The 284,225-nt window shown below is 40.2% G+C and overlaps 3 protein-coding genes and 1 long non-coding RNA gene across 8 annotated transcripts in view; 2 read left to right on the top strand and 2 right to left on the bottom strand.

The window, feature by feature from the left end:
* The first annotated feature begins 41,704 nt into the window (after window positions 1-41,704).
* hdac11 (histone deacetylase 11) lies at window positions 41,705-100,806 on the top strand. 2 transcript variants are annotated; one of them, XM_003446517.5, is made up of 11 exons: window positions 41,721-42,229; window positions 42,708-42,767; window positions 42,875-43,023; window positions 54,200-54,300; window positions 57,097-57,213; window positions 60,143-60,185; window positions 65,664-65,740; window positions 66,079-66,141; window positions 80,604-80,700; window positions 89,600-89,778; window positions 97,478-100,806. In XM_003446517.5, the coding sequence occupies exons 2-11, from the start codon at window positions 42,733-42,735 to the stop codon at window positions 97,718-97,720; spliced, it is 1,104 nt and encodes a 367-aa protein (XP_003446565.1). In that variant the 5' UTR covers window positions 41,721-42,229; window positions 42,708-42,732; the 3' UTR covers window positions 97,721-100,806. The 2 variants fall into 2 exon arrangements, with proteins under 2 accessions (XP_025763340.1, XP_003446565.1); XM_025907555.1 differs by lacking the exons at window positions 80,604-80,700; window positions 89,600-89,778; window positions 97,478-100,806 and adding an exon at window positions 68,042-68,728 and having other exon boundaries at window positions 41,705-42,229.
* Window positions 100,807-121,900: 21,094 nt separating this feature from the next.
* On the bottom strand, window positions 121,901-135,243 carry LOC112846993 (uncharacterized). Its single transcript, XR_003220254.1, has 3 exons — window positions 135,116-135,243; window positions 134,663-134,802; window positions 121,901-121,933 (listed from the first exon to the last, which is right to left on the bottom strand). It is a non-coding gene; the product is annotated as an uncharacterized LOC112846993 (long non-coding RNA).
* fbln2 (fibulin 2) lies at window positions 135,184-208,754 on the top strand. Of its 4 annotated transcripts, none has more exons than XM_005452233.3 (17): window positions 135,184-135,304; window positions 137,839-139,761; window positions 171,095-171,218; window positions 172,115-172,244; window positions 173,214-173,394; window positions 177,352-177,561; window positions 179,174-179,296; window positions 181,991-182,092; window positions 189,739-189,873; window positions 193,057-193,194; window positions 195,878-196,021; window positions 197,976-198,104; window positions 199,172-199,297; window positions 200,012-200,128; window positions 200,886-201,014; window positions 205,043-205,166; window positions 207,050-208,754. In XM_005452233.3, exons 2-17 carry the CDS (start codon window positions 137,928-137,930, stop codon window positions 207,408-207,410), a joined length of 4,107 nt encoding a protein of 1,368 aa, XP_005452290.1. In that variant the 5' UTR covers window positions 135,184-135,304; window positions 137,839-137,927; the 3' UTR covers window positions 207,411-208,754. The 4 variants fall into 4 exon arrangements, 3 of the variants coding, with proteins under 3 accessions (XP_005452290.1, XP_005452289.1, XP_019214108.1); XR_266203.4 differs by lacking the exon at window positions 207,050-208,754 and adding an exon at window positions 201,424-201,494 and having other exon boundaries at window positions 135,221-135,304; window positions 137,834-139,761; XM_005452232.4 differs by having other exon boundaries at window positions 135,221-135,304; window positions 137,834-139,761.
* A 72,027-nt stretch (window positions 208,755-280,781) lies between these two features.
* Window positions 280,782-284,225, bottom strand: part of wnt7aa (wingless-type MMTV integration site family, member 7Aa) — a 16,558-nt gene continuing 13,114 nt past the window's right edge. Inside the window, exon 4 of the mRNA XM_019358564.2 lies at window positions 280,782-284,225. This exon is cut by the window's right edge and continues 942 nt beyond it. The gene's annotated coding sequence lies outside the window, so the exon portion shown is untranslated.

Raw genomic sequence — 284,225 nt, 5'->3', positions numbered from 1 at the left:
TCAGTGGACACTTTGTAGTTTATGTTGTTGCTAAAACAATAATGTAGACAATAATGAAATATGATATTTAGGTCTCATTGGTGGTGGTGTAATAGATTGAAATGTGTTTTAAAATTCTGTTTCATTTTTGTAAGTAAAATAACAATAAAAAGACAAAAATGAAGAAAAAAAAAGCAAAACATACGAAACGAAAAATAATTGGACTAGATCAGTGAAGTCACCAATGAGCTTGACAGCGTGGGAAAGTGGAAGTGATGTAAAGCATAGTTAGAGACCAAACTCCTGGGAAGCAGGCAGGTGTGTGACTAATTCAGTTCAATTCAATTCAATTTTATTTATATAGCGCCAAATCACAACAACAGTCGCCTCAAGGCGCTTTATATTGTAAGGTAGACCCTACAATAATACATACAGAGAAAAACCCAACAATCATATGACCCCCTATGAGCAAGCACTTTGGCGACAGTGGGAAGGAAAAACTCCCTTTTAACAGGAAGAAACCTCCAGCAGAACCAGGCTTACGGAGGGGCGGCCATCTGCTGCGACCGGTTGTGGAAGAGAGCCAGAGATTAATCACAAGTATGATTCAATGCAGAGAGGTTTATTAACACATAGTGTGTGAGAAAGGTGACTGAAAAAGAAATACTCAATGCATCATGGGAATCCCCCAGCACCTACACCTACTGAATACAGATCTTCCTTATTGAACTTATGCATAACCTTTGAAATGAAATAAAAATAAAAACTAATGAGAAACTATAAGAACTCTAGAATGATTCAACATATTAGAAGAGAGGAAAGAAACAGAATGAAGCCAATGTTTGCATAAGTGTTGAAAAAAATGTCCCCAATGGGGGAAAAGATCAATCTTTCTTATGGGTAGTTCAATCAGACACTGCAGCTACATTTGATTTGCTATTAATTAAGGTGATGTGAAAAACAACAATGGTAATGTGCTCAAATGACACGTCACGTCAATCATTATGTAGCAATAAATTAAGTCCAATAGCAAATCAGTTATTTAACATCCATGTGACACATATTTACCACACACACAGAGCTTATTGGTATACAGCTTGATCCAAAGTGCTCTGTAAATACGGACTATAATACCCACTAGGATAAAGCACAGGCAGATTAGTCGCACACTATGCCTCTGGCAGTTAATGACATTAAGAAGGGTCATTCAGTTGTCATTAAACTGGGACAAGAGGCTTTTCACTGCCACTAAATGCAACAAATATAGTGGGCTTTTCTTTAAAATAAATAAATTAGACAAAAGACAATAAAAAAAACCCATGCAAATGTACGTGTGAAAGGTCATTATTTTAGCCTAACACGTTAGAAGGAGCCTGTAGCAGCAACTGAAATGACATTATTAATGTTTCATTTATCAACACTAGGCCAATAAATCAAGTCAGTTTGAGTTATTGGAGAGCAAAGTTTACATGCACACATTTGGATGATAGAAGCAAATGCTAAAAAGCCATCAGGTTTGGTTTATGTGAAAAGGAAAAAGATGAGCTCTTCTCATCCTTCTCAACCTTTAAAAAAAAGAATGAAATTTAAATATGTTATTAAAACTAATTCCCAACTCTTACCCCAAATCTTGAAACAAAACAAACAAAAACAGAACAAAAAAATTAATTACTAAAACCATTCATGGAAATGGTTCTATTATTGAGCTCTGTAATATGATTTTTGACACTGACTTTCTAATTATAACATTCAGAGCCAGAACCACAACCCCAAGCAACATTTACTGACAAAGAAGACATGAATAATAATGGTTAGATGGAATTGGTAGCCTGATGGTTCTTTGGTATTCCCAGTTGTGTTTGGTAGCATCACAAGGCCAACCTGGACATAGTTTTAAATGAATGTTTGTTGGCTTTCCTGAAGATGATCTACTAAAGTCCAGCTGAAAAGTTCCTCAGTGAATCTCCAACTCACCCAGAGCCTTCGAGTACCAGTCATCTCCATCCATGCTAATGTACCTGAAACTGGATATGCCATGATCAAATACAGCCCTGTGACTGACTGGTGACCTGTCCAGTGTATGAAACTGTATTGAAAGCCAAAATTGACAGAAAAGCCTTGCTCACCCAGACATATCTGTGATCTGACATGTGTGACGTGTCAGTTATACATGGGTGTGGAACATGACGCTATGGCTTTTCAGATGTAATACATTATGAATCTTAGCACATCAATGACATTAATGCCATACATCAATGAGGAGTCTAAGGAGCTTGGAAAGAAAAGTGTCTGGACTTCTTTAAGTTTCCTTGAAGACGTTTCACCTCTCATACGAGAAGCTTTCTTGTTGTTAATAGCGCACTTTAATTATGTTACAGTTACATCCACTTGGTTTTACAACCCATCGTAATCTGTCAAATCCCTTGTGTGCATTCTGAGGCATATTACCTGAGTTCCTGACTTAATGATAGTGAGGTCTTATCCGAGGAGACTGCACACACAAACGCTGTCATAAATGTACACCGGAGTCTTTAGTGAGTTTCGCTGTGCAGCAATTAAACGGGGAGAGAAGGAGGGGAAACAGTCAATATTCTTGCTGAGAAGAGTGCACAGTGAATTAAGCTCCAGCTTCTGGCTTCTCATTAGCATTTTATTATACTGCTCCATCACCATGCATGTAGCAACAAGGCCAAAAACCTCACCAAGACCTTGAGCTGCACTATTCTTCATGGTGGCTTATGTAACACTCATGACACCGTGTGTTCTGCTCTTGGTGAGAGACAGAGTAAGCACAGAGGACAATCCATCAAAAATCCTTTTCTTAAAGCCCCTGCAAGTAGAATTTAAACCCTTAAATGGACCTGCCTCTAAAGCTTGTGCATACTAAAATGTTAATGTTAGAAACCTGTCTCCAAATGTTGTGTGCTGGTCAGACATGCTTTGGGTATCTAGGTCTCAGATTAGACAGCTTTACTGCTTTTAAAGTAGTCAGCAGGACAAAGTCACCTTCCATTACCAAGCTCAAGAAAAGACTCTGGAGAAAATAACACCTCATTTCCCACTGATATCTGTTTCTCCACTTATAACTAACTTTGCCTTGCTCTGCTAAAAAGACATGCAATCTAAGTAAGTAAACTATAAATACATCTCAGAGTATTGCCCAAATATTCTTGACTTTAGTTGTAGGGCTAAACTGTAATCTCAAAATCAATACAGCTTTTAAAGCCATGAAATCTAGCTGAGGAAATAATGGTATTGGAAAACAAGCATCAAGAGCACAAAGCATTCTTGGAAGCTCCTTGTGTGAATGTTTGACTTTGATGCTGAAGAAATCTTAAAACCACTTCAAGGTCATCTCCTCCTCCACTTCAGGGCTGTTTCTACTACTTCTACTTTATTTAGATTAACCCTAAAAGTCAATTACATCTGGTGAACAGGTTGGATGGTGAGCAAATGATGAATGTTGATGATTAAATTCCAGTAGGTCACACTGCACCATGGAGGAAATATTCATCGTGTGAATGTCAACAAAGTCTTGCATCTGACATCATGTGCAGTTTGTTTGGATAAAAGAGTGATGCCCGTCCACTTCACATATTTTTAGACCTGCAGTCATAACAGCATTTCAAATTGCAGAATGTTATATAGACAATTTGCAGCACGCTGTGTAACTCTGTTGCTTCCAGGCTGGACTACTGTAATTCATTATTATCAGGATGTCCTAAAAACTCGCTGAAAAGCCTTCAGTTAATCCAAAATGCTGCAGCAAGAGTCCTGACAGGGACTAGAAAGAGAGAGCAGATTTCTCCTGTATTGGCTTCCCTTCATTGGCTTCCTGTTAAATCCAGAATTGAATTCAAAATCCTGCTCCTCACATACAAGGTCTTAAATAATCAGGCCCCATCTTATCTTAATGAGCTTGTAGTACCATATCACCCTATTAGAGCACTTCGCTCTCACACTGCAGGCTTACTTGCTGTTCCTAGAGTATTTAAAAGTAGAATGGGAGGGAGAGCCTTCAGTTTTCAGGCCCCTCTTCTGTGGAACCAGCTTCCAGTTTGGATTCAGGAGACAGACACTATCTCTACTTTCAAGATTAGGCTTCAAACTTTCCTTTTTGGTAAAGCATATAGTTAGGGCTGGACCAGGTGACCTTGAATCCTCCCTTACACTGTTAAAAAAAAATCCTAAAAAAACAGTAATATTCCGGCAGCTGGGGCGCCAAAATAATACCAGAAAATAACAGAAAATAACTTTCTCATAAAAATACGGTTATTTTCAGTAATAACAATACAGTTTGTTGCCCTAATTTTACATGGGATTTTGCCTTTCTCAAGTGCTTTTAAACATTAAATTAGTAACATTTTAATGTGATTAAACAATGAAATTACCTATAAACAAGGTCAATGAATGCGGCAATATGAATAATAATACTTAAATGTACAGAAATATACAGTTAACAGTTGGTTTAAATAACAATAATGGATTGCATTTATATAGTGCTTTTCGAGACACCCAAAGCGCTTTACAATTCCACTATTCATTCACTCTCACATTCACACACTGGTGGAGGCAAACCACAGTTGTAGCCACAGCTGCCCTGGGGCAGACTGACAGAAGCAAGGCTGCCATAGAGTGCTATCGGCCCCTCTGGCCATCACCAGTAGGTGGTAGGTGAAGTGTCTTGCCCAAGGAACCAACGACCGAGACTGTCCGAGCCGGGGCTCGAACCGGCAACCTGCTGATTACAAGACGAACTGCCAACTCTTGAGTTGGCAGTAAATAAATATTTGATGTAAAAAAAAGTTTATAAGAATCATTTTATATATTTTTCCATAGCATTACATTTGAATTTAACAGTTCAATCTTTCAAATAACAGACAAATATTTATGAAATTATGATACATTTGTTAATGTATTTTAACAATCTAAATATGCATATGTACAGACAGATACATTTTAAAAACAACAAAATTATGTTTTATTACATTTACAGTGATTTTATGTTATTTTACATTTGAAATGTGAAATCACAGTCTGTTTATGTAAATTTAATGATATTATAGAAAAACAGTACAAAACTGTAAAATACACAGTACAAAACTTTTATATTACTTTTTTTTTTTACAGTGTAGTTATGCTGCAAGTTTTTCCTTTTCAGGCACCTTGCTCCCTCACTATGTGTTAATAGACCTCTCTGCATTGAATCATATCTGTTATTAATCTCTGTCTCTCTTCCACAGCATGTCTTTTATCCTGTCCTCCAACTCTCACCCCAACCGGTCGCAGCAGATGGCCCCGCCCCTCCCTGAGCCTGGTTATGTCGGAGGTTTCTTCCTGTTAAAAGGGAGTTTTTCCTTCCCACTGTCGCCAAAGTGCTTGCTCATAGGGAGTCATATGATTGTTGGGTTTTTCTCTGTATCTACTGTACAATATAAAGCGCCTTGAGGCGACTGCTGTTGTGATTTGGTGCTATATAAATAAAATTGAACTGAATTGAATTGAACTCTGCATGAATTGGAACAAAGTGTGACTACTTCAGAAATTACCCAAAAATCCCAATTTTTAGATTTCTTCACCATCACTGGCGCATGAGTAAAAAGTACTGACAATGAATATATTGTCAAGCTTTATTGTAAATAATTAGTTTATAAAACAGCACTTTTGTTGCTGCCAGTCACAAATGATTGCACTGCAAGTGAAATCGATGGTGGCAATGGCTTCCACACTTGGCTGCTTAGTTTTAGATTTATGGAATTCATGAGCAAGGATTTATGATGTGCAAGTGGAAATGAATTTGTTACATAAAAGATAAGATGTTTGTGCAACTGTTTTATGGCACAGAATTCAAATACTAAATGTTTCTCCCTCTGAAAACCAGAATCAACTTTCTTGGGTTTGTAATATGCTCTGTGTCATGAGCTGTTCGTTTCTTCTCCATACTTTTCTCTTCCTGCCACACTGGTGCAAGTTAATCTTGGTTTCACTTGTATATATATATACATATATATATATATATATGTATAATTAAAATCTAATCTGGCCTTCTTATTCTTCAGTGTAACTTTGTTTGTACCTAACCCTTTGTATCTATAGCCGTGGAGGCATCTCTGGTGGATCACACTTCACTTGGACATGAAAGTGCCTCTCAGTCAATTGTGCAATTCCTTGTAAATAATTAATGAACTATTTATAAAAATGGTAATTCCTAAACAGTTAATATAATACTATTTATAAACTGCTTTAATTAAAGCTGAACATGTGTACTTCGGTCACATTTTCATTGTTTGATCTAAAATCTACTCTGGTAGTGTCATGAAGGAAAGTCACACAAAATGTGCCACATCCTTCAAATGCTTATAGACCTAACTGTGAAAAGGGCAGTGAAGATTAAGCTATGGAGGGGGAGGAGAGAGGAGGGCAGACCAGAAAGACAGAGATAGCAATTGAAAGGCACCCTTGGGCAGGAAGTAACAGTCTGTGCTAGAACTTGGACAGATGCTGTTCAGGGGGAAAAAACAAACATAATAATCAAGTAACATTTTAATTAAACACACAAAAAGAAGGCACACGTACTTGAACAAAGACTTGAGTCCTCTCAGCATAGCACATTTCCTCACACGCAACATGCAAATGTTCTTTTTTCTTCTGGATCATTTAAAAAGGAAGCACAGTGTTTGTTGTTGTTTGTTTGGGTATTTTTAAAAAATATATTTGCCATGTGATTTATGTGGTCCAGTCACATACTGTAGGTATAGAAAGCACACAAAGAAGATCATAGCTATCAGGCATCATACAATAAATCATAAGCAGAGTCTGAGATCTTTAAAAAAAAAATGTTTAACAAAACTTAAAACAGTCTGTGCTCTATCTACACTCAAAAAAGTAGTGCACAGACTTGGTAGGGGGATTATGTTTTTTCTTTGATATGTACAGTTCAGTGACAGCTATTAGCTACAGGTGCTTGCATCGGCACATTCGTCAAAGCAGTCACACCCCTGACTCTAATCCTTAATAGTTGAGCTACAGAGCAAAGCTGTTTCTGTTCCAGGTTGAATATATTCTTATTTTTTTCAGAAAAGTTGAACACTTTAGTATGAAACTCTGCAGGCTGTATTACTTTCAGATACAACCTCCAGTGGCCTCCTAAGGAAAACTTTTGACACATGCACATTGGCTTCATTTTTCAGCCCCAGAGGCTATGTTAGCTGTTAAACAAGCCCACACTTGCTACACTTGTATTATAGCAAAATAATAAAAGGCCACACTGAGAAATATAAATAAAAAAACCACACATTTTTGATATTTATATACATGCATACATCATTTTCAAACTGCAATGTGATTCAGATATATATCTTCATTTCCTCATCCTCATCGCTGTGGTCATTCTGAGTCCCCGTTATGTCTTTATTTGCGATTTCATTCTGTGTCTATGATCCTTCTGCATCTCTCTACGGCCTTGTTGCATCCACTTGTAGTAATTTTAAATTACATAACTGTCATTTTGTATTTACTTTATAGTCAGGATTTCTCTTTTAAATCACTATCTTTGTACTTGTGCTGCATTTGTGTGTGGTCATCGTGCGTCTCTAAGGAATGGAAGAAGAGCACAAAGAGACAAAGAATGACCACTCAGGTAGTCGATTTTCATTTCTTTGTGGTAATTCTGTATCTGTGTTGTCTTGGCCATTCTGTCTGTAAATGTATTCCTCTTTTGTGGTCATGTCGCTTTGCTTTGTGGTAATTGTATATCGCATTCTGGTCATTTTTATATTTTAATGTTCTTTTTGATGTCATTCTGTAACGCAAAAGGACCATTAAAGAATGCAAGATGACTGCAAAGCGTTTACATTTTTTTTTCTTCAGTTAAGTACATTTCATAATTGGTGTTGCCAAGACATGTTGGAACTCGGTAAGGCCCTGTCTGACACAGTTAATGTGTCGAATGTAACAACATGCACAACATTGCAGGCAGAATTTGAAACAAAAGGCAAGCCTTTAATGAACTGATCAAATCTCCAAATTAGATACAAAAACTCAAACAAAACCAAATTCCAAAGAGTTAGGAGACACCAGGAAATATGCGGGAGAACTGGACTACGGAGCAATGGAAGAAGGGGGCCGGGATCATGTGGATTGCCGTTGTGTCACCCTTACTTGTAAATGGTATTCCCTGATGGTTGTGGCCACTTTTAGCATGATAATGTGTACTGCCACAAAGCAATAATGGTTCAGGAATAGTTTAAGGAGCACAACAACAAGTTTGAGGTTGACTTGACCTCCAAATTTCCCAGATCTCAATCAGAATCAGCATCTGTGTTGGACAATCAAGTCTGATTCATGGAGGGCCCGCCTCACATCTTACAGGATTTAAAGGACCAGTTGCTAACATCTTGGTGCCAGATACCACAGCACACCTTCAGAGGTGTATTGGAATCTATGACGGGTCAAGGCACCGACACAATAATAGGCAGATGGTCATACTGTAATGCTATGCATACATTTGATGTGTCACTGACTCTTTTTCCACACAAAAGGGATCAATTGAGCGCTGCCTCCAATCAGAGACATCCTCAGAAAGACAGGTGATAAAGATATTGAATGATTGTAAAAAAAAAAAAAAAAGATAATAATTTGGTAGTAAAGTGCAAAACGGGTGTCTGCTGGTGCTGCATTAAAAAAATCAGGCATCATTCTGTCATCATGCTCTCAATTTCAAAGTGCCCAATAGATTTAGCTGACAATGTTTTTAATTTTTTTAAGAGGAATATCTCAAGAAAAAAGCGACAACTCATACTCTGGCACTGGGGCCCAATCTCCGGCCAAATGCTTCATTTGAAATTTTGGGCAGTGCTCTTTTAGTGGCCCTCCAACTTTTATAGCAGCATCATACACGGTGAAAGTCTTCTTCAAGGGGTTCCTGGTAAATTTTGTTGTGTGAGCTCTTGTGATATCCTTTGAATGGGCTGATATAAGAACGAATAATTGAATACTTGGCTAGTTAATCTCCTGGTTCAGGCTCATCTATCTGGGCATAACAGACTGCTAACTTCGTAAGTAAGGGCACCCATAATAAATGAGGGAGGGTGATGGGCTCAGGTTCAATGACTGTTTTCTACAGTCATTGCTCAGGTTGTTCAGGAGAGTCTGTTAGAGACAACCAGGCCTTGTGATCCTGCTGATTGAGTGTAGCTATGCTAGATTGTTATGATCTGTCCATATAATGATGTCTATATAATATATGAATATATATATATATGGACATCATTATATGGTCCATATATATATGGACTATTTATATACGTATAAATAGATAACCTGGTCCCTCCAGCCAATGCCTCTACTTCTCTAAGGCTAACACTAGAAAGTGCATTTTCTGAAGAAACTGCAGTGTGAATGCTTGAATCTGAATGTATGCACTGAAATGAATTAATTGCTGAATTTAAGTTAAAAATTCTGAATGAAATGAAAAATACAGAAGTTTTCGCCTGAAAAAAAAAGTGCTGAACTGCTAAAAGCTGACATCCACACAGAAGAAGTTGGAAAATAGCTGAAAAAGTTTTAAATGTAAATTAGAAAAACCTAAGAAATGAGAAAAGAAAATTTAGAGTCAGAAAACATCTGAATGAATATTAAAAGTTCATATTCTTTAAATCACTGAATGACTAAAATGTGATCCCTCCACTTGGATCCACACAGTTTAAAAAGTTTAAATGTCTGAGCTTTGAAAGACACGGTGTTGGAAAGAGAAGAACAATGGCTACGTTTTGAGGGTAAAATGATGGCTGTAGAGCAAACACTGTGGACACAGCAGCAGTTGAAAGAGAAGTGTTTAAGATGAATCTTGGCAGAGTGAGAGACAGAGCTCATTAAGCAGGCAGGTGTAAGCCTGGTTGCTATAGTGACTGCACCCAATGGCTCCATACACACGCACACAGACATGCACCTCACTTTTGCTGCTTAAAATGAACAGAAAAGTCAGCCTGAAACAAATCGCTCCCAAATGAAAAGTACAAGTCGTATTGACAAAATTCTTTCACAGTGAGCGGCAGCAATGTCTAGTCTACTGAATTCTCAATTTTCATGCCTGTGGAGTTTATTATATGGATGTGGTGACAGTGTAAAGACAGCCTGTACTTCTGATTTTCAGACAAACCTTCTGAGCCATTTTAACATTGGAGTCTATGGAAGAGTTGGAGGGAGGAGGCTGTGCATTGGTGACATTTATGAAAGAACCATAACACCTATTACAATAATAAACACATTGGATGAAAGAGGACAGCGATGGCTACGTTTTGAGGGTAAAATGATGGCTGTAGAGCGAACATTGTGAACACAGCAGCAGTTTTAAGAAAAGATTTTAAGATTAATTCCCCCCCTCCTCTCACTCTAGCAGTTGAGCTGTCTCACTCTAGCCCCAACATTCCGTCCCATACACACCCATTATAAACTCTGAAACGGATGAAAAACATCATGAAACTTAAACTGGAACTGAAGAAAAAGTATAATAGATATTGAAAAGATAAATACAAGTTGAATAGTTGAACGTCTTGGCTTCGTTTTAAAGTTTGAATGGTGGCTCTATGTCAACGTATGTGGAAGTAGATACAGTTGAAAGAGGAGTAAGTTGAAGGAGAATTTGAAGGATCTCCCCATTGAAATACATGGGAAATTTTTGTTGAAAAAAGTTGAATAAATTTAAAAATATAAATGTTAAAAATGAGAAAAATACAAGCACACATGTCCAAAAGAAGAGGAATCTAATGGTGTTTGAATGGTTTTTCTAAGTTGAACGGTTTTGAAGGAGATAGAGTCCAAAAAACGTACGGAAAAATAATAATAAAGATTCGAAGAACAATACTGTGAATGCTTTTCAAGCATTCACACTAATTAGTCTTCGAGAGGCAACAAACTTGTTTACAGAGAACTGGTAACCAACTAAAAGTGATTACAACTGAAATTGAAAGAGCAGGAATATTTTGGTTTTTAGGCTGAAAAGTTTCAATTTCTTTAAACTTCTGTCTCAGAGAAACTCCAACTGTACCACTGATTCTGTGTGCAGCATGCATAGAGTACACATGACATTCGTCCACTGAACGGTGCACACACATTTCACTTCATCAGTCACACAGCGGGCACAAAGTATAAACACAATCAATCACAACACAGGCCCAGCCCAAAATGGTTAGTGACTGATGAATGAAAGAGAAGGCTGTTAGCTGGAAGCTATGCCACATTATGGATTAGTTTGAATGAACACGAACAGCTCGCACCCATCGGAAGGTTCCTCCACGTTGATTATCGTTAGTGTGATTGATTTTTTTTGTGAAACACGAATCAGGTTTATGATACACTGAAGCCCCATGGCTTCGTAAATTCTCAAAACATAGGATTGCAACACAAATTCTCACTGATCCCGTTCAGCTCCCACAGTGAGAAAAATCACACACACGCACGCACACACATAAACACACTCAATGTATATTTCCATTAGCACTTCCCACTGTGCTAACATGAGGCCCGACTACATGACTCACAGATCACAAAATGACCATTTGGCACATTTTTCATATAATCATTATTCTATTTAGCTTCATGTTCAACCCTTTCACACCAAATTTAAAAAGTAATTAAATGCCAAGAACTGAAGCACTTCAGTGTAAGTGTGTAATGAGAAATCATTTACATTTACATTAAGAGAGAACAATTTTTTTTTATTGTTTTATTATTGAATTGCTTGTGTAGTCACTCAATAATTGAATCACCCAGCACTGTTATCTATTTTGAATAAAGTAAAATATCTTTATTGTTTTGCAGGAGAGAAAACTAAATTCAGTTTCCAGCAGAGTCCATTAACCACTTTTGGCTGGAGTACTGTACTGTCTTTATTAGGCTACATTAAATTTAGGGGCATCTCTTCCTTTTTATGAGTCAGTGGAACAAGTCATTTGTCACACTTTCCTGTTTCAGATTTAAAAAATAAACTGTAATATTAGTCAAAGGTAACTCAACTAAACACAAAATACAGTTTTCAAATGATGATATTTTTTATTTAAGGAAAAAGACCTATTCAAACCTAGCTGACCCTATGTGAAAAACCAATTGCCCATTAAACGTAATAAGTGGCTGTGCCACCTTTGGCAACAACAACTGCAAACAAGTGTTTGTGATAGCTGGCTATGAGTGTTTCACATCACTGTAGTGGAATCTTGTTCTGCTCTTCTTTGCACAACTGCAAGCAGGATAAAGTAACAAAATAAAGAATAAAGCTAGTGTAGGCTACATTGTTAAAACCACAGGCCCACGATGAAAGCCTTATAATGTAAGGTATTCCAACAGATTTTTTATATAAACTAAGTTAAAGTAAAATAGAAAATAAAACTTACTGTCCATAATGCAGAGCAGTTTATTCAGTGACCTTCTACCCCTTGTTCACTCAAATGCCTCCAAATTCTGGCCAATGAAGATCCTGGACTCTTCGATGGGCAATTTTTTGGCAAACAGGATTTGCAAAGAGTAAAACCTCCAGATAAGGGCAAGATTTGGGGCAGTTTTTATGGTATTCTGTTGCAGTCATTAAAAACCATCATATCAAAATCACAGGCTTCTTACTGACAGGCTGGCCTGACCTGCCATATAAAACCAAATGCTTTTCTTTAATCAGTGACATTTCTTTCCAATGACAATAGACTGATTGGATGTACAAAGTAAACATATTGAGGAGCTGTGTTTTTCTCATCTCATCTCAGTCTGTTATGCTGTATTGGTATATCTTTATACTAAATAAAAAGAAAAATTTTTTAAGTCGTTTTGTGTAATTCTTACTATACAATGGTTTGACTGGTCAGGTGTGATTGGGCTGAGCTAACTTAAATGAAGTAAAATCAGTCTGACACCCCTACACTGGAAAAAAATACAAACAGGTCACCAACATTTAGTTTAATTCTCTTTTTTCAGTCTTTTTACACGTCATTACTGTGCCCTCACTGCTCACCATTCATCAAAATTTCAGTTTTAACTAAAGAAAAACCCTAAAGCTTAATGCTGCCGCCACCATGCTTCACCATTGGAAGGTTGCTCTTTTGGTTAGGTGTAGAAATGTTTTTGGTCCTTTGCCTCTAGTATACCATTTGGAATTATAGCCCCCCAAAATTAACCTGAACATATTTGCTGACATGCTTTTAAAAGACTTGATGTGTAGCTTTGTGTGGTTTAGTTGGGCATGGATGTTTTGCTTCCATCTTGAAACCCTAAAATGCTGAGACTGCTGTCACATGTAGGCCTTTGGGTACCTTCCCTGAACAGGTTTAGTCTTTTCTTCTCATCAGTTTTGAAGGGATGTCTAGTTCTTCACTTGTGGTTGACTGTCAAAGCATGTTCCATGGTATATCTAATGCCTTGAAAAATCTTGATTACCCTTCTCCTCACCTCCTTGAGTGGACTTTTTTATATCCAGTGTATGTATATCTGCCTTATTATGCTTCGCCCCCTTTCAGCATCAAATTTATTTTGCCACCTTTTGTGAGAATAGTTTTTCTTGCTATTTCAGTACCTGTCAACATCCCTTGTCCTTTGGCATCCTGTTTTTGTCTGCATTTGGTTCTTCCCATTGAACATGAACTCCAGCGTGAAAATAAAAAATAGTTCTAAACAGCTGAATGCCCAGTAGTGTCATTAATAATTGGTAATCCATCTCTCCAATTTAATGGCCATCACAGATAATTGGCTACACTAGCTGGTTCCTATGTTTGATTACAACTCAAGGCTCAACATCACGGCTCAACATCATGCATCACTGTGTAACTGTGCAAAAGAAAACATCCTTAAAACAACAGTTACACATGCACAGTCAACGTGAAAAGCAAACTGTTATGTCTCAAGACCTAGTTTAATCAAAACTGAGTGCTCTCTGAAATATCTGGAACTACTGGAAACAACAGAAATGAAGTTAACCATGAAGTAAGACTGCAAGTTTGTATGTTTTATTTGGTTTTTCAGTTCCCGCAAGGCATCAAGACCTGTTATAAGCAACCAGGAGCTTTTCCCTCCCTCTGCATCAGTTCACTATTAAAAAGCAGTTTATACCATGTACACCTTCCTTGCCAAATACTTGCGTTACAGTAATGTCAAAGCTGTAGAGGTTTTTTTCTTCCCCCATACCAGAAGGAATGTTTTAAATGTTACAGTGCAAATGTCACAATTACATCAAAATAATATAATGATTAATGGCTGAAATCCACACAGCTATTTTAGTTTCAGGGGCTATAGCTCATGTCTTGCTGTCATGCTGTAATGGATTACAGGGACATTTGAACAGAACAGAGCCATTGTTAATGTTATTAGTAACAGCTGTGCTTTTCATAATGACAAGTTCTGCTTTTGGAATGGAGTATTTCATCTAAATTCAACTCCAAGAACAAGAAGAATAGCATCTATTCCAGTATATATTATGTGACACAACAAAATGTCTCTTCCATTTTTACAAAGCCCAATTTAAATTATAAATGAACATTTTTAGGTCAGCCATCCAAAGGGCTAATGAGCTCATCCCATGGTGAAGTGTCCACTGTCCACCAGATCATTTGTCGACAGTTCACAAGAATCACTACTTCTTCTGCATCATTGGTCAGAATTTAATCAAACGTATTATCACTAATGGGTCTTCACCCCATTTGTAATCAAGGTCATGATCATATTTGTTGTTTTACAGGTGCTTTTCCCTTTTACAAGAATCTGTATTCCTGAGAGTATTGATATGAATTGTACATCTACATGAAATGACTACGTGTGCCCACCTGCCACCTATTCATTAATACCGTCAGGTTTATTTATGGTATAGCTGCTAAAGTTATTGGTGTGATAGCTTCAAACATTATGAACTTATTTGAGACCATGGAGGGAATAGTCTATTAAATAATAATTGTTTGACTCCTACAATAGGAAGGTATGGTTGGGGTTTTCATATGAACCTCATGCTAAAATCACTAATATGGTCATTGCAGTGACATGCTGATGCTTTCACATATGCTCATGTTTGCATATTTGTGCATTTAGAACCATCATGTTCTAAATTTGTTCATTTATTGAAATTATAAACTGCATGTTATATATTTGTACAGTGATTCAGTGAAGTTTGCATCCTGTTACAGTCTTTGAATACTTCTTGGTTTATGTTTCCAGTTCCATCTTTCCCCCCCTGACTTGTACTCGCTTGTCTGTTCGTCAGTGTTACTTTTCCTTTTAGTTATACAGAGTTGAAAAGGTTCTCCTCTGTTTGATTGCAGTTTATACTTGCTTGCCTTTGTTCTGCTTCCACATTTCCTGATTGTTTGCATCACTTTAATTGTTCACACCATATGTCTGTTTTCCCAGTAAGCCCATTGTGTATATCCAGCCATGTTCTCATCAGACTGCTAGACTGTCCGCTCACTCATTAACTGCCTGTGTTTATAACTTGAGTTACATTTAGTCTACATTAAGTCTTCAGCCTTTGTGTGCAGCACAGGTTTTTTATTTATCTCGTAGCTTGATTTCTGTTCATGTTTAGTTTTTTAGATGGTGGTGTAATTTACAAGGTTTCAGGATCTCATTTGTCATCACCCCTGAGCAGGGGACATGGACAGTCCTCGGATTGTATTTGGCTCCCACTCTTGTAAACCTCCGTGAAAGTACTCACTTGAGTACTTTCTCTGTGTCCTTCTTTTTTCTTTCCTATATTAATTTCAATTTTCTAATAAATTTCTAGATAAATCCTCATTGTCAGCTTTCTGTTTGTTTAGCAACCATCGATCCATGTTACTTATGTTTCCTCCACTAATCACACTTCTCTGTGATTCACCCTCACTGAGCTATAAAACATATCAGTCAAATGCAGTGTTAACCGCCTAGGACCTGGCGTCCACATATGTGGACATCACATTTGACCAAAATACTAAATATTGCTCTACAATGGCCTTATATCCACTTACGAGGACATTATACTGCCACTATTCTATCGAAATTTAAATCGAATGTCCTCATATGTGGATCTCATTTTTCTCAGAAACAAAAATCAGGTAAAAAAAAAAAAAAAATCTTTTAATTCTTTGTTTTTACATTCATCAGGTCCCAATCAGCCCAAATAGCAAAGAGAAATTAAAAATGCATGCCATGAAAGAGTTTGGGTCTTAGGAGGTTAAATTAAATGTGTCACTCACCTGGGACTCAAACCTCAATACATAAGCAGTAAATTAGCTGTAACGTAAATTCAATGTAAAGTGCCCTGACCAGAGTACTCAAGTTATGATTTGACGCTTTATAAATAAAATATAATTAAAAAACAGTATAATATAACCTGGTAGATAAGGTTAGGGTTAGGGTAGGCTGGTGATTCTCTGCTTGTCTGGGTGGAGTCTTTCTTTCCTGGGTTTTGTTTCTCTGTAACCTGTTCTACATTGTTTATTGACACATGGTGTTTAGGAACAAGGCTCACTCTGACACATATGGTACTGTGCTAAAGTCTCTTTTTTTTAGAAAAAAGTATTTAACTAGTTAAATGAGAAATACATGTAGCAATTTATTCAAACATCTGCAGATATACACAGAATATAGTATATAAGGTAAAAATAGACAAAACGAGCTTGAAAGTCGATATTTGGCATAACTACCTTCAACACCCAGAACCATGTTTTAGCAATGTACTGCTACCAGGGGTCAGCATCAAATATTTGGAAGAACATGTAAAGTGGCTCCTCTTGTTTGACCTCTGTGACCACTTTCCTGATGACTCACTGGACATTACAGGCGTAGTTGTCCATTTTGTGAATGTTGGTTATTCTAAATGTCCTCTAAGGAAAACAATCCAGAGTATGCTCTTGCCAATCAGTGTGCAGTTTGTGGTCACCCTTTTTTCATCTAGGACTACATACAAGCATTTGTGTGGAGGCAATAATGCACAACCATTACCGTCTGCCTACTCAGAGACACAAAGGCAGTACTATAAGTTCTGCTAAGAAAAGCATGTCCCAGAAACATCCATTATTGTAATTCTGTCTATTCATATTGGCATTTTTTTGTACATGGCAACTATTTACTACTCTAGGTAGTAAATAGTTTAATACACAACCTTCAGCTGTTTATTATATTTAGCAACAAAAAAAAAACACCCAAAGAAAACTTCCTTTAAGCTTCTTTACTTTTTTATTGCACACTTTTATTAAATCACAATTCATATTTGTTTGTTTGTTTGTTGTTGTTGTTGTTTTGTTTTGGGCTAGAGGATCACTGCCTTACACATCATCAATTCTGTTTGATGCAGAAAGATAATTTTGCCGTGGGTCAAAATATGATCCATGCTACAGCTATGAAACACACTGCCTGAACTCTGGTCTGAAAAAAACCCTACAGAGTGGCGTCTCTTTGTATTGCGCTCCTCTCCTGTCAGGAATGAGAGTGTTGTGGTGACGTGGGAGCAGCTGTCAGATGTGTGGCTGGATAAGAGGAAATTGGGTGCACGCTGTGACAGCTCATTGATGTCCGTGCTGTGGGGGCCTACCACTCCCTCCCGTGGCTCCACAGCATATTCTCTGTCAGGACCATTGTGCTGTGAGTGGCAGTGGTCAAGGCTCCTGCGGGAGGCATGGGTACATGCTAGGGCACACAATTTAAATCCTAGGATTCTGACAGAGCGCCACCATGAACAGAATGCTGTGAGCTGGTTTAAAACTAAATGATATTCAAAGTCTGTTGTTTCTCACAGCTGCTCAAGAACAACCAACTGTTACAGATCATTGCCAAAAAACATCTCAAGAAGCTTCGTGGTGACTTAATCTAATTCAAGTTAGGTTGATTAAAATATAGACTAATTAATTTAATGCTAAAATAATTTGACCTGAGTTAGCCAAGTAATATGGTATCTAAGACTGATTTTACCATAGTAATCATCATTAAAATTGTCTTTAACAAGTATAAATGAACAACAACAACAAAAAAACAAAAAAAGGGAAACATTGTTCATAATTTGTGGCTTTTGCTAACACCATCATGTTTACTATAATGAGAAGGGAAACAGCCACAGTTATTCACTAGGAAATATACAGTGAGTGAGGACAGTGAGGACATCAGCCACTGATGTTAACTCAAGAAAACTTCCACAGTCTGACTGAAGAATTCATCTCTTAACATCAACCACATTCTTATAGCAAAACCACACTGAGTTACAGTTAGGCTCCATTTTATTCACACACTAAACAAGCATAGTTTAATCATTAATGACTTCATCATCTGGAGTGAACTCAACTACCTCCACATCAGCACCAGTAAGAAGAACAATGAGAAGGAGATGGTGATTGACTTCTGGAGGAAACCACCACCCAGGAACTTCATATCATCAGTAGTCAGACTGGACAACATCCACACATAATAAATACTGTTTAAAAATACTTGCATGTTAGTATCACACTACTGTACTTTATGTACATATAAAAAAGAAAAATCTTGGTCCATTTTGTGCTGCTGTAACACGTGTTCTCTATCATATTGAGACTACCTCTCCACTCCATTACATATTCCATATGTACGGGGTATGACCCCCCTTGGTCGTGGCATCATACCCCGTACATATGGAATGTGTAACGGAGTGGAGAGATAGTCTCTCACTCAGAGAACCAAGGTTACAATGTAACTGTACAATTTTTCCCAGTGTGGGATTAAATCAAGTCTGTGTCTATGTCTAGCTGACTATTTGATATGCAGAAACAGTCTTTCACAGGAAACAGGGTGCTAGCCTTTGGTTGTCCTTACTGTGCTCAGATTTATTACTTATTGTGCAAAATATCTCAAAACTGTCCGTGGTATTAGTGTGGTCTTTAGAAAATCAATATACCAAACAGTATACCAGTATCTTGAGCCAGAGACGTGTGTTGGAGCAATTCCTTACACAGGGCCTCTTGCTCCAAGAAAGACTTTTGTAAATAGCCCCTATCTTTTTAGATTTGAGTAAGTTCATCTCTCTTTAGCCCAGTGAAATGTCATTAGTCCACTGTATTTGCATATATTATATTCTGATGTGCAGCAGCAACACTAATGGGAACAAGAAGTGCTCCGAGAGCACAAACTGAAGTGGCTCAGGCTCTGGGCAGTACTTACTTCAAAGGGAATTTTTAAGGGTATTGTATTTTATATCTTTTAATTTAGTTTTTTTTGTTCTTCTGAAATGCACTTTAGGGAAGTTTGTAGTGCAGTAAAAATAAGCAAAGTGTAGCATGACAGATGTTTGCTTTGATTGAACAAATATTATGTAGATGTAGTTAATGGATGAGATGTACTGATTTGTAAATAACTGGGAATGAATAACTTGAGCTTAATATATAATATTACACCACAGAATATTTATAACTCTTTCTTTCTTTTGACAATAGTTTTTGTTAGAGATATAAAACATTTTGAAGGCAACTTGACTGAAAAACAGATGAGGTCAAATGTCAATGACATTATTGGTGCAAACAATAATATGATATTTAGGATCAGTATCATTTCCTAAATGTTGGCAACACAAACAAAGGCAGTAGAGTTTTAAGCATAGTGTTAAAGATGAAAGACATTTTATGAAAGCTTGACTTTATTTGACCTTGAAGAAGTGGAATATTTGGATGTTACACTTCGATATTACACTCCTACAAAGTTTGATCAGAATTCATTAAAAACTTTTTGAGCCATCATGCTTACAAACAGAAAGAATGACATGCATGCACACAAACACTGCCAAAAACATAACCTCTTTGGCAGAGGTAATAACATCTGCTCTATGAGGCACACAAACAAATCAAGTCAAGCTGCCAAACATACAGCTGGGTGAAAACTCTGAGACCACTTCAAAAATGTGTTATATTTTCAAGCAAATCTAGAAATAACTTACAAATCTGAAGAGTTAGAAACATTCCAGAGAAAGCTGTGAGATGTTAAGAGGAAAATAAATATTTTGCATTTCTCATTGTGTAGATCTAACGATGCTCGCGCAGATTAGTGGCACTGATTGTGTAAACACGTGTAGCAAAGGTCAGATTTCAATGAATTGCTTCCTCCCATTGAAGCGATGTTTGCTCAGCAAAATAAACCGGAGGCGTAAATTATAAAGTAAGTTCGACATAGCAAGGCTTTCTTTGCATGAGCTGGCTTAACAAAACCTAAAGCCGCAATCAGATAATGGCTGTCATTGCAGGGCTTATCAGGTTTCTTTGTTAACAATCCCTCTGTGCATGCTGATATAAAGGGTGTATTTGACATGTCATTTGAGCCTTCGTGGAGCATTTCGCCTACTTCAATAAAGTGGTTTAAATGAACAGCTATAAACAATATTTTAAAACAAAATGGCAAATGCAACAATGTTGGTGTAAATAGTACAGAACAGGGATGTTGGGAAATGAATGGAAACTGTGTAAATGTATAAGGACATCTGTGTCTGTAGCTGCAGTGACAGCAGTGTAAAACACACCTGGCAGCAAAGGCCAGACAAATTGGGAAAAATAATAAGAAACAATTCAAAATAGTTTGTAGTTCCTGTGCTTTTATTGTGGTTTTTATTAGACACTGTGTCAAAGGAGCTGGTCTTTTCAAATAACAGAGGGAACCTTATAGAGTGTCCAGTGAGATCCAAGTGCTAGTGGCTCCCTTGGCATTTGTTTGTCCAAGGTATGTGTAAGTGGTGAAAAGTCTTCATTTTGCAGCTGAAGTAGATACTATAGTTTTACCTGAGTTTGTCCCCAAATAGACATAAGAGTCCTGTGCACTTATCAGTGTTTGCTCATGTGCTTAACCCACCAATGCATATCTCCAATCATTCTTTAGACAGAGAAGAGTGCAGAGAAGTCATTCTCTGTCATGACTTAATTGTGTTCATGGTGGCCAAAAATGGTAAAGAATTAGATGGTTCATTTGAAAATGTGCAGCTTTCTACTGAGCATTTTAGGGTGATTATCACTGATTCAGACCAGACCAGATGGTGTAAGCATCTTCTGCAAAAAGGTCATAGAGCTGGAAAATATAAAGCGAGATCTAAAGAGTAAAAGAGTGAAATCAGAACCAGAGCATGAAAATATGGCATTACTATGTCACTATATGCACTATTAATGACAGGGCATCCTTGTCCCCCAGCAGGCAGAGGGATTTGTGTTAGAATTTAATCAAATAAAATTCCTTCTGTTTTTCACACCTCATTGAAACCACTGACCCAGGCACGACCCAAGACAGGCCATCTGACATAGCTCCTTGTAACTATTAATTGGTGATCGCAGGTTAATTTCATAAGTAAAACATTGATGCAAAAATATGAGTGAGGGAAAGGTAACTCCCTGAGCTTATTACCAGTGTCAAAGTACTGTAACAAAGATGGTGAGGAATTTCAGTATATCTGAGAAATGTGTGATTTGGCAAAGTCTATGCAGCAGTTTGTGTGCATGCAGGTAATGTGCAACTGATCACCTGACCAAAACTACTAGAAATCATTTTACCTGAATCACAGAATTATATCCTAACACTATGTATATGATTTGTGTATTTATTATCTTTAAACTTCCAATAAAAATCATTAAAAAGGAACCCTTCATGCGTTCTATCAATGACTCTTTAAAGCCTCCTTTTACAGATATCATGGGGAAATGGCCAAGAAACAGTCTTTTTTTTTTCAGTTCAATAAGTTCAGTCTATATTACAGCCATAGTTGTGTTTATCTGCATTACAAAAATATGGCTCAATGAGTATTATACTAAAATGTATGGAGAACACTGTCAATACCTGCTGATAGATTACTTCTATGTCTGAGCATTCTTTCCTTCTGAAGATATACTCTCACAAGTCTGGCACCTAAATCCACTGGATTTTCCAAGAATGGTGATGCCAATTCCAAAGGAGCTGGCAAAGGGTGGTGCTTATTTTATGAAGTGCTGGTGTTCCAGCCTTAGTTCCACCTGGAACCAGTGAGTAACCACACCTCTAACTTCTCAGCCACAGAAGCCCTAGCGCATACACATATTCCCACTCAGAGAGACAGAAAGAGAGAATGATGGAGAGTGAAGAAAGTAGCAAGCAAGCACATAATGGATGTTGTATTTGGTCTGTATACAAATACTCCTTGCTGCAGATGTATCCATCAACCAAACTAATGGGAATAGATATGCCAATATTATTGTAGGGTCTACTTTACAGTATAAAGCACCTTGAGGCGACTGTTGTTGTGATTTGGCGCTTTATAAATAAAATTGAATTGAATTGAATTATTAGCCATAACTTAGCACATGATTGACTGTTGACATCCAGACTAAATATATCAGCTCTGGTATCCACAGAGCCATGCTCGTGCTAACCAGAATAATGTGAATCAAGTATTGACGCTCTTTAGCTAAGTTTTGGTTCTGTGCTGACTCCTAAGAATAAAATCTGACATCTTAAAGTTGAAACACTACAAGTAAGACTAATTTACACCACGGTGCCCCACTCTAAAACTGTCATAGATTTAACAGTCTCTGAAACTGGATTCAGGAAAGAAATGTTTAAACTGAATGATTTTAGACCATGTTTAACGCCACCTTGTGCCAGTACAGAACGTGACCTCACTGGATTGACTGGTTGCTGCTAACAGATTTACATTCATTTAGATTATGTAGCTAGTAACTTAGGCAATAACGCAGTGGAAAACTAAAACTAAAAGATGAGATAAGAGAAGATAAACCTTTATTAGCCCCACAGGTGGGAAATCGCTTGGTTGCGGTTAGAAAAATTAAGAAAAACAATGGAATAGAATAAGATAAAATAGGATAACATACTATATATGTATATATATAAAAAACAAACACCCATCTCGCCCCTGCGGCCGGTCTATCCTTCAAGCTCGGGTCCTCTACCAGAGGCCTGGGAGCTTGACGGTCCTGCGCAGTATCTTAGCTGTTCCCAGGACTGCGCTCTTCTGGACAGAGATCTCCGATGTTGTTCCCGGGATCTGCTGGAGCCACTCGCCTAGCTTGGGAGTCACCGCACCTAGTGCTCCGATTACCACGGGGACCACCGTTACCTTCACCCTCCACATCCTCTCGAGCTCTTCTCTGAGCCCTTGGTATTTCTCCAGCTTCTCGTGTTCCTTCTTCCTGATGTTGCTGTCATTCGGAACCGCTACATCGATCACTACGGCCGTCTTCTCCTGTTTGTCTACCACCACTATGTCCGGTTGGTTAGCCACCACCATTTTGTCCATCTGTATCTGGAAGTCCCACAGGGTCTTAGCTCGGTCATTCTCCATCACCCTCGGGGGCATCTCCCATTTTGACCTCGGGACTTCCAGGTTATACTCGGCACAGATGTTCCTGTACACTATGCCGGCCACTTGGTTATGGCGTTCCATGTATGCCTTGCCTGTTAGCATCTTGCACCCTGCTGTTATGTGCTGGATTGTCTCAGGGGCATCTTTACACAGCCTGCACCTGGGGTCTTGCCTGGTGTGATAGACCCCAGCCTCTATGGATCTTGTACTCAGAGCTTGTTCTTGTGCTGCCATGATTAGTGCCTCTGTGCTGTCTTTCAGTCCAGCTTTGTCCAGCCACTGGTAGGATTTCTGGATATCAGCCACCTCCTCTTTCTGCCGGTGGTACATACCGTGCAGGGGCCTGCCCTTCCATGATGGTTCCTCGTCTCCCTCCTCTTTCTTGGGTTTCTGCTGCCTGAGGTATTCACTGAGCACGCTGTCAGTTGGGGCCATCTTCGTGATGTATTTGTGGATGTTTCTTGTCTCATCCTGGACTGTGGTGGTGACACTCACCAGTCCCCGGCCCCCTTCCTTACGCTTAGCGTACAGCCTCAGGGTGCTGGACTTGGGGTGAAACCCTCCATGCATGGTAAGGAGCTTTCTTGTCTTGATGTCAGTGGCTTCTATCTCCTCCTTTGGCCAGCCTATTACCCCAGCAGGGTACCTGATCATGGGCAGGGCGTAGGTGTTGATAGCCCGGATCTTGTTCTTACCGTTCAGCTTACTCCTCAGGACTTGCCTGACCCTCTGCAGGTACTTGGTGGTTGCAGCTTTCCTAGCGGCCTCTTCATGGTTCCCATTCGCCTGCGGGATCCCCAGGTACTTGTAACTGTCCTCTATGTCTGCAATGTTGCCTTCTGGTAGTTCAATCCCCTCAGTTCTGACTACCTTCCCTCTCTTTGTTACCATCCGACTACACTTCTCCAGTCCGAACGACATTCCAATGTCATTGCTGTATAGCCTGGTAGTGTGGATCAGTGAATCGATGTCTCGTTCACTCTTGGCATACAGCTTGATGTCATCCATGTACAGGAGGTGGCTGACAACTGCTCCGTTCCGTAGTCGGTATCCGTAGCCAGTCTTGTTAATGATCTCACTGAGGGGGTTCAGGCCTATGCAGAACAGCAGTGGGGACAGAGCATCTCCTTGGTAGATCCCGCACTTGATGGTGACTTGTGCTATGGGCTTGGAGTTGGCCTTTAGTGTTGTCTGCCACATCCCCATTGAGTTCCTGATGAAGGCCCTTAGTTGATCTTGTACAATTCTAGGCATTCCAGTATCCAGCTGTGGGGCACTGAGTCATAGGCCTCTAGTGTTGTCTGCCACATCCCCATTGAGTTCCTGATGAAGGCCCTTGGTTGATCTTGTACAATTCTAGGCATTCCAGTATCCAGCTGTGGGGCACTGAGTCATAGGCCTTCTTGTAATCAATCCAGGCAGTGCACAGGTTGGTCAGTCTGGTCTTGCAGTCTCGGCTGACTGTTCTGTCTACCAGTAGCTGGTGTTTTGCGCCTCTGGTATTCTTGCCAATCCCTTTCTGTGCCCCACTCATGTATTGACCCATGTGCCTGTTCATCTTAGCCGATATGATGCCTGACAGGAGCTTCCATGTAGTACTGAGGCAGGTTATTGGTCGGTAGTTGGATGGGACCAGTCCTTGGGGATCAGGACCGTCCGACCTTCGGTTAGCCATTCCGGGTGTCTCTCGTTAACTAGCAGCTGGTTCATTTGTGCTGCCAGACACTCGTGGAGTGCAGTCAGCTTCTTCAGCCAGTAGGCGTGAACCATGTCGGGCCCTGGTGCTGTCCAACTCTTCATACTGGAGACCCTTTCTTGGATATCTGCCACTGTGATGGACCCTGTTCAGGGAGGTCGCTATGGTCTGCCCTCAGATCCACTAGCCACTGAGCATTGCCGTTATGGGTTGCGTCCTTCTCCCATATCTTCCAGTATTGCTCCGTCTCCAGCCTTGGTGGTGCTGTTCTCTTATTGTTCCCTTGCCACTGAGAGTACACATTTGCTGGTTCTGTGGAGAACAGCTGGTTTATCCTCCTTCTATCTCTCCGGTGTACCTCCTCAAGACTGCTCAAGTCTTTGCTTGGCAGTTTCCAAGGCCTCAGGTATGGACTGCTGTTCAACTTGTAGCCAAGCATCTCACTGATCACTGCTGCCGTATTGTAGATGAGCTTGTTAGTGTCGGTAATCGTGGTTGTAGGCGTGTAGTTTAACCACTACGCTATCCAGCTGCTATACGCAGGCAAGTCCTGAGGAGTCAGCTGAACGGTAAGAACAAGATCCGGGCCATCAACACCTACGCCCTGCCCGTGATCCGGTACACTGCTGGGGTAATAGGCTGGCCAAAGGAGGAGCTAGAAGCCACTGACATAAAGACAAGAAAGCTCCTTACCATGCATGGAGGGTTTCGTAAGGAAGCGGGCCGGGGACTGGTGAGTGTCACCACCACAGTCCAGGATGAGACAAGAAACATCCAAGAATACATTGGGAAGATGGCCCCAACTGACCGAGTGCTCAGTGAATACCTCAGGCAGCAGAAACCCAAGAAAGAGGAGGGAGACGAGGAACCATAATGGAAGGACAGGCCCCTGCACGGTATGTACCACCGGCAGAAAGAGGAGGTGGCTGATATCCAGAAATCCTACCAGTGGCTGGACAAAGCTGGACTGAAAGACAGCACAGAGGCACTAATCATGGCAGCACAAGAACAAGCTCTGAGTACAAGATCCATAGAGGCTGGGGTCTATCACACCAGGCAAGACCCCAGGTGCAGGCTGTGTAAAGATGCCCCAGAGACAATCCAGCACATAACAGCAGGGTACAAGATGCTAGCAGGCAAGGCATACATGGAACGCCATAACCAAGTGGCCGGCATAGTGTACAGGAACATCTGTGCCGAGTATAACCTGGAAGTCCCGAGGTCAAAATGGGAGATGCCCCCAAGGGTGGTGGAGAATGACCGAGCTAAGATCCTGTGGGACTTCCACATACAGACGGACAAAATGGTGGTGGCTAACCAACCGGACATAGTGGTGGTAGACAAACAGGAGAAGACGGCCGTAGTGATCGATGTAGCGGTTCCGAATGACAGCAACATCAGGAAGAAGGAACACGAGAAGCTGGAGAAATACCAAGGGCTCAGAGAAGAGCTCGAGAGGATGTGGAGGGTGAAGGTAACGGTGGTCCCCGTGGTAATCGGAGCACTAGGTGCGGTGACTCCCAAGCTAGGCGAGTGGCTCCAGCAGATCCCAGGAACAACATCGGAGATCTCTGTCCAGAAGAGCGCAGTCCTGGGAACAGCTAAGATACTGCGCAGGACCGTCAAGCTCCCAGGCCTCTGGTAGAGGACCCGAGCTTGAAGGATAAACCGCCCGCAGGGGCGAGATGGTTTTTTTTGTTTGTTTTTTTATATACGTATATATATATATATATATATATATATATATATATATATATATATACATATATATGGGAGATGCCCCCAAGGGTGGTGGAGAATGACCGAGCTAAGATCCTGTGGGACTTCCACATACAGACGGACAAAATGGTGGTGGCTAACCAACCGGACATAGTGGTGGTAGACAAACAGAAGAAGACGGCCGTAGTGATCGATGTAGCGGTTCCGAATGACAGCAACATCAGAAAGAAGGAACACGAGAAGCTGGAGAAATACCAAGGGCTCAAAGAAGAGCTCGAGAAGATGTGGAGGGTGAAGGTAACGGTGGTCCCCGTGGTAATCGGAGCACTAGGTGCAGTGACTCCCAAGCTAGGCGAATGGCTCCAGCAGATCCCGGGAACAACATCGGAGATCTCTGTCCAGAAGAGCGCAGTCCTGGGAACAGCTAAGATACTGTGCAGGACCCTCAAGCTCCCAGGCCTCTGGTAGAGGACCCGAGCTTGAAGGATAAAACCGCCCGCAGGGGCGAGATGGGTGGTTTTTTTTGTTTTTTTTATACATATATATAAACCAGTATAGTCACTTTTGTGCTGCCTCTGGCTGCAGCACTAAATATTAAGTTAGAAACCGACGACATGCTGTTCACTTTCACTCTGTCTCTTTAGCAGTAGGTGGTTCTTCGTAGTTGGCTAGCTGAACTGAAAAGGGAAGATTCACCTATTAGCTATAATGTTCAGGTTTTTAGAGCACTTTATGAATGAGGAGCATGAAGCTGCAAACTGACACTGATGATTTTTCCTTGCTGGTTGGGTGTACTGAGTGGCACAATCAGCTACTCTCCACAAGATGCAATCAGCAGTATTTTATGCAATAAATGATCTTGTTTCCCAATTACATCCAAACAATTTGCTACATAACAACTTACTACATGTGTGTCACACCTCAAACATAAATACGTTTCTTACCAAAGCAACATCCACATTACAGTCTCCTTCACTTACACTTGGGCTTCACTTTTCTTCACTCAGTGAGTCAGTGTGAGATCAGAATTTCTAAACCAAAATAAGGAAAGCAGGTTTCCAAAAGTAAAGCATCTCTTCCTCAGAGGCTCCTGTGTTTATTTTGTTTTGTTTGTCAGCATATGATAATACATTTTCCCTGCAGAGATGCAGATAGATGTTAGGATGCTAGCTGGATTTATGTTTTCTGTTAAAAGTTTTGCTTTATGTCCTGTTTTATAGCCAGACTCCATTTGTGATCTACAATTTATCCACTGATGATTTGCATATTGCATGAGGTTTGGTTTGGCGATTGAAAGAACCACAACAGAGGGCTGGCAGGATAGCAAGGCAAACACCCATAAAGGCAGTGTTTCATGATTCATCACTGCCTGGCTTTGAGAATCAGACGATGTTTACAGCAGCCTGGATGGACAGAAAGGCATTGTTTGACTGAATATAAATTGTGCTCTGTCTCTCTGCTCTCTCAACTAAAAGTCCAAGAAAAAAAATCTGAAGTTGCATTATAGCACAGTACTGTCCCACTGTCAGTTAAAATAGTTTGAGATATAAAACATTACATCTCCTTTACAATATGAGCAAAGTTATATGGTGTACTTTTATCAGAACAACAGAAGTGATCTGAATTTCACTATCCTTTTCCCTGCAGTCAAATTATTGTTTAAGTGAAGGCAGTAAGCAAAACGAATGATGTGTGATGCTTCTCAAAACCAAATTATAAAGTATTCCTTGTGGAGAAACTGACTCACAAAACAAGAGATTTTCCTAATGAAATTCAAGACCAGTAATAATGTTCACTCATATATTCAGAGAAGACAGAAAGCATCGGTCTACAAAGTGTGCTAGTGTCATCATGTTTTCCCATGATGTCACCCACTGGTTTGAGGACTTTAGTTAGTATGAATGGCAGCTTTCATGGCTTGCATATTACCAGTAACAATGAGCAAAACATGTGCAGGCAAAACAACAAAATTAAAATATTAAGGCTACAACGTTTCTCCTGAGATTAGTTTCAAGCCTTCACTCTGATCCAAACCATTTCCTGCATGTCATTCCCCTTTCTCTGTAGAAATGGGGAGACCTCTTCACACACTGAGGTTAATTTTAGAGTTGCATAAAGCAGTGTTTCCGAACCTTTTGGAGCACATATTTCACACTAGAAAAATCACACGGCAAACCACCAAACAAAAATGTCACACAAAGCATACGGATAATTTGTCCCCGCGCACCAGGCATAGTGGAATAGGCTCAGTTTGTCCCCTGTATAACTTTTTTTGCTTTCTTCTGACTACCACTCATGCTAGGGCCTTCATGTGGGTCAGAGTTGTCTCCAGGACCCAGGTCAGACTGACGACTTTTTCTTTTCAAATATTTATCTATTGCTGCGTCGTTTCACAGCATGACTATTACAGGGGTGCACATAAGTGGTCCGCAGGTGCGCATTCGCTGTCAAAATAAAAGACGCGCACCAGATAAGAAGTTGCAAAGCGCGTTTCCGTACATAAGATTTTCTGGAGGAGGACAGACATTTGTTTAGAACTCTTAAAGATGTCGAAGAAGCAAGCTCCTTTAAGCAATTACTTTGGTGTTCCTCCACCTCCAAAGAAATGTCAGAAGGAGTCCGAACCGCAAAAGAAGCGCGTATTCTCGGAAAAGTGGTTGCAGGAGGTGAGCTGGCTTCAAACAAATGATGAACGCACAGATATGTGGTGCAGAATATGCCGAGAAAATCCCACTCTAGCGAACAAAAACAGTGCCTTTTATATGTACGCAGACGCGCGTTGAAACTTCTTATCTGGTGCGAGTCTTTTATTTTGACAGCGAATGCGCACCTGTGGACCACTTATGTGTACCCTAGTGATGCGCGAATCATGAACGAATCGTTCAATACTCGAGAATCACTTTACTGACTCGTGAATCATGATTCACAAGCGCAACTGACTCACTGACTCATCCCTGTTGCTGTTAGCAAACTAATTTCACTAGTAGAAATATATCTAGCTTATAATTCAAATTGTGAAGAAAAACACAACATCCAGTATCTTAACAAAAACATTTCTGCTCTGAACTGGAAGAAAAAACCCTGAGTAGAAGCTCACATCAAGACAATAGCTCCTCGGTTTACAGTAGCAACGCTCTGCTAACATGCTAACAGCACATTTGAGCTACTCACCCCCTCCATTCCTGCGCTGAATCGTAGGGGAAGCAAATCACTCAGGACTCACTAACCCCCTCCCTCCTGTGCTGAATCGTAGTGTAAGCAAATCACTCAGGACTCACTAACCCCCTCCCTCCTGTGCTGAATCATAGAGCGCGCGAATCACTCATGACTCGCTCACCCCCTCCCTCCTGTGCTGAATCATAGAGCGAGCGAATCACTCATGACTCGCTAACCCCCTCCCTCCTGTGCTGAATCATAGAGCGAACGAATCACTCACTCACTCACTCACCCCCTCCCTCCTGGCTCGCAGCTACTTCTTCTTCTTCTTCGTTGGCAACCAATGTTAAGGCGCACTACTGCCCCCTGGCTCACAGCTCAGTGGACATTTAGATGAGAAAATATATATTTGACACATGTAAGGAAAATACTAATAAAATAAAAATAAACAAAAGAAATGTTCCCTTTAGAAATTCTTTTGCTCTTTTTTGCTATATAAAATAGTTGTTTTCTTTAAGAATCACTCATCTTAGCAGTAGGATTTACATTAAAAGAGAAACAAATTAAGTTTGAGTGAAAATGTACATTTTTTGCACTCTCTGGTCAACTGACTCAGTGACTCAAATGACTCAAAAAACCCGATTCACTTTGGTGAGTGACTCATTAAAACTCGATTCAGTAAAAAGAATCAAATTTACCATCACTAGTGTACCCCATTATGTAATTTCTTCTTCGTCTTCTGTTTTACTGGCAGTTGGCAACCTATTTAATTAGAGCAGGTAGTTGTACTGCCCTCTAGTGGAAGAGAATGTAATTGTTCTGCCCGTTACTCAGGCCAATCGCTTAGAGCAAGGGTGTCCAAACTTTTTACACTGAGGGCCACATACATAAAAATATAGGAGGGGCTGGGCCACTTACTAGAAATTAGGTATATAACCTTAACTGTACTGTATTAAAGTTAGAAAAATCATTTAAAAGTTGTCAAATGTGTTATATTGTTGAATATAATTAAAGACAAAACTGCCTTCATCACAGCTTTCCATAAATGGATCTTTATTGATTTATTCAGAAAAAGCTTTGGTAGCTCATTCTCAGAACAGCAGCCTCAGATTTCTTCTTGGACAGAAGATTTACAGCACAGAGAAAAAAACAAAGGGGAAAATAGGACGGGTACATTTCAAGTTTGTTATTTAAGTTATTAGGCTTAGCAACACACCTATTAACGTTCGTTTGAAACCATTATCAACATTAACAGACTGAACTGGACTTAATAACAGGAGTGCATATAATTTTAGTAAATTATTCTGGTGAGTATCAGCTGTGCTGGGTATGTAAATCGGGCCATCCAGCTGCGGTGCAGATCGCCACTCGTGCCAAAAATCCGGACAAATGTCACTTGATCAAGGAGCAAATCTGCATCAGATGAGATCAGCTGACTTTGCGTGTGCGTGCGCTGTGCACAGCGGCGTGTACTCTGTGCGTTAACAAGAAAAACGCATATAAGAAAGTGGTGCGCAAAAGCAGGGTAGTGACAGAATTGATGCGCATTATTGATATTTGAAGCATGTGTACCTGCACATTAACACACCGGTACTGTGGAATATATTTTTTACTCACCTAAAGTGCTCGTGCTCTCGTCCACTCCCCGCAAAAAAAAATTAGCAGCTGTGCGGTGTCTGTGGCATCGGTGCTCGGATCGCATGCGATGGAGTAAAAATCAAAAGCACAGCTTTATCAGACAGTTGCAGTTTAATGTTGGCTGACAGTCTTCAGTGCGTGGCACAACTGGATTTCTGGACATGCTGACGTTGTTGAAGTCCTGCACTTTTTTCGGGCACATTATTTCGGTGACTTTAACGAGGCCGCGTTTTATGAGGTCTCCATCTGAAAAAGGCTTGCCATGTCTTGCGATGAGTTGGGCGACCTTATAGCTGCTATTGGAGCCTTTTCCTGGACAATTTGAGCACGAAAAAAATACTGTTGCTGACCCCGCAGGAGAGCTACCCTTTGCTTTAATTTCTGCTCTTGCTCAGCACCGGTGTAGGATGCATAGGCCTGATGTTTGGTTTCATAATGACGTCGTACATTATACTCTTTCATAACTGCCACAGTTTCAGTGCAGATCAAACAGACACACGTCCCCTTGAATTCTTTGAAGAAATATTCACTCTCCCACCGTGTCTGAAATTTTCTGCACTCACTTTCTACCTTTCGCTTCTTTGGTTCTGCCATGTTTGGTAACTTGGGGGTAAATTTCTTCTGTGATTGTCCTTTTTGGTGGAGCAACTGCCTTGATCAACAGCAGCTCCCCCTGGTGTTAAAACTAAGAAGTGCAATACACTCAAAGTTGAAGCGTGGGCCATATTCTATTCTATTTATAAAATTCCTCGCGGGCCAATTAAAAATGGACCGCGGGCCGGAGTTTGGACACCCCTGGCTTAGAGTACTAATCAGGTGGAACCAGATAATCTTCCACGGCACATCTGATCATTTCTCACGGCACACCTATGTGCTGCAGCACAGTGGTTGGGAAACACTAGCATAGGTTTCCAAGCTTGGACCATCTGATTGTTGGGGTTTTCTCTGTTTTCTTTGTATTATTGTTGGGTCTTTACCTTACAATATGAAGCACCTTGAGGCAACTGCCGTTGTGATTATATAAATAAAACTGAATTGAATTGAAAGCATGTAGAGTCCAAAATTAAGAAGTTAACTATGTCATTAGTAGCATGTGAAACGTTGCTGTATAAGTAACACGAGAACTAAAACAAATATCAAACAACCCGGAGAAGAACCCAGCATGATTGCTGGGGTTCATATATACCTTCAGATGACCAAAAAACCCCGGTGACACACATTTCTCTGAATAAGCCACTTCCCTAATCAAAGCAGCCACAAAAGCGTGGAAGTTGAATTAAAGGCCAAGAAACTACTGGAATAGTATTTCATTTTGTCTCAAGTGAACAAACAATGGATCAAATTGGAAGGATGAAAGCAATGTTAATTTTGACAGCAAATTTTAATCTAGTTTTATTTCTAGTCTTTTCTTAGTCTTTTGACTGAAACTTTTTAGTTTAGTTTTTGTTAAAATGCTAAATTAGTCATAATCTAGACATTTACATTCTTTTTAGTAGAGTATAAAGTATAAAAAGTATAAAAGTTAGTCATGTTTTTATAGGTGATAGTTGCTTCAAATGATTTAAAAGGCATCTTATTTTTCATGACATCAAATGCAAAATGTGTCCATATGTGTAGTCTTCTCTGTCTCCCAAGCTTTGACATTTAGTCAGATTTTCATGCAAAACATGGAGCATCAGAGTCAGTTGTATCTCTCCAGAATATCTTCATCTCTTTTCTCGTTTAATTCAATTTCAATTTTATTTACACAGCGCCAAATTACAACAACAGTCGCCTCAAGGCGCTTTATATTGTAAAGTAGACCCTACAATAATACATACAGAGAAAAACCCAACAATCATATGACCCCTTATGAGCAAGCACTTTGGCGACAGTGGGAAGGAAAAACTCCCTTTTAACAGGAAGAAACCTCCGGCAGAACCAGGCTCAGGGAGGGGTGATCATCTACCGCCACCCATTGGGGTGAGAGAAGGAAGACAGGATAGAAGACATGCTGTTGAAGAGAGCCAGAGATTAATAACAAGTATGATTCAGTGCAGAGAGGTCTATTAATACACAGTGAATGAGAAAGGTGACTGAAGAAGAAATACTCAATGCACCATGGGAATGCCCAGCAGCCTACACCTATTGCAGCATAACTAACGGAGGCCTCAGTGTCACCTGATCCAGCCCTAACTATATGCTGAAGAAAGTGTCAGTACATTTCATTACAGAGTTTGTCCTTGTGCACTAGTTTTTATTTAGTTATCATCTTGTTTTTGTCAGAAGAAAAAGTCCTTGATGAAAAGTATGATGAAAATTATTGGTTATGGAAATTGACACTTGACAAACGGTACAAATTTTATAGAGTTCACATTTAGAAGATATAGATGAATGGATCAACAAAACATCTCCCTTTAACACAAGAATCCACTGTTTGTTTTTTGAAGAATGACCAGTCTCAACCTTTACTGTACTGCTGTGTTTCCCAATGTTTTGGCCACAAAGGTACTGCAGGTGGATGGCAGTGTTCAGCTTGAAATTACTCAAAAATATGTACAATTACATATTTTGTGAATTAAAATGAATTACAATGGTAATAGGAAGGGGTTTGTTAGTGATGTTATTCATTTCTCTGACCTTTACTGCTCTGTATTGAAGTTTAAGTCCCAGTGGAAGGTGGATCCAGCATTGGTCTTAAAACTTTGCATATGACTGGGTAGCAGCATTAGCAATATATAGTCAAGAGACTATGTGTATGTTTGTTTGTTTTTTATTGTTGTTTTCTTTTCTTTTCCTTTTTTTAAAATAAAGTTTTCTCTTATATTTTGATTAGAGTGAAGATTTAAGATTGGGTGGGCCCTGTGGGAGCTTCTGGTTTTTAAGCCGGCTGCTGCAGTCATGACTTTGGGAATGACTGCTTTACTATATGTATTCTCTAAATAACTTTAAACCTTAATAACGTTTTTCTTTCTAATCAGACAATAAGATTAACAAGTTCAGGAGGGAAGTTCCCATGCCGAAAACTTGTTAATGGACTAAAAGTGTTGTCCCTTGAAACACTGGCTGAACATTACACAAATTTGCTCTGACTTGATTATTTATTATGGATATAAATGAGACCAAAGATTCATTTATCACTGCTATTTGTTAACTGCCTTCCTGCCTGCATTTTTTAAAACCAAAAACTAGTCTAATAAGCAAAACAGATGATGTGTGATTCCTCTCAAAGAATAGGATTTATTGAGTACGCACTATAAAGAAATTCACCAAGCCAGGAATACTGAGGGTGTGACTTTCTCATATCATGTGAAAGGAAGCTACTTATCCATTTTTCTTCTCTAAAAATAGAATAATGATCATAATAACAAATGTGAGGAATGTCTAAAGTGACATTTTTTTACTCTTTAAATTTTTACTCTTTAAATGAATAAATAAAGGATGAGTGACCAATCTCTGATGAATGCAAAACCTTAGATGGTTTGATGATCTTGACCATCAAAACTGATAACTGAATCGAGTCCCAACCTTCTTCGAATTATAATATGCTTCCTGCTTCCACTTCTGGTCCTCCTTGCCTTCCTCTTTCAATTCCGGCATTCCAGTTTCCTCAGTAGGTTCCTTGGAGGAGCCAATGCAGGATAACCAACCAAAACCGATCACAGGTAGAGGGAGAGGATCAAACAAGGCTTTTCATTTGTCTTAGCAACCCTAGACGTTTTGTCTCAACTTGTTCAGTCCAGCCAAAAACCAGAGCCTACCAGTAAAAATGGCACTGCCATCTAGTAGTAAATAGGTAGATAACTATAGTAGTAATAAAATTTTAAAATTCTACAGCCAGAAGGTAGCGAAGAGAAGTAAAGGTATCCAGGAAAAGTGCAGCAAGACGCTGTCAGAATGGTATGTTTTAAACTGGTCTAAAGACTTAAGGAAGCTTTATTTTTATATTATTTAATTATTGAAGGGGGCAGGAGGGGTATACTGTGCACTACTGCTTTTCACAGTTACATTGCGGAATCCCTCCTTACTTTAGGGAATGTCTGAATATTGTAGTAATGTATCCATATATTTTACCATATAACAAGGTTAGAATGAAGTCAGGGTAAAAGATGGCATATTTCTATCATCGCTAACACTGATCACATTTTGACAAACTAGTGTGCACAGATGTACTGTATAAGGAAGTCAGATGGCTGGTGACTCAATGCTGAAAATGCAGGTCTGAAAACCTGCAGAGTGATTGTAGATTGTGAACTGGCTGTTCACTCATTGTCTGTAACTTCTGAATTTACTACATTTCTATGGGGGAAGTTAGCTTGACCTATGGAGCAACAACAGCCATACTGAGTGGAAATATACCGTGGTAGGGATTTAGTGCCTCTAAACTGATGGAAGCATATTCCCAAAAGGTTAAGAACAACAACTATTTGCAAAATCTCTGCCTCTACACTGTTTAGCTTTGGGTAACCTTTGATCAAAATGTAACATTTCTCCCAATAGTGGGCACTTTTGCCATTAAGGTAAGGCTAATCTGAACAATCCAAAAAAGAATAGTTTATTTTGGATGATTGTTGTTGATTGTTCTGCATTTAACTGAATGGGTAGATGTGTTAAACTTTTAACCAGGTGCATGTATAATAACCTTTTGAAGAAAGCCTACTTGGTATAGTAACTTATAAAGAGATATATTAAAATTAATGTAATGACAAACTATTGCAAGGTTGTAAAACTCTAGCCCTGTATCTCTGTGTGTGTGTGTGTATTTTTTAAGACGTGTGCAAATTAATGACCGTCTCATCTGAAATAGGACACACTTTAATGTACATACAAATTTGAATGAACAGATTCCTGTTTTCAGCGGCATTAATGTTCTTCTGAGTCTGTCACTTTGTAAGTTTGTTTTTGCTGCCTCGGTAGAAGTGATTGACATTCTGAATCCCAGATCTGACATGAATTAGACAGCCTGTTTTGGGCAATAAACACCTCGCCAACAATACTGAGCACTATGGGTTACCATGGCAACTGTCAAAGCTGATATTACAGCCACCCCTTCTAGTCAAAATGAAAAAATAAATGTGACGCAGAGATGCTGATGGTATATACAAAGCAATAATGTAACAGTAGCATGTATACGATGACGTCATAGATCTTCCTGTATGTGTTTATAGTGAGCTTGCAGTCACTCCATATGGTTGCACTTGTCACTCAGGGCTGTTTTGTAGATGAATGAGAAAGGAGCTTCTCAAAGTCTGCAGGGAGGTATTCTTGGATCAAAACACACCGTTACCATCTGCACAACCAAAGCCAGAAGGAGCAATTATCTCACACATGGACAGGATATTTTCATAACACCAATTCTTAGATAATTTTTTACCAAGCCCATAATGATTGTGCAAAGCAGTCAAGTGTGCTGGAAATGCCTTTAGACATTCTACTTCATTAGAGGAGACAGGTAGGTAAGATTATAGCAAGATGTTGTTAGGATGCCTGGGTCGTTGACCCAGGGCTTTTGAGTTTATTATATTATTTATCATTTCTAGTCTTTGGTTTCTTTGTTAGAGTTATGTCTTATGGTTTATGTCTCTGTGTTCTCTAGTTGCTGTCTCCCTGTGTCCAGTCAGTCTGTGTCTGTAGTTCAGTCTGTGTTATGATTCCTGTTTTATTTTGAAGGTCCATGTCTGATGTTAATGTGTCTGGTTTTGCTTCCCCTGTTTCGTTAGGCCTGATTTGCCCCAGCTGTGTTTCCCTCCTGTTGCCCATTTCCTGATTGCTCCCTCTATGTATTTAAGCCCTGTGTTTCAGTTTTGTCATTGTCGTGATCTACTGTTCATTTTGCTGTGTGTTCCGTCTGCCTGGTTCATGTAAGTTTATTTTGTATTTTCGGGGTTTTTGTTACTTTTTGCCATCCAGCATTAAAGCTGAGTTTTTGAAATACACTTTTGCCTCCGAGCGTCTGCACTTTGGGTCCTCCCTACCACCACTCCTGCCTGCACACAGCCTTAACCTAACAGAAGATCGCGACCAGAACATGGACCCCGCAGACGTTTTCACTTCGGAGTCAGACGCTGAGATGGAAAGGCTGGTTAAATTGCTGGACCGCATATCCCAGTCCGACAGCCTACGGGCTATGTCTGTGGGACTGAGCACAGTGGAAGCAATGGTGAAAACCAGCCCCCGGCTTCAGCAGTTTGCTTCGGATGCCAATCTGGGCAGCACGATCGCTGCATGGAGGGAGCAGGTCAGGGCAAGTGAGCTCGCCCTCTCTTTCACCACGCCAATGCAGCAGCAGCGGTCTGAGCTCGGCGTAATGCAGCTTCCGCAGCGGTCACCACAGCGGGGCCGAGTTTCCGCACCGCTGCCACGGACTTCCTCTCCCTCCCCACGCCAGCGGGGATCTCGTTCACCTGTCCGTTCGCCTGCCTTTTTCCTGGCGGCTATGTGGTCGGAGGATGAGGAGGAGGTCTCCATTTCTCCACCGGTTCCCTCTTCCAGAAGGAAACGGCGCCCTCGCCACCGCCACTCCTCTCCTCCGTTGCCTGTTCTGCAACCTGGTCCTGCTGGAGGATCCAAGGGGCCCGTCCGACCTTCATCTGTTGTTCCCGCTGGGGGTTCTGGAGAACCGCACCAGCCTTTGTTTGCCTCCGCTGGAGGGTCCGAGGGGCCCGTCCAGCCTTCTGTTCCTGCTGGAGGTTCTGGAGAACCGCGCCAGCCCTTGTTCGTCTCCGCTGGAGGGTCCGAGGGGCCCGTCCAGCCACAGCCACCTGCCTCCGCTGGAGGGTCCGAGGGGCCCGTCCAGCCACAGCCTCCTGCCTCGTCAGCTGGGGGTCTTAGAGGACCCAGCCCACACATCCTCATCTCTACTGACGGTTCCGGGGAGACCGTTCAGCCACCACCTACGTTGCCGCCTGCAGCGCCCACATCGTCGCTTGCAGCATCCCCGCCTGCGGCAGCTTCATCCACGCCAGCAGCAGCAGCTTCAGCTCCGCCGTCGCCTGGTCCAGCTTCAGCGTCGCCTGCAGCAGCCTCCTCATCAGCTTCAGCGTCGCCTGCAGCGCCACCATCTCCGGCTCCCACGCCGTCGCCTGCAGCGCCACCTTCGCCCGGTCTGGCCTCGGCTACAGCTTCGCTTGGTCCTGCCTCGGCCACGCCGACGTCCGGACCGCATCCTGCACCTCTACAGCGCCGGCCTCCTTCCAGGCCTCTGCACGTCCTCGCCCTTTCCGGCCTGTCCGGCCTGCTCATCCTGCGCGGCCCGCTCGTCCTTTCTGGCCACTTTCCAGCCCGATGACTGGACGTCATTGCCGTCGTGGACGGTCCCCTTCCAGGCCGATGATTGGGCGTCCTCGCCGCCGGTGCCTCCCGCCCGGCCGGCCTCCTGAACTTTTTTCTGGACTCTTGGGCCGTCGTCCTGAACCGCCCGGGTTTGGACTATTGTGCCGTCGGCCTCCGGGCCAGCCCCCTGAACTTTGTGTGAACTGTTTTTCCTGGCCGCCTGCGCCTGTCGTGAGCCTGTGTTTTGTTGTGTTGCTTTCCGGGCTCCGGTGTTTGCACTCTTTTTTTTTTTTTTTTTTGTTTCTGGCTCCTTGTTTGGTTTGTTTCGAAAAAGTTACGTTGAAACCAAGCACACCATTGTTTTTCTTGTGACATTACCAATAAGTTTGATGTGTCACATGGCCCTCTTCTTATTGAAAAAACAAAAGTTGTATCCAAGATGGCCGACTTTTAAATGGCCACCATGGTCACCACCCATCTTGAGGAGTTTGCCCCCTCACATATACTAATGTGCCACAAACAGGACTTTAATATCACCAACCATTCCCATTTTATTACGGTGTGGCCATATAAATGGCCCACCCTGTACATTCAGACCTGATTACTGGCAGAGCTGCTGAATCAAGAAATCACTAAAATAAAAGCTGTCTGACAAACTGAAGTAGGCTGAAAGATCTCATAAAGCAACACATTGTGTCTCAATCTAATGAAGCTAAAGAACAGAACAGAAACAAAGCCACTGACATTCATCAAACTGGAAAGGGTTACAAAGCTATTTCTAAGGCTTTGACACTGCAGTGAACCACAGTGAGAGTTAGCATTGACAACTCATCCAGGTGTTAACAAAACAACCCTGAACAACATCTGAAGAACTGCAGGCTCAGTGTTCATGATTCAACAACAAGAAAGAGAGTTTGCAAAACCTGTATTCATGAAAGAGTTCCCACTAGAAAACCACCACTGACCAAAACATCCTGTGAGCTAGCAGACAAAAGCTGAACTTTCTTAAAGGTTTGAGTCCATCAAACTACTCATGTGGCATCAAACTAAAACATCATTTCATAAAAAGAACATCATACCAGCAATCAGTCATGGTAGTGTTAGTGTGATGGTCTGGGTCTGCTTTGCTGCTTCAGGACCTGAACGACTTGCTGTAAATGATGGAACCATGAACTCTGCTCAATACTTCTCCAAAATCCTGAAGGAGCATGTTCATCAGTTCATCAATTCATGCCCTGAAGCACAAACTCACTTGAGTTATGCAGCAGGACAAAGATATGAAACACAGCAGCAAGTTCAGCTATGGATGGCTCACAAACAAAACACATGAAGGTTTTGGAGTGACCTAGTCAAAGTGGAAAATGTGAAAGACTCATTACCAGTTAGTGCAACAGCTTGACTGCAGTTCTTGTGCCAAGGGTGGCACAACCAGTGATTAAGTTTAAGAGCAATTACTTTTTCACAAAGGCCAGGTGGGCTTGGATTACTTTGTAAATGATCATTGGACTTGCATTATGAAATGCAAGCGTGACAAATATGCAACAAACAACACATCAGGAAGAGGCCAAATACTTTTTGATCGCACTGCCTCTTCAGCTGCCAAATGGCAGAATCACAGTTCACTGCACCTGCAGGTAACACTGCCAGCCACCGCCTTCATTGCAGTGGTGAAAACTGTGAGTATGTGAACTCATGATTGCTCTGTGGCAACACAGACATACCAGTGGCATTTCAGGGGATTTATTATGAGGAACTGCACATTATGACACACACTGAGATCAGATAAAAATGTCATTGATCCCTATGGTCGCAATGCACACCCCGTGGTGCGTTTGTGAAATGAAAAGATTTGTTTTTTCTTGTTCCGTTGTTGCACAGTTTGACACGAGGTAAAACTTTGTAAATGCAGCTGGGAAAGATACTCATTAGAGTGGCCTGTGAAAGTACAATAATTGTGGATAGCAAAAGAAAAGAGTATAAAGGTTAGTTAATTAGGGAGCTGGCTGTTACAGTGTATGCTCTATGACTTAATACATATTAGTCACATATATGCAAATATGTCCTGCACTGTTCATAGCAGGAAGGCATGTGTGAAAAGGGCTCTGTGTATACATCATTCAACACAAAAAGAAAATTAACTGGATCAAATGAGCTTGATACAGCCAAGACCTGAACTGAATTCTGTGCTGCTTCTCTTCTATTAAATGTGTACTTTTCATCCTAGCAAAACTTAAAATAGCTCCAGTTCACTGAAGATTCAAATTCATTGTGTGGCACACAACTTAAAAAATACAAATAAAAAAAAATCAATAGCCCTGTTGTGTAGAATCAAAGTCTCTCTTTTCTTCTAGTCATAAAGCCACTGTGCCTGGCATTCACTACAAGATATTCTGCATCATCATTCTGTCTCATCAATGCTCCAGTGGTTAAACCCTTTATATAATGATGCAGTATTGTCTCGAAAGGTTGGATGGACTTGTATTATACAGTGATGATGAAATAGGAACCACCTGATTTATTTCTAAAGCTTTCCTGCCAAGGCTTTAAGAGTACTTCACATCTCATCTCCATTTATATTATCAACAGGAACGTACAAGTCTTGGGAAAAAACACCAAGTGCACTATTCACTGCAGTTAGGACCAAACTGCTGTTAGAGGCCTACAGTTAGTATTTAGATTTTTTCTGCCTCAGTATGCTATTTGAAGAGTTTTCACATTAATTCGGGAATTTAACAAAAATATATAAAAAAAACACTCATTCCAAAACAGACTACACAATAGTGTAATAAAGTGTCCCTGCTCACTGATCTCAGTGGACCTGCTAAAGGTTTCACTTCTTTCTTTCATACTTTTTAAAATTTTTAACACATTATCTATGTTTATGTGATATTGTTGAGACATTACAAAATATATCAAAATGACACGTTTTACAATTAAAACACATTAAATGAAACAAATAACATAATTACAAAAATAAGCGCATTAGGGACACAGTTAGTTATTTAGCTTTTAATCTGAAAGGGAAACAAAGTGATACATTGAGTTCAAAAACGGGCCTTTAAAGACGGACCTCAACCAAAACATACGGTTAACTTTCAAAATAAAAGCAAAACAAAATCATCCGCACTAGAAATGCACAATAAAGTTGACGGTGCCTCTTTGTGAAAACGTGAAGTTGAGCTGACAATTAGGCAGATAATACTCCGAGAAGCTCCCGCATTCTACGAACACGTTTCTTCTTTAAATCTCCGCTAACAGCGTAACTGTACGTCAGTTACGCGGGTTTGGAGCTCGCGCATAGTTGACGCACGTACGTAGAGCTGGAACAGAAATTAAGCGAACTGTCCAAGAAACACTGAAGAAAAACGTTTTCTTTTGTTTCGTTCACTCAATTCTGACAACAGCCCCGCTTAAACACCGTCAGGAGGGACAGAGAGTCTCCGTCTCTTTACATCCAGCTGCTGTTTGGTGGCCTGCGTTATTCCACAGAACAGCAGCAGGTGAGTCACATCGGGTTGTTGCTAGTTTCTGTTCTCTGAAATGGCTCCAGGCTGTTGTGCCATATACAGCGTCTCTGGTGCTGTTTTTTGTTCTCCACGATGAAAACAAACAAACATAAAAATAAGTCGGGTCTATCGTTGAAAACGGCCAGCACACAAACAGGTTTGGCGGCTGTGTGTACGGCTGGAACATTTCCTTGTCCCGTTGCGTCTTTGTAATATGTATACAAATCACTGCGCATGCGCGAGACACGAGCCCCTTTTTTGACAAGCTAAAGCTTAGGTCCTCGTGTACCGCTTGTGTGTTAATGACGACAGTTTGTTACAGTGTGACACAAAGACATTTTGAGCCCATACATTTCAAGCTCTTATCCATCTTTTAAAACAGATAAATTGTGTCCTGAGACTTCCTGTGCATATTTACGGCAGTCACAAGTTTATGAAATTTTTATCTCATTCCTTTTTTTTTTCCGATTAGATGAAAGAAGCAATGCCTGAAAAACATGTCTCACAAAGAAGATAACGAGGAGAAGAGTCGGTAAGGAGTACAAACAAAGAACATGACACTTCCAATAGCGCTTATTAACACACTGGGGAAATCACTGCATGTAAATGAAATACACACTTTTGACTTTCCTCTTTCAGCTGCCACCGCACTGATTTGTATGCCAGCATCCCTCGAACATGTCTGCCTATTGTGTACCACCCAGACTACAACATCACTTTTATGGGCCTTGAAAAGCTTCATCCGTTTGATGCGGGGAAGTGGGGGAAAGTCATCCGCTTCTTGAAAGGTAAGCGAGTGAAGAACAGAGTGGCAGATGGGGAGGATATCTCCCTGAGCCGATGAACACTGAATCACTCAGACTGAGGTCGTAAAGGCGAAAAGAGCCAAAGAACAAAGCAGAAACAGTGGAAGAGGTAGTTGTAGTTGAAGAAGAGGGAGTAGGGGAGGCAGAGCAATAGAGCACAGATAATTAGAGAAAAGTCCCTGTGGGAGTTTGTGCAGGTATAGTAGATGAAGGCCAGTGTGGGCTTGGAGGCTGAGGGAAAACAGTTGCTGGCTAACTGGCATGACTTCACACCGAGCTGTTGTCAGGCTGCACGGTGGATCATCTGTGCTGTTAAACGCGTCGCACGCAGCTTAATGAATTCACAAAACTTTCAGAAGTTAGGAGTGCAAATAAAGAGCTGAGCTTGTGCTGACAGAGGAAAACCTTGGTTTTTCTAAATTTAGCCATGCAGTAATTGGAAGAAAACTGGATGATATTGCAGAATTACTCAGCATATTTAGAGAGTGATACAAAGGAACTGGTTGTGCACTGGGTTTTTAATGAGCCCTCTGTGTTACGTCCAGAGTCGGAAGCCGATTTTGGACCACTGTGTTTCAGCGGTCTAAGGGAATAACATGTAAAATGGCCCATAATTGACCGGCTGGTGCTCATCAAAAATAACCTACGCTTCTTGATATAGTGACATTAATTTATCATGAAACTAAAAATTTAAACTCCACGCTTTTAAGCAGCTACTTTGGGACTGTTTCTGCCTGATTTTACAAACCTCTCTTTAATGCTTTATAACTTCTTATGCAAACACTACAGCTCCATGGTTAGCGGTTTACATTTTAGCATTAAATAAAAAGCACAGGTTGCCTAAATTATTTATCTCTAAGAATTAAATGAATCCCCCCCCCAAAAAAACATTTTTGTGGCGCACTTTCTTTGAAGCCACAGTACTTGATAAGTATTGTACTTATCAGTTCAAAAATTGATTCAGACAGGTTAGCTGGCTAGCTGGCCTGTCTGTTCAGATCTGTGATTGTTTTTTCACCAATCACAACTATGAGTGTTCAACAGTTCTTTTTTTAAAAATTGCAGTTATTGAAATAAAAATCCAGTATTAGTGGCAAACAAAACATAGACCATGTGCTTCCTCATGTAGTCTCTTAAAAGAATATACATGCATTTGTATGTATAAACAATGTATATAGTGCAACACTGAGGTTCTGGATGCAAAAGTCACATTCATATTCTCCATAGGAATTTTGATTATGAGCCATAATGTAACCATATAATGTAAACTTAACATGAAACATTGTGAAATGATGGTATGTGCTCCTGTAGAAAACACACATCTGTTTCATTTCAACCTCGCTTTACCAAAAAAGCATTTTACTTGCAATGCCAAGGAAAAAAAACTACTCTGCCCATAATCCTGTATTGAAACAGCAATGCCTCTGCTTTGTGGAGGTTACTGTTACCATGGAGATGTTTAAACCCATGAAGATCAGGTCAGTTAGTGAGAGCAAAATTTCAGAAATGGTGAGACTGGTGACTCCACTCAGGAATGAAGGACTGTACCATACCGATAATACGACTATACTTTACTACATACAGCACACAAACTGCAAAATCTATTCAAAATTGTTATTATATAACACTATGACAATTAAAGGATTAATTTTGAGAATGTTGGAAGTTGTTCGATGTGGACCTTTTATAAGGCATTATGGGATAAGTAGTTCCTTCACCTTTAAAGATAATTATGTACACACTTTAATTGTTTACACATTTGCCTAACAAGCAAACAATGGGTCAATGAGCCCTTCTGAATAAAAGAGCAACCAGCAACAGCTTCTATGTACCCAGTCTTGTACCTTCAACTTTTTCTTTTTTCTTTTTTCAGTTTTTATTTTATTTTTTTGATCCACATCAAATCTTTTTCTGCTCATGATTCACCCTGTAGCTTGTAGGTTTGGTTCAAGGCTTAAAATTCTTTATGTAACGATATTCTGAAATGTCATATGAATGGGAAATTCACTTCTGAAATCAGAGCCCTTAAAGTGGGTGGTCACCGTTGCAGTCTACAATTCAGCCCAAGCAGCCTGTGTTTATCTCAGTAATGAACTGATAACCCAACAGCAGTTAAGATGATGCTGTTGAGTTGTAATTGACGAGTCAGTAGTCAGTGAGAGGGCACCCTATCATGGTACCGTACTGGAATTCACTGAGATACTGAGAGCAACCTATTGTTTCACAAATGTTTGTAGAAGAAATCCACATGCCTAGGTGCTTGATTTTATACAGATGTAGCTCAGGTGGTAGAGCAGGTCACCTACTAACTGGAAGGTTGGAGGTTCGATCCCAGTCTGCATTCCAACCCCATGTTGCCCCATTGCATTGGTGAATGCATCCATCTCCAATGGATTGTATGAATACTAATAGTAAGCACTTAGAAAGAGCATAGATTTAAAAAAAAAAAAAGTGCTTGTTAAGCTCTTTGAGTGCTCAGAGTAGAAAAGCGCTATATAAGAACCAGTCCATTTGCCATAGCCTCTGGCTATGAAAGTCATTGGATGAATACCTGATTGAGTGTATACCTTGGGCAATATAGTGTACATAAACATAGACTTACATTCGTTTATGTAACAGAACTGATAACTCACTGGAGAACAAGGGGATTAAACCTAAGAAAGCTGTCTAAGGTGCTTCTAAGGCCACTTTTGTACTGCCCTGGCTGCAGCAATGATGTTAAGAAACCAAGGATCTACTATCCACTTTCACACTGTCTGTCTTTAAGCAATCATTGGTTCCGGGAAAATCCACCTGTTAGCTATACTGTTTGGGTTTGTAAAGCACCTTATAAATGAGGACTGTCAGGGGTGGCCCATAGGGTCTGGGGGCCACAATCTGCCCCCCAAAGACTCCAGTCCAGCCTGCTGGACAGCTCTGGAAAATATGAAGGAAGATGCATATTTTTGAACTTTTAACTATATTTTTATAAGTTTTAGAGCTTTTCCTGCTGATAAAGACCTCCCCACTGCCATTCAAGCCACACAAAAGTAGTTAAAAAAATAAACAATTAAATTATAGAAAAGTTCCTGTTTTTCATTGTCTGCTATAGAAATTTCAGTTTAAAAAAAAAAAGAGAGAATTTTTTTTAACTGAAACTTGTTTTTATAAATATGGGGCAGTCTGAGGATTGAGCTGCCAGAACTTTTTCTGTAATTTTACACATCTGTCATGTAGAAAAACTGAGGTGGACTGTTGAAATTATGCTTTTCTTTTAAAAAATGTTATATTAATATATCTCTGGGATTAAATGTGTAGTTAAACGTCTTTGTACTGACAGAAAGGGGAGTTTCACTTGTCCAGCTCACTTTGATGTAAAGTGGGCTGAACAAGTGAAACTCCCCTTTCTATATGTGGCCCTCATTGTAAAATGATATTCTGAACTCTGAACTATACCAAGTGTCTTAAAATTGTGGTCCTCATTATGGTCCTCTCATACTGCATTGTATTATCAAGAGAACTGTTTCTGTTATATAGTCCACTCTCTTTAGAATAGAAACTCCTGTTGCTAATGCAATAAGCACCACATAGCCTCCATAATTCCTGTGCAGTTTAATGACAATCAGCTTTGAAAAACTAAATATTACAGCTTTCATAAATGTAGGATTTATTACATTCTCCTGTTTCTGCATGCAAATTAGTCTGGTTACTGATAAGAGTTTCAATGATTGCTGACATCTTGGTTCAGATATTGTATTACAGTAAAACATACTAAATACCAAACTAATTCCTACAAATTGTGGAGCACAAAGGTTGTAGAAGCTCCCCCTCTACACTGTAAAATATAACTTGTTGTTTCAACTTAAAAATATCAGGTACAGGGCTGCCTTAAAATTTTAAGTTAAGTCAAGAAATAGAGTTTGTTCTTATAACACAACCAATTGTTATCTTAATGAAAAATCACATGTTGTCTAAACTTTCGTCTTAGTTTAGTTGACTGAGATTTGTTAGTCAGTTCAACTCCTTTAATTGTCATTTTTACTTGGGAAAACTCTTTCAGCTAAATTAAAATAATCTATTGTTTAAACTCTTGTCCTAGTTCAGTTGACTTGGGTTTTTTAGTTAATTTAAATACTTTAGTAGTTCTTTTAACTTAGGAATCTATTTTAGCTTAACTAACATAACCTGTTAGCTAAGTTGATTTAAGTTTATTAATTAACTGAACTTGTAAATCAGTTTCATTTTAATTGTCAGAGTTGATTGACTGGATGTAAAGAAAAATGTGTATTAAACATCTTAAGTTTTGTTTTGTTTTTTTAGCTTTCTAACATCCATTTCAGCAAAACTACCTGTTAGGTTTATCTTAGATCTCAGGTTTAAATATCTACATTCCTTAAATTAATTTTCTGTTGTTTACAGAAAAAAAAATAAAAACCCACAGATTCCATTAAAGTCTATCTGATCATTTCATACAGAAAGTTTGTTTTAAGAGCATGACAAGACAATTACTAATGAGCACCCAACATTCACCATTTATTGTGCCATCTTAGTCATCTGAGAAACAGAAAAATCAGTGATGTAGCTCATCAGGCTCACAATCCATCAAAACTCAAAGGCTGCTCCCTGTGAAACAATAAATTTGAACTTGGTCTTGAGCCCAGTTTGGGTGAAGATTAAATTCTGACCAATACTCTAGGAGCAGTAGTGATTCTTGTGAAGTAACAACATAAAGTCTGCATTAATGTAATGTATCAACGGAACACTTGCTATTTTAGAAAAGTTATTCTTTACATTTGCAAAATTTTTAAACTTCATTGTGCTCAGTCACACCTGTTAGCATAAAACTTGAAATATTAAAATAGTACAAAACCTTTGATAAGTGACAGTAAAGATCAGTTTATAACAACTAAGATATCAAACTCTTGTATTTGTCTTCGTTTACAATTGCAACAAATTCCACAGAACCAATATCTCTGAAAATGAGTGCATGCTTCTGAAACATTTGATAATATGGATATTTCAGAAACATCAGTTTGAGTCTGCTCAATTGCAAAACAAAGGAAAAACTACTGACTTGCATGAGATAAGCATCTGCAAAGTCCACCATTATATTGTTGTTCACATAAGTTTCTTAAACCATGAACAAATGAGTAATTGTCTAATCTGGAATGTAAAGTGTAGTCATTTAGTGACATACAAAAGTGAGAATGAGAACTTGGAAGAATAAAAAAACAAACAGTAAAATAAAAACTGTCCTTAACACTAAGGCAATTGTATGCTGTGAGCATACAAATACAGTTCTGCATGGCTTTCTGCAAGAGTCTGTTTCTTAGACCACGCACTAGTGAGATGCACTGCCTTCCACCAATGTTCATTAGGATGTTCTGAATGACTTCAAAGATGTCCTTAAGTTCCTTTGGATAGTCTACGTTGAGGGCAAAAAGAAGGCCCATCAGCATGGAAATGGCACTTGAGACATCCCTCAGATTAGACAGGATTACTGCCGCCTCAAGGACAACCAACACATCGATGATGTCTTCTTCTTTCACCATCGCAATGCCAACTTTCATCCTCTTAGAAAACGTGTCTTCAATACCTGTCGGCTATAAAAGGGTTCAAAGACAAAAAAAAAATTACACAATTACAATTACACAATATCCCTTGTGCTTAACAATTCATGTCTTTCCAAAGAAGAGCCATACTGATGCTTTGGATGATGGTGATTGGCTTTGGGTAACACTTATTAGTTGTTAAAGTTTTTTCAGAATGAGATATGCACCCCCATGTTACAAATCCATTTCTTGCTTTAAACAAAGACCATGTTCATAAATAACTGAGCATGTCTTCAATTGCAGAATTCAAACAAAATTTTCAATTTAAATGGTAAATGGCCTGTATTTGTATAGCGCTTTACTAGTCCCCTAAGGACTCCAAAGTGCTTTACACATTCAGTCATTCACACACATGGGTGGATGACTGAATCGTGACTCAAGAGTTGACAGTTCGTCTTATAATCGGAAGGTTGCCGGTTCGAGCCCTGGCTCTGACAGTTTCAGTCGTTGTGTCCTTGGGCAAGACACTTCACCTGTTGCCTACTGGTGGTGGTCAGAGGGCCCGGTGGTGCCAGTGTCCGGCAGCCTCGCCTCTGTCAGTGCGCCCCAGGGCGGCTGTGGCTACAATGTAGCTTGCCATCACCAGTGTGTGAATTTAAATCTACTTATGCTAAATATTGGCTGTGCTCTAAACCAAATCTGGCTGAGAATACATGAAATGTGCAAACTGCAGCTACACTACAGGATCAGATTATGGCTCCATAGACAATGCTTCTTTAATCAGTTTATTGATTAAAGTTTATTTTTCCCCCTATATTAACAGCATGAAAAAAGAGCATATAGACATGGCTGAACAGGTTGCATAATTGGCACTGAATATCAACATCCACCTTTACCCAGCTGCCCAATGACTCTCGGCCAGTAACCTTTAATTGCTTACCCAGTCTACACAGTCTCTTTTCCAGGGTCCAGGACATTTCACCAAAGTATTGCCCCCCACAGCTGTAGCAGCCACTGCAGCCCCTTAAATATCCTAATATCTCCGCCATTACAATATACAATGTGAGAAATCAAACGTAAAGCTGAAGTGAACAGTACACCAGCGAAATGTCAAAGACCCTGGTGAAGACATGAATAAACACAAGATACTAATAATATCAATGCTAGCTTGCCAGTTAGTTTCTCTGAAACCCAGACCAACTCCAGTGTCAAAGATCTTGTAATAATACATTTGGTGAGGAAAAAGTACACATGTTATCATGTGGCATTTATTGTTTCATAGATGCCACATGTTTCATTTAAAATCCACTGTGGTGCTGTCATTATTAAATTTACTAAAAGAAACAATGCTAACCTTCACAGTCTTGAAAGTGTGTGAGGGATCTTCCTTTAGAAAATGAGGTCCTCTGTCCTCTTCCTTTGTGTAGGGCTCTGGTCAAAGAAGTCAAAAAGAAAACAAAAACACTTTTTAAACAGTGTTTATAAAGCATGTAGACAGCTCCAAATTCACAGCTTTTTGATACATAATTCCATCAATATATGATTATCATTGGAGATTTTGAATCAGGCTTATCAGGACATTCAAGTAGAATATGATATCCAACCTACCACCAATATACACAGATTCTGTAAAAGTTACCACACTAAATGTCCAGTTGTGAAATATGATGACAGACTTTACTTATCAGCTTTCTTTCAATGAGTTCATCAGTTGAACTGGATAACCTAAAACTTAAACAAAGGAGAACATTTCGCAGTTGAACACTTACATCATCACCGAAGCATTTTATGAGCCTAGTTAGCCCTCCTATGCCGCTCTTGATTTTGTACAGCTCCACAAACCTCTCCATAATGGTCAAGCACAGCAAAAAGGAACCCTTTCAGGTCAACAGATGTAAGACGGGCAAATTCTGCTTCAACCTGAGCAATAGAAGAAGAGGGGTGGAGAGTACAGGCAGAATAAAAAAAAAGATTCTTTGAGACCCAAATTTAAGCAAACAGTCATCTGAGGCCATTAGAGAAAACACAAACACACAAAAGCAAACAAACAAAAGATGCACTTTACCTGCCGTTCAGCGAACAAGGAAGTTCAGAGAACAATAAGCTCTGTCTTGAAATCTTTTAAAGTAGAATGATTGTGAAAATGACTTATGTGATGTAAACTTTAGTAAACGTGCGATTAAAAGAACACTGAGTAAAAGGACAAGTAACAGTTTCCTTATTCCTCAGATGTTTACCTTGATGAGCAATACTGTTTTAGTCCAACTGCCTCATTAAAGTTACACAACAGGCTTTTTACATTAAAGCCAGCAAGTCCATTACATACTCCCTTTTTAGATCTGAAATACTGTGCACATTCTGTGTATATGTAGTGGACAGCAATTTACCCAAAAGAGTGCAAAGTTTGCAAGTCCACCTCATTTAAATGACAAAGACAGATGTGATCATCTAGACCTGTGAAAATAAATTAATGACAAACTTGCAGTTATGGATGTTATTACAACCACAAGAACCTAAACAGTCTGCTCCATTGCTTTTGTTAATGAATCATTTGTTGGTAACACATCTGAATATTTAGTTTATGCCACCTGCATGTGATCATCAATAGTGCCATATTACTTCTTAAGAAGTACCCTGACACTACAATCTTTATATCATTTGTTCTACAGAGCTATTAAGTTACAATATAATCTGTGGTGTTTCCAGTATGACAAAATGCACAAATTGTAACTTACCATTTGACTCCACTGACAAAAATAAATCCCCAGCATCAAATTTGGCTTCACAGACCTAAAATAAGTAAAATAAAAATATATGTTATAATTATATTGTTTTCGCCATTTATTCATGTTTGCTAATTTTCTGACATATAAACAATGTTAGTTTTGTTACAATACAGAGAATGCAGTTTAATTAAAAGGCAAATTATGCAAAAAAAACAAAAAACCAAAAAAAACTTCTGCAGTATACCATGCCAAAAATCAGTGTCTCTGATGCCAATTATTTTATCACTACAGCTCTTTTAGTATGGAAACTCACACAATCTAGTCATACTGATCACAAGAGTTCAAAAATAAGTCAAAATAGTGAGCTGTTGTTAAGCATAAAGCATTTCAGGGTAACAAATAACTGCACAATAGAATTAAAGCAAAAAATAAACACACTGGAGGACTATCTGATAAAAACTAATATAATGCTGGTTTGTGTCTGTGAAGGTTCTCAGTCATCCAGGTCATCGTAGTCAAAGGAGTTTGCAAAGAAAAGCGTCTGGACTTCTTTGAGTTGCTTGAAGACGTTTCACCTCTCATCCGAGAAGCTTCTTCAGTTCTAAGGTCAAATGGCCGAGAGTCCCAGATTTAAACCCAGTGGGAGTATCCCCCCAAGGAGGGACAAAGGACCCCCTGGTGATCCTCTAATCACATGCGCCAAGGTGTGAAAGTGGGTGTGGGACCTAATCAGCCAGGGTTTCGGGTGAGCCCATTGTGAAACCTGGCCCCACCCTATCATGTGATTTCCTGAGGTCAGATGGCCCAGGATGTGAGTGGGCGTTAAGGCGTCTGGGGAGGGAACTCAAAACTGGATTATAGATGGCAGACAGTTGGTGTCGTAAACCACCGCCTCTGTTCAAAGATGGTCGCTCACAGTGGACATAGATGGCCTCTTTCACTCCTCTTTCAAACCATCTGTCCTCTCTGTCCAATATGTGAACATTGGCATCCTCGAAAGAGTGACCTTTGTCCTTAAGATGCAGATGGACTGCTGAGTCTTGTCCCGTGGAGGTGGCTCTTCTATGTTGTGCCATACGCTTGTGAAGTGGCTGTTTGGTCTCTCCAATGTAGAGGTCCGGGCATTCCTCACTGCACTGTACAGCATACACCACGTTGTTCAGTCTGTGTTTTGGAGTTTTGTCTTTCGGGTGAACCAGTTTGTGTCTGAGTGTGTTGCTGGGTCTGAAGTACACTGGGATGTCATGCTTGGAGAAAACTCTCCTGAGTTTCTCTGATACACCGGCTACATAGGGGATGACAATGTTATTGCGTCTGTCTTTCTTATCCTCCCTCGCTGGTGTCTGATCTTCTTTTCTGTGCCTCTTTGCTGACTTTATGAACGCCCAGTTAGGATAACCGCATGTTTTCAGTGCTTCCTTTACATGTGTGTGTTCCTTCTTTTTCCCTTCAGGCTTAGAGGGAACAAGTTCTGCCCGGTGGTGTAGGGTCCTAATTACTCCAAGTTTGTGTTCCAGAGGGTGATGGGAGTCAAAGAGGAGGTACTGGTCCGTGTGTGTGGGCTTCCGGTAAACTTCAATGTTGAGGTTGCCATTCTCTTCAATGTGCACAGCGCAGTCCAGGAAAGGCAAACAGTTGTCCTTAGTGTCTTCCCTGGTGAACTTGATGTTTTTATCCACGGCGTTAATGTGCGCAGAGAAGGATTCCACTTCTTGTGTCTTGATTTTGACCCAGGTGTCGTCCACATATCTGTATCAGTGGCTGGGTACTCTCCCTTTAAAAGAGCCAAGAGCCTTTCTTTCCACTTCCTCCATGTAAAGGTTGGCTACAATAGGTGACACAGGGGAGCCCATGGCACAGCCATGTTTTTGTCTGTAGAAGCCTTCATTGTATTTGAAGTATGTTGTGGTAAGGCAGAGGTCTAACAGTGTGCAAATCTGATCGGGTGTGAAGTTGGTCCTGTCTTCCAAGGAGCTGTCTTCTTGTAGTCGTTTTCTGACAGTCTCCACTGCTTCCGTGGTGGGTATGCAAGTGAAGAGAGAGACTACATCAAAGGACACCATGGTTTCATCTGGATCCAGGGTAAGTTTCTGGACCTTGTCGGTGAAGTCGGTGGAGTTCTTGATGTGGTGTGGGGTGTTCCCCACGAGAGGTGCCAGGATGGTAGCAAGTTGTTTCGCAATGTTATAAGTGGCTGAGTTTATGCTACTGACTATGGGTCTGAGTGGGACCCCTTCCTTGTGGATTTTAGGAAGTCCATAAATGCAGGGTATGGCATCCCCTGGATAAAGGCGGTGATATTTGAGGCGGTCAATGATTTTGTCCTTTTCAAGGTCTTGAAGGCAAGCTATAACTTTCTTTTTGTAGCTGCTTGTGGGGTCTCGTTTTAAAGCTTCGTAGGTGTTGTTGTCACTGAGGAGAGTAGTGATCTTTGTGTGGTAATCTGTTGTGTTTAGGACCACGGTGCACCTTCCCTTATCCGCTGGTAATATAGTGATGTTGTGGTCTTTGCTCAGGGAAGCGACGGCCTTCTTTTCTTGTAGTGTGAGGTTAGACGGAGGGACTTTGGCACTGGAGAGGGTGGCTGAGACTTTCATCCTGATTTGCTCTGCTTCTGTCTGTGATAATTTATTAATCCGTATGGCGGTTTCTGTGGCTGTGATGAGGTCCACTATGGGCAACTGTTGCTGATTTAGCTGGACATGAGTTTTCAAGTTAGCTTTTTTTGGTGTAATTGGGACGTTTTTAACTTGTAATTCTATGTTATAACAACAACTTCAGTCATCTATCGTCAAACTGATATAGAATAATATGTTGAAATAACAAACATCTAGAATTACATTTTACAGTGTAGCATCCAGTGTTTTGTAACTGTACTCCCTCCCTCTGTATGTGTTGCAGAGGAGCAGTTTATCAATGATGGGAACCTTGTGGAGGCCCGTGAAGCTGCTGAGGAGGATCTGCTGGTCGTTCACACCAAACGCTACCTCAACAGATTAAAGGTAGCCTATCTCACCCATAGTACAGCATCTATCACTTTGACTGGCATCATTTTTCTTCCATCTTTCCTGCCGTAACACATGAATTTAATCAAATTTATTTGACATGGAGTGTCACCTCACTGGAGAGGATGAAGTCTGAACCTGTATGTGAGGTCAAGACATAGTGACTATGATGTAATCGGGCTCACCTCAAGCTTGGATTCTGAGATGAATCTCCTGAACATGTTTTAAACTTTATATAAAACTGGAATTACTTGCAGTGAGAGGTGGCAGACAGGGCAGGGTACACTTGCGTTCCCACGACTCGGTGCGAGTATGTTGGGTTGTTTTTCCTTGTTGTATGAGAGTGCTGCTCCCCTACAATCAGCGCCTGCTCCCCTACCCGTACTGTGCTCCGTGCTGAATGTCATCTGTGGCGGATGGCAGTTCAGACTATCTAGTCTTCCTCGAGTCTCTGGGTGGGATGCTGGAAGGTACCCCAGCTGTGTACTCCATTTTCTTACTGGGAGAGTTAATGCCCACATAGAATAGGATAGAAATTGAAATATCCTTTATTGTCCCTCATTGGGAAAAATCTGGTTCCAGCAGCAAAGTGACAGGCAGATTAATGACTGTAGAGTATGAAAAAAAACACTCTACAGTCATTAAGATAATAAAATTTTTTTAAGTGATTAAAAACAAAAGATGGAAAAACTGTGCAAATAACAGCAGGGATATGGGCAATGACATTGCAACCTAGAGGGAGTGACTGGGGGAGTAACCTGCACAATTTGAACCTGAGCCATGTTCTGTCAGTGGATCTCTGTGCTAATTATGGGTAATGAACAACATGCTCAAAGATAAGGGTATTCTCAAGTGCACATGCCACCAGGATGCTCTAGGTTGTAAGTTGATGGATTTTGTAATCAAATTGTCAGATTTGCAGGTGAAGATGGGAGTAGAGCTGTCAGCTGATCACCACCTGGTGATGAGTTGGATCAAGTGGATACCTGACAGGTATGGCGCACCCAAATGTGTAGCAAAGGCGTTGGGAACATTGTGATGTTCCTGGGGTTTATGGGATTTGCCCAGAGTTCCTTAAGGCTCTGGATGCTGTAGCTCTGTCTTGGATGATGTACGGGGGTGGCTATAGCTCAGGTGGCAGAGCAGGTCAGCCACTAACCAGAAGGTCGATGGTTCAATCCCAGGCTGCTCCAGGCTGCATGCCAAATATCCTTGGGCAAGATACTAACCCCATGTTTGCCTACTGGCGCCAGTGTCCGGCAGCTTCTGTCAGTGCGCCCCAGGGCAGCTGTGGCTGCAATGTAGCTTGTCATCACCAGTGTGTGAATGTCTGTGTGAATGGGTGGATGACTGAATGTAGTGTAAAGCGCTTTGGGGTCCTTAGTGACTAAGTAAAAGCGCTATACAAATACAGGCCATTTACTATTTACCGCTCAAAGCTGGGGACAGTGCCTCTGAATTGGCAGACTTGGGTGACGATTCCCCTCTTCAAGACAGGGAGTCAGAGGGTGTGCACAAACTTTAAGGGGGATCAGTCTCCCCTTTGAGATGGTTCAGGGATCTTACTAGGATGTCTCCTGGAGGTCTGGGTATAGTGTTTCAGGTGTGTCCTACTGGGAAGAGGGCCTGCTTGGATAAACTGTAGAGATTACGTCTTTCAGCTGGCTTGGATATGTCTAGCTTTCCACTGCATGAGAACTAGAGGAGGTTGCCCAGGAGATGGAGGTCTAGCCTCTACTTAGACTGCTGCCCCTATAATCTTTTCACTCTAACCTGCTGCACATCTTTTCCAGCTCTGTCTCTCTGCCTAACTAATCAATGCAAGCCCTTTTCCCCTTCTTTGACAACTCTTCTGTAACACCTATTGCCTGTCTTAACTCTTTCCTGAACTCTATGCAACATTCTTTCTTCAACTTCCACCATTTAATCCTTGGCTTCACTTGCCTCTCCCCTGCCAATACCTTGCAGTCTGCTCTCTCTTTCACCTTCTGCATAAGATGTAGTCTCCTCCACTCTTATACATCACTCCCGTTTTATCCTTTTCACAAAATCCATCACTATTTTTCTATTATACTTTTTTTTGTCTCTTTAACACCATACATTCCCAGCACTTCCTCATTACTTCTGTTCATGTCCACTGAAGTCTGCTCAATTCTCTATCACTTCATCCATCTTACTTCAGAATTCTTCTTTCTCTTTTAACTGACATCCAGTCAGTTATCAGTCACCAATCAGTCCTCATCTGATTAATCCTTAGTCCTCAGGGAATATCATGTCACGGATATTCACAACATGGCAAATCTCCTTTGAGCTTTTGTGCTTTTAATTTATCATCTAGAGGGACTGATTAGCGCCTACATTTATTTACCTTTCCCTGAGTGGATTTGGGAATTTTGAGTTGTCTGTGGATGTCAGGAATACTGACGTTTCATTGTAAAGCTCTTCTAGTAGAGTGCCTGCTACAGAGGAAGCAAAGCTGATAACAGTATTTCTGTCACATTCACAGGCTTTGTATTTATTCTGTTTTCCCTCAGCTGCCCAAGTGAGGTACAATAGCTTTATTCTTTACTGTCATTTTTTTCATGAGAATTCAAGCTTCAGCCTGAACCCCCTGGCAACATTATTCAGTTTTTCTCCACCTTTATATCCACATCCTTTTTTACCTTTCTTTTTTTGCTTTGCTTTCTGTGCTGTTCATTCAGTTGACGGCAACTTGGTTTTGTTTGTCTTGTGACAGATGGCAAAGAAAAAAACATCTCTATACCGCTCTAATTATGTTTTGCTTCCATTTAGTGGTCTCTGGTGGTGGCAACCATCACAGAAATTCCACCTCTCCTGTTTCTGCCTAATTTCCTGGTGCAGCGGAAGGTGCTAAGGCCTTTGCGGACCCAGACAGGGGGAACAATAATGGTAGGTATCTGACACCCTCATTTCCTCTTCATGCTTGTGGCTGATAATGGCATGTTATCTAGCCTCATTTGTCAGAAGTAGAAATAGAGATGATGTCCTGTAGTGTACCACCATCAGATAATGATGAGATCCACTCTTGGCTCCGTTTACTTTTATCAACTAATACGAGTGCAGCAGAAACGTTACAGTTCACACCCACTGCACTCAGCATCCAGCCAGCACAATGAGGTTCTTCCACAAAAAGCCTTGAATTTTCAGTGACCTGAAGTTGAACTCAAGTTCCGCATCTTAGTAGATATTCCACATATGGTTTTAGTTTGTGTTTTACAAAAAAAAAAAATAACTACATGCATGAAATAACAGTACAGTACTCAGCAGAAAATTCCAGGAGGAGGACAACACTGCAACATTCCAGCGCACGGATCACTATTCTGCAGTAAAGTGCAGCGCTCTTTAATTTTTTAGTTGTTTTTTTTTGTAAGGTTCTGGCCTGTTGCCGACCATATACTGCTTTATCTCGCATGGAAGACTGTGCTTACACAGGGCTATTTTTTAATGTAGCTGCAGAAATGACATTTAGTAATAACTACAGAACCCGAGATGTTCACATTGTTTTATTACCTTTAGAAACTTTACATTACCTTTATGTTCAAGCTCTGTGACCATGTTGTATTAACAAAAGACTTTGCTTTAAATTGATGCTTTCTGTAAAAGAATTCTAAGGAAATAAAGGTTCTTGTTTTGTTTAGTCTTGTGAGGGTGAGTACTTCCAAGGGAAGGCAGCCTAATAGAAAACCTGTGTTAAATATATATATTTCATATATAAAAAAACAATCTCTGTGGTGGAGTTTTAGGGGGAAGATGGGGTTTTCTCTGTTGAACATATCGTGTGTTTGCGCTTTTAAATGGAAATACTCTTTCATGTGTTTTGGGGAATGGTTACTTAAGTTGTTTTAAGTAGGATGAACAATCTATGTGACTTTGTTTGAAACATTTTTTGTGATTTACTACTTTAAATCTGTAATGGTTATGTAGAAGGTTTCATCTTTAAAATCCTGTTAGTTGTCTGTGTGAGGCAAATTGGTTTGAAACATTAATATTTTGTATCCAAGTTTATCTGGAATGCATTCTTTCTGTCTGACAGGCACATAAAAGCTAAAACTCATATTGACACATTATTTCTCTTGGATTTATATCTTAATATTTTTGGCTGATCTGATTGTGAAGGAAATATTAAATTAAAAGGTGGGAATCCAGTGGAAATCCTAAATCCTATAAATTGATTGATTTTTCTCATGTAGATTTTAGTGGAGCATAGGGAGAAACTGGAACCTGGGATCTGCCTTTTTGAGCCTTCTTATGGAAAATGGAGAAATAGAGAGTAAGAAATAAATGGAGTACAAGAAGAAGACCTAAAGAACCTGAACTATATGCCCACTATAATGCAAACAACGAATATCATATGGTTTTCAATGCATACGCTTGATATAATTACAAATAAAATCATGCCAAATGCATTTTCTCTAAAAGAGATGCATTCTGGGCCTGGTGGTCGATGGAACTGATGAGTGGTGCACATGAGATTTGAGGGCTGTTGTAAAATATGCCTGCTACGCTCTGTTAAAGAGTGTTCTTGTTTTCCCCAGACAGAGTGGAGTGTTACGCACACACTCTGTCCATGGCCAGACTGTGTGCATACATGCAAATTTGTGTTATTACTCATCCATCAGAGAACCATACTGGCATTTACACACAATCTCCCCAGGTCACATCTCCTCTCATCAGCTCTTATACATGCTGGTCTCTAGAAGAACATGGCAGAGCAACCACTCTTGTCTTTTCCAAGCGAGAAATCGTGACCTACCACGGCCTTATCGTTGTTTAAAAAAAAGAAAAGAAAAGAAAAAAAAAAGGTCTAACTGATGACATTTTAACCGCCAGTACTTGAGAATATTTTGAGTTTGAAGGTTGAAACTACTTTCCTAAGAATGCCCTTTATTTGCGAAGTGGCTTAGATAAATAAGCCTTTAGTATGTTTTTTACTAAAGGCTAAGCCAGGAGTGCAACCAGGCCTTAATAATGTCTTCCTGAGGTGTAAGCAGGGCACATCAGAAAAGAAACTAATGAACCTGAAACACTGCCCGTCTCACGTTTCTTAAGAAAGCTGCTCTCAGGAGTAGATTTGGATCAGTGAGGCTCTGCAATGAAATCTCCAAAAGGAATTGTAAATATTCCTTTTACATTGGTATTCTGCTGAATAATTCTTGGCTTCAGATATGTTAACTTTTAAAGATTTTAGGATTTTGGAGGGTAGTACTCTTTAGTCCCACTTTCTTTATTTCTTTTGTTTGACTTCTATAATATCCCGCTCTACACCACAAGCTGGTATGTGTGGCTTCAGGTTTTTGTTCCATGACACAGTGACAGGGCTCCCATGGACAAGTTGTTTGAAAACCTGTCACCTTTTAATTACACGTCACTGCTGAAGTCTCAGCAGAGCAGAGAGCTTCACATGGGACAAAGTTGGAGCACCAAAGGAAAGGAAAGAGCACGAGTCCATTTTATTTTTCCGGTTAACCCAGTAACTGTTGCAGTAATTAAATCTGTTGTTGTCCATATGCATATTTAGAAATAGTACATGTTTGACATAGTTAGAAGTCAGATATACTAGTGGTACTTACTCATTTTTAAAACCAGCATTTGAATACATCATTTTGCACCTTTTATTTGTTGTCGTTTTTCACTCAACATGAATCAGTTCATGGTGACTGCAGGAGTCACTTGAAGATTCCTGTTGCATTCTGTAGTTTATTTTTTAAAAGGTCATTTTCCTTTCAGAGGATTTTCTGTCTCTGTCAACCAGAAAGGATCATTTATAAATTTTTATGGTCACATAAAGTTCTGAACTGAAATATTGTCTCTTTCACAGGCAGGAAAACTTGCTGTTGAGCGCGGATGGGCCATAAACGTAGGTGAGTTTGCAATATATGCACTCTTCCATGTGTCAGTAATACATCTATCTGCAATCAGCTGATATATGTTTAGCTTTGATATGGGAAAGCAGTTTACCCCACACTCTTCACCTCCCTATAGAGCCTAGCTATGGAGGTTTCCATGAGATAGTGGTGTCACATGCCAGGTTTCCAGTGTCTTCAGCATGTAACAAAAGCCTTCATTTCCCACAGTGTTATATGTATGCAGTCTTTGCATATAGCTTAAATTAGGTGGTGAATTATTCTTTTTTTTTATTACTTAATTAATTAATTAAATTTTTTAGTAAAAAAAGAATACTAACAGAAAAACAAAACAAAAACAAAAAAACACTCAATTATTTTTATTGTTTTGGTTGCAAAAAGTTCAGTTTTCTATTTGGAATTTATATTGGACTCGATGTTTGGTTTCCACCCTATTTTTTGTTTGGTTTTTCTTTCCCCACTTAGCAGAAATGCATTTTGAATCATTTGCAAAGGGAATGCTCTGTGTTAACGAGATGCTATAAACTTTTCAACATGAGCGTCTGTTTCTGGTAGCTGTGAGTGAAACAGTGTTCAACATAAAGTAGAACATGCTGATCAGTTTACTTAGCCGCTTATCACCTAGAGGAGGAGTGGCGCAAACACAATACTCGCCAGACATGTATCGTATTTTTCGGACCATAAGGTGCACCGGATTATACGGCGCGTTAAGCGAAACAAAACAGTCAGATAAGTCAAATTTTACTAATCTCATTCTTCTTGCTTCCTCCACTTCCGTACCATTGATTCATTAATGTTGAAGTCTCTCGCAGTTCGTCTATTCACGTGTTGTTGCAGTATATTAATGACTAACCTCGTATTGTGGATGGATTATCTCAGTTGTTCTCCTGACTGAAGTTTGGTCTGTTTACAGCATCCTGCCATGCGATTGCATTTGTCCCTAACCATCGGGAACCCTCACGTTAACTTTTATCGAGTGGAAAAAAAGTTAGGATTCATGCTCCAGCTTCGCTGTGTTTATGTTATGCTAACATAGCTGTGTTGCTAGCGATCACGTAGCACATCATTATATACCAGCTAGCCCAACTTCAGTAACCTTACAAACGTCACTGCTGTTTAGTTTTCTGTCTTCATTTATGTTGGAAGTGATAGCAGAGCTGTACGTTTTATTTTTTTCAGAAATCTCTCAGTCAGAACATGGTGTATCATGTTTAGGTGGAAACTAGCAAGTTCACTTCCTGCTAACTTCTAACTCCATTAAATTTAATCAATTCTGTTTTCATGCATGCCTGGATGCTAAACTCAGTTGTTACACCTGGTAAAGCAGCAACACTGATAATTTTATTAAAGATGAAAGGATTTAGACAGTTGTAAACTCTCAGTGATGCCGCAGTGTTCATTTGACTTTGGGACCTGAAGCAGACGGAGTTTAAGACCCAGATTACTCCGCGAGGCTCCTGACTACAGTAGCCCTAATGCTCCGACAATCCATCAAGTGGTGCGGCTTCGTAGCTTACCAAAGTCGTACTAAAACATTTTTTGACAGATTTTTGAGCGCCATGTACCACATAAAATCGGTTCGAGGTCAGTAAGCACAATCAGAATTCATACATAAGGCGCACTGTTGATTTTTGAGAAAATTAAAGGATTTTAAGTGCGCCTTATAGTGCGGAAAATACGGTAGCATTTTTACAAGTGCTAGCGGTCTGCCATTTAAACAGCAGCAAACTAGAGTCAGGTATATGTACACATTGCTTTCCTGGTGTCCTCTCTATCACAGCAGCTAGTGTCTTAGCTCAAATAAATGCATTTGTTTGCGCTTTGATGAAGCTGCAGAAACTCCACATAAACTGCTCAGTTAAGCGGCCACAATGTTTTCATTTGGGATTTTTTGTTGTAAACTTTGCTGCAGGCTCACAGCAGAAACATATGTGCCTGTTGCAACATGCAGGGTGTATCTATATAAAAGTCATTCATAAAGACAATGACATTAAAGTGGACATGAAATACTACATGGAGCCTTGGTTTAAAAAAAAAACAAACACTGACATAGATTTAACATTCTCAGTGAAGCTGGATTTAAGAAATAAGTTCTTAATATTTTTGGCTTTCCTCCTTTTGAGTCAGGTGACAGGTGGTTCACCGAAACAATAAACTCGAGTCAGAAACACTGGGATTTATTTTTCCCTCTTCTGGCCGTGTGTACCGAGCAGCACTATTTTATGCAATAAAACAGCATTTCTTTTCCCAAGCACGTCTGAACAGTTCACAACATAATAGGTCACCACATGTGCATCACACCACAACTATAACTAATACATAGAAGACATGACTAAACTAGAAGTGATCATTTGAAAATCTATTTAAAATGTGTCTAATCAGAACTGATTGTTAATTAAACCTACAAATCCATAATATAAGCCTAGAAAATACATGTATGCAATTCTTAAATGAAATCAACTGCTCTGATTTAAGCAGAAATCGTGGGACTCATCTGTATGAAGGAGCAATTTGAAAAGATAGGTTTGAAAGCATTTAGTATTGACTGTAGGACCTCTTAATAAATTTGAAAAGAAATAAAACTCTCATAGTAGCACTCTATATTAGCATTTTATTCAAGATCTTATCTCATTTTTCGGCAGACTCTGGGGCCTTCTTTTTCTGTTTTAGGCCCACAGCCATGAAGAATCTTTTCCACGATGTATTCTTCTTTGTTTTTCCTGGGAGATTTTCTAATGGATCAGCAGCTTCTCCCAGGAGCTGGAGGGCCTGTGATTCGGGGACAAGGTGTTCCTCCTGCTCCGAAACCTTCATGCTCATCTCAGCGGTGTTAACTGTGAGGCTAGATGCAATCAGCTCTTTGATTTGTGATCTTAGTCCCTCCACCTCTCTGATAAGTGACTGCTCCTTCTCCGAGATGTCATTTTGCTGGGCTAGGAGCTCACATACCTGCTGTTCTAGGTGTTCCCTCGTGGCCCTCAGCTCTCTGATGAGGAACACATCTGTTAATGCCCTTTCTACATGCAGTCTGTTCTCCTGCATTAGATGATGTTGAATTTGCCCGAGTTCTTGTTGAAGCGCTGCACTAGGTAGTAGCTCCCTGTTGTTATTCTTTTGCTGCTTCAAGGTGTCACAGATCTTTTGCAACCTTCGTACCTCTTTCTTTGCTTTCTTCTCTGCATTCATGAACTTGTTCTTCAGACTTCTCTCCTGTTTTAGTTTATTTGTCACCCTGTCCAGCTGTTGATGTAGCCGATCCATCTTTTCAGTTGACTGTTTCATTGATGTATTCTGTGCCATCATGACGTTGATCTGACTGAGAAGTCTGTTACCGTGTCTCATAGCACTCTGCAAAGTCTTCTCCTTTTCCTTCATCTGCCTTTGGAGGTGCTCTATTTGAGTTTTCTGTTCTTCCAGCTTGGTGGCCCGTTGAGCAGCCTTTTTTTCTAGGCAAGCACACAGAGTCTCAGCACTTTGGAGTCGATTCTTCAGCTCTTCCACTTGTGAAGCGAGCTTCCTCTCCTGATTATCAGAGTCCTGTAGCAGCTTGGCTAATTTATGGCCTGACAAAGAACTCCAGTCAGGATTTAGTGACTTGTTTATTTTTGTTGTTGGATTAAATGTTGTCCTCTCTGATGAGCTGTGCTGTTTCAGACAGGGCTGCAACTGACGATAGTTTATTTATAAGTTGGCATCAGAGAAACTGTAAAGAATGGAACCGCGTCAGTTTGAAGACATAAACTAGCTCCACATTGCTGTATACACTTTTGAACACTGCATTGCAACAACAGTTTTACAAAGCATGTTATGGAAAATGTGCACTGTATTTACTTCTAAGATTAGAAAAGACTGCCTTATTCACCCAACCATATTGTTATATTACAATGACAACACTGAGAATATAGCATAAAACACACTTTTCTGTTCGACACAACGACCGAGACTGTCCAAGCCAGGGCTTGAACCGGCAACCTTCCGATTACAAGGCGAACTCCATGATAGCATCCACGATCCACGATCCATGATAGCATCCGACCACATCCCAATGCTTTTCAGCATACACTTTTATTTCTGGTTATCGTCTTAACAAACACACACGGACGCTGCGTTTCAGCGGCATCCTGCACGACGACGGCGACAAGTCGGCGAGGCGTGATTGCGGATGCCGCTCAGCTGTGTCCGCCTCCCCAGCAGCCGCGCTGCAGACCATGCCCTGCCACAGTACTTTTCTCTGGTCCCCTTAGCTCCTAGCCTACTCGCTAGCAGCAATCAGACCAGGAGTGACATGTTTAGCTGCATGTTCTCCTTAAATTGCTCTGTCTGATTGGTATCCAAAAAAACAATGGGCAGGTTTACCGACTGAGAAGATAAAGAGCCTCATCTAGCTGTTACTGATGTTAAAGGGGGCAATACACTGTATTAGGAACTGGGGTATGTAAACCTCAGATCAGGGTCATTGGGGTAGTTTGTGTTGAGATTATGATTTAAAAAGAGTAAACACAGTTGTCTGACAATAAATATGTTCAGCCTACCAGAAACCATGAGTGAAAGTAAAGTTTTTGTGCTATCATTCATATTCTCTGAAAAATGGTTAAGAAATCATAAATTCTGCCAGGGTATATCAACTTATGAGCGCAACTGTATGTTAATATAGCACAACGTTCAGTTAGCTTTACACAAATATAGAAACATCCTCCAAAGAACAACTTTTTACTTTGGGTACATTTCAGAGCTGGTACTTTTTTACTTCTACTTGAGTAAAGAAGTTGAATCAGTACTTCAACTTTTACTGCAATATTTTGTTTTTTAACACTAGTATTTGTACTTCTACTTAAGTACAGAATGTCTGTACTTTTGCTGATTCCCCCAAGAGGACCCAAGGAACACGGTTGAATGCCTTCTCTAAATCCACAAAACACATGTAGACTGGTCAAGCAAACTCCAAATCAGCTCTGGACGTTTTTAAAAATGTCCTAAATTGCAGGTTTAGAGAATCAGCATGTTACATTTCTCAACACCATGAGGATGAAGAAGGCTTATAAAGGACTGTTTTTGAAAGCTAGGCAATAATGATCATCATATTTCACCAGCCACTTTTCCAGCCTTAATTAATATTTTGCTCAAAACTGTATTTTAATGAACGTGACCAAAGCATGTCAGAGGAGACTTTATTTCTTAACCTGAACGAAGGCTTCTCATCCCAGTTGTTAAAAAAGGTCTCTTCACACAGTGCTTTTTCCTGTAGACTGCTGCTGTCCTAGCATTATAGCAGCATTAGAACAGTCCCATTTGGTGTCAGTAGTCCCACTGTTATACCACATGGGAAAAGCAGTCTTTTTTATAAGGTGCAATAAACTCAATAACAGCCCATTTTAAATCGGCAGTTATAGCCATTTTGAATAATGGACTTCTAAGAAACCTGCTCGGCTAGTCTAATGGCCCTGAGACAGAGCCTGTGAATTTTCTGTTTCCCAGGAGGAGGCTTCCACCACTGCTCCAGCGACAGAGGAGGTGGATTTTGTGCCTATGCTGACATCACTTTGGCCATCAAGGTAAAACTGAATCAGACACTTTATTTTTTGGGTATTCCCCATTATTTAACACATTGACTTGACACTCATTGTTAAAACTGCCATTATTAAAAATCAAGGCATGAACCCAAACGCACAGTTGGAAAAAGGAATGTTTTCACTAGAATAGCCATAAAGTACAAACAGCAATCGCATGAAGCTCATTGTTCTTTATGGATGAGTTAAAAGATTAATTTGGGCATTGTGAACATTGTTCTGCTTGAGTTTTTAATGCAATTCCACGTGAGATGTAAAAGTTTTTCTCATGCTGGGAATGTGCGTTCAGAAGGACAGTAAATATTTTCCGATTTATCTCTCAGTTTCTGTTTGAGAGAGTCGAAGGAATCTCCAGGGTGACCATCATCGATCTGGATGCTCATCAGGTGAGCCAATACATCACATCTCTCCATGTCAATTCACAACACTGCTTAGCAGCCAACATTGATGACAAAATAGCCCCACTTTTACCGCCAGAGGCTCCCTGCAGGCAAATTTGGCCCTTACATTCTGCTGAATCTGATGGTATCTTAAAACGTCTCCACTGACAAACAGCCGAATGCATACAGACCTATGCAAACAGTAGGATATTTTCAGCAATGTTAGGTACCTTGTTTGTTTGGGCTTCTTTCATATTGTGAAAAATGTGTCCTAACCTGATGAAGAACCACTTTTGATATTTTTTTAATTAAAACAATGGCTATTTTTACAACTACAGCTTAAAAATGTTTAAGGCCAATATTGATTAATTTCATTCTGATGCTTTTCCAATAATGTTGGAAAACAACAGAATGAATGCTGTTCTTGAAGGTCATTTCACATTTGTTGTGGAGATTTGAGGAAAACGAGTGAAAAAACAGCATCCAGACATCATATTTCTGTATTCCTGCATCTTTCCAAAAAACGTTTTATATACATTGTGAGAATTTTGCTAAATGCAGGGATCTCCATCCACCATGGGATACTTCCCCACTGACCTAATCCCCCTCTCACTCATTTGTTTGTTCGTGTGTCCCTCTGGGGACGGTCCTTCTGGTGCGTGGTGGGTGCCTCTTGCTATGTTAAGAGGTGGAGGGGTTTATTTGTTTATGAATGCAAGTAACTGTAATTTGGCATCTTAATCAAAAATAATAATGATGTTCTTTATTATTTTTCTTTGTTTTCGTAAAGCAGTAAATTTGTAAAAAAAAAAAAAATAGCACACACAAAAAAATAATTTTATTTTAGAATTTAAAAATATAATTTTGATTAAAGAGGTTGTACATACTAGTGGATTAACAATTAAATTTTGGTAATTACCAGTACTGTTAGTTTAAGGCAGCTTTGACATAAAACTTGCATTAGGTGGTGGTGTAATATATGGAGTGCCAGGACTGACATAATGGATTAATTTAATACACCATTAAATAATTAATTAACGTTAACCGGTTTGTTTACATATTCCACTTTCCGTGTTCCACATGTTGCATTCGCAGATTCTCATTTTCACCGAACGATCGTCTCTTTCCGCCTGGTCTCTGTGCTTCTGTAACATAAAGAACGAGCTGACATTTTTCTCACGACACCAGCGATCAGCTCAACAGGCTCTCAGTTTACCTGCATGCATCCTCCTCCTCACCTGTCAGCTGTGTACAGTTTTTTTTAATAGGTCTGGTACTATTTCCATAACCAAAGTGTGCATTTTCAAATCTCTCAGTACAAAACTCACATTTGATCACATTTGTAACACCACTAGTCATTCTTCCAAATCTGATGTCATGATTTCATTGTATTTGCACATATTTTCATTCCACTTAATCATTGTTTCAGAACACATGATCATTGTGATATATTTTGAGAACATTTGCTTTAATCACCCAAACAAAACAGTAAGATCTTTTCTCAACGTAGTACTTTTACCAATCATTTCATTCAGGAGCAAATAATACAAGGTAAGCGTTTCAAATTGTCCTTGGTGATGAATGAGTGTAACTGAACTGTAAAACTTTACACAGCAAATATTACACCTATGTTCAGACATTAAAAAAAATTATATATATATATATATATGTACATACATACATACATACATACACACATACACACACACACACACACACACACACACACACACACACACACACACACACACACGAAAAAGGGAGAAAAAAAACAAGTCATTTACATAGGCAAAATATATTTTTATTTTATTTTATTCTTATCACTTTTACACAATTAATCAAGCCGGTCATTAACATTGGGCCATAAATTTTCATCAACATCACAGTGGATGTCTTCGTTGTTCAGGCACCGTGGGAAAAATCTCCTGGCATGACGAATCCAGGCTTGACATTGCTCAGCAGTTATATCACCACAAGCTTCACACGTGGCTTGAAGAAGGGAGACATGCTCATGGGGATGGCGATCATACACCTTCCACCTCCATGTAGAGAAGAATTCCTCAATTGGGTTGAGGAAAGGGGAATATGGTGGAAGATAGAGGGTCATGAAGCGAGGATGTGTTTGAAACCATTCCTGAACCAGCTGTGTATGGTGGAAGCTGACATTGCCCCACACAACAACATAGACGATGTCTTCTCCCTGACAGGCCTGCTCCAGTTCATTTTAAAAAAAAAAACTATCAGGTGTTCAGTGTTGTATGACCCTAGAACTGGTCTACAGCCTACCACACCATCTTCAGATATAGCTGCACACATTGAGATGTTTCCCCCACGTTGTCCAGGGACTTGGATGGTAGCCCTTTGTCCAATAAGGTTACGTCCTCTGCGTCTACTTTTTGCCAGATTGAAACCGGCCTCATCAACAAAAATATACTTGTGATGATTCATAGCAGCGTCCAGCTCCATCACCCTCTAAAATGATAATTTAGTTAGTTTTTTTTTTTACAACTAATAGTTGTCAGTACTGTTACAGTAATTGCATGCCAGTTTAGTGATGTACCTGAATATATTCTGAACGCAGTTGTTTCACCCGGACATTGTTCCTCTCAAAAGGAACCAAGTAAATTTGTTTCCTGGAAACCTGGTGCTTCTTCAAAAGCCAGGCAATCATTGGAAGGCTAATTGATGGTACATTGGCAAAGGTGTCATTGCTGTTCTCAATAGCCTGTTTGATTTCAGACAGCCGTATGTCATTCCTTGCCCTGACCATTTCCACCACAGCCAACTCCTGCTGGTCAGTCAAAACACGTGGGCGACCACCACCAGGTTGTCTCCTGTTAATTCTGAGGACAATCATATACTGTCAATATTGAAGTATTTACAAATTACATTACTGTAAACTGACAATTACATGTTGTTCATCTATACAATAGAGTACTATATTTTAGAAGTGAAGTTGCTATAGCAGACATACCAGTTTTCTTGGCGAAAAGTTCTGATGATAGAGCTGACAGTTGACCTTTGTAAATTAGGCTGTACCAACCTGGCAGCCTCAGCCATGGTAAAGCCTCTGTTAACCACATGGTCAACAATGATGGCCCGGACTTCATTAGAGATGATGGTGCGTTGTCTTCTGCCTACATTTCTCTGAAGACCACCTCTCTGTCGAGGAGCACCACCACCTCTTTCTCTTTGTCTGTGCCCACCTCTCTGTCGAGGAGCACCACCACCTCTCCGATGAAGGTTTCCTCTCCCTACGAGTCTATCCTGCTCCATATTTGAACAGTGCAAAGTCCCAAACACAGTTCTACTTACAGGGAGTGCAGAATTATTAGGCAAGTTGTATTTTTGAGGAATAATTTTATTATTGAACAACAACCATGTTCTCAGTGAACCCAAAAAACTCATTAATATCAAAGCTGAATGTTTTTGGAAGTAGTTTTTAGTTTGTTTTTAGTTTGAGCTATTTTAGGGGGATATCTGTGTGTGCAGGTGACTATTACTGTGCATAATTATTAGGCAACTTAAAAAACAAATATATACCCATTTCAATTATTTATTTTTACCAGTGAAACCAATATAACATCTCCACATTCACAAATATACATTTCTGACATTCAAAAACAAAACAAAAACAAATCAGCGACCAATATAGCCACCTTTCTTTGCAAGGACACTCAAAAGCCTGCCATCCATGGATTCTGTCAGTGTTTTGATCTGTTCACCATCAACATTGCGTGCAGCAGCAACCACAGCCTCCCAGACACTGTTCAGAGAGGTGTACTGTTTTCCCTCCTTGTAAATCTCACATTTGATGATGGACCACAGGTTCTCAATGGGGTTCAGATCAGGTGAACAAGGAGGCCATGTCATTAGTTTTTCTTCTTTTATCCCCTTTCTTGCCAGCCACGCTGTGGAGTACTTGGACGCGTGTGATGGAGCATTGTCCTGCATGAAAATCATGTTTTTCTTGAAGGATGCAGACTTCTTCCTGTACCACTGCTTGAAGAAGGTGTCTTCCAGAAACTGGCAGTAGGACTGGGAGTTGAGCTTGACTCCATCCTCAACCCGAAAAGGCCCCACAAGCTCATCTTTGATGATACCAGCCCAAACCAGTACTCCACCTCCACCTTGCTGGCGTCTGAGTCGGACTGGAGCTCTCTGCCCTTTACCAATCCAGCCACGGGCCCATCCATCTGGCCCATCAAGACTCACTCTCATTTCATCAGTCCATAAAACCTTAGAAAAATCAGTCTTGAGATATTTCTTGGTCCAGTCTTGACGTTTCAGCTTGTGTGTCTTGTTCAGTGGTGGTCGTCTTTCAGCCTTTCTTACCTTGGCCATGTCTCTGAGTATTGCACACCTTGTGCTTTTGGGCACTCCAGTGATGTTGCAGCTCTGAAATATGGCCAAACTGGTGGCAAGTGGCATCTTGGCAGCTGCACGCTTGACTTTTCTCAGTTCATGGGCAGTTATTTTGTGCCTTGGTTTTTCCACACGCTTCTTGCGACCCTGTTGACTATTTTGAATGAAACGCTTGATTGTTCGATGATCACGCTTCAGAAGCTTTGCAATTTTAAGACTGCTGCATCCCTCTGCAAGATATCTCACTATTTTTGACTTTTCTGAGCCTGTCAAGTCCTTCTTTTGACCCATTTTGCCAAAGGAAAGGAAGTTGCCTAATAATTATGCACACCTGATATAGGGTGTTGATGTCATTAGACCACACCCCTTCTCATTACAGAGATGCACATCACCTAATATGCTTAATTGGTAGTAGGCTTTCGAGCCTATACAGCTTGGAGTAAGACAACATGCATGAAGAGGATGATGTGGACAAAATACTCATTTGCCTAATAATTCTGCACTCCCTGTATATGGTAACTAATTGTGATCATCAGGGGGAAACAATTAGCAATTAGTATTTCTAGATTGAAAGCTCTTGCAGCAATGTGTAACTTACAAATGACCAGACAACAATCAGTCAAGTTGGAAATCCGTGGACATAATGAATGATTCATTGATTAAACATTAAGATCAGTTGAATGAAGTGACAGACAAATGTATTAAACTGACTGATAAGAGATGCAAATCCAAAATTTTATAGTGATAACATTATGAAAGGCAGTAACTGTGAACGAAACATTTATTTAGATGAAACACTTATTTTGTGTAGTGTCAAGGATATTTTGTCATTATGTGTATTGTACTAACACAATTGAAAATATGCTGAAATGTTTGAAAAAGGTGCACTTTTGATGATCTGTTGTGATATAAGTACTAAGAGTTTTGGAAATGTACCAATTGCTTGTGAAAACTGCGCCAAACCAATAGAAAAAAACTGTAACACCTGCTGCTAATTCAAGAAACACGCCCACGTTACCTGGTGTTAAAAGATTATTGAACATATATGTGATCAGCTCCATGAAATGTATTCCTTAATTCATCATTAAGCACATGTCTACGTGACTTTTCACCTAGTAACTTGTGTGCAGCTACTAACCGCTTCCTGCCTTCAGAGAACATTTAGAAGTGAAACCTCAGCTCTTTTACGAGTAGAGAAGGGAAAAACCCGCTGCTCTGAGTGACGTTGTTACCTTGAGAGACACACACACACACACACACACACACACACACACACACACACACACAGAAACATCTTGTATAAATAAAGAAACGCAGACGGTGACAAAGTGCGAGTCCATGAGTGTCTCCTGTGCGAGTGCTCTGTGACCGTCCTCGCGAGTGAAAGAACTGCAGTGTTTGTGTTTTCTAACTCAGGAGTCTTAGCTGAAGAGAGAACGGCAGGGTGATTTAAAGAAATCCCCTGTCACCTGGTGATAGTCACAGTTTAACTGGGCAGCCGGTGCTCGATATAACACGTCGGCGAATTTTTCTGCACAAGTTAAGTAAATATGTTTTTTTTTTTCCCGAGCGCAGAGCTGCTGGAGCTTGTTTCCCTACGGAGCACTTTATAGGCGAACCCACTTTATCAGCGGCTGATGTCCAATCACCGGCACACATTGAAACCTCACCTGAGTTTTAGCTCTCAGTGGTTAAACACTGTACTTAATTCACTCTGGTTTTGTCTGTCGGGTCACGTTTACTTCGCTGTTTTATTTATAACTAAGCAAATCTGTTTGGCTGAGGTAGAAGTTACGCTTCATAACCGCATAGTTTTACTGAGGTTTAATGGTTCACTGGCACATGTGTTAGACTGAACCATTCGCTTTTCTTTGTCTGGTGTGTTTTGGATTTTTTAACAGTGAATTTTGAGATTAAACTGACTTTTAAAATGTTTTTATACAAAGAGGAAAGAGAAGGCGCATTTCCACCGAGAGGAGCAGAGTTTGCAACAGCGTGTTCATCATGAAGACTGCAACCTGCACAGAAATATTATATCATCTGTTTTTTAATAGTTATTTAACTGTATTCTAAGCACCAGGTATCTGTTGGAATTTTTAGAGTTTACTTAACTAAAATTAAATGGGGTTAACATATAGTTTGTGTGATATTGTTTTGTTTTTTTTGTCTTTTTGCTGTTTCGGTGTGTGAAAATGTGAAATAAATAATTAATTTAATGTGTCAATAATTAATTAATTAAAAATATTTATTTAATTAATTATATATTATTTCATTATAGCAGTCCTGCTGTTCCATAGTAATACATTTAACACTGTATAATGTAATGTATAATGACAGAGAAATTAGGATCTATTCTCTCATTTTCCAACCTGCTGTGCATCATTTCTGGGCTGAACTCACTTAAGCTGTAGAAAACAATGACTCAACCTTTTTAAGACCCTGATTAACATATATTTGCCTTAAGATGTATTTTCAGCATAATGACCACCACCAATTAGGCTTAAGAATTATGCAAACACTGATGATGTCTTAACAACCCTGGTTCGAGGCTGTATTGTATTAATAGACTTGCATTCATTTTTGAGACCAGTTTGCACGTAATAACCTTCATCTATTGACAAATGGTAGGGATCAATATAGATGCTGAGTGAATTATTCATTAAGAACGAAGAATAAATCTGCGCTGCCCTCTTAGCAGATAATTGGGCTGAGAGAAAAGCAGTAAAATCCTAATTATAAGCTGGAAACATCAGGCACCTGTGGCTCAGGTGGTAGAGCAGGTCGGTGGATTGATCCCTGGTTTCTCTTGTCCATGTGTCGGAGTTGCCCCCAGTGCAACCATCCAGAGTGTTAGCATGTGTGTGAATATTGGATAGAAGTGCTGAGGTACAGAGAAAAAGCATTGTACAAATGTGTGTGTGACTGTGTGAATGTGACTTGTAGTTGAAAGCACTCTGCGTGCTCAAATTGAGTAGAAAGGCACTATATAAGTATCGGTCCATTTACTATGACATATAACGTTTTCTTGTGAGCAGTGTAATAGATTCTACAATGCTGTGATGCTTTTTCACCCAGACAGCAAAGCAGTAATGATTTTTAGGTTGAGTTTATAAGACGCTTGCTTGGAGTCCAGCTCTGAGAGCATATCCTTATCTGTCTATTACGTTTATAAAGCATCACCTGATACGGAACCCAAAATATGGATTTTATGATCTCAGATACATATATCCGTTGATCATTATATAGTTCATAATACTTAATGCTTAATAAAGGCGAGCAGTTCATTATTTTCTGCAATATAGAGCAATATTATGTCTGGAAGGAGAGAATCTGTTCAAAAAATGTTCACCTGACTTACCTGTACCAGGACAATCACTGATGTTTTCTAAAAGCGTTTGCTATGATGACATCTCTGCAGTGTGTTTTTTCATAGCTCAGTATTGCATCACAGGTTTTGTCACTTTGAATAAATATTTGGTTAGGCCAGCTATATTAATGAAATATTTATATTTTTTACCCAACCATGCATTTGGCCTAGCCCAGCTATAAAGGGCAAAAAGTGAGGTACACCCTGGAAAGGTGGCACAGGGCTAACACAGAGAGACAGACAATTACTCTTGCTCCCATTCACAGTTAGTCCAAAGACATGTATGTTAGATTGTGAGAAGTAGCTGAGGTAACCAGAGAAAGTCCACGCAGGAAGGCCCAACCAGCTATCACAAGGTCACAGCCGCAGCATTTTACTGCATTGTACTTTGTACCAAATGATCATCGGTGGCTGACAAGTGGTGCTCGTTTTCAGACATGTCTGGGTTTGTGTTTTTGTTGTGTACACTAGTTCACAGCCCTCGTATTTAAGTAAGCATGGATGCGCCTTCTTTTTTCATGTACACATCTTTGCCTGCTGGCGATGTACCACTACAATACTTCAAACTGTTGAAATAAGTTGAAACTTTTTCACAAAGACCCTTGGGACTGTCAACCAGCTTTTAAGTTATCACCTTCATTCTTCAAGGAGAATGAAACAACGACGACACTGGCTTATAATCTATGAAACAAACATACACTATAAGCCAGTGTCCAGATTTCACTGGCATAAAGTCCATTGCTTACATTTCTTCCCTAAGCAGTTATCCAATTTTTATTGGCCTCCCTCAGTACTGGTTTCTTTGCAGCAGTTTAGTCATGAAGTCTTTATCCACACAATCTTCTTGTAACAGTTTCTCAGATGTTGAGAAAGGTCTACTACTTAAACTCTTAAGGATTGATGCAGGCTCTAATGTGAGGTGAAGTTAGCTGGTAATTTAGGTGGCTAACACTAATGGGCTCTCTCTGCAGCAAAGGGAACTCTTGGTCTTCTGTTTTTTCAGGCAGTCCTCATTCTAGCATTTGAAGGTTTTGGAGATTGCATTTGAAACTTTTAATGTTTTAACTATACATTGGTAAAACACCACTCATGCTGTCAAATACAGTAGTACAGTTAGAAATTCCAGGGACCGTTCACCATCACTGACATTCAACAATTTTATGATGATGGTGGGTAAAATAATCCCATTCTAGGAGATTAGGGTGTGAAGATGTTGCTCGTCAACATCTTAATAGTTTTTGTTTGCTCACTAATTTGTGTTTTTCTGTTTTTTTCCTGTGTTCTTTTTATATAAGTTTCTTTGATTTCAGAGGGGGTTTTTTTCTGGAACGTAGATAATAGTTAGAATATTTTAATATAGAATACAAAGAAAGGGACAAATACTCATTTAATGCTTAATGAGTAGGGATGGGAAACAAGAACCAGTACTTCCATTACTTGGAATTTTTAGTTTGCTCATCGATTCAGCTTATTGGTTCCACTTGCACCAGGACAGAAACGGCTTCATTATGTTGCTAACACAACTTTGGCTCTTTGCAAGCACCTGTACGGACAGCATGCTAATGCTAAACTAGCCAAGAACCCAGAGTGATGGTAAAGCTGAGTAAACTTTGAACCCAGGCCAGGAGCCAGACTCTGAACAGGTAACAAACTGATGAACAGTCAGTCTGCATCCTCTGTTTCTACCTGTTCATGTTTCTACAGTTGATTCATCGCAGCGATCTCTTTAAAGTCTCTCTGTGCCGGTTTTTATCTTTGCTTTGTGCTGTCGCTTTGTGTTCACACCTTTTGTAAGAATACCTTTTCGAGAAAAATCGTATGTGTGTCCTCATTAGATCAGAAATTTGTCTTTGTGTCTGCAGCCGGGGGTTATATAGTTAACTTTTATAAATCTCTATTTGTGAGTGTGAAATGAAATAATGGGATATGCTATCACTACGTGGGTGAGCATGTATGGCAAGTGGTTTTCTAAACAGCTTCTCATTTTGAAATCAATTTTTATTTTCCGTACTGAAACCTTGTTATTCTGTGTTCCAATTTTGACTTTAACTCTGTTTTATTGGCATTGAATTAAAACAGACATTATTATATTAATTATAAATCACCAAAACTACAGTGTATGTGTATAAACAGTCAGCAGCCTAAAAAAATATTCTCTGCATCTCTGAGATGGAAAAAAGGGATTTTTCTTTAATACTCTTTGATTATGATTTGTTAAGCATTAATGGATGGTTCTTATATTTAATTCAGATGTTCAAGCTTAGTTAGGGAGGATAAATGTTCCAAAGAACTGAGGGAAAATTCCTGTTTGAAGGCTTTCAGCTGACACTAACAAATGACAGTGAAACAGCAGTCTTTTATTGTACAGTACAGGATGTGAGGTAGAAGATAAGATGAATAAGACTGGAGGCAGCAGGAGCTCAGGCAGCATATGAGATGATTCATAGTCTCCGCATATCTTTTAGATTTAGAAGACAGGGCATTCACTTATGTAGTCATTTTCTAAAAGAAGTCTGTGTGACCCCTCCGTTCAGTATGTTGGTTTATTCATGCAGTATAAAATACAACTACATGCAAAAGTTACAGTTGTCTATACCCTTCAGATGCATCCATGTCTTGATTGTTATTATATGATGTCTACAATGCATCTCTAAAATAATCTAAGGGCAAATAAATATGTCTTGGCTGTTCTGGAGAAGCTTAAGGTGGGTCTTTCAAACTCTTTAACCTATGTGCTACATGCAGTCCCATTTCATCTCAAGTTCTCCAAACTATTAAAAAAGAGAGGAGACAGAAAACAATCTATGTGTATATCATTACATGCCCATCAAAAGTTACCAATTAAAATAGGATGTATTCTGCTTTTCTGTATTTCCTGTCACATATATACTATTATACAGAGTTTATTTAGTGAAACTTCTGGAATGTTGATGTGGTCAGTTAGGTAGCAGAGGGTGTTGTTAATCAGTTTCGGCTGCTTTGGTGTTACTGAAATTAACAACAGATGCACTAAAGGGGCAACAATGACACAATCCCTAAACTGGAATGAGTTTACAGTTGGACATTTTTTTTCCCTCATCATCGTTTCTGACTGGATGTGCAAAGAGGAACAGGATGGGCATTGTCAGTGCCCTACAAAATGCCCTCCAACAGACCACTGGTGTGAATGTCTCTAACCAAACAATCAAAAATTGACTTCATTAGGGTGGGCTGTGAGGACCCAGTCTCCTCTAGTATATGCACCCTGTGATTTTCAGGGTCTGGAAAAGCTGTAACATTGGCCACCATGAGCAGTTTGGTGGCAAGTCTTTGATGGCCTTATCCATGGATGGACACAGAGACCTCCACAGACTAGGCAATGGCACCCTGGCTGCCATTAGGTATCAGTATGAAATCCTTGGACTCATTGGCTACGTTCACACTGCAGGTCTTAATGCTCAATTCCAATTTTTTGATCAAATCCGATTTTTTTTGTCTGCTTGTTCACACTACAAATAAAATGCGACAACAAACGCTCTCTAGTGTGAACGCTCAAAGCGGCCCGCATGCGCAAAAGAAGACGTCACACACAACGCGCTCTGTTTAGACCCAGACCAAACAGTATTGTTTGACTGATGGCCCTTAATATAAAGACTTCGGACTTCACGTTTCCCAATTTTTGCTTTAAATTATTTTGTTATTTACATAATAATGTAAATAACCTAATAATTATCCTTGTTGCTGTTTTAGAGGAGCGGTGCTTCAAAGGATAATCTGCAGATTTCTGTCAGAATCTGCAGATTATACAGTATAAATAAAATGTTCACGTTTCTCCAACGTTGACTTCCCAAAAGTCTCACTAACATCTACACTGGATGGCCAGGAAGCGTTCGCGATGTCTTCTCGCTCACTTCTCCGGCGCTGATAATTGGCGTCTGTCTTGTGGCAGTGACGTAAAAGACGGATTTAATGCGACATGACCGTTCACACAGCAGTCGCTTTCTAAAACATCGGATATGTATCGGATTCAGTACCACATACGAAAGTGACCCAGATCGGATTTGAAAATATCGGATTTGCGCCGTTCACACTGTCATACCATGATGGGATACGGGTCGCATAGGGTCAAAAAAATTGGATTTGATGCGCTTTCGCCTGCAGTGTGAATGTAGCCATTGTTGGACCCCGCAGTGGTACAATTGGTCAATTTAACTGACATCCCGTGATATCTGCTTGCCACGTCACTACTACTGTATTCCTGTTTTGATCCCTCTTTAATATGGTTATGTAAGGGGCAGAGCTCGGTGGCTGTTAGGGGACAATGTGACTTACCTTTCTCCAAACTGCATGTCGAAGTGTCCTTGGTGAATATGGCTTTTAGTATAGAAGCACTTCAAGTGCTCAGTAAGAGCAGAAAATTGCTGCATAAATACCTGTGATTTGCTATTTGCCACACCACTCTGGTTGAGCACTGTAGCCCCACCCACATGCTCTTCAAAACCTTTTGTCTTAGAGGGACAAGCATGCATGATATTTTTGATTTCACTGTAAGAATAAAAAAAAAACAAAATTTGTGATTACGAATATATAGATTACTGGAGTCAACCATTTTTATTAGGTTTGATTAATCAATTCCAGTAATAGACTGAAGTTTTTTCTAACTGTATACTAATCTGTTGATTATTATGATACTCTTGTGTCCTCTGCTATCTCTGACCAGAGTAATAGGATCATGAAAAATGTCCCAGCACATCTCTAATATAGACTTTTTTTCCCCCTTATTCAGAAGTTGTTTTGATTCACACACCTAAAGTTATCTGGGTTATATGTCCATATGGGCTGCTGATGGATGATGGGATACCTGATTACAAATGGTTTTAAAGAATAAATGTAAAGTTTTTCTTTTCTTTCTTTTTTTTTTTTGTTGTTGTTGTTTTTTGTTGTTGTTGTTGTTTTTTGGGGGGGGGATTACCTGACACCAAACCGGCTGTAATACATCTGCACGGCCTTGATAAAGTTGTTCATCAAAATTGACTTGGCTCCTTGGCTTGGTTTCCTCGATGAGAGGAAATTTATTATAAATCAAATTGTAATGTTCATTGAAATACATTTTTTGCAAATTGAGACGAGATCAAATCTAAAGGCTTAGTCCAAATTGACATTCAATGCTACAGGGGGCAATCAAGTAAAAGAAAATGCGCCCTCTTTTAATTGGAGTTTTTATGCATCATCATATAATAAAAAGATCATCTGGTCCTTTGCAGGTCTTAGGATTTGGTAAATACAACCTCAACAACATGTAACATGTTAAACTGTCCCATTATTTATTCATTAAAAAAACTAAGCCTAAACATATTCTCACACCCTCTTGCTGAATAATAATTACTGTAATATTAAGTTTCACTCTCACTAAATAACTAGTACACCTAGTTTCTTCAGGATTTATAAGATTGTTTGTCAATATCTTTCATCTAAAAAAGTCATGTTTTCTACTAAGTTTAGCCTTCACATAAAGTGAAGTCAGAGTTTGGTACCAGGGAGTTTCATAATATAATAATAAAAACAAATTTCCCATGTGTGGGACTAATAAAGGTTATCTTATCTTAAATTAAAAGTAATTAATCATAAACAATCCAGCGGGAATACAGTTTGGGTTACAGACTCACAGTGTAGTTTATTGCTGCTCTTTTAGAAATTGCATTTTTGCCACTGCATGTCTGTCATTCATGTCATGGAGTGGCATGACATGCATGACGGACATCATGGCATCAACCACTGAAAGCATTCCTTTTTGGACTGCAGCTGGGAGAGATTTACTTCTCACAAGCAAACCCACAGCGTCAGACTGAGCTGTTCACACAGTGAAGCTGTTGTTACATCGTGGAGTCAGCGTTCTGGAGACTGGTGATTCTTTATTTAATTGTCTGCTCTTGATGCAGCATCTGCCTTCTCTGCTTTCACAGCATTTGAGCTAATGTTGGCTCCTCAGTGACACTTTGGTTCATTTGTCATTGTTTTAGATCCATGCTATTTTTTTATATAAACATTATTGTATTTAGTTCTGCATTTGTCTGTGACATTTGTCATGAACGCAATATTTAAGTTTAATGATGAATTTCTATAGATATTGCAGTCCTTGTGCTCTTTCATGTGCAGCCCTGCTTTGCTCCACTCACTCACTTGATCTTTACTTTGGATTTGTCGTTGAACCAGACATGAGAGCCTATCAAGCAGCCATCTTTACCATTCATCATACAAAAATGCATTACACAGTCATTGAGCATGATGCTCAGCTGGTACAAAACTGTCCTTCACGTCCCATACATCCGCTATTCCATCCAGTACTACTAGACTTGGCACAAAGCCTAATCTCCTGACAGCAGCCAGACACTTTGAGTGACAAATGGAGGGGAGGGAATGAAAAGTGAAAAAACAGCCATGAGTTTTTTGAAAGCATTTTTAACATTTAATGCCTTCAGATGACAAGACTATTTATTCCTCATCTGCTGCTGTCAGTCAGCGCAGCATGTCTCGGGTAAACAAATGGGTCTGAGGGACACCTGTGTGGACCTCGGCACTTTCAAATGATGTACTGTAGCTGACTGTCAAAGACATCTTCAAGGGTGAAAAAGGCTTACTTGATTCAGTTTGTCGGTGCTTAATGATGTTTGGAGAAAAGTGACAGCATCAAAATGTTTTCATGTTTTTTTTCTTTTGTTTTGTTTTTTTAATGGCACGTGGTCCTGCTGTTTTACAGGGAAATGGACACGAGCGTGACTTTTTGGACGACAGGCGAGTGTTCATCATGGATATGTATAATCGCTACATTTATCCTGGAGACGAATATGCCAAAAGTGAGTGAAAAGCACCGTTGATTTTCCTCTCAAACTGCCTCTTTTGACCTTTCAATTCATAACAATTTTGAAATAATTCGTACCTTCAAACAGGTTTGTCGTTCACATGTTCTATGGGACTTAAATGCATGACAAAAACAAACCCAACACTTCTCCAAATACCCCATCAAGGTTGAGATAGTAGTAGTGGTTAGTTGCCTTCCCCCACTCCCATCCCTTAGATGTCACTGTGTACCATTTTAATTATGCTGTGATTTCCCCAAGCACTACAACTCACTCTGTTAGCACTCAGCGGGAAATCTAGCACGCAGCAGCCCCTGCGACACCATAATCATGGCTTCTGCACAAATTAATCTGTCAATACATTAAAGCTACTCTGACAGGGGCCGCATTCCACTGTGTAGCCTCGATTCTAACAATACTCTGCAGAGCAAATGTCGCAGTGTGCCTTAAAAAAATTCTCTCCGTCCTCCATCCAGTTATCTTGCTCGGCACAATTAATTGAATTTAAGACATTTTATAATTGTCTCTCCCCTTAAGAGAGTAAAATAAATGTATATTCTGGCTTGTTTAAGATTAAAAAAAAAAAAAAAAAACTGCAGTCGTATTCTTTTTCACATTTTTTCTCTGAGACACATTTATTTCTCTGTACCTTTAAAGCCCAAGCTTAAATGTTTTTTTTTTCTTGAAAGTCTTGTAAAACCTACCAAGAACTTTTTGTTTTACTTTAATGTGCCGTTGCACTGGCTTGTCCTGTTTTTACAGCCTTATTCTGTTTAAAAACATTAAGGTTTTCTAATTAACCTTTTTCATAATGTTCAAGTTTAATTAGTATAAATGGAATTAAAGCACTTCTGCAGAATTGTAAAATTTTAGAATGAAGAAATCCAGTTACCTACATTGATGTTCTATTAAAAAAAAATCAGATGTTGTTTTAGTTTGATTTGTTAATCAAACAGAGTATTACTAAAGAAAGTCAATAAAATGTACTGTAAAATATAGATGAAAAGGTCTTGTGAAAGTCGGAAGAGCTAAATCACATATTGGTCCAGCATCCTTACTTGATACTTGTTATAAATAATTAGCCATTTTCTCTAGTGTCCGTCATACACAAATACAAGTAAAGGGAACAATATTGACCATATTGTTACCGTTTAATGTATTACTGGTTAAACATGTAATTGATCTGGGTGCTGCTTTTACATGTAACATCCACTGTGTTGAAGATCAAACAAGTAACATCCAGCATCCTTGTTATAGAAGTTTGGTTAGTTTATATTTTTTAAACTAGGGATGCTGAGGATGTATTTCAAGTTGTTTTTACACCCAAAGCCACTTTCACCTACTGAATTAGCGCTTTATTCAATCAGTGGTAATTTTGTCAACTTATAATTTTCATTAGTTTTCGTTGGCGACAAGAACGAATGCTTAAGGAAAAACACTATGATAAAATGTATCCGGTCTTTAAGGTGACGAACCCTGCTTCCGGGCCCAAACTACTCTGCGTTTAATAAGCCTTTTGTGTTTTTAACATATTTTAATGCTTTGTATCTTGTTCTGTTTAATCTCAAAAAGCTGCTAAAAACAGTCAGTGATCACTGTCGGCCTCTCTTGGTTTTTATTACCGCTATTCATTTTAAAGCTCAGTTTTTAAAACCTTACGATGTAACTACAGCCCAGCCCATGCAGCAGTATATTAATGACTAACCTCGTATTGTGGATGGATTGTTCTCCTGACTGAAGTTTGGTCCGTTTACAGCATCCTGCCATGCGATTGCATTTGTCCCTGTTGTGAAATCGGTTTATGTTGTCCTAGTAAGGCTACCATGGGGGCAGCCACTAGGGGTCGCTATAATACTGGTGTACATGCTTCTTCAGAAATGGATGTAGCCTCATACACTGCTGCTACAATTCAATAAAAGTGGTTCGTGCTTGAGAACCCTGCGTCTTATTGCCTCCGATCATGACATGGTGTCAGAATTGAGGACTTCACTCCAAGTTACACGGAGAAATGGCTAAATTTGGACCTCCGGAGCCGTTCGACTTTACACAGCCGGCAGAGTGGCCGATATGGCGGCAGAGATTCTTCCGTTTTCGAGTGGCGTCCAAGCTAGGGATGGAGAGCGGCGAAGTGCAGGTGAACTCGCTTCTTTACTCCATGGGGAGAGATGCTGAACCAATATATGGCTCATTTGTGTTTCCTGCTGCTACAGAGGCCAGGCCAAGTCCGCAGTTTGAGTATGATCTGGTTATACAAAAGTTCGATGAGCACTTCGTCCCAAAGAGAAACGTTATCCACGACCGTGCCTGTTTTCACAAACGGAGCCAGAGGGTCGGGGAGACGGTCGAGGCTTTCGTGCGGAGCTTGTACGAGCTCGCGCAGCACTGCGAGTTCGGCGGCAGTAAAGACGAGCAGATCCGGGACCATATCGTCATTGGATTAATTGACAAAGATGTTTCACAAAAACTCCAGCTCGAGGCGGACTTAACTCTGGATAGAGCCATTCAACTAGCACGCCAGAGTGAACAAGTCAAACAGCAAAGTGCGGAGCGAGTGGAAAGCACTGTGAATGAGGTGAAACAGAGGCATTATAACAGCATGAGAAGGAGTTACTACCAACCTCGTCAGGTACGTGAGCAACAACATGGTGAGAGTAACCCAAAATGCCAAAGATGCAACAGGGTGCATGACAAAAGAGAAAACTGCCCAGCCCGCAATAAAAGATGCAGAAAGTGCAATAAATTGGGACACTTTGAAGTTGTATGCAAAACCAAAATGCTAAAAGAGGTCAGGGCTGAGGCTGTAGAGGATTCAGATGAGGATTCATTCTTCATAGGGGAGCTTTTCCTGGGAGCAGTAACTGAGCCAAAAACAACAGTCATTGAGGAGTCAGGCTCAGATGCCGACTGGGACATTGAGCTACTGGTAAATGGCAGTCCAGTTGATTTCAAAATTGATACAGGCGCAGACACCACTGTTATGACAGAAACAACCTTTAATAAGCTACAGCAGAGACCCAAACTTATCCAGTGTAAGCCAACTGTGTACAGCCCTGGTGGAAAAGTCAAGTGCATGGGTAAATTCCTTGCTACTATAGTGTACAAAGGCCAAAAGTACCAGTACTGGATTACAGTTATAAAAGGGCAATATGCAAGTAACCTACTGGGAAAGACAGTGGTGAAGCGCATGGGACTAGTCGCTAGAGTTAACAAAATCAATAGTGACTTAACAGAGGATGTGTTCGGAGAAATTGGCCTGCTGAACTGTGAACCTGTAAAAATCGAGCTGACCGAAGATGCAGTGCCGTACAGTGTAACCACCCCACGCCGGGTGCCTTTTCATTGCACATGTCAATAAAGTTGACACAATGACAATAAAGTTGAATTCTATTCTATTCTATTCTATTCTATTCTATTCTATTTTCCTCTCCTCCCAAAGGTGGAAAATGAAATAAAGCGCATGCTCAAACTTGGCATCATTGAGGAAGTCACCGAGCCAACAGACTGGTGTGCACCAATGGTGCCTGCTCCAAAGTGCAACAAGGATGAGGTCAGAGTGTGTGTGGACTTAAAATGTCTGAATAAGGGTGTAAAGTGCGAACGGTACATCTTGCTCACATTGGATGACATAACTCCCAAGTTAGCAGGGGCTAAAGTTTTCTCCACTTTGGATGCCTCCAGCGGGTTCTGGCAGATACCACTGGACCCCAGCTGCCAAAAACTAACCACGTTCATAACTCCCATGGGCAGGTTTTGCTTCAGACGCCTGCCATTTGGCATAACTTCAGCACCCGAGATCTTCCAGCGGCTCATGAGCACCTTGCTCAAGGGCCTAGAGGGGACTGTCGTCGTGATGGACGACATACTGGTTTTCGGGGCTAACAAAGAGGAGCATGACCAACGCTTGGATGCAGTATTACAGACAATCAAAGCATCAGGCCTTAAGCTCAACAGGTCCAAGTGCCACTTCGGAAAGAATGAACTACAGTTCTTCGGTCACATCATCAGTGCGGATGGTGTGAAACCTGATGATGGCAAGGTGGAGGCTATTGCAAGGATGCCCAGCCCCCCCAATGTAGAACAACTCGGGCAGGTACTCGGATTAATAAACTATGTTGGAAAATTCCTGCCGGGCCTGTCCACGGTGCTGCACCCCCTGTCCAACCTACTCAAGAGACTGTATGGGCGTGGGGCGAGCCTCAGGAGCAAGCATTCAACAAAGCAAAAGCAATGCTCGTGGCTGCACCAGCACTTTGTTATTATGATGCAGGCCGACCAACAGTTGTCAGTGCGGACGCCAGCAGCTATGGCCTGGGTGCTGCACTGTTACAGGACCATGAGGGGGAGTTACGGCCCGTTGCTTTTTGTTCTCGCACACACACAGACGCAGAGAAAAGATATTTGCAGATCAAAAAAGAGTGTTTAGCATCTGTCTGGGCCTGCGAACGTTTTGCCCACTACATCCAAGGCATGGATCATGTACGTCTACAAACTGACCATAAGCCCTTGGTGCCTTTGATCAACTCGTACGACCTTGATAAAACGCCACTGAGATGTCAGAGACTGCTGATGCGGCTGATGCGATTCAATGTCACTGCTGAGCACGTTCCCGGCAAACAGTTAGTGGTGGCGGACGCACTCTCCAGACATCCACTGCACGGATGCTACCCGTCCGAGACAGACAGCCAGGTCAAGGCATATGTGAGCAACGTAGTGACAAGCAAATCTATCAAGTCACATAAGTTGGAGGAAATTCGTAGAGCTACACAGAGGGACCCAGAGCTTCAAAAAGCAATCATCTTCATCAGACAAGGGTGGCCTCGGAGAATGGCAAAGAGCTCACCACTGCAAGGCTTTTATGGAGCCAGAAGCCACCTTTCAGAATCAGATGGTCTAGTGCTCTACCACGATCGCATCGTAATTCCCACAGCACTCAGACCCAGTGTCCTTGACCAATTACATGAAGGCCACCAAGGACTAACTAAATGTAGAGAGCACGCAAGATCAACAGTGTGGTGGCCCAACATTGGACTTCAAATAACACACAAGGTGAGGTCATGCATCTTTTGCAGAGAGCACAAGCCTACACAGCGACGGGAACCCCTCGTGACTACTCCTCTGCTCAATGGCCCCTGGCAAAAGATTGTGGCTGATCTGTGCGAGCTCGAGGGTAAGAACTTTCTTGTCGTTGTTGACTATTTTTCAAGAGACATTGAGATTGCTTCCCTCACTACAACAACCAGCAGACAGGTCAGTAACAAGCTGAAACACATGTTCGTTAGATGGGGCATCCCGTTAGAACTGGTCAGTGATAATGGGACGCAGTTCACATCAACAGAGTTCCAAGACTTCAAACTGAGTTATGGCTTCACCCACACTGCGTCGAGCCCTCATTACCCCCAGTCAAATGGAGCTGCTGAAAGAGCCGTCCAAACGGCCAAGTACATTCTCAAACAGCCTGACCCCTGCTTAGCCTTAATGAGTTACCGCTCTACACCAATTGCAGCAACCGGTGCAAGCCCAGCTCAACTTATGACAGGACGTCAAATCCGCACCACCGTCCCAGTACTCGAAAAGACATTGCTGCCCAGTCCAGTCAATAGGGACACGGTGTGCCAAAGGGATGCTGCAGCTAAGGACTCTTACAGATTCTTCTACAACCGCAGACATTCAGCTCGTCCACTTCCTGAGCTTCTCCCAGGCCAGGATGTTGTAGTGAAGCTTGACGGGGAAAAGGGGTGGACGACTCCAGCCAAGGTCATCAGTAAGTCTAAAGAGCCGAGATCCTACTTGGTGGAGATGGCGAATGGGAACGTGACTCGCCGCAACAGACGACACCTTCAGCCTGTCCCAGGCACCGCTGATCCTGAGGAGCAGCAGCAGAGCACTATTCAAGCTACACCGACTACTCCAACTAAAGGAGCGGCTGCTTCCCAAGAACCACCAGTAAGGCAGGCATTGCCAGTTCCTGTCCCGGGATCTCCTCTCCGCCCTACCACACCTGTGAGAGTGACTTCCAGGGGGCGGGAGATTAAAGTACCTCTCAGATTCAGAGACTGAGGGCTATCTCCTTTCTATGTTCTAAGGGCAGAATAATCCCTTATCAGGACTGAGGGTAGTCTACCCCTGTGATGTCCTGCGTTCTGTCAACACTGTTTTATGTTTAAAGTACTTTTGTTAAAGGGGGAGATGTTGTGAAATCAGTTTATGTTGTCCTAGTAAGGCTACCATGAGGGCAGCCACTAGGGGTCGCTATAATACTGGTGTGTACATGCTTCTTCAGAAATGGATGTAGCCTCGTACACTGCTGCTACAATTCAATAAAAGCGGTTCGTGCTTGAGAACCCTGTGTCTTATTGCCTCCGATCATGACAGTCCCTAACCATCGGGAACCCTCATGTTAACTTTTATCAAGTTAGGGTTCGCCCTCCAGCTTCACTGTTTATATTATGCTAACATAGCTGTGTCACTAGCAATCATGTAGCACATCGTTATATACCAGCTAGCCCAACTTCAGTAACCCTACAAACATCACTGCTGTTTAGTTTTTTGTCTTCATTTATGTCGGAAGTGATAGCAGAGCTGTACGTTTTAATTTGTTTCCGAAATCCCTCCATCAGGACATGCTATATTGTATTTAGATGAAAGCTAGCGAGCTAACTTCCTGCTAACTTCTAACTCCGTTAAATGTCATAAATTCCATTTTCATGGATGTCTGGATGTTAAACTTAATTGTTACACCTGGTAGAGCAGCCACACTGATCATTTTATTACAGATGAAAGAATTTAGACATTTTTTCAACTCTCAGTGATGCCACAGTGATTGTTTGACTTTGGGACCTGCAGTAGTTTAGGCCCTAGACAAGGCTAATGACGTCAGACTTAAAGACTGGATTTACACTTTCGTCGATGAATTAAATGCTCCCATGAAAACACGACAAAATGTGAATTCTTGGGAGGAAGAGAAGAGGAGACACATTTCGTGTATGATGTTAAGGAAAATAATATATTTGCAAACGGTGTGGAGAAACTCTCACCGGTAAAACATTTTAGTCAAAGGAATCTACTTCAGATTTTTTCTATGATAATCTTATATTTTATCAACTGAAACTAAACTAAAATAAATCTGATGCCTAAATTATGACTAAAACTAAATCAACATTTGCTGTCAAAATTAACACTGTATTCAGTACACTTTAAAGGTGCAATATGTAATATTAATGTTCACAAGTGTAACTCTAGGTGTCTAACTCTGAAATAAGAAACAAAGAATTACATGGAATTAAAAGCTTTTCCCATTAATAAAACGTGGTCATATGCAGTGGTACAGACCAGGGATGCAACATGAAAACACAGATGTCTAAACTGACAGGTGTTGTTTTAGATTCTGCTAATAGTCTTAGCTAGCTCATAGTTTTCCAATGAACAGCAGCTCTCTGACTGAAAATGCCTCATTGTTGCCAGAGGGGAATGGCCAGACTGCTTCAAGCTGACAGGAAGGCAACAGTAACTCAAATAAACACATTATAACCATGGGAACAACGAGGGCATCCCTATTGAACTTTAAAGCACCAAGAACAGGAAACTCAGGTTACACAGACTCACTAAAATAGGACGATATTGTCTTGGCACATATTGGATCACTTAGCACCCAGTGAGCATGATTTAAACACAACAGTCTACCTAAGTATTGTATGACCAGAGTGTAGCCATCCTTTTATGCATGTTTCCACAGGAAGCAGCATGATTTCACACAGCTGACATGGCCTCCATAGTACCAGATCTCAATCCAACAGAGCACTCTTGGGATTTGGTGAAATTCAAAGCTGAAAAATCTCTATGTGATGCTATGGAACAAAATCTATAAGGATTGTTTCCAGCGCTGTGTTGAGTCTGTTTTATGTAGAATTAAGGGAGTTCTGAAAGCAGAAGGGGCTCCAACCTGGGACCAGTAAGGTATCTATAAAGTATCCATATACAAACACAAAGACTTCAAAGTAGATATTCATTGTTATTGAATATCTTTTTTTAATATCTTATTCATTGTCTTTTTACGCCACCATTTTAAATTATTCCCCTCTGATGTTGTGATCTCAGGTGCAAGTGCTCTTTAGAATGAAAACTACGATTAGCATCCATGAGTAAATCGAATTAAAGTATCATTAATGCTTTATTTGCAGAATAAACAATTTCTGTCTGTAGCCCCGCTCCTGTGTGACTTCAAAAATGGTATTAGTAAATATTTTATATTTACTTTCTGATGAAATGTTGTCTGTTAACCAAAAATATGGCATGGGCCGTGTTGAAGCTTTACCCCTCCCATTTCACTGATTTATACTTGATGGTTAATGGTCTCACTCAGTGCCATACAGTGTCATACTATGTCAAACTGCTTGTACTTTTCAATAAAACTGTCTAACCTATTAATAAAAAGTTTTTCTAATATGTTTTAAAACAGGGGAAGTATAGACACTAATCTGAGGTTGGAAAGATGATGGTTACTTCCTGCTTTATCTAACAGTAGAAAGATTTTCAATTTACTTGGAAAAGTACTCATTTGGAAGCACATATTACAGATACGAGTCAAAAGTTTTACAATACCATCAATGGCTTCCTTCACTATTCCCATACCAGCTTCATTACAGTCAGTCGACAATTTATTCTTACACTTTCTCATAATATTCATTTCTTTTATTGCTCTCAGAACTCTGCCAGTTCTAAAAGAAATCCTGTTAAAATACTACAGCAATTCCTAGACCATGTATAAGTGATGTCTTTGGAATCAACTCCCCATAAATGCTTCTACTTTGTATCAGTTGGGTTATTGAGTTGCTATGTTCGGTATCTTCACTGTGTCTTATATGCACCAGTCTTGTATTAATTTTTTGTTCAACACCAGGAGCAATAAAAAGGAAGGTGGAGCTGGACTGGGGCACTGAAGACTCAGAGTACCTTCAGAAGGTTGAGCTCCACATGGAGGGAACACTGAATGAGGTCTTGCCTGATATCATCGTTTATAATGCAGGGACAGACATCTTGGATGGGGACCCACTTGGAGGACTCTCAATATCACCACAGGTACTGTCACTACAGATTATTTTATACAAGGGTTTCAGAGTAGCAGCAGTGAACTGGGATGACATTGGCCATTTTTGAGTTGGCAAATGACCTCTGCTAATCATCATCATTAGTGGGGTTTCCACTCATGCAATAAAAGTTTAGCAACCCAGCAAACCTATAGTCAGGTAAAAAGAAAGTGCTTCTTATCTTGCTTTATGGGTCGCCATGGGAGATAATCTTTCTCCATCTCACCCTATCCATAGCAACGTGTTCCGTCACATCCATCCTATGCATGTCCTCCTGCACTACATCCATGAATTTTCTTTCTTTATTTCTAATCTTGTCCATGCTGGTCACTCTCACTACATCTGTCATCTGTCCAACACACTCTCTTCAGTCTTTAGTACATTTCCATCTCTGTCCTTAATCACCCTAACCTGCTGCGCATCCTTTCCAGTTGGATCTCCCTGCCTCACGCTGATATAATTCCTTTTCTCCTTCCTTAGTGTCCAGCATCACATACAACTCACTATAACTAATACGACTCATACAACATCATTTCTCTGCTTAATACCTTACCTACCCAACTCCTCCTCATCACCTCTGTTCCCTTCACCTACATGTCCTGTAGGACATATGCACTGACAGTGTTTAATATCAGCCTTTGACTTGTAGCCACAAACTCCTGTCTGACACTCTCTTCACCTCCACAACACTGTTCACATTCTCTTCCTTCAAGCTTACTCCTATTTTGTTTTGCCTCTTATCTATAACATAAGCATTGTACAGTCTGATCTTGGGATGAATTTGCTAGGACAACCACTCCTGGGAAAAGTGGCAGCTGGACTTACTTATACAACCCTAAGTCCATTTCCATGTTAATCGACAGCAACTGGATAGTTCTCCATGTCTTTCTTCTTGGAAATGGTGTTAACATACAATTTGATTATCCATACCCGGATGCTACTTAACCCTATTAATTCCTATGGAAGCCACAACAATGTACCTTGTTTTTCACACACTGCTTTTGTATTTTGGCTTTATTTTTGTGGTAGTATTTACCTCTTTTTAAAACCTGTTATATACTGGATATGGATATGTATATACACACACACACACACACTGCTAAAAGCAACGATGGAGGAAATTTAAAAACCAGAGAAATCCTATAACATATTACTGTTTTATCTGTTCTGACAATATCCATCCGTTTCTGTCAGCTAATCAAAATAAACCATTTATTGTTGTATCTGACCGAGGATAAATATCATACGGCACACTTCCTTTGGTTATATACACGTTACTTTTTCTGTGGTGTCTCATTTTGTCCTCTCCCTCCAGAGCTGCTCCTATGCAGTCTGTCTGAGCGACCACACAGTTAACAATTACCAATATTTAACCACAAATTGGGCTGCATGTGTTCAGAGAACTAATGTTAGTCTGATACCTTTGATATGTTCTGGGGTTTTTTGTTTGTTTTTTGTGACTTTCCCTACAGTGTCACAGAGGTGTTAATTCAGCTCCGATTTTAGCACTGAGGTCATAACATTGAGTTTTACCAAACTATATGTTATTATATTTATCCCTGCTTGTAATACTTACCTCACATCCAGGTTTATTACTTTAGAGGTGTGGTCAATGTCCTGTACCCAATACTTATTGTAGTATGTAGTTTATAAACAGGAAGTATAAATACAGTGCAGTCTTGTAAGAACTTCACCACCTATGACTAGGCAGTCAGAGGATGATCAAACATTTGTCAGTGCTGGAAAAATGTATAAAGGTAAAGTTGATATGAAAGTTGTAGTGTGTTACAGGTATACATGATGAATCGAGCACTGAGTAGGGATAGCTGATTCTGGAAGTGTTTTTAACTATTGTAAAAAGCTTAAATGTATGGAAGTTTGTTTATTGAAATCCCCAAAAGAGAAAACAGTGTCTGGTCCTAAATAATATGACATATAAGCTCTGCTCCTGTTGCCATGGAGAAGAGCCTAGGCAGAGAAAAATCTCTGTAGCTGTAGCAAATCTAGACCACATCATTGTTTCAGCTGGGGCCAAAACACTTCACCACAGCTGCTGAATTCATTCCTCACCTTAATCCTATAATAACTTGTCTACAAAACATAATCTCTGGGCCTGCCCCAAAACTCATGTTTGTGACATTTGGAAGTTTTCAAATGTTTGCTTCGGTGACAGAGTGGTTCTCTGGAGGTTTATCAGAGCTCAGTGGGAGACATTTCTTTTAATGAGGACATCCTGCAGCTCTCACTTACACTAATATACATCTTTACAATTACACTGCTAAAAGTCAATACAAAACAGAGAATGAATGAAGCAGTTAAAAGATGTGAGGGTTAAAGCTAATGATCATAGTCATCTGGGCGCAGCATTTCTGTGTATCCCACAGTTTCTTAGAACCAGTTTATTAGAGCATCCAGCTGCCAGTTGCATGCCTATCAGATGATTTTGGGACATTACAGGACACACATTGTTAAAAGTCTTTAGGCTCATAATCCTACATTGTATTATTGTGTGTTATTCAGACATTGCGTCTGCTTATCAGACGAACTGTGTAGGTTGCTTTTTTAAATAAATAATAATAGCTCAAAACAGCTTTCCTATTCACCATAACTAAGCAAAAGCACGGTTGGGTTTGACACAATTAGGACAACATTCATTGGATACACTACGCAACTTGGAGGTGCACATTTTTATACAGATTTTCAGCCTCAAATATTTAAGTGTTACTTGCTCTCCCACCATCAGTCCTGTACACTGCCAGCCATAGCAGGGATTATTAGCTGAGACAACCATGACTTGGAGGGAAAACATCAGGATGTGATTAATTTGGGAACAAAAAACAATGAAGATTCAAGTTACTAAGATTTATTAAGGTCACTGAAACAGTATATAAATTACAAGATGCACAAACAAAAGGAAAGAAAGAAATTAAATATCTGATGTCATAGAAATTCAACAGCTTTCGTTTGTTTGTTAGGCTGATTTTGGTTTAAAGTGGGAAACATACAAACTGTCTTATATGTGAAAAATATGCCCCACTCAGTTCCTTCTCTCAAACAGGGTTTTCATTGAGCCTGGATAGTCAGAAGTGACTCTGAGTATGCACTACATTTCACTGAATCGAGTCTCTACTAAATATGCTTGACTATGCTGGCAGTTTAAGTGGATGGGGTGAAGACAAGACAAGACAAGACTGGACCTAGTCTGCTTTATTTGAGCAAAAATGACAACTATGTTTTGGTAAATAATTGTCATGTTAATTTTTCAACATGATTACTCATCAAGTAAATAAAAATGCAACGTAAAAGAACATTTACAGATGACTTCCTTAAAACCTAAAGAGCCAAATTCAAAAGAAAGTTGAATGGATGAAGAAAAAAGATGGAGGTGGAGGCATTGTGTTGTATTCCAGGTATTGCTAGTGATGCCTGAATGGCTCTACCTTGCTAGAGAGTAAAACGTTACCTGTTTTTCTGACTACTTCCACTGGAACATAGTCAATTCAAATGTGCCATTAATCTCAGCTCTGACATTAATAAACTGACTGGGTTACAGCTTTGAGGGAAGGTTGAAAAAATGCCCTGCTGAGAGAAAGAATGTGTACTTAAATTCTAAGACAAAAAACAAAAGTTTGGTAGTGAAATGATTGCAAACTAATAATCACATTATTCTGATTTCTACTGGCACTGGTCTCTAAACGGCTTATGTAGGCGTGATAGAAACATCAGGCAGGCACTATGACCAGTTGCTGACTGAAGATATGAAAATATCCATCCATCCATCTTCTTCCACTTATCTGGCACCGAGCCGCGGGGGCAGCAGCCTAAGCAGAGAAACCCAGACCTCCCTCTCCCCAGCCACCTCCTCCAGCTTGAACAGGGGAACAACAAGGCGTTCCCAGGCCAGCCGAGAGATATAATCTCTCCAGCGTGTCCTGGGTCTGCCCCGGGGCCTCCTCCTGGTGGGACATGCCTGGAACACCTCACTCAGGAGCCAGCCTTGTCAGATGCCCAAACAACCTCAACTGGCTCCTTTCGATGTGGAGAAGCAGCGGCTCTACTCTGAGTCCCTCCCAGATGGCTGAACTTCTCGCCCTATTTCCAAGGAAGAGGCCAGCCACCGTTCAGAGCAAGCCCATTTCTGCCGCTTGTATCCGCAATCTCATTCTTTCGGTCACTGCCCACAGCTCGTGACCATAGGTGAGGGTAGGGATGTAGATCGACCTGTAAATTGAGAGCTTCACTTTTACACTCAGCCCCTCCGCGAATCGCTACCTTATTGTGGTGGAGGGGTTTGTGTGTTCCATGGATCCCAGGGGCTATGTTGCCCGGGGGCTTCTGCCCCCTGGTAGGGTCTCCCATGGTAAATTGGTCCTGGGTGAGGGACCAGACAAAGAGCGATTCAGAAGACCCCTATGAGAAGAACATAAAGGGAACACTTCACCGGGGCCCCGTCCTGGAGCCAGGTCCGGGAAGGGTGCCCAAGGGCGAATGTCTGGTTGCCAGTCATTAGTCCATGGGGCCCGGCTGGGCACAGCCCAAAAAAGGGACGTGGGCCCACCTTGCTGCAGGCCCACCACCCACAAGAGGCACCGTAGGGGTCGGGTGCATTGTGAGCCGGGCGGCAGCCAGGAGCGGAGGCCCTGGCAGACCGATCCCCAGCTGCCATGACTGGATATGAAAATATGTCCTACAAAATCCATTTGAAAGGCAACTTTAGCTGGACAATCTCTGACTGCATTAATGCGTCATTAAGATATGAAGAAAGCATGTACACAGCCAAACATACTGTATGCATCCTGTAAATACCTTATTTTGTTTCTGTTGGAACAGATCCAACATAGACTGAAGCACACATCAAAGAATGAGAGCACGCTGTAGCTGCAGCTCATCACTCAGTATTGTACTTCATTTTGGCAATCAACAATTTGAATTCATGTGCTTGATATTCGTTACATAGTGTATTTACTTTCCTAGAACCATTTCATTAGTGTATATCATTAAATGTGTGTACAGAGGCTTGTATAACTGTAAATCATTTGTTTTCACCAAGATCAATTTTATATGCAGATGGAGGCTTTTACTAATTTCCTCTAATTACTGAAATAAAAAACACGGTGTCAAGCATGTTTATTCAGCGCTAACTGATTTATTATTTCTCCTGTCAGACCAGTATCAAGTGGTGTTTGTTAAGGATGTGCGTGGGTGTAGATAGTAAGTAATTAATCAATTAATTAAAAACACGTTTTGGATAGACTGCATGTATTTGCATTTGTTTGAGAGCTTGCATTAAGTCATATTAGAGTAAATGGGGGCCGAGATACAACACCAGCTGTTAACTGCTGTGCAGCTGTGTGAAGTTGAGCCGTGTAGCCTGAATCTAAGGTTTCACTGAAATGTATTTTGAAGCAAAGTAGTATTAACATGGTTTCTATCTGGGGCTACACACAACATTAAAGTCATTTTATACGTATTGAGTATGTTTGTCACTTGCACATCATGATGTCAACAGATGGTTTTGAGCCCCACAATTTGAAATTTCAGCGTTGGTGTTTTGCCTGCTGACATGTTGATTTTTTTTAATCCATACGATTCAAAAAATCGTGGAGTGCTAATTTATGCTAACATTAGCTAGTTAGCAGATGCATTCATAAATCATGTGGGTGGCACCAATTAGTATCTATATAAAGAAGAATTGAATTGTCCAGGTGGGAGGCCAAAACAGGGTTTTACTTTTGTTGTAACATAACACATTGTTACAGAATTTATTGTTTTGGCCTTGGAGACCCCAGCATCTGCTCGCTTCCTTGTGTTCATTTTGCCTTTATGAATTTGCTACCTAACTATCAGAAAAAAAACTATGTGAGGTAAATCTGTTTGGTGCAATGCAGATATTCTTTGTGTTGAACTATAATATGCCCGGGCCTATGAATCCAGCCCATTTGTGTCTAATATTGAATGAATCTGCACTGCTTTAGTAGCAGGAAAGAAAAATGTGTAACTGTGGCAGGCTCAGCTAAGTCAGGCCACGTGGGCTCTTCATGTAACTAATTTATCAGGAAATTTCAAATTGTACTGAGAACTGGTCCAAATGAGCCAAATTGGAATTTATTACCTACTGTGCAGAGATTTCCAGCCAGTGATCCTGTGAATCCCAGAAAGTAATTGGCGCAAATAAGGTAAATGTGCAGGATGTGTTAGTTGTGGTGGCATGCTATTGTATGTTGCAGACCTAATTTGTTAATTTAAGCTGGTAAATGTTCTTAAAAAAAAAACCAAAAAAAACACAGTGCAGCTTAAATAATTACTATTTGAAGTTCTGGCTGAACATGTGTTTCTGCCATGCTTAATAATGTTCCAAATCACTCAGTGTTTTAACAGGTGTTCCACAATAAATGACAGTGTTGACACAAACTAATGACCATTTAAATCCCTCCACAGACATGCATGTGTGCTTCTTCCTCTAGCTGTTCCAGAGCTCAGTAACTCAGTGTAGCGGGTTTCTTAGCCATAACTTTGTCCTTGGGTTCAGATCAGGACTCTGGACAAGACATGTCGACGTTATCAGCATGTTTTATCAAATCTTTTATCAATGAGATGCACTGTCTTGCATAAAAAGTGGTAGCTGTTTGTTCCTATTCTAATATCAGCTTCCAGTGTGTCACTGAAGGAAGTTCTAATAAACATTAGTTTTCTCTGTTGGGTAGCTAAACTTATAATCACAGTTATCCTGGTTAGCAGTTGTAATGTTGAACATTTAGCACAACTATTTGTTAACTTGAAAACCACCAAAGCAAGAGGACCTGGTTAAAATAATTGTACAAAAGTGCATTTTGTTTCACATTTATTCTGTTTTCATAATTGCTGGAGGCCAAAATTGTCACTCAAGTTTGCCTTTGAAATGTAATTGCAAAGTCCTAGTTCACCCTGCCATGGAGGTTTGTCAGAGGCCAGGCCTTGCACTCTTTGCACAGTTTGCCTGTGAACATCATGCCTCAGCTAAATTAAATTTGCTGTCATCACTTAAGGGAACTTTGGCCTGGGTCTTTTTGGTCCACACGCCATGCTCCCAGCAAATTTTATTCTAGTCTTCTGTCTGTTTACGCTTTGAGGCTTGATCACTGCAGGTCATGCTTTTAGTCATTTGCTTAAACAGAACCTTTTACCATTCAGCACAGAATTGGCAGGCAGTTTTAGCTACAGTGTTGAGTAGATTACCCCCTCATTATCTCCATAGCATCCTGTTCATTGCACATTCATCTTGCATGGGCATGTTTATGAGTATTAACGTCGAACAAATCACATTTGCCACATTAATTTATTACAGTCATATACTAGAGTTCAAGTTGCATGTCTGCTCCATTAGTGTGAGTGTAATGCTTCAATATTCTACAAATGAGGCATCCTTTTGACCTTAACCTTAACGTGTTGGTAGTTAAATAGCCTTTGTAAGATTCTTCCTGAAAGTGGCAACAGATGGGAGATTATCACCAATAACAAAAAAATCGACAAGTGTAGTTTTGTTTGCAGCTCTTTGTCTGTTTATGTTAGTATGTGTGTTTGGGTTTGGGTCAGATCTTCCTGTTCTCTCAGGAGAAAAGAAGTCCAGAGAATCCAGAGAAGGTAGTGCTTGAAAGCATGGAGAGGCTGCCTCTTCTTCTACCTCTAACTTTCTTCTCCTTCTTCTCTGCCAGGGCATTATAAAGAGAGATGAGCTCGTGTTCAGGGCTGCGAAGCGTCGGGGGATCCCTGTACTCATGGTGACATCTGGAGGATATCAGAAGAAAACAGCCCGCATAATCGCCGACTCCATCCTCAACCTGCACCGGCAAGGTCTGATAGAAGGTGACGCCGCGGAAGGAGAGGGATCGTCACCGCTGACGACCCACATGACGTCCACCTCTGGATCAGCGGGGTCAACATCCACAGCTGTCTGAGGAGCCTTAATCCTGGAGCTAACACTAACATACCTGACTTTAAAGCACTAAGTAACTTTATATTGTGCTGTGATCGTGTGACAGCTGTTGTAACATTCAACACTTGTCTAAACTCAGATTATGTAACAAGAAATTTGCACATGTACAACTTTAATATTCATAAGCTTTGGTAACATTTTCACATTTGTTATGCGCAGGTTGACACATACTCAAAGGGAATAATCATTCAGAGGGAAAAAGCTGTCTTTAAACAACCGTGTTTTCACAGCTACGACTTTCATATGGAACAAAAGAGCTTTTTAAATGTTTAATCAGTAGGAGAGTTATGGGTTTTATGTGTAATGTGTGATCAGGTCAGCGTTTTGGCTAGAGGTAATCTTTAATCTCAGGAAATGCAAAACTAATAATAACGTATGAAGCATATGCTATATTAAGGCTTGATGTACTTAAATAATATACTTCCAATGTATGTGTAAATAATGTCTCAAGTTATAATATAAATATAAAACGTATATAATATAAAAACAAACATAACCGCACATGAAAGTGTAATTATCTTAATCAGAAGTAATCTTTGGGTGAATCTTAACATTGAAAGAAGATCAAATCTATATATATAAGTGACTAGTGTCTTAATCGAGATAAGATATTTGTGCTTTGAATCCAATCTAATATGTACAGTTAATGTTTAAAGTTATTACAGGTACTAATTGTTCCTGTAATTGAAAAGATTTGAGACACTAAAACCTTTGACTGAGCACTTTAACTGCTCAAGAAACTCAAGTCCGCCAACATTTTAGACTCCTGAAATTCAGTCTGCTCGTTCCAGCGTTTTTTCCGCCATGTCTAGATTTAAGTCTAAAACCCAGAGTGTTCAGTGATTAATGAGAAAGCCTGTACAGTAGAGTTTCCAGTGGCTTTCACTTTTGATTGGTTGTTTATAGTTAGACACACAGCTTCCCTAATGATGTTTACACATGCAGAAACTTTGTAAAAGGAGCCACAAAAACACTGAGATCAATATGATTAATGCAGCAGCTGAACCAATATCACCGCTTCCAAAAGATACTAAAGGCATCGTCCGACACAGACTGAATACAAGCTGTGTGCTGAGGTGTAATGATCACTACGACATTTTATTATAAATCTCTGCCTAAAACATGCACTAACTGAAGTCACAGTGCATCACAAGCCTTTCTGTGAAATACTGGCATTGTCCTTCTTTGCTAATATAAGCTGATATCAAATGCCAGGGCATAGTGGTGGTCCCAGGTGAACCTACATCAGTGTTGGCTGTGGAATCATTTAACATTCATTATATTTTGGGTGTGTCATGTTTTTGGCATTGCAATGATGTATTTGTTCATGTACATATAGGAGAATTTAAAGTTGCTATTTTTTTTCTATTTTTTATATGTACAGTTTTGTGTGTGCGTGTGTGTGTGTGTGTGCGTGTGTGTGTCCATCTACCCCAAATCAAAAAACAAACATCAATGGAAAACATTTTGTGAGCACTTTATAATTGGCCTTGCAGCTATGATGGCCACATTGCAAATACTGGTTATCGCTGGTGCTGGCATAGCCATAAACACTGTGTGAACGTGAAATCCACCCAAGCATCCCTCTATGGTAAACAACTTTTTTCACTTAGCATTACAAAAATGGCTTTTAACTTTTTACTTCTGCCAGGTCACTGGCAACCCATCTGAGGCTGGTTTGGAATTTGGGAAATGTCCACCAAGCAGGCAGAAAAGTGAAAATGTGGTGCTCTGCCCGAAACATATAGGATTACAGGACGGAGCCAAAGCTTGGGCACTGCAGCGACAGCTTTGACTCATCCACCCACACCAATTATGAACTCATTCTGATAACCTCCCTCCTCTCTCATTCATACTAAATGAACACTCCTGGTTGCAACTGTCACAACCACATTAGGTACAATGCATGCTTTAAGTGTTAAATTCAGAGTAATTTGCAATAACACTGCCTGCGTAACCTATTAGTAAGTCATCCTTGATTGATTGAACAAGTACAAAAACCAAGTAGGTATTCGCACTTGCACTTTGCACAGTAAATTTTGCCCTATATGTTGGGATGCCTTTTTCTGGAAAGGCATCCCAACAGACATGCCAAAGACATGCGTGTTCAGTTGAATGGTAACTGAACTGGCCGTAGGGTAGATATGCGGTTGTCCCTCAGTGTTAACCATGTGGTGGATTTGGGACCAATCACCTTTCACCCTATAGTGGACAGGCATTGGCTACACAACCCTGTTTTGAATATGGATTTAAAAATGGATGGAAATAATTATCAAAAAAAGAAACCCTTAAACTCCTTGTACTAATTCATTTCTGCTGTTGAGGGTACAGTTTGGATTTGGCTTTAGACTATTAACTGAAAATACTTTCCCCATTTCGCCCAGTAACATACAATGTTTAAGTAGTGTTTAATAACAGCAGACAAGGGTTCTGCAATATCACCATGAAGGTGGTACGAGGGTTTTAATCCTAGTGTTTGTCATTACATTCAGTTGTTCTTTGCTATTTTGTGGCTAACTAGACCTAAAGTGGCAGCTGGAAGGTGCTGCTGTAATCTTCATGTTTGTTGTGTGCTATTGCTACAGCTGTACTGTGAAAGTTTATGGCTGTAATGCAGACTTGCAGTTATTTGAAAGATTCAAAGGTCCATCTTTGAACAGCGTGAAAGCCGTATTGGGGTACTTATCCTGGAAGCTGTTTGGAAACACTCAAAACCAAACTGTGAAAGGCGGGCCATAGTGGTGTCTGTGCTAATTAGTTAAAGCCTTTGATCTTGCATGCTGCTTTTGAATGCAGCTAAAAGGTTTAGTGCAGTCTACCTTTAATTAGGACTATGAAAGTGTTGCTTACTGTATGGAGGTTTGTTCTTAAATACACAATGCCATCACAGCTCATCAGATCCTTTTTGTGTCAGCCAGTTTTTATTACTGAATCTTATGTGCCAAAAATAGAAGTTAAAAGCTGTACTATATGTTTTTGCTGTGTGTAAACACTGAAAATTCCTTCTATGCATTTATCATGACATTGAATAATTCCTATAACAACCAATGAGGTTCTTTTCCATGTTTTAAACATTAAGTCTTCATCTATTAAAATGATCATATTCCACATGACCGTTTTAACAGCCCTGCTTCATTTAGTGCAAAGGAGGTCATACAATTTTACATTACTAAATGTCCTGGTACAGGTTTGTAAAAGTAGCTGTTCAGTTTCATGTACAGAAATCTGTTTGAGAGTAAATCAAATGACTCTCAAACTTGGTCACCTGGGGGTAATTAAGTTTTGGCGTTCTGTCCTCAGTGAGAAGCCCATATATACATAGACAAGCAGACAATATAATAGCAATGATGACTCATTAGCATAGCTTAGGTTCTCCCAGCCATAGGCAGCATAACAGTGGATGTAGCTACTCACCTACACCTCACCTAAGACTTTGTGAAGTCTTATTCTGAAGCCTTGAGATGAGTGTTTTTGCCACATCCTTGATGATTGCTGAGTTATCAGTCAGAAGTTCGTAATCAATGAGCATATCCTGGATAATCTTCCTTTCTGAAACATGCGCCAAAAAAATTACAAAATGGCTCAATTTAGTGTTGGGGGGTAACGGAATACATGTACCAGCGTTATGTATTTAAAATACAAAATATGAGTAAATGTATTCCGTTAAAGTTACTGCTTAAATCTTCATGGGATGGGTGAAATCTGACCATGCGACCAAGCTGCTCTCAGTGTCAAAAGACTCCAACCCCAACCTAAAGAAACATCTGGAAGTAAGTTCTTGTTTAAAAACTAACATTAGCCTACCGCAATTACCTTGTTTTAGTTATGGTAGCTACCTGGATTACGTGCCACTTCAGCATCTTTGATGTAATTTTGCTGTGTGACTTATTGCTATTACTGAAGGCTGCATTACAAACTGCTAGCTGCAAATAATCATGTGCAGTTCTGAAAGCAGACAGAAAGAAAACAAATTACTGATACAGAAACAGTTTTCTATATGAGATCACTGCAAAAAGTGCAGCCTTACCTAACATCCACCCTACTGTTACTCATTTTCTATAAAGATTTAAAAATCTAGTTGGTATTGCTTCCAGAACTGCACATGATTATTTGCAGCTAGAAGGTTGTTAATGCTGTCCATCAAGTCTAACACTCTGCAGTCTATGAACTAGCCTCAGCTAACGCCAGCTAACAATGTTAGCTCGGTGGCAAGTAGCCTTCATTAATAGTAATAAATCACACAGCAATAGTACATTCATGTAGTTGTAAAAAGCATGACAATATATTAAGTAATCCAAAGTATTCAGAATATGTTACTCTCACGGAGTAACTTAATGGAATACGTTACAAACTACATTTTGGGGCATGTATTGTGTAATCTGTAGTGGAATACATTTTAAAAGTAACCTTCCCAACACTGGCTAAATACTGTAGACCTTTATAGGACATGAAGCCCTTTTTCAAACCACAGATTTCACCCACTAGTGGCTATATATGAACCTGGCCAAATTCTTTATAGTTTAATGTTTTATATGTGTTTTGTATAAGACTGTGAGCTCTCTTCTTTTGAGTTCTTCTTCTGATTGAATTGAATTGAATTGAATTGAATTGAATTTCTGCTCTGCCGATTGGTCCAGTCCATGAGCTGGCTTGTCAACATGTCTGCTGCTTAAGCTACATCTATCTAAAACACCACAAAGATACTGTTCACATTTCTGTATAACTGTATATCTCATATTTCTGTATAGTTTTTTTTATTTCATATTTATATCCTGTACATAGCTTGTACTCACTACAGCCTGTACATACTTATAGTTATAGAATATTCATAACATACTTCATACCGTGTACATTATAACGTACCATAATAGACCCATTTCTGTAATATACTTACACATCTATATTATTGCTAATATATATTGTAATATATCTACATCACGGCTAAAGCACTTCTGGATGGATGCAAACTGCATTTCGTTGCCCTGTACCTGTGACATGTGCAATGACAATAAAGTTGAATTCTATTCTATTCTATTCTATTCTATAATTTTAAACAGGAGGGGAAGAGATTTTTTTTATCCTATGAAAATAATTTGTTTATTACTAGTATCAATGTAACATTTGTAGTATAATTAGTATAACAGAACATTTTTATCTATAATTAAATTGAGATGAATATTAGTTTTGTAGCTGGATGTCACAGAAAGCTGTCCAGGTGATAAATGCAGTTCGTAAAGTTGTAATAAGGAGCTGCAGAGCTGACTTTTGTAGGAAATTCTGATGATTATCATGTATTTGATAGCAGGAATATTTGTGGGATTAGTTAGCAAGACTCCTGTAAAATAGGACAATCAGCTGCTTTGAATTCTTTTTATGTTTTTTTTTGTTTGTTTGTTTACAGCTAGCAGTGCGTTTCACAAAACAGTGGTGACTGGTGGTTATATAATCAAAAATTAATGATTCCCACCATCCAACAAGCTGTTAAATTAGCTCTTAATTCTCTGCAAGTTCAGAAAATAAGCAGCCCATTTATTTAAAAACACAAACACAATCACAGTGTCAGCTGATTTAATTATTGCAGCTGATTATTAAAGAGGCTAAAATGACAATGGACTTTAAAAGTAGTGGTGACCGCACAAAGCAAAATCCAAAAGACAGTCGTCCTTAAGAAATAAATGGGGCAACAAGATTTTTGACATAATTCAAATTAATTGCCGGTGAAGAAGAAGAAGGTAGCATACTGTTCCAGATCATTTTCCATTAACTTCATTTGATTGTCTCAGCCACAGATGATAACTGGAGACACATACAAAAGTGTAAATAAAGCTGCAGAAAAACTAACCAATAGAAAACATGCCCTCCTCCCTCTGAAAACTTGGGCCTACAGAGCCTATAGAAGCAGTATAAAAACCACGTCTGCAATGAGTCTAAGTTTGACATTAAAAACACACAGTGACCACATTTGGACTATAAATAGCCTGTACACGGAGGTCCTATGGATGGCACAGTAAATATAATACTTCAAGTGCACCCATTAATACAACAGCAACTTGCATTAGTATGAGCTCAGTTGTTGAAATAGGTCTGTCATACCTTATAGTAAATATCCTAAAGTAGGTGGGTGATGTTGTTTTAAGCAGGTAGCACACCTCGAAATCCATAGTGTGATAAACACCTGTGTGCTTAGTCATTTAAAGGTATTTTCATTTTATTTATTTTGTTAAAGGCTAAAACACATTCAAAAAACTGAATAGTTGTAGTTGATATCCTAAATGCTGTGCTCTTAAAGAATGCCTTTTAACCTAGTTATACACTACAAAGTGCTCTAAAATGTTTTCATTTACTCATATGCAGTCAATCATACAATGTATATTCAAGATGAATTTAGCCACTGGAATAAAATGAGCTGATTTTGGAATCTGCATTTTGAGGCTTTGCTGTGTTTTGGCTCCTGAGAACCGGCCTTTTCATTTATTTCGTCTTGAATGGACATTTGTTTTTGGGCTATATATCGTTTGACTTATTTGATTTATTCATTTATTTGCTACCCTAGTAAGAGGACATTCTGGCCTTTCCAATGATCTCTTATGGGGGGGCTCCTTTAGCTCCAAATAATCACAAACAAGTTAAACTGAAAGATACTTGTTTCCTCAGCTCTCAGGAGGATATTGTTGTTTCTTTTAAAGAGCCCTAAAAGGTTCACAAAGTCCTTAAAGATTTAAGATTTAAACTTTTCTCTATTTTAGATTCCAAAATGACCATCATGATGACTAAAATAGCTTATGCTGTTACTTATTACTCATCATTTCTGCCCCAATCCGTCTAACGGTTGTGATGAAACAACTGACAGCCCAACTTTTCCATTCCCACAGTCATGCTGCTCAAAAGGCTCAGAGAAAAAAAAAGGAAAAAAAGAAAGTGTTCAAAATGTAAGCACATGTGGCAAAATTCATGTTTAAAATGTTCCTTTTCAAGCTGAGATAGTCCGATCAGGACAGCATCTGTCCGATATTGCTTCAGACTGAACTATACAGATTTCTCTCCAGTCATAAAAGTTAACTGTTTCACTGGCTTCCTTGTGACAAGTAAAATGAACTTCATGTGTAATATCAGTTTGTGCGCTCCTTTAATCTCGTCAAAGACCATAAAATTGTCATTACTGCAGCCTCATGTGAGAGTGGAACACACTGAGCAGAGTGTTCTTGTTGTAATGTTGTTTTTAGTCTAACCTAATTTGGGGCAGCTGATTGGGCGCTGTTCATGCCTCACTTGGGTTGGGAGGTGAAAGCAGCACACACGAGGACTGCTCGGCTGTCTCGGCCCATGTCCAGATGAACTCCTGAAGCAGTTCATCTGAGGTAAGACGCAGTCCAGGGGCCAGGCACACAGCCAGGGAATCAGGTTTAATGATGTTTCCTGCAAGGTTTCTTTGTCCTAGCACACCGGTACATGGTCTACAGGAAATGATGTCTATCTGCCTGTGAGCAGACATATGTTACCATAACAATCCCAGATAGCCACATCACACCACAGACTCTGTATGACTGTATTTCAGAGTTTCCTTCAGTAAGTATAATAACACTTAATGGTGCACCCATTACTGCAATAGCTTTCCTACTTTGCATCACTAATGAGCTCATTTGTTGAAATAGGTCTGTCATACATCACAGAGATTATTCTAAAGTAAAGGTGGGTGATGTTATTTTAAGCTGGTAACACGCTGTGTAATGCATAGTGTGGTAAACACGTGTGTGTTTAGTCATTTAAACATGTTTTCATTTTATTTTATTATTTTATTTGTTTCGTTTAAGGCTGAAGACTGAGTAGTTGGAGTTGACATCCAGATCACAACCTGACTGAAATGCTGTGGTGGGACCTTAAGAGAGCTGTGCATAAACGAAGTTAAAAGTGCTAAAATTGGTCCTACAAACTACTGAATCATGGAGTGCACTTGGTTTTTGTAACGACACTGTGACACGCATTGTTCATCTGTATCAAAATCTGCTGGAGGACAGCTGATCCACAACGATGCTAAGCTAATGAATATTAGTGTAGGAGTGTTATTTGATTGATTTTAACCTTTTAGTCCATAATTTTGGAAGCTGAACATTAAATTGAATATAGTAATGTTTTGTGTATTACATTTGACATTCTTGCTGTTTTCAGATACCCATGCAGCGCTGTCTGGAGATCCATCCCTCAGCCTCAGACTGTTTTTTTCATTCTTTGAGCAAATAACTGTATTCAATCATCCAGTACCTGCTTCGCACATTTTAAATGGTTTTATTTGTCCCGAAATAAAAGCTCACCTCCCCTCCGGTTATGATTTATAGAGGTAAATATGACATCTCCCTACACGCCCATCAAAGCAAAATTATTAAAAAAGACCACGATTAAGAAACATCATGGTTCACTGGCTGTGCTGTCAGAATAAATGGGCCAAGCCAGCAGAACGGGAAGGAGATCTTACAGGAATGGAAATTTGATCATGCAGTTGTATTGGGGTTTGCTCAGGTGTTTACACTAAGTCATCAATTACTGGCATGTTTTGCATAATGTCAGGTCTGCCGTTGCGTCCGATCAAAGTCTACTGAAAATGCATTCGCTGGCAAACAGGTTCAAAGCTGTATTTCTTATGCCTATCTGTCATTGAGGATTTTGCAAAACCATTGTCAGGCCTTACTGTTTTCTAAGCCACATGTGCTGACCTTTCCAGTCACAGAGAAACGTGATCTTTTAAAGAACACAGACTTGGTGCCTCGGCCATCTTACAACAAAGCCTTCTGCAAAGATAGTTTCACTAAGTACTCCTAATGACTGTTTATAACTGCAGATCAAAGGGAGTTTCTGGCATGGCCATAAAATAGCTGAGAGCAAATTTTGCATGAAAGTGTCTCATTTTCTGGGTTATTGGCCAAACATTGAGTAAATGTTGGTAGACCTTTGGGCCATTGGTCTCTGGTCAAGCTGAACGTATCAGAGGGACGTTGGAGAAGATTCAAACCGACTCTGGCTTCATCAGTCATTTAAAGTATGCATTAAACTAACCACTTGCTACATGGCGGCCTTCCAGAAGGACTACAATTTACAGGCTGACTAATGTCAGTTTCAATTTTTCTGTTTGACAGTTTTGCCAAGGTGGATGAAGCTTGATTTGCATCCCTATATAAAGTTCAGGAAACTAGTAAGCTCTCCAGGATGTTCAGGAAATTAGTTGGAAAAGCTAATGTGAAGTTGGCTGTGAAGGTTGAGTCAGTCTCCCTAGACTGTGAGCATGTTTACAACCTGGTACATTAAAAGTTGTTGATGGTAGATAATTGACCCTTTTCACCAGTGTTTGGAAGAATTTAATTTAAATGCCCGACTCTTTTTTAGCACTTTTCTACTCAAGCATTCCACACAATAAGTCTCTTTCACTCATTGTCTACACCTAAGTGCTTTATGTCAAACATTCATACCCCAATGAACATATCAGGAGCAACTCAAGGTTAAATATTTTGCCCAAGGATATCTGGCATGCACACTGGAGCAGCCAGGAGACTGAACCACCAACCTTGGAATTAGTAGATGACCTGCTCTACATCCTGAGGCACAGTGAGTACAGGTGCATACCACTGTTAAGGTTTAAAGTTAGAGACATGTATTGGCACACCCTGACAGGTGTGCCAATACAAAACCTGCAGTCATCAGCTGTCTGCTAGGTATCATCTCTGCCAATTTATTCACTGAGCTGGAGTGATTCACCATATATGTGCTGTTTGTGCAACACAATTATCTCATAAATAATATGGCTTACTGTATAAAACAGAAGTCTGTGCTTCAGTGTGAAAATTTCAGTTATTTTATTAGTGTTTTACTCAGCACTATTACACATATATCTGCTAATTAGTGCTTGGTGGTGGCCAAAACGTGTAGTAGAAAAACCTGTGGGTGTTGTCACAGTAGCTGTATCCATCTTTTATATACAGACTATTTTTTTAACCAGAGACAGGTTTGAAGGATAATTACAGTTTATTTTAACCTGGTGACCTAATGACCCTTAATATGTGCTGTCCTGTATTAAAAAGCAGCATTTAAGTTTGGGCACGCTACTTCAAAATTATTATTTATTGATAGAACTATTTATGGCTCACTTAGCACCAGTTTCCAGAGCTCAACATCCAAAACATCTGACAAAGCAGAACGTTTGGTGATATTTGGTTCAAAAATGGCTCTAGATCTTTCAGTGGTGATTGTTGCTTATGTTGCTTTCAAGTCGTGTTAATAAATGTAAACGAGCCCTGACAATACCTGACCTAATTATGGTTATTAAAAAATAAATCAGAATTGAAGTTTGCGTCGAGCAGCTCCTAGAGTCAGAGATCAGTCTTGCTGTTCGATCCGATCATCAGTTAAACTTTTGTTATTTCTTCCTGACATTTTGCCCTGGGTGTGTTATGAAGAAAACAAGTGAATTATCCATTTTTTAAATGAAAACTTTCTGCCTGTTAAACCTGAAAATGTATTTGACAAGAGCTCTGAGACAGAACCAAAGCAGGAAAACCTGAAACAATGAGGTGAAACCTGCTAAAATGCACATTAAAGTTCTTTTATTTGTTTACCTGTCAAGTCCTATGAATGAACACATTTAAGGACAAGGAAACTAAATAAAAAGTAATACTTCTAACCTAGAACTACGATCAGATCACAACATGTATGCCTTTGCCCCATGATCACGTCTCTTGGTCTAATCCAACTCTCCCTCATTATGTGTGAAAACATTCACCGTTTCACTTGGATGCATCCACCGTGTATCACTGGGTCACTTCATGGTTGGATAGAAACATCCATCTTTTATGCCTTTTGTAAGATTGTTCCTCAAGCAGTTTGGTCTTGCCAAATTTTAAAAAATGTTTCTGAGTTCATTTCTAATCGGTCACAGCATCAGCCAGTCTCATTAAAAGGTTGAAACAGCAACATCCAGAAACGGTGTTGCAATTACTCAGTGGCACCAAGTTTCTCCTGGGAAATATGTCACTGAATGCAAACCTAACTGAGACCCTGAATGGGGAGAATTGGGTACTGAGTTAAAAGCTTCTGAGCCCAGTGTGACACAACTGTGAGGTGCAGCTGTGACAGACTAGTTATGTTATCACAGCTTAGGTAACATGTCTGACAGCAAAACCCACAAAAATCTCAACAAATCTTGTTTTCCATTACCCTCCTCCCATCCTCCGGGTTAGTGTTCAGTGATTCAGTCACCTGTGAGCCCAGAGTCAGTGAGATATTTGTGGCAGACAGACTTTTTGTCATTGTTTCCCACCAGTTCACTGAATGCATCACAATGGAACTTATTTACAACCTAATGGGTAACAAATTATGCAATTCTTCTCCTGCAATGCAGCAGGAATATTAAGTTGTTGCACTCTTCCTTGTCAGATTTGTGCTGTAAGAAGACTCCCCACACACTGGTGAGTATTATCTTTTTTTTAAACTCCCAGTGGGTTCGAATGTAATCACAAGGCCTTAGCAGCCATCTTCAAAGACATTAAATGGATAATTTCTTTGTATTAGAATGCAGGCAGTCCATGAGTTGGCAGTTTAAGAACAGATTTGTTGTGCACAAGCAGTGAGGCTGGTCCTCCCACATCACACTGACTTCAAGGCTGCAGTAACTGGGTTAGACTGTCTGATTTTCAGAGCCAAACATCAGAAGAGTTCTACAGCACCTGTCCAGAAGCCGTGATCCATCATTTTCAGCTATAAACAGGTAGATCTGAGTACATTTAACTGTATGCCAGGTAACACGATCAATGTAAAAAGCCAGAATTTAAGTAATAACATGGCAGGACAACCTAATAATATTAGAATGTGCCAGAACAAAACAACATGGCACCTTCAGCTAATAAGCAATGCATTTAACAGGCAGTTTTAAACATAGTGATATCAGTATCAGTTCATTCACTATGCGCTGCAAACTAGGGTCGCTTCCTGCTGATGCAACTCAGTTTTGTTGAATGATTCTAAACAAATCTATAAAGACAAAATAATGTCTCAGCTCGTGGTTCACCCTGCACACTCTTCACCCATCATTTCAGCCACGGAGGAGGAATAATAACAAGCGGCGCTACTTATTTTGAAGTGGCAATTAATTTCAAATGCAGTGTTTCAAAAAGCCCCACAAATGGGGGTTGGGGTTTTTCAGGGAAGGTCACCTACTAATCAGAAGGTTGGTGGTTTGATCCCCAGTCTGCATGCAAAAATCCTTGAGGAAGATACTAACCCCAAGCTGCTCTCCGGTGCATCCATCGGAGTATAGGTGAATGTTAGATAGAAAGGACTTAGGCATAGCATAGTGTGAATAAGGCGTGTTGCATAAAGTGCTTTGAGTGCTCCGGGAGAGAAAAAGCACTATATAAGAATCAGTCCATTTACCATTTGATAGAAACAGGATCTGATCCCCAGAGAGCAGACACATTTAACATCAAGGGACTTGTATTGTAAGGTGAAGATAATACAGGGAATACTGCAACAACTGAACAACTCCCAGTGAGGAAGCATGTAGCAACAGTGGAAAACAGGAACAAACCTCTGACAGAACGAGGCTCAGGGAGATGCAATGACCAACACGATTGATTCAGGGTGAGGGGACTGAGACAAAGAAACACTGTGGAAGAGAGCCAGAGACTAAAAGTAACTAATGATAGAATGCAGAATGGTGTATAAACACATAGTGAGTGACAAAAGGTGAGTGAAGAAGAAGCAGTCAGTGCATCATGGGAAATCTAGGCCTGCATAACTAAGGGAGGTTTAGATAATAACAATTAAATGTTGTTAAAAGGTTACACAATCATCACAAGTGTGTAAATGCACAAAGAGCAGTAAAGCTGAGAGCAGCATGTCCTCAATGAAGAAAGCTCACATTATAAGTCAGGCCAGTCTTTCTTAGCCTGCGCTGCTATACCGATCATAGTGTTACCCCACCAGCCAAAGACCACTTTAACCCAGATAATAATAACAATAAAGGAACATTTCCACCGTGCCAATTCAATAAACACAGCAGCCATTATGTCACTCTAATTACACAGCTTGTCCTTTTATTTGGATGCTGGTTTTATTCAGCAACAAATTCCATGGTGCCATTTTTTGATTTGTTAATTAAATGTAGGCGCTCCCTGTACACGTTTTACTTTAAACGCTAAGAAAAGGCTAACACCCACTGGGCTGCTGTATAACATTTAATGAAATGGGTAGAGTTGCTGATTGATGGAAACAGTGCATGAAAGCGTTTGTTCACTTACAGTGAAAGACAAGAACTGTGAGTACACAGCCCTATGAAGGTGATATTATTGTATTTGCTTGACACTCTGTTTTCTTTTATTATTTTCACTGAGGGCATTTTTTACATTTACCTGGTGTTATTTTTAGTGATCCACCTCCACAACAGTTGGGAAGCTGTGTAAATAAAAACAGAACACAATGATTTGCACATCTCATAAACCCAATTTTGTTCACAATAGAACACAGAAAACATTCAATGTTCAAAATAATTGATATGTTTACTTGTTTTTTAAATTTTAAGAAAACTATTATCACTTTGCGTTTGGCAGCAGCAACAGGAGTCAAAAAACTTGTGATGGGAGGACAAAAAGGTGGAAAAGTAAGTGTTACGAAGAGAAACGTTTTCCAAGTGACAACAGGTCAGTGACATGGCTGGTGTAGTCTTAGAGAGACGTAAAGATGATCAGAGGTTCACCAATCTGCAAAAAAACCCTCTACAAATGTTTGAATTTCAGAATAATGTTTCTCACCATGAAGACTTTCAGTATCTCACCCTCTTAAAGTACAAAATATCACAAAAAACACCAAAAATCAGCAGCTCTATCACGGAAAGAAGAAGCTGTATGTGAACATAATCCAGAAAGCTGTCTTCTTTGGGCCAATGCTCGTTTAAAATGGACTGAGGCAAAGTGGAAAACTGCTTTGTGGTCACACCAATCAATTCTCGAGATTCTTTTTTTTATAAAAACATGAATAATGTGGCCTTTGGACTAAAGAGGAGAAGGACCATCCAGTTTGTTACAGCACTCAGTTCATAAGCCTGCACATCTGATTGTATGGAGGTGCATTAGTGCCTATGGAACCAGCAGCCTGTACATGTGGCACCATCATCGCTGAAAGGTATAGACGAGCTTTGGAGCAGCACATGTTCCCATCCAGACAACGTTTTTTTTTTCAGGAAAGGGCCTGCATATTTCAGCAAGACAAGGCTAAACCACAAGGAGGGGTTAGGGGAGTAACACACACTGGGGAAAACAACTAACTAATAACAACTCTACAGCTTCACTTTCTTACTTTTTTCAGGCTCAAACATTTATCTTTTTAAAATTTATGTCTTTTATCTTTAAATCATGCTTCAATTTTCTGCTTCCTTTGTTTGTATTGGCAGTATTTAGGAAATGATACTGGATATGGGGAATCAATTTTTAGTTTTCATCCAAATATCATGTCTCATTTGACCTCTGACCTCACTTTTACATTTCACATCTGCTTTCCTTTCAAGTTGGCCACAGATTGTGTTCTATCTTTAAAGAAAGTATTGTCAAGAGGAAGAGAATGAGGTGTCTAAAAAAATACTGTAGTATAATAATTACGTATTACTGATTCTCTAGTAAGCTCAAGTTATACGTGTCCAGTTATTTACAAATCAACACCCATCGTCGATGACCTACTCCTACATTATGCTTGTGTAATCAAAATAAAAAATACCTGTCATGCTACCCTTGTCTGATTTTTACTGCACTACAAACTTCTTAAAGTATGTTTAAAAAAATAAATAAAACACAATACTATTGCCTTAAAAGTAATTACTGCTGAGAGAGTGAGCTGCCTTGGCAGAGTTTTGCACTCTCAGAGTGCTTCCTGTTTATTCATGTATTTGATTAACAGCATGTGTGTTGCATTTTGAGATTATTTGATATTAAATATTGATGTTGGCATGCCTGGCCAGATGTTGCTTTGTCAAAGGGAGCATTTATTTCTGATATGTTAAAATAAAGTTGAACCTTTGGTATGTTTGGCTGAAAGAGACCAAGACTGTTACAGAGCAGTTCGTTAGGTTCTAAATAAAATAATTAAAAGACCACTTCGAATGCAGTGGTTATGTGTTTAACTGAAATTTATAATTATATACATTAAATTGCCAGCAACAGATTTAAGCTGCAGAGACAGGAGCGATTCACTCACTGGACATCACTTTGAAGCTTGAAGCTAGGTTAATTAGCCTAGGTAGCCCTCTATTGAAAGAGGCCTGGTAAAGGAAACTTGTTCTAAAGTACAGAGATCTGTCGTCAGCAATCTTAATCAAACGGCCAAGATGAGCAAAGGACAATCTCTGACTGTCCTTGAGTTGCCCACCCGAAGCTAAACCTTCAATCCTACAGACTATCTGTGGAGAAACCTCGTGATGGCAGTTCACAGACATCTCCAGCCAGTTTGTCAGAGCTTGACAGGATCAGCCAGGAAGAAGTGAATAAACTGCTCAAATCCAGCCTCACCCCAGGACACTCAAAGCTGTAATTGCTGCCAAAGGGGTTTTACTTCAAAGTGCTGAATTAAAATTCTACATACGTCTGAAAAAATAAATGTTTGCCTTTTGGTTTTATAGACATGTTTATCTTTTTCATTATGGATTTTTGGAAATTCAATTAAAATTCAGTCTACACTGTAAAAATGTCAAAAATCTTCCTCTGTGCTTGCAGAGGTGCTCAGGGATTTAAGCTAATGATCTCAGTCTAAAATATTTCCCACTACCCAAGTGTTCAATAGTAAACACTACACCTTTCCCCACTCTGTATTTCGCACTGAAGTTGCTTCCTGACAGTCAAACACAACACAACTCATCACAGTCGCGTGGAACATTTTATATCTCCCCTCAGGGTAATTCACCCGGCGTCTTCTTTTATCACATCTCATTTAGTGCATATGCCTCCTGTGGCGAAGACTGTCGTTCAAACAGTTGTTGCTAGTCTGTATTGTGATATGTGATGTTGAGCCAAAAGAAGGAAGCTGGCAGCTGTGTGCGATTTGTTGATATCTTGAACAGTATGACTCTAGCTGCCTCGCTGTTTGGCTTGCTCTGAAGTTCCTGCACCCTTACAAATGGCCATGAATTATTCAAAAGCTGAACTTGTAATTCTAGCCCCTAACCAACAGGTGGCCCCATGATGAGAGAAGGCAGTTTGCTGGGTATAATGCTGCACTCTTTGGGGTTGGAACATGTTTTCTCACTTAAACAATGAGACTTTGTAACTTTTAGTTTGTGTGAGTGCTCTGGGCAACAGAAACCAACAATAACACGGGCAGGAAGTATGAATAATGGATTACACTCCCAAAACGCAAACACTACACAGCAATCAAGGATCCTCACTTCTGTTAACCGTAGACCTCCATTTGTTCACAGTGATCATTAGACAGATTTTCTCTGAAAAAGAGCTCATTATGTCTGCCATGAGAATGTAAGCCTGGACTGAACAACAAAAACATGCACAGCAGCACAAAGCGCTCAGCTTGTCCCGAACGGTTCTTCTCGGAGATGAATGTGACATATGATTGGACATTGGTGGTGTTTGGGGAAGGTGGTGTTGAATTGAAATTGGCTTTAAACAGAGGAAACATTAAGAGGTTTGTGCAGGAGAGGGGTATAAAATCGCAGTAAAATTACATCAAGTTGCAGACAGAATTTCTAAGAGCACCCAGCAACTGTCAGCAAGAAACAACCACAACATTTAAACAACAAGGATTTATTATCGGTGAGTCTGTCCGTTGGATTCATTCACTTGTTTTGTCTACCAAAAATAGCCCAAATGTCCCACAACCCAAGCTTTCAAAGTCTTGTTTTGTCCAGTCATGAGTTTAAATCAAACATTAGTTTATCATCATAGATGATAACAAAGGCTCCTTAGTCCTTGATCTAAGTGATCGTGTCAACTTTTTGTTCTGAAGTGAGGTCAGCGGCACTGACAAATCTGTCAAAGCAGCCAGACTCCTAACTTTAAGCCATAGCAGTGCCCTAACTAATTATCTGCCAAGTTTTTCCCTGGAATTATGAGAGGGCTTACCACCGACACATCTTCATTTTTCAGTTCCGGATGTTGCATCTCAACTAGCACACATTTTACATGCACTTTTAAACACAGCCACTAGATGGCCTTCGGAGTCATTAGGTGAACAGTCTCTTAAGAAAACAGCATACTTAAGAAATCCACAGTCATATTCTCAGATTTTCATTTAAATGACCATATATCTCTAATTGAAGCTTTTTATTTTAAAATTTTGCTAAATTATAGCAAAATGGCAGTATGTATAAAATGGCAATAAGATAAGTAGTGTCTGAAATAAGAGTCTAGTTCACGGTGCGGTTAAGTTTTCGTATGATCACACAGCAAGGATCAGGAGTTACATCCAACATTCCTTGAGTCCTTGCTGTGATTGTTGGCATGGTGAGTCTCCTGCTTTCCAAGGCTACAAATCACAGCAGACAATGTACCCTGAAAAGATTTCTCAGCTGTCTGTAATTCAACCCATTCCCCCAAATTTTGCTTTTTGTCCAGTTCCTACTCATAAAACTATGTATTCCCCTTCCTATTATCTCATAAGATGTCTGTAGGTGTGTTCAAGGCAGGAAAATCCTGCCAAACCAGAGACCTCTGGAGCTGCCGGACCACACAGGGCTCCAGACTGAGCTTTCCTCCTTCAGTCCACCAACAGCCGCAGAGACATGGCCCTCTGCCTGGACACAAACCGAACAATAATCAATCAAGCTGTTGACATATTGCACCAAGAATCACTGCAGTCTTCCAGTGACGAGAGTAAGTGATGAGTTTGTGTCTGTGTCTCTTTAACACTGGTATCTGCGGTGTGTTGTTGCTCTGCTCTGGAGAGATTTAGATGGTATTTTGCTTAAAGCATCTCTTACATTTTTTTTTCATTAGAGTTTATGAAGGTTCGGGTCTGTGAGGTGTTCAATACCCAGAAATCATGTAACATGAAAGTGATGATTTTATACCAAAGCCTAAAAAGCCACAAAGAGCCAATGCTGAGTCCAGCTTTCTTTGGCCTGAGCCTTAACTGCTGTTCAGGAAATAGTTTGGGGAAATTTGTTGACATTCTGTCTAACAGAGAAATAGAAGGGAAGTTCCACATCGAAGCCATGCCTTGGGATTAAATATGACAGATCCTTGAATTGATTGGCCTGTTAACTCACTCTCTGCTCCAAAGTTAAAACAAACAACTGCAAGCGCCACCTTTAAATTTTGTCCAGCTAAAGTCGACTGCAAAAAACTGGAGCTAGCTTATAAGATAACAGCTACTTAACCTTTAACATCCACCAGTTCAGCCTTTTCTAGATTGATTGGTGCAGTTGTGGTTAGTTTTTGTTATCCACAGAAAAGAGAAGCTTTTTCAGATTTCAAATGTAGTTGATATGCATTTTGGCATTACGGTTTTTCTCCTACAAGCGTTTCTATTTATGTCTTTAGAAGCTTAAAAAGGTTGTTTAATAGGAGGATCAGTTGTGTTATGGAACTACAGCTTGTAATAAGTTGAAATTCTGAAAATATATCAAATATATGAAAATATAAAGCTGCTCTTTTAATTATGCCAATAAAATCACAGAAAAACAAGACCAAAACACCACAGTCAGTCCAGCATCCACTGAGGCTTAGTGACCAAGCTTTGTAAAATGTTTTGTCTACTTGCACAACCCAGTTGAGTCATACACTCTCACAGGATGAAGTACCTTACCAATTTTCTAGTCATTGCATTGTTAGTGGAGACTATGTCATCACAACCCTGGAACCATTTATACTGGTTTTGAGTGAACTAAAGGAGGCAGCATTATTTACTGTAACAATGTACTCGAAATGAAAATACAAAAATATATATATATATACTAATAAAAACAAACAAAAGACTAGAAACTAAGACTTTTGCAACTAGGAATTTACAACTAGGATAAACCAAGGGGCCCCAAAACACACCACAAGCAGGAATGACACAACAACAAGCAGAGGGAGAGGATTTAAATACACACACAGGATAACGAGGTGAGGAGGAACAAATCAGCTATAACGAGATGGGGGCGGAGCAAAACTGAACACAGCACACATGGTAAATGGCCTGTATTTGTATAGCACTTTTCTAGTCCCTAAGGACCCCAAAGCGCTTTACACAGCCAGTCATTCACGCATTGGTGATGGCAAGCTACATTGTAGCCACAGCCACCCTGGGGCGCACTGACAGAGGCGAGGCTGCCGGACACTGGCACCACCGGGCCCTCTGACCACCACCAGTAGGGAACGGGTAAAGTGTCTTGCCCAAGGACACAACGACCGAGACTGTCCAAGCCGGGGCTCGAACCGGCAGCCTTCCGATTACAAGGCGAACTCCCAACTGTTGAGCCACAATTGCCCACATAAGACAGGACTACCAAAATAAAACAGAAAACACAACATAGAAACAGAGCGTGAGGGAGACATGACAGGCTAGGGACATGGAAGGGAACAGACTACATGACCAAATAACTAAGAACTATAAATATAAAGAGTTAAACTGGGAAGCACAAATCAAGACTACGAAACAAAGATCACCACAATAATAAAGAACCAAGGTCTCAAAATCCAGAAAACACAAAAACACATGAAACTCACTGAGGTCTTTTTCTGAACACCAGTTGTCATAACTCAGAAAAAGAAAAAGTTTTTAGTTTCTTTTTTTAAAGTTGTCTAAAACAGCCTATTCCTTTCAAGCTCTTGCAGCATCTCCGTCTGTATAATCATACATTTTCTGCACTCCCACAGTAATATATGCCACAACTGCTTGCGTGCATGCTGTCATGCCTTCCTTCCCTACTCAGGAGGTAAAACAGGTCATTTCCAAATGAGTAGGTCAGTGGTTTGATCCCAGACTCCTCTGGCTGAAGTGCCCTGAAGGTGACAGGATACTGAATCCTAAATTTCCCCATCAGAGTGACTGTGGGCAAGATAGTTGGAAAAGCACTGAAAATGCAGAGAATATTAATATGGGTGTAGCGAAAACAACGTGAGTGTTGAGTTAGAGTAGAAAAGTAGTCTTCTAAGTATTAGTTTAGTTACTTCACTATCAGTAGGAGTGACACCAAAAGGCATCAGCTGTTAAAATGTGAATGTTGCGGTACATTAAGATATTATTGTTGTACCTAGTGTTGAATGGTGCATAATTTGGTATCAATACATTCGTCCAATTCTATTTATTTATTTCTCAAAACAGACTCACTTTTAATGACACTTTTCTAGTCTTAGCGCCCACCTTACAGACATTTGTACCTACAGGGGACATTTGCACTTGTTATACCTGTAGGAGCAGAATCTGACCCTTACTGTATCCCCGTTTATTAGAGTGTAAAAAACTATTTTAAAAAGACGGTCTTAAAATATCCTCAAAGGAAGTCAGAAACATATTTTCTAGTGGAATGCTGCAGTTAGCGATTTTTTATTTTATGTCTTTATCTGAATATCTGGGACAAAGTGGTAAAATGTGGTGAAAGAAAGCATGGAAGAGTGGTGTTCAAGTTCAGGAGACACACTGGGGAAGATGTTTGGAGACTCAGAGGTTGATTATCTGACCCATTAAAACTGTTCCTCTGGGAAACCGGTTGCTCTTGCTGTGAAGGAGCGAAGAAGTCATATTCTAGCCTTCATTTGATCGACCTGCTGGTGGGCCTCGGATGGAAGCCAGGCATTTTTTTCAGCCATCTCACAGGAAGTCTCTCAAACCACCACGAACAAGTGGAGAAACCACTATCCACATCCAAGCTGCCACAGTCAATTACTGCAGAACCAAAGATCTCAGAACACAATAGGTCTTTCATAACAAGGGATCATTTATTGAGGGTTTTTTTTTTTTTAAATTTTTTTACAACTATTGTAGCTCACATGGCAGAGCTGCACAGTTCTGTTTTCTAAAAAATGTGTTTGCATCATCAGGAGTATATAAGGAGCCACTTTCAGTCAGTGAAATAGCCTGAGAAGTCTATAATTATCCCCAAGTGAGAAGAGAATCTTCCAAAGTGAATTTTATTGTAATTTACCATTAAATATTATATTTAGGCCAGTGTGATAACTACTCTAGCTTGAATTCAAAGAGTCTTCTCTAAGGCAGGTAGTCCTCCTATCCTCACCTTTATCTGCATTCAGATGAAGTCAGTCTGCCTTTACCCTTCCATCTGAGTTGATCCACACATTGGCACGAAATCCCAATTCAACTTTGGGATGTTATTCTTACAGTTAGTATTATACAGTTCACTGATGGCACATGAAGGAATGAGCAAAACACATGCACAGTCTGCCTGTGTCCCATCCACAGTCCCATCCACAGTCTGCCTGCTGCAACTGATTCACGACTTCCATCTCAGGAATTCTTGGCAGGACAAAACAGAAGAAACCTGAGCAAAGAAAAGCCTGCGATGATTTAAAGCTACATAATGTCAGGCCTCATAAATGAGGCAAAGCGGGGCAGGATTTGAATTTAGTTGAACATGAACCGCTCGATGCATGCTGACTAACAGAGGGATTATTTTGAAGTGTTTTAATCAAAAACAGGCGTGCATTCTAACTCCATCAAAATGGTAATGTTAAATTGGATTACATGGATCAGGCTGGCAACGACTCTAACTCTGCATCGGAGAGTCGGCAAAGTCACACACACACACACACACACACATATATATATATTTAAATATAAATTTGATTTTAAACATTTCTACTTGGGGCGATACATACAGTATAAGCAAACTTACACGCCACTCTCATCCTGAGTGGAAGTTTGCTACTGATGGAACACCACTAGAAAAGATTCAGATCAAACATAACCATGGAATTAGAATAAAGGCATTTTCTACAGTGTCTACAATCTGTTATGTTATGCATATGTGCGTGTGTGTGTGTGTGTGTGTGTGTGTGTGTGTGTGTGTGTGTGCGTGTGTGTGTTTGGTTGCAGCCACAGACTGTATATAAAAGATGTATGTAATGTTCTTTGTTGGTTGATGATGTTGTGAAGCCTCAAGCTGAGTGCTTTTAGCTGTTGCTGAAAGACATCACGAGTGAGCAGTCGCTGCACTAACAGTGCACTTGACCAGTTTGAAGTAGATTAGATAAACAGTTGTTGAGATAGATTGAGATGCTTGTCCCAACGTAAAAAGGGATCGAAATGCCAATGTCAAAATAAGAGCTGCATGAGGCTTTAAAACGAGCTTACTGTAATGTATGTTTTATTGAAATTTCTGGCTCCTGCTTATTTCACAGTCATGTGAAAAGGTAAACTTCTGTGTGCAGCACCTTTAATGGATTAAAATGGGCTCTGTTGTAGTTTTGCATACACATGCATCTTCATTAAATGACAGTGATGGAGGTATAAAACTGGTGTGCTCCCTTCCCAGCTGCCACACTGTCCCTGCAATGAAGCCCTTTCAAGCAGCACATGCACCCTGCAGTGTCTGCCATCAAAAATCCTTTGTATTGGCTGAGACAAAGAGACTGTCGGGGACTTCTACAGGGGTTATCTAAGTCTGTGCAGAGGCCTGAATACTTTAAGGGGAAGATCAAATGGAAAAGTATACGCTTTTGTTCTGAAAATCAAGTCCTTCAAGTGCTTTGAGTGCTTTTGTCATTCTGCAACTCATCCTCGGAGCTGTCTGAATTTCTCTTTGTGGCACAGTTCGCCCCAGCTGTAACACAATCTTCCCCCATAAGGTAGAGCAGAGAGGATAAATAGCTATAAAGTTTTAGTTTAATAAAAACTTGCAGATGATCTGTATATTGTCATGTTATAAGCTAAAACAGATGTCATCTGTAGAAACAAAGCACCTAAAGGAGAGAAAAGCCTCTGCAGATTTCCTGCATGTCTCTGCTTCCCACTAACTGCAGACAGAAAGGGAGAGTGCAGGAAGTTGTGAGACACTGATTAGCTGCTGAGACAGATGGCGTTAACTGTGTTCCAGTGAAATCCAGCAGACTGCCCACAGCCCCGGCTCCCACAGGCCTCAGCGGAGCTCTGGATCACATAAGATGTACCCTGAGAACATGCCACAGGGAAGTTCCCTTACTTTGGCAGCCAAAATCAGGTTTCCAGCACCAGCACAAGATTTACTTCAATATCTCTTCTTCCTTACTTGTGAAGTTATATTTCATATTTTGATCCACATAAAAACAACCCATGATTTCTGGAAATAACAAATACTCCTCCCTGTACAGGAATAGCTATTTTTGATCAAGAAATGTCCCAGGGCCAGGTGGCATCAATCTCCTACTCACACCCCCAAAATGTTTTTTTTTCCCTAAAAACCATCCTTCCCCTTAATGAATAGAGAAAAAAATGCCCTGTATAATTCCTTAAGGATTCAGGATGATTCGAACAAATGAGCACCATACAGTTAAAAAGTCCTCTTTCTATACAGCCGGGACATTTAGCAAGCTTGAAGTCACAATGACAAACAATAATGAAGCGCATAAATGAGCAAAAGTTTTCATTGTGTTTGATGCTAATGTAGACAGAAAAAGACAGCAGATGTTAAAGAATAACAAAAGGAAAATCCCAGGGAAAGTTCCCTCTGTCTGTTGTTTGCACACCTTTACAATTGGTGTCCATGGTTATCAGATTTGGAAGTTTACTTTGAGGACAAGACAAAATCCAATCTGTGCTCACGTTTGCTCATGATCTGGTACTAGGTATAAATAACGGATACCTAGTACCAGAAGCTCATCTGTACTATTTTGGCTGCTTCTGTCTGTGTTGTGTTTTGTTTGTTTTTAAGTCTGCAGTGGTAAATGGTAATTGGATTCATTCTTATAAACTTCTAATAACCCAGAGCACTCAAAATACTTTATAAAACATGCCTCATTAAAAGCAATTCAATTCAATTTTATTTATATAGCGCCAAATCACAACAGAAGTCGCCTCAAGGCGCTTTATATTGTACAGTAGATACAGAGAAAAACCCAACAATCATATGACCCCCTATGAGCAAGCACTTTGGCGACAGTGGGAAGGAAAAACTCCCTTTTAACAGGAAGAAACCTCCGGCAGAACCAGGCTCAGGGAGGGGCGGGGCCATCTGCTGCGACCGGTTGGGGTGAGAGAAGGAAAACAGGATAAAGACATGCTGTGGAAGAGAGACAGAGATTAATAACAGATATGATTCAATGCAGGTCTATTAACACATAGTGAGTGAGAAAGGTGAATGGAAAGGAAAAACTCAATGCATCATGGGAATCCCCCGGCAGCCTACGTCTATTGCAGCATAACTAAGGGAGGATTCAGGGTCACCTGGTCCAGCACTAACTATATGCTTTAGCAAAAAGGAAAATTTGAAGCCTAATCTTGAAAGTAGAGATAGTGTCTGTCTCCCGAATCCAAACTGGAAGCTGGTTCCACAAAAGCACTACTTTCTATCTAACATTCACACACTTTCATACTCTGGTGGATGCATCAGAGACCATCTGGGGGTTACGTACCTTGCTTAATGACATTTGGCATGCAGACTGGAATAGCCAGGGGTCAAACCACCAACCTTCCTCCTGCTCTACCTCCTGAGCTACAGCAAACCCAGTGACCAGTGTGGAATGCCAAGTTATCAGCCAATGGTGTTTTAGTTGTGTGACCATCCAAGAGCACATATAGATGGTCTTGGATGATTTGTTCCATACAGCAGGTGATACTACTTGACTCATAATTGCAGCTCCAAAAAGGCACCAACAGAACAAACATGCTAGTGAGGTCCAGTTCAGTGATACAGTTAAGAGGAGCTGAAGCATAGCAAAATGCTACCATCAATGTTAGGTTCTGTTGGGGTGCATCCTAATCAAAGAAGTCATGTCCTTAAAGTTAACCTTTGTTGTATCCTCAGATGAAATGACTCAGGGCACTTAAAGTTTGGTGAGTCTGTATCAAAATAAGGTTTTAAAGCTTTTTTTTCCTTTTTTCCCCAGGATGTTATACTTTTACTGCCACATTTTACCGCCCCTCCCTGAGCCTGGTTCTGAAGAGGTTTCTTCCTGTTAAAAGGGAGTTTTTCCTTCCCACTGTTGCCAAAGTGCTTGCTGATAGGGGGCCATATAATTGTTGGGTTTTCTCTGTATGTATTATTGTAGGGTCTACCTTACAATATAAAGCACCTTGAGGCAACTGTTGTTCTGATTTGGTGCTGTATAAATAAAATTGAATTAAACTGAATATTTGCTGCTACCAAATTCTCCCATAGACTTAAATTCAGATTCTGAGAGTGCTACATCTCTGTCTTAAAATACCTGTGGTCAAGTAGTCATTATACGAAACAGTTTTTTGGCATTTCAGAGTTGGTTTCATTTTTGGCTGAAAAATGAAACCAAAGTGAGATGTACTGGTACATTTTCAGTGCTGGATCTCTTCCACTATGTCAAGCCTATTGCCCTTTTAATGGAATTTTATTCTGGGAAGCAAAGTCGCAGCGAGCCAAATAGACATTTAATGTGAAATGTGTATTAGTGTAGCCAAAGAACTCTGTAAGCCTGACCCACTTAGTATTGACAGTCTGAACCCTGGGATGGTAACCTGTTAGCATCCACCAGCTCACTGACCATTCATTGAGGGTGTGAGCAAAGGTTTCACAGCTTAACCTCTTTTTGTATTTGGAACACTGAAATGCAAAGACAGATTAATCTTATGCATTTTGGCATTACACTTCTTCTGTAATGCCAAAATGTATGAGAGTTCATTTGAACTATAAAGCCTTGTATCCATCCATCCTCTCCAACTTATCCAATTCATGGTAACAGGATTTGGAACCTATCCCAGCTCCAATACGGCGAAAGGCAGTATACACCCTTGACAGGCTGCCAGTCTGTTGCAGTGCTAACACAGAGTGTTAGACAACGATCTGCATCTCTGGGGAATTTAGAATCACCAATTAGACTAATACCGCATATTGCATGTCTTTGAATAGTGGGAGGACGCTGAAGTAAGCACCTCGAGGCAACTGTTGTTGTGATTTGGCACGATATAAATAAAATTTAATTGAATTGAGTACCCAGAGAGAACCCATGTAGACATCGAGAGAACACTGTGGGAGCCAAGTTAAGATAGTTCATATGTTTTAGTAGTTATATTTCGCTGTTGTTAAGCTTGCTTGTGTAATTAATAATTTAGGAAGTAAATGCATGTTTATGGTGGAACTAAAATTATTTTATTGCTGTGTTGGTTTGGTTACGTAGTACCATGAATACATGTGCCTTAAGGACTCGTGTTTATAGTAAAATCCGGGCTTCACGGATGTATGCAAATTAGCGCATGCGGTGCGGGAGGGGGGAGAGAGAAAAAGAGTTAATACGGTATAAGCTATACGCGGCAGCACGGTAGAACAGAGCCACACGGTTTTCCTACCGTAGTAGGTTATTTTGTTGAGGAAGTTTTGAAGTTAAACCTGACCACTCCTGTAAGATGCAAACTGTGGAATAAATTTTTGTTACATCTTTTTACAACGGAGTCCCGTGGAGTTCTTTTCTTCTTCAAACTGACCTACGCGAGTGAAGCACGGGAAAACTGGTCTCACGGCTTGTACAAACACGCAAACTCTGCACAGATGGTGGAGATGAACCCAGGACCTTCTTGGTGTGAAACAACCATGCTAACCACCGCCCCACTGTGTTGCCCAAAAAAGGGTAAACTATTCTAGATTCAGATTTGCCTCTGTGGCTTTCAGCTCAAGTTTGGTGTCAGCGGTGAAATCACAGATGGTCAGTCTGAAATATTAACAGGAGATGTGAAATAGTCTCAGCCCATCTCAAGGAGTCGGCTTTGAAGAGGACAAATATATTTTACATATATATATATATATTTTGTGTGAGTGTTTGTGTATGTATCTTTATCCCATTAATGACACAAGTGGACTTGATATAGATGTGACCTGAGCACCTGACTGCTGGACAGGAGTGTGCCACTTCAGCAGCCCCGCCCACCAGCCCCCCCCCCCAGCCTGTGGGTGACACACCTGCCTCCCAAGGTGTGAATGATGTGATATTTGAGGGAATGGGAGGTGGTGAGGGTTATGTGACCAATAGAGAAATGTATGATGTCAGTCAAAGCTTGGCTTGCTTGCTTAAGTAACCACGGTTACCCCATTGCTGTCATCAGCCTATCAGCAGAGCCAGCAGTTTCATAAAGACATGAGGCCAAAGGCACATTAAAGTGTAGACGTTGGTTCTTTTAGGTTGGTGTTCAGGAATTTTTGCTTTCAACAAAATCACACCTTGATACTCTTACGTTTTATTAAGACATTCTTTACACAAATTTGAAATGTGTAAAGTTTTACAGCCAGTCTGTAAGGTTATTAGTGTCTCGCTTACTCTGCATTGGACGGGCTGGCACTGTCAGAGTGGAATGACCCATTATGACTAATGCATAAAACTCTCCTCCTAATGTGACACTGGGCTGGCACTTTGCCTAAGGCTCTTGCCTCCACCTTTGGGGATGGTGAAACAATTTATATGCAGCCCCGATGTCCAGACTTGTGACCTTCCATGTGCCTTCTTTATATACATTTATCACAAATCTTATTGCTTTAACTTCCAAATTTGAATAAAAAGTAGTCCAAATGAAATCTGGAACGTTTTTCTTTGTACAGCTGTTTTCAGTTTCAAGTCATATGTTATAGACTGAGGACCTCAGTTAGCCTTTTATGGCCAATAATGGTGATGGTGATTATGTGGCTATTAAACTTCTTTTTGCTGTTTAAAACATTTTGGTTACTTCAAACGAGAGATTTTCTCACCCTGTGTTTCCGTGTTCTGTTTTGAACCAGACCAGAGAGCTGGGCCAAAGCCATGTCCCATATTTTTTTGCAACAGCTTCTTGCGGCCATCGGGTGAGGCAAGCAATGTGTAAAACATCTTTTAACATGGCGACATGAATACAGTGAGACAAGATATGTAAGAAAGAGAAAAATGTATAAATCCAGTTTGCATTGAGCTTGAAGAAGCATGTGTATTAGTTGTATAAAATCCAGAGCAAAACAAATGTGCTTTTCTGCTGAGACACTGGAGATGTTCACTTAGAGACTCGAGCACATGTTGTGTGTTTTATTGCCACAGAGCCTAACACTTCCAACACCCCGGCCCAAGGGGTGGATTATGTCACCTGAAAGCCCTTTTAATCATCATGTTGGAATGTCCTGGAGCAAATGTGTCACATCAACCTCTTTAGAATTCACATTTACTCCTAACACTCTTTTAATGTCACGGGATTAGCACCACCTGACAGATGTTTTATTCCGGTCAGTTTGTCTGTATGAGCAGCTAAGCAACACACACACATCACTAAGCAGAACACAAATGGAGGTTTTGGCCTGTGGGACCAGTGGTGTACAACTGATCTAGCCCATTTTACTGTGAGACTAAAAAGTATGCTCGGTGCATTCCTAAACAGAGACGCTAGGTGAATACCTCTTCAGGGGCTTGATGTGGTGATGCAACATGACGGTCACATTCCTCAACAACCTTTAGAAGACATTGTATTATTTTGTCCCGGCAGTCCCTGAGCCCCCCAGACTCGCCCAAATCTGCTGTCCATATGGAGTAGGAGCATTTTTTTGTAGTTTCTCCAAAACCACTGCTCTTTCAAAGTGTCTGCAAGGCTGCATGAAACAATGGTGTACTGTTGACATTCAGCATGACTGTTGATTGGGGCGACATTTGCAGAATTCAAGGGCTACTCATTTGAGTAGCTGTTGAAATAAACTGATTGGAGAAAGAACACACTGAGCACTTTTATTCTTTTATTTCCAAGTAGTACAACTTTATGACTGCCCATTTAGCAGGTAGCAAAAACAAATGCTTGTTCTTATATTAATGGGTTGCCTGTAACCTGGTGGATGCTAAGAGGTCGACATAATATTTGTAACATAAAAGGATTAACAATTGGTAATGTGAAAGTTCCGCAGCTGATTCCCAGGGAGCCCAAGAATAAGAAATAAGCCTTAGTTTCCTACGATGCCGTCTTTTACCGTCACTATCCTTTTTCAGTTTATCGTTTTTATTCATTCTTGCTATTCATCTTTCATTTGTCTTTGTTATTCTCATTTTCTGTTTTGCAACTTGCATTTTTGCAAGTGCAACTCAAATATTGCCATCTAGAATGTTTGAGTATTCTGCTTTTGCTTGTTTGTCGAAGAACAAACATCAGCTATCCTTAATAAATCATAACATTTGTAATTCGACAGAATTAGCCATTCTGCTTCTCAGGTTTTTTTTTTATATACATTTACCATAAAATGCACTGCTGACCCGATAAACATGTGAACATGACCAAAATAGTTGGATGAGGATCCAGAAATCTGCAGGCAGGGATTTTCCAGAGTAAACAAGGACAATGTGTAATATTTATAAACCTTGTCTAACAGAAGCGATGTTCATTCAAGACAAAGTTCAGAGTGTTATGACATGATGAAGTTCTCAGTGTCACAGTCTCACTGACTCTCCTGCAGGTGTGGCTTTGTGTTTAAAGGTAGGCTTTAAGCATTAGCTCAGTCCCAGCTTCCATCAGAACAAAGGCTGATAACAGGCTGAGGCTGCGGATGTTTGCTTTACTTGAGGGCTCATTCATCAGCTCAGAACAGAAATACATCTTTCTGTCAGTGCAGGATTGAATCAGTTCTGCTGCAGCCGGTCTTTCTAACCGCACGGGTTAAGAGGATGAAGGAACATTTCAGGCAATTTGCAGTTGGTGATGTCAGAATTACACAGTTGAAACTTTTGGGCTGTAATGCCATGATTTTTTTCTTCCTGTGTGAAGACATGGGGAGCCAATTTGGAGCAATGCATAATTTGGATGCCTCCTCCGTATCGAGCAACATCCCCTGGAATCCAAAGCTCCCTGCTGAGTGCCTGCTACTTGCCCATGCATATTTCATGAAATCAGAGGCTGATTAACTGAATGGGTGCGAATAGTCAGATTTATCAAAATAATCACTCAATATAAAGATCTTTTTTGTTTAGTATAGGCGAAATTATCTTTTAGATAAGACATGACATTTTATAACATTGTGCATATATTTTAATTTATAATTGCAGTGCACAAAAACAGTCCATTAACTGGTAGGAAATAAAGGAAAGTACAACTAAATTCTCTATAAAATTAAATAAAATAAGATAAAATAAAATAAAATACTGGATAGCTATGAGGTAACTGCTTCCACTTCTTGTGTGTAATAAGAGATTATTATGAACAGAGGTTAGCTGTCTTTTAAGTACATTACGTTATTATCTTAGTTAGCTAACTCTCAAGAAAACTTTTTTCTTCTCCCGTTAGCTTGTTAGACTCTGCAGCAGTTCTACATAAGCAAGACATTTCATTCCCAAATCGAGTTTCACATAAGTACCCAGTATTATTGTTATCTTATTTTCTATAGACAGGATAACAGATGAATGTAGAGCTCTGAAGAGTGTGTTAAACCTGTGTTCTACTTAATGGCCCCACGAGGGAGCAGACCTTGCGGTTGCCCAAAGAAATTGGATAAAAAGTCCAATGAATTTAAAGGCTCAGTTGCTAGTTTTGGGTTATACTTAATGTCACATTAAGTCCATTTTGTTTGAGAATGCTCTCATGACTGAGAACGCTAAAGACTTGTCACATGTCTGCCTGGTAGACAGCCATATTTGTCACAGCCAACATGGTAGAAGCCAAATGTCTGTTTCTCTATGAAGGCCTTCATTTCTAATGTGTTAAATTAGATATGCTGTATTTCCTCTGCATCACCAAGGTGCTCAGTAAGAGAAAACTTATCTGCTGAGATGATTTGCTCATTAACTTGTAGTTCTACCTCTGTTCCAACACACATCAAACACATTTGTCTTTTGTCTGTCTCCCATCAAAGACTACAAGTTTATTCACAATATGCATGCACAAACAACCAAAGTCCAGCTCCAGCCTTTGTTGGAAATGAGAAAGTTGGAAGTCAGGTTGATTCTATTCTATGGGAATCTATATATGCACTCATAGATTGTCAACCACGAGAAGTCAGTAATTTATAGGCTAGATGCACACAGGCGCTGCTGTTCTGAGATTTAAGGAGAGACACTTTTTTCAATTCTGGTTAAATTAATGCCCATTTTTAAGTTTTTCTGGGCAAGCACTGCTTCCATACTTGCACTGAACAAACAGCCATACAGTTGATACAAAGCAACATTATCATTACTTACTTCAGTTTTGAGCTCCTGCAGTTTTCCATTATGTTTAACAGCCATTTGTTGTGAAGCTAGCAGTAAATTAAAAACAATGCTAGAGAGTCGTCTGCTTTTTTCTTTCACGAATGGCATATTTTCAATTAGAAATCGCACCTTGTGTTGGTGTAAAAATCCATAAATGTGCCTTTAACAAGTTATTCCCATATGTTCCCATTGATCTATAGTTATCCATGGGTAAGCTATAATGCAACTCACAATGCAGCACATCATCACAATTACTTGTATTTCTTTGAATACTATTTCATTCACTTCCATATTCACACTCATATTCATCAGCCCACATTTGCTAATTTTAGTCTTGACCTAAATGCTAAATTCCCTACTTGCTTATTTGTTCCTCAGTAGTCAACACGAAGCTATTAAACTCAATCAGTGCACAGAGGAGAAAAGTGTAACATCCTGTTGACTGGCACAGGCAGCAGTCAGAGCACATGTCTGTCAATGCTTCCTCTTTGCTCGCTCTGCTCCGTCCAAACACACAAACAAGCTGTACTGCCAAACGAGGCAGGTCAGCCACTAACTCAGACAAGCTGACACAAACACAGACCTGGCATTGTGATGCTCATTTGTCCAGTTTTATTCATCAAAACTGACTGTGTTTGGTGACACTGTTTTAACAATCTAAGTGGAAAGCTTCATTCTGTTTTGTGCAAATCGGCACCCTTTTGGGTAGAAAGGTGGTCAAACAGTGGGCTTTTGTTTCTTCCACTCAGGTGACAGTTTTTGATTTAGCTCGAGCCATAGCTCTTGTGCGTGCTCGGTACATTCATGTGCAAATCCAAACACAGATGGAGCTCAGCATGGATCCACTCTATGCAGGGATTAGAGTCTTGATTTCAGCACATATTATTCTTATGAAACAGTCCACTGACAGCATGCTTTGCATTTACTTATAAATGGCCTTCAGCTACTTTACCCAGTGTTAGAGATATGGGGCAGGGCTGCTTCAGCCCCTACAGTGCCTGGCTAAAGGAGATTCCAGAGCATGACAACACCCACTTCCCTCCTCTCTTCAGAGTTCACCTTTGTCCTGCAAATCAGCCTGCAGACTGAGGCCCATGTGAAGGTCAGTCATCTCCATCTTCTGAGCCTATGGTGCGCAGTGCTGACTCTTTGTGCGCATGCTACATGTTTCTATAGTGCTGCCATGATGCTGTCAGTCACTGACTTCAGAGGATACGTGTTCTAATCCTTCGTGTTCTACAGGAATTTGCAGACTAAAAGGTTTTGGCAGAAATTCCCAAAACCTTTTAGTCTCCCCATCAGTCAGTGATTTGGAAAAAATTTTCCCATAATATTTTATTTATACTTTGAGTACACATTACACTCTGAACATAGTTAGCCTGGAAGCAATTTAATGCATTTATTCACTGCAACTTTTAGCCAGAAACACGCAGACGGACTGAATCAAGAACATTCCAAAAATTAAATATCTCCATTATGTTTCACTGTATTTCCACCCATAATTAAATAATGCCATTCCAGGAGAACTAGAGTCAGTTGAGACATCAACAGAAATGCGTATAAACTATTAAGATAGCAATGACACATGATAAAGACAGGATGTGTAGATCATTTGCATGATGATCACGTCACATGCAGCATTTTGGTGACCCATGTATGAACGCCTGAGCAGATGCTGGTGTTTGAGGTGCACTGTGTGCCCTGTGTAATGAGGGGACTGCATGATTAGGTGGCTAATGTGAATCAGCTTGTCTTTTGGTGTGGTCTGAGATAGCTTGTGCATTTCACAATTAAAATTTTGAAAAGGCAATAGGGAGTCATCTGTAACCAAAGAAACAAACTAAAAGACATGACAATATTATTGTTATTATTACTCATCATCATCGTCATCATAACAGCTGGTCCTGGCCAGGTTCTAAAATGATTATTTATTCACAACCTCAGCAACACATATGTATGCTGATATGTGTGCTGTGTGCTTAAGCGCTTTGATAAAATTGAACTGAATTTAATTAAATTATTTATTTAACAAAAATGAGGCCAAAATGCAGAAACAGTGTAAATGTGCCCCATGCTTCAGTACCTTGTACAATCACCTTTAGAAGAAATAACAATAACAATAACTTGCAGATTTGCTGGCGAGTGTTAGATTATTGTCCTCTTGCATGAGTCTGGTTGGGTCAAGCTTCACATTTGACTAGGATTTAGTATACAAAGGTGTTTACAGGATACGCAGGTCCTGTGACAACAAAACAAGCCCCAATCATCATCCCTCCACCACCCACCATGCTTGATAGTTGGTATGAGGTGTTTGTGCTGATATGCTTTGTTTGCTTTTCACTAAATGTGGCTTCATGGCCATTAAACAACACAATTAGTGGGCGTAGGAACAAAATGGCACAAAATGTAATTCAATTCGGTTTTTTATATAGCACCGAATAACAACAACAGTCACCTCTAGGTGCTTTATATTGTCAGGTAAAGACCCGACAATAATACAAAGAAAACCCCAACAATCACCACTTTTAGAATGATAGAATTCTTCATTAATTTCATTTTGAGAATTCTTTGAATGTCATGTTTCGTCGTCTTTGAAGACAGTTTCTCATTTTCCTCTCCTGTCCTGTTTTTCTCGTGTCTTTCTAGACCTCTGAGAGCGAAGCGATCCCACGTTAACAGCAGCATTAACATCACAACTTTATTGACTTTTTCTGAGGAGAAAGACAAAAAAGGGTATTTCTAGAGTAGCACCATTAGCTAAAAGCAGTGAAAGGCTGCAGTATATGAAAAATGAGCTATTGATAATTCATCACATTATGCATTAAACTGCTATTCCACATCATTCTGGATCATTTTAACCTTTGATTCTAACAATTTGGCCTCCATGTGATCAATAAACCGTACAACAAAGACACCAGCAAACCCTGAGCCAGATGCTCACGGGTCACCCCACATGTGAAGTATGTCTGTCTGAGCCTCAGCTCCAGCTTTTCTAAAGGCTTGTCTGTGTCTGGCCGCCTTGCCTGGACATCACACTGGGCTTCTACAATCTCACTCATGCGTTTTGAAGTCCCACTCAGTGTTTTATAGCAGGCTTAGCCTGATCTTGTTATGTCCATGCAAAACCCAAGTTTGTTTTCTACACCATGGCAAGCTCTGTTTTTCATCTTGTTATCCTACACTGTGTCATCTGTACGACATCACACAAACCTGCATTTAACTCCAGGGAGCTGCGGTGTCACAGACAAATCTATTTTTATATGTGGAAAAACAAGACAGCTGGGCCAGGGTACAGTAGATTTTATTTTTTAAAAAGTAGACCTACTAGCAAGTTTTGACATGTCCTTCCACTGACCCAGCTCTGAACACTCTGAATCTATTGTTTTACCTCATCTTTCATCTCCACTTGAAAGCAGGCCCACTCCCCTGGCAGCGGCCTTATCTGCGATCAGGGCTGATGTGTTTATCACACCACTTCACCTCAGGCCCTGACAGTTCCTCATTAGGACTTTTATATGAGCTGCTGGGTGTGGTCCACACTTACGATTGGATCACTTTGCTGCAGCATGATGAGCAATTCCATTCAAATGTCATGCATGCCACATTTTCATCCAAACACTTGGTCTCCCTGTGCTCTTTGAACCCACACTCCTAATTTATGATAAATTTAAAATGACGCCCAAAAGGTATACTTCAAATAAAAGACACAAGATAGGCCTAGCTGTAAACTTGCTTAGCTTTATCGCAGTTGCTGTTTAAGGGTCATGCTCCCTCCAAAAGCTGAGAACATATTAAAACTGGCTAAAGCTAAGTTAGTTCTTTAACACGTGTGAATGCAGAGACACGCTCAGATGAATGACATGTATATTTATGCCTCCAGGGAGTCGTGTGCTCAGACAGGTAATCCAAAACAGACTTGTGTTTGAAGGAGATTGGGTCCATTGTGTGCAGTTAAGATAGCTCATGGCCTTGTGTCATGAATGGTGTGCAACTGGTGGGAGACAGACAGCATCATGAGTTATGAAGTGAGCACAAGGTTCTTGTTTAACCAAGGTTACAGCCTTCAATTTAAGAGGTACATGCAAGACCCTTCAAGATGCAGCAGTGGACAGAGGCTTAAGTTTACTCTGGGGACCAACAACATGGCTCTGAAGGAAAAATGAGGGAGTCCAGAAACACAGTTGCACTGCTCATATAATGTTTTACTGCACAAAGCAAACTATGAGAGGAGAAATATAGTAGAATGCATTCAGTTCAGCACCTTCCTGTCAAAGTAGACAATGGCTCTGGTATATGTGGAATATTAGGAAAATATCATTTTGTGCATTTGCCTTTAGCTTTTACACAAAATTCTTGATCTCCACAAAAGGGACATTTTGAGAAATTTCCAATGGGTTTCCAGAAACCTAATTAGGGCTAGGATTCGATTTACATCCAACCATATTTGGTATACCCAGAAGGCAATATTACAACACAGAGTAAGAAAGTTGAAAGGGGGTGTGTGGAACAAGTTTGATCTTTAAGTTTCTAAAACTATATTTGCTTAGCATGTTGTTAAACAACAACCCAACCCTCCCCATCCCAGTGATCTGGTAGATGTCAAGAGGTTAACATAAACACTACAATTAGCAGAAATTACAAGCCACCACTCTGTATTTCTTGACAAACAACAGAAAACAGATGTTTAACAACAAGTTCTCAACACGAATCGACTATACTAAATCATCTTTTGTCACTAAACACATCAGTCGCTTTTAGCAGTGGTGCGTCCTCATTAAAAGACCACAAAACAAGATCGAAGCTGCTGACAGATGTTTTTGAATAAAAGGAATATGAATATAATATCAATAAAAACGATCATCTCATTAAAGACAATGTTATCCTGTAATACACATGCACTCTACGACGCTCTCTGACAGCAGCAGCATTCCCAAACACTGCTCAGGAACATTTTGAGGAACTCACCAAAGAGTCCAAGGCATTAATCCAACTTTTTCCCAGGAAAAGTCTTGAAAATGTGTAGAAAAAGTTTTATCCACAGAATCCACACCCTTAAACCCACCCAGATGGTTTTAATGTTGTACTGTGAGCCGCTTACAGGCTGTTTATTGATGAATTGAACATATATCAGCTTAAATTTGCAGCAAACCAACCATACAACTGACCTGAAGACAGTTCGCAGCAACAGTGATGTATGAAAACTGTGATCTACTATATGTACTCGAGTGCTTTTTTTGCCTTAGAAGAAGAAAAACTGAAAAAAAAATTGTTAAAGAGAACGACCTAAAAAATGCCATGCAGGCAGGTAGACAGGTGGACAGGAGTGTACTCACTGCTGGGCTCTGTGCAGCTCTTTACAGAACAACAGGACGGACACGAACAAGCATGACGTTAATAAACACGCAGCAGGACTATGTGAACGCATCAATAAAATGTTGCTTATGAAACCAATATCTCTTTTTCTCAGTGTCCTGATTATGAAGCTTTATTTCAGTTAAACCTCTGGAAGGACCCATAACAAATCTGTGTTTATACATATCACCTATCTGAATGTTAAAACACTCTTCTGTTAGGTTTACTCAGACACAAAGCTGTTTCCAACACAGTGCTTTCCTCTGCTCGGGTGCCACCACACCTCAGTTGGTTCAGCTCACCTGATGAAATGCTGCAGGGGCCTGGGGTTGATTCATCTCTGGACCATTTCCTGTGTTTCATTCTCCTAAGGCTGATGGCTTCCAGGTTGTATTTATGCCAATGCAGTCAACTGTTTTTGCGCTTTATGTTGACTGTTTACCTGCACACAACCAAATATCAAATATGATTGGTCAGCACTCAAAGCAAAAAAACCCCAAGACATTATAGGCATACTATCTCTATGATATATAAAACTGTACGACTGACATTATTTCAGGTGATGCTACATGCTCTATGCATGTCATCCTTGAAGAAATCAGATGTTTCTTACAAGAATAAAAGCGATCATTCAGAACTGCCTTTGACTGGTTTGCTTCCCTGTAAGACGACAAGGATCCAAACCATGGCAGCATAACCAGAACCAGAGCAGCCCTCACTGTAGGGCTCAGTGATTTAGGTTTTTACTTTGTCACCTGTCAATGTGAGACCATGCCCGCAGAGCCTGCTCTTCATTATGGATCAGGATGGGATCTCCTCCGGAGTCTCCAGCAGGGAAACTTTTCGTACCTCCCCCTCAGCCTGCCTCCTTGGTCCCAATAGCACGTCGATGGTCAAAAGGCTCACATTTGGAGGCGCACAGAGGACCGGCGGCTCTCTACAAGGTAACACAAAGCAGCGTCTCTGCCCGGCTTTATTCCTTAAACAGTATTTACAGCTTTTCGCCGACAGCCTGTGCGCCGTCGTTAAAATCAGGCTGAGCTTTATTCCATGGATGTTGCGCTGAGAACTTTTACGCGTAGCTCAGCACAGATGAGCATTTCCAAACTTTCTCCGGGGTTCACTTTTGTTCCGTGTCTGACTGCGGTGTTGCAACAACTTTTTTTTTCTCACAGTTATCAGGTGGAGACAGGTTGCTGCTGTTTGTGCGAAAAGATGCAAAGTCTTTCGAAACTCTTCTGTTTGAATCTGCTGTAGCCGCACTCATTTATCAAGAGAAAGTTACAAATTACATTAAAACAGCGGCGAAATTGTAGAGTTGCTTACAGTTTGTTTGCACCATATGGTCGTGAGTTTACTGAGGGGGACTTTTCTTAACGTCTAACGGTGTAAATGAATATTTCTGCCTGCTCTCCAAAGCGAGTTTGCACTGCACAGATGAAGACTGGTACTGAAAACCTTTTTTAAAAGTAAACACTCTTTTGTCAGGCCTTGTCAGAGCGATGCATTACTTTTGGTAGGCTTTATCGTCAGCTGTGTGTGTATAGGTGTATGTGTGTGTGTGTGTGTGTTTTGGCAGGCAGAAATGAAGGAATCCCCCCTCCCTCACAGCTCTGGGAAACACCAGGCTGCTGTATTTGCATTCCTCTGCAGCTATTCCTTGCCAGCTTTTATTGTGTCTGCTGCAGTAAATGTGCATGACACTTTCACTGACACAAATGTCATGAGCCAACTTGTAGGTTTGGTAACAGAAAGCCTCCAGAATAGCATGAAGGAAGCTGCTATTGCATTACATCGGATACATCTATATAGATGCATCTGTATGAAAAAGGGCAGTTCAAAGGACCTCTTTTCCATCAGGATGCTGTCAGATGGAAAGAGTTCAGCCTTGATGCCTTTTGAGAACTTGCCTGCATTTGAGAGACAAATGTTGCTAGCATCACATTACAAAAGTTGGTACAATTTCCAGCAAATGAGGGAAAGTTTCTTGTGGTAGCTCCAACTACACTTGTTCACATTGGTGGTTTAAGTTTAAAACCAGAAATTTCAAGGACCTGTGCTGTTGCCTGCTTTTCGACACTAGCACCACTCATGTTTGCAGCTAAAACGAATGGAAATATGCTCTGGATTAGGCACCAGTACTGTGTTGGTGAAAAAGGGTTATAAGAGAGTAGAGTGTAATACACAGTTGCCACAGAGTGAATAACAGCATTGCAATAATTGGCTCATTACAGGTCTCTACTTTATATAAATTTGGCTTCGATCTTGTGTAGTTCCCCTACTTTCTGGACCCATATAATTATGATGGAGTCAGATTTTAACCACCTAATTGTGATTCACTTTATGGCAGGCTCTGACAGGAATTTCCTCACAACCTCCGGGAACTTTTTTGAAAAATCATAGTGATAAATGCTTCTGATAGTTTCTTGACACTGGCTATAATGCCAAGATTTTGATTTGTGTTTTTAAGTTTTATATTGAGAATTTATGGCATAAGGTAAGAAAAACCCCTCAACAACAACAAAACAAAACAAAACAAAACAAAACAAAGAAATTCGTTTTTAATTTAAAACTTATAATGAGCTAAGCAGTTCAAATCTGTTAAGGCCATGAGCTGTTTTCCTCATCAGATGTATTACTCATGACTCAGGTGGGATTAACAGACGACGCGGGTCCTTGTTTGGAGCAGAATTCCTTTTTTTCCTGACAACAATGTTCATTGGAATTCTCTGTGGAATTCAGTGCTTAGAAACTTCATGTCAGTCCAAGAAGGGAGGGTGTATTTATTTGCAGAGATGACCTAAAGGTCAGGGAAAAATATACCTAGTATTGCTGATGATGAATTAGATCAGTCCAAAAGGTTTTTTACAAAAGCATAATGTGTAGTTCTTGGAGCGCTCTCAAAATTAGAACATTGTAGTGTAAGGCAGCATGGATTTTTGGCACATTCTATATGATAAAATAAGTGAAAGATTTTACATTTTTCCTTCCTGATGAAGTGAAATAATGAAGTAAATAAAATCACTTTGAGTCTGAAACTTCCAGCGAGAATCATTATTTAAAGGAGGCCAAGCACTTTGGTCCCTACCCTGCTAATTACCTTAGAGAATGTGCTTTTCTTAAAGTGTAATCACTTTCCAACAAACTCAACAGCCAAACTGTTATGAGGCGTCTCATGTATGTTCAGCTGTTAGACTGCTAGAGGTTGATTGCAACACAAGATTATGAGAGGAATGTTTTTATGGAGATAATCACAGATGCACTAGAAATTTAGAAGCTGGGCAGATTCCAGGTTTCATCATGACAGCCTGCATAATGATTCAAAACAGTGCACTCCAGCTGATGATAATGACAAGTATGTAGTCGTAATGTTAAAAAGATGGCAAGGCTGTAAAAATTGGACAGAGGTTGATTTGCTTGCATTTTGAGAAATAAACCTGTCTTTCTGTCCGTTTTTTCCCTGTTTCTTGCAGAGCAGAGGTGATTTGCATGAGCAGAATGTGCCAGAGTCATTAAAGATAATCTAAAGACTTGATCTTCATCATTACTGAACATATACCAGGTGCCATGGCTCAAGCTGAAGTAGCACTACTGCAGTGTGCGTTGTTTTTTTTCTACTCGAGTGTCTGTTTGTGCCAGCTTGATTGCACTGGCACAAACTGTCCCCTGCTGGACAACTGTATCGAAGAAGTCCTGGAGAGAGGTGCCTGTTGTGCTTCGTGTTTACAAAAAGGATGTGCATGTGAGGGATACCAGTACTACGACTGCGTCAGTGCTGGGTTCAAGAATGGCAAGGTGCCCGAGGGAGACTCCTACTTTGTTGACTATGGTAGCACAGAGTGTTCCTGTCCTGTAGGAGGGGGCCGGATCAGCTGCCACTTCATCAGCTGTCCTGATATGCCACCAAACTGCATCGACGTTTCCGAGCCTGCAGATGGCTGCATGCAGTGCGAACGAGTTGGGTGTGTTCATGATGGACAAAAGTTTGAGGCTGGACACTCCTTCCACATTGACCCTTGCCGTGTGTGCCACTGCCCTAATGAAGGGGGGAAGCTTATGTGCTACCCGGTACCAGACTGTGATCTGCAGAAAGTTCATAAACCCATGTTAGCTGCACCCACAGAGGATAATACAGTCATCAGGCATGATAATTTCCCATACAGGTTTGATCAACAAGGCCACACAGATCAATATGCCACTCCTTATCACCTTCCTAATGGAAATCTTCCTCTCTTTAAATTGTCACCACTTGATAAAGAGGAACCAGAAGACTATGATTATGGTCCTACAGACTTTCCAGAGACCTACCCACAGTCTTTGCTGTTTCCTACCCCATCTTCCTCCTCCTTTAAAAAAGTTCTATCTGTGTCCCAAGGCTCTGTCAAACCTGACCGCATCTCTTCTCTTCAGAGCTTTGACAGGCAAGGCAAGCAGGCGCTGAGAGAACGATATGGAGTTCGTGACCATCCTTCAGGCAGAGAAGAAGTGACAGAAAGTCCCCTGAGACTAGAGCAGACTACTAACATGCCAAATATGCATGCCACATCTTCTTGGCAGTTCTCGCAGGGTCTAACAAGTTTGCAAGGTGTCCTTTTTAATAATTTACATCCACAGACAGATTTAGACGATTCATTGCATGGCCACAAGAGTTTGGGTAGTGGCATATTTCCATTACACAGAGAATTAGAAAGTGAAAAACATACTGAGTATCCACATGCAGGTTCAGAAAGTACCATTTATCCTCAGAGAGGCACTGAAACTAAGGCACATAACAAAAATACATCAGATAGCGTGGCACCGAGAGGTTCTATCAGTCAGACCAATGTAAGTCTTCCAGAGAGGGGTACAGAGATCCAATCCAGTCAAGAAAGAGGATCAGATACAGTACATTTTCCACTATACACCATGGAAAGATCAGAGGTTCCCGTCCATCCTGAGGCAAATTCAAATGGTCCAAAAGAAATGCAGAAGCTACTCACAGTTTATGACAAGGAAAGGTTGAATAAGGAAGAGATGCAAGGGGAGAAGCAGGAAGAAATAGTAACTTTTCAAAATGTGTCTGGGCCTGAAGGAAAGGACGTGCCTTACACTATCGACACATTGCAACAAGAGAGAAGCGAGGAGGACTCAGAGAGCAGCATTCCAACCAGCATTTATGAAAAGACTACTTCTGAGCCCGTCACTCCTTCCCAAAGGCGGCCTGAATCCCTGACAACACCTGTATTCCATTTTATCACCACCACCCAGCCACCAATGAGAGTTACACTGGAAGAAAGTCAGCCCAGTGGAGAGCCAAATCAGATGGTGATTAACCTTCACAGTGAAGGAAGACAGGAGGAAAAGGAAGGGGTGAAAGAGGTTGAGGAAGATCGCCCTGCTTTACCCATCAAACCCGAGGAGGGTAAGTCAAAAAGAACCGATTACACAAGCCTTGCTATGCATGTTTTCTTCTGGATCCTAGTTTATGCTTTTTTTAGCATAGAAACATAAACAGCAGCATGGACCTAAAATAGATTTTTTAGCACACGGACAATTTCCATATGAAACTTGGATTAAAATTGGGGTTAAACAGAAAGCTTCTACAAAATAATTTTTAGACTTGGCAAAAATGTAGATGTGTCTTATGTTACCTCAGCCAAGTGTAAAAATGTTCTGTTTCATTCTGTTTCTAATGACAGCCTTGTAACTTAAAAAAAACATTATTATCATGCATCAAATAGTAAAAGTAAACTTCTGAAGCAGTATGAACATTTTGAGGAACTTTGTTTCTTGTCCTAAAGAGGAGGAATTTTTCACAACTTGTACTGCTTTAGTCTGTATGGGAAAAGCAGACCTATTTATGAATGCCTGCTACTTGCTAACATCATGAAAACATCCTTCACAGAGATTCTTTGCTTTACTTTATTGAAATATGCGCTTTATTTCTAATATAACTGGTGCTATAGCATGTTCTGGTTTCTTTGACAACATGTGCATATTTGTTTGAGGTTTCTGCCAGTTGTATTGATGTGACATTGGCATCTTCTTGTATTGGACGTATTGGACGTTTATTCCTGAGTGTCTAGAAACCTTATGTTGACGATGTTTTTGATGTAAGTTGCACATGCTTGAGCTTACATTCGTAGTAGCTCATAAATCATTTTAAATACCACATTCATTCATTCATTTACTACAGTCATTTAAGACTGTCTTCCTGATGTATAGCTGTACAAAGTTGCCTGCACTTTCTCTGTCCCATTCTAAATACCAGTCATGTCACATGTGTATGGAAAAAACAGCCACATGTCCCTTGGTGTCAGAGCAGGCACAAAACTAGTGAGTCCAGGATGTTTCTGGAATGGGAGTCAAACACTCCTCCCATGGCAAACATCCGCTCACAGCACTCTCCCACCCATCACCACCATCCTTCACCGTGAGCTCCCAGATCACAAGGGCTCAGCTCCCTCGCAGAACCTTATAAATTCTTTCTGGCCACCTGCCTCAGCTGCTTTGATTTGAGATGTGTTTCTTTGTTGGTAATGTTTTTGTTTCAAAGATTTAGAAATAACATTTCTATGGTATTTATTTACTTTCAAAAAAGTTAAAGCATTCAAAAAGAAAGACACAAAAATGTGGCTGTAGTTTGAATGACAGTACGTGGTAGTTACACAGATGGTAGACCGCAACATTGCTGACTCAGTTATATTTAGCTGGTCAAAGCCTTTCATATGGGACTGAGAGATAAATAATCTATTGCTGTTGCACGTGAGCTGTGTTTTTTTAAGGATGTGTGCAACATGAGGCAGCAACAGAACCAGACACTGGTGGCCTGAAGGGCTTAGAGATGCAGAGTTACATGTGCAGTGGCTACACTATTGAAAAATACAAGCATTGTGACAATTAATAGCAAGACCTGAACACTGTAAATCGATAAAATAATCCTGTATAAGACATTTCCTCTGTGCTTATAATGTATTGTATGGTCTGACTAAGGGTTTGATTTAAAATCGACTATTTAATCAAATTTGTTACATCTATTCAATTCAATTCAATTCAATTTTATTTATATAGCGCCAAATCACAACAGAAGTCGCCTCAAGGCGCTTTATATTGTACAGGAGATCGCACAATAATACATACAGAGAAAAACCCAACAATCATATGACCCCCTATGAGCAAGCACTTTGGCGACAGTGGGAAGGAAAAACTCCCTTTTAACAGGAAGTAACCTCCGGCAGAACCAGGCTCAGGGAGGGGCGGGGCCATCTGCTGCGACCGGTTGGGGTGAGAGAAGGAAGACAGGATAAAGACATGCTGTGGAAGAGAGACAGAGATTAATAACAGATACGATTCGATGCAGAGAGGTCTATTAACACATACTGAGTGAGAAAAGTGACTGGAAAGGAAAAACTCAATGCATCATGGGAATCCCCGGCAGCCTACGTCTATTGCAGCATAACTAAGGGAGGATTCAGGGTCACCTGGTCCAGCCCTAACTATATGCTTTAGCAAAAAGGAAAGTTTTAAACCTAATCTTGAAAGTAGAGATAGTGTCTGTCTCCCGAATCCAAACTGGAAGCTGGTTCCACAGAAGAGGGGCCTGAAAACTGAAGCCTCTGCCTCCCATTCTACTTTTAAATACTCTAGGAACAACAAGTAAGTCTGCAGTGTGAGAGCGAAGTGCTCTAATAGGGTGATATGGTACTACAAGGTCATTAAGATAAGATGGGGCCTGTGGTGTTCCCGGTCAAAAGTGACCGCCATGGGAAATGAATGGGAATCCACCCACCCCCTTTGGCCTCTGACCCCTGAATGGCCCAGTGAATGACCACTGAACGACTCAGTGAACGACTCATTGAACTACCCACTGAACAGAATTTGGTGGTGAAAAATGTTTGTTATGTTAATATAAGAGCTGTACTGACCGGTACATTGTGACCAGGAACATTAAAGTAAGGGGGGTGGGGGTGCACACAACCAGTTTAACCATAATGACCAAATTCTTTTATTTCATTTTTTCATAAATTAGTAGTTTTATAATAGGAACTTTTGGTCAATTATTCTGAAAATATGTTAGCAACCAACCCATGTTGTGGAGTTGGGGTTGGTTATTACTTTATCTAAATCTTATACATATAGAAAGTCTGCTTATGTCCCCTTAAATGGTGCCACATTTGTAAGGAAAATGCATTTGTGGGTTAAGCAGCAGAGTTGAGTACGTGGGTTTTACCCTCAAAAATAATGACAAGTAATCGACTAAACACAAAAGTCATTACTTTTTGTGCTCAGCTGAGACTGAAGAAGTCACTTGGATGAGTGATGAAACGTTTCTCCCACTGAAAACGCTACGTCCAGATGAACAGAATCAACCTTTCGGGATGTGCTAAATTTAGCTGAATCATAGGAAATGGAGTTTTATTGTTTGAACGGTTTAAAGACCCCAGTGTGAACCCATTGCAATGCATTTGAATCCACTGGGAGAGAGTAAATCTCCTGGCATTGTTTTGTACTGGATCTATGCAGAACTTTGCAGACTGTTGTCTACATAATGTCTGAGTGCAATGTCCGCCACCATTGTGTTTTTGGACTAGTCATTGTTAAGTAAATAGGAATAACAACCATATGGTAAATGGACTGGTTCTTATAGAGTGCTTTTCTACTCTATCTTGAACGCTCAAAGCTCTTTACACAACTTGTGCTTTGACCCATTCACACGAGCACTTTTTTCTACTGCTTCCTAACTAACATCCACACACATTAATGTTCTGATGGATGCATCGGAGAGAAACTTGGGTTAGTATCTTGCAGACTGGAACAGACTAGCATCGAACCACCAACCTTCTGGTTAGCAGGTGACCAGCTCTACCCCCTGAGCTACAGCCACCCTCAGGAAGAATAATATTATAATATTAATAGATATTTCAGATCTACCATTTATCAGCTCAAACATCCAACGACATGAATGCTTCAAAAGCATCAACATCAGCTCCTCTCTGACAGCGTGGTGGGAGTTTCTGAAGTTGACAGAGTCTCCATTAATCCCATGCAAACGTACACCTATCTGGAACAACCCTGACATATTACAAAACAATAATATGATAAACTTTTCAGATTGGAGTAGTAAAGGAATCAAATATTTAGAACATATACTAGAAGGAACAGAATTTATTTCATTTGACAGACTAGTTACACAATATGGGATCAACAAGAAAAGATTTTTAGAATATCAACAAATTAAATCCATACTAAAAAAGAGATTTAAACCGGGTCAAGTTGAACTACAAACACCACCAAGTGTGGTTCAATTTCTTACTCTTAAAACCCCCAAATTACTATCCAAAATATACAGAATGCTTTCTAAAACAGATGAATCAATATCACTTCCTATTGCAAAATGGGAAGCGGATTTATCAGTTAACTTAGACCAAAACTTCTGGTCTCAGATTTGCTTAAAAACCTTTCATTTAATTAGAAATCCCAGTCTTCAATTAATTCAATACAAAATACTACATAGAGTGCACTATACAGGTCATCGGATGTTCAAGATGGGCTTTACGTCTACCAACAACTGCTCACACTGCCAAACCAATTCACCGGACAATTATATCCACGCTCTTTGGTTCTGTCCACCAGTTCAGAAGTTTTGGCGTGAGATATGTGAAGACTTATCAAAGTGTCTGAAATGTAACATTCCAACTTCTCCTTTAGTATGTTTGTTGGGCAGCTTAGATAATGTCACTACGGAAAAGAATATAGCCCATATGGTTTTCACTGCCCTATGCATAGCCAAGAAAACAGTCCTCATGAACTGGAAAAATAAAAATAATCTTAATTCTAACCAATATAGAAATTATCTATTAGATTACATTAGTCTTGATACAGCCTCTGCCACCACATCAGATCAATTGCTCTGGGCTCCTTTGATCAGCTCCATCACCTAGTGGGGGTGGGGGGTCTTAGTTTGGTCCCACCTTCACTGTTGTGATTGGTGTGGGGGTAGGGACGGGCTTAGGGCATCAGGGGGTTCCCCGGGAGCATCTTCCTTGGGGGGCTCAACCCGGGATAACGGTCATGGCCAATTAGGGGCTCTGTTGGCTCTTAGGTGACGGTTTCCTCGTGGCTGCGTGCAGCGGGGCTAGGGGAGGGTCTGTGCTGACGGACGTGGGTTACTGACCTGGTAGCCTGGCTGCCCCTGGGTGGGTCCGGGATGGGCGTGAGGTTCTGGGGGCACTCCGTCTCTGGGCTGGGGCCCTGGCCAAGCCTCAGGGGCTTGGGTCCTGGTTGGTGTGTTGCCGGGGTTGTGGGCGGGTGGGTGTATGGGGGCCCAGTCCTGGCGCAGGGTGCCGCCTGTGCATCGAACCACCTGGGGGGCTCTTCAACTGGTGGGGGAGGTTGTCAAATCCTGCAGGAGATTTCCTCTCTTCAGGAACTCTCTCTGCAGGAGGGGGAGATACAGGAGAGGTGGAGGAAGATCTCAGCCTGGGCGTCTATTGTCTTGTGTAGTCTGGAAGATGAGTGGATGATGGGGTGGGTGCAGTTTTCTCTGTGGTGGGGTCAGGTGGACTGTCCCGGGCTCTGTGGGGCTGGGCGGCGTTGCTGCACTGGGCCCCGGTCCGGATGGGCCTGGGCCCCCCTTTCCCTGGCGGGTTGCAGAGTATGGGGGTGCCTACTGGGGTCAGCGGGGGAGCTGGCCCCAGGGAGGGGTCACTTGCCCCTCCCTTCCTTCCCTCCCCATCTCCAGCTGCCTCCCTCTTCCCGCTCCACCACAATCACCCACACATGCAGGGCCTTGGGGTAGGGGTGTGTCACCAGGGTGCAGAGGAGACATCCCCCCCCTCTGTCCCCTTCTGGCTGCCTCTGCCTCAATTTTATCCCACAACTTAGACATTCACATTACTCACACTCTCATTACACATACATATAGGATCTTGGGGGTGGGCACGCTACACGGATTCCAAATTACCATCAGGGTGTACACCTCACCCCTGGCGTCGTTGCCCACCTCTCAATTTTAAATACACGTAGACATTGAGGGCTAGCAGGAGGGGCTATACGCTTACCTGCTGCTCTGGCAGGTAGCTCCATGCCCTCCTGGGTTTTAAATGCACCTTAGAACACACATACATCAACACTACATAAGAGCGGGTGGAGGGAGGTTTGGAGTCTTCCTACACCCCCGTTCTCTGCGGCCTGCTGGAGCGGGGGGGCTAGGAGGAGGAGTTGGCCGTCCGACTGGGGTCTGGAATGTGGGGCCTCCCTGCTGCTGCGGAGTCGGGGCAGTCTGCTTCTCCCCACCGCAGGGAAAAGGGTAACATCACCTGGGTCTGGGCGCAGTTTCCCCCTCCAGGGGCAAGGGTACCTAGACCCGGGGCTTAGAGTACGCTTGGGGAGTGTGATTGTGTGTACAGCGTCTCTTTATGTCCGTCTCCACGTTGGGTGAGTGTTGAGTAATTGTATATGAGAGCATGAGGGTGGGAATAGATGTTTGTATCTGTGTGTGCCTGTTTGACTGTGTCTTTATGTCAGGTTGGGTATCAGACGCCACCTCTCTGGGGACATCTCAGGCCCTCCAAGGTTTGGAGGCCCATCTCCCCCCACCACTTCCCCTGCCGGTGGCAGACGCCCTCAGACATCGGTGCGTTGGTGGTTCTTTGTGTCCGGGGGTGGGCGCCCAGGTACCCACCGGCTCACTCCTTGGCGGCTGCTTATCGGGGCCTGGAGCCTGGGGCTCGCTCGGGCCACTTCGGGGATGGGGTGCCCTCGGCCTCTCAGCCCGGGGCTCGGTCACTCAGGCACAGCTGGCTGCCGGCGGAGCTCACGGGCACGTCACTGCAACCCCCCCGGCTTCTGCTCCGCGGCTGCTGAGTGACCCCTCATCTGGGACTCTCCTCAGCTCTTTCTGGATAGTGGCGCGGCTGCCCCTCTGTTGGTCTTCCTTGGTCTCTTGTGTTCTGGGGGCCTCTGGATGTCTGGAGTTTTGATCTCCTCCATACCTGCTTCATGCCCTGGAGGACGGGGCAGTGGCCCCCCACACCCTCTAGCAGATCATTACATGAAGGAACCTTTTAAAAACAAGCGCGTTCATGCTCACAGGTGCACACACGGGTGATCACACACACAAACTACACCCTTTTTGGCTCCTACCTCAAAGCACACTGTGCGCTGTCGATCCTACGTGCTGCACAATAATGTTTAATATTTAGTATTTACTGTCATATTCCCATATATCATTGTGATGTTGTTTATTACTCTCGTTTTCTTCTGCTTGCTTTCTTTTTTTCTCAACAGGTGATCCAGGTGATCGATATATGTATTTTTTGTCTGCTTATTCTGTTGGTTTTTGGTTTTTGCCCTTCTCCCCCGTCCCTCTTCTCAGCTGTTTTTCTTTCCCTCTTTCTTTCTCCCCTTTCTTTCCACCAGTCAAGTCTGTCCCGTATTCAGCAAGTCAAAATAAAATAAACAATAAAAGGTGAATCAAATGGACCATTACGGCAAGGCTGGGATGGTCCATTTGGTAAAGTAAATCCGTTGGGCATCTTTCTTCGCCTTTAGACAATAATTCTGATGGCAAAAGAACCAAACGGGACAGGTTTAAAAAAAAAAAAAAAAAAAAAAAAAAAAAAAAAAAAAAAAAAAAAAAAATATAATATTATATTATAATAGCCAGGGTTATTCATTAAAAATGCTCCAAAAGGCACCAACAGCATGCACACACTCGGGAAAGAGGACCAGTTTTAATTATTCAGAGTAGTGGATGAGGCCTACCAAACACTGGCTGTGTCAGGATACCTGACAGTCAACGTGGCCATACTCCTTATTGAGATTGGAAGCTATCCATACAGGACAACATTATTTTTTTTCATTCATTTCCTGTTACTCCTCCCTGTGTTAAATACTTTTGGCCTTTTATGAATGAAGAATGTTAGCATGCAGGACTGTAGAGGGTTACTCTGTTAGTGTGTGTGTGCATTCAGCACATTTCATTGAAGTAATTTTAATTGAGCATGTGGATGATAAAATGATCAAGTTGTTCATTTGTTAGGAGGCTGGTTTTAATAAGTATTCTGATGAAAGAATGTGACTAGGTAATTTCTGTGCACCACATGTGATTTATTTTCAGGCCATTTGCAAAGTAATTCATTATAATAGGGAAGGATTTTTCTGCAGTGGACTGGGTGCTGGATCACAACCTGATCGCAACGCTTCCTCCCCAAAATGACACATTGCCATGTCCTCTGTAGCATATGTACTGTAGGAGGATAAACTGAGGAGAGGTTATCTGTTGGGGTGGGAAAGTGCGCTTATTCCAGATAACGTGCTTTCTTCAGATAGAAACACTGCAGACTACAGACAGGTAGCTTCTGAAAACCATAAAGCAAAGATAGAAGGAGATTCTCGCAGGGCTTCTCGACAGGCTGCTGATAATGAAGTTTATCAGCAGCCTGGCATATCATATCAGGATAGCACAAGAAAGGCATGAAAGATTTTGCAACTATTTAACATCTGGCACAAGTGGAGTGATTTTTTTTCTCTTTTCTTTTTTCAAAAACTGGCACTGTGGTAATGCTTTTCAAAGGAAAGTCCAAGTTTTTTCTTGCACATTATGTGTTACAAAATTATGTGCTTTATTTATTAGTTTTAGCATTTGTTGTGTTTTGTGACTTTTTCTCAAAGTCACCCTGAATTAAATGGATTTCGCTGACCCTTAGAGCTTGCTACTATGTGCATATATTAATCACAATAAAGTAATTATTTTGAAGTGAAGGAAAATCATTAGTTTGTCATAACAGACCTGAATCCCATCTTTTCTTGCTAACTTTTACATCTTCTTAAGTAGGTTACACCTATGCTTTGACCAGTGTGTCTTTGTCCTGTCTTCCTCCCTTCACCCCCAACTGGCCGCCCCTCCCTGAGCCTGGTTCTGATGGAGGTTTCTTCCTGTTAAAATAGAGTTTTTCCTTCACACTGTTGCCAAAGCGTATGCTCACGGGGGGATCATCTCAGTGATGAGATTTTCTATGTTATCTTTGTATTATTGCAGGGTCTTTACCTTATAATGTAAAACGCCTTGAGGCAACTGTTATTGTGATTTGGCACTATATAAACAAAACTGAATTCAATTGAACTGAGTTGAATTAATATGTGATTAGGCAATTGTTAGTCCCTTACTGTCCACCAGGTCACCAGCAACTCACTTAAGGGTTAGGGTTATGCTTTAGTGACATGCTAAATAGAAGCTTTTACAGACTCTGGATGGTGTCACATATTACATATGATTATATCAATCTACCATGCCACAGTCACACAAGTGGTGTCCTGTTTTAAAATGGAATAGCATAGATTGAGGCTCCGTCTTGAAGCACTTTAAAATTTCGCAACATATTTCCATCAAATTTTGAGACTGAACTTACCCTCAGCTATGTGTCCTGGTGCCTTTTTTTCTCACTTTCATTAACTTTGAAACGCATTCAAACAACCAGCATAGAATCAATGTTAAATTTCAGAGCATGCAGAAACAATGTGTTTTATTTTGGAGCGTTGAGTGCTACTCACATTCAATTCAATTCAATTCAATTTTATTTATATAGCGCCAAATCACAACAAAAGTCGCCTCAAGGCGCTTTTGTTGTGATTAGGGTTAGGGGGGGACACATTGTGTCATATGGCCAAAAAGTAATACTTTTTCATAAACTAATATATAAATGTTTGTTTTCTGAGATAAACAGATGGTAACACTAGTTGTTCTTGTATTTTTATTTTTGCTCTTTTCAGAAAACTGATCATATAACAGATAAGTCAGGACCCCTCGACCTTGCTGCCCAAAAAAGATCATAGTTTCCTAGGAAACCTTAATCAAACAGGAAGTGAAAAGAAAGATAAACATCTAGTGAAACTGAAAGTCAGTGAAAAAAATCTCAGTATGCAGACATGAGTGGAACTCTAGTTTGATATTTCTTTTTATACCTACCTCTACATCCTTAAGAAGCTTTACCTTTTCCCAGGATTCATTTGTAAATAAGAATATGTTCTATATTTGCCTACTTAAATAAAGGTTAGCTAGTTTAACCATACTTGATGTTTATATTCAACACAGTTATTATGGACATAAAATCATATTATAAAAATACGTTACAAATATCTTTAGTTGGTTAAGCACCAGGTACTTAGGTGCAGCGATTTCTGTTAACTAAAACTTCATAGAAAAATGTAGCATCTGCAGGATTTAAGTGTGGCAACAGTCCATGAGACTAAGTATTACGGTAAAGAAGCACTTTTGCATTATGCAGCTCCACCATCAGTTTTCTCTAAAATATGCAAAAGTTTCAATTTTTTTACAGAAACAAGCGTCCTCTGCAAGCAGTGAGTGGTAAAAGTTTCACTCAGCTATTCAGATATCCTAAACAGTCTGTCAGGGAGACAGAGTGGCTGATCAGTCAAAAAAGGATGATTTATTCTGTCAGCAAGCTGCTTCACACGCCCAGTCCCCGGACTCAGGTGAGTCAGTCGCTTTTTAAAGGTTACTGTCAAGATAAATCAGGCACGACGACAACAGCTGTCTTTGTCTACAGTAATGTGGCTCAAGTCGCCATCTGTTACATCCCCACTTCCAGATGGGATTTGGGATTTCCCCGAGGTAAAAGATTCTGATTTGAGTTCATTTTAGAAATCCAAGACACATTGTGTAATGCAAATTTGACAAGAAACACTAAACTTTTATAGCTGGCATAATGAAAGAACACTTGCTAATCTAGCACAGGGAAGTACTGAAGTGCTGTTTTACCAGTGAAAACTCAAGTGAGGTTTCTCCTCACTGCTGTAAAAGTCATTTTTTTGCAAGGAACGAGGAAAAGCACAGACAACAACCTGACAAAAACTGGGAGAATGGACACAGACTAAATACACTCACCACAGACAGACGGGTAATAAAGTGCAGGGGAACGCATTACAGAGAACAAAGGAGGGAAGTAAAAACACAGAAAACCACAGAAAACAGGAAAGGATGGCAATCCACACAGGCACAGGACACGCTGAAAATGAGACTTACAATAATAAGAAAGGATCAAAAGAAAGATCTGGACAAAAATATTGTTTTTGGATGAAGTCTTTTAAATTAGAAACACAGAAAAAGTTGGAAAAATTTATTTTATTCATTTTAATGAATAAAAAATACATATAAATAAATATGTAGATGCCAACTATTCACTAACCTGGTATGTTAATCTAGTTTCTACCACGTATGTCATTGTGTTAGCAGTGGTAGTCGTGATACTTTTAGTGTTCTGCAGACTTCTCTTAGTTATGGAGAGTTGCTCTTGGGAGTAAGCTGTTGCAATATCAAAAGTAGCAGCAGGACTTAGAGACTGTTTTGCTCTTAAAGGCTCCCAGGGGTATACATTTTTGCCAACTTAGTGATGCTTTTTCTGGATTTGGTAACTTTCAAAACCGTTTAACTTTTAAACTTTTTTGCCACCAAATACTCACATTTGACATTTTGCTTCATTTTTTTATCTTATATTTTTTGAAGAGAGTTGCACAGTATAAAGTGCCAGTGTAAGAGTGAGCAAGAAACAACTTTATACAGATAGCCTCCCATTAGCTATAGATTTGTACACATAATAATAATGGACAAGAGCAATATCCAGATGAGCAGAATGAGGACTCGACAGAAAAGCCAAATCATCTTCATATTCACATAGTTTTTGGTTTTTATATAGTTGTAAACTTTTGCATTGACTGACAGGTTTAAACTTAAAGGCATAAGTTGGCATTAGCTTGAACAAAAAGCTAGATTCAAGATTCAAGAAGTTTATTGTCATGTACACCGCAAAACACAAATGGTTACGCAGAGCAATGAAATTCTTACTTTGCAGGTTCCCTTCACACGACTAAAAGAAAGTAATAGTTAGTAAAACAGTAAAACAGTGCTTTGTAGATCTTGTAGCTTAAATGTGGGTAAACAGAATTCAAAGTGCAAGTATTTGCAACACCGTCACAGTGATAATATATATATATATATATATGTATATATGTATATATATGCAAGGTAAGGTGTATGCAATATTAATTACAGTTGTATTATGTTGTGTATAAGTGTGCAAAATTGCACATTTAGAGTTATGGATAAACAGTTTGACATAGTCAGTGTCTAGTCAGTCAGATCTGCTTAACCTGAATGTTTTCTTCACTTTCATTTTAAGAGAATCAGGTAACTATATCTAGGAGGAAAGACTGAAGGTGAAAAAAGCAGAAAGCAGAAAGCATACACACATAACACGTTACCTTTGTGTATTAAAATTGTTTTAAAGATTTGGAAAGAAAAAAAAGACACCGCCTTCCAAACATTGTCAGTCCAAGTTTTAGTTGTTAGCTGACAGTTACGAAAGACTTTGCAGCCAGTCGGTGACTAGGCTAAAGAATCACAGAAACGTGCAGTTAAGTATATTAGTGGAAGAGTGGAAAAACAACGCTGGCTTGTCCGTTGCTTGTTTGGCTTAAGAAAGGGCATCTCAGCCTTGCTTTCAGAAACACTGGTAGCTGAGAACATCTTGACACTGTAATAGCTGGGGAGTGTTTGCTCCAATACACAGTGCAGCCTGGAACACACATCGGAAAGCCTGAAATCTCTGCTCCGAGTGAAGTAATTGTTGAGTCGCTATTATTCATCATCAACCAGATATATCGGGTTATTATGTTATAGACATTATTTAGTACAATAATTTTTTTATTACACCTTTAAAAATAAGATGCCCAACATGAGTCCTCACTGGACAGTTTTGAGATCCAGATTCAAGGTCTCAGACAGTCCCCAGAGAAAAACTGCAATCAAAATGCCAGTCACACTCCCAGGCACTGACAGATAGGATGGTCATGGAATATGCTTCTCACAATCTGGACTGCTCATGGCTGTCCAGCCAAAGCACGTTTACTTGTATCATCAGTTTAACAGAATTTCTTTCACTTCTGTGTGCTGAGCTCATCTAGCACACTGTGCCAGTCCTGCATTGAGGTAGTCTGCACATGTTAAGAATATCCGAGACCAAAACTTCCATCTGTTCACAGCTAATCACCCGGCTTTGTCTTCCATACACAATAGCAAACACTGAGCCTGAGTTCTTTTGGAAAAAGAGTGACTTTGATCGTAATTTTGGACTGCATTCAAACAGTGAAGTATTTACAGAAAGCTTTGAAGATACAGGTTTGTATGTCTTTGTGGCTCCTAGAAGTGATGTACCTCTTTAAGGAATTACCATGAAAACTGTTCCAAATGAGTTATGCACAGCACTTGATGACTGATTTGGTGATTTGATTTACCACATGTGAGTTTGGCTGAAATGACTGAGACTGAATGAGTGAACAATTAAATTACATCGCATCACATACACTTTCAATTCAGTTCAATTTTATTTATTTATATAGCACCAAATCACAACAACAGTTGCCCCAAATCCCTTTTTATTGTAAAGACCCGCAATAATAGAGAGAAAACCCCAACAATCAGACAAGCACCTACAAGCAAGCACTTGGTGATGGTGGGAAGGAAAAACTCCCTTTTAATAGGAAGAACCCTCCGGCAGAACCGGTCTCAGGGAGGGGCGGCTATTTGCCGCAACCAGGTTATGGTTGAGGGGAGGAAAACAGGAAAAAAGACATGATGTGGAAGAGAGCCAGAGATTAATAATAACTAATGATTAAATGCAAATTAGTGTATAAACACACAGAGAATGAAGAGAGGTGAGTGAATAAAAAAAAGTGCATCATGTTAAGGATTCAGGGTCACCTGATCCAGCCCTAACTGTAAGCTTTTATCAAAAAGTTAGGTTTTAACCCTTATCGTAAAAGTAGAGGGTGTTCCAGTTCCACAGCGGAGGGGCTTGAAGGCTGAAGATTTAGAAATGAAGGCTCTATGGGAGTAATATATATCTATATATAGAGATATATTTTTTAAAAATACTCTCAAATTATTCCTTTTCCTTGCAGAAATAAAAATATACAGAAGTTAGAGACGCTAATGCCATTTGCGGTTTGTCCTTCGCCCTGCTGCTTGCGGTTTAAACCAACACTGTTTATATTGTCCAAATGCCTCCTCAAGCACTATTGATTGGGGCCATTTGAATTATGGTTATTTATGATGACTACTACGGAACAGCAAAATAATTAGTGTTGGAGGCCGAGAGGGAGACATTCTTTTTTTCCATCGTTTTGGAGGAGAGGCAGAGGATTTTAAATGGCTTCCATTTACATACAATTAAAGCAGCAACATTTTTCTACAACTGACACTCTATTTTACTTATTTACTCATCATTAGTTCATATAAAACAGTTGTGATTCAACAAATGCAGCTTGTTAGTTCCAAACAAGCACTGTGATTTAGGCCTTTATGAAATCAGCCTCTTGTACACGGATGGTGATAAGATTTTGTAGACAATCTTCTTTGGAAAATTGGGTGACAGAGTTTGATAAAATAAATAATTTGTTTATTCAAGTATCTTCAGTGAACTGAAGACTTTTATTTTTCTAAACAACAAAGCACCAGTTTCTTGGTTTTGTTGTAATAGGTTCCCACTACAGAAAGGTATCATACACTATATTGCTGAAAGCATTCCCTCGTTTGTCTGTACATGCAAATAAACTTGAGTGACATCCAGACACTGATGTTGCTCCAATTTGTGCCAATGGTATTCTGTCAGGACTCTGCACAGGCCAGTCAAGTTCTTCCACAACAAACTAGCTCATCATTGTCTCGATTCTGCCTTAAGTTAGGTGCCTCCTACTGTGCCTTGTAAATTGTTGTTATTGGGCCCTGCAACTTGAGCCAGAACAGGAAGTCAGCCATGTTAGTTGGGGTAAGCAAGTGCACATTTGTTGAAGGGTTCAGTCAATTAACTGCTGCAATTCTCATTCTTTTTCATGCCTATATAACTGTATTAATCACATTGCTATTTAATTCTTTTGTTGATATGTTTTAGTTTCACTCCGATTCAATGGTATATGGCGGCATAGCTTAAAATAAAGCACCTGGAGCTTGAACGTAGTCTTATGCATGAAGTTTGGCTTGCTGCTGAATTGTGTACCTGTGCATACATGCACAAACACAAGGAGAGCAGCACAGTCTCTCTTTGATTTTACATGGTCTACCAGTTCATGGCTGAGTTGCTTTTGTTCCTAACTGCTTCCACTTTGTTATAATACCACTAACAGTTGACTGTGGAATATTTAATAGTGAGGAAATTCACAACTGGACTGGTGGCATTCTATCACAGTGCCACACTGGAATTCAGTGAGCTCCTGATAGCAGCCCATTCTTTCACAAATGTTTGTATAAGTAGTCTGCATGTCTATGATTTTATACAACTGTGGCCAAGAAAGTGATGGAAACACCTGAATTCAATTATCTGGACATGACCTTTCGGCAATATGTATGTGTATTACTTGGCTTCATACAAAAATAAAATGCTTGCATCCAGCAGCTTATAGTATCTACCTCTATCTATCCACCAGATCACCAGCTACCTATCAGGCACTTTATATTGTAAGGTAGACCCTACAATAATACATACAGAGAAAAACCCAACAATCATATGACCCTATGAGCAAGCACTTTGGCGACAGTGGGAAGGAAAAACTCCCTTTTAACAGGAAGAAACCTCCAGCAGGCCCAGGCTCAGGGAGGGGCGGCAATCTTTCACCGGTTGGGGTGAGCAACAGGATTCAGGGTCACCTGGTCCAGCCCTAACTATATGCTTTAGCAAAAAGGAATGTTTTAAGCCTAATCTTAAAAGTAGAGATAGTGTCTGTCTCCTGAATCCAAACTGGAAGCTGGTTCCACAGAAGAGGGGCCTGAAAACTGAAAGTCTGCCTCTGATTCTACTTTTAAGTACTCTTGGAACAGCCTCTAGTTTTCTGCTTGAAAAGTCAGATAAAACTGAGGTCATTGTACTCTACCCTAAACATCTTAGAAATATGGTAACAAGCCAGATGCTAACTCTGTATGGCATTATCTTGGCCAGCTATTAACTTTTCAGATGGTAGCCTAATGATGATCTCAGAGCAGCAAGAAGAGAGCCATGGCAGTTCACCTAGATTACCTCCCATCAGACACCAGAGGTTTATTCACAAAGCACATGCACAAACAAACCAGAAAAAGCTGCTCTGAACCACCTCTGAAAACACCCCATTCAGACTTTAGCTTCTCCGCAATCAAGTGCAATTAATTCTGCTTCCAGAGACAATAGCCAACTTCAAGCACAAGATGGCAGTAATCAAAAACAGGTATTAGAGAATCTTTATGACAGAATGCTTTTTTAGATAAAAGTAGAGAAATCTTTTTACTTTAATATATGTTTATTGATGATATTTTTACATTTCACTTCCATACAAGCACTGCTTGACTTGCTTGCCACGTTGGAATGCTACTGGATTCAAGATATTCCATATATTGCTTGGACATAACATCATATCATTTGGCTGCAGGGTGTTAGTGTTTGTTAGCTAAACGGGCTAATGAGAAAGTTTGTATATGCTAGCACTGATTAAATGCTGTACCATAAACCACAGTTATATGGTTTAAGGTGGTTCTGTCTTTATCAGTTTTTTAATGGTTGTAATGTGGTGAAAATTTGTTAATGATAACGAATTATGTAAGGGTTATAGTCATGCTAGGTTAGGGTATTTCAGTAGTGGATGCAGGTTTTTGTAGGTGAGCACTGTTGCTCATTTATCTTGAATCAGAAATTCATGATATCTAATGACAGTGCAAACACTTCGAATTCTACCTTTAAATCTTACCAGAAACTGGAAAACATAGCTAAGACCCCTAGGATTAATTAATTTAAGCATGGCAAAGTCATACAGTCATGGGGAAAATTTTTGACAGTGGCATAAATTCTAAATTATACTTTAGGTTTTATTTAGATTGCTTTTACATTTCTGTAGTAAAGAACAATTATAAGCATTTTATTATTTTCAAAAACTTTTATTGGCAAATAAATCAAAATTTCATTTTGGCAGTGGTGCCGCTGCCAAAACGCTTGACCAGTATTGTGTGTTCTAGAAACTATTGACTGCAATGGCTTGGAAAAGAAACAGTCAAAACAAACTGTGGCAAACACACAGCAGTTTGTTCTAGATGCTTGTGTAATCACGTCTCATTATCTGAAATAATTTCAACAGAGCATTTGCATTTTTTTTTGCAATCTGAGCCACACTTTCTGCTCTCTCAGGCAGGACAGTTTTCCTGGTTTTAGCTTCATCGTATCTCCATAGCTTTAGATGACTGATTGTTCAGATGTAGAATTATGTGTGTATCTGTTTCCTGTTGGTCACCATACATATAATGTTACAGATGTTTATTCTGAGCCTATTTTAAGATGTTTTGGAAATGTCAGAAAGCCAACAAGTCTGATGACGTCCTTTCCACTTTAATAGTTCCACTGCTTCAAAAAATATACAAAAAATATTATGGGTATTTACATCACTGGTGAGGATTTCGACCTTACAGTAAGTAGTAGTAGTAGTAATTAATATTAGCCCATTCAGGGAAAGGTGAAAGTTGACAGAGCAAATGTCCTTAATAGTCTATAACAACAGCATGAATACAGCACAGGATTACCTGCAGTTTCTTGGAGTCACCTCATGTGAAGGTCGACATTTGACCCTTTCCAGATCAAGCAGTCACAAAGTCAAAAGGAAACCCTTCAAATGATGTATGCCAGGCTCTGCAGGAGCCACAAATCATCTGGCTCTCTGATAGTGCTGCCTGCATTATTGACTTGACCAAGACAGAGAGTCAGTCATTTAAAGACAAACAAAACAAAGGAACACAATCTCAGTTATTTACAAAGTGTTTTCCAACCCTTGGGTGCTCTGCATCTTCCCATTGTCTCCAGGCCTCTGATATAACATGAAAGCTTTAAGTACCCCAGGTTTTTGTTTTTTGTTTGAAACCTGTCTCCATCTCCATGTGTGCATATGTGTGTGTGAGAGAGGAAAAGAGAGAGAGAGAAAGACAGACAAAGACATTAATGAGAGAGCCCTACAAACCCCTACAGCTCTTGCATGTCCATGCAAGAGCGGTAATACCGCTGTTATGAAGGTCCGTTTCCCTAACCACTGCTGCCCGACCTACTGTATGACCCCAGTCACCAAAACAATACTCCATTCGCTCCAGCTAAACACAGACTGCACAGATGACTATCTGGAAATACTGTCCACTAAATATTTTACTTTGTAGAATACCGGTGTTATGGCTGTTCCAATATTTACATAGTGGCCCACATCATGGCATAGCGACAGAGCACAATGTAAGGACACGCAAAAGGATGCATACTTCATTTGTTTCCTCTTGCTCTGCTGTTGTTTCTTCGTCACAGAGGGGAACAAAACTCAGCTCTAAATATCAGAGACAGATTTTTTTTAACCTGTTCTTATTCCCAATAACTGAAGATGCCTCTTAAGATGTCTGCATTCAGCATCTGGCATAGATGTTGTAAATAATGGATGGTATTGATTCACATCTCTTGTTACACTCTTGCATATCTGCTTGATGGCTTTCTTTTACATATCTTGAGTGGATCTGTGAAAGCTTTCAGTCTCTCAACATGCTATCTCTCGCTTTGTTCTCAGCGGACATCGGGGCAATTTTGCTTGTGAAGCCTCATTGGCAGGAAGTAAATCCTTTAAGTAAAAAGTAGATGATGATATAGAAGTGGCTCTCTTCTTCTTATCTATGAATTTAGGAAGATGGCTGAGTTTGCTTTTGTTACCACCCTAGTCAGTGCACTTTCATTGCGACCTGCCAGAACTAAAGTGGGGCATCAAGCAGCTAATCATCCAGAAGCCTGCATTTGTTTGTGCTTTAGGACTTTGTCATGAGACAGAGTCAACAAATGCTTGGATCTACTGTTTAGTGCATTCAAATCTTTGCTACTTCTTGATGAGGAGGAGGGGTAATTGGGGAAACAGATTATTTTTGCAGCAAACTAGGCCACAAATATTGGTTCACAATGAAAACATGAAACAGCGAGCTGAATGAAAAGTAGCACATTATACTGTCCTGGTTGCCTTTTCATAATGGAAACCACACATCACACGAGGTGCACACCTCCAAATTAACCAATTAAAAACTATTTAAAAAAGCACAGTCTTACCAAGGCACCTCACATCAGGAAGTGACCAGTCTGTTTAGTGCCTGTCACTACAAGTCAGCCCTCGACAGCTTGTATGAAGTCCACAATTTGTTAGGCTTTTGCTTGCTCATATCTTACATTCTGAAGACTTTTCCTCACCATGATGAAATCTTGAGCAGTCTTCGGAGCATCCATTATGCCTGTTTTGGAATAAGAGTATGACATTGGAGTGCTGGCATAAACTTGTTATCCAATATCCTGTCTTAGCAAGAGAGTTCTCCCCCAAGTAAATTCAAGGACCACAAAGGGGCCAGATTTAACTTTTCTTTCTTCTACTCTGAGAACTGTTGTAAACATCCTGATATAAAGACTGAGCATTTGACTATGGGGCGAAATTGACCGCTGTTGTTGTAAATACACTATGAGCACTTTAATTAAATTGCACTCTCTTGTATGTTGCTTGTTGTTCTTTTGTTCATTGTCATTCTTTTGCTTATATGCGGAGGCTGTGCGCCTGGCTGGGTCTCTAGCATTTGCCAGTGACTACTGCAATACCTTGGATAATTTTACAGGACTGTAGCTAGTGCTATAGAAGAGGAGCGAGCATAAGGGGACAAGCATTTTTTAAGTGGCAAGTAATTTCAGTTCAGTTCATTTTTATTTATCAAGCACCAAATCACCACAATAATCGCCTCAAGGTGCTTTATACTGTAAGGTGTAGACCCTTCAATAATACACTAAAAACCCAGCAATCAGACAACCCCCTCTGAACAAGCACTTGGCAACTTTGGTAAGGAAAAACTCCCTTTTAACATGAAGAAATTTTAAGCAGAACCAGGCTCAGGGAGGGGCGTCCATCTGCTGAGGGAAAGGAGACAGGACAAAGATACGCTGTGGAAGAGAGCCAGAGATGAATAATAACTAATGATTAAATACAGAGTGGGCTATAAACACATGGAGGATGAAGAAAGAACAATATTATGAGAGGTTCCCAGCAGCCTAGGTCTATTCCAGCATAACTGAGGGTTCAGGGCCATGCGATAAATCCCTGATTATGAATTTTATCAAAATGTAAAGTTTTAAGTCTGATTCTTAGGAGAGTTTTAAGCAGAGAGGGTGTTGTGGTTCCACAGAACTGGAGGCCAAGGTAATGCCATCCAGAGTAAGCGCCTCATTGGAACCCATGTTTCTAAGATTAGGGCAGAATACAATCACTTCAGTTTTATCTGAATTTAGAGGCAGGAAATTAGAGGTCATTCAGGCCTTTAAGTCTTTAAGAATATTGATCTGTGAAACCAGCACCCTAATACAGGAAGTCCGAATCATCTCCTATGAGTTTTACCCAGTAGGCAGTGCAGAGCTTAGATGGACCCGATGGGTAAGGGGACTCGCTCATGATTCTCTTGTTCAGAATCATACATAATTATGGGTTGGTGACAGATTCCTGCAGCCACACACAGACACCAGTCTGCCAAGGTCGAAGCTGGGTCACGTCTACGCACACAAAATCTAGAGATTAGAATAATTTTTATTACTCAAACTGCATTTCTTATTCAACATATTAATTAGATTTATCTCTTTGATTAAGAATCAAAATGATTTACTGTAAGCACATATGGATAAATTCTGTTAAAGCACTCTGTATCATTTTAAATATAAAAGGCTGAGTGTTAAATCTTCATATTTAATGAGCAGCAAGCCTGGGGGACTTTAAAGATTTCAAGATGACACAAATTGGTGCGTTTCATCTGGCTTCATTTAATAAACCTGGATATCATCTGCACAGCAATGAAAATGTATACCATGCCTTCAAATGATACTGACTAATGGAAATGTGTATAATGTAAGTAGAATTGGTTCTAGCACAGAACCCTGTGGAATGCCATAATTAACCTTAATGTGTGCAGAGGACTCCATGTTTACATGAACAAATTGGAGTCTATAAGACAAACATGATTCAAACCACTGCAGCACAATACCTTTGCGTGCGCTAATCTCTTTAATATTGTGGTCGATAGTTTTGAACACTACACTAACATCTAGCAGGACAAGCACAGCGATGAGTCCACTGTCAGAGACATCTCTACTTTTAAGATTCCCTTTTGTCAAAGCTTATAATTGGGATTGGGTCAGGTGACCCTGAACCCTCCCTTAGTTATGCTAGGGAGTTTTCTTCCTGTTAAAAGGGACTTTTTCCTTCCCATTTTTGCCAAGTGCTTGCTCATAGGAGTAGTGTTATTGATATGGTGACATTACAATGTAAAGCACCTTGACGTGATAAATAAAACTGAACTGAACTGAATCGAATTTTAGCTGCTAAATGTTTCATTGTGTTTTCCACCTGGTTGTACTGTTTAATGCCCGGTAAGCAGCACATAGTGAGAATGGTCTCACACAACAAACTCAACATACCATGTTAATATTTACATTTTCAGCCACTACCAAAACCCTCCACTCTGGGATTGCTGTGACTGACAGATGTGAGAGGCAATCTGAAAGAGAAGTATGCATTTTGTGGCCAATCTGTGCAGCTTTCTCAAACTCTTGCTTTCAAGGCCATAGCTCAGGCCTCATCCAGACTGTTGCTGCTGTGGGATTCCTAACAAAATGAGCCTTCGTGATGCAGACACCATTGAGCATAATGCACACTGACAGAATGCGAATGTACCAGAATATAAAGGAAATTACTCATTACGGACATTTGCTGTGAATAGGTTTAGAGCTTATGCACCACATTGGTGTTGTATTGCAGCAGTTTATTACATGTGTCTGTTTGATGTAGACCAACAAAGATGAATTAAACATTTAGGTCAAATTTGGAACATTGACTTGAATTTGGATTTAAAAATGCCTGGCTGTCTCATACTCAGAGGAAAACAGCAGAGGTTAATTCTCATGAAACAGCTGGAGAAAAACCCGGAGAATTTCTAGCTTCGCCTCCGAGGAAGGCAGAGCAGCACAGTACTGTATGGGGCTTTTGTTTTCAATTTTTGTCAAACCGCAGCTCTGACTCAGTGTAAGGACAGGCCTTTGAACTCAGCAGTTTCTGCTTTACAGATGAGACCCTGTAAAGCTGAGTGGGAAGAAAGGCCAAGAAGAAATGAGGACGATATTGGTATCACTGTGGTCATGTTAATATCTCACATGATGTTTGTTGGGAAATTCAACAATCCATACATTGACCACAATAATGTCTTAGGTTGTCTTAGACTGTTGGTCACGGACTTTGATCGCATAACCTTGAAGAGATGCAGCAATTCATCTATAATGCGCCAACTTTACTGGCAATTTCCACAAGACGCACAAACACAATCTGTCATGTAAATCCACACCTGTTTCTTGAGTTGAAATTGAAAAGTGGCTTGTCTGCCAAAAAATGGTTTGAAATGGTTGACAGGTGTGATCTTTGGCTGCGGTATCTTCCTCCGACAGGAAGCTGAAAATTAAAATGTAGAGAATGAAATGCCGACATTTTTTGAACACGTGGAGCTTTTTCCTTTTTCTTGGGTTTTACTTAAGTATTTTATCACAGAGTTGGTCAGACTAGCATGCATTGATGGATCAATGCATGCTAGTCTGACTTACTGAACTAAATGTCTGTCTGGCATAGGCATACTAGGATGAGAGGGGGGTTTTAGTAGAATATAGCCCAACTTTTCCCATAAACAAAGTATTAAAAAAGTTGCCCAAACTGGACAAACTACTCCTAGTAAAACATTGCTGATGCTCCCAATATCGTCTGTGGTAGGGCTTAAGAGAAGTCTGCAGGCAGAGGCTAGTTTCCTCTTGCATGTTCTGGCTTTAAAGGTACTTTTAGTGGAAAACATAAATGTCATACATGATGAACAATTAAGAAGATTCTAGGCTTTGCTCTAAACATTCAGGGCTTAATGTGTTTCTGAAATCACTATATTGTATTGGATTAAGCCAGGGGTGTCCAAAGTCCGGCCCAATTGCCCTCAAGTAATTTTATAAATAGGATAGAAAATGGCCCGCACTTCAACTTTTGCTTGAGTGTATTGCACTTCTTAGTTTTAACACCAGGGGGAGCTGCTGTTGATCAAGGCAGTTGCTCCACCAAAAAGGACAATCACAGAAGAAATTTACCCCCAAGTTACCAAACATGGCAGAACCAAAGAAGCGAAAGGTAGAAAGTGAGTGCAGAAAATTTCAGACACGGTGGGAGAGTGAATATTTCTTCAAAGAATTAAAGGGGAAGTGTGTCTGTTTGATCTGCACTGAAACTGTGGCAGTTATGAAAGAGTATAATGTACGACGTCATTATGAAACCAAACATCAGGCCTATGCATCCTACACTGGTGCTGAGCGAGAGCAGAAATTAAAGCAAAGGGTAGCTATCCTGCGGGGTCAGCAACAGTATTTTTTTCGTGCTCAAATTGTCCAGGAAAAGGCTCCAATAGCAGCTATGAGGTCGCCCAACTCATGGCAAGACATGGCAAGCCTTTTTCAGATGAGACCTCATAAAACGCTGCCTCGTTAAAGTCACCGAAATAATGTGCCCGGAAAAAGTGCAGGACTTCAACAACGTCAGCATGTCCAGAAATCCAGTTGTGCCACGCACTGAAGACTGTCAGCCAACATTAAACTGCAACTGTCTGATAAAGCTGTGCTTTTGATTTTTACTCCATCGCATGCGATGAGAGCACCGATGCCACAGACACCGCACAGCTGCTAATTTTTTTTTGCGGGGAGTGGACGAGAGCACGAGCGCTTTAGCTGAGTAAAAAATATATTCCACAGTACCCGTGTGTTAATAACCATGCATGTGCAGGTACACATGCTTCAAATATCAATAATGCGCATCAATTCTGTCACTACCCTGCTTTTGCGCACCACTTTCTTATATGCGTTTTTCTTGTTAACACACAGAGTACACGCCGCTGTGCACAGCGCACGCACACGCAAAGTCAGCTGATCTCATCTGATGCAGATTTGCTCCTTGATCAAGTGACATTTGTCCGGATTTTTGGCACGAGTGGCGTACGAGAGCACCGCGGCTGGATGGCCCGATTTACATACCCAGCACAGCTGATACTCACCAGAATAATTTACTAAAATTATATGCACTCCTGTTATTAAGTCCAGTTCAGTCTGTTAATGTTGATAATCGTTTCAAACAGACATTAATAGGTGTGTTGCTAAGCCTAAGAACTTAAATAACAAACTTGAAATGTCCCCGTCCCATTTTCCCCTTTATTGTTTTTTCTCTGTGCTGTAAATCTTCTGTCCAAGAAGAAATCTGAGGCTGCTGTTCTGAGAATGAGCTACCAAAGCTTTTTCTGAATAAATCAATAAAGATCCATTTATGGAAAGCTGTGATGAAGGCAGTTTTGTCTTTAATTATATTCAACAATATAACACATTTGACCACTTTTAAATGATTTTTCTAACTTTAATACACTGCAGTTAAGGTTATATACCTAATTTCTAGTAAGTGGCCCAGCCCCTCCTATAGTTTTATGTATGTGGCCCTCAGTGAAAAAAGTTTGGACACCCCTGGATTAAGCACTTCAGTCGTGGCTGGTCAGTGAAGGCCACTGTTCATTTAAACTACTTAAACATTCTAGACAGTAAATTAAATATTTATTATATCGTTATTAAGAGAATTATACTGTGCACTTGGTAAGCATGGCAGCATTTATTAAATATTTATTCTATTATTCACATTCTTTATATTGTCCCACATCACCTTTAACTCTGGAATCTAGCACTGCGCATCAGAAAGAAAGTAGACTGATCTTACAGGAGAGAGGTGCAAGTGTAACAAAAGAGAGAAATTTCAGTGTTTAACCTTGAAAAACTAAGATTGTCAATAATAAACGTAATGGTTCCATATATTGGTATAAATGCAGAATATGTGGTAATTATTATGTGAAATATTAGACTTTCGTCAAAGCAACTAGCATGTCGCCTTTATGCAGAGCGTAGTGCATGGAACAGGGTTATAGCATCAATAGATTCATCTGCCTCTTTCTGAAATGAAGGTAAAGATCGCCAGTAACCAAAACCAGCAGCGCTTAGGCAGGGGTTTAACATCATTCATTTAGTTAGCACTATCCTCCACTATCCATCCTCCAGCATCCTTGCATTGTTCTAAACTATTACCTGCTCTGGCCTCAGTGTGTCCATACGAACTGCACACATAAACTAATGAATAGGCAGGGAACATAGAATCCATCATGTTTTATGTGAAAAGTTGTTCATTTTAACTTGATCCAGCTTATGTTTACTTTATGCAGTGCATATTATATCTTTATTGACCCCTTTGTTACTTGTTAATTAGTTTACATAATGACAGGATTTAGCACCTTTCACTACTTTGTTTTTGTTTTACAAATGCACAACTTTCCCATTTTAGTTTATCAAACAGGTAGCTGGAAAACGTTCAGTAGCCTGATTCAACACCAGCTGCTGAGTATCAAAGGGTGCAAACAGTGGTGATTGGTTGAAAAACAAACGGGAGCATTTAGCAGCTGAAACACCATACATAGTTCTCTGAGGTTGGTGGAGACCAACATGGAGCTTCAAACAGAGTTAATATAGGACTTATAATTGGACAGAAACACAACCATAAATTCCTAAATTCAACTAGTGATGCTTTTAGAAGATGATGTTATGTTTATGTACAGCTAACAAGTTTTTTCTAAATCGTTCAGTTGCATCTATTAAGAAACCCGAGTATTTGAGCTGGATTTGTGTGAAGTTTTTTCACACAAATTCTTCTTTACGACAATCAAAAAGGATTAAAGATGCGATGAGAAAGTGAGTTCTGCTGATTTGAGTGTTATTTGGTTTGCTACTGCCCTTTCACATAATATAAATTAATGCACCTTTAAGACATATCCAGTACATGCACTGATGTATAGTATTTTTAGAATTTAAAAATATATATATGTATACTGAAAATACGTTAGACAACTCATGTTGATGTGATTTCTTGTAGCAGCAAAATACAAATAGTGTTTGGTGTCAAGGCTCTGGGCTCACCACTTGCTGGAAATACCCATGAAACTGAGAAATGATTCATAAACATATCCCTGTGGCCCACAGGTGGATGCTATGGTGCTGGTGGGACTGGGCAGCAGCAGCACTGACTGACAAGACAGAGGGAAAGATGAGAAATACTACAGCTTACACTGACTTTTAAATTGCGGGAGTGTGCTTAGTATATGACGTGGGAACAGTCAAGGATGTTGGCATGTATTGATACATTGCCGCTCGTTTTACCTGCCTGAACTAGCTCCGTCAGTGATCAGCACTAACTGGCTGATATGTCTGGGGAGCCATGAATTTGCATGATAGACCAGTGACTAAATATATCACCTCATGAGCTCCTAGACCATCCAAATTCCTGACATATTATAAGCAGCAGACATTCATGACATCACGCGATCACTGGTTGTTGTCATTCATTTTCAGGTGGTGCAGATGGGTTCACTTGTGTCTCAGTGGGGTGGGTGGTAAGGTCTGTGTTTGGCCAGACAAAATAATGATGGGTGAGCTGTGTGAGCCTGGGCTAATCTGTCCAGACAAACCCCATGGGCTCTCCTTAGGTGGACGGATGTCTCTTATTTTCAGTCCATCTGCTACATGACCAGCTGGTTTGATAGGCAAGGCAGCACTGCCATCTCAGCAGCTGCTCTGACTATTTCAACAAAAGGTACTGACAGAAGTGTGGTTTTAAGCTATAAATATATGTGCTTACCTTCTAATTAGAAGGCTACTCTTAACTGTTAAGTTGCATCTGACTCTGCATCTGAAAATCATGTTTGGCTTTTGGCAGGAACTCCTGGAACATACTTTTCATAACAGTGAGACATTATACTGCCTTCCACTTGCCCCAATGAATATCTGTATAGAAACTCAGGTTTGGATAATGTTTTTTGCATGTCTATACGCTATACATCATACATGATCCAGAAATATTACACAACAAAATATTCTTAAAATTCTTAAATGAGACATCTATCCATCAGTCCATCATCCATCTTCTTCCTCACATCCAGGGCAAGGTTGCGAGGGCACCAGCCTAAGCAGAGAAGTCAAGACCTCCCACTCCAGGCAACCTCCTTCAGCTTATCTGAGGAAACACCTACAGATTCCCTGGCCTGCTGAAAGATATGATCTGGCCCACTGTTATGAGCCATTTAGTCCCTGTACAACCGTTGTGAATGGTTGGTCTGAATTACTGTCGTCAATCCTTTTAACAGTTTGTGTGGACAGAATTTCTAGGCATAGCCATGCAGTGGGAAGGCCTCCACCTTTGTGGCCTCGGGATTTCATCTCTACATTTTGCGGATGATGTAATTCAGTTGGTGGCCTCCAGCTCTCACTGGACCGGTTCGCTGCCGATTGTGGCTGGAATGAGAAATATCACCGCCAAATCTGAGGCCACGATACTCAGCCAGGAAAGGGTGGAGTACCCAACTGAAGTGAAGAAGAAGTTTAAGAGTCTTGGGGTCTTGTTTATGAGTGAGGAGAGGGGGGTGAGACACTGACAGGATTGGGGCCACGGCTGCAGTGGTTCAGATGCTGTACTGGTCCATCATGGTGAAGAAAGCTGAGTGTAAGAACAAAGCTATGGATTCACTGGTTGATCTAAATTCCCACACACGCCTGTGGCCATGAGCTATTAACATCCCATTAAGAAAAAAATGAGTGATTCAAATTTTTTTGTTTAGTCTGACCAAGAGTCAGAAACTGAAAAAAACCTTTGTGTCATGCAAAGTAGACCATTGCCTTTGTTGTATGCAAATCTATGGGGAAATAACCTTTGGACTTCAATGATTTACAGACTTAAAAGCTATAAGCAGCGTGTTCTTATTATTGGCAAGATACAAGCCTAAGAGCATTTTGTGTCCCAGAGTTTCTCAGTCAGAGCCAAAATGCTCAACTTGAAACTTCACTTGACTAATCAAAGGTTGATGTCACTGATGTCCTTCTTTAAATACCTTCCAAATGTGCTTAAATGCAGTGGGTGCCAATGCAGGCCAGGCTAGCCACAGGGCTTGTAATACACTGACAGAAACCCAGAATTGTCACATTTAAGAAAAACGCACCATTATTTAGATGTTTTTGTAACATTTTCGCTTAATGAAAAAAAGCTACTTTTTGTTGTTTCCTTATTTACAAGGCGTCGCAACAGCTGGTGGTTCCACATGTTTTAATTGGCAGATTTTTACACAGCATTCTCTTCCTGACACAGGAAGGGATTTGTGTCTCTGCCTAGAATCAAACATGGGATCGTTCACTTGTAAGGTGAATGTGTAATTTATTATGCTCTGCAGCCACTGTTTTTGCTTCATAACTTATTTAAGCCATGAATCAATTATTCAGTTATTTCAGTAAATCGACTATTTTGTTTGTCAGTAGTAGAGTAAGAGCACGGCCATGGAAATACTTTCATGTAGCCTACACAGCAGTTTAAGTAGGTGCCCAATGAAGAGAGAGATTTTTGAAAAAACCCCAAAACAAAACAATAAACAGATTTAACAGATTTTAGAAGGCATTTGTGGATTTGACAGTAAAATCTCACAGATTTGACAATGACAATGTTTTGGGGAAAAAATGAGAAGTCATTTTTTACTTTCAAGCATCCTACAAGTGAATGCTGTTTTCTAATGTCAATACTTATAAATTATGCACAGTAAGTCTTTGCTATAAAAATTCTTTATCAAGCTTTAAAAGATGTTGGACTGGGATGAAGCTGAATGCAGGCAAGTGAATTCAAAAAGAATTTCAGAGTGAAGCTCGACTATTCTTCTGTGTTCTTGGGAACTATTTCTGGGTTTTTTTTCTATACGAATGTACAAGCGTGCAGAATGGGATTAGCACAGTTTCAGACCAATTATGGTTTGAGGTGAATAAGGTAGATATTACATGCATGCAGGAAATGGCTAAATCTTATCAAACTGCTATATTTGACTCCATGTGGAGCCAATTCTCTGATGTAGCTGGTTTTAATTACGAGAAATAAGCTTCATGTTTCAGCACAAATCCAGACAGTGAAATGTAATTAGCTGTGTGTGTGTGTGTGTGTGTGTGTGCATGTGTGAGTGTGAAGCACTCATTTTTAATGTCTACACGCTTTTATGCATAGAAAAGTATGAACGTTATTAAAATTCTTTTGTTTTTACTGCTGATTTTTGTAAATGTATTTTTGCTGTTGTTGACAAATTATATTCCTGTCTTCAAAGTTATAAAACAAAGCTTCATTTCACAGCAGCCTGAGTGTGAAGAATATGCAAATGTTGTGTGCTGTAAATAAGCCAAAGAAGGTTTATTGAGTTGAAAAACAAAAGCTCTTTGTCAGTGGCTTTTCTTCAAAGGGCACTGAGTGAAGTGTGTGTGTGTGTGTGTGTGTGCATTCATGGTAATATGTGGATAAAAGCAGCAGGGTGAGACGGTTTGGGGGACTGACGTGGAGGCGATGGGGAGGCAGACGAGCTCTTGGCTAGAGAACCAGGCAGCAACAGCAGTTTGTCTTATGGTGTGTACATCCCCCAACCAAGCTTCACACAGAGCAGCCAGGCTTGCTGTTACATGCTCACCGGAGGGAGGTGGTGGTAGAGGGGGGCATTGAAGTCTCTGTTGGGAGCTTGCGGTGTGGCAGAGATGGTCATTGATCATTGGCTACCAAATCAGGGTCCTCTTGATGTAGACAATCTTTGCTTGCAATCAGCTAAATGGAAGCAACAAATTGAGCTTTTTGTTTTCTCCCTCTTTTGAGCATCAATAGCAATTTGTTGCTGTGAAGTTTAGAAATATGAAATGCATTCATTCAGTTGTGGGGATTTAATTGGTTCCTGGTTTCAAATGCGTTCTATGCTTGTTTGCCTCAGTTGATGGCATTGAAATTATGACATTTTGTTCCTCTTACCAAAATGATGGCAGTTGAGATGGTTTTAAAGAGGAGCCATTACTGGGACTTTATTTTGGTATTCTCTCACTGAATGACTAAAATGGCCAGTTAAGGATTGCAACTGATTTAATTTACAGAGCCATCATGCCATCCTCAATGGGAATCAGCTCTGTGTCAGAGAACATCTCTGATCCTCACTCCCAAACAAAGAGAACTACAAGCTCGTGACCCTCACTTTTATCTGTTTATTTGATCTGACTCCAGTCAGATTCACTTTAATTAGAAAAACTGGTTTAAAAGTGGCAAAAGTGCCACAAATCTGAAAATGGACTCTCCAAAAGAGGGAGCGCTCTGTGAAGCCAAGCGAGGAAAGAATATTCTGCTGAGCGGTCTAAAGCCCAGTTACTTAAAATACAAAAATATATACTGATGAGACAAAACATTATGACCACAGCATATTTAAAAATATTTCCCGCCTCCTGTTTTTACCACATTTAAGCATTTGGGATGTGAGGAAATCTGGTTCTTTAGTTTTGCATATAAAATGTTTCTTGCACTGTACATGAGTTCTGCTCCTGAACAGCTCCATATCTGGAATTCAGGCAGGTCACTTTAGCACAGACTTACAACAGCTGTCGGAATACAAGCAGGATTTCATTTAGCTCTGTCTTGCTTAAATAACCATAGCCTCCCCTGAAAAAGTAGGATGACAGCATGTGGTGCTCAAAAACTTGGACATATTAGCTAGTATTAATGAAGACTTCATAGATATGCACGTTACCCATGGCATATCCTCTACATACCCCCCCAAACAATCACAGATGCTGGCTTCTAAAGCCAGATGCCTCAGGCCACTTTAATGAGCTCAGAGAAGGTGGGAGTCTTTCTGGATTTGGTTCAGAAATATTTTTATCTTGGAAGGGTTTTAACATTTGTAGGTCCACTGATCACTGACAAGAGATGTTACGACAAACATCATAGGCATCAACCAGTCATCCACAGTTTGCAAAGTTTTATTTCCTCTATGGTTTTGTGTCACGTGTACAGAGATTTCTTTCAAATCAAGGTCTGTTGTTGATGGCATTTTGAAAAAAGTTCCAAAATTGTATTTTTAAAGCATCTATCTCTGTGTGTCTATGTAGTTTATCACACAGTGGTCAGTCCTTTTTACCTGTTTGTTTCTGAAAGGCATAGACTCAGACTGATAAAACCTTTTGGAAATATTTGCATCAAAATGACACAAAAGAGTAAAATTGCTTTCAAATATTTTCCTTAAAATACTTTATGTATTTTCTTGTACTACCTTCTCAAATGGTGTTTTTGTTAGTTTTTTCTATAATGGCAGTCAGGGAAAAATATACTATTGGCAAAGAAAATCTCATCATCTTCTGGCACACTGCCCGGAGTCCTGTATATATTCACAACCCTACCAAAGGACTCCCATTCAGCTTTTAAAAACTGTGCAGTATAGCTGAGTAGGTTATCCAAGACCTGACCAAAAAGGAAAATAAAATGGACTACTGTATTCTGTACCTCTTTAGTCAGCTGGAGAAATCTTTAAGGCACCGTCGAGGGCTGCTGCAGTAATGTTTCTGTCAGACAGCTTAATCTTTTCACTGTTCTCTTTGGGCCTCTGTCTGCTCCATACAGCGTAGCTGTGCACACATGTAGAATACTGCTGAACTGTTTTTATTCCATCAGTCATGTGTGTGCTGACATATGCATACCTGCATGTCTGCTGTCTGCAGATCCAGGTGTGTCCTCTGAAGACCTGCTGCAGACCTGCTGCACTGCTGGCCAGAGATGGGCTTCTGAAAATGGTCACTGCAAGAACATGCCTCTGCTCACTACTGACAACCTCTCTGTTTGCAGGTAAGTAACATGAAAGTATGAATTTTTAGTTATTCAAATGTTCATTGTGGTAGCTGCTGTACACTAACTGTACACATGAACTACTTACTCATCGTGCTGCACATTATGCAAAGTATGAGTTAAAGTCAGGATTACTGAACTCTCACTGCTGCCATTTCCTACAGTGCCCCATAGAAAATAAAAAATGACCATTATTACCTTTATAATTTAGACGTTTTGATTATACTGCAGTTGAATGTTGATAACATTGTAACCATTGCACGCTGTCTTATATGAACTATATTAGAATACCATCATAACTGATTTATCATATACAAATAACGGAATGATAAAAATAGTGAGCTACTGTGACCACTGTCATCGGTTCAGGAATGAGTTTGCAGAGGCCAAGTTGGAGAGCAGTTATCCCACAGATACCTGGAAGCTACAACTTTCACTTATACAGTCAGGAAGGGCTGGGATTAGGATTAACCTGTTAACATCAGAGCCACGGGATTGTCCATCACTAAATTCATCATGGATGATATTTCTTTCACAGCAAAGAACAGAAATAAAAATTTAGAAGTTGTTGCTACTTGGGTTATATGGAGCACACTTTTTTTCTTCAGACGGTCTACAAAAGATGGCTGAAAAGTAAAGTCACTCCGTCATTACACTCCGTTTTTACAAAAAGCCATCTGGTTGTATAGAAGTCTATGAGGACACCACCTGTGACCTCAGTAAACACTTTTACTAACTTGTTTATGTCTCCATTATTTATATAGTTGACATTAATATGCATAACGTATAATTTATTTTTAACATATAGAGTAATATGAAGCACAAGAAAAGTGCTAAAATACTTGCTGTGTGTGTGTGTGTGTGTGTGTGTGTGTGTGTGTGTGTGTGTGTTCCAGTGTTGCACAGCAGCAGTGCTGTCTCAGCTCTGTGAAGGAAAGACAGTGTGAATTAGGCGTGACCTCAGCCAGAGGTGGAGACACCTGTGACGTGGATGAGCAGGACTCGTGTCTAGATGACTCCTATCAGGTACGCACAGTGGAAGATTCACAGGGAAGAGGAAGACAGTTGAGTCATGACAGATGGTGAACAGATCCACCAAGTTCTCCATGAAGCAAGCACAGGCTCACTGTTGTTTTGCTTTGTTAACAGAAGCGAGGAGAAAATTATGTTTTTTTTCCTTTCACAATAACATAGTGAAAGTTGCATTTGCCAAATGAATTCTGAACTTAAACCACATTAGAATTTTGACTTATTTGAAGAACACAGCTGCAAAAGCTTTTAAATTAAAATCTTTAATGCCGAATTTGAAGCCTTAATTTGAAATGCAACATTTTCTAGTTTCTAAGTAGTTGAGTTTTACCTTAACCCTAGAACACTATCGCCGGGTGATTTACACCCGGGAAAATACATTTACATGATTTCTCTCTCCTGCAGCTGTTTGCGTGTCGAGGAGCCTGTGCCTTCACCAGGGAAGTCTCAAATTTCCCAGGAATGGGTGGACCAAAGACCAGCTTTCCAGAGTCATTATTTTGTTTTAGGAGGGTTTTTTTTTTTTCATTTTGTTAGACATGGCACAGTTGAAAGTAAAAGACGACCACTCTAATTTGTCATGTGTTGTCATATTTTGATATATTTGATTACTTTTTATTGGTTATATTATATCGGGTAAAAATCACCCGGCATTAGTGATTGTGTTACTATTTATAGCGATAGTGTTCTAGGGTTAAATGTTCCGGTATTAGGTCATCTGCTTGCTGGGTTTTAGAGGATGGTTGCAAAAGCCAGGTTAACATGTGGTTTTCTTTACAAAACATGACGCAGCTGAAGTCCTTTGCAGTGCGATAAAGCAGCTTGCTCATCTGTTTGCCTTTCATGCTGATGTTTACTAACCAGCAAAAAGCAGAGGGCCATAAAGTGAGGTGATGATTAGAGATGTGAAAGACACCCCGGTGATACTCTCCTAACAGGCTATGCTATTGTTGTGCGGACTGGCAGGTGTGCTGCAGCTGCTGTGTGCTTGGCTTACGTGTTCGCAGTGAAGGACGGGGTTGTGATGCCCACCAGCACCTGGGCTATCCATGCGGTCACATCTTCCTCACTTGCTGCGAGGAAGGGGATGCTCTGAGCCTGTTGAGGAGAAAGCAGAAGCCAAGACCAACTGCCCTTCCCAGGAAAGGTATCTGTAACCCACTGCACAGTCAATTTCCAAAACACATACATTATGCACTTTGCACATGCTAGGACTTATACTATGCATAATAAAAAACAAGCAAAGGAAGTGGCCGGTGAAAAAAATGTAGTAATTATGACTGAAAGTTTCAGAACCTTTGTGAACTGTTCTTTCCTGTCTCAACAAAAATATTCATGTAGTGAGGTTAGTGAGGTTAGCTATGTGCCCTTTGATCCATTCCGGTGCATGGCCTACCACATGCTCATTAAATTCAGCAGGTGCTATGTTAATTATCACAGCATGTCACGTTTTTTATAAAATAGGCTGCAGGAAGCAGCGAAAGCCAACATCCGACAGTCTTTCCAGTATGTCCAACAATTAGGTTTGAAATAACATGCCACATTGTCATTCCCACGTGAATCGGGGGAAATGCTATCAGTCTAATTCATCTTTTTTAGATTTTATTTCTCTTCATGTTTGCTTTTATTTTGTGATGGTCAGTAAAGAGAAATTTAGGGAATGTCTTTGTTTCCCAGTCACAGTTCTGTGGATCTGCTGCTGAGGTCATGCAGCAATAGATCCAAAATACGAAGAAACAGAGATTGAGTGTAAAATTCTGTAAGAATATTTAAAGTTACTTGAGTATGAAAAAGTAAACAAATACATTCACAAACAGAAGATATTTTACATCCCCCATATTGCTCCTGTCTGTTTAAAAATAAATACATTTCCATAATGAGCTCCATTGATGACATTAACTGCTGGATGTGTAGGAACTTTTTAGAACTGAACAGAGACAAGTCATTGTAGGTCAAAGAAATCAGAGACAGAAAAGGTGTTCATATTTACCATCCTTTTCTCAGAAACACAGTGAGCAAGTCAGGAATGTTGCCATCAGTTAGGACATTCAGTTCAACTAAGTTCAATTCACCCTACAACATTACAGAGAAAATAATCAAACGGCCTGCTTTTGGGCAAGCATTTGGTGACAGTGGGAAGGAAAACACCCTTTTAACAGGAAGAGACCTCCTGCAGAACCACACTCAGGGTGGAGAAGCCATCTCCAATGACTGATTGGGGGTGAGAGGAGAGAGGACTTTATGCTTTATCAAAAGGGAAAGTTTTAGGCCTAAAATCCTGGATTCTCCTGAGTCCAAACTGGGAGCTGAAAGCTTTGATATGATGCTATGAGATCTATGGTGATCTTATTAATATGGCATCACATTAATGAGATTGCTGGAAGTGCTTTCTACCAGATAAAAACATAGCAAGAATTTAAAAAACTCTCATCTCAAAGTGACTTGAAGAAATTTGTTCATGCAGGCAGATCATACAGGTTAGAATAATGTAAAGCTCAGGGTACCAGGACTATCCGCGAAGCATGAGTACATGGCTGAAGGAAATTCACTGGTGTGCGCCGGCAGTATACCGCTGACTTGCTCAGTGTCTATAACTCAAATGGACCTTTCAGGTCATCATGTGCAAATAATTAAACTGCTCCCAGGATTGGAAGTGTGCTGAGGGTGCTCTTATTACTGTGGTCCTGTTCTTTGGATCAAGCTACCCACTGACCTTAGATCAGTCACATCTATGTGTACATTCAAAAACAGACTCACAATCTTTTTAATCTCATGGGCTTACATTTAATAGCTTTTGTCTGTTTGTATGTTTGTTATGGGTTAGGTTTCTGTGTTTTTATCTTTCATGTTAAGCACATTGAGTTTATGAGACATACACACTCCTCACCAACTTCTCACGTATTTGTGGCTACTGGCAAAACTGCACTGGGACAGCAAGCAGTCCAGATCTGAGCCATCAGTATTTTATTCTCATACAAGCCTATGTCAGATGCTCAGGGCGGATCGGTCAGGAGTCACATTACCGTTGCAGAGTAATGGGGAGCTGTGATGAATCAGGAACAGATGGCAGCTCGGGCTGTTGTCTCTCTACTTGGGCCAGCAAAGTTTTCCTCTGTCTTTGATCCAGCGGGTTGTCAAGAAGCTCAGGTTTAATGCAGAAGCATTTCAGCAAACCTTTGCTTCTCATTCCATCTGCAAAAACATGACTGCTTGTTAACATTTCACTGAATATGACCTACATACCTTGTTTGCAGCTGTAGGCGCTATTAGAAGGGATTTGCATGTTTTTCATCAATGACATCAGAATCGTGATGGGTGACATAAAACTTTTTACAAAAGCAGAAGAATCATTCCATAATCATTAGTTTGTGGTTTGGAAGACCCTTTTCCGGCTTCTTAGTTTTATATATTGGGAACAGACACACGGCATGGAAATGCAGTTCATTATTGTCATGGTTGTCCTTTAATGGGAATAGTTGTTTTTTAGTACGATGGTGAGGTAAGGTTGGTCTTCTCAATGCTTTAGGCTGTCATTTCATTCACAACATAAGAGGAATTCCACGTAATCCTGCCCTTTAATAGGCTCTGCTTGAACAATCGACTGCAGCTCATTTCCTTTAGCTTCCAAAAAAAAGAGTGAATGATGTCATTCTGAAGTGGGAATCAACCTGCTGAGAGCTTTGCAAGGTTTTAAAGTTGCAAAAACTGGTGACGTCCATTCATTGTATGTAATAATTCTCACAAACACCCTCACAGCATGCATGAAAGATGCTTTTACTGTGTGAGTGTATTTTGAATTTTAGAAATTGCATGAGAAGCACTGTAATTGTTTCCAGGGGGGGATACTTTGAGTCTTATGACTCACTGCCTTTTAATTAAAGCAGGAAACATTTAATCCTCTGAATTTAAACCCCAGGTAATGACTGTGAGAGAGATTTTTTAAAACTCACATCTGGACATATTATTGATAAATTATATTTTTGTAATGTATCTCTCCATGTCTTCTGCACTACAAAGGGAAAATGCATCAAAGTGTGAGTAATAACCTATATCCCGAGCACAACATTTATGGACATTTTTTTTTCCGATCAGCCTTTATTTAGTCCAAAAATACTTTGCTTTACAAATGTAGCCCAAAGTGGCACGTACAGTAACCCTATTAAAGCCTTAAAAGCTGATCTAGGACCAACCAAGTCATGTGACCATAAAGATTTAACAAGATTGAACGCAGTCTTGCTTGAATATTTGTCACCTTCTTGGGCAGAGAACCAGTTTTCAAAACCATATCAAATCAAACTGGAGGAGGTCTAGTTTTGTTGTTGCAGTGTTGGATAATGAGGCATACAAGTTTAGCAATATACATTTATTACATCTGCATATCGACCGTTTGAGATAAAACATTTTGTTTTCAAGGTGATCTCAATCAAGTTGGGTCATTATTAAGTGTATAAGGCACAGTGCACTTTTTCAAAATTTTCAGAGAGACAGTTCAGTAATCAGAGGTGGCAAAAGCACAGACATTCATTACTTAAACAGAACTACACAGACCTGTGTAAAAGTTGAAGAACTGATCCAAAAATGAAAAAGTATCAGCTCTGAAAAGTATTCAAAGAAAGAAAGTCAAAACCTGGACCTTTAGTTAGCAGACACACAAACAGTTTGTGTGTCTGCTGATGTTTGTTGGTCTGATAGAAAGGTTCCATGTGAAATCGATGAACGCAACCCTTTCCTGATGCAGGTTCTGCGAGAGGTTTCTTCCTGTTGTCCTGAGTTTTTGCTTGTCACTGTCACCGAGTTCTTGCTCATTTTAAAAGTAACCCTACCAACCCTGGTAGTCGTAAGCGTTCTATAAATGCAGTGAGAGTTTCACAGTTGCTCTTTTTACATTTGTTTTCATGTAAAACTTTTCAGGAAATGTATAACTGCACTGTATAAACATACATAGACACTTTGAATGTAATTAGTAAGGGACGAGCAGATGTTGTTTTGTGTCTTCAAGTCAGTTTCATTAGATAAGTGTTTGGAATAAATACAGAAAATCTGGTTCCTAATCTTAGCCCCCCCCCAACTTTCTCCCAACCTCCTCTCCTCGGACTCCTTCCAGTATCAGACAGTAAGTTCCCCAAGGAAGCCTTCTCCATCAGTTCCACGGATGAAGCTGCCAACACTGTGGAGGAGCAGGAGGATGTTGATGAGTGTGAGCTCTACCCTGGCCAGCTGTGCCAGCACACATGCACCAACATCTGGGGCTCCTATCGCTGTGGCTGCCACCAGGGCTACATCCTGCAGCTGGATGGACATTCGTGTGCACCAGGTACAGTAGCTCGTCTTGGCAGGTTGATTCAAAATGGAGCCTGAAACTGTTTAAACTTTAAAATCATAATTTTCATTTCATTTTTAGAGAAATCCAAGGCTTGACAAGATTGTTGTGTTGTGTTTGAAATGCTGAACATTGTGTCATATGTAGTTACATATATCGGTCATGCAGAATACACAAAAACATGACATGCACAAATTGCATAGAGGCTAAAGGAACAGGGTTTCAATGTGTTTGGACGAATGGACATAAGATTATTTCAAAAGGAATTTCACTACTCCCATTACTGTAGGGACATGCTTTATGTTGGGGTGCTAGCAGGGTGATTGAATATGAGCTGAGAGGGAGCTCAGTGGGCAACAAGAGCACTCAGAGAGCGCAACTCCTCTCGAAGGGCAAGGGCTGTACTAAAACTTTGATGTTTTATGAGGGTGGTTAATGACATCAGCCTTTTATGGTAAATGGCCTGTATTTGTATAGCGCTTTACTAGTCCCTAAGGACCCCAAAGCACTTTACACATCCAGTCATCCACCCATTCACACACTGGTGATGGCAAGCTACATTGTAACCACAGCCACCCTGGGGCGCACTGACAGAGGTGAGGCTGCCGGACACTGGCGCCACCGGGCCCTCTGACCACCACCAGTAGGCAACGGGTGAAGTGTCTTGCCCAAGGACACAACGACTGAGACTGTCCAAGCCGCAGCTCGAACCGGCAACCTTCCGATTACAAGACGAACTGCCAACTCTTGAGCCACGATCACTGTTATGGCGCCATTGTGACATCTTTGGTCATCATATAGAGTGGTGTATAACAATCAGCCATGACATAAAACCCACATGCCCACTGTGTCCAAGACCTGTCAGGACATGGACACAGTGTCTCCAGGGGTCTTCTAAGGGCAGGTTAGGCTGTTTGGGATCATGTGAGTCACATACTCGAGTTGTTCCTAAAGTATTGTTGCAGAGCAATGAGCTGGTGTGGGGCTCTTGGGCTGCAACAGTGCTTAGGTGGGTGGTAGATGTAAAGTAACATTTACATGCATGTCAGGAACCAAGGTTCCAAGCACTGGATATAATGAGTTGTGTTAATTACTTCATTTGTCACATTATTTGAAATTCTGTGCCTGTCATATTTTGTTTGACCCTGTGCTACTTTGGTTTAAAAAAACTCCACGTGTTCAGAATTCACTGACACGAGATGAGGCAGCTGCATAACAAAAAAAACTCAAGTATTTGACTGCCACTAAAAGCTTAAATGCAGAAATCTCAGTAAGCTAATCTATGGTTGTGCTGTGGTTAAACCAACACCAGATTTGATCGCCATCATATTTATGGCCCTTGGGGAAAAGATATTTAAAGAGGAGTATAAAAAATCCACCCATTACGACCTCAAATAAAAATGTTCATTTATTCATAGAACTCTCTCTGCTCCATAAACGAGTATAATGACAAAAACACTCAGCATGGGTCAAATGATGTCTTGGAATATTGCACGTTTTCAAATTTGCTGCATATATTTGAAACATTAAATGGTACGAATGCAGTAGCTTCGGTTAGCTGGACTGCTACATGTTTCTCACAGTCTGTGCTGTTGTTGTTCTGCAGTGAGCTCCAAGGAGGACAACGGACTCAGAGAAGTTGACGCAGGCCCAGCTTTTTCCCCCACCACCACTACCACTAAAACTGCTACAACCACCACCAGCTCCTTTAGCCTCAATCCATGTGCAGGTAATCTAAACACTGGACCACAATGAAAATGACATCACTGGGATAACCTGTCTCGGAAAGTAGCTCTGATGTGCAGTGAGGTGGCTGTAAGGCAGGTGGTAGAGCAGGTCATCTACTAATCAGAAGGTTGGAGGTTCGATCCTGAGCTGTTCGATCCTGAGCTGCTGATACTAACTTCAAGTTGCTCTCTGATGCATTCATTGGAGTATTGAATGTATGTGAATGTTAGATAAAAAGCACTACATAGAAAATGTGCTTGGGTGAAGAAAAGTGCTATATAAGAATCGCCCTAGAAACAGCAACTGATCCCCAGAGAGCAGACGCATTTGACCATAATCTGGAACATACATCTTGGTAACAGTACTGTCAGGTGTTTTGTGGCTTGCAACAGTCTTTGATTAGTCTTTTGAAGAGAAGTCTAACCCTTGGGTTCAAACGTACTCGCTGTGAGTTTGGTTCAAGGGTTAGAGCAAATGTCACCTGAACTGTAGCCCATACGAGGTAGACCCTGAATCAGCTTCATCAGTCAGGTTTAAAGGTTAAATGTGTGTCACATTTGTTGCTATCTGGATAATTTTTGCCCCATTTCCAATAAGATATCGTAAACTGCATTGTAGTTGTTGCAGTTGTGTCTAACGTCTCTAAATCTTTTTCAGAAATTCAACTTTATTCTTAACTAAGACCCACAGGACTGCTTTCACACATGTAGCATAATTAACTTGAGTAAGGCAATAGTTCAGACAGGTCACACCCTGTCTGCCATGTACTAATAAAAAAAGCTTCATAGGGCTGTTATATTTTCGTCTAATTCTGCAACCGAGGGATAAAGAGTGGAAATGTGGTTGTAGGTGAGCATATGGTGTGGCTCCTCACACTGTGCACGATGAAAGGACACTTTTTTTGTAGGTCATGTCCATATGTTTTCCTGATGCTTCAAACTTTTTCTTGATTTCTTGTGTTAAAAGTTATTTTTATAATATTAGATTTTCTGCATTCTGTGTAGCAGTAAAAATAAAATAAAAATATTGGGTTAGTAATCTGTCGCCTGCGTAACCTGGAGAGATGAATGCAAGCTGTTTTTATTGCATCCATACACACGACTTATCTTTTTTCCATTATTTCTGTCACGGTAATTTCAGTTGTAAGACAACATATTTTCAAGAGCATTTATTCGTGGACATTTTTTGTATGTTATTTGTGTTTCGCAGTCAGATTAAGCTCTTATTAAACCCCCAAACAATGTAACCCCCTTTTTGGGTGTACCTAATCATTCAGCTAACTGGATAAACTGCTCCAGACATAATGAAGGAGGCCAACAAAGATATTAAAGGCAAATGCAAAAGTTGCAATGCAATTATCCCTTAAAATGTTGCCATATCTGGAAAAGATTTATGACAGGAGCTCAAAAACACAGCTCAAACAATTCGAGAGGGAGGTCTATAAAGCAATAATGAAGTCTAATATAATATATTGGACCAATAAATGTTATAAATATACCAAAATCAAAGAGAGAACATTTGCAGTCCACACAGCCGGCCTCTTATATTATTCATAGATTAACTTAATATATCAATATCACCAATGTCAGAATATGAAACATGATTTTTGGCTCTGCTATGCTTCTCCACTGATCCTTTGAATCCCGTCTTTGAACCCTGTGTGCTGTAAGCCATCATAAATGATGACCCAAGCAATCAGAATATGTTTTTTTTTAATGTCAGTCTTGCAATCAGGACACAAATATATATTTATGTATATCATTCTTACACGTCAAAAACACATCCTGTAGGCTTAAAACAAAATCCCACACTAGCTCTGAACGGGTAGCCTGTGACATGGTGGATGTTAAGACGTTAAAGCTTTTTTTTTAATATCCTTTATTTAAAAGTAAAAGTTTTCACTGAGTTTAAAATTTCTTTTCCAAGAGAGACCTTGCCAAAATGTGTCCAAACATGTGTAATATGTGGTGAGAATGAGTTACGGCTTTATGTATGGTGGGCAAATGTACATGCCATCACTATTGCATTCACTTTCTAACTCTGTCTATAGAAGTCATATATATCTGCTCTTACTAACATGATGTGTGTGAGCGCCTCCTGACTGCTCACAGGCAAAACATTCCAGAGTTACGACAGGTCAAAACAGGAAGAGCTGCCTCACAACATGTTTTCACTAATAAACTGATTAGTATTAGTTCATCTAAGCTGTCAGCAGCTTCATTAGCAGAATCCTAATCATGTCAGTGGGAGATGAGCACTGCAAACCCTTAAGCTCAAAAGTCCAGCTTCGAGTGAAAGCCTCCACTCCTTCAAAGTGTCTCTGTTAGCTATAAGAAGATCCTGATCGATGTATCGAGCGGCCTTCGCCGCTACAGAGCTTTAGAGGGGAATGTGTTGGTTAGAGATTGTGGGGAAACAGTTCCTGGCCCATGCCTCTTTGTGACAGAGCTATTGAGCTGTTAAATAGGGAGAATTGATTCTGGTGTGTGACTGCGATGGCTCATGAGAGGCTCCTTCCAGCAGGGAGCAAATGATCAGTGTGCGGGAGGGAAGGTGGGGTTCATCGTAGCCTCAGGAGAGCAAGAGAACAGAGAAACAGCACAAAGATGAGAAACATAACTGCAAATGACTGCCCTGGAGGTGTAGCTGTGTGGAATGCAGAGACGACTGTAATCACGCTGCTTGTCTCTTGCAGACAATGGTGGCTGCAGTCAGCAGTGTACGGCCGTGGCAGGCCGGGCTCGCTGCTCCTGCTTCCCGGGGTTCTCACTGATGACAGATGGATGGATGTGTGAAGGTAAGGGCCGCCGTGCTTTCTTGTCACATTACCATTGGCAGTAATTGGAGTGGTTCACAAAGCTCATATGTATCCCTTAAGCTGTCTCCCTCAAGCCTGGTTACCACAAGGTAACAAGCAACCTAACAGCAACAACAAACCCAGTGAATGCATAAATGAACAAATATATACAGGCTGGATGACAGAGCTGCAGTGAAATGAAGTGTCTGTCCATAGGTCGGGGCACTTTTTAATTGGATTCAGTCACTCATGAAAGTCTCGTGATACTAAACAATGCATCAACTGATTGGGCTCCCAATGTTAGGTGGTGGAAACTGTCGCCTCAAGCATGATTCAACCATAGCCAATTACTCTGTGGGAGCAGTTGTTGCAATATCAAACACTACACACAGCATCTGTGTATGTACTCAGCTACCTTTCTTTCAGCATGTTTGTGTGGTAGCTCGGGACACTGGTAGGAGGCTATAGGTGCAAAATCACTCAAATTAACAAAGTGTGTGCTGGAAGTGCTGAGTCTGTTACCAGACGGGATAATACTCAAGATGAACAAGTACTACATTAGAGGAAATGTTTTCCCTCCTATCATTTCATTCAGTGAGCAAAGTGAGCACTTTCTTTCCCTAAAGTGCTCCCACATGTGGACTTGTGGGTGGGCAACATTTAGTGCAGAGTGGAATGAAACAAAGCAAATACCATGACAGGTCATGATTGCGAGGGGGTGCTGAGGATTTGAAAGATATATAAGTAGACTGTGAAGTAAACTCTGGAGTACTTGCTGTTGATGCTTGGTGGGTGGGTAGGTGTGTAAAATGAACAAAAAATATATTGTGCTGGAATGAAGTGCAAAATAAAGTATATGCTCATTTTGAACTTAATGCAAGCAAAGCATTTCATAAAGGGGCTGAACTTATTTTTGGAGGTTATGGTCTCCAGGCTTTGTGGGCTAAAAACTGGAGGGACCACCTGATTGGTTTCAGCCCACAGTTCAAATATACATATGGTATGGGGATTGCACATTAGTGCACATGTAATGAGTTAGTTGCACATCTGTGAAGGAAACTTAAGTACATAAATGTGTTCAGGTTTTGAAGCAACATATGCCTCCATCTTTTTCAGGGCCATAGGAAAGGACTTGCTTATTTGTGCAAGACAATGTCAAACCACCGTTTGCAACTATTAGAAGACTGCTGACTTTAAAAAAGGAGGAACAGCTGAAATCTGTTATGAAGCAAAAACACTGTTTTTAAAGAAAAGGTGATACAACACAGAGGGTTTCATATGCTCTATCATTTTTAATGGAATATAGACTTTAAATGATTTGCACATGATCCTGAGTGTTTTGAAATGAGGGTGCATCAGACTGTGAAAGCACTGTGAAAGTATTAACACCTGGGATCATTTGCACTTTTCTGTAATTTGTTTAGCAAATGGAAGCACTTCCATCAGAAAACCTGTGAGTCGTCCCTTATCAAGACTGTTATATTTTAATTTGCAGGTTTACAGGGTAAATACAGCTGCTTTTCTGATCTCGCTGTATGTTTTCAGCTGCATATGAATGTGAATAACTGGTAATATTTTAGCACACAGTTCTTCCCATGGAGATGTGTGTTTTAAGAAAAGACTGTTTTTAAGAGAAGGCTTTATGCACAACTTGAATGATACACGTGTGGTTCAGACAAATGAACATCCCAGGGGCGTACACACATACACACACCCATTCACACACACATGCACACACAGTCGGCTCCAGTGCACGTGGCTGACACCTTCACCCTTTTCTGAACTGGGACTAAACAAACCATTGCGGGCAGGACTGGATTTGTTTTGCATTCCTTTGAGTGTTTTGTGGAGATCGAAAGCTTACAGAGTTATTACTTGAATGATAACTATGGATGACATCCTCCACTAAATAGTAATCATACCCCACTATGTTATCATCTCTGTGGTTGCATTGCTGCCATAATCTGGACACTTACATGGCCAAGATTGTCTTTGTGGAAGATAACACTGATTGACAACAATGTCTTCTGAATCATAGTCCAATCTAGGCTAAAGGTAATCTCTAATCTGACTCTAATATCATCATCCCATACAGACGTTCCTGGTGTTCCTTAAGGTTTGGGCAATATTTTAGTGTTTTTCTCAGAAAATCAAGTCATTCAGTTTGCAACAGGGTTGTTTATGTCTGGAAAGGAATGTAAATGAAATTTACTTCAGTTTTATTTACATAGCACTGGTTTACAACCACTGTTACCTGAAGGTGCTTTATACTGAAAGGTAAAGACCGTAAATACCTCAACAAACAGATGACCCCCTATGAGAAAGCACTTGAAAACAGTAGGAAGGGAAAATTCCCTTTTAACAGCAAGAAACCTCTGGTGACTGGATGGGTTGAGGTAAAACTTTCTGTTTTATAATTATAGAACAATTTAAGCAATGAGCGACCAGAGCCCCAAGAGTCCTGCTGACATACAGTGGCTTGCAAAAGTATTCAGCCCCCTTGAACTTTCCCACATTTTCTCACATTACAGCCACAAACATGAATCAGTTTTATTGGAATTCCAGGTGAAAGACCAATACAAAGTGGTGTACATGTGAGAAGTGGAACGAAAATCATACATGATTCCAAACATTTTTTACAAATAAATAACTGCAAAGTGGGGTGTGCGTAATTATTCAGCCCCCTTTGGTCTGAGTGCAGTCAGTTGCCCATAGACATCGCCTGATGAGTGCTAATGACTAAATAGAGTGCACCTGTGTGTAATCTAATGTCAGTACAAATACAGCTGCTCTGTGACGGCCTCAGAGGTTGTCTAAGAGAATATTGGGAGCAACAACACCATGAAGTCCAAAGAACACACCAGACAGGTCAGGGATAAAGTTATTGAGAAATTTAAAGCAGGCTTAGGCTACAAAAAGATTTCCCAAGCCTTGAACATCCCACGGAGCACTGTTCAAGCCATCATTCAGAAATGGAAGGAGTATGGCACAACTGTAAACCTACCAAGACAAGGCCGTCCACCTAAACTCACAGGCCGAACAAGGAGAGCGCTGATCAGAAATGCAGCCAAGAGGCCCATGGTGACTCTGGACGAGCTGCAGAGATCTACAGCTCAGGTGGGGGAATCTGTCCATAGGACAACTATTAGTCGTGCACTGCACAAAGTTGGCCTTTATGGAAGAGTGGCAAGAAGAAAGCCATTGTTAACAGAAAACCATAAGAAGTCCCGTTTGCAGTTTGCCACAAGCCATGTGGGGGACACAGCAAACATGTGGAAGAAGGTGCTCTGGTCAGATGAGACCAAAACGGAACTTTTTGGCCAAAATGCAAAATGCTATGTGTGGCGGAAAACTAACACTGCACATCACTCTGAACACACCATCCCCACTGTCAAATATGGTGGTGGCAGCATCATGCTCTGGGGGTGCTTCTCTTCAGCAGGGACAGGGAAGCTGGTCAGAGTTGATGGGAAGATGGATGGAGCCAAATACAGGGCAATCTTGGAAGAAAACCTCTTGGAGTCTGCAAAAGACTTGAGACTGGGGCGGAGGTTCACCTTCCAGCAGGACAACGACCCTAAACATAAAGCCAGGGCAACAATGGAACGGTTTAAAACAAAACATATCCATGTGTTAGAATGGCCCAGTCAAAGTCCAGATCTAAATCCAATCGAGAATCTGTGGCAAGATCTGAAAACTGCTGTTCAAACGCTGTCCATCTAATCTGACTGAGCTGGAGCTGTTTTGCAAAGAAGAATGGGCAAGAATCAGTCTGTAGATGTGCAAAGCTGGTAGAGACATACCCTAAAAGACTGGCAGCTGTAACTGCAGCAAAAGGTGGTTCTACAAAGTATTGACTCAGGGGGCTGAATAATTACGCACACCCCACTTTTCAGTTCAGTGGGTCTGAGGAGTTTCGCTGCTCGGACCCACTAACATCGACAACACTGAATCAAAATTATTGGCTTTATTTTCTGTCAGTGGGCACGATCTTTTGGCTCATCAATTTATCATTTTCAGCGTCTGTACACAAAAACCTGGAAACTAAAGTTGCATCTGTGCAAATCGTAAAAGCCTGAAAAAACATACCCAAATAACAGGTATACACCTGAATCCATCTGTACCACTCTGTGTGGTTTAGCTGCCTTAATTTATCCTCTGTCACAGCCGACAGTGGAATCAGGCTCATGGCGTGCAACTTTAACCTCCACGTTTAAAACTAGTTCAGCAAATAAGCCAAGGCTGACTTCATTCACTGCAGCTTGACCTTAAAAAAATAAAAAATAAATAAATACCTCATTGTCTGCTGGGTCAAGTGTGTAGGAAAAACTGTGTGTGTGTGTGTGTGTGTGTTTTCATCTGTGGTGCCTTTCGGACAGCTCCCTGTGCTCGCTCTTGATGGAATTCCTCTCAAACTGCTGTCTCCCTCGTCCATTCAACTAAGCATTTGTATTTCTCAAAAATAAGTTGTTTCCACCTTGTACTGGATTGCTTTACTGTGTAATGAGGCTGTCTCCACGGGGCAAGTCAGCAGAGGTGTAGGAACATTGAAGCAGTAGGCCCGATTTCCTTTGCTTTTTCGTATTTGAATGACAAACTGGAAATAGTGCTGGCCACCAGAGCGCTGTGGTGGAAGGAGACTTTCTGCACCACTGGCAATACACAAACCTTGGAAACGGTCCTGTCTAACCCTGTGCTTGAAGGCCAGCAGCGCCCAGAGGAAGGGGTGGTCTATGAGCTCAGGAGGATTTTGCCCCTGGAAATATCCCTCCCTACAATGTTCATAACAGATGTCTCTCAGTTGAGGAAGAAATGGGGACATTTGCAAAGATAGCTCCCAAAGTTTGTCACCACTGCGCTGCTCAAGAAGGGAAAACTGTTAATTTTATTTAGACAAATGCATTTGCTGCAGCTCCACAGAGGGCTCATATAATACCATAAAGTACGCTCTGAGCTGTGAGAGGTGATGAGGTGCGGTTTTATGAGGTTAACAGGAAAAAAGCTGCAGGATGTGACACAGCCAGGTACACGCTGAAAACTTCAGATCAGTGTTTTTACTCCTGCTGCTGCCTGTGGGAAGGTGTTGTAAGGCACACAGTTTATTCAATGGCAAAAACTTGAAAGTCGACAAAGACTTTTCAAAAAGGGATTGCTGGCACGCAAACACACACGGGGAGCACAGGAGAATATGTTCCCTCTTGTTCCAGATTTTTGTTTTCTCCAGCATATTTTGTACAACACCTTTTTTGTCTGGTTCCCTGTGGAATGCACCATATTTTGGGGTGATCTTCAAATGTGGATGGCTGCCACACACAAACAAACACACATACACACACACACAATAATCCCAGTGTTACCCTATCAGTACATCCAACTAATCGGCCTCGCATGCGATGCATGATAAGGGAATGCAGCCGTTTGATAAAGACGAGCCACGACAGAGCGGCGATCCACTGTCTCAGCACGAGGCCACCGGTGTCATAAATCAACAGCGCCTGTTTACTGGCTGCTGCACAGTTTGACTGATAAAGATTTAAAGGCTCTCAACTGTTTTTTCATTTCACACAAACACGCTTAACAAGCAAAATATCATGTAGCTTTTGCCAAGACCTGTTATTTTCAATTTGACATCTTCAAAGTCAAATATTACAAAGGAACAAACAAAACTCAACTTGGTCATCCATTGGTCACATGCTGCAGTAAATAGACACATTTTTAAACGTTATCTTTCAAGTAAAGTTTGTTTATTCCAGGTGTTCCAGTTTGAAGACATTTAAATTATTACCTCTAAAAAGAGGTGGATGTTGACCGAACCCTGACCCTAAACCTTTAAAGGTAGCTTATGAGCTGGTGGATGTTAACCCTCTGAGGTCTAAGTCATGAGTGGTGATAACCTCAGCTGTAGCCCTAAAGGCTGGAGAAAGGACAAACAGACTTTTTTTTTGGTGGTAGTGGTGGGGGGGGGGGGGTTATGACATATCTACCTACAAAGCAGCGTGAAGTGCACCTCCCTACAGAAGTAACAGCAGTAATACAGCTGGGTTAATAGATTATGGGTTCATTTAGGTTTATAAAGTTTATAAAGATTGCTATTTTTTGCAGTTAGTGTCTGCCTAGCACACATGGACATCACCAAATGCTCCATTTCCTCCCCTGAGATGCTGAGCTAGGCGTTTACTGCAGCTGCCTTCATTTTCTGCTTGGTTGTGGGTCTCTTTGCATTCAATTTTTTCTCAAGTACCTGAAAAGCATGCTCTGTTGGGTTGAGACAAGGTGAATGACTTGGCCACTGATTAATATCCAAATTATTTGCCCTGAAAACAATCTTGCTTTTGCAGAACGCTTTTGCTCATTATCCATTTGGACTGTGAAGGAATTTGCAATTAATTTAGCAACATTTGGCTGAATCTGAGCAGAGTGCACACCTGTACACCTAAAAATTCAGCTTACTACTTCTATCATCATCATCAAGAAACACCAGGCCCATCCCATAACATGCCTTCACCATGTTTGACAGATGATGTGGTATTCTTCAAGCTAAGGACTGTTTCTCTCCTTCTACTTAGTTTTCTCTTCCAATTATTCTGGTAGAAGAGCCTCCTGGCCGCCGCCTGGCTCACAATGCACCCGACCCCTACGGCACCTCCTGCTGGTGGTGGGCCTGCAGGAAGATGGACCCCATGTCTTTTTTTCAGGCTGTGCCCGGGCGGGCCCCATGGACTAAGGCCCGGCCACCAGACGCTCACCCTCGGGCACCCTCTCTGGGCCTGGCTCCAGGGCGGGGCCCCAGTAACCCTATCCCGGGCAGGGTGAACTGTTCCCTTAATGGTCTTCTCATAGGCGTCTTCTGAATCGCTCTTTGTCTGGTTACTCACCTAGGACCAATTTGCCATGGAAGACCCTACCAGGGGGCAGAAGCCCCCAAACAACAGAGGAGGCCCCGGGGCAGAACCAGGACACGCTGGAGAGATTATATCTCTCGGCTGGCCTGGGAACGCCTTGGTGTCCCCCAGACAAGCTGGAGGAGGCGGCTGGGGAGAGGGAGGTCTGGGCTCCTCCGCTTAGGCTGCTGCCCCGCCCCCGCGACCCGGCCCCGGATAAGCGGAAGAAGATGGATGGATGGATGCATGGATGGATGGATGGATATTTTTTTGATAATTAGCTAACAGACAATCAAATACTGAGCAGATGTGGGGGATTGTTCATTCTGGGTTAGTCATTACACCTTTAATACATTTAATCACACGGTCATAAGTGTGTTTATTGCTTTTGAAGTATTAATGAGCTCAGCTGTACATTTCACTGCAACTCTTGGTTTTTAGCTGGAGCATTGAATGGCTTTCATGCCTGAGGCTTCCCAGCTAGATGGTTTTCATGTAAGCAAAAGCAAAAACTTGTAATTTCCTGTTCTGCCACAAATTCTTAGGCATAAGAGAGACTTTTCATTTGAAGTTTTGCTGATGTTCATCTGTTGCCAGCTCACTGAGCTCGATTTCTGTGACACTCGGGGAGCCTGAGCACGGGGGCAAAATTATGCACGAGACCCGTCCATCAGCAAGCTCACCTCCACATCATATTCATGCACCCCCTGTTATCTTCCCTCCCTCCTCTGTCTCACACATAGTCACCGTTGTCTTTTTCTGCAGATGTGGATGAGTGCATGACTGGTGCCCACAGTTGCAAGCCCAGCCAGCGCTGTGTGAACACAGTGGGTTCATTTGTGTGTGAGCTGCAGGTCACTTGTCCTGCTGGTTACCAGCTGCGGAACAGTCTTTGTGAGGGTGAGTTCATTGTTCCTGATGTGTTTCATTAAACCAATTTACCCAGCAGTCATTTCCAGAGCCTCTGAAATAGCTGGTGGAAATTATGTCTTCTTCAATATAATATGCAGGATTTTTTTTTTATTTTCAGGATGATTTGGTTTTGTAAAAACAAAAGCAAGGACAGTGATATAAAAGCAAAATCACTTGACCCAGCTGTCTTAACTAATTATAGACCAATTTCCAATCTTCTTTTTATGAATGAGTAATTCAAGAACCATCAAGATCATCTACAGAGGAATTGGTTTGTTTGAAGAGTTTCGGCGTTCAGAATTCATCACAGTACAGACACAGCACCAGTGAAGGCTACAAATGCTCTTCTTATGGTCTCTGATCACTATGTATGTGATAACTATATTTTACTACAGAGATAAGAACTCTCTGAAATAAAGGTATTAAAGGTACGGCACTGCAGTGGTTTGTATCATATCTGTTTAATAGACTCCAATTTGTTCATGTAAATGGGGAGTCTTCCGCTCACGCGAAGGTTAATCACGGAATTCCACAGGGTTCAATGTTGACAGCAATATTTACATTATACACGCTTCCCTTAGGCAGTATTATTGGAAGGCATACATTTTCAGTGCCATTCAGATGACCTCTAATTTCCTGCTTCTAAATTCAGATAAAACTGAGATTGTTGTACTCAGCCACACAATCAAGTCTTAAAGACCTCATAGTATCATATCACACCAATACAGCACTTTGCTCTCAGACTGCTGGTTTACGTGTGGTTCCTGGGGTATTTTAAAAGTAGAATGGGCAGGGCCTGCAGCTTTCAGACCCCTCTTCTGTAGAACTAGTTCCTAGTTTGCATTTGGGAGTCAGACAAGATTAAGTTTACAGTAAAACTTTCCTTTGCGATAAAGTCTACAGTTAGAGCTGGCTCAGATGATCCTGAACCACCCCTTAGTTCTGCTGCAATAGGCCTAGGCTGCTGAGGGCTTGATGCACTGAGCATCTCTCATTTCTTTTCACTTAGCAGCTACTACATCAAAAATACAACAATACGGTGCTGTAGCCATTTACAGCACAAATAACAAAAAGCAATGGAGTTTTGCTAAAGAAAATACTTGGTTTAAACTAGCATTGGTGAGCCATATTTCTTATAGTTTAATGTAGTTATTGTGAAGCTGTAGAAATTTCAGCATCAGTGTTATATGTTCAATAAAGGCTTGTGTGCAGAGGCTGACAAAAATTGCCTTATGTATAGGGAGGCATCTTCATTTAAACATTAAATTATCAGACACTGACACTAAAAATAAAAATTATGCAAAGAGAAAGTTACAGGAATCTAATTACAGATGTGAAAAAAATAATTAGAAATTTTTTTACATTTAAACATTTCATCGAACACATATTTATGTGTGTCGAGGTATAGCTGCTGTCTTCTTATTGTGAGATATTCAACATTACCTCTGGTGTAATTCCACATCTTGGCACTTACCTTTGGCTGGGGTTCGTGTTTGTGTTGGAGTGTGGGACTCACTGTTGCCACTTTTTCAGAAATTTTAAGAGGGTCCAGAAACAAGAAGCAAGCAAGTCCAGCATGCTGGCTCAAACTGAGGCAGTATATCATTGATTCACACACAAGCCATTCTGGTCCTAATGTTTGTCACCCCCTCCTCTCTACTGATCTTTTTAGTGGTATTACTGAAAACACATATTATTGAAAATCCTTTAGGGGTCATAAATCCATGAATACAAGACTGCAGTGTACTGTAGTGCATCATTATTAATGCAATAGGTGCTGCTGCTGTTGTACTGTCCTAGATCCTTGTTTCCTCGCTATTTAGATTAAATTAACACTAGTGATGTAGAAATATGCAAAAATCATTTTCACTACAATATTCCTGCCATACTTTGTGAACTGCATCTTAAAAGAGACTAAATACATTCACTGAGTATTAGTCACATTGGTATGCAGCATGTACTCACAGACAGTGTTCAAGCCTGCATCAACCAAAATAATTACAAGATATACACAAGACTGACGGTAGTATTATGTTGTATTTTATATATTCTATGTTGTGTATGTTGGACAACAGCCTGTCTAAACCGAATAATACCACATCCCCAATTTGGCTGTTGTTTTTATTGTCCTTCATTAGCTCGTATAGTGTTAGCTAGCTAGCTCTAAATTAACAATGCTCTTTGGTTTTGGTGATTTCATTAGCTAATGCAATATTTGAAAATGGCCATCTTATTTATTGGAGTGTTTGGGTATCATATGATCCATGTCTTGCAAATGGTCTGTGTCAGCATAACAGCAAGCGCTAACATAAACCAGAAGAAATACAGTTCTGGGTGGATTTAATCCCAACCAAACTGTCCTTCTGTGATTCAAGTGCTTGCAAACCTTTAAAACTTTTGACCTTACCTATGTGTCAACTTAAAGGGTTGTTCTGGTATGTTAATAGGTAAATATTTCATATAAAGGTTTTGTTCAGACAACATGACAACATCTTTGACTACTTTAATACAAAAACAATTACCCAAAGTCACTTAATTTAGGCTCACTCAGCAAATCGTCATAAAGTCTGGGTTTGAGCAGATACCAAGGTTCAGTATGTTACAAGATAATCAACCAAAGAGCAGGATTGTGTAGGTGGTGCTGCACTTTGAAGCTCACGTGACTCGTGTCACAGAGGACTAATCAGTATAAGCATAACATGAAGGTAGTATTATCTAGTAAACCATCCAGCAGGCAAAGAAAGTAATTAGTTATATGAAAGCAGTGACAGAATGTTGGAAGAGTATCCCTCTGATATTAACAACGGAGAAAAGTCAAATTAAGACCTCCTGCTCAGAGGACCCAGGATAAAATGAACTACTTGCGGCATGAAAAAAAAGAAAAAACTCTCACATTGCTCATGAGATTCAGTAACTGTCATTTAAGAAGTTCTGTTCAACTTCTGTTAATTGCAGAGTCGAATCAAGCGATGTTTTCATTGAATTCTTCCCTCCAGTTAAACACTGACAAAGTGTCTGTAAATGTTCTGTGCTTGAGTCACAGTGCCCCCTGCTGTACTACTAACAACCTGAGAGCTCAAGCTAAATTTACAGAGCCTCTTGTAACAGCATAATGCATTGAGAGATTGCTTTGTGCAGATAAACTAATGCAAATCTATTCTTTCTTTACAGACATTGATGAGTGCACGATGAGAACTCATAACTGTGGCATGGGCTTTGTGTGTGAGAATACAGTGGGCTCTTTCCTGTGTAATCCCAAACAGAAGTGCATCAGCGGCTTCACACAGGACTCTCATGGCAACTGTATTGGTAAGAGACTGTCCATGCTCTCCAGGCTGGGTAACATTACATCCTAACTCAGGACCAGTAAACAGCTGATAGAGTTGGTCCTATTCTTTGTAAGGACAAATCTTAAGCAAAATGAGCCTCTTTAGCAGAGCCATCCATCAAACTTACTCTGTATTGTGCCTGTGTCTGTGTGTTTTTCCATGCTGCAGTACTACTCAGATTCTTGATATTTTACTGTCTTTTAACCAGGCTTTAACTATCTTGATATTTCTTAAGAGATTCAAACTAAAAGATTTTAAATCAAGTGTCTTTTCTTCATTTTTGTATTACAGTTAATGTGTTATGTAAAGCTTTCTGGGTGTTCCAAATAGGTGAAAGGGGGGTTAAAAAGGAGTAAGTGTTAACCAAACTAAAAACATACACCTAACCTCCGATGGCGTTGCTGGTGACTGATATCAAGAGATTGCTAACATGTGTCTTTTGGGGCAGTGATTATGCACAACAATACGTTTGATCAGTCTATGTATAGTAAAGGCAGCAAGTCTGTGTACGTCATCTTTCTGACACAGTTTACACACATGATAAAACACAGTGGTCCATGAGTGGTAAAAGCTCTTACCTCTTTATGTGATTAGCTCACTTCTGTATCTGTTTGGTAGGAAGGCTACCCAAAAACTTATGGATTTGCATTTACCTCTTAATTATGATTCTTTCTTTCTTGTGAGTCTTGTGAGAGTAATGTAACAGAAGTGACATATTCTTCAGTTAGCATTAGGGTTGATGAAAGCACTGATGATGACTTAGCCCTCAGAGCGTTAAGCTGAGGCCACCTCTGGATTCAGGAATTTTTTAAAGGATTCTTTATCATAGCAAGATGTCGCGCTGTATCTGTGAAAAAGTATTTGACAACACTTCAGATTTTCTCTTGTTCAACACAAATCACTGTACTAACACAAAGATTAAACAAAATGTAATCCAATTTTCTTTAGATTATTTGCACTTTTCTCAGTACCGTGCAGGACAACTTCACTGCAAATGAGCTAAACATAATATTTACCTCTGGGTGCTCCTGATGTCATAAAACTGCCCCATGTACCTCGCTGATCTACAGCCAAAGCAGAGCAAGTAATCATCAGTGGTAATGACTCCCTGCAGATGACTGCACATACATCACAGATCTGTCACTGAGGGTGGGAGGATTCCTTTGGCCCTCGCTTTTTCAGTGTGTTTTGGAAATACTTGTTATTTGACTTATTCGTATCTGTTAAAGCTCTGTTTGCATTTGCACACTGATGCCTTACTGAGAACTGGCTCTATTCTTGATTCTGATGCTGTTACTTCAAAGCCAGACTCCTTAGTTGTGCTATGTTTCTGTTATTTTATCCATCAGATTTTCATCATTATTCATGCGTGATGTGTGTTTACTCATACACTGGTATCCTGACTTTAATTTTTTTTTTTGTTGAAGAATCCAATTTTTCTGTTTCATCATGTAGATCTTTTATCCTGATTACTGAAAGCTTTTGCAGGAATTGGTCTCACCTACATTTCTGAATGCTCGCCAACAACTGTAGGAAACTCCAGAGATTTTTATTATATCATGGAGAGCTTTAGTGGGGCCCTCACTAATTTTTAAGATTAGGAGAGTAAATAAGTTAGATGGATGGGACTATATATCGTGAACTAGAAGACACAGCAAAGCAGTGGTTTCTTAGCATATTTAGTGCATCCAAAGAGTAATCACTGTCCTCCACATTTTGTCATGTTACAGCTTTCTTCCAAAATGGATTAAATTCATTTTTCATGTCAAAATTCTACACACAATGCCTCATAATGACAAAATGAATAAAATAAAAAACATGTACATACACTGCTTTTGCTCCATACTTTGTTGAAGCACCTTTGCAGTAATTACAGCCTGAAGTGTTTTTGAGTATGGTCCTCCAAGCTTGGCACACCTATTTTTGGGCAGTTTCTTCCATTCTTCTTTGCAGAACCTCTCAAGCTCCATCACTGAAGGACATTCACATCCATTTTGGAAAAAGGCTGTAACATAACAAAATGTGGAACAAGTGGAGTGCTATGATTACTTTACAGATACACGGGACAATGGCCACATTTATTGAAGTTACCATTTAACAGTTACAGTTACCCATTTCAATATTACCACTTTGTTTTTCACCATCAGTAATAAATTCAATTCAATTCATTTTTATTTATATAATGCAATATCACACCAACAATCACCTGAAGGCCAAGGAAAGATAAAAATAAAGCCCCTCCGATAATAAAAATGTGTTTTGTTAAAATGACTGGGATAAGTTATTAATCTAATCTATTACTCTCTTCCACAGCATATCTTTTATCCCATCTTCCTTCTCTCACCCCAACCGGTCACAGCAGATGGCCCCGCCCCTCCCTGAGCCTGGTTCTGTCGGAGGTTTCTTCCTGTTAAAAGGGAGTTTTTCCTTCCCACTGTCGCCAAAGTGCTTGCTCATAGGGGGTCATATGATTGTTGGGTTTTTCTCTGTATGTATTATTGTAGGGTCTACCTTACAATATAAAGCACCTTGAGAAGACTGTTGTTGTGATTTGGTGCTGTATAAATAAAATTGAATTGAATTGAATTGAAGTAATCTTAAGCCTATCAGGATTGATCCTCCACACAGTCACAGCTTCATTCTTGGTCTTTTTGACTCTGCAGATATAAACGAGTGCAGCAGCCTGAGTGAGCCCTGCAGTTCAGGCTTTAACTGTATCAATACTGTTGGCTCCTATACGTGCCAGAAGAAGATTGTGATGTGTAGCCATGGTTACCACGCCAGCCCTGATGGAGCCAAGTGTGTTGGTGAGGTTTAGCACAACATGCACCACTCACACAGGAGGATAATGTTGTGGAAAGCTGTGAATGAAAGCACTGACTAACTTAAGCTGCGTAAGTTACAACAACGCCAATATTTTTCCCGCATAAGAAGTCTAACTCACTTGTGTAAAATACAGTAAATATTAGAAGTTCTTCTTATAGACGGCAAACCATCCACTTTGAATGTGAACCATGACTCTGATCGCAGAGGAAGTAACAGTCTGCCAGTTCAGTCAGCTGAGGAGGCTGTGAATGTTCACTGTCCTCCAAGTAAGACAAATGCAGCCACGAGCAGGTGAGAGGATGTGTGTGAGCTGGAAATTATGAGCCAAAAAGTAATGGAGGACTGCGTTACTGCAGTAGGTCCTAATCATAAAATGATGGCTTGATCCATATACTGACCTCTAACAGCTGATCGCAGAAAGCAGAGCACTTTATAAGGAATACTTCACTCTCTGTTCGTATAGAGAAGCACTGATCACACAGATATTCTCAGCTATGTGTTTGTCTTCTTTTTGATGTACAACTTAAGTAATGTCCCTATTTTTTCCTCCTGTCACATTACATACTTCTTGCTGTAGTGTACAGTGGTTAGGACCAACACTACCAGAACTGACTCAAACAATATGTGCAGTAGTTTCTTTAGTTTTGAGTAAGTAAGATAAGAAAACAGTCTTGCCACAAGGTCCGTGCCGTAGCTGCTCGTGACATTTTTGTCTTGCTACAGTGACGTACATCAGATAAAGTCTTTGTTAAATTTTTCTGACCAGATAAAAAGAAAGAAATCTTGTCTGGTCCTGTTTTTTTCATTGAGACAAAACTCTTTCTCTAGAACTTTGGGACCAAATTTAATCTGAAGTCTTGACTACTTTAGATAAACAATAGCTAACACATCTTTCTTAATGTATTTATTATTTAAATAATAATTCTATTTTTTCTATAGAATTTCTTTTGTTTTTGTATTTATTACACAATTATTTATTTGTTATATTTTTATATTGTTTGATTTAAATAAGTTGCATGAAGGGTTTCATTATTTTTCTCACAGTTATGCTGGTTTAATAATACTGTACTATAGCATTGTCGTGCTACTGTATACAGTACAGTACCAAAGTACTATCAGTTGTTGCTTTGGTACTCAAAACTGCTCAAAAGACAGACTCAAAATGAGAACAACTAAATTTTGTTCAGCTTACATGCAGTTCTTAAATGGTGTCACATTACGCTTCGTATAATTATATTCTTATAAATGACACAATGCAAGTACTGTGAGTGATTTGTTTGATCAAGATGTCGATGAGCAAGAGGAAATGTTGCCGCCAAGAGTGCATTTCCTGACCAGGGTCACAAAGAGTGCTGTATCAGAAACCTCCTTGTGACTTAACTTTGGTCGCAAGCAGATCGCATTCGTTGCCTATGTTGTATGTTGAAGACGCCGACTTGTCTGCAAACATTTGCCATTTACTCTACTATAGTAGTGATTCTGTATTGAATAGATCCAGTTTTAGCGCCCATCCTACTGGCCTGTCATCCTATTGTCCCTGCCAATTGAAATCTTCCTTCCTACTCATTCATTTTTCTGTCTTTACACTGCTCCCCCATATTTTTAAAAGTATAACACACAAATAAGGAAATGGACTAATTAAGCGTACTGTGCCCATTGTCTGAAACACTCACTGGTTCCCTAAACTAACCCTAAGTCAAGAAAATATTTATTTTGATACGCACTAACATTTATTTTCCAAAATAATGTAAAAATAAAAATCATTTTAAAAACATAAATAACAAAATAATAATACCAAGAGAGTGAGAACATCGAAGCATGTTCTTTTTGTACTGTCTGGCCCTGTAACAAGCCTTAGCTGTGTTTAAGTTACACCCACTCGGGTGCTCAGTGGGTCACTGTTGAAGTGCTTCATCTTTCTTTCTGCCTGCGTAGACACTGACGAGTGTCAGATGGAGACGCACCGCTGTGGAGCGGGCCAGATCTGTCACAACCTTCCCGGCAGCTACCGCTGTGACTGCCAGACAGGCTACCAGTATAACGCCTTACGCAAAGTCTGCACTGGTACGTATCACTGTGTCACGTCTGCAAAGTGAAGATGTTCAGACTGAAGGTTCACTTTATCGAGCACTTTATGAAACCGGAGAAGCTATGGGTGCAGACGTCGGCTCACTGAATCAGAGTTTTTCTGTTATGACATCAGATTTGACTAAATTGGGTTGGATAACACTTTCTAGAGTTTCAACCTATCACTTGTAAAAAATGCTTATTATCTGAGGATTTCAATTCTTTAAAGAAACATAAAGCATATTTATTCCTGATATTCTCATAATTCTCATAATTATTAACTGTCAGCAGATTAGACATGCAACCGTCCAGTCTCCAGGCAGATGTCAACGAGCAGGCTGAACAACAACAGCAAATGTCAGGCTTAAATGTTCTAAAGAGTACGAAAGCAGAGCTCAGCTGATATTTTACACACTGTAATTTTAAGAGAGCTGTGTATAAGCAAATCCCAATGAACTGAAGCGACGTTATAAAAAAGAATATGAGAGACTAATAAAGTGATGTAGAAAAGTTATTGTCTGTAAAAGATGGTTCTACAAGGTACTGAATCATGGGATGTACTTAGTTTTTTACTCACTGCTTCTGCATTTTTGCTCCATTTTTTGTTAAATAAATAATGACATGGTAAAATGAATGTGATTTTGAACTATATAACTGAAACTGAATTGATCTGAATTGAACTGAACAAATTGTGAAGAATTAGCCAATAATATTTAACATTGAGTGTTTATTTTAAGAAAGTCATATTTAACTGGGTTTTATTTATCAGGAAATTGGAGCGTATGCTGTAGTTACTTTCAATGTTGACGTAATATGTTATTTTTTTAGTTTTTTTGTCGCGTATTACATTTGTGTGTATTCATATTCATCAAAAGTCCCACACAATAGGTTTTTGGACAACACCTATTGTCCAAACCTTTAGCTTCTGAGGGGCAGCCAATCAGAAGAAAGCTGGCTTAAAAGAAGGATGGCCTTCAAGGGAAACTCATCGTGTATGTGTGCTGAGTCCTTGGTGGGCCTCAACACTATCTGCTGCCTAATAGCTCCTGTTTCTGTACTGACAGATGTAAATGAGTGCTGGCGCTATTCTGGCAGGCTGTGTGCCCAGAAGTGTGAAAACACCCCAGGCTCCTACCGCTGCTCATGCACAGCTGGCTTCTCCCTCGCATTCGACGGCAAGAACTGCGAAGGTAAACTAGACAGTTTGTTCCTCTGACATATTGAAAATTTAAATGCCACCATGTTTAGACAGACCGTCTTATTTTTCATGAAGAACTTAAATCAGAGAGGCGAGCCTCCAGGGACAACATCAGCATCAAAAGGCAAAAGCAGTCTTTGCACAGACTTTGGAGATTAAGTATATTGATGGGAAACTGTTTATGTGTCCTTTGTAAGTCACTGCTATCAATAAAGTTTCCGTTGGCATTTAATTTAGTCTCCATCTCTGGGATAAGAGTAATAATGATAGTGTCCTGGTTCAGGTGCTGTCAGTCGTCAGCATGCTGGAGATGTGATTGTGCTTCAGAGAGCAAAGCCGATCATGATTCACGTTATGTCCAGCTTGTCACAGACGTGACTGAAGGAACTTAATCCAGATGCAAATGTTTCTGTTCCAAAGGTGAAGCTTAGCATTCATTGAGGTTTATGAGATAAAAGCTTGTCTGAAGGATATCATTAGGTTTTGATTATCGCTTTTAAGATTGATTTTTTTCAAGTTACTTGTCTTAAAAAGTGTCTTGAATAAATGACTAGAGCAGCAAAGGTGTTTGGGGAGGCAGCAACATTACAACATATATATATACAAATATTTGTTTTTTCTGTCTAACTCCTAACATACAGCTTGCATAAATATTTACACATTTATGTCTAATTTCATGATTGTATGTTTTTGTTTCTGTGCTCAGATACAAATGAGTGTGAGCAAAACCCTTGTAGCCAGGAGTGTGCCAACATCTATGGCTCATATCAGTGCTATTGTCGCCCAGGCTACTACCTGAAAGATGATGGCCACACCTGTGAAGGTATTTTCTTCCAAGGTTGCCAGTGTGGTAGAAACACTTCAGAGAGATCGATAGAGACCTCAATACAATCCAGCATACTGCTCTATTCCTACAGTTTATATGATTTACAGTCAACACATTTAGACCCATCTAATTAGATACATGTGTGAAATTTAACAAATTCACAATTCAGACACTTATGATTTACTCAGTCAGAGAGTTGTGAACCTCAGCTGCATTTTACTCAAGTGTTTCTATTATCCCAAACCATACACAGACTGCACTTACATATATAATACACTATAGCTGCATTATAGTGGTTTACACAGTTGCTGGTTCAACTCCTGCTGAAGAAATGCATCCTTTTTGGGGTTGTGTCAGGAAAGCAAACAACAGAAAAACATGCTTCAAATGATGAATACATAGAACACCTTTAAAATTAGACTTTGAAACTGTTGTTCTCTTGCTGTTAGTTTGACAGTAGAGAAATCGGATGAGTGATGTATGAAATCAGACAGGGCAATCAATACCCAGGAACGGTTTTCTATAATTATGCAGAAAACAGAGGTAAATGTGTTGGTATAAATTTCCCATAAAAGGGGCTGATGTTCCAGCTCCAGAGAACTTCTCTGGATGCCAAGTTGTAGTTGATGTTCCACATAAGATATACACACACTCAATACACGAGATAAAGGTGAAAAGCCCCACTGCTTTTGAACCTTTCTTTCCTCACAGTTTAATCACAGTGACGAGACGTGCATGTGTGTGTTTTAAACAGATATTGACGAGTGCTCCCAGAGCATCGGGAACCTCTGTGCCTTCCAGTGTGTTAACACGGCAGGCAGCTATCAGTGTGCCTGTCCACCTCATGGATATGTCATGGCTGCCAACGGACGCACCTGCAAAGGTGAGGCTGATATATACAGTAACCATCTTCTTGGACTTGATGCAGGTTACATTTTTGTACTGTTTGACTGGAGCATTGAGAACCTTTCTGTCAATGCTGTTTTATGCATGTACTAACTTTCACATGTTTTAATAGGTAGACTTAAAATAAAAGTCAAAAAAATCTTGTTAAAATTGCAGTGGGTACACTTAGTGTGACAGGCTGTTAAAGAATAGATTGAGCAAATTGCAGCATCCATCCATCCATTTTCTGCTTATCCACAGTGCGAGAACTTGGGTACACCCTAACAGGTCACCTGTCTGTCGCAGGGCTAACACATAGAGATAGCCAATCATTCACACTCACATTAACACCTATGAGTTTCCCATTAACCTAACCCCACTAACTGCATGTCTTTGGACTGTGGAAGGAAGCTGGAGTACCTGAAGAGAACCCACGCAAACACGGGGAGAACGTGCAAGCTCCAGAAAGGCCCGGCCAGTAGGTGAAATCAAACTCTTCTCAGTGCTAACCACTGTGCCACCGTGCTGCCCTACGCAAACAGCAGCACACGGCCCTAAATCTGAATCTGGAAGAGAACATTTACTGCTCTACCTATGCATACCTATGGGCTTAATGAGTTTCTCCCTTTTCTACCTAATTTTCACTTAACTTATTCATCCTCAAATTCAAACTGCACTACTGTATAACTTTTGCTTGTATTGTATAGTCCAGGGGTAGGCAACCTTTCTGATGGCGAGTGCCATTTAAAATTTCCTCAGAAGTCAGTGTGCCATATGATTGCATTAGCAATAAATTTAATAACGCTCTATATTAACAGTTACACATTATATAGAACCACTTTATAGAATTATATTTGTTTGCAAATGTTGGCAGCTATCAGCGAATAGTTATCAGCTATTTTGAAACAAAAAAAAGACACTTTTTATCCATAACAAGAACTCCATAACGGCAAATGAACTGTACAACAGAAAATACAAATGCTATTTATGGTCTCCTCACAACAATGATAAGAAAAATAAACTGGGCCAATATGGTATGTTTGTTAATACAGAGACACACATGTTAATGTGATCTCTGGTCTCCCACTCAGAGACACAGGTCTCCGAGTGTCCAGCATTCAGACAGCTACCTGAGGACACTCATGTGAGAGAAAATCTGCTCACACAGATATGTAGAGCCAAATACTGTCAATAAGGCCTCTGCAATGTTCTGAAGACAGTTAAACTTGTCAGGTAGTGATGTCCAGCAGGTGAAAATGCAGCTCCATGAACATGCACAGCTGTAGATTCCAGCTGCTTCGATGTCGCATTAACTGGCATTAACTCAGCCAGTTAATGCGAGACAAATCTAGCTGCTCATTAAAGATTTCTGGTTTGATCAGAAAATAAAACATTGGTCCATACACCTGAAAGTCCCAAAAATGCATTGTGTCTCGAGTCTATGGATGCATTTTGACTAAAGACCGGCCCCCCAGATATTAAAGCCATAAAGCCTTTGAATGAAAACAAACGCTGTTGTGACAGTGATGTACACTGTCTTGTTGGTAAATGTATGATTTCTATTCATTTTACGTCAGATAAAAACTTTGGTTGTAAGCTTTAGATAATTATTTAATAACAGCCAGACATTTTAAATGAGAATAAGAAAGTATTTCTTTGTGCCCCCCTTTCCCTGTTAATGCCCTACCTGGCCCCCTGGCAAAACTTTGCTAGATCCGCCCCTGCACAGTTACCAGCTGTCAGCTACGTAGAAAAGGATCCTGGTATTATTTGTCTCTCAGAAACAGCTCATAACTTCCCTTCAACTCATCCATGTCACCTAAAAGGTAAACCTGTTTCTCCATCACCTGTTCAGCTCTGATGATTCAGTAAGGACATCTCCTGGTTTCATCTTCATGTTTCCCTCTCACCAGATATACAAACCGATATCATGACCAGCAGTTTTTACACTGTGGCTCCAGCAAACATCAGCTGATACTAGAAATTAATATTAAATACATTCTAACAACAGCTGACCAAGCTTAAACGTGCTGCTGTTGTTTAGTGCGACATCCGGCGGTTTCCTCTTTCTGACGCAAAGTGAGCGATAAATAAACAAGAGAGAAAAGCCGATCAGCTGATCATTGATCAGTTTCATGATTGAAGTAGCAACAGGAGAGAGAGGGGAGAGAATGAGAGGAGAAGATGATGCAGCTGTGCAGCAAAGACACAATAACTCCAGCTTTGTGTCTTTTTCCATCCTGGCTGAAGTACAGGACAAACTGTGTTCCTTCTCAGCTCAACACAAAACGCGTAATAATTTCTCTGAATGCAGGACGATTCCGTTTGTACAGGACGGTTGGCAACTCTACTAACTAACCTTATGAATAAAATAAAGTTCACTATCAATAAAATCATAGCACCCGCCCAGCTGTATATAAACTCCGTCATGCTAGCTAGTACGCAGTACGAGTTATTGTAACTGACTGTAAAAAGTCAGCATAACAAAAATAAACTGCACCTAAACTTGGTTTATATCTGACCCAGATAGACTGCAGGTCATTAACTTCTTACCTGAAGTTCAGTTCACCTGACGCTCCGACCGGCGGCTGCCTCGGGTCTCTCCGACTCCTGCCTCCCCTTCCCTCATCCACCTGCTGGCCTCCACCACTTGTTAATTTTACTGAATCTGTGGAAGCTCCGCCATAGCCACCACCAAGCAACTGAGTTATTTTTACACACCGACCAGCGTCTGGCCAAACCACCACCACCAAAAAAAAAAAAATTATCGGGCCACCGAGCAAATGCCCTTATGCCCGATGGCCAGTCCAGCTATGGTCGTGCGTGCCATCTGTTAACCCTTCGCGTGCCAACGGTGGCACGCGTGCCTAGGGTTGCCGACCCCTGGTATAGTCCTTATTAACTACTATTGTTTGACAAGTGTAACAATGGTTCAATTTTGCTGTTAGACATTTATGGAAATTTGCTTTCTTACCAAGTTAATGGAATTTTTGTTACTCTTATGGAATTTTGACAGCAAACCTAACTCAAAGTTTTCCCACTTTATGATTACATACACAGTGCCAGGGGATGCAAATTTGCATCCCAATCATCATCAGTGATAGATGACAAGAATGTTTTATGTCATAAACATGTTTAGTCTCTGTTGAGATAACATGCATGTCTCACTGCATTGTTTTCATTTTGTAGAAAAACCAAATCTATTCCATGATTGGTTTTAGTCATTGTAGTCTAAACAGTGTATGCTCAACATCACCGTGCTGCAACTGACTGAAGTTGACTGAGGTTGGGCTGTTGAAGCAGATTTGCAACTGAGCAACTGTGATCATTTTTGGTGGAAATGGGACTGGACAGGGTGCTCCAACCTGCACTTGTACCAACACCCAACCATGCAGCTGTTCCAGTAGGACAATGCGCACCCACACAGTTTCAGAGTAGTGCAGGTCATTCTGGATAATGAGCATATCCAGACACTTTGCATTTAGACTGGGTCTGTCTCCTATTGAGGTTTCTTGGACAGGTTCATCAGAGGTAGTCACAACCACTGACCATTGCACAGCACAGCATCATTCAGATTGGGTCACAAAAGTCTATCAGAGGAGTTTCTCTCCCTGACAGTGACGCTACCAGCAATCAGAAATGGGGGAAAAGATTACTGTTCCCATGTTTTCTGTGGATGACAACAGTATGATATGGTGTAACGCAAGGGTGTCCAACTCCAGGCCTCAGGTCCTGCAGGTTTTCGATATGTCCTTGATCCAACAACCTCCTCAACATGTCCTGAAGTTCTCCTGAGGCCTGGTAATGAACTAATCATTTGATTCAGGTGTGTGGACCCAGGGTGATATCTAAAACCTGCAGGACACCGGCCCTTGAGGCCTGGAGTTGGACACCCCTGGTGTCAAGCTTAGAAAACAGCACATAAGTGAAGCCTGCGTTAATTGTCTCAGATCTGAAGGTGAATAATTTAGTGTCAAAGCACAAAATGATGATATTTATTAGATTTATTATTGGCTCTTTTTCCAGATATTGATGAGTGTACAGCTGGCACCCACAACTGCTCCACTAGGCAGACCTGCTACAACCTTCAGGGAGGCTTCAGGTGTCTCTCCTTTGATTGCCCTCAACACTACAAGAAAGTGTCAAACACGTGAGTCAAATTTATATTTTCTCCCCTGTTAAAGTTTTACGCTTTTGGCTCAGAGTCAGATTTTTACTACATCAGAGTATGCAGAGGTTAAGGCTCATTAGAACGTCTGGGTATTATAAGTTTCCGTATTTGAGTTATCTTTGTAAACAGGTCCAATAAAATTTGTTTTTGTAGTCTCCAGCTGCATTGGACTATATCTGTGTATATATGGTTTCTGTCCAGATCCTCTCAGGCTGTGAAACATTATACATCGATGTGCCCACAGCGCAGTGTTCTGCACAGAAGGGCCTTGTTAGCTGTGAGCTTGTTTAACTGAACATGATTCCCATCCGCTGTGTGAAGAAGTCAGATGGCTTTGATCAGCTCGGTGCTTCCCAGAGCCGTCTCTGCAGCTCTCCCTGCTCTACGCTCCACTGAACAGCAACACCACACACACACACACACACACACACACACACACACACACACTCCCCTGTCAGCCCACAAGAGACGTCTTATCAGTGTTACCTAGAGACACCTTATTACCCTCAGTGTGACATCTCTTGGCTCCCCATGGAGAGACATCTTTCATTCATGAGCAGACTTGGCAGTCACGGACAGACAGCTGAGATTAAAATGTGTCTTGGTCTTCCCGTATTAGGTTCCTAGGCACTCTTGTCTTGATGTGAGTTGTGCAAATATTACGGTGCACTACAACAAGGATAACTCCAGGCTGTAAATTCGGATGTGTGATGGATAAACAGTCACAGAGCTTCAGATTGCACTGTGGGAAAGACCCACAAACTCAAAAGGTTTCTGCTTTCCACTGGCATCCACAGTCTTCATCTATGTTATTATGGAATCCTTGCAGCAGGGGGCAGTGATGTGAAAGAGCAGTGCTGCTACATGCTATCTCTTTTCAATAGCACTCCAGGAGCAATGGAAAAATCACATGTGCTTTAAGAAGTAAATGATTTTGCGTCACGCTGCAGCTCGGTTCACAATGTTCAGGGAGTGTAGAGAGGTCAAATGCACTGCAGCAAACGCAGAAGAAGAAAAATGCTGCATAAACACAACAGAAGTTGAAAAAGAGACAAGGGAAGAAGACGGAAATGCTGCAAAAGCTCTCACAAAACACCCCACACAACACAGGAGCTGAGAGATTTTCACGATACAGAGAGGGAGATGCTACAACGGCCTGAAAAGCACCAGGATAAATGGTGATGTGCCTGTGGTGACATCACACGATACACAGTGGCCACTTTTCTATAGCTAAGGTCCAAAACAACAGAAGTGTTTTTGAGGTGATGGAACAGCTGCAGACGTGGCAAGCTGACAGTAAACAGCTCATAGCAAACATATATCTACAGTAATATATGAATCATGTAGTTAAAGGACAGTGGGATCCCTCATATGGCTTGTGTCACTTTCCCAGGTGGTCCATCACGTTATTGCCTCCCCAAAAACATGGCTGTTGTCTTTTGTGACATTTGTTTTTTTTCTACTTCCATTGTTCTCTTCAAATTCTGCTGTGTTTTATTTGCTCTTATAGTATTTTCATATTTGCTGGTGTTTTCTTACATTGATTTTCACTTCTATGGGCCCCCACATTCTTGAAAGCCCAGAGGCTGCTGTAGCTTACTGACATGGTCTGTGATGATAAACAAGGAACCATCAGTAGACATGGCATCTCTTCCTTACGCATCCTATATCCCTTTTCCACCCTTGCACAGATGATGCCTTATCTAGAATTGGTTCTATAGGATCTGTTCTATCTATTTGATACCAGTTCACAAAAGTAATGTCAAGACACTTTGTGTGTTGAGTGTTCAGTGAGCAGCACAGTGTCCAAACATTGTTTTCCTGACGTCTTTTTCTCACCATCTTCCCTGACTTATTTACAGACGCTGTGAGCGGATCAACTGTCCCGCCAGTTCCTTAGACTGTAAGAACTCTCCCTTGTGGATCACTTACTACCAGCTCACGTATGAGACCAACATCATCATTCCAGCTCAGATCTTCCGAATCGGCCCTAACCCGGCCTACTCTGGAGATCATATTGTCATTAGCATCACAAAGGGGAATGAAGAGGGCTACTTCAGCACACGCAAGCTGAACAGCTTCACAGGTGCCGTCTACCTGCAGAGAAAGGTCCGCGAGCCCAAAGACTTCCTGATAGATGTGGAAATGAAGCTGCTGAGGCAAGGGACGTTCACTTCATTCTTGGCCAAGATTCACGTCTTCATAACACCCAGCACTATGTAATACCAAAGAGACAGACACAGAGACTAGACATTTCATATGGTGCTAAACATTTTTGCCGTTTAGATTTTTGTAATGCTTCTAAAGGTTAAAGCATGATTTAGGAATCTTGTAGAATATTGCCAAAGATTGAATTATTCCTATCATGGCAGGCTTTCTGCTATGTTTCCTTGAAAGTAATGTTTCTTGAAAAACCTTGTATGTTTACGTATGTATTTTTCAGCTTCACTCTAGCAAACATAATTTAGCTTTTATACACTCGCACTATTAGTGTCTGTTCAACTGTGTGTATAGACTGGGGCTGGTCTGGGTTATTGGTTTATTCCCTCATTACCCTTTTGGTGATGTTTCGCACCTTTGGCTGGCTTTAAGATACAACTGTAAGATTGTGTTGTTTTTTCCTCCCACTTCACTGATATGTCAACACAGGAGCTGAGAGATTTTGACATTACAGAGAGGGAGATGCTACAACGGCCTGAAAAGCACCAGGACAAATGATGATGTGCCTGTGGTGACATCACACAGTGGCCACTTTTCTATAGCTCAGGTCCAAAACTGACAAAATGAATATGTGAGAACAAATGGTCTCAGAAGTCTAAGAAGCAGTATAAATCTTTCAATTTTAACCTTTATTTGTGTAGATTAAAAAAAATCTTTCAATAATTTTACCAAAAAAAATCAAATAAAGGATATTTATTTTAGTATCATATGCTTATTTCACTTGGTATTTTTTGTGATTTGGCATATTTCACATGTAAATGATAAACGTTAGTGACATATCCACAGAGCTGGGCAACACAAAGGGGAAATGAAGCGTTTCTCCAATTTAAAAAAAAAAGAAAGAAAAAAGTTTATCTTCTCCCATCTCAAAATATACTAAAAGCAAAACTACATAAATTAATGTAATCATTTTTTTCCTCATTATTATTTTGCCCGTTTTGGACCTCCATATCGTTGCATGATTTTTGATTTGGTCAAACATTTGGTGTATATTATTTGTGAATATGTGATCTAATCAAATGAGTTCAAAACACACAAAAAAGTAGTGATGATGTCATTCTAGCACTGACAGTATTATTATAGGGGAGGTTACATTTTATTGTTTCATGTTATACTCTTTAGTTTGTAACCAGATGCATCTTTTTTATTTGACTGTGTAATTATCTCAGGGTAAAAATCACATTCTCTTTTACACACTAAACAATTTCCTGTGTGGTGTGCAGGAATGACTCAGCCTGCTGCGTTAACTGCAGGCTGGCCTCACACAGCATGTACGTTTGTATCTGTGAACTGACTGATGATCAAACCGTTGTCGTTTGCTCAATAAAAGGGCACAGTGTCAGAGTGCGTTTGTCCACGTCAGTAACATCGTCACATGTTGGACGGCTGGTTCCTCAGTCAACAGTGATCCCACATCCCCATCTACTGGTGTCAGAAGGTCCCACTATTAATACACTTATGAAGTAATTTAGATATTATGAAGAAAAACAGCTGTGCCACACACATTGGGCACTTCTTATCTGAAATGTTTTTATCACCTCTTCCGCTGCTCCACAAGGAACATGTTGTCTGTGTTCCACCCTGTGGTATTCCCACCCGGAAAGTGTGCGCTCCAGCCTATTAATACATTCCAATAGATGACAATTCAACTGGAAACTAGAGGGTGGTGTCACTGTAAAAACCAAACACCACAGTTTGGCTGATAGGAGGTTTTACTGAATAATAACACTGATATTTTAAGACTGCAATTACTGGGTGTGAAATCACCCAACATAAAATGTCAGAAGAGCTTTTTACCGAATCCTAGAATAAATTATTCTAAAGGATGATGGCGATCTTTTTTTTTTAACATAATTCAATAATAACAATAAAAACTAAACACAGTATATACATGTGTTGTTTTGCGAACACTTGAGAACAGCAGAAGGTACTGGCAAATTATACTCAAACATAAAAACCCTCTCTCTGATCTCTGAGTCCTTGTTGTGCTTGTGTTCAATTTTTATGCCGGTACTATGCAGTAAGAATTCATAGGCTGTGAAAACAAAATGAAGAGGCCCAACATTTCCTCTGAATTTGAATCCAACTCAAAGTGACTTTATTTTCTATAAAGTCTGTTTAGTCTGACTTACTCTAAAACAACTAAAGGAGCTTTTAGATTTTCTTGGTACTTGAAATATTCTCAGGTCGATGTGTCTATTATGGTTCTGAGCTCAAGTTAACACTTTTCATAGCAAAGATTCACAGAAATAAAGAGTCACTTCAAATAGTGTATAGCAATACAAGCACAGGTCCCTCCAGCTTACAATTTCCAGAAAAACAAACAAACCAATTCTTCTTACCTGCTTCCTTTGACATATGCCGTCCTTGTTGCAGTAATGAAAACTGGAGCACCCAGCAGCCCACACAGACGTTCCTCTTCTACTGCTGCTGTTTAGTGTACAGACTGATTTGGGGTGTGAATTCATATTTCCTATTCAAAAACACAGTACAGGCTGGAAGCTTTATAAAATATTAGGGTCTCGTCAATATTATAGCATATGTAGTGCATTTTATTTGTAACTGTATTCCTACTACTGCTAGTCTCAGTAGTCTGTTGGTCAGCATGTCCTCTACTGTGCTCTCTCAGTTGTAAGTTTCTGTGGTTAATGCCCGGTTGTCTGTTTTACAAATTTCAAAATGAATACACAAACAAAAATAATGTAGAAACAGAATTTAGATTAAACCTCCCTGAATATATCCTTCCAAATTAAAGCCTTTAATAGGCCTACGAGCATAGTGAAGAATCAGTGCATCCCTGTGGTTTGTGTGACTAGATGATACAAAGCTTGTTTAGGAAACTGCTCAGCCAGTAGAGCAGTGATACTGGTGTGCCCTGGGTGGCCTCTTTCCTCTCTGCTGAAGCCCGAACACATCCGGCTATTGAGGCGTCGTCCCACACATGTGGGGGTGTGACTTCTGATTATCTGTCTCAGCTTCAAAGGGTTATCAAGACAGCTAAAAATATGTGGCCAGGACCCACCTTCTTACTGCAACGTGAGAACAACCAGATCTCCACACATAAAGTTGCGGTTGTGTTGATGAGTCAACCACAGTACTTTCACCCATGAGGCTGGGGTTTGTGTGACGTGTGAAACCAAAGGAAAACATAATTTATAATTGTAGTTTTTCATCACACTATGGTTTCAATTAGATAAACATTATAGTTTCCATTAAAACTGATTTTCACAGTGTTAACTGTGTATTAAAAAGCCTTTGTGACCTGTGGTTCTGGTAAATCTCTGGAGGCCACTTGTTATCTTTTTCCCTGAGCTACAGAGCTGTGACATCACAAAAACAGCTTGGTGATTTCCAGCAATGGTATATGGGCCTGACTGGTTATGATGCTGGAACATCAGGTCCTTCCAGTGGGATCAGACACAAAGCTGTTAGCAGCAGTTTCTATTTAACGGAGGTTCCCATTAAATCGAGGAAGTTATGAGCTGGAGATCAAACTTATTTCCAGTCATGGTTTGTAACACTAGCCAGTAGGTACTCACTGCTCCTTAACGGAGGTAACCCAGCTATTTGGTCCCAGCTTTGATCTCGTCAAAGGGTTAGGAGCTAAATTTCTTCAAAGTGAACCACAACACAGCAAAAAATGCTGTTTGTTCAGTATTCAACTGTGTCTGCTAGATTTATGTTTAGTTGTGTTTGCTGCCTTTTCTGTGACTTCTCCATTCGGCTGCAGCTTTTAAATATTATTCTGTTACATTACTGTATAAGAAATACACAAGTGTTATATAAAAATATTGCTAACTTATCAGGAATAATGATTGAGTGATTAACTGGTAGTTTTAACTTAATGTGCTCTATCTGAAGATGTTTTTGTCCTCACTTGAAAAACAGAGATTCATGTATCCAAGTGTAAAGCGTGTGATTAGACAGCAACCACAAACTTGGAATACATGAACACATTCAATTTAATCCATAACTACCAAACTGCACCCTCCTGGTTACGGTACAAGCCTGTGTATGGGTCATAATGGTTATATTACAGCAGGTGTTGGTTTAGCATACTGCCTGAAACACTTGAGTGTGCAGTTTGGGTTAATTTAACTGCCCCTGAGACTGAAGCTAGATGAGGTTTCTGTATTTCCAGAAAGAACACTTCCTCTGCTTCATCCTCTTTACATCTCAATGAAAGATCAAAGTCAGTGAGCTGGCCTCGTCACTGATCAGCTTCTGAAACGCTCGCTGATGTGCTTTTATTCATCTTTTAGTGATGTGCTGCTCTACAGGTGGTTTCAATAAAAGTGAACATTGATATTCAAATATAAAGTCCTCTATATTGAAATTAGGCAAATAAACTTCTATTTTATCTATAAATATATAAAAAATATTTATTCAAAAATAAATCAAACAAAAAGTGGCAGAGCATCACTCTACACCTCTGGCTCCAACACTTCAGCCAGGTGGAGCTCCAGGATCTTTACTTGGCCCAGTTTGTCCCTTTAATACCAGCCTAGAATTGTTAATAACTTCATAACAACAACATGACAACCTTTCTGATTATTGTTGCAGACCATGCATCTAATAATGTTTTGAGTGGGTGTATAATGTATATAAGTGTTTAATAGTAATTTTTATTTAATAAAATGTGCATCTTAACATGTTAATTAAAGCACAGATTGAAGCTGTCTTGTTGCTAATTCTTCCTCCTCTGTCCGTTTTTGTCCTTTATTAGTTTAAACTACAGCTTTTTTTTGTATGTGTACATTTGTGACATTTATTGTTGGTTATATTTGCCACTTAACCTGTAAATCCTATATTTCACTTTGTTAACCAAATCTGATGTGCCATTACAGTCTCTCCAAATTGTTAGAATGACATTTCTTTACATTTTCTTTCATATGAATTTTGGAATTTTAGAAAACTGTGTAGTGAGCTGTAGGTGGACAACAGAGGGCAGCAGACTGCATCAATCTGTCAGCATGCAGCTGAAAGAATGTTCACTTGCACAATATGCTTGCATAACTTGTCTGTGCATCAGCACATCAAATGCATACCTACATTTTCCATTCCAGCACATGTTAGCACAAACACATTCCCATTCTTCTCACAGGGGCTTCCTCACTGCACAACCACGCCAGTGATTCCATTTAACTGCTGTGCTCAGTCCTACTCCCAGTCATCATGTGAGCTATCAGTGGGCGGTTATCATGTGTGAAATCTTGAGTAAGCTTTTCCATAGATAGATGTGATGCATTTCTTCCAAAGCAGAGAACTCCATCTATGACAACTCTGCCAGGCCAGGCTTCCTTGAGGGAACCAGTTAAATGATGCCTTTGATTGGCCAATTATACACCATTTATCTTCTTTAGCTAATCATAGAGAAAATAATGTTCTCCTTATCACGCTGTGCCAGTGTGTGTGAGGCCTGTGTGTGCCGCATAAAACCCACTGAGAAACCAGTAAGATCCTCCTTTTGTCTACCACGTGCCCTGCCTTGTCTGCATATCCACAATTAGTCACTTATCAGAGCCTTCTTGACTTTAATGTGTTTTGGAATATTTCTTGCGACAGGCTGCATCGCATTTGGTCGTAAATGCAATAATAAAGATATGCTGTTTCAAGGGTTATAGTATTTTTCTTGGAAAGGCTCCTTATAGAGAATTCCACATCACTTTTACCATAATTGCTCCCATGGCTCTCCTTAATTGTATGGTAGATGTGGAAAGGTACACAAATTAGAAATAAAATTGTATGAAAAAAAATAGCAGGAAAGATAAAATAAAACAAACACCAGTGTGCATGATGTGGAGTATTCAGCGGTGGTATTCAGTATTTTTTCTTTTTCTTTTTTAAATACTCATTAAGTCTGAAGCAAAAAACGAACTGAAAAAGGAAAATTTAACTAAGACTGAGTGACTCTAAACAGAAAGTGATACATTTTTGGATGAACTGACACTGAAGAGAAGCATTATATTGAGAAGCATTGTTAATGTTCTTTAAAATTTACCTCTGGTCATACTGTCAATTTCATACTGCCACATAAATAACAGGTCTATAAGATAAGATAAGATAAACCTTTATTAGGTATAATTTCTTTGGTCAAGTTAAGTAAAATTAAGAAAAACACAATAGAATATGATAAGATAAAACAGAATAACATACTGTACAAAACAGAATAAAGTGGTTTGTTATAGTAGGAAAAATTGCACTTGGTACTAAGCAAAAGGCCAAATTAGGAATTTCTAGATGTTTAAATGAGATGAGACCAAGTTCTTAATAAATCTTTTACTAAGAACACTAAAGGACAACAACCCTTTTGCTCATTTCTACAAGTAGCTCCTTCCACCCCGTTCTTAAACATGATTACAGCAAATGTCCTCAACACAATACACCGTAATTTTTAATTGATGCAGCAGCACCTACTAGTGGCAGTATTTAATATAACAGCAGGAAAAGAGAACGTCAGGTGGATGTTGGGGCGAATCTGTGGGTCAGGAAAACTCTGCATTGTTCTCCATTAACCACGCCCTCAGCATATCCCATATAAGAACTTGATAGTTTTCATATTTACTGACAATTTAATGGCAATAAATTAAGACTTTTTTAATATATTCAGTCAAAAACATTACCTCATGTGTATTAAGTCTCCATCAGAAAGCTGTTTTTTGGTCCTCATTGAATTACCTATAATGTTGTGTTGATCTGAAATCACCGACTTTTTGTGGTGGAGGGGTTTGTACAGGGTTTGTGCACCCACACGATCCCAGAAGCTATGCTGAACCTGAGTTGGAACTGGAACCGGTGAAGGAAAGCACCTAGTTTGGACATTGGTTGGGCACAGCCTGAAAGCACTATATGGTCCCAATCTCCAGTAAGCACACCAATCAGAGGGTCCATAACAATTCAGTGCTTTGGTGGTTGAACAGGAGTCAAGGTTGGAGACGAATACAGGATACAGGATACGAATACAGGAGTATGGAACATCGCTTTTCTGTTTGGAGTAAGGCCTAAGCTAATGCAGGGCTTCAGTGCTCATATCGGCAATGGCAGTATGACCTGGAGGGGTGTGACTGGCACTAACATCCTGCCCAATCTAAAGTTGAGCAGTGTTTTCTCATTGGACTGTGCTATCCATTTTTTTTCCATCACAAACCCCATGTTTGAACATGACTATCCACATCTGCCCTTAGTACCTGAATGCCCTAGGTTACAGTTCATAAGCTGGAGGGGAAATATTGTATCACTAATTTAGGAAATGTTCATTTAGCCTGGAAAAGGATTACAAAGGATCCATTGTATATTCTTGTATATTCTTCCTGTAGCCAGTATCATTGGATAAGCATAAATTCTCACTGCTATGCAGATGATTCCCAGCTCTATCTTTCAATAAAGCTAGATGACACACATTTATTAGTAAAAATGCAGGAATGTCTTAAAGACATAATGACACGATAATGTCACAAGTTCGGTGCGTTTACTTACAGTGATCACTAACAATGTGTTATATACGAAAGAGAGAATGGGGCTCCAGGGGTCCGATGGAACAAATGTCCAAATCTCTTCAGCTTAAAACACTCAAGCAGGCTCACCAAAATCCAGGAAGGGAATCCCGGGAAGGTCTTGTATAAAGGGAAATGCCAGAGATTAATAAGAAGTGTGATTCAGTGCAGTTAGGTCTATTAACACATAGTGAGTGAGAAAGGTGACTGAAGAAGAAATACTCAATCCATCATGGGAATCCCCCAGCAGCCTACACCTATTGCAGCATAACTAAGGGAGGATTCAGGGTCACCTGATCCAGCCCTAACTATATTCTTTAGCAAAAAGGAAAGGGTGGCCTTTTTTTAGCTCCAAAGAGGAAGGAAATCACAAAAAATGTTCAATGGAAAGATTCTTTTTCCCTCCATTCTCTGGAGGATATAGTAAAGTTGCTTTTCCATGCATTACAGATTTTCTGCTTTCCTTCTGCAGTGGATCGCTCACTGCACATGTAGGTTTTCATGTACCTTCACTTGAGTAACCAAGGACTAAAGTACTGTATGTTTCAGTGAAAAGTGTTTCCTAAACAAGGAAATTACTTTCTGAAAATTACAGAGCTTTTAAAAAAAAAGTATGGTAGTGTTTCTTTGTTTTGTTTTTTTCATTGTTTTTTATACATTCCACTTTGCAGGCTTTTTTAAATCAATTTCTATAAAGGGAGACATGAGACGTATTGAGTTTGTAGTATACAGCAAGGCCTGGGACATTGGAGCATTCCCAGTACAAACACAAACTTGCTCTTAGTGGTGCCTGTTTAAAAGTTTGAAATCAAAGCATAAATCGAGGGAGCAGCAGTGATAACAATCAGCAACACTCAGCAAAACCTTTCTGACAAATTATGGTCATTATGTGCAAGCAGCCAATGAAATATTCCTGAATCAGCCTTCAATGTAATATTCTAACATATTTTCACTTAGTGAACATTTTGTGCTGATAAGAGTTGAACAAGTCAAGCTCTTTATGTCAGCTGATGAGCTAACATGTGAACCAACAGGAATGAATCAAAGTACATTAAGTACATGGGTATGACTAGAGGAAGGGTAAGACTTTCCCCAACAAGTACTGTCTTCCCCTACGGCACTGACAGTAGAAGGAGGGTGAAAAGCTGAACGCTCACTTTATCATGTCTTAACATAGCTGTTTCCGGCCTGCAGGGAATGTGGCTGGCATGTAACTCATCATTGTTTGTTTGAGTTTCTTTGAATAAGACTATTCCAGAAGAAAAAACGCTTGTACAGTTTTTTGTAAAGGAAAGCAAACTGATGAAATGTCTTTTTTCTTTTCTTTTTTTAATTACAGTTTTTTTTTATTTAGGTCTCAATTTGACTCTTTCAGGTGCTAATGAGAAAAAAAAAACATACATAATGTTTTACATTTGGGAAAAATGATTGCAGATATGTTTTATTCATATTTAAAGCTGCAAAAATAGCTTTTTGATATTATCAAATACTGTGGAATAAAAAGTGAGCTATTCAGTATGAATGAATTATTATCCAACTCTGTTGTTCCGCTTCAGTTCTACAAGTTCTTTTTAAGGGGGCCCGAGTGCCACTCTGGGCTTTCACTACAGTAACATTTAGCAGAAAACATCCTAAACGCTGACTCAGGAGTGAGTTGGATAAAAAGATTTTTGGTAAAAACTTCTCATTTTTCAAATTGTTATAAATTATGTTCTTGTCTTTTCTTTACACTCTTTGCTAAAAGTTCCAACTCTTTCTATTTAGCTCAGTTGGAGCCTCTCATTGCTCCCATCAGCCACTAGGGTTGTCATAATACTAGAATTTAAAACTACATACCCAAGAAAGTACTCAATACTCTATCCCAATTTCAATAACACAGGTGGGAAAAAATGCCAAAAAAAGTGGATTTTTTCCCAAATTAACATTAGAACAATTTATTATTAATTTTTTTATTAAACAATACAGTGACATAATAATACAGATAGATAGATAGATAGATAGATAGATAGATTAAACAGAGCTGATAAGGTAGTCTGTCATTGTTTCTGTCTAGTTGCTGGTAGACTTTTCTCAGCTGCAATCTGCGCCTTTTAAGAGAAAACATAACACTTTTTAGGCACAAATAAGTGTGTTATACTGCTAACTGCCAATGTTACTGACAGACACTTTACTCCATTTCATTATGAATTCTGCAGTCGTGAAATAAATCATCAATTTATTAGCCATAGATGTTAGATATGATAACATATGGATAATGTGACTATCAGACAATTGCGTGCTGCCCAGGTTAGCATATATAATAACTACTGAAATCATTTTTGACTAGGATATCATTTTCATTGTCCACATTAAGCTAATATTTAGGAGTGCCCTCATGTTCAAAATATTACTATAACCTTTTATCTGATGATGATGACCATTAGAAAGATAATATGTTGAAAACCTGTATTATTATTTGTGTGTTTATTACTCTTAGAATGATCTATTGGAATTAATAATTAATCAGAAAGAGCATGATATTTCTTCTATATTAGCTTCTTTTCATTGGCTCCCTTTTATATACAGAATCACTCCTGTTTATGAAATGACTTTCACATAACAGAAGGTTGCCATAGAGATATATAAAAAAGAGAACTAGGAATTATAGAACTGTACAGTCAAAAAGAAACTCTGCATGTGTCCATTTAGGTCAGTGCATTGTATCAAATGATCCGTCTGCCTCAAAGGAAAGACGAATCTTTTCCTTTCAAGTGAGGTAATGAATTTCAGAGCTGAGTGCTGTTTTTGAAGTTGTCCACCAGTGTGTTTGTTGAGGCTGGGAGTGTTCGCCTCTGAGTCAGTGCAGGTGCCACAGGTCAGCCACGCTGAGGGTCTGTCTGACAGCGCGGCTCTTTGTACTCAACAAGTGATGCTCGCACAGGTACACAGAGCCGCTTTGATCCACGGGTCAGCTGAATCACCCGCAGGTCATCCCATAGCTGTGATTATAAGGCTCAAAGGTAATGTCTCTGTTTTAAGCAGCAAAGCATTCACAGCTACAGAAAATAGTTTTTGGAGATTTTTAAGACAATTTGATATTTTAAACAAAAAAATCAGGATGTCTATATTATTAAAATCTGATGTCATTTCTCAGTTTGGTTTGTGTTTCAGTGGCTTGTCTTGGCTTATATTTCCTTCTGTCACTTGCTAGTAGAAATATCCTTCAAAGAACTACTTTTTACTTTTACTTTTGAATTTTTTTAACTATGTATCTATCCTCTTATAGATATTCCGATCTATATGTATACTGTATATATTCTATGTATAAATGTATACTATGTATACTTAAGTAGCTATACTTCATATTCTAGTTACAATTAAATCAGTGATCTTTAAATTTTTCTTAACATTATAAATAATCATTGCATCCATATTTATTATTATAATACTACTGACTTACAAACTGTCCTCCAGATCTGGTCATCTTTCTTTCTTGCTTGCTTACTGGAGGCAAGAAACTACAGGGACCTTTTTTTATTACTCATTGCATGCCTTGATGAGTACAGTGGAGCTATTATCAGCTCTACCTCAGCCCTCAAGGGCACCGTGGTAATTCCCTCTCTTTTTCTTCCAAAAGCTCTCATGTTTACAGGGGTTATATATGATGTGTTTGCTGTGAGGATTGTGGCAGGGATTTTCATTCTCTGAACACGTTCAGTCTTCTCAGGTTTCATCATTTCATCAAAGTCATATATTTTCACAGATCTTTCACAGATGGTTTAAAGGTGTGCCAACAATGAGTTTACTGAACGCTGCACATTTGTGCTGCTGAAATGACTGAGCTATCTCACTTGATAGTGTAATGAGGATGTTAACTTCTGATTTTCTTTATAATTTAATTCAGTTTTATTTATTTATTGCCAATTCATAACAACAGTCGCCTCCAATAAGGCCTTATTGCAGGCTCATTCTCGTCTCTCCAGACCTGTCAAGTCTCAGCAGGCTCTCTCACTAATGGCCTCCGATTACTTTCGAGGTTTATCACTGGCTCAGAGTCTCTCTTCTCTTCTCTCTCTGTCTTTATACTACCACATTGGATTATAAATCAAGCAATCAAGATGTGAATGAAGAACAGACTAATTCCAGGGTTTGAAAAAGGTATTGCATTAATTATTTACAAATTTCAGTCATTTTTATACATAGTCCTCTGTTTTCACAGGTTTAAAATGAATAGAAAAAACTAACATGATGTGTAACAGAAGAATTATTTTAATACTCTGCAATCAATGATGGCTTGAAGTCTAAAACACGTAAACACCTAAATGACCAAATGCTAAATTTTGTTGCTGAAAAAAAAACCCTGAAATAGCAAAGTGAATGAAACAAAATTTGTGCCACTGTCAAAACTGTTGGCTATGACTACATTGGACAAACTTGTTCTCTTACTTCACTGGTTCAGTCACTGCTAAACAGTTAGCACAGACCCTTCCTGTCTCCGGTCTCCCTACCAGCAGGCTCTTCTGTTGTGTCCAGTTACTTGGACTAAAGCTAATGATGTAACCAGTGTTGGTCAAGTTACTTGAAAAAAGTAATCAGTTACTAATTACTGATTACTTCCCCCAAAAAGTAATCCCGTTACTTTACTGATTACTTATTTTCAAAAGTAATCAATTACTTAGTTACTTAGTTACTTTTTAAAAACACGATTTACAACCTGAATAGGTGATAAAGCGATAGATCTTTCAGCCCAATTCTACTTTTTCTGCATAATTCATCATACAAAATGTAATCAAATGGAAAAGTCTCTTTTTAAAACTTGTTTTATTAGTTTTAATCTTTTAACTTTATGCATCAAGCAAAAATTAAATTATATGCAACATTCTCTGACTGGAAGAAATTTGTTTAACATTTAAACCTATTTTCTGCACATTCCAGCACATAAAATATGTTTTTGTGTTTACACTCACTCTTTCAAATAGATGCAAGTAAAACACAGCAGAAAATAAATAAAATCAAAGACTAGCGGTCCTGTTGCTCTATTTTCACCTGTAAAGCAGGACTGGGGTAGGCGGAGGAGGTTTACCCTGGTGCAGGTGTGCCGCAGCGGTCAGTGGAAGAATCCGCGAGTTTCTCTGTGAATTTCACATTACGTCGTAGCGCACTCGGTGCTTGCTTGGAAGTTTAGGGGTTTTTTCGCTGTAAAAAGAAGTTTTCTTCCCACGCACAACGGACACTAATGTTTTTGTCACTTTTTATGGACTCAAACTCAAAATAAGGTCAGTACTTCCACGCTTTAAACGCTGCATGCTACACTCTGTCCCGCACTCGATATATTATGATCTGCAGACAGCTGTTGTCACGAACGTCGCACTCGCTTACGTCACTGTCATGAGACGTTCTCGCAAAAAATCACGGTTTTAGTAACGCAGTAACGCAGCGTTCCTACGTGAAAGTAACGGTAATCTAATTACCGTTTTTGCAATAGTAATCCCTTACATTACTCGTTACTTGAAAAAAGTAATCAGATTACAGTAACGCGTTACAAGTAACGCGTTACTGCCCATCTCTGGATGTAACTGAGCTGAAGGTTCACTCTATCCAGAACCTGCAGCAGTTTGAAAACTGGATTATATCCTGCAATGCTGGTAGCTACCGAGTCTGCAGAGCAGACCGAGGAGTACCATCACAACATCAAGACGCTGGAGTTAGAGTCTGTCCAAGTGATAAGAAACCTTTGGAAGAGACACTTGATATTTGCTCCTTCATTTACTGTCACAAAGTATTTTTAATATAATTTATTTATGTAATTAATCAAATTATTATTTTTTCTTTTATTCAGGACAACAACACAGGTTGTGTCTTACCAAACTATAGAATGACCAGTTAAATTGAATAAAAGTGCTGACCAACCACACACTGAAACAAATTACAACTGACTGTAATAACTTTGACTTTTGTTGCATACTGAGAATTTAGTCTATTTATCTTAAGTATATCTAGCAGGCCTAAGTAGCTGTCACATTTCCCTTAAAAGATATCAACAGTGTTTTCTCAACTATACCACAGATGTATTGTTGACAAATGTACAATAACTTATGTGGGCATAACCTGAATAACCTGTAGGCACCTTTCATGTTTGCCATTCACTTGGGATAGCTGTTAAACAATTAGAGGGTAATTAATCACATCTGTCCAACTAACTGATTTTATCATTCGACATTCTTGTAGTTGTGAAATGCTTTTGTGAGTGAGGGGTTTGCTTGCTACGTAAGGGTCATGACAGGAACTGTGCCATGTGATGGGGGATTAACAGATATAGCCCATAGAGGAACTCTCCTATATACTGATGCGATGGAGCATCTGGGCATTCCCCACGCTCATGGTTGCGTTGGTGCGAAGCACACAGAAAATTCTGCAGATTGCTATCAAGCTACCAAAAAGATCAAAGTCTGTAGTGCATGTGGGCCTTTTCTCCTGCTTGTGCTTGCTGGTGTTATGCAAATGAGACCAGTGGAAGCTGGAACTACTTTATGTGGTAAAGTACAAATATGTTTTTAAATTTTAAATTTAAATAGGTGCTTAATCATTCAACAAATACAATGACTCAGTTGATTAGTCACTCGAACTAATCAGGATATGGACACGATGATACATTGTTTGTCAAAGATAAATTACTCTCAATGGGACAATAAAGGCTAATCTAATCACCTCTTTAGGATAAATTTTTAATTTATTTTATTTATACAAATCACAACAACAGTCACCTCAAGGTGCTTTATATTGTAAGGTAGACCCTACAATAATACATATAGAGAAAAACCCAACAATCATATGACCCCCTATGAGCAAGCACTTTGGCAACAGTGAGAAGGAAAAACTCCCTTTTAACAGGAAGAAACCTCCAGTAGAAGCAGGCACATGGAGGGGCGGGGCCATCTGCCACCACCGGTTCGGGTAAAGGGGAAAAGACATGATGTGGAAGAGCCAGAGAGCCAGAGCAAGTAATGATTCAGTGCAGAGAGGTCTGAAGGCTCTGCCTCCCATTCTACTTATACTCTAGGAACAACAAGTAGGCCTGCAGAGCGAGAGCGAAGTGCTCTAATAGGGTGATATGGTACTACAAGGTCATTAAGATAAGATGGGGCCTGATTATTTAAGACCTTGTATGTGAGGAGCAGGATTTTGGATTCAATTCTGGATTTAACAGGAAGCCAATGAAGGGACGCCAAAACAGGAGAAATCTGCTCTCTCTTTCTAGTCCCTGTCAGGACTCTTGCTGCAGCATTTTGGATTAACTGAAGACTTTTCAGGGAGTTTTTAGGACATCCTGATAATAATGAATTATAGTAGTCCAGCCTGGAAGTAATGAATGCATGAACTAGTTTTTCGCATTGTCAGATAAAGACTCCCTTTATAAATAAAGCAATTTCCCCAAGTTATTGTTTTCATAAAATCAAATTATTATTCGCTGGCCCAGTTCCAATCATTATAACTTTTTTTTTTTTTTAAGGAATGATTTAATTATCTGCACAATATACAATAACTGACTTCAGAGAGCTGGCCATCTTCTCTTGAAACCTACAATCAAAGGCTTCTCTTTAATCTCATACAATCTGTAAATGAGTATTCTTTCCATTTTCTCCTTATCCACCTGTTCGTTTTTTTTTTTTTTTTTGGTCAACTCAAGTACTAATGCTGACTTTTGGGCAAGATACTAACCCCAAGTTGTTCTCCAATGAATCCATTGGATAATGTGTGTGAATGTCAGACAGAAAGCAGTCCATCTACCATTCCTCCTCTAAGCTGTCTTTGTTTGATATTCTGGATTTGTGGTGCCAAACATGTATATATAAATGACAGTGACTGCATAGAAAATGCATAGAAAACACCAGACTGCAGCGTACCCAAGTTATTAGCTGTGTGTGCACAGTCTGAAGCCTTACATAGAGGTCAGAGGAGAAACAACACCTGATGGGCCGACAAAGTACAACTCAGCTTCCGTTCCGTCAGTTGTCTTTCAACGCACGATTTTGTGTTTCCTGTTAATTCTCCCTTCAAGACTGGCCACACAGTGTTTCCCCCTGTGAAGTGGCAGCTCTCTGTTTGATAAACAGAAAAGGTTCAAGTATCTGTTTCATCTTCTCAACATGTACACATCTGAGGTGATAATGACTTTGGAGGAGCAGGGCATGTGCAGTTCAAATGACAAGATTAAAAAGGAAAGCAGGCTTTAGTAATATGATGTTTGGCCGTTTTGCAAGCTAAAACAGTCCTTTTTTTGATGTGAAGTGTTTTCAGTCAAATATCCGAAACATGCATTAGAAAACAATTTTTTCATGCAGTAGTACTTTTTTGTACATTTACACTTTTTACACCCTTTTGTGTGGCTTCTGCATAACCAATAAAAGTTATCTATTGGTTTGTAAAGTCCCATTTTGAAGCCTTTACCTTCTTGGCATTTTGAAACTGGAAGTTACAACCAAGACAGATTTGACTTTGATAGGTCAGTAGCCAATGAACATAACCTGGATAATTGTCCTTTCTGACACTTGTGCAATGTCCACATATACATGGGTATTTTTAGGACAAGGATTTTCCATCTTCATCCAGATAAAAAGCCTGAAGTATCAGGTGCCACCTCTAATGATCACCCATCTGAAAACACAGAAACAGAGTTCCTAAAAATCGTCTCAGTTTTCTCAGGGCCTTATAATGACCAAAACTTAGTAGCAAAGTGTTTTAAGAGGTCCCAGCAAAGGGCCTTTTTCTCATAAACTTTTGCATAACTAGAAGTATTTTTGCAGCTATCACTATGTGATAGAAAGAATGCAGATTTTGGGCATTTGTGTCCCTTTCCACACCCAGAAGGTATGTCCATCTTACTGCCTGATCTCCCTGTATCAGCAGTGAGCAACACAAACAAACACAAAAGACACAAAGAACGCAAAAGCACAACATAAATTTCCCATAAGAACAAAGAAATAATATTTTACTAATGATAATGTAAGCAAGCTTGGGCTAGCCGTCTGCCTACTATAAAACATATCAAGCAATGAAAGTATAAAAGATGGGCGTCATGGCTCCACTACATTTGTATGGAATAGGACACAAAACTAGTAACTAAACCCATCAAGAAAGTGTTTAGTGAGGTCACAGATGCAGGGAGATAAGGACGCTATATAACCAGAAGTCTTTCGGTAAGCAGAGTTACCCAGCCTCTGTCAGCCATTAAGAAGAATGCAAGTTAAAGGCATTCCTGTTTTGGTCTCACTTTTCTGACCTGGAAGCTACATCCATCTTTTATACTAGAATAACACAGGACCAATAAAGAGAACCAACATTTGTTTTTTAGCAAGGTGGCTAAATTTTAACTGTGCAGTGTGTATTTGGCTTTAGCTGATTCATCACATACATTTTAATCATATACTGGTCTCCCAGCTGTTATACATCATACATGACACACAATACATATAATAGTGCTGTGTAATTATGCAGGACAGTGTTTTTTTTGTGTGTGTGTGTGTGTGTGTGTGTGTGTGTGTGTGTGTGTGTACCATGATCCAACTTGTATATTTTCTGGTCACCTACTAATTAGAAGGTTGCTGGTTCGATCCCTATCTGCTCCAGTCTGCATGCCAAATATCCTTGGGCGAGATACTAACACCAAGTTGCTCGAATGAATGAGAGTGTTAGACACAAAGAACTTATGCAGAAAAAGCATTGGAAAAAAAGTCTTTGCTGAATGAGGCAAGTTGTATAAGGTGCAATAAGTGCTCAGTTAGAGTAGAAAAGTACATTTTGTGTGCCAATGCAAGCTGCACATGTACGCATTGCAGTGTTCACTTAACAGCCATGGGTGTCATTAAAAATAAAGGTGCACTGAAGTGAAGCAGATCTGTTTGAATACACACTGAATGGTGTGTCAGTGTAAAGAACAGGGTAATTCACAGGAGCTGTTTCAACTGATCCCCGGACTACATTTCTGGAAAGCTTAAGGAAGAGGATTTTTACTTGTGGCTAGGATGAGCCCACAGCTAATGACCTAGTTAGGGTGTGGCAGACTCAGAAGAGGAAATGTTGACTAACTGCCTTGCATATTCCTGTAATATTTACAGTGTAAACAAGAAAGCTGGCAGAGGAGCGTGTTCTTATGTATCTTGGTTCTGGCCTTATCAGTACAGATTAGAGTTGTTATGAGAAACATTTTTTTCTGGGTGGCCTCTCGTGCGTTTGAGGTTTCCCTCTGAGTCTTTTGGGGAATTAAGTGCAGTTTTGAATCCAGTTGCAGCATTTCTGCATATTTAATCAATAATTCTCTGCTTTGTGAATTTGAAGTTAAACAGAGCAAGAGAAACAGTTGAGGACCAGGCTTTGTTGTAATATACATTTCATACAGTTATAAGGTTTACCACAAAGATGACAGATGCAGAAAACTCTGCCAATTCCAAAGTAAAGGAATCATGCATACTAATTATTTTATAAAGCCACACATATGCTGTGTGCCCTTTCAGATATCTGTTTCAGACATTGTGGAACAGGCCTCATTTCCACTCCCACTGGCTCAGACAGTTAAACTTGCCTCAGATGTAAGCCAATATTGTGCGTAATATTACAGGCAGCACTTGAGCAGTATTTCTGTGTGGAGATGGGTAACTCATTTCCACTCCCACAACTTGGCCTCTTTCAGACTCAAGCACCAAAAAGCTGGACTGGGCTGTGCAGTGTTCCTGCATTCCAACAACTTCATGTCATACACACTAGCTCAGACATTCCTAGAATGAAATAAATACAAAAGTAGTAAAATGGCCTAAAATGGTGTAGATTTTTGTCAGCAACAGCAACAACAACAAAACTTTATATTTAAAAAAAAACATCCCATCTCACCCCTGCGGGCGGTCTATCCTTCAAGCTCGGGTCCTCTACCAGAGGCCTGGGAGCTTAAGGGTCCTGCGCAGTATCTTAGCTGTTCCCAGGACTGCGCTCTTCTGGACAGAGATCTCCAATGTTGTTCCTGGGATCTGCTGGAGCCACTCACCTAGTTTGGCCTAGTGCTCTGATTACCACGGGGACCACCGTTACCTTCACCCTCCACATTTTCTCGAGCTCTTCTCTGAGCCCTTGGTATTTCTCAAGCTTTTCGTGTTCCTTCTATCTGATATTGCTGTCATTGGGAACTGCTACATCGATCACTACAGCCGTCTTCTTCTGTTTGTCTACCACCACTATGTCCGGTTGGTTAGCCACCACCATTTTGTCCGTCTGTATCTGGAAGTCCCACAGGATCTTAGCTTGGTCATTCTCCACCACCCTTGGGGGCATCTCCCATTTTGACCTCGGGACTTCCAGGCCCTATTCGGCACAGATGTTTCTGTATACTATGCTGGCCACTTGGTTATGGCGTTCCATGTATGCCCTGCCTGCTAGCATCTTACACCCTGCTGTTATGTGCTGGATTGTCTCTGGGGCATTTTTACACAGCCTGCACCTGGGGTCTTGCCTGGTGTGATAGACCCCAGCCTCTATGGATCTTGTGCTCAGAGCTTGTTCCTGTGCTGCCACAATTAGTGCCTCCATGCTGTCTTTCAGTCCAGCTTTGTCCAGCCACTGGTAGGATTTCTGGATATCAGCCACCTCCACTATCTGCCGGTACATTCCATGCAGGGGCCTGTATATATATATATATACATATATAAGACCATCACTGTGGCAGATATCCAAGAAAGGGTCTCCAGTATGAAGAACTGGACAGTACCAGGCCCTGACATGGTTCACGCCTACTCATTGAAGAAGCTTACTGCACTCCAAGAGCGTCTGGCAGCACAAATGAACCAGCTGCTAGTCGTTGAGACACCCAGAAGGGCGGACAGTCCCGATCCTCAAGGACCCCCAGAAAGGACCAGTCCCATCCAACTACCAGCCAATAAGCTTCCTCAGTACGATGTGGAAGCTCCTGTCAGGCATCACAGTGCCTAAGATGAACAGGCACATGGGTCAACACCAGATGCGCAAAACACCAGCTACTGGTAAACCGAGCAGTCAACCGAGACTGCAAGACTAGGCTGACCAACCTGTGCACTGCCTGGATTGATTACAAGAAGGCCTGTGACTCAATGCCCCACAACTGGATCCTGGAATGCCTAGACCTATGCAAGATCAACAAGACCCTAAGAATCTTCATCAGGAACTCAATGGCATACAACACTAAAGGCTAACTTCATGCAAATAGCACAAGTCACCAACAAATGGGGATCTACCAAGGAGATGCTCTGTCCCTACTGCTGTTCTGCATAGACCTGAACCCCCTCAGTGAGATCATTAACAAGATTGGCTACCGACTAATGGAGCAGTTGTCAGCCACCTCCTCTACATGGATGACATCAAGCTGTATACCAAGAGTGAACGAGACATCGATTCACTGATCCACACTACCAGGATATACAGCAATGACATTGGAATGTCGTTTAGACTGGAGTCTAAATGAAGTGTCTAAATGTCATTAGACACTTTAGTCGTAAGTGTAGTCAGATGATAACGAAGAGAGGGAAGGTAGTCAGAACTGAGGGGATCCAACTACCAGAAGGCAACACTGCAGACATAGAAGACAGTTACAAGTACCTGGGAATCCCACAGGCAAATGGGAACCATGAAGAGGCCGCTAGGAAAGCTGCAACCACCAAGTACCTGCAGAGGGTCAGGCAAGCCCTGAGAAGTCAGCTGAATGGTAAGAACAAGATCCGGGCTATCAACACCTACGCGCTGCCCGTGATCAGGTACCCTGCTGGGATAATAAGCTGGCCAAAGGAGGAGATAGAAGCCACTGACATCAAGACCAGGAAGCTCCTGACCATGCATGGAGGGTTTCACCCCAAGTCCAGTACCCTGAGGCTGTATGCTAAGCTGAAGGAAGGAGGCCGGAGACTGGTGAGTGTCAGTACCACAGTCCAGGATGAGACAACGAACATTCACGAATACATCAGGAAGATGGTCCCAACTGACAGCGTGCTCAGTGAATACCTCAGGCAGCAGAAACCCAAAAAAGAGGAGAGTAGAAAAGTGCTATATAAGAATCAGTCCATTCCCCGTCTGAACAGAGTTTTTTCATATTACTTATACTTACCTATTATGTTCTGGCACATGTTGTTATTACATGGCTTGATTAGGGTACACATTAGGCTGAGATCTGGGGCCAGAACTGAAACTGTTCTGGGCCAGCACAGGGCCAGCAGTGTGTCTACAACTGGCCCGTGGCTGCACACAACTTACACATGGCCCACATACCGCAAAGAATGACAGCCCTTTGGTGGCCCAGATCAGGTTTGCCAGAGGTAATCCACACATGGGCCAGCACAAAACCAGTTGCAAACCAGATCTGGGCCACCAAAGGGCTGTCATTCTTTGCGGTATGTGGGCCATGTGTAAGCACATTGTGTGGGCCAGATCCGAGCCATACCAATTTTGCTATGTGGGGAAGAACAAGCCCCTGCACGGTATGTACCACTGGTAGATAGAGGCAGGGGCTGACATCCAGAAGTCCTACCATTGGCTGGACAAAGCTGGACTGAAGGCACTACACAGAGGCACTAATTGTGGCAGCACAGGAACAAGCTCTGAGTACAAGATCCATAGAGACTGGGGTCTATCACACCAGGCAAGACCCCAGGTGCAGGCTGTGCAAAGATGCCCCAGAGACAATCCAGCACATAACAGAAGGGTGTAAGATGCTAGCAGGCGGGGCATACACGGAACGCCATAACCAAGTGGCCAGCATAGTATACAGGAACATCTGTGCCGAATAGGGCCTGGAAGTCCCGAGGTCAAAATGGGAGATGCCCCCAAGGGTGGTGGAGAATGACCAAGCTAAGATCCTGTGGGACTTCCAGATACAGACGGACAAAATGGTGGTGGCTAACCAACCGGACATAGTGGTGGTAGACAAACAGAAGAAGACGCCTGTAGTGATGGATGTAGCAATACCGAATGACACCAACATCAGGAAGAAGGAACACGAGAAGCTTGAGAAGTACCAAGGGTTCAGAGAAGAGCTCGAGATTTTGAGGGTGAAGGTAACAGAGGTCCCCGTGGTAATCAGAGCACTAGGTGCAGTGACTACCAAGCTAGGCAAGTGGCTCCAGCTGATCCCAGGAACAACATTGGAGATCTCTGTCCAGAAGAGTGCAGTCCTAGGAACAGCTAAGATACTACACAGGACCCTCAAGCTCCCAGGCCTCTGGTAGAGGAGCTGAGTTTGAAGGATAGACCACCCGCAGGGGCAAGTGGGGAATTTCTTTATATATATAATAAGACTTTTATCAGTTTGGTCTTGAAAACCTGATTAACTATTGCTTAAACGCAGTATCAGTTCCAGCCTGTCACATAATGACCCTTTGTAACACATTTTTTGTCACACCTTGCTTTCTCCTTTCTCATGTTTTCACTTACATAAATGCACAATTCTTCAGACCACAGTCAGATATAGAATGTGTGGCTTAATTCAGACAATCTTGGGACATCCTCTCAGAGACCTTACAATTTTTTTTTTGATACTTAACAGCAATGTGCAGAGACTCAGCTTTCATTAAGGATGTGGCAGAAATCTGTCTTTTTGCTTCCAACTGAGAGATACCCATTCTACCTTCTGAGCAAAAAGAGCTTTGTTATTTTGCTTTGCATGAAGTTGTATTTTAATTGCTTCTAACATTTAGTATGCACTCTTAACCAGTATAAATGGCAACAAGAAACCATAAAGCCAATCACAGTAGCAGGACCTTGGGACCAGCTAACCTAAATGCAATGCAATCATTTTAATGTCATTAGCTATACCTGAGCTTTTCCTGCTACAACATGCCAAAATATCTGCAATGAACAATGTCTTTTATATAGCAAGTGCAAGCATTTATTTTCTTGGTATTCACCTATATACACTCTTAACAACTTTGGCAGACGTGTTATGACAATGTCTTGTAGTGAAACAAATGACGATGTATGTCACGATAAAAAGCTGATCGCAAAAATATCCGAGTATTGCAGACATGTTTTTGTGTACACATCATGTAGAAGGCAGACAGGTCAACTGAATAAGCAGCTCCCAGTGTGGATGTGCACACGCTCAGACAAGCTCTTGTTGCACAAGAAAATGTAGCCCTGAAGCTGCAGGTTAAGAGACTCAGCAACATGATGATCAACAAGCACAAAGCAAACAGGAAGCAAATCCAAAAGAGCAAGAGCTTGCTTAATTCTGAGAAGAAAGGGACTGGATTACTGGAGAAGAGGAAGTAAACTGCTTTCATGACAGCTTCTGTATTTGTATGAAGGAGACCAAGAGAGTGAGAACTTGGTGGCAATATGAACAAAAAGGGAATAAAGCTAGCCAGAGAGAGGGGAGAAAAGATAAGGTGTCTGAGAATGGCTGGATGTTGCTGATGGCAGAATTTGTGAGGCGGTGGAGCAGTTAAGAGTGCAGTGATGTGAAAAAGTATTTCTCACACTCACGTTTCAAATCATCAAACAAATGTGAAAAACTAGTTCATGCATTTATTACTTCCAGGCTGGACTACTGTAATTCATTATTAACAGGATGTCCTAAAAACTCCCTGAAAAGCCTTCAGTTAATCCAAAATGCTGCAGCAAGAGTCCTGACAGGGACTAGAAAGAGAGAGCAGATTTCTCCTGTTTTGGCTTCCCTTCATTGGCTTCCTGTTAAATCCAGAATTGAATTCAAAATCCTGCTCCTCACATACAAGGTCTTAAATAATCATTATTATTATAATAATAATAATTAATTAATTAATAATTAATAATAATTAAATTAATGACCTTGTAGTACCATATCACCCTATTAGAGCACTTCGCTCTCGCACTGCAGGCCTACTTGTTGTTCTTAGAGTATTTAAAAGTAGAATGGGAGGCAGAGCCTTCAGTTTTCAGGCCCCTCTTCTGTGGAACCAGCTTCCAGTTTGGATTCGGGAGACAGACACTTGCTGTTTCCCAAAATGTCGGCTGCATCCTTCGGAGGACCCGGCCTTCGCGGTCTACGTGGGCCGGGTCCTTCGAAAACCGAGAAGGCCGGAAGTGCGAGCCTGTGAAATGGGACGGTCTAGCCTTCAGATTTGCGTCACCGCTGTGTCGGTGGAGTTTAATAAACTCGGCCGTCTGCTCCTTGCTATCTAAAATATAACAGGACAGTGGCGTAAATTCTCGACCGTCTCACACTTCTGTTTAATCAGTTTTCTTTTTGACGTTTATTCAGCTGTGTGAAAATCCCGGAGGAACCCTCCCGATGGATTAATAAAGTTTTATTTAATCTAATAATCTAATAACTTTGATCTCAGCCACACCGATTTACTCCGGAACAAATAAAACACCGAAAATAGGCAAACAATTACATTTAAGTTATCCGAGTGACTTATATATCATGTTTAACCTGAGTAGCGAAAGAGCGGGGGTCTGAAAACGATGAAGCCGGGAGTCCACTGCTCTCGCCGGCTGGAGTGACCATTGAACCCCCCCCGGCTTGCTATCGAGCGGGTGGGTAACAGACATCTCCGAAAACGTCGGCGCACTTTTGCAAATATGCAATGTCTTGATAAACCAAGCAGATATTTGAAGTTTACACAGCTACTTTCTCGCCTGAAAATATGTTAAAAGTTTATTTTGTGACCCAGAAAGATTAATAAGACTAATTTTAAAACTTAGTAGCGGCCGCCATTGTTGGCAGCTGAAATTTGGCTGGGCCGCGCTATGAATTCTGGGATATAGTGGGCCACGAAGGACACACCCAACCCATCCTTCTAATTCGGGGAAACAAAGGACGCATTTGTCGGCCGCATTTGAAGGAGTCGACGAATTGGGACAGTCTTCGTCGCCTGGCTGTGACGTAAACAGCCTTCAAATGCGGCCTCCGGAGCTGACGTTTTGGGACACAGCTGCTATCTCTACTTTCAAGATTAGGCTTCAAACTTTCCTTTTTGCTAAAGCATATAGTTAGGGCTGGACCAGGTGACCCTGAATCCTCCCTTAGTTATGCTGCAGTAGACGTAGGCTGCCAGGGATTCCCATGATGCATTGAGTTTTTCCTTTCCAGTCACCTTTCTCACTTACTATGTGTTAATAGCAGAGGTGGGACCAAGTCATTGTTTTGCAAGTCTCAAGTAAGTCCCAAGTCTTTATCCTCAAGTCACAAGTCAAGTCTCAAGTAAAGTCAAGCAAGTCAGAGTCAAGTCCCAAGTCCGAAACTTTGAATTTCAAGTCCTTTCAAGTCTTTTTTTTAACCCTCTGGGGTCCTGGGTATAATTGGCCGTTCTTGACTACTTTTGATTTTACTTCTATATTTCACTTTTAAAATATGTTTTTCTTGCCTTGTTTGGTATCATTATTTACAGCACAACCTCAAATATCTGAAATTTGAGTTATTTTTTTCATTTTGGTATACTATATTAGCACAGTTGATCTAAATTCAGACAAAAAATTCAGAATCCGAGTAGAAAAAAGTTATATTTTTTTACATGTTTAACGAATCATTTTCATGACTTGAAATGCAAATAGAAATTGTACATTTCTAAAAATTATGCACAAGTTTTGCAAACAACAAAGTTATATGGTACTATTTACCTAAAAATGCAGCCAAGGCCTCAGGCGTTTTTTATATAACCATTTAAATCTATTTACAGAACAATCAGGTGTGCTGCATCAAATAAGAAGGCACACAAATTATTTGTGCCAGTCCAAAAAATGTAGTTTGTGTTCAGTATAAGACAGAGAACACCACAGGCCTAAACCCTGCAGGTCTGACAACTGGAGGTGCAACAGTCCAGTTTTCTATGTGGAGACAGCGTTTACACTGGAATCTGCCTTTGACAGCTTTTTTAGATCAAATATGAAATTCAGCAGTCTAACCGACACACAATACAAAACAATAACTACACAACAAACTAACTATAGCCTCCAAACACGCTAAACGTCACTAATGTCTCACATATGAAAACTCTCTCTCTCTCTCTCTTTCTTTCGCTCGCCCGCTTTCCGTCGCGGGTGTCACTCCTAAAAACTTCCCCTTCTCCCTAAACAACCAAATGTCACATGTTGCCTTATCATTTTTTTGATTGGCTGACATGGTAAACTCTAACACCAATAGGGAAGGGGTGTTTTTTCTTTTTCTTTTTTCACTCGCAAGTGGAGAGCGTATGCTAGGCTGTCTGTAGAAAACGCCGTTTTTGTCTAGCATCCCTGTTGAGAATAACCTTTGCAAATAAACAACAGCTAATAATATAAGATCAAAGTATTTTATTTGATGTATTGACATAAATGACAGAAGAAAAAGGCCATGTATAGCAGGACTACTCAATTACACACTAAGGTGGGCCAGATTTTCTAACCAAAAAAATTTTTTTTCCCTGGCTCAGACATGCAAAAGTTAAACACGACCATACACTAATTGCAAATTAAACACAGTGATTTTGAATTGTGATGTGATGGTAAAATAAATATTTGTCAGTCTAAACTGGGTTAAATCTACGGGGTTAATGATGGGGAGGAGACGGAGAGAGACTGAGTACAGCTACAGAACCCACTTTCTGAAACGGACCCTGCTCACCATTCACCGACAATTCTGAGCTAACAAGTTGCATGTTATTCTTGGATGCGCTTGCAGGACCGGATTTAAAATAGCATGACAAACATATCATACCTGTTAAAGCCAAACAGTATCATCAACGTAGCCCGAAGAACATTTGCTAATAAGATGAAGTTAGCTAAGTCAGCTGTCTCATCGTAGCAAAAAAAAGCACCACCTACCGTTCTTTATGCAACTTCAAATGTCGGACAAAGTTGGAAGTTGTTCCATCTCCGTCTGTGATTCTCTTCTTGCATGTTTTGCATATTGCATTTCGTTTTTTGTTGACTACTTCGTAGTTTATGTACCCGAAAGAAATTACTCTTGGGAGCATTTTTGGCTCGAGCGTTTTTGTTCTTGTTTTTTTCAAATCTGGTTAATTTGATTGGCTGTGCTACAGCCCACGCTCACATACATACGGAGTGTGGTAAGAATGAATGAATGAATAAAGTGAATTAATGGTCCGCACTTTTTATATAATATGTATGTTAAATTTTAGATTTGGGTAAAATATCAAGTCTTTTCAAGTAAACAGGTTCAAGTCCAATTCAAGTCCCAAGTCACTGGTGTAAAAGTCCAAGTCAAGTCACAAGTCTTACAACCTTTTTTCAAGTCAAGTCTAAAGTCATAAAATTAATGACTCGAGTCTGACTCGAGTCCAAGTCATGTGACTCGAGTCCACACCTCTGGTTAATAGACCTCTCTGCATTGAATCATATCTGTTATTAATCTCTGTCTCTCTTCCACAGCATGTCTTTATCCTGTCTTCCTTCTCTCACCCCAACCGGTCGCAGCAGATGGCCCCGCCCCTCCCTGAGCCTGGTTCTGCTGGAGGTTTCTTCCTGTTAAAAGGGAGTTTTTCCTTCCCACTGTCGCCAAAGTGCTTGTTCACAGGGGGTCATATGATTGTTGGGTTTTTCTCTGAATTCATTATTGTAGAATCTACTGTACAATATAAAGTGCCTGGAGGCGACTGTTGTTGTGATTTGGCGCTATATAAATAAAATTGAATTGAATTGAATTGAAGTTAAACAAGGGAAAAAGGTTATTTAAACCTCCCTCTGTGTGAAAAAGTAATTGCCCCCCAAACCTAATAGCTGGTTGTGCCAACCTTGGCAGTGACAGCTGCAATCAAGCCTTTGTGATAACTCAATATGAGTCCTTCATATCACTATGGAGGAATTTTGTCCTAATCTTCATTTTTATAATTGTTTAAAAAGTGTTTTGATTCAATCACAATGGAGGGTCTTCAAGCCTGAAGGGCCTTTTTAAGGTCATGAAAAAGTCCCCTCCTGTTTTTATTTCCTCTCAATTGATCTGATGGAAACTTCATTTTTAATTTAATTATAAATTTTATGTTTGTACCACAATAATCATGAGCTCTTTTCTACATACTACACTACTTACTGACCACTCAAAGCTTTTTTAATCCACATGTGACTTCAGCCAATTAAGAATCACCAATTAGCCTTTGGGAGGAAAACAGAGCACTCAGCTAAAACCCAGCAGGCACAGGGAATGATTCAGGAAGATTTAAAACCAGAATCTCTGGGAGTCACCAATGCTAACCAGTGCAAAATCTTGGAAGAGAGGTACAAGATGAAGGCAAAGAATGAAATTCATCAAATTGTATTAAATGGGTTTCATTTAATTTAAATTAACAGTTAAAATTTAATCTTCGGGTGACATTTCCTGAATTTACCTGATTACTTTTTTAATTTGTCCAAACACAGACTGTTTCCTAATATTACACTTTGAAATCAAGACAAAACTGTACAAATATGTACCTTTTACTTGGGAATAAATATGTATCTTGTTGACCCTTGAAAAGGTAAATATTGGTAGCTTAAGACCTAATAATTAGCCTTGAGCAGTACATTCGTATAGAACGTACATGTTGGGACAGAAATTGGAGTTACTGCACCCCTGTTTCTGAGACAGTATATCTCCTGTTGAAATGACTTAGAGAAATGCCCATAACAGAATGCAGCTGTAAACTGATATGTACAAACTGTAGTGTATGTATTTTTTAATGCTTGATAAATACAAACAGAATTTCATGAACAAATCAAACTTCCTTTTAGGAACATTCTGTTTAAAGCTCTCGGATGTGACGTTAGGAATGTAAAATACATTACAGGAGTTAAAAACAACTTGTGCTCTCTTGTAAAAGTGCTTTAAAAAACTCCCGTTGAAGGTCACTGCACAGTGAGTCATCCAGTCACGTAACTGATGCAAAAAGTTCTGTCCAATCAAGCCAAATTAATTTAGGGATTTAAGAAAACTGAGAGCCAGAAGCTTTTTCTCAGCCGAGTGCACTTTAACCTGAACTTTCATCGCCTGACGTAGGTGGGTCTGACTACAACAAAGGATAATGGTGGTGATGACGGATACCAGAGCTGTCTCACTGTGTGGCATGCATTCTGCTCCTGTGCTGCTACCACTGATGCACTACACACACACACACACACACACACACATTTTACAACATTAGTTTGGACTTCAATCAAAGCTTCTTGTTGGGCTCTGAGAGATCAGCTCAGTTTCAAGGTGATTTATTTTACGCTGAGAAAATACCAGACTCCAGCAGACACAAGAGAATCACACTCACAGGATTTCACTCAGACATACAGCGCTGTTTCCTGACGTTTCTTTTTTTGCATATTTGTCACACTCGCAAATCACGTATTAACTGTGATTAACCAAATTTTGGGGGGAGAAAAAATGATTTAATAGAATCTGTCTGGCATAGTGAAGCAAGCTGAAAAAGCAACCTATATCATGCCGCAATCTAAAAAAAATGGCAGGGAAACAAAGTCTATCAGCCATTTCTAAAGCTTTGAGACTCCAGCAAACTACAGTGAGCACCATTATTCACAAACGGAACAACTAAGAACAATGGGGAACCTTCCCAGGAGTGGGAAGCTAGCTTTATTGTTACTGTTGTGTCCCCATTGTTACTGTTGGAGTGATAAATCACTCCAACAGTACACCGATGACTTATCCAGCAGCTTGCAAAATAACAACATCTAAAGAACTGCAGGCCTCACTTCTCTTAATTAATATCACTGTCAGTGAAACAGGGAAAAACAGTCTGTGGAAGTTGAAATTTCCAGGAGGTTTGCATCCCATCATGTCTGCTGTAAAACTAGTACAGCATTTCATGAGAAGAACATAACATACCAACAGTTAAACTTCGTGGTGATAGTGTGCTCCGGGACCTTGGAAGTTTTATTGATGGAACCATGAATTCTGCTGTTTACTATAAAAGCCTGAAGGAGAGTGCACCCTGAAGCGCAAGTGCACTTGGGTTATGCAGCATGGTCCAAAACACACCAACAAGTTTACCTTTGAATGGTTCACAAACTAAAAAGAAAAGGAAGGGTTTGGAGTGGCCAAGTCAAAATTTGGAGTTAAACGCAAACTGAGACACTGTGGCCTCACATTAAAGAGGTTCTTCACACTCAAAACCTCCAGTATTGCTGCAAAAATAACAGGCGTCCTTCAGCAAGTTTCTGGGGAAGCTGGTGAGCTGAGCAGAGAATTTACGAGAAGTAAACGAGGAGAATGCAGGTTACCACTTTGCTTTAGTGGTAACCATTTGGTTTTGTGATTCGTTTAAACTGGAATTCTGAATTCTCAAAATGATCACAAAATTTTTTTTTCTTAATAAAGTGTCAGTAAAATGATCCTTAGGTGTGCCAGGGAAACCCAGTGCATCATAGCCACGCCCAGTCACCTACCTGTTCCTACAGGAAAGGACAACAAGAAAGAAACTTAACCTCAGCCAGCCAGGATGCTAACACAGAGATAACTATTTTCAATTAATAAATGAAAAGTTGATTTATAAACTTTGTCTAATATTAAAATTTGTTTGATGATCTGAAACGTAAGTGTGAAAAATATGCAACAAATAAGAAACCAGGCAGGGGAAAAATCCTTTTTCATACAACTGGTCATGCAAAGAAAAGCAAAAGCAGTGGCAAACAGGTTTACAGTTTCAGTATGCATTTTTGGACACTTGACAGGACAGCATTTAAATACACGTTATTAACACATTTACATGTACATACATATTAGCCACCTACCTTAATCGTTTTTGGCCTGGAATGCACTTCTTATGTTTTTTTTTTCTCGCTACTGACTTCTTGGCTTTAAATATATCATCTCCCCCTGCTGGTAATGCAACTTCTGCCCACGGACACGGTAATATGAGACAGTATGAGAGTGATGTGAAGAGTCTGACCACATAGTAAAATAAAGTTTAAAGTAACGATGTTACTTGCATCCCCACATTAAGCCCAAAGTTGTCTTTGGCCTTGTTGCACTGATGTGTGGGCTACAGCAGTATAAACCACCAAACGATATCGGTCCCATTTGAAAGACCCAAAAAAACCATGACTGCAGGTTGCAGCCTGCATTATATGTGTTCAAACCGTGTACCATAAAATTTTTGGAGACGGTCAGCCAAAAGGTTTGGTTGGTCTTTGATGGAATGACCCTTGTTGGAATTTGCACACCCTTTTCACTAATGTGCCATAAGCATCAGGCCACAGACACCTGCTTAAATGGGCCAGGCCAACTTTGACAGAACTGCATTATGTGACACGCTGGAATGGGAACACGCTGGGTGGGAGGAGTGTTGACGGCTTCAGTGTTTTCTCTTCAGAGTCATAGAACATCCGAGTTGGGGGGAAAGACATAGGTCTTTGTGCCTTTGTGGGTCTTTAAGGTCAATGTTATAACTCTAGAAACAATGGTATAAATGTTAAAAGATTGTTCTCACCTCTGATTTTATAGGAAGCTTACTTTTAGTAAGTGCACTTTTTAATCTCTGTCTGTGTCTGTATCTCCACCTTCCTCTCCAGCTGTTCCTATATGCCTGAGTAGTGTTACTGCCCTAAGTAACAAATCAGCTCAGGAATGCATGTTGTCTTTTGCAAATGTGAAAGGCCAGTAAATTTCCAAAAGCTAAGAAATGTGCAGACTTGCACAATAGAGTTGGAATATTCTTGTAAGAAACAATGTTTCTCAAGGATTTGCTCCAGTATTTGTTAGTAAAAAATATATTTCTGTTTTCACTGTGGACTACTTACTAGCTTTTTATATTATGTTGGTTGCTTGTAACTTCCAGTCAATGAGAGCTCTGATTTACACTTCACCCACTCCCAGCTTTAGGCTAAATGTAACCTCAACACTACGCTGAAGGATCTGTGACTGCAGTTGACCACACCACAAAGGCTTTTCAGTTTGGAAACAGCTCCCATCCACAGCTAATGAACATCCTTTCAGTGGATGACAAATTGTGGAGACAAAATGTGTGTCATAAAGTATTCTCCCACAGAGCGGAGCAGAGTGCTGCCTGTGGATGTGGGGAATGTGAATCTGCTCTGTTGTGCAGCAGTCAGGCAGACAAAGAGCCGGGGCCCGGGCCGTCAGCGACTGTGGGACATACTAAGCATCTGGTGACAGATCCGTCAGGATGCGTGATCACTTTACACTGGGCTGCATGTGTGTGGGACTCCTGGATAGATACATGGAGTGTTTTTACTGCCGACTTATTGCACACCTCAAGAATTCCAGCACAATCCTGTCCTCACTAGTAAAACCTGCTTGTGTGCTCAACTCCAAACAGCCCTGTGTTTAATTGTGTGCGATAGTGCCTGCAAAGCACAAGCATCTTCTGCTTCTGTTTCAACCTATCAATAAATCGAGACAAAAAGCAACACCCTCCTGTCTTCTTGCAACTGTTGCTGTTGTTTACCATAATGCGGAGGCCTTGCAGACAGTCTGGTGATTCAGTGCTGATGATTCAGCAGGATGAGAATGAAATATTGTTGAAATAAGGTTCAAAAAATGCTCTGAACCTCAGGATTCTTCATTAATCTCTACTTCTCGTCATATATATAAAACTAGTAGATGTGATTATGTCTTGCAGGACCTCTTTGATCATTTGCAAAACATGTTACAAAACACAGAAAAACCCCTAATTGCACTTGGTTTCCTTTCCTTGGTTTCTCATGCCACCCTGTCTGAGAAAGTATAATGAAACCTGCTATTGTGTGCAGCCCAATTGTGTTACTCTGTTACAGTTGTAGCCCTATGTTTTGTGGTGCCAGCCAGTTCTGAGCAATTTAAACCTGCACAGCGTACACTTAGATGTAACAATGACTCCATGTGAAAGACTCATTATACGAGTGCCAAGAGTGTCAGGTAGAGCTGCAGTGGAGCTCCTTTTCTGCCTGACATTTAGTCTTAATTTTTTGTTATTTATTCATTTTACTTTTCCAAAGGGATGTTTTCTTGTTTTAGTTTGTTTTAAGTTAATAATATGAATTGTATTTATGGGGGTAAGTATCTGCTATCACTGAAATGTAATCATTTTGAAATATGAATTTGAAGGTTCTAGTGGCGCGTATTTCTGTCCACATGTATTTCTCCATTGAGCTTTCATTTGTTTTTTCACCTTTCTGAGATATTTTCTTTGGTCATATTTTATTTATTTTATTGATCGAAGCTGTTTTCCATGTTTTGGCTGCTGTAAAACTGTAATTTCCCAACTTAAATTTCCCAATATAAATAAAGCATTGTTATCATATTTTAAACAGCTTCACACAACCCCAGAAAACTATTGTTAGTAATGACATCCATGGCCTCTAAGTAAACTGCAGTGTTGTGCAAAGCTTGTGTTCACACATTGCTAACTTTAACCTGCCTTCTTCTTAATGGCCACCAGGGGATGCACCCCTGTTGTTGCAAAAACACTTCCCGTCCAATAGAAGTCTATGGGAAACATTAGTAAACACTTTCATGGTGAGTTTATAGACTGATTCCCTTATTTCTGTTCACACTGAGTAGAACATTGAGCCCATTTAGTAAATTTTGGACATTTTAGAGTCAGAATGGAGGACAAGTAAATTTTGTATTTACAACATTTTAAACAGGGTTGTATCAGACCTCTTAGACATATGAGGGATGAGCCATTTTTCAGTATTTACAGTCATTTGAAAAATAGTACACCCACTTTCATTTGTAATATTTTACATGCTAGACAATCATAACAAAAACTATCTTTCATTTGGAGGAAGCTCACTTCCACCTCTCTGTATCCATGAATTCTTACAGTTTGTGGCCATAGGTGTAGGAACCTAGATCGGCAAGTAACTCCTCTGTTTCACTTTTCTTTCACTTGTGAACAAGACTCTGATATAGATGAAGCAATTCACTGCACACTCAGCCATTTCTCAGGCTGAGAACCATGGCCAGACTTGGAGGTAATAATTCTCATCCCAACCAGTTTAGACTTGGCGCTCCAGTTTGGGTTGAAGGTCACTGTTTGATGACACCTCAGTAATCTCAATAATCATAAACATATCTTTGTCATTTATAGTTGAACCTACTGTTGATTCTGTTTAAGCAACCACTCATTTATTAGAAGGTACAGAACTCACAGAAACCTCCGTATCCATTCAAATCATGACATTTAAACCAGGCCAATTAGGTTTGACATTTCTGAACTCTGCAATCGAAAAGCTCAGCACTGTTCTGGCTAAAGTCACGTTGTATTGAAGAAAAAGGTAAAGATATCAGGTAATTCTTGCAAGCTTCCCTGGCAAACAGCATCCATAAATTTTAAGGTGCAACACACACACAGATGTGCAATGGACAAATAAAATATCATCTGACATACTAAAACTGAAGCACAGACCTTTTGGATGGTCTGTACGTCTCACAAAGCCATAATTAGTTATGTGGTTATAGCCGTTAATTAGTGATCACCTAAATCTGCCTTTGTTTAAAAGCAGGACTTCAAAGCAGGACTGCCTTTAATTTTAAGCATTAACAAAATACAGAGGCTGAAGTAAAACAAAAAAAATCAACACGTGTGTGTGTGTCAGAATGTTACTATGGAAAGCACTTTCACACAGAAAACGTCTGACTGAATGAGACATGTTGTTTTAAGTGTTCAAATAAAGTGCTCTTCTTGCCTGCCAGAGAGGTGACTAAGTGACGTTGGGCCCTTGTTTCCTGGTTGAAAGTCTTGTGGATTACACCATTATACCAAGATTATGCCAGCCTTTCTTGCTGATTTCATTAGTCCTCTAAAAGTCCTGCTATTATGTTGGAGATAAAACATAATTAAAACTGCATTTTGGGATCATAATGGGAACTGTATGGGATCATAATCACTAGGAGTCAAGGCTGATTTCTTCAATGAAGACTCCAGTTTCCTCATTGCTCCACACAGATGTCTTTGTTTGCTGCTATTTTTCATCTCTCCAGTCAGCCGCTTGATGTTTGTCACCCCTTATTCACTAACACTCTGTTGCACTTTGTTGCTTTTGCTGATACGCTGACTTTTGCACAGTAGGAATTGTTAAAATATTTGTAATAACATCAACATTTCTCAAACATTTGCAATATTGTACCGTCTTTACCTTGAGGTGACTGCTGTCGTGATGTTGGGCTATATGAATAAAATTTAATTGAATTGTTTTGAAGAACATATTGGAAAATGTAATGATTAACACATTTGCTCAGGAACCAAAAGGTCGCTGGTTTGATTCCAGCCTGAGACTGAGGCTATGTCCACACTAGCCCGGATAAATTTCAAAACGGTGTTTTCGTCTGAAAACGCTCTGCGTCCACACTACGTTAACACTTACGTTCCTGTATTGCGCATGCGTGAAACGCAAGACGATTCGACCTGCCTCATTTCTGCCTGCTGTTTATTTACTTTCCGGCTCTTTGAAACGTCGCGGCAAAATGTTGAGGAAAAGCACAGAGTTTTTTAAATGGACTAACAATGAGGTGGAGTTATTGCTGCGAGTAACACAAAAGTACAAAGTTGCAAAAGCGAGTGAGAATTAAAGAATTTGAAGAAAAGCTATCTGGAGCATGTACAGACTGATGTTAATCTTTAATAGGGCTGTCAAAATTGAGAGCAAACAAAACTGCTGTGTAATGCCCTCCACTATCTTAGTTTAATTGGTCACATGACTGCATCACATGGCTAAAATGTGTCATCGTTTTCGAAAAGGCTGCAGGTTCGCTGTCCACACTGCGACGCGAAAACTGAGTTTTCAAATGTATCCACTTTGGAGAGCGTTTTCAAAACGCCGTCTCACTGTGGACGGGAGGCCAAAACGGAGAGAAAAAGATGCGTTTTCAAATGAAAAGGTATTAGTGTGGACATGGCCTGAAAGGGCTTTTTGAAGTGGCAGGAAGGGCAGGGTGTAAAAATTTGTCAAATCGAACACAGAGAGCTGCCCACTGTGACAAGGGAGCAGCCAAAGGCAGTGATGATGTATGAATCCTGCTTTTAATACCCTGCGTTTAATAAGGCTGTTGTGTTTTTAACATGTTTTAATGTTTTGTTTCTTATTCTATTTAATCTCAACAAGCCCCTAAAAATAGTCAGTGATCACCGTCGGCCTCTCTCGGTTGTAATCATTTTAAAGCTCAGTTTTTAAAACCTTACGATGTAACTACAGCCCAGCCCATGTAGCAGCAGTGTTGCCAACTTAGCGACTTTGTCGCTATATTTAGCGAGTTTTCAGACCCCTTAGCGACTTTTTTTTTTCTAAAAAGCGACTAGCGACAAATCTGGCGACTTTTTCTGGTGTTATTAGAGACTTATTTATGACGACTTTTTGACGTGAAAGCGCGTATTACTGTCAACAAGCAGCGGTGCTGCGGTGGGCACTTAACCCGTACCAAAGCGCTCACAGGCGGAGGATACTCCTCCCCCAGCTGCTATCAGTGCAAGAGATGTTCACCCCTATGCGTCCAAACTGCAAATGAATCGCACATGAGCGAAGCCGCTGCTCCCACACTGACTGTAACGCAGTCAGTTCTTCTTTTACTGTTATGTTGTTTTGTGGATCACAAGGTTCAAAACTTATGAACACACACACACACACACAAAGTAACTCCCCCAGAGTGCCAATTTCGAGTCACTTTTGCCGGTCCAAGCCCAGATAAAGGAGCAGGGTTGGAATTATGACTTTAAAAAACAATAATTGCTAAAAGAAATTTAATTTGTAGTTCTAAATAAATTCTAAATGCATTTAGGACGTTTTTTACTCACTTTATGTCTCTTCCACGATGTTATTTCTCTCTCCAACAAGGTAGGTTACAATTACATTAGCATGACCAATTATGTAAATTAGGCGATTACGTCACTTAGCAACTTCTAGCAACTTTTAGGACAGCCAATAGCGATTTTCCTTACTGAGGAGTTGGCAACACTGTGCAGCAGTATCTTAATGACTAACCTCGTATTGTGGATGGATTATCTCAGTTGTTCTCCTGACTGAAGTTTGGTCCGTTTACAGCATCCTGCCATGTGATTGCATTTGTCCCTAACCATCGGGAACCCTCACGTTTACTTTTATCGAGTGGAAAAAAGTCAGCGTTCATCCTCCAGCTTCACTGTGTTTATGTTATGCTAATGTAACCCTGGTTAACATAGCTGTCAATAAATAAAAGCCTGTTAGTAAAAACAGTCATAAGAAATATATTACAGGTGATAAATAGTCAATAAATAGATCATAATGGTTAGAAAATTCATTAAAAACATCAGCAATGATATAATTCATGGTATAGGATTTCATTTGTGTTTAAAAACATGTTAAAAGGTTTAAAAACTTGCTAATTCATGGTGTTTTTATGTTAATTCAGGTAAAATGGCTAAAATATGTGTTCAGACTCTTATTGTGAAAGGGCACGCTGCAGGTGACTCCTGTGATCAGCCACACCCAATCGGGTTGTTCCTTCTTTTTGATGCTGGAGAGGGAGAAATGCAGACAGTCCTTGCAGAGCTGCTGCCTAAACAAGTGGAAAAAATATTAAAAAACAAGCCAGAAATCTACATAAAGCCATTTTTGTACTCTGGAGAATGTATTTTTGTTTTTCCGAGCTGTCCTTGCCTTGGTGACGTTGTGAACGTAGCCGAACGGGACTTGGTGAGTTCAGAAATTGTATTTTATTTCATACAAGAAATGTTTTGTTGTATTATATTGCTCATTTCATGCAACTGGAAAGTCAAGGTAGCAGATTTATGCTGTTTTATGTTAAAAAAAACGGTGGATTGGTGCTTAACCGACACACTTTGTTGTTATGGTAGGCCATTAAGGTTTGGATCGGGAAATGCCGAGCTAGAATCGGAGTTTGATCCGCTGAGCGAGAAAACAAGATGGCGAGCCACCCACGGACCCACTGAACTGTACCGAGCAGGAAAAGGAAAAATGCCCCCTGCTGGACATTGAACTCTTTCGCTGAAAAAACTGGCAGGATTAATCCATACACCCCTGCAAAAGTACAGTGGACTTTCAAAGCACTGGATAATCATTCAGAGCAATTCCAGGATTTATAGTTAAAGGACACAGAGACAATTTTCTTTTGTTTATTTGTTTGTTTAAGGGATTTGTTCAGCCTTTTGCTGAATTGTTTTCAGTTTTTACATGTTTTTTGTAATTTATTTTGGTCAACCTTACATTTTAATGCTGTAATGGTGTTAATGGAAATGTAAATAATTTTGTTGGGTTAAAACAAAATAACAACTGGTTGAAATTTAAAGGTGAACCTAGACCAAGGTTAAATTAAATCTTGGGCCTAAAGAACTAAAACTTGATTTAAAATAACACAGTGTTAACTCAGATAGATTAAAGGATAAACTTGAACTTAGAACTTGGAATAAATAAAACAATAACCTAGGTTGAAAATAACATCCTTTTAAAGCCAAATAAAAGGTTTTGAGATAAATAGGATAAATTAACAGAAATCACTGAACTAAAAAAGGGAAAGAAAATATCTTGTTTTCCTTAAATGTGTGATGTTGAATGTTTTATGTAATGTGTGTTAACTGTCTATTCTCTGTCTTCACAAAATAATAAGCCAGCAATTTAAACTTATTTTCCGGTCTGTGGTCTTTATCACACGCTACACTCATTACTACTCTAGTAGTCGAACCTAACTGGTCCTAGTATACTGTAACGACTCCAAAAGTGTTACAGAAGTGGCGAGCCAGCCAGCAGTAGTAATTGATCCCCCAAGCTTGTTTTCCTGACCCAGACCTCAAAAATAGGCCAAGTCCGGCAAAATGGAAATAGTTGACAGAGAGAATGTTTAAATCCCAAACTCAGTTATTGTTAGTGGGATTACAGGCACAGATGCTGATGAAGCTTTAAAAGACTTTTTAAACAGATATGGTCGAACAGCGAGAACCCTTAAGATAGATGATCCCAAGTTGTCTTACCACAAAAATGTTATCGTGGAGTATGAGAGTGGAGATGCTCTGTCAACACTTGAACCCTTACTACCCTACACACTTGAATGTCCTAATGAAGTCACTTATCAGATACGAGCCCTGTCACCTGAGTACATTGCAGCTGTTACCAACATCGCCACCAACAGTTTTTTCAGTGAACTGCAAAGCATTGCTAAACTTAGTGGCAAATCTTTTGAAGCTGTTCTGCATGAACACCTTTCCCAATGTGCTCAGTCAGTCACACACAGCATAGAAGCTCCTACCCCAGATGCACAAAGTGAACCAACAACCCAAGTACAAGCAAATGATCAACCTATCCAAAGTGAAACTGCAGAACCGATCAAAGCTAATGTACGCATCAACGACTCTGAGTCAGTCGACCGGACACAACCAGATCTACAAACTACCACTCCGCAGAGCTTTATAACACACCCTGAGGTGCAAAAGGTTGTAGTAGAGCACATAGTGCGAAGTGAAGCTCTTGTCTCACCAGTGAGCGCCTCCTTCCGCCTCAGAAATTTTTCAGGCAAACTACCCTGTCCTGGTCATGAGGTGGACTTTGATACATGGCGCCACAGTGTAGAGCTCATACTTCAAGATCCCAATCTGTCTGACTTGCAACGCTCATGGAAAATCTTAGACAGTCTTGTACCGCCTGCTGCCAACGTGGTGAAACCTCTGGGCCCTGAAGCCTTGCCTTCAGCTTATCTTGAACTACTCCATTCAGCTTTTGGTACTGTGGAGGATGGCGATGAGCTGTTCGCCAAATTTCTCAACACGTTGCAAGATGCAGGTGAAAAGCCTTAACACTAAAAAGATAAACCCCCCTCATTCGCCGAGGTGCTGCTACAATTGAGAGTAGAAGAGGACAAGCATACTGCAAAAGAAAGCCGAATGAAAAAACACTTTGCTGCCACCAGACCAAAAGTAGCCTCTCACTCTATTGCTGCAAATGCTGACTTCCCTGCGCTCACCATGCAAAACGATCTCACTGAAATGCGAACACAAATAACTGCGCTGCAGAGTGAACTGACAAGATTGAAACCCCAGAAAGTAGACCCACCAGTAGATGCTCAAACAGATCTGGTCACAGAACTAAAAGCACAAATCAGTCAGCTTCAAAGCCATCTCGCAACATTAACCCCGAACCCTCCTAGGAAAAAGTCTAACCCTCCAAAAGCTAATGCTAAGACCAACTCCAAAGTACCAGAACAAACCCCCTTGACATCCCAAGCTGCAAGGAGTAGGCCCAAGCCTGGATACTGTTTCCAGTGCGGCGAAGATGGTCATATTGTCTCTGTGTGCCCAAATGATCCAAACCCTTCTTTAGTCACTGACAAAAGGAAACAGTTGAAAGAAAAACAGTTACTGTGGGATAGACAAAACAAGAAAACATAGCCTTTAAACTAAAGGAAGCCCTCATTGCGGGACAAATGGGTGCTACGGATAAAACCAGTCCCACCGAACCTTCACACAAACCCAAAAAACGATTCTCAAACAATAAATCAGCCACTGTGAAACTACCCAAAGGTCTAATTGGAGCTAAGTACACTGCTCAAGTAAAAATCAATGATCAAGCTTGCAACTGCCTTCTTGATACCGGATCGCAAGTGACCACAGTGTCCCGGTCGTTCTATGAAAACAGTCTTGCAGACCTTGAAATCCATCCAATACAGGACCTGCTAGAAGTCGAAGCTGCAAATGGTCAGAATGTCCCATATTCAGGCTATATTTGTGTCGACATTACCTTTCCAAAGAACTGTTTTGGTACTGAACTTACCGTGTCTTCTCTTGCATTAATTGTTCCAGACACACGCTCTAGTGTTCAGTCTTCTCTCTTAATTGGCATTAACACTCTTGACCTTTTCTTTGAAAGCCTCTCCTTGGGTGATACAGACTTCAGGATCCCGCCTTATGGTTATAGAGTAGTGCTGAGCGTGTTACAACAAAGACATAAGCAAAAAGAGGATGACAGCCTTGGTCTTGTCACTCTGTCAGGGAAAGAGTCTGAAGTCATTCCTGCAGGCCAAAGTCGAGTCTTAGAGGGTTTAGTCCACGCAAAAACTGAACACTCAGGCAGGTGGGTAGTAGTCGAGACCCCCTCTACATCCTCCTTGCCAGGTGGTGTCTTGGTCACCAACTGTCTACTTACCCTTGCTGAGAAACCCTCACAAAAACTTCCAGTGGTCCTGCGAAATGAAAGTAAGCACGACATAGTTATCCCTGCGAAAAGTGTCATTGCTGAAATGCATGCTATTCAAGAGATCATACCAAACAGTCAGATCACAGAACAGTCCAAACAGACTCCCAGCTCGAACCCTGGAATGGAAAGAACGAATCACACAAAAGTTAAGTGCTATGTCAGAGGTTTTCGCACTACATGATACAGACTTTGGTTACACTAACAAAGTAAAACACCAAATCAAACTGAGCGATGAAACCCCCTTTAAACACAGACCCCGTCCCGTACGACCACAAGATCTTGACGCTGTACGGAGGCATCTGCAGGAACTAAGCGATGCAGGTGTTATTCGCGAATCTGAGTCACCATTTTCCTCACCGATAGTGGTGGTAAGGAAGAAAAACGGAGATGTAAGACTCTGTGTAGATTACCGTAAGTTGAATCTGAACACCATCAAAGACGCCTACACGCTTCCTAATTTGGAAGAAGTGTTCTCCGCCTTGACAGGATCAAAGTGGTTCTCAGTTCTTGACCTCAAAAGCGGGTACTACCAGATCGAGGTCGATGAGGCAGATAAGCACAAAACAGCCTTCATATGTCCGATGGGGTTCTTCGAGTTCAACCGGATGCCCCAAGGCATAACAAACGCTCCCAGCAGATTTCAAAGGCTGATGGAGAAATGTGTGGGCGACATCAACCTTAAGGAAGTCCTGGTCTATCTAGACGACCTTATAGTTTACTCCGAAACCCTCGAACAAAACGAGACCCGCCTTCTCCATGTGCTTAATCGTCTCAAAGAATACGGTCTGAAGCTATCACCTGAAAAATGTATGTTTTTTCAGACATCAGTTCGGTACTTAGGGCACATTGTCTCCCAAAACGCTGTAGAAACAGACCCTGAAAAAGTAGCAGCGTTAAAAACATGGCCAAGTCCCAAGAACTTGAAAGAACTCCACTCCTTCTTAGGGTTTGCGGGGTATTATAGGTGGTTTATTAAGGACTTTTCTAAGATCGTAAAACCCCTTACCAACCTAACTGCCGGATATCCCCCACTGCGGAAAAGCAATGGCTGTAAGTCCAACTATATCCAATACTTTCAGCCAAAAGCTCCTTTCGGAGAGAGATGGACAGAGAGTTGTCAGAAAGTGTTTGAGGCGATTATACAGGGTGGGCCATTTATATGGATACACCGTAATAAAATGGGAATGGTTGGTGATATTAAAGTCCTGTTTGTGGCACATTAGTATATGTGAGGGGGCAAACTCCTCAAGATGGGTGGTGACCATGGTGGCCATTTAGAAGTCGGCCATCTTGGATACAACTTTTGTTTTTTCAATAGGAAGAGGGCCATGTGCCACATCAAACTTATTGGTAATGTCACAAGAAAAACAATGGTGTGCTTGGTTTCAACGTAACTTTATTCTTTCATGAGTTATTTACGTTAAGTTTTTGACCACTTATAAAATGTGTTCAATGTGCTGCCCATTGTGTTGGATTGTCAATGCAACCCTCTTCTCACACTCTTCACACACTGATAGCAACACCGCAGGAGAAATGCCAGCACAGGCATCCAGTATCCGTAGTTTCAGGTGCTGCACATCTCGTATCTTCACACCATAGACAATTGCCTTCAGGTGACCCAAAAGATAAAAGTCTAAGGGGTCAGATCGGGAGACCTTGGGGGCCATTCAACTGGCCCACGACGACCAATCCACTTTCCAGGAAACTGTTCGTCTAGGAATGCTCGGACCTGGCACCCATAATGTGGTGGTGCACCATCTTGCTGGAACGTGCCAGCTTCAGTGCATAAAGAGGGAAACACATCATCATGTAGCAATTTCAAATATCCAGTGGCCTTGAGGTTTCCATTGATGAAGAATGGACCCACTATCGTTGTACCCCATATACCACACCAAACCATCACTTTTGTTTGTTCAAACAGTCTTGGAGGGATCCATCTAGTGTGTGTTAGTGTCAGACCAATAGCGGTGGTTTTGTTTGTTAACTTCACCATTCACATAAAAGTTTGCCTCATCACTGAACAAAATCTTCTGCGTGAACTGAGGGTCCTGTTCCAATTTTTGTTTTGCCCATTCTGCAAATTCTGTGCGCCGATCTGGGTCATCCTCGTTGAGATGCTGCAGTAGCTGGAGTTTGTAAGGGTGCCATTTGTGAGTAGCTATTAGCTAATATCCGCCAAAGGGATGTTCGACTAATGCCACTCTCCAGTGACATGCGGCGAGTGCTACACTGTGGGCTCTTGCTGAATGAAGCTAGGACAGCCACTGATGTTCCTTCATTAGTGACAGTTTTCTTGCGTCCACATTTTGGCAAATCCAACACTGAACCAGTTTCACGAAACTTAGCAAGCAGTTTGCTAACTGTAGCATGGGAGATGGGTGGTCTCGTAGGGTGTCTTGCATTGAAATGTGCTGCAATGACCCGGTTACTGCGTTCACCAGATATCAACACAATTTTGATCCGCTCCTCACGTGTTAACCTCTTCGACATGTCAATGGCTGTGAACAAAGAGAAACTTGTAAATAACTCATGAAAGAATAAAGTTACGTTGAAACCAAGCACACCATTGTTTTTCTTGTGACATTAATAATAATAAGTTTGATGTGTCACATGGCCCTTTTCCTATTGAAAAAACAAAAGTTGTATCCAAGATGGCCGACTTCTAAATGGCCACCATGGTCACCACCCATCTTGAGGAGTTTGCCCCCTCACATATACTAATGTGCCACAAACAGGACTTTAATATCACCAACCATTCCCATTTTATTACGGTGTATCCATATAAATGGCCCACCCTGTAGACAAACTGACTTCTGCCCCAATTTTAGGCTTTGCCAACCCCAAGTTGCCTTACGTATTACACACAGATGCAAGCACAACTGGGTTAGGGGCAGCTCTTTATCAAGAGTAGGAGGGAGAGTTGCGAGTAATTGCATACGCAAGTAGAGGACTATCAAAAAGCGAAAGCCGTTATCCCGCTCATAAGCTTGAGTTTCTTGCCCTCAAATGGGCTGTAACGGAAAAGTTTTGCGATTACTTATATGGCAGTCCTTTCACAGTAATAACTGACAGTAATCCTCTAACTTACATTTTGACCACCGCTAAGTTAGATGCGACGAGCTATCGCTGGTTGTCCGCCCTGTCCTCTTTCGAGTTCCAGCTTAGGTACAGAGCAGGCAAACAAAACATGGACGCAGATGGCCTATCTTGTCGTCTGCATCTCGAGCCATTAAATGACCTTGTCTCTCTGAAGGAACAGGAGCGGATCCGTCAGTTTGTGCAACACCACTTGCCTGGCACCGATCCTTTCACTCACGTTCCCACTCAAGCTGTCAGTGCAATCTGTGAGAAACATCTAGTCCTTGAGTCTCTTGACACAGACCATGCTCTCGCCTGCCCACTCGTGACATCTCTGTCTATGTCTGTTGATGCTGTTCCCGACAGTTTCGACCAGTGTGATGCTTTTCCTGTCATTCCAAGCTTGTCAGAAGAAGAGTTAAGACAAAGTCAAACAAACGATCCTGCTATCAGTGAAATCATACACCAGCTTGAAACAGGTGAAACATCTCCTCTTACTGTACGCAACGAGATCCCACAACTTAGCATCCTTCTGCGCGAGTTAAACAAACTTGAGTTGCAGAACGGGATCTTGTACAGAAAAAGGCAAGTAGGTAGGTGAAGAGGCCCAGTACCAGCTGGTTCTTCCTGAAAGTCTAAGACCTACGGTGTTCTAAAGCCTTCACGATGACATGGGTCATTTCGGTCTTGACCGGACCCTTGATTTAGTCAGAACCAGATTTTTCTGGCCAAAAATGGCCTCAGACATAGAGCAAAAGATCAAAAGCTGTAGCAGGTGCGTTTGCAGAAAGACCCTGCCAGAGAGGGCGGCGCCCTCTCTGGCAGGTATGTGAAAACATTCAACTCACCAGACCTCTAGAGTTGGTGTGTATTGATTTCTTGACGATTGAACCAGATCGCAGCAACACTAAAGATGTCTGGTCTGTGGTCTTTATCACACGCTACACTCATTACTATTCTAGTAGTCGAACCTAACTGGTCCTAGTATACTGTAACGACTCCAAAAGTGTTACACTAACATAGCTCGAAAATCATTATATACCAGCTAGCCCAACTTCAGTAATCCTACAAACGCCACTGCTGTTTAGTTTTCTGTCTTCATTTATGTTGGAAGTGATAGCAGAGCTGTACGTTTAATTTTTTCAGAAATCTCTCAGTCAGAACATGGTGTATTATCATTAGATGGAAACCAGCAAGCTAACTTCCTGCTAACTTCTAACTCCGTTAAATTTAATCAGTTCTGTTTTCATGGACGCCTGGATGTTAAACTTTATTGTTACACCTGGTAAAGCAGCAACAATGATCATTTTTATTAAAGATGAAAGAAGTTAGACAGTTTTTAACTCTCAGCGATGCCGCAGTGATCATGTGACTTTGGGACCTGAGTTTTCACCTCGAAATGGCTAATGACATCAGACTCAAAGACCGGATAGGCTACCGCTTGTTAAATTATAGAGTAGAATTATAAAGAGCTAGATGTAAACACACAAACACTGAATTTAATAAAACTACACCAATACAGTACTAATGAAGCAGATTAACTTATTTTTTGTTTTTATTTTGTTGCTTATTCATTCATAATAACACTTAAAAGAAATTAAAAACCAGTCAAAATATAATTAATACTCTTCAACAACACAATGTATATCTAATAAACCTGCAGTCATCACAGGTTGTTTTTTGTTTGTTTGTTTGTTTTGGTAAGACTGTAATTTACCATCTTGCAAAACAGCTGAGAAATGTTTAAAATGAGAAGATACTTCATCAAAGTGAAATGATGCAAATGTCATTTTGAGCAGGAAAAAAAACAGCATGATATGAGCTGCAGCTGAAAGTATGTAGATCCATATACTTGTACATGGAGGGCTATGGTTTGGTGGACGTTTCACAGCCTCAGGGCACAGACCTTTGTTTAGCGGATATGTGAGCGCTGCCGGTGCTGCCAGGTACAGCAGGAGGTGGTGCAGAGTTCATCTGCAGGTAAAACCTGACCTGGAGCTGTCTGAATGTGGGGAAACAAAAAAAAGTCAAATGGGAAAGGGGGTAGGTGACACACGATCACAGAAGGCTACACATAAAGGGAACATTGTTCAAAATAGGCTGCATCTGAATCAGCCTTTCATATTCTTTTCCGTGTTTAATAGTTAACTGGTGGGAGTAGAAATCCACCTAATCAGACCTTTATTAACCTGACAAAATGAAACTGTCTTAAATGCAGAGGTATTATTTTTCCCTAACAAAATACAAAGTGAAATGAACACTCCATCACACATATTTTTCAAGCAAAATGTTGACATTTAAGGCTCAACTAATGACTTCTTAGACCCCAAAAGCACACATATAAAAGCAGGACATACTTTTTTCACTTCCACTGTGTCACCGTATACAAGTGTGAGTGCTGTGTGTAATCTTCTCAACTGACGCAGGAGTGCATTTTACAAATTAACAGGCCTTTCTCTTTATAACGCCTGAGGCTTTCGACATGAAGATATCAGTGTGATCTGCAGAACCCATGCTTATCCATCTTCCAGAAGATTGGGATCTTCCTTCAAAGGGAAGCTCAGTGCTTCCTATCATTACTGGTTACTTGTAAACCTGTAATTAAGTTCAAATTATGCCTATTAATAACCTGCAAGGGAGAGGCTGAGAACTTAATGACTTAATATGGAGGTGGAATCAGTTAGGGGACAACTATGAAGACATGATAATTTGAGGAGATAGCCTGCACGAACTCACCATGACAATGAAGAGCGCAGACCAGGTGTTGAACTTCCTGAATACACATATTCAGCATACATGTGAAAGGGCTGTCACCTTCCCTCTCATTACCTATAAATACCTCCTTCACATTATCCCTGTCATTCCAAAGGCATGCCGAGCTCTGGTTAAAAGTATGTCAGTGCACATTCTTCTGAAAACATCCTAAAAGAGACTAGGAGTGCCTCCTCAGACCCTATTTATATGTTTCACATGCAACAGTATTTATTGCACTGTAGATATGTACATATGCTGATAGTTGACTCGATGCCAAAATATTTGCTCGCTACAAAACAAGCATTGCCACTGAGTTATTAATGATTAGTGTGTATTTTTATTTCATTTTGGCTTTTTGTTTTGAAAAATTTTGAAAATGTTTTATTTTAGTTTTTATTATTTTCAATTTTCAGTCTTTTTGATTATTATTGTATGGACACCATATATCAAAAGCAAGATTTATAAGTGGTAAGAGTATTACAAGAAAAACTTTTTGACAGCAGATGACTCACAGTGTTGATGGCACCCAGAGTCTTAATAAACATGATCATCAATGTGTCATCAGCAAACTGTGAAAAACATTTTAGCAAACTAACTTAACTAACTAACTTAAAACCAAGGAAAGTTTCATTGTACTTTTATTTTAGCTAGTTTTTTCAAGTTAATTCCAATTGCAGCCAAGGATCGAACCACCAACCCCCCGATTAGTAGAGACTAGGGCTGGGCTATATCATACCGTTCACGGTAATACCGGTGTAATTTTGGGCAACGATAGGAAAATGAAATATCGCGATAGAATATGGGTAAAACGCGCATGCGCAGTGCCTTTGTTTACATACGCACATGGCGGCGACGCAGAATGAGAAGGGGGAAAGCAGATCGTTGAATGAAACGGATGAACCAGAATTGGTTTGTAAAAATGCTGCAACTTCAGTGGTGTGGAACTGGTTTAGCTTTCGTCCGTCAGATACACAACAATGCACTATTTTTGGTGGCGCATGCAAGCGGGCCGTCGTTATTACCGTGTTGTTTGGAAAATACGGCACACTTAAAATCAATCCTTTGATTTTTCTGAAAATCGACAGTGCCCCTTATAATCCTTATAATGATTTTATGTGATACACGGCGCTCGAAAATCTGTCAGATGTTTTAGTGCGACTTTGCTAAGCTACGAAGCCGCACCGCTTGATGGATTGTCGGAGCATTACGGCTACCGTAGGCAGGCGCCTCGCGGAGTGATACGTACTGTGCTTCAACATAATATTACCGTATTGTGTGTGTATGACCTCTTTTTAAGTTTTGTGGATATTATACATGGTTATGCTGAGGATATGTCGGCCAGTTTCCACTGGAAATGCCTTTTGGTTAAACTGTCAGCGAGGAATTTGAACTGTTACATTTTTATATAACTTTAATGCACATAAAAAACAGCTGCTTGTTTAAGTGAAAATACATTGATGGGGTTTTTTGCACTAATAAAGTTGTGGAGTTGTAAAGTATTTTGTCTAGTGTCAATTATATCGTCAGTTATATCGTTATCGCAAATTTTCAAATGTATATCGTGATAAATATTTTTGGTCATATCGCCCTGCTCTAGTAGAGACCTGATCTTCCTCCTGAGCTTCAGCTATCGTTAAATAATGTTTTTTCACATTAGTTTTTAGTGTAGTTTTAGTTCAACATAACCTTGCTGTATGACCATATTGACAACCCCCTCAGGAGTGCATGTCAATCAACATTTCAGCTGTTGATTGGCTTTTGGGAGGCATGTTGCTGGTTAGTGGTTGGAGGAACTATTAGTTTTAAAAGGTAGAAAAGTAAACCTCATGTGTCACCTTGTGCAAATTGGAACCATTACTATTAAGACTTGGAGATATGAGACCCAAGTTCAGCCCTTGATACTGAGCTCAGAGCTCAACCAGTCATGGTGGAAAAGAAGTTTATATGTAGCTATTGAGACAATTAGCATTTGCTAGTCATTGTTAATTAGAAAATGAGAAGCATACAACAAGCCTACTCAAGTGACAGAAGGTCAGCTTGGCTGTACATGAAGTCCAGAATTATTAAACATACCCAGAGGAATCCTCTCTTGAATCTCCTTAAATTTCTCCCCATTTACCCTCCAAATTAACTCTGCCTTGGCACTTTTTATCAGGCTTTGGAATTTAACATGCAGAAGCCTATAGTCATTCCTGCCAATATGCAATGCAGGCGTTGTATCTTACTCCTATTAATTATGGCTCTTTACGTCTTCTCTAACTCACACAGAGGCTGTGCCAACAGGTGACAGTGACAGTTCTTTGGTCTGGCTCTGCAGCTAGACTAATGAGGACAGCTCCGTAATTTTCCCACCATCTGAGTCATCAGAGTACCTGAAGATATAATTAGGTTCATAGCTCTCAGATAAAGCCAGGCTTTGGTATTAAACAGTAACATTTGCCACAATGATTTCACTTGTAAACTTTGCTCTGAAGCACAGGTGTGGAGCCACATCTCTCTGTTCTAGATTACAAAGTTAGAATCACTTGATTCAGGACATCATTCCTTTGTGAGTATGTTCACCTGCAGGATTCCTTCTATCAGCACATCCAATAATAAAGACATCAATTTAGCTCCAAAGTGCAGCTATATGTAGGTGATGATAGACTAGATAAAACACACATCAAATGCACCCTATAATTCACATCATTTAGTGTCATTAAGGACACCAGGTGCAGATGTGAACTGTGACCTTGAACGGTCAAACAGCCTTTTACCAACCATCTATCTCTAGTCCAAATTACTGCCTTGTAGTTGCATGCCTCAGCCAGGCAGTAAAGTTGCACGTTGGGTCCGTCACATAACTTTTGTCACCTTAGATGTAAAATGTCATCATTTATTCATTTGTCATCTTAGGCCTGAGTGGAAACTTGTCATAATAAGTTTATGATTTATTGCATTATTGTGAAAAATGATAAAAACTTATAAGGTCAAGTGGACATAATAGTAAAGACAGTCCCTTGAGGCATTTCTTATATATAATATAATAAACAGTGTCCTTGAATCAAAATAGATGTAATGGTAACAAAACCTTCTTCAAGTACTTCCTATATATTGTTTTCAGATGAATTGCATGGATGTGAGGTTATACTGAAGTTAACCAAAATCCAATCAGTTCATACCTGACTGCAAATAAAATTGTGTCACATTTTATCAGCTCATTGGTAGGAAGTTCTTTTCATGAAGTGTTGTGATGTGACAGAAGGCAAACCTTCCAAAAAGTCCAACTTTTTGGTCCTAGGCATCAAGATGTTTTTCCACAAATGTGAGATGAGCCTTTGTGTTCTTTGGCCAGCAGTGTTTTTTGCCTTGGAGTTCTCTCATGGATGCCATTTTTGACCATTGCTGAATCATGAACTCTGACTTTAGCTGAAGGAAGGGAGGTCTGCAGTTATTTAAATGTTTTTCTGGGTTTGTTTGTGACCTTCAAGATGATTCGTTGATGCGCTCTTAGGGTAATTTTGGTAGGCTGGCCACTCCTGGGACGGTTCACCACTCGGTTTCTATATTTGTGGATAACAGCTCTCACTGTGGTTCCCTAAGGTCCCAAAGCTTTAGAAGTAGCTTTGTAACCTTTCCCAAACTGGCAGATGCCGCTGACTTTGTTTCTCATCTGTGAGTTTGTTTGGATTATTGCATGTTGTGCTGCTTTTTGAGATCTCTTAGTCTACTTTACTTTGACTTAACCATACAGTTTCTTTTCCACATAGAGCCAGGCAGGTCTGAATACCTTCCATTTATAAACATGTTATTATTATTTGTTATTGTTATTTGCATATGTCCATAACTTGTGTGAATATTGTTCTATTTGTGTAAATAAAGTTTAAAAATAAATGAAACTGCCAAGTTGGTAGTGCAACAATATTGGCTGATTGATTAATTTAGTGAGTATTTATTCAGGAAATTCAGCATTGACTTAATGCAGTCCATTTTATAGGTGATTATGAGCACCACCTTTGGTTCTAATAGGTTGTCAGTTCTACTAGGAACAATAGTAGCTACGAACAAGCCAGATTACTGTTATAAATATGTGTTCAAGTATTTCACATAGATGCTTCCTGCTACTCTCATAAGCCCAAGTGATAGCTGTATATTTCAGCATTACTTCAACACCAATACCCTCAAAGTTATATCTCAAGACAAGTTGAAAGGAAGTCCATCCATCAAAGAACTACCAGGAAAGTACATGTACCGATCTATATGCCCATTTTGAAATGTGCTACCATTTGGTCAGTTTAATCGTCTATTGTGTCTCTCTCCAAGGTCCTGAAACATTTCTTTTTTGTTTGATGTTCGCCTTTCTTAGCTAAGAATGTTGACCACACAGCTAAGACTGTTTGTCAGTCTTTAGGGTTTCTATTTCTTCTATTTAGCCATCTGCATGGCAGGTGAGTCATGTTGTAATTGTGCCATCCTTGTCATTTATATACCCGTAACAACTTTGCTATGGCTGCTACACAATAGTAGATGTAGCACTTCTCTCAGTGGAAAAAAATATTATTATGGAAAACTCTGATGACAGCAAAGGTGTCCTGCAGTAGATTTTGTTTTTCAGGTATTATTACACCCTGCAGATTTTTTGTAGACTCAGACTTTATACAGACTCTATATAATAAAGATGAATTATGGTTTTGGATAACTAAGATTAGAGTAAGAAGATTCAGATCAAGATTGTGATTTTTTTAGCAGTAAATCATTTGAGGTGTAGAAGTAGCTGTGATGTCAGACCTTCTCTTGGCTGCAATTGTACCCATTTTTGCTTTGATTCTTCCTATTGTTCATATGATTACACTTGTCTGTGTGAATTTGCACTTGCAATGTGCTCGCTTAACTGGCATGTATCAGTAAAAGAGTAGGCCTCAGGTCAGGCTTAAACCTGCTGTATTTCACCTATGGACATGTGTGCAATCAGTGAGCTCAACTGGTGCCCCTCTAAATCTATTCATGTAGATGGGTGTCATGTAGTCACTGTAGTCACTTAGCATAGACATGACAGGCATGATGAACAAAGAGTAGTTCCTATCCAGCAACTGAGAAAAACGTGATGCTCATCAGGTAGTGACTTGGTAGACCCTGATTTATCCTTATTTTTCACTGTAATGTGGACTACGATTTTTTTTTAAAGAATGTGATGTCATATTTAATAAGGTTTGAGACTGATACTGTAAACTGATAAGGAAAGTCTTTAGTCAGGTTAAAAGTCGAGAAAGCTGTGGCTCGTATAGACTTCTATACAAGTAGGCTGCTTTTTGCTATAACATGACTCTTCCAGTGCTAGCTGGAAGAACACAGGCTGAATGATCTTTTGTAATAGCTTCACATTTCAGAAGCTGCATCCATGTTTGTGTTAAAGTGCACACTTACTCTGTAACATATTTACTAATGACTTCATTCCTTCACATCCACCAGATCACTGGCACCCCTCTAATGGAGCTAGCAGTAAAAAGCAAGTCCATATAGCACGATCATGAAATGTTAGTATGAAGACTTGGTTTAAAGCTAAGGTACATTGTATGGACCACATCTTTTAATGTTTGAGTTCCGCTGTTTTTAGTCCCTCTGCCACAGGTGTATGAAATCAGCAGCTAGCCATGCATTCTGAGTTTACAAACATTTTTTAGAGAGTGGGTCATTCTTAAAAGCTGACTGAATTTCCACATGGTAGAGTAATAGGATGGCACCTTTGCGGCAAAACAGTTTGTGAACTTTCCCTCCTACATATTCCATGAGTAGTAAGTAGTATTATTGCAAAGTGGAGGTATTTAGGAAGCACAGAAATCCAGCAACGAAGTGGCAGACCACATTAACTTACAGAGCAGGGTCACAGTGTGCTGAGGCGCATAGTGTGTGTGTGTGTGTGTGTGTGTGTGTGTGTGTGTGTGTGTGTGTGTGTGTGTGTCTAAGGTGTTGACAGGTAATGTGTGAGTGATGACATGGGATACACACAGATGTCTGGCTGGCAGTTTGGCACTTATCTTTGAGGTGTCTCTGATATTTCTTCTGAAGCTCTTCAAAGAGTTTTGCCTCATGAAACAACAGCTCTTCCCTTACAACATGTTATTCTCTCCTTTAATCAAGATAGCTCAGTTTTCCTCCTCAAGACTCAATAGAGATGCTCTAAGTTTTCATTATTTTCATAGTGACCCACAAGTATTAGTCAGGTAAGAAACATTTTAATATCATTCAATACTCAGAGACAATATTTCCTTAATAGCATGTGAGTTAGCTTTGATTTTATTCTGTGATCTGACAGGTCTCCCAAAAAATGACATTTAAAAAATTCTTATTTGAAAAAAAATCTATATAACTCATGTAGTTTATACTCATTAACTGCTATTAAACCACTCTTTCAGAGTCAGGTAGACCAGAGCTTGTGCATGTGAAGAGCCCTCTGATAGAACGTACCTGCAGATGGCGCCCCAGTTCCTGAGCGCTCTAATAATCAAGCCTAGCTCTGAGGAGAATCTATGTACAAACACATGGTTGGGATATACAACCGCGATCAATACACTGAATAAATAAATATCAGAGGCAGTGTGGTAATACTTTGCAACATGGTCGTTTCACGTGCCCTCTGAGTGCTTAGGTAAAATATTTTCCATGTTCAACACTGTATTAAACAAAGAAGAACAGAGAATCCCGAACATGTGGCGATGTGAACTTCTGTCCCATAGCATGTAGATGGAATTGTGTTTGCTTGTTTTCAAATAGAAGCATCCTGTGTCTTCCAGTGGATTAAGCCAATGTCAACAGGGAGCTAAGCTTTAAACAAACTGTGCTGTAGAGACAGTCAACCCCTTCTAATCTGGGGCCAAAAAACAGAGGATAGGGATCTTTTAGAAAATAAACTCTTCAATGGAGCATGGCATACATTTAAGAGTGAAACATGGCTCAATAATAAACAGTCAACCAGTGCCTAAAAATATTCCAAAAAGTATCCAGGGAGGCAGTTCTGCTGAGCTTCATATTCATGATTGTGTGTAATGTGTAACTGGACAGATACACGCGGAACATGCAGACATGCACATCCTCTGAATTTGGCGTTCAAAATGTATTTACTGTTTATTAGATTTATTAGGGTTTGGATGGTGTTTTATTTTAGGTTTTAGAGCTTTGTTTGGGTTTTATTTGTTAAATATATATTTAGAAAAGTTCATATGGTCTTCAGGAAGAATGAATCTGCAAATCAAATTGGACTTTCATTTGCACAATAGCATTTAAGATACGCTCCCAAAAACAGAAAGAAGGGAAAACACATAACAAACAGATAATATTGCTCTGAACAACTGACTTCTTTCTACAGGATGTCTGTTTGTCTTAACCAACTAATTCCATTCAACATGACAAAACACTTTACATTTATCTGATACCCGCGATTAAAATGTAACCCCACAGTGATGCAGAGCTGGGGAGGGGTTTACTTCTTGGCAATGGGAGAAGACTGGGCTGAATGACTAACCTTGTCTGGTCACTATAGCTGGCTAGCTGCCATTGGGAACACTGAGACTGTGAAAAGGATGGCAAAGAGCCTCAATTGGCTTCCAAAGCTGAGCTCAGTGAGGCCTCTTTTCTTCCTCAGTGTGACTAGCCAGCGAGGCAGGATCTCCAAGAAGCCTGTCTCTTTGACCTAATCCATTTTCTGTCCAGCTGTGGGGGAAAGTCACCTCTTAGTTTTATCACATTTGAATGCAAACAAGGTCGGAAGGGTGCTTGTGTGTCATGTCAGAGTACCGGAGAGCTCCTCTGAAAGGGAGCCCCTGTAGTCAGGGAGAAAAATGTGACAGGCATCTCTGTCATTGCTCAGGAGCCACCCTATCTGAGGAATATATTCTTTCTTTTGAAGGCTCACTCTTCTCTTTGGGGCCCTAACCCAACACACCAGGCTGTTTAGCATCTCCACTGCCATGAGATTGCTCCTGATAGCCACATTATGGGTACCCATTGTCAGTATTTGACATTGCATTGCAGCTAAGAGTATTAACTCACACTCCAGCAGTCAGCAGGCACATACGTTCATTCTTATAGAACGCTTTAACCGTGAATCACAGGCCTGTCTGAGGAAAAAACTCTCACTCATTTGAATAAGATTACATTTAATATAGCTTTATAATAGTTTTGGTGCACATAACATCATAGGCTGGGTGTATCTTATCACAAGTGCATAACAGTGTTCTGAATTATTCATAAAAGAAAGCAGGAGTTTGTTATTCAGACAATCTGTCAGAGGCATAATTATTGTGACAGAATGATGGGGTCATTAACTGAGAGTTAGTGAAGATCCACATGTGGAGGCTCAGTTGTAAACCATGATGCAGTGGACAAATGTATGTGTATATGATAACCATGTGTGAAATTATTCATTCTTGGTCATTACAGCTCAAAGTGCAGCTCAAGTGTTTTTACTGTATTGTATATATTTCAGCTGCTTCAAACATACATGTGACCCTGTTTCCCTCAGACACTGGAAAAAGATGGAAAAAGTCTCATGCCTTCACCAAAATCACACCAGAATAAATGGAAATGTCAACAAACGCTGCTATTTCCACAAACAGTGTTTTCCAGCTGCCACAGTCTGCGCTGGGTGAAATGATGAATGGGCTTAATAAGTCTGTAGCTCACAGTTATAGGCAGATGAGACAAAACAAGCCTGTGTGATTCTATGAGTTTTAAGTAGCATGTGGAAAACACACATGTACAGACTAGTTTTATGGCTCTCTGGCTGCCTGTCTTTATGCACGACTGAAAGACTGGTCAACATGCAAAACAGAATATTTTTCTCGTTAACCATAATTTTCTCAAGCTCTTAAATCAGTGGTTATTAGATTTGTCTCAGGGTTACAGGTCAGACTCGTGCAGTGCAAAGTGAGATCATTAAGGTAATTTTCTGAGGGCTGTTTTGTGTGTGTGTGTGTGTGTGTGTGTGTGTGTGTGTGTGTGTGTGTGTGTGTGTGTGTGTGTATTTGTTGTTTCTAGTAAGGTGGTTTCTCAGGTATTTTGGTGCACATAGCGTCATAGACTAGGTGTTGTCTTATTTGCTATCACAATCACTAAAATGTATATTTTTAAAAACATATAACATATAACATAATAATTCCCCACTCGCCCCTGCGGCCGGTCTATCCTTCAAGCTCAGGTCCTCTACCAGAGGCCTGGGAGCTTGAGGGTCCTGCGCAGTATCTTAGCTGTTCCCAGGACTGCGCTCTTCTGGACAGAGATCTCCGATGTTGTTCCCGGGATCTGCTGGAGCCACTCGCCTAGCTTGGCCTAGTGCTCCGATTACCACTGGGTCCACTGTTACCTTCACCCTCCACATTTTCTCCAGCTCTTCTCTGAGCCCTTGGTATTTCTCAAGCTTCTTGTGTTCCTTCTTTCTGATGTTGCTGTCATTGGGAACCACTACATCGATCACTACGGCCGTCTTCTTCTGTTTGTCTACCACCACTATGTCCGGTTGGTTAGCCACCACCATTTTGTCTGTCTGTATCTGGAAGTCCCACAGGATCTTAGCTCGGTGGTGCGATGGCCGGGATAGATATATATATAAAAATATAACGTATATATATAGCATCTCTGAGATATGCACATTGGCAAGGTATTCAATATTCAAGACTTTTCTCTCTATTATTTCATACCTTGAACTGACAATTGTGATTTTTTTAAACAAGAACTATATCTACATATCAGTAAACCCCAACAACCAGATGGCTTCCTATGAGGGACAGTAGGAAGAAAAAACTCCCTTTTAACAGGAAGAATCCTACAGGAGAAGCAGGAGAAGCAGCTATCTGCTGCTACTGGTTGGAGCTGAAGGGAAAGAGGAGAGAGCACAGAGACACAGGACAAAATAGACACTAAAGACAACCAGAGTATACAAATGACCATTTAATAAATAAATAAAGTGCTGGTGTATAAACACACAGAGAATGAAATCAGATGCGTAAAACAGAAGCGTTGAGTACATCATGAGATACTCCTCAGCAGCCGAAGCATGTGGCAGCATAGCTAAGGGCGAATTCAGGATCAAAACGAACATTTTAAGCCTAATCTTAGAAACAGATACAGCGTCTATTTCATAAATCCAAACTGGGAGTTGGTTTCGTAGAAAAGGGGCTTGAAAACTGAATGCTCTGCCTCCCGGTCTACTTTTATAAACTCTAGGAACCCAAAATTATCCCCAGTCTGAGAGCAAAGTGCTCTTTTGGAGTGATAAGGTAGTATGAGGTCCTTAAGATAGGATATGATGCCCGATTATTCAATTAAATTTGATTCTGGATTTAACAGAAGAGATGCCAATATTGGATACATTTGCTCTCTTTTCCCAAGAGAGTATCTTGTGGTATCTTGGAGTAACTAATTGGTGTGTATCATCTGGCTTCATGGATAGATATGGGTATCATCTGCATAGCAAATGAAAATATGTGCTATAACACATATAGCACAAATATTTGCTATAACATGTAACAATAAGGGAAGCATGTATAATGGAAACAAATTTGGTCTCAGCACAGACTTATGAGGAACTCATTTATCAACCTTAGTGTGTGAGGAAGAATCAATTTTTCAGTTTTCATGCATGCTCTTCCTGGTCTTTAGGAAGAGTGAAGGTAGATTTTTGAGTTCTATCATTAATACAGATATAAGCATTGTTAATATATTATTGTTAATGCAAAAATTCAGGTTTAGAGATTCAATAGATTCTGCTAAGATAAGGACTGACTGAATAGACAATAAATAAATAAATAATAACCAGCAGCTTTTCATTATTATAATAGTTATCGACAGTAGACATATAGCTGATCTTAAAATTTCGCGCGATAGTTCTTGTTGATCCTGTTGAACAAGACTGATAGATAACCAGTACTTTGACCACACATTTTTACCAGCCCACGCTTTTCCTTGATAGACAAAAAGTGTCGCAACCAATGTGGCAATACCGATTCACTGAGTGGTGCTTTCTGGAAAGTGAATTGGAGAAACCCTACTACAATTAGCACATAGAATTAAAAATGATTAAAAAAAAAATCTTTTGGACTTGGAAAAAGATTTATGCTTGTAAAAGAAGGCAAACTAAATAAATCCTGTCAAATTCCTCTGTATAATTGTTTCTGTTAGGAATAAGAGACAGGACAAGCCTTTGTTGTAAGTAAAGCTGCAACCAGAGACGCATTGGGCCACAGGAACTGTCAATTATGTTGGTTGTGATCACACAGGTATCATCTGACCGTGTCTTTGCCACATTTTATTCCAAGTACTGTAATTGTGTCAGTAGGTACTGGTAATAATAGTATAGCTTTCCCCTATGGGAGAATGAAGTGAATGCAATCTGGCCACACCATCTCTTTGCTTTTAGGTGCCTCACACACCGCTGAGATATCAGACAAATGCCTCTTTTATTACCTGGTACTGATTATTTGCCGAACAGGGAATGGCTTCTAGGAGGCTGCTAAGCATTCCAAAGGAGCACTGGATTATTCCAGGGGGAAGAATAGCCATTGTGTCTCTCTTAAAGCCTATTGTGTGGCACAGAAATTAGGGACCAGTGTTCAAATAAGCTACACTTGATCTGGTTTTCTCTCTCAAAATCAGGTGCACTATGAGCACTTTTTACTTTTACTAACTTGGTTTTACTTACTCTTTTGCACCCCTAGTATCGAGATGTTAACAAAAGCAGTAAACTGCAGAGTGGGAATGATGTCACTCAAAAAATCTTTAGCTGGTAGCATTTAGTTCACTTCATCATTTCATACAGTCCAGGTTTCAGGAATTCCAGGGGCAGAGCTAGCCCAGTTAGGGACAAAGATAGCTCAGTAGCTGGAGTGTTTGCCCCATGATTGGAAGGTCGGGGGTTCAAATCCATCAAACGGCTACCCTGTGATACCCCTGAGCAAAGTACCATCTCTACACACTGCTCCTTGGTTGCTGGATTGGTAGCTTCCCACTGAGTGAATGGGTTAAATGCAGAGTACTAAGAAATTTCCTATGGGATAAATAAAGTGTATATTATTATGTCAAGCCAGATAACTTGTCCCACCAGTTCGTCACCAATGCTAAACTATCAGAGTCCCAAAATATCCTCTTTGCCACCTGCAAGGTGGGAGCCATCACCTGGGACATCGAGGACACCAGCCATCAGGCACCACATGATGAACCCCACCCAGGTACCATACTGGATTCAGACCACTAGATTCCCCTGCCATCCCAGAGTAAGCAGGACCATTTCCCTAATCAAACATCACTTCTGGTGGTGAACTTAGAAAAAGATGTCAAGGACTATGTAGCTGCCTGCTCCATCTATGTGTCAAACAAAAATAACAATTAGCGACCATCAGGGTTACTTCAATCACTAGTCCCCCCTCACAGACTATGGTCACACCATATAGCTAACCATGTCACCAGAAATATCACCCATACCATCATAGTTCCTCCTTAGTGCTTCTCAAAGAGAACCACACACATGGATACCATCATTCCAGCTTTTTCCATTTTACACAGTCACAGTGGTCACAATCAGAATCGCTAATTAGAACAACATCCTGAGTTCCTGTCTAATTCCTGGACCACTGAGAGCCCTGAGAGCCAGTTTTATCTAAGTGTTTAATGAGTGATGTTATGTAGGTGGTGAAAATATATACGTTCAAATGAGGTGTGATCAAAGTTCAAAAGTTCAAAGATCTTTTATCATTTTTTTCTTGTTTTTCATTCATTTCTCTGACGCATGCTACGGCCTATTGTTGGACCCACACATCTACAATTTCACCTCTGACATGAAACACTTTGGCAGATCTTAATGATCAACTTCTTCAAAAGTATCTAATGGTAATGTCTAATGTCACTTAGCTGGATCATTGATGGCTGTAATGGTTGGGTCTTGAGCAATCACCTAGCAATTTAGACAAGTTGAAAAAAAATTCCAAGTCTGAAGATGGCACATCAGGTTGGGAGAATTTTATTTGTTTGTTTTTCATAACTTTATCTTTTATGGTTATTGGTGAGTTCTACAATAATGCCTGAGGGAGAACGGCATGTGGAAACCATGGAGATCATTTTGATAGCACTGAAAGATGTGCTGCAGAGGCAGAAGTTCAACAGAACTTACAGGAGGGGTATAAAACTCCTAATAATATAATGTGCACATGCTACCATCAACACAAACTGTGGCTACTTTGAGAAACTAAAATGTGACTTTTTCAGCTTGTGGTTTTAGAAACACAAAGAAAGAAAAATGGTTGAATAAGTAAGAGTGTGCAAACTTTCCACTCATAGTATGTGTCACAGTCATCCTCAAAACATCCCAAGAGGTCACTGCAGCTTATAATTAGAAACGCTGAGTAGTCAGTGCTTTCCAGTACAGTTATCTTGCCTTTTCTTCAGGCTTATCCTGTGTCTCCACACAGCACGTTAGCTCCTTGTCAATCAGCCCAGCCAGCATCAGTTATTTAATTACCATCCTCAGCCTGACATCACTGGTCAGGCCAGCTGTGTTTTTCTGGGCGGAGGATGACACCAACAGATGCCTCCGACCTCATGTTGAACTACACTCTCAGCCAATCAGGCAGCAGCAGGGATCCACTCTCGCAGTTAGCCATCATTGGAACAAACTCAAGACCTAAATACAGATGGAACATCTTTTTCAGAAGAATTGGAAAAAGAGGCGCATCGAGTGGAGCTCCATGGAAAATGTCTTTTAGTGGAGCATTTGACGACACAGCCTGTTAGAGCTTATAGGATACAAAAGACACAAAGAGTGCTCACCTGCTCCATGTCAAGGTCACTGTCTGAACCTGCCTACTAGTTCTGAGTAATATTTTGTATCAGTGTCAGACTGCCTGAGCCTGCGCAAAAGCTACTCCTGCTTACGGTCAGTCTGAAAGCCTTAACATAAATATGAACTTTCCCTTCTTGAGGAGGCCTCAAGCTGTCTAAACAATGACAGAAGGGGGACAGCAACAAGCAACATGAGGCAGCCATGGGAAAGCAGAATGCACATCTCAGGAAGCAGGAGGAAGAAATAGCCTTTATTTTTCTTATTCTGAGAAATATGTACCTTAGATCCCACATGTTTGTTTGAACTTTTAGAGCCACCAGGTGCAGAGCTTCACTGATTCCAGACGTGATGTTATTTACATATACACAGTCATAAACCACATGAGAATTTAGACACTGAGATGCTGACAGCTGCCAGGGTAAAGGCAAGAATCTGTGCATTTGAAGCATTATGATTCTGTCAGCACTGCAGGTAAGTCAGCAGCTAACATTAATTAAAACCTTATGAGAGTTACTGTTTTTAAAAAGCATGAGTGTTGGTTGCCTGAGTGCCACATTTATATGTCACCTTAAATTATAAGAGAAATGTGACCTTCTCTTTTTAAAATACACAACTTCACGACCAGGCAAAAACTTGGAAACAATTCTGCAAAACCCCATATCATGTTCATTGAATTTTCTTAGGTGCAATACCAATGTTTGTGAGAAGATTCTGGGTACAACAAATAAACTATGGTTAACTTCTTAACCATGACCAGGTCACCAGCAACACATTCAGGGTTCGGGATTAGTTGTTGTTGTTTTTTAAATTCCAAATGGAAAAGTAAATCATAAAAATAGTAATTCCACAGTGAATATATGAGTCTTCATTTGAAAAGTAACATCTTTTAGTTTCTTGGTGTAGCATACATCTAAAACAAAACCCAACCCTAATACTAACCCTAGAGAGGGTACCGGTGACCAGCTTCATCTGACATAAAAGTCTGCCAACTCTTCTATCCAGTGTTAAAGTCTGCTACAACAGATCCATCTGCCGTAGCGACACTGGGGAGCAGTGAAAGGGAGCAGTGAAAACACGCCTTCAGCTACCCCCAACTTCTCAACCCTGAGCCTGCTTCCACCAAAGGTTACTTCCTGTTAAAAGGAATTTTTTCTTTCCTACTTTCACCAGATGCTTGCTCAAAGGGGGATGTTTCCCATCACATCTGGTTTGCTTTCGTAGTAGTTTTGGGTCACAGTCCAATCAGTGTTGTTGTATTTGGCAGTTTTTTCTTAACCATTAAGAAGATCACGTGATCATTCACCACTGCTGTCTTCTCCAGATGTCTTTTTTTTAATGTTGCCAAGGTAACCAATGTGTTCTTTGTTCCCCGGGACTGTATCAAACTGTTGATTTGGCTTCTCCTTGTGTTCCTGTCATCACTCTTATAGATTTGTTTTGATTTTGCTGCCTACAGATCACCCATTTACGTCCATCAAGGTCTCCTTTGAGCTCAGAGAACGTAATTTTAAGTGATGCCTGTTGGTCCTGATTTTGACAGACGCTAAACTGACTGCATGATGCCTAAAGAACAATAATTAGGTTTTTACCTCAGAATAAAAATATATACCTGGAACTTTAAGCTATCTCTGTCAAAGCTAAGTAGCTGCAAATACATTTGAGCTGCACTGATCTGTCATCTAACACTGCTAAAATAACAGAAGGATATTTTTGGAATAATCAGAATATCTGCCCTAGAGCTGAAAAAAAACTGAATATTTCCTATAAATTTTGGATCAAATATGCATGAATGTCAAATATGACCAACCTCATGTTCCCACAGTGGTACTCATTATGTTCTTGCACTGAAACTTCAGCTTTCTGTCAAGTGCAGCATAAAAATTCACCCCTTAAAGAAACCTTCCTGCTGGGCTGAATAGCAAGAGTGCCTCAGGTTCCTACTCTTCTTAAAAGATTTATGTAATTGCTCTTTAAACAATAACTCGCTGTGGACCCATCCCACCAGTGCTGCAGGTGCCAAGGACACAGGCCTGTAGAAACTATGAGGGAATTTCTTTCAACTTGGAAAAAAAAGTGTATAGAGAGTATAATTGCATTATAGATCTTCAGATGTTTTTGATCTCTGGCTCCCTTTTTATCTGTGCCAGGCTTTGTCTGAACATCAGAGGTTGCAATGAGATGAAAGGTCACCGAACCCACAGGTACAGTAATGTTGCATATATTGTTTTCTCCACAGTATCATTACCCTGACAGCTGACATTTAATCTGGCTTTTATATGTCACCCAGATCCACAATGGAACTGCATAATGTGCACAGACAACTGGTAGTCAAGGCTGTCTTGGCTTCCCAAACATGACGTTTGGCTCAGACGAGAGCCGAGGGTTTTTTTCCCCCTTGTAGAACCCATGTCTTGTCACTTGTTGAAACTTGTTGTTTTAAAGGAACACAGTCAAGAGCTCAATGATCCAATCCAGGGCTAATGTTGCCAGCACAAATGACTAAGCTTTGCAGTCATCATTATTATACTAATCTCCTAGTTTCCACAGCCTATAAGCCTGTGCCATCATAATGACCTTACTGTGAACCTGACAACTGACAAATCAAAAGACTTTTTTAATAGAGTTTCTGTTCTGCATGTGAAAAAGATTCCTGTGATTAAGAACTGTATCTCAGAGGCCGCTGAAGCATGAAGGTTTGGTGCAAACTCCAGAGTCTTACACATTTACAATATGAGCATGTCTTATCTCAGTAATTCCTCATGAAGCTCATAAAGATATGCGCTTGATGAATGTGAGCAGAATAGTTTCCTAACTGAAGCAATGCACAGACGAAAACAGACGGATGATTGGACATAAAGATAACATGTGGCGAGGTCCTGCACAGGTAGTGTAAGCACACCCAGCACTCAGAGGAAAACAAAGCTCAGATTTCTTAACTGTTCCTGATTCTCGAGAGGCCTTCTAGGTCTGAAGAATTCGATCTGTCATAGCGGAGTCCGGTCTAGTGTTTGTGCTCGGAAAGTGTTACTAGTGAATCTTACGGATGATATGGATGACTGTCAGTAAAAAGCTTGATTTAGCTTCAGTCAGTCTAAAAAAATACAACAATTGCATATTTCAAGGCTTCGAGGCAACTATAATTTATATTTTAATAATACTTTTGGGGGGCATTTATGTTGCCTTTACATAACAGAACCATAGAGAGCAGACAGGAAAGTAGTACCATGAAAAGGGAATGACTAAAAGAATTATTATGACTAAAACTAAATTTAGTTTTAGTTAAAAGACTGACTAAAGTTAATTCAACATTTGGTGTCAAAATAAACAAAAGAGCTAGATATGCATAATTCACCTTTTGTGGATATGAATGAGATGTTATTCTCATGACAAAAAATAAAATGAGAGGATGCTTTTTTTAGGTGTAATAGAGTGCAAAAGGGCTACAAAATATAAAGGCTAAAGAACTGTTGCCAAGCAACCTGACGGTGCCATAATATATCACGTGTAACTAAAGTCTTGTAGATGTTACTGTGGAAAAATTAAGTGTGACAATGGATCATTTTAGCCTATTGCTAGACGGTTGCTAGGCAATATAATGAAGTCTGATACAGGAGCCTAAGATGGACCTGTGTGTCAGGTACAGCTGCTCATCTCCTGATGATGTAAGAGGTGGTGACCACAGACAGCTGTGTACTATGGTAAGATGAGTACGCCTTTTTCCTCCAGTTGTTGTTTGTTAAAGCAAAAATATCCACAGATGAAGCAGAAAATATAAGTTATACAAGGTAGTGAAAATATATAAGTAATATATGTAAGTATATATATATATATACATATTCATATATATATATCTACACATACACACACACACACACACATACATATATATATATATATATATATATATATATGTATATATATATATATAATAGCTGTTTCTTTAAAATCTATTACTCTCTCATTTGCTTTCTCATTAATGATGCTAAATGCAAAAGTACCAACTGATATAAAACAAGTGTTTTATGTGTCTGTCGACCAGTGTTGGGCAAGTTACTTTGAAAAAGTAATTAGTTACTAGTTACTTCTTCAAAAAAGTAACTGAGTTAGTAACTGAGTTACAAGATTATAAAAGTAATTAATTACTTGAAAAGTAACTATTGCGTAAACGTTTAACCCTCTGGGGTCCAGGGCATAATTGGCCATTTTTAACCACTTTTGATTTATCCTCTACATTTCACCTTTAAAAACGATTTACTTTGCCTTGTTTGGTATCATTCTTTTCAGCACAACCTCACGTGCCTGAATTTACAGTTATGTTTTCATGTTGACATACTGTATTAACACAATTGATCTAAAATCAGACAAAAAACATAAAATCAGAGTAGAAAAAGTTATATTTTTACTGTAACAACCACAAACATGTTTATTGAATCATATTTCATAACTTTAAATGCAAACATAAATTGTCAATTTTAAAATCATATGCACAAGTTTTGCAAACAACAAAGTTATTTGCATCCATTTACCTTTTACCCTTTTTTAAACAACCATTTCAAACTATTTACAGAACAATCAGCTGTTCTTCAATAAGATGCCACACAAATTATTTGTGCCACTCCAAAAAAATAATTTCTGTCCACTATAAAGGAGAACATCACAGCCTGATACCTGCAGGTCTGACAGCAGCAGGTGTATCACTGCTGTTTCTACCTGGAGACAGCAGTCGCCTCATTGTTCTGACACACAACACAAAACTATCCACAACACTACACACTAACTACACAAGACAACACATTAACTACACACTCCAAACACGCTAAACGTCACAAATCTCACATCTCAAAACTCGCTCTCTCTCTCTTTTTCTGCTCCCTCTCTCTCTCTCTCTCTCTCGCCGTCACTCCTAAAACTTCCCGGTTTTTTGGGGTTTTTTTTGTTACTCTCTGCTTATGCTTATGTCTGCTAGCGCTGTCCTTAGACAGTAAACGTGACGAAACTATTGAGGAAAAAACGCCGCGTATATATTGTTTATCATGACTCTGGTTTTACGTGGCCTATCAACACAGTTTATAAACTGGTATATATCACCTTGTTGCTTTGTCTTTAAGTGATCGTGTGATTGACTTACCACGACTACTTTATTCTTCCTCAGACAAACAGCAGCACTCATGCGATTGTTTTGCCCCCTGAGCTCCAGGTGTTGTGCCAAAAAGTGATCGTCAGGCACAAAGTGATTACCGTCCGCGGGAGCGCGCAGCTGCTCAAAGCTGTAGCGTCCAGATTACTTACAGCTACGTCCGTGCAACTGATATAAGATGCGGTAAGCTGAACACAGCTTCAACTGTCTGTTTGTTGAAAAATAGTAACGGACCGCATTTTCTTGTTAGTAACGGTAACGGCGTTGTAATGATAGGAATAGTAATTAGTTAGATTACTCGTTACTGAAAATAGTAACGCCGTTACTTGTAACGCCGTTATTCCCATCACTGCTGTCGACACAATAAATCTGGTACTTTATCGTTAAAGCACTGTTTTTATAAACTCCTATACTCACAAAATGTTGCAGTTTAGTGCTAAAAAATGTACATAGATGTATCAGAGCTATATAGAACAAAAAGCTAGGAGGTGTAAATCATAACAGATTTCAGATTAAATGTCAACTCAAACTGCTTACATAACTTAAAATACTAAAGGTGAAACTACTAACTGCCAAGTTTATTAAAGTCACTGACTTCAAAATAGGGTAAGATTAATCAAACTAGAATACGTAACTACTAGAGTGGTTAATCATCAACAAACTTACAAGTATGATCAAATCTACCAGTCAGCGGTCAAGAACAGTAACGTGGACGCGTACAGAGAAAACACCACTGGTTTTAGCTTCACTACCAGCTCTGTTATTACGGTATAAATGTTTCCAGAAATCCCTCTCATTCATCTTTCAAGTCATTTAAAGAGGACTCAGTTTTTTGCGTATAGTGATACAGTGTTAGTCTGTCATCAGGTTGTTCATTACTCAAACTTATTTTAGCATGACTGTCACAACTGTTTTCAGCTTTCCCCAGCCGCCCTCTCGGTGCAGGATCACCACCACATTCCTTAGTCCAAATCACCTGTGAATTGCGCGAGGTGATGAAACCATCGCAAATGAGCAGATTCTACACAGGAATTTTTGTGCCACCTAAAGCATACCCACTGCCTCTGCAAAGAATGATTTCTCCTTTGCTTAATCAGAAGTGTTTTGGGAGTAAACTAAAGCTGCAGCACTTGCCTTAGTTCTCAGTTCAACCTCCATCTCCTTCAGGCTTTAAAGATCAGAGTTTTCTCATAATTTCATGCCTCAGTATGCTCTGAGAAGTTTTTACATCCTCTTATTTGGGAAAAATTATAGCCCGATGGGTGTGAAGCAGGAAGTCGTTTGTGTAGCTGAGGCTTGCTTATTTGGTTTTCATGTAAGCATGGCCACAGGGACATACAGTACCTCCCGTGTACTGTCAGTGCATAAGGTGCTCGCCATGTATTATTACTACATTCCTCGCACATTTTTACAGTCAAAGGAGCCGAGGGTGTAGCGTCTGATGTAAACCTTTGTATGGACAACTCATAATTTAGTCCCCCACACCCCTTCATGCTGAAAGCTCTAATAACAGCACGATACTCTTCCATACACTGCACAAATTGGTATGAACTGCAAGCTAACACAAGCATGACAATCATTTATAATCCTCTTCATACATGGAGTGTAATTTTAGGTATACGCCACACATGGGGTAGAAAGGCCTGCAAGAGAGAAAAAAAATGCAATTAACTGCATCTTGATGTTATTTCCTTTGGCTTCTGTGGGATTAAGCTGCCTGTCAATAACTGAAGGAGACAAAGGGAGGCCTGGGACCTCCAGCATGGCTTCATGTGCGAAACCATAGCATAATAGCATGAGGTCTCAGTGCTAATGGCATGAGATCTTTGCCTCTTCCACACTCTGATTTCTGTTTGGACTGGAAAAAGCTGAAATGTTGGCATAACTTTGTTCCAAGTATGTACACACACACACACACACACACACACACACACACACACACACACACACACACACACCCAATCCGAGATGGTGGCAGTCAATATAAACAGGAGTAAACCTGTCAAACTTTTAATCTGTGCTGCCACTGTTGTTTACCAGGCTCCATCCATTAATATGCTGCAGTTGGTGTTTTTAGACACAGAGCAACAAGTTATTGTGCTGTATATGTACTGTATATCTGAGGGGCACTAGAAAGAAGTTCTCTTCTTTCAGGTGTCTTCTTTGTCTCTCTATCAAACCCTGGATCAAATTTAAAATGCTTTCATCACATACAAGGTCTTGAATAATCAGGCCCCATCTTCTCTTACAGGCCTCATAGTACCGCATCACCCCAATACAGCACTTTGCTCTCAGACTGCTGGCTTATTTTAAATTCCAGTGGTATTTAAAAGTAGAATGGGAGGCAGAGCCTTCAGCTTTCAGGCCCCTCTTCTGTGGAACCAGTTCCCAATTTGGATTGAGAAGACAGACACCCTCTAGTCTCAAAATCAGGGTTAAACCTTTCCCTTTCGGTAAAACATATAGTTAGGGCTGGATCAGGTGACCCTGAATCCTCCCTTAGTTACACTGCAATAGGCCTAGGCTACTTGGAGCATCTACTATGTGTGTTTATACACCTCTCTGCATTTAATCATTCATTATTATTAATCTCTGGCTCTCTTCCACAGCGTGTCTTTTGTCACTCTTTGTCCCCTCACCCTCAACCGGTCACAGCAGATGAGGCTGGTTCTGTTGGAGGTTTCTTTCTGTTAAAAGTAAATTTTTTCCTTCCCACTGTCGCCAAATGCTTGTTCATAAGAGTTCGTCTAATTTTGGGGGTTTTCCTCTAAATCTTTATAAAGTGCCTTCAGTTATTTGGTGCTACATAAGTGAAAAATTGAACTGAAGTATTAATAGTAGTATCCCCACAGTTCTATTATTGAATCTTGCTGAGGAGCAAAACAAATCCTGATTTTCCAACTTTGGTATTGGAACATACTCAACTCAGCAGTGACACTCACTCCCAGTTCCGACTTCTGACATAAATCAAAATCATGCTTTTTGGATTTATTTCCTCCCTTATCTTTGCTCTTTGTGATACATTTTTGCAACATTGTTCTCCATGTTCCCTCGTCCCTCTTGGTGTTTCACTGTGAGTTCTCGCCTCTCTGTTTACATGCGTCTTTTGGTTATTTTCAACTTTACTTTGAAGCCTTGTTTCCCATAGATTTCACTTGTGTGCCTCAGTTTTACTTCTAGCTCATGTTTACCCTGATTGAGCTCACCTGTGTAATCCCTTTCACTTAATCCTCATCACCCCCTTCTGTTCCCTGATTACCTTACACGTCTCATTGTCGTGTCAGCCTCTGTCCTTTGTCATGTCATATGCCGGCCTGTCTCTGCTTTGTTGTTGTTCCTGGTTAAACTCCACAGTTTTTCTCATTTTTGTGTTTCGATGGTGTGTGTTCTGTCTCTTTGTTGGAGTTTACTTTGTGGACTTTAAAACTGCTCACTTTTTATTAGTTGAAGTCTGCCTCTCTGCATGACTGCATTTGGGATCTCACCTACACACTCCAACATGACAGTCATGATCTTATCACTGCCTGCATCAGAGAAAAACAGACAAAGTTGAGTTTGATTTTATATTCAAATCACCAAGAATAAAACATGATATGTTTTCGAAGCCGTTTTGTTGACTTTGTTTGAATGATGAAGACATTTTAACAATAAAAACATTTTACAGCCACACCATAAAGTTTTAGCTCAGGGCTATACAGTTATCATTAAACGGCATGATTCAACCGTGGACCGCTTTAACCAACAAATAACACATCATTCATTATTTGATCTCTTCTGAGGCAGGTTCTGATTTATTATAGATGCAGCGTTTAAAGTGAAATGTTTGATTTATGCATCCTAAAATTAAAAATTTCCTAACACCCTTTGATTTTCCAAAGTATGTGTACCTTGTTTCCTCATTCCTCAACGTCAACGTCATTGTTGGCAGAAGAGCTTGCTGTTTGGACCCTGATTGGCCCTCGCTCTCAAGGCATTGCTGTAATGATAGTTATTAAGCAGCCCCTGTCTTAAATAATCAACATTCTGACAAAGACTCCTGCACAAGTCAGGCATAACCGCCTGCTATTAAGTGCGAGCTTGTCATGCTGAAAGACCTTTATTGAAAATATAAATATAAATTCTGGGTTACAGCTCTGAGAATCTCTGAGGAACCTAAGACGAGGAGCTCCAGGAACAAGCACCGAATGGAGGCAGGGGCAGAATGACAACCAGTTTAGAAAGGCAGTCATAAATCTCGGACGATCATAGTGCAGGTGTTCACAGGTGCACTGCACACAGCAAGACTGGCACCGGCAGACACAGACCCCTTTAACAAGCACAGGCATTAAATACCTGGAACTGTGACAGTGACGTAACACTGTTTATAGGAACAACACCATGAAACAGTTCATTAATGCTTCAGTGATCTATGATCTGCTTTTGGCTCTTAAAGGATGAAACGGGCAGTGCTGAATTTTCTCTTTGAATGTGCATCGTTTGATTTAAGGTTAGTTTCGAGAATGTGTCACGTAAAGTGAAAACTGAAGCCAATAAACAGCATGAAATCATGTTTATTGTGCATTCTGCTAATACACGCCATCTGCTATGTAAATGTTATAATCCCAAAATCCCATTATCCTGGCTGCAAATAAGTTTGGAGCAAAAATAATAGAAAGGCAACACCTACTAGTTTGTAAATACCGCCATATGAAAGTGTGGGCATATTTACAAGAGACAGTAGCATGCTATGCTATCAGCTAAGGCTAACAAGCTCAGTTAAAAAGTACATCCATAAACAGTAAGGCTACAATGCACAGAGTTAATTAGAGCTAGCTCATAGAAGAGACTAATAGAAAACTAGAATTTCACTAAACAAAACTGACGGCAGAGGAGAGATGACGGCTGCTAGACAGCTGCCAGTGTCAGCATCGTTGTCAAGCAACACACTGCTAACTTTCAGCCTGCAGATGAAATTAATATGAGACTGTAGATGGAACTGACTTACTCTTCAGGTGGTCAGTTGAGGAACTTGGTTTCACGTTTGAACCCCAGAGATGCTACTTGGTTAAAACGTTTCCCAAAAATGTGAAAAACGGAGCTCAAAGATGTGGACGTATTCTGCTTTTGTTTGATCATTGTCAAGTTACCTGAAAATAGTAATTAATTACTAATTACTGATTACTTCTCCAAGACAGTAATCATGTTACTTTACTGATTACTTACTTGATACACAACCTGAATAAGTAATAAAGCAACAGACCTTTCAGCCCAATTCTATTTTTTCTGCATAATCCGTCATACTGAGGCGTTTGATCATACCTGAATCAAATGAAAAAGTCTCTTTTTAACACTTGTTTTATTAGTTTTAATCTTTTAATTTTATGCACATTGCATCAAGCAAAAATTAAATTACAAGCAACAGTCTCTGACTGGAAGAAATGTGTTTAACATTTAAACCTCATCTGGAAATTCCAGCATATAAAATAATGTTTTGTGTTTACACTCATTCTTTCAAATAAATGCAAGTAAAACACAGCAAAAAATAAATCAAAGATTCAGCAGCACTGAGTCCTGTCTCTTAAATCTATCTTCACCTGTTTACCAGGAGTGGGGCGGGTGGAGGTTTGCCCGGTGCCACAGCGGTCATGTCAGTGGGGGGATCTGGGGGTTTCTCTGTGAATGTCACATTCCCGTGGCAGCGTCCTCGCTCAGATTTGAAGTTTAATTTTTCGCTGTAGAAAGAAATTTTCTTCCCACACAGAGTGTACAGCGGACGCTAATGTTTTTGTCACTTTTTACAGAGTCAAACTCAAAGTAATGTCAGTACTTCTAGGCTTTAAATGCTGCATGGTCGTACTCTCTCCCACACTGTATATTATCCATTGTTGATCTGCACACGTCTGTTGCTGCCACGGTCGTCACACGCTTGTACGTCATTGTCATGAGACACTCTCACAAACAAAATCACGGTTTAGTAACGCAGTAACGCAGCATGCTTATGGGAAAGTAACAGTAATCTAATTACTTTTTTGCAATAGTAATCCCTTACATTACTCATTACTTGAAAAAAAATGGGATTACAGTCCAGGATCACAGCCCATCTCTGCTAATGAGTAATAACAAGTAGCTTTCAATAGTCTGTTGAGGAGGTGATTGTAAGATGCTTTGTGGGAATATTAAATTCAAGCACAACACTGATCAAAACATCCACTAGTAGATCTTTCATTTAGAGCTGAATTTGTTCATTTGCCATAGTAAAGTGTAAAATCATCTCAACACCCAAAAGCTGTTCAAGTTCATGTTTTTGAAGTTGTAGATTTTTCTGTGATTGTTTTTTCTGCACAGTTCACAGAAAACTTACCTAACATACCATACAGTCACACACAAACAATGCAGTCTGCTAAGCCTTTAAGCAAATTTTCTAGTTATAGAAGTTAATAAATCCTCATATTTAATAATTTTCTCATTAGTTGATTCCTCAAACCTCCAGTAAAAATTTTATGCAGCACACAGTTATTCAGCATGTGCATCTAGATGACAGAAAAGATGAGAAATTGTCATTTTGATGTGGATATTACAGAATGTGTGGTGTTGGAAACTCTAAATGGTCCATATTCCCTGCGATTTGAAGATCAAACCTTTTATAGTTTGTCCGTTTTGGCTTGGTGCCATTTATAGTGGAGTGACAATAAAAGTGTAGTTATTGGCTTCTGTCTAGTTGGTCAGGATACTACACGTTATCACAATAGTTAGCACAGTTCCTCAATTAAGATCTAGCATGTCATGAGGCAAAGTGCAATTGGCATTAACAGAAGTGGAAACAAATATTTACACATAAAATCTGAAAGAAAATGAGGAACAGTCAAACTCCTTTCACAGATGTAAACACAATAACTATACTTAGGTTTCAGATCTTCAACTCCTCTTTTGTGTCTGCTGTATGTTCACAGAATTAGATGGAAGCAATATTATTATCAAAATTGAAATTTTAACAAGGCTGTGCTGCGTGAGACACTTGGATAGTGTTGTTGAGCTCTTTGTGACAGAGCCTTGGTGTTACTCTAGCCAAGGCTGCTTGGCCAGCTGCCTTTTGAAAGCGTCTCACTATTGAGGCAATGTTTAGCTGAGGAATGTTTTGTGCCAATTATTCACGGAGTTAAGACCTTTTCTGTTGCTCGGATTGAAATCCTTCTTGACATCATCCTCTTGCCAATTGTAAAGCCCCCCTCCCCACTTTCTTCCCCTTTTGCCATTTCCACAAAATAAACAGCATGCAGATTTTATCTGGGATTTTCATGGTTACCATTTTGTTAATGGCGGCCTGGCCTCTCGATGAGAGGAGGAACATTTTTGTGGGGCACGGTTTGGTTGTTGTAGCAACGTTGTTGAGGGCTGAATGAAGCAGATGTCAGAGTGATCTATCAGCCAGCAGCTCCACACTCCCACTGCTCACTGAGGAACAACGCTGCTGTGACACCCTCTGCACGGCACCACGGCTGTTAGTAACACCCACTTTGCTCCAAACTATCCTCACAGTAACCGCAAAGCTTGAAATATGTGCATTAAACATAAAATGACTTCCTGCTGTTAATTCTGAGACATTAATTTACCCAAATAAACCATGACAAGAGCTGAGGAGCACGCTTTTACATGAAGTAAGTCACCCATGAACTCTGATACAGATCATTTTAATAACATGTGATTTTTGTAACTGAATCAAATCTCATGTGATGAAAATTGAACAAATCTAATTACACACTGTAATATTGCTGATGTGCTATCAGAACTGGTCACTAGTATCCCTGTTAAGGTAACTCTGATTCGGAGTTACCTTTTGGGGTTATTTTGGGGGTTATTAACTTGTAAGTCTGGACGGTGTCACGTAGTTAATTAATTATTTCCTATTATATCAAATTTTGATTTTCGCTAGCTAAAACTATTGCATACAGGTAACATGTAACCACATGGATTCAATTTCCAGAAGCCAAATTTTATTTTAAATTGTTTTGCAAGTGAAATGTAGTTTCTTATAAAAAGATGGGAGTATGACATATTGAGCTCAAGACTGATTTTCCTCAAGTAAAAATTTATTATGATTGTATGTTGTAATTATGTTGTTACCATCCAAAGTAAACTTAATACAAGTTGTGACATTGTAAACAATAGTATATGCAGAAGCCTTGTTTTAACAAAGACTTGTTTTATTGGCAATGCTTTGGAAAAGAACCATTTTATTTATAATCGTATATTCTAAACTCAGTGTCTCTGATTGGTGGAGACACTATTACCATAGATGTTTAAACCGGTCGCAATCAGGTTAGTGCAAAACTTCAGAAACTGTGTACAGTCATGAATGTAGCACTGCACTATACCAGTACATAGGCTGCACTTCACTCTACACACATCACAAACTATAAAATATATTTAAAACTTATTAGTATAAAATATTGTTATGCAACACTATAGTAACTAAAAAATTAAATTCAAGATGGCTGAATCAGGAAGGCTGGAAGCTGTGGAATTTGGGACTGGTAGTAGTTGTAATTTCTTCACTTTGAAAAAGTTTTGTACCTTAGACCTTTTTTGTTTTTCTTTTTTCCTTTTGATGCAAATCAAAATTCTTTTTATGGTCATGATTCACTTGACAGTTGGCTGGGTACGTTCAAAACAGATTTTATACAGAGTTTCTGAAACTTCAATGAAGAAAATGAATAGAAATTTATAATATAACTTATAATGAAGCTGAATGATGACACAAAACTAGAATCTGTGCCACTGGCATTTCATAGTTGCTTGATGTTGCATGCTAACAAAATCTGTGTTTGATTTAATTAGCTAAAGGGTTAGCTAAACAAGCTACCTAGCTAGGTAGCTAAGGCCTCAGTCACACAGGTCTTGTGGCTAGTAACCCCCTGACAGCCTCTAGCTGCAAGCGGAAAAAGTCTATTACCCAACTGAGTGGTGAATGGTTGCCTGAGGTTGCTTGCTATCACCATGTGAAATCAGTTGCAAAGAAAGTGCTGCACCAAAAACCTCCTTGTGATTGCTTTGGTCACTAGTAGACTGCCATGGTCTCCCACAGTTTGCATGATTTGTCTGCAAGCACTTACAAAACTTTAAACAATTGAGAAAGTATAGCTAAAACTAGAAGTGGAAAAGGTTATGCTAATACCAAAACTTCGAGAGCTTTTACTTTTAAGGTGAATAGTTGAAGGTCTGTGTCACACTTTTTGTAGAATAAATGACAAGTGTTTGAAGACAAGTCAGTCTTCCATGTGACTACTAGTGACCATAGCAACCTGCTAGCGACCAAAGCAATGGTGAGGAGGCTTTCAGTGCAACACTGTATACGTCTTTTTGATCACATTCACCTTAGCAACTGCCAGCAACCTCTAGCATCCATTCACAACTGGTTGCAGTGTACACATTTTTCCCTAACGACCAGGCAGGGAATCAGCGACCCTTATCTAGGCCTGCTTGATTAAGGAATACAGAAGCTTGTAAAGTTCAGATAAGATGAAACTGTAATGGTATTTTTTTAATAATACAGACAAAAGAAACATTCATGGAACACCTAGCCTGAAGATAATATTAGCATTTTCCTGAACACACATTTCAGTGTAAAAGAATTATATTGTGCTAACAAGGGTAAAGGCACATCTTTAATACAGTGTTTCAGTGAATGATTTCATAGTTCAAAAAACCTCTGTACATTTGAATGGTTAACAGGTGCATCGAGGGAAAAATGCCACAACAATTTAAAGATAACTCATTCAACAACGATTAGCCATTGTATAATTTCCATCTGTGTGGTTGTTTCTGTAGAGGAGAGTAGTTGTATATGTGTTATGATTAGCTTTAAAAAATGTCAGACTAATGGTTTTTTATCTGAATAATGGCATATACACATGGGAAGTGTCAACCATTAAGTGATTATTATATGCAGTGGGGTGAAAAAAGTATTTGCCTCTTTCTTGACTTCTTAGTTTTCTGCATATTTGTCACATTCATGTTTCATACATTAAACAATATTAGACAAAGATGACTCAAGGAAATAAATAAATACAGTTTTTAAACTATGTTTTAATTTACTGAGGGAAAGAAAAGGTTATCTAAACCTACCTTGCCTTGTGTGTCAAGGTAATTGCCCCCTAAACCTAATAACTGGTTGTGCCACCCTTGGCTGTAAGAACTGCAATCAAGCATTTGCGATAACCGCCAGTGAGTCTTTTGCATTACTGGGGAGGAATTTTGGCCCACTCTTTGTCATTGTCCTGCTTCATAACTCAAATGTGCTGGCACTTCAGGGCATGAACTGATGGCCGGATATTATCCTTCAGGATTTTCTGGTAGAGAGCAGAATTCACAGTTCCAGGCCATCACACTACCACCACCCTGTCTGTCTGCTGGGATGATGCTACATTTCTTTTTTTACACAAAATGTAACAGAGCTCAAACAGAGTAATATTCCACAAGATATTTTCCCTACCCTAACCCAAGTCTTGGAGATCATCAGGGCATTTTTGGCAAATCTGAGACGTGCCTTGCCCAGTCTCTTTCTTATTGTTGAATCATTAACACTGACTTTTTTCACACAGGGTCAGATAATTTTTTTACCCTTAATAAATCAAATAATAATTTTTCTTTGTCTAAGATTAAAATTTGTTTACTGATCCGAAACAAACTCTGAAAGTGGACAAATACTTTTTCACAGCAGTGTGTGTGTGTGTATGTACCTGTTTAGATGTCTTTGTGGGAACCACAAATTGGAAGTTTACTATACTTGTGGGGACCAACAGCCCTTATGCGGACCAATTGCCCGTCCCCAGAGGTTTGAAGGCATTTTTGAGACTCAAAATGTGGTTTTAGTGTCAGGGTTACAGTGAGGTTATGGTTAAGTTTAGGATAAAGGTTAGGGTTAGGCATTTATTTTTGATAGTTAGGGTAAGCGGCTAGGGAAAGCATTATGTCAATGAGATGTCCCCACAAGGATATGAATACACACACGTGTGTGTGTGTGAATATACAGATATATAATGTACCTCTTGAAGGTCAGTCGGACCAAAATGTTGTAACTTAATAAACGTGTTAGCAAGTGTGCAGGACTTATATTTAAATTGTAGTGGGTCATTTCCTGAAATCAGTAACACACACAATTACTAACGTAAAGGGAAAACACATCTTAAACAAAGATGGGAAATAAATAAAGAAATATTTATATAAAAATAAACTCTTACAAAATATTTTCTATTAACCAGCAACATTGGGGATTTAGATCTGGAAGCTTGGATTTGCTCCTGGGGTTAACTAAAAATGTGGCTGCTCGACCACATCTTTCCAGACAACTAGCAGCAAAGTGAAGAGGAAATGGGACAGAAACAAGTAGAAAACAATACTATCATACTTGACCCACAATCAGTAGTTTAATGTTCTGCTGTAGTGTCCCAAATATTCACTATTGGTTAGTTCAGACTGTTTGAGTTTTTATATCCAGTGTTTAAGTCTTCAAAAAA

Source organism: Oreochromis niloticus, linkage group LG5 (assembly GCF_001858045.2).
Source record: "Oreochromis niloticus isolate F11D_XX linkage group LG5, O_niloticus_UMD_NMBU, whole genome shotgun sequence".
NCBI lineage: Eukaryota > Metazoa > Chordata > Actinopteri > Cichliformes > Cichlidae > Oreochromis > Oreochromis niloticus.
This window is presented reverse-complemented; position numbering and strand designations above follow the sequence as displayed.

Coding starts and splice junctions, on each gene's coding strand:
- hdac11 (XM_025907555.1), top strand. CDS start 42,733: ATGTCTCACAAAGAAGATAACGAGGAGAAGAGTCG. Junction 60,186..65,663: donor CGGATGGGCCATAAACGTAG/GTGAGTTTGCAA, acceptor TCTGTTTCCCAG/GAGGAGGCTTCCACCACTGC. Junction 66,142..68,041: donor TCGATCTGGATGCTCATCAG/GTGAGCCAATAC, acceptor TTCGTTGTTCAG/GCACCGTGGGAAAAATCTCC.
- fbln2 (XM_005452233.3), top strand. CDS start 137,928: ATGGCTCAAGCTGAAGTAGCACTACTGCAGTGTGCGTTGTTTTTTTTC. Junction 179,297..181,990: donor TAGCCTCAATCCATGTGCAG/GTAATCTAAACA, acceptor TGTCTCTTGCAG/ACAATGGTGGCTGCAGTCAG. Junction 199,298..200,011: donor CGACGGCAAGAACTGCGAAG/GTAAACTAGACA, acceptor TTCTGTGCTCAG/ATACAAATGAGTGTGAGCAA.